This window comes from Bos indicus, chromosome 9 (genome assembly GCF_029378745.1).
Source record: "Bos indicus isolate NIAB-ARS_2022 breed Sahiwal x Tharparkar chromosome 9, NIAB-ARS_B.indTharparkar_mat_pri_1.0, whole genome shotgun sequence".
Taxonomy (NCBI): Eukaryota; Metazoa; Chordata; class Mammalia; order Artiodactyla; family Bovidae; genus Bos; species Bos indicus.
In genome coordinates this window covers 39,141,633-39,429,990 of record NC_091768.1, presented here as the reverse complement: position 1 = coordinate 39,429,990, position 288,358 = coordinate 39,141,633, and the positions used below count along the sequence as shown (strand labels likewise).

Sequence of the window (288,358 nt, the reverse complement as noted above, 5' to 3'; positions counted from 1 at the left end):
TGAAGATATTAAAAATGTAAGTTAGAAAAATACTATCATTTTTCTAATTAGGAAAACCAAACATTTAGAATCTACTAGAATATACTGGATTCACTGTTAACAAATGATAATTCCATTCTACTGTTAACATGATTTGTATGTAAGAGAATGGGGGCCTGTTAATCAGAAGTTACAGAGGGAGGAGATTGGGATTGACATACATAACACCATATATAACACAGGTAACTAATATAGCACAGGGAACTCTACTCAATACTGTAATGACCTATATGGGAAAAGTCTACAAAAGAATGTATTTATGTATATGTATAACTGATTCACTGTGCTGTAGAGCAGAAACCAACACAACACTGTAAACCAACGATACTCAAAAAAAAAGTTACAGTGGAGTGAGATGAAATATCCCCTTAGTAATAACTTCTCATGTAATTGTTGTAATATTGTAGTTTGAGAACTATAACATTATTAAGGCATTGCCCAATGCTTGATAAATTTGAATTTTGTCATTCTGTTCTCCTACAAATTTACCTTAGCTTGAAAGTTACAGCTATGACAGACTGAACCCTGCAGTATTACTGAGAGAGAGCTTGGATATTTTAAGTATCTCCTAATAGACACTTTTTTTGTCAACTTGTTTTAATGTTTAACTGAAAACTAATTTTTAAATTATTTGGCATATTTTCGAAGTTAGGAAAACATGTTTGACCTTAGACATCAAAACCAGATTATTCCGAGTGCATGCTGCAGAGTGACTCTGCTCTGTCTACACAGGGTGCCATTTTTGGCATAGGAGTTGTCTAAATATAGGTCACTTATGTGAAATGATTATGCTGGGTTTGATCAGTGTGCAGTGTTTTAGTACTTGCCTTTTAAAAATTTTTATGTTTCTTTTTAAAGAGTATAATTTATAATTGATTTTTTATAATGTTCAATTTAATATAGATAAACAAAATGTTTTTAATGAAAAAGAGCTTTGTAATCATTTGGAGGGTAAAATCATTTTACTGTGAAACAATATGATATTCTCAGTTAATAAAAATTTTTTAGCAAATGTCTATAAGGCTCTGTGCTTATATTTATGAAATTCCCTGGGGAGGTGGAGGCGGGGAGGAAAAATGACTAAAGGGAAGGAAATAGTGTGTACGGAATAAAAGAAATAAGCTGTATGCTTTTAAAGCTTCATATATGTATTTCAGGTGTGTTTGGGTATTGTTATTTCTCTAGGGGACGAAGACATAAACCACAAGCACTGGATAGTCCAAAAACTATTTCTATTTGACATTTTTTTTTTTTTTTTTTGCAGTTGACTTAAAATTATTGCTTCTTTTACTTACACTGAATAAACTTATTAAATTCAGCTGGTACTAAGTGATCTATTTCTCACTGACAATTTCAGGGGGTGATCAAGACCAGGCTGGAGGGTTTTTTAAAAATTTCCTATTATGGATTACCCACTTGGAGAAAAACTGATTGCAGTCAGAGGATGTTTATTATTTGATAAGACCTAACTACAAAGCAAGTCACTATTGATGTTTAATGGTGCTAAATATATTTTACATATCAATGTGAAATTCGCAGTATGTCATTGAATCTATTAATTATTTATATGCCTGCAAATAAGTACCAGATGTGCAGGCGATCCTAAGCAGGGTAAACTTCACTCTCTCGATAAAATAATTTTTATAGGGAAAAAATAGATCTAATGTATACAGAAAACAAATTTTCTAGAGGTATAACTCAAAGAATTATCATAGTATCATACTTCCAGGGTTTAAAATTCTCTTGTTGTTCAGTTGCTACGTCATGTCCAACTCTTTTGTGACCCCCGTGGACTGCAGCCTGCCAGCTCCTTTCCCCATGGGACAGTCTCCTACAAATGAACCTAAACTCAAAGGTTCTTTTTTAAAACCCTCCAGAGTCACCAGTGTTTTCTTAAAACTTACAGAAACAGAAAATTCACTACCCTAGAGGATGGTCTACAATACAAGAGGGCCCCCTTGCCTTCCACGCTCACCATCCAGCCCTACCGCCCATCACTGTCTCAGTCACCTGCCAGCCGCGCTGGTCACTCCTACACACCCATCACGCTAGCACATGGCTTTTGGTTCAATGTTCAGTATTCATATGGAGCAACTTTATTTCACTCAGACTTAACAGAGACACTTGGAACCTTGTCTTCTCTGGAAGTTGCTTCATCTTTGGAACCTTCAGCACCAATATCCTGGTCTCTTATCACAGCTGATCACTTCATTCCCCCCCGCTGACTTCCCTCAGTCTGCTCCTCAACTTTGAGATCTTCTTCCCATTAACTTCTCCCTCTCTTGACCAATCAGATCTCTTCAGTCTTTACTTCATTTTTCTAACCCTTAACCCTGGGTCTGGCAAAACTCCAATAAGCTCCCTGAATATTCAGTTCATTAGCTGCCCCGTATCTCCCCCACACACAGAACACAGAAGTCGCTCAGTCGTGTCTGACTCTTTGCCACCCCATTGATTGTAGCCCACCAGGCTCCTAGGTCCATGGGATTTTCCAGGCGTGAATACTGGAGTGGGTTGCCGTTTCCTTCTCCACATATCTCCCCCAACCCCAAATTAAACACTTCCAGCTTCCTTCCTCAAACTATTTCTTCCCTCTTTTCTAACATCAGTTTTTCCCCTCTACAGGATTATTCCCATGGGCATATGCATATATATGCTCTTCTGTCTTGCATTTTGGTGGTGGTGGTGGGGGTGTAGAGCGGGAAAGATTTCTTTTAAATTCACATGCCCCTTGCTGCCCCATGTCTTTCCATCCATTTATAATAGAAAAAAAAAATTCTTGAAACAATTCCTACTCTCTCCAATTTTATCTCTACTATTCTCTTTTGAATCTGCTCCATCAGGATTTTGCCCCTACTACTCCACTGAAACTGCCCTTCTCAAAGTTACAACTGACATCCACACTCCAAAATCAAATAGTCATTTTTCAGCCCTGGTTTTATTCAAATGATCAGCAGCATGTGTTACAGGGAGTCCGTTCCTGATGCTGGGAATCCATCACGGTTTAGTTTCTGAACCTTGTCCTACTCCATCTCCGCTCACTCCCTGGGTGGACTCATCCTTTCTCATGACTTGAATTACCATCTAAATGCAGATGGAGCACGCATCTCTCTCTTAGACTACAGACCCTTATACAACTGCCAACCTAACACCTCTAGAAGGATGACTACAAAGAACCTCCCAACTTAACATCCAAAACTGAGCTCCTGATATGCTGCTCTCCTGTACTTGCATCTTTTTGCAACTCTCTTCATTTCCGTTAACGACAACTTCATTTTGCTAGTTGTTCAGAGAAAAAACTTTGGAGTTATCCTTAAGTCCTCGTCTCTCACCCAGTTCCAGCCTACTATCAAACCCTACTGCTTCTACTTCCAAACTACATCCAGAATTTCTCCCCCCACTTCTACTATCCCCACCTGCTGAAAAAAAAAAAAAAAAAAGCCTGGCATACAGTAAGTACTCAACAATTACTTGTTGAATAAATGAATGGTTTCCAAATGTGTCAGCATTAGCATATCGACTTCCTCTGCCTAGGAATATTTCACTAGAGGACTCAGCCAGTGCAGCTGGAGTGAGGCAGCAAAACCAGGATCAGGACGGGGGAGAGCCTGGCTGGCCCCAAGTAGAGGAGAGGGCCCACAGAGTTGGGAGCTTTGATTCTATATGTGGGGCTTTTGAAGAAGGAAATGGCAACCTCACTCCAGTATTCTTGCCTGGGAAATCTTGTGGACAGAGGAGCTGGTGGGCTACAGTCCATGGGGTCGCAAAAGAGTCGGACACAACTTAGTGATTAAACAATAACAACGGGGCTTGAACAGGTAAGTAAATAAATTGCAAATAAAAAGAACCAGGTTTCTACCACAGGAGAAGGGAGGTACATACCTGGAGAGGTGGAAGGCTGGAATAAACGCTGTGGTGATGGACGAGGACTGGCAAATTCTAGTGTATATACATAACACATGTACATAGGTGTGTGTGGATGTTGTGTTCATATGTTTCCCACCTCCATCCATCCACTGAGGACATCCCAGAAGCAATGCGTGTGTCCCCTTGTAACAGCAGAGACTCAGATGATAGATATTTGGCTAAAGATAGGCCCCTGTATATATTTTAAATTATAATGCTGACGTGATGGAGTCAAAGATGACACTCATGGAAAGCCTTCTAATTTTACAGAGAGAGAAAAGCTTGTCTTCAGACACTAAACAAGAATAAAAAGCATGGACAATCCCCTGATCCACAGATAATTGCCTTTATCATTACAGAATGTGTCCCTTAAGACTCTTATCTGTGAAAATGTTTTGTGAAAGTGAGCTATAGCCTTGCCGTCTCTCGACTGTTTATTTTTCTATAGGCTTAATTCAGGTAAAAACATAATTCTTCCCAACAACTCTAAGCTATCCTTTTCATCAACTCCGGCAGAAAAAAAAAAAAGAGCTTCTCTTGTCCAATATTTTGGACAAATTCCTGGGACTGAAACATACTGGTCCAACATAGGTCAGGAGCCCAGCTCTAAACCCATCATTGAGGCTGGAAGACAGAATACGCTGATTCAACCAGGCCTCAGCCTCAGGCTACCTGAAGCTGGCTAGTGCTCAACCCACTTCATGGAACAAGAGAAGTAGGCTCCCTTCTAAGAAAACTGGGCTTCTCTTGTCTGAAAAAGGGATGAATGGATTCTGGGAAGGCATAATAACAGAAGTTTACCACATATATCAGTTAATAAACTTCTACATCTTTTTTTTTTTTTTGATGCACAATTATCTCATGAGACAGATGAACAATTAATTTGATGCAACTCTATTAGTGGCTATCTGGAGTAGCATCATTGTTCCACACTAATAAACACTCCCGCTATGAACAAACTAATAGCTGAATTTTTATGCTCATCTTTATTTCCTTTAGGCTGGATTCCTAGTAGTGGGATTTCTAGGTGGAAGGGCAAGTACTTTTGATTTTTACTGTTTTTACCGAATTGCATTACCACATGTTTTCTCTGTACCTTTGTAACACTGCTGCTGCTGCTGCTGCCACTACTAAGTTGCTTCAGTCATGTCAGACTCTGTGTGACCCCGCAGACGGCAGCCCACCAGGCTCCCCCGTCCCTGGGATTCTCCAGGCAAGAACACTGGAGCGGGTTGCCATTTCCTTCTCCAATGCATGAAAGTGAAAAGTGAAAGTGAAGTCGCTCAGTCGTGTCGGACTCTTCATGACCCCATGGGCTGCAGCCTACCAGGGTCCTCTGTCCACGGGATTTTCCAGGCAAGAGTACTGGAGTGAGGTGCCATTGCCTTCTCCCTAGGTAGGATTATTTTATAACACTAGGTATGATTATTATTTTTAGGATTATTTTTAAAAATCCTAAAACATGAAAAATTTATAGGTTAAAAAAAACCCTCATTGTAAATTTGCGTTTTTGTTTGTTTTCCAACTACAATAAAATCTACTTAACATAAAATGTACCATTTGAACCATTTTAAAGTGTTTTGTGGCATTAAGTACATTCACACTGTTGGGTAACCGTCACTAGCCATCTCCTGAATGCTTCAATCATCCTAAACTGAAACTCTGCACCCACTCAACACTAACTCCCCGTCCCTCCCTCCCCTCGGTCCCTGTCAACCACCATTCTATTTCTGTCTCTATGAATTTGGTCATGCTGTGCTGTGTGGTGCTGTACTGAGTCGCTCAGTTGTATCCGACTCTTTGTGACCTCATGGACTGTAGCCCGCCAGGCTCCTCTGTCCAGGGCAATCTCCAGGCAAGAATACTAGAGTGGGTCGCCATGCCCTCCCTCCAGGGGATCTTCCCACCCCGGGGATCAAACCCAGGTCTCCCGCACTGCAGGCAGACTCTTTACTGTTGATCATGCTAGGTGCTTCATATAGTGGACACATACAGTATTTGTCCATGCTTGCATTTTTATGACTAATTAGTGTAAATATTTTTTCATAAGCTTCTCAGCCATGGCATTGCTTCTTTGGTGTATTATGTTACTATCTGTTGTCTATTTTTCAATTGAGGGGTTCCTCTTTTTCTTACTGGTTTGTGAGTGAAAGTGAAAGTCGCTCAGTCACGTCCAACTCTTTGCAACTCCATGGACTGTACAGTGGATATACAATACTGTATATTAGAGTGGATAGCCTTTCCCTTCTCCAGGGGATCTTACCAACCCAGGGGTCAAACCCAGATCTCCTGCATTGCAGGCAGATTCTTTAGCAACTGAGCTATCAGGGAAGCCTATTGGTTTATGAGCACTCTTCATATATTATGTGAGACTCTAATAAGCACTGGTAAAAGTTTCCCCAGTTTGTCTTTTTACTTTTTTTTTTCAAATTAAAGTTTTCACTTTTATAGACTCTCTTATTGCTTATATGTTTAGTAAGGCCTACCCTTATTATGTAACTATATTTTTAAAATCCCTTTTAATATCTTTACGGCTTCATTTTTTACATTAAACCTGTAAACTCTGATTTATTTTTGAAGTATGAGGGAATAGCAACCCACCCACTGCAATTATTTTGATGTGCAAGCTAGGTCCTCCTGGATCACAGTGGGTACCTGTTCCTGTGAATCATGTTGAGACTTGATCTTTGTTATGGACCTACTGGCAACAGAGGATGGTTGTCATGGATCTTAAGGAGAAGGAAACTTCTTTTTCAAGGCACCTGTCCCAGGTGACATTATCACAGTTTTTAAACAGACTAATCTCTTTAGATACTAGACAGCAAGCAGCTTTCATTGGTAAGGGAAGTTCTGCCACCTAGCAATGACCATCCTTTATCACTGTATGTCTATAAATGTTTTGAAGCTTAAGAACAAAGATGGTTCATATGTGAATTTCTTACCATGTATGAACTTTTAACATGAAGCATCTTGTAAAAGAATACCGTATCTAGAATCCTGATAGTGTACAATAGAAATGTTACTGTCTTCTCTTGCCCCTATGAGAGAACACTATTTGCCAAGCTTTGAGGCTGACATTTGACATGAGTAGTTTTCAACTGAAGCCTTATTGTACCCAGAAGGTACTCTGGAAATCTGGGAGGGTGTCATTTAGTGGTCAGGTGTCAGAGATGCTAGACACCCTATACACTTATACACTTATATGGTTGGATACAATGTTGCATGGTCCCACACACTGTCAACTTTTGAATGTCCTGCTAAGTATTCATTGAGTGAAAAAAAGCTTGTTTTTAAGTGTCTGAGCTTAGATTCTAACTCTCTTGTACATGTAAACACAAAATTTTTTGCATGGTTTCATTAAACACCAAATTTGCCAAGAACATAAACTATTATGTAACTCAAGGGATCACTATGTTTTGTTTTTGTTAGAACTTTACCAAGAGTGGGTCTTCATTCTGGAAAATCATCAAAGGAATGGCACTCGTGGTATTTAATGTGGCATTCATAGCAATTTGTCTATAAGAATATACTTATTTAGTCTTTATTTCATTAATTATAGAGAAGTATCAATATTCAATTGAATATTTCAAGTAGGCTTTTATATCTTTGCCCACAAATGAACAGTTATTGTATGTTCATTTTGTTAACATGTTTTTCTCTAATGAAGCAATGAAACCATCAAAATTAAGTGACCACTTTACAGGGAAGCATGATGAAAAGTTGGCAGAGATAATAGCATCCTTCTGACATAAGGCACTCTGAAAAGTTTGAAAACTGTCTTACTATTTATTGGAAGGTATAACAAATTTTTCCTAATCAGAAAGACAGTTTCATTATTTCTTTCAGAATAACACAAATGCTTGAAAAATGCAAGCTTCATGGCATTGGTCTTGGTAATGTCCATGAACTCCATGAATTCAGTGATCCCATGAATAGGACACCAAAAGCACAGGCAACAAGAACAAAAATAAACAAGTGCAGCGATATCAAAGCAAAAGCTTCTGCACAGCAAAGACGACAGTCGGGGTGAACAGGTAACCTACGGAATGGGAGAAAACATTTGCAAACCATCTATGTGATAAAAGGTTAATCTCCAAAATGTATGAGAACTCCTACCACTCCTATGCTACCTGCCGTTAACAGTAATGCACTGTGCACTTAAGCGTTTGTTAAAAGGAGGAAGAAAGCAACCCTATAGGAACCTGAAATCATCTACAGGCAGAACCTGAAATTTTAACAAGTCTTACAAATGACAATACTGTTTGATATTCTGTGTTAGTGGTTGGACAAAATAGTTAAGCCTTTTAAATGGTTTCAGTTTCCTTATTTGTAAACTGGGACTAGTAATAACTACTTTCCCGCTGAGAATTATATGGAAAGTGCTTCAAGGTTTTATACTCTCCAAGAAGTAGTAGCTTAATTGGTTTGTGTACATGTGTATGTGTGTGAGTATGTGCTTTTTCCTAAATGTTTAACAGTAAAATCACCTTTAAAAAGGAAATATAGGTCTATAATCCCTTCTCTGGCAGCCTTGGTTGCACATGTTTCAGAATCCAGTTTTGTTTTTATTATGAGAAGGTACTATAGAAATATATTGTTGATTACATCATACTCCCAATGGGATACATAATCAAACATTAATATCACATTCCCACCAAATAAATAAAAAATCATAAACAGCCTCATATCAACTTGTGTTAGGTTTTACTGCCAATTAATTTTTTTTTTTTTTACTAAGTTTTAAGATTCCGTGGTACTGGGTCTTTGTTGCTGTGTGCGGGCTTTCTCTGACTGTGGGCTACACTCCAGCTGTGGGGCGCCAGGTTCTCCTGTTTAGGAGCATGGGCTTCGGTAGTTGTGTCACAGGGACTTAGCAGGTGCGGCTCTCTCTAGAGTGGGGGCTCTGTAGTTGTGGCGCATATGTTAGCCTGTTTTTCTCTGCAGAGTCTACAGTAGCCATACTCTCACTTTTGGTTGCTTTGTTTTTATTTTCCTGATATATTGATTTTGGCTAATAATAGTACAGTACAGCAAAGATTTTATCTGATCAGTACAGTCTAGGAGACCATTATGACAGTAGATTCAGAGAGTCCTGCATCCCTGTTACAATGCATCCAGCTAAAGAAAATTTTAAGTTTATATTTTTAAAAATAAATTAAGAATCAGTAACTTTTGATTTTTAATAAGATAAGTTAATTCCATCAAACAGACACCAATGTTAGGTCCTTTCAATGCTATTTCTAACTTTTCAAAATACATAGCACAAACATGGAAGTTATCTTACTGAAATTAAATCTTTGAGTTGGTTTTAACAGGCTGGGCTTTTAGTGATGAGGTTAAAGAATGATCGTTTAGTGTACTGATAGAAATAGTTATGATGACACCTACTTTTTCATGATGCACTTAAAGCACTGATGAAACTTATCTGATAAGTAAAAAGGATGGTCCTTCCAGAGAATACGCTTACTCCTTGGAAGAAAAGTTATGACCAACCTAGATAGCATATTCAAAAGCAGAGACATTACTTTGCCAACAAAGGTCCGTCTAGTCCAGGCTATGGTTTTTCCAGTGGTCATGTATGGATGTGAGAGTTGGACTGTGAAGAAGGCTGAGGAATTGATGCTTTTGAACTGTGGTGTTGGAGAAGACTCTTGAGAGTCCCTTGGACTGCAAGGAGATCCGACCAGTCCACTCTAAAGGAGATCAGCCCTGGGTGTTCTTTGGAAGGAATGATGCTAAAGCTGAAACTCCAGTACTTTGGCCACTTCATGCCAAGAGTTGGCTCATTGGAAAAGACTCTGATGCTGGGAGGGATTGGGGGCAGGAGGAGAAGGGGACGACAGAGGATGAGATGGCTGGATGGCATCACCGACTCGATGGACGTGAGTTTGAGTGAACTCCGGGAGTTGGTGATGGACAGGGAGGCCTGGCCTGCTACAATTCATGGAGTCGCGAAGAGTCGGACATGACTGAGCGACTGAACTGAGCTGAACTGAATAGTGATATATAGTCCCTAAACATAATCCAACTTCTCATTCTTGTCTAAAGTAAAATTTTAAGTTGTAAGATGAAAAATCTGCCTCCCTATTGCCATTTCACAAATATGCCAAGGTAGTATCCTACTAGCCACTACGGCTGCTAAGTCGCTTCAGTCATGTCTGACTCTGTGCAACCCCATAGACGGCAGCCTACCAGGCTCCCCTGTCCCTGGGATTCTCCAGGCAAGACTACTGGAGTGGGTTGCCATTTCCTTCTCCAATGCATGAAAGTGGAAAGTGAAAGTAGGAAGTCACTTGGTCGTGTCCAACTCTCAGTGACCCCATGGACTGCAGCCCACCAGGCTCCTCCGTCCATGGGATTTTCCAGGCAAGAGTACTGGAGTGGGTTGCCATTGACTAGCCACTAAGACCCAGATATTTATTTTCTTCATAAATTGTCATAGATGTTGTAAAATATCCATTTCCCCCCCCAAGGGAATCAAAACTATATTTATTTAAAGAAAAGCCCATTCTCATGAACAAAAAAAATTATCCTCAGTAATAGTCTAAAGAGAAGCCTGCATGAAGCAATGTCCTATTTTAATCACCTCTTTTTAAAAAAAAGGTGGTGAGTGGCCTCTGGAGGAAAGTGGAAAAAGTATCCTGCTGCTTTCTGGAGTGAAGTGGGTAGAATGAGAAAGCAGATCTTTCCCTTGGAGAAAAAAAAATTATTTTGATGTTTAATCAGGGTGAATTAAAACATTTAACTTTAAAATTAGTGTACTGAACCTCAATGCAGGGAAGCCTGGAGTGATGCAGTCCATGGGGTCTCAAAGAGTCAGACACAACTTAGTGACTGAACAACAAAAACCTCAATTCAATTATATAATATTTATAAAGTATATAATACAATGCCACAAGGGAGAGAGAGACGTAAGGTCCATAGTTTCTATCTCACTGAGCTTACGATCTCCTAGGGAAGTAAAAACAAGTGTTGCAACAACCCTAACACAAGCCGGAATGTTGAGCACATTTAGGAGTAGCACGGTACACAGGGATTCGGTTTTGGTTAGGGTGTTCAGAAACAGTCTACATTCAACAAACATTTACTGAAGACACAATGCGTCCCAGGCACTGTGCTAAAGACTAAATAAGACATAGTCGCCTTCCTTTGGGCATTCCTGCTATAAAAGGGAAGTTGACACATAAATAGCAAAATTCTGTATTTATGAACTTATGCATAATTCTAATAGACCACTGGCTACTTCACACAGAATTTTCCTATTTATGTGTCAAAGGGAAACTAAAACAGACCAGAGACTAAGAGGAGGTTCAGAAGAGGATTCCTAGAGGAAGTAACACACCTCAGCTGACTCTTCAAAGACAGGGAGGGAGAGTGCTGGTCCAGCGCTGGCGCCGTAAGCCTGCTCCAGCCCATCTCCACTCACGATGAAATACAAAGAGAAAGTACTCGAGGACTGTAAAAGTCAACAAAGGAGCGGGGAATCAAGACTTAGAGAAAAGAAACCTGCAAGGCAGTGAACTGTCTGGCCTTCCCTGCCTCTTTCTTCTTGTAGCTGTGTTCTGAGTAGCTAAAACTCTGATGGAAACCCCATCTTTCTGGTCCAACGAACTGAGAAATGGAGACTGTGGACTGGAAAGTGAGTGGGGAGGGGAAGAAGGGAGAGCTAGAAAAGGTGACCCCTAAAATTTTGTGTATGAACCATCTAAGCCCCTTGGGTTTGCCCGAAGCAGCACAGCAACAGCTCTGACGACTGGTCTGAGAGGTAAAGCACTGCCCAAGTCTCAGATGAACCCAGGAGTGCTGCATGTTCAGGACTGGCCCAGAGCAGCACAGCGCGGGCTTTGACAACTGAACTGAGACTGGCACCTTCACCCACAGAAGGCTAGAGGAAACTTGCAGCCTGAACTTAACCAGGTTGACGGCCTGCTTAAATAAACATTCTCCAGAGGACTTTAACAGGACCCAGAGTCTGCACAGTGTAACTGACATAATGTCCAGGATACAGTAGAAAATGACCTGTCATACAAAAAAACTAGGAAGATGTGACCAAATTCCAAGGGGAAAATGATAATAGACATAAACTCTGAGATAACACAGTTGCTGGAATTTTCAAACACTCTAAAGCAGCTATTATATGCTCCAGGAGGTAAAGATGAATGTAAAGATAGGCATCTTTAGCAGAGAAAAAGAAACTATGAAAAAGAACCAGGTGGAAATTTTAAACCGAAAAGTATATCTGAAATAAATTCACTGGATGGGTGCAATATACTTGAAGATAGAGAAATCAACAGTGCTTATCTAAACTCAAGAGCAGAGGTGGAAAAAAACGGCTAGGGGGAAAAAAAAGGAACATGAGCAGCATGGACCTTTGTGACTATATCAAAAGGTCTAATGGACAAGTCATTAAGGGTCTCAGAAGGAGAAGACAAAGAAATGGAGGCAATCTGGATTTGCCCTTAGCAATTTGGACCTAACCTACCTCTCCCATATCATATCTTATTCTCTTTAATATATGTATATGCCTTTTGTTTCAACCCCAGTAAACTTAGAGACATATTCCCTGACTCTGAAATCTAAAACAGGTTCTCTTAAGTCATAGAACCTGTACTTTCTGATGTACATGGAGAAAGTGCTTAATGACCAAATAGATGGGGCTGGGCTGCAAGGGAAATGATGACACTCAGGTGTGGTATAATTGGGAGCCTACCGTGGATGAGCTAAGGATTAATTAGGTGGAAAAGAATACTCCAGATAGACGACAAAGAGAAATACACATTTGGTCTGTCTGGTCAAGGAGCAAAAGGAAACAAAAAGCTAAAGTAGGATACAGAATGTAAGGTTTTTCCTTTTCCGCTGGTATAATCTTATCCAGTTCAGCGCTTCACGCTCAGTCGTCTCCGTATCATCATGCTCTATGATATGGTCGACTCCCTGCGACCCCATGGAGTGCAGCCGGCCAGGCTTCTCTGTCCAGGGAACTTTCCAGGCAAGAATACTGGAGTGGCTTGCCAATTCCTACTCCAGGGGATCTACTCAACCCAGGGATGGAACCTGCGTCTTCTACGTCCCTGCATTGGCAGGCGGATTCTTTATCACTAGCACCACCTGGGAAGTTACTCTTAATTCAAGGATTCTGCAAATCGATGCCCTGCTCCACTTCCTAACAACAATGGAAATATTTGTAGAGATTGGGGCGAGTGTGTGCTAGAAACCGCAGCTTTGGCTCCAGATTTCTTTTTTGAGCTAGTATTACACTGTTTATGAAGAGCCACTGATTCGCTCACTGACCTTGGGCAAGTTGTTAGTTTCTATGACTTCACTCTCCTATCTGTAAAACCAGTATAATATGGAATTTAGAGTGTTGTTAAGAGGATCAATTGAGATCATACACGTGAAAGTTTACATAGTGGCTCAACAAATGTGGAGTGACTGGCGAACCTCAGATCAATAGTCGACAGAACCCAAAGGAACTAGGGCAGAACTTTTGTAAACTTGTATAAGAGAGAGATCTTGTGGTTCCCTTTGCCCCACCCGCCCGCCCCACGAAGAGACCCGGGGAGCGGGCGCGAAGCCATACCTTGCGTTTCTCGGCCAGCAATTCCTCGTGACGGCTCGGCTGCATCTTACCTCCTAACTCGTCCCAAGCTGCAGCTTCAGCTTGCTCCGCCACGGGGCGCCCGCCTGCAGGGCCTCGGTGGGCTCAGCTAAGTGTGATGCTGAGGCCTGAGAGAGACGTCGGGTCTCCTGGGCAACCACATCAACTTCCGGTTTGGGGAGAGGCCGCGGTTGGCGAGAGGCCACATTTCCGCCACGTGATCTGCGCAGGCGCCTGCGTGAGGGAGGGCGTGCGGCCGCAGCCTGGGACGGCCGGCGCGTCCCAAAGTTCGACTCCTCCGCCCGGACTAGGGCCACCCCGGGGAGGTGGCGCCAGCCGGGACCGCAGGCTCTGGAGGCACGAGGCCCGGGCAGGGTGCCGAGTTCCCGAGGCTCCGCTGAGAAGCCGAGGGGTAGCGATACCGCTGCTCGGGAGCCGCCACGATGGAGCTGGAACTGGAACCCTGTGGGGCCGGGGCCCCGGCTGCCGGGCAGCGGCTTCTCCAGGCCGAGGCCCCGGCGGAGAATGAGCCGGAGGCAGTGGTGGGCTCCCGGAGGAGCGGCCGGGCAGACAGCATGCTGCGCTGGTTCATCACCGTCCTCCTGTGTGCCGCCTTCTTGGGGCTGGTGAGAGCCGGGGCTGGAACCCTCCCAAACCGAGACGAGGGCAGACGTTCTGCAGAGAACGCGGCCTTCTGAGCTCTTGTCTCCGCCGCTTGCAGACTCTGTGACCTTGGGCTCATCCATCTGCCCGAGCCTCAGTTTTGCAGTCTGTAAAATGGGCACAATTACGATTTTCGAGAAATATTGTCAAGTGTAAAATAGATTTTCGTAATATATAATGTTATCCAGTTCCAGCAAACCTTTCTGCCTCTCCTCTGTGGGGTCAGGGGAATGCAAGAGGGATCGCCAGGTCTACAGCCTCTCACCCAACCCCCAAATTATTGCACAAAGCTGCTTTATTGGGTTCTCGTCTTCGTTTGACTGAATTGACCCCTTATTCTTGCAAATGGGAAAATAGACCCACGCAGGAAGAGTGACTTTTTCGGACCACACAGCCGGTTAAGTGGTTGAGCCAGGAATACTGTTTCCTAGTCTGCCTACAATCGTATGTAAAACAAATTTTCTGATTCTTGAATGTTTTTCCTAGAACAAAGTGTAAGGCTAGTTTAGCCTTTTGCCAAACTTCTTGGCCGTCGTTTTCTGGAATAAGGCGGTTACTTTATTCCAGAAAACTTCCCTTAGTAGCTTGTCTTAAATATTGGGGTCTTGGGGAGTTGGGAGGGTGAGTTCTCTGAGCTGTCACTTCTGGCCACTTAATATCTTTCCCTGAGGCACAGGTGATTCTTAGAGTATTTGTATTTGAAGAAAAGTCAATGCAAACGCCGTTCCTCGTCCTGTTAAATGCGTTGCAGGTGGGACTAATTTGGTTACAGCTGGGGCACTGCCTTCCCTTCATGTATTAGTCGCTAGCTCTGTGCCTGTGCCCGCGTCTGGGGAGGGGCTACATCCAAGCGTTTAGGGCAGAGTCATGCAATTAGAATCACTTATTCTTGAAATGTAGACCGATTGGAAACATTTTTTTGAGTGTCCAACGAATTTCCTATGAAAGCCAAATGCAGCCCCTAGTTTTTGCTAAAGTTACATGTCTTTGAATAAAATTTTATTTTTAAATCTGTTGCATGCAGGTGTATGTAATATTGTCTAAGAAAGCCTTACAGACTGTACCCCTGAGGCTTTGGTTTTCTTGAAGAAAAATGTAGATTGGGAAACGTTCAAATTGTTTCTCTCTTGCATGTTTTATACGTATAATTTTAAAGAAGGACCCTATGTACATCCAGAAGTTCTGCTGTTTTAACAGCATCAAAAATGCGATACTATTTTGATGGCTTGAAAACATAAATTTTTAGCATCACAATTCTTGTGTTATTTGTGCATGCAGTGTGTTTCAGACTACTTAAAACTTTCAAAAACGTTTTTTAATGTTACATTTTACTGTTAATAGAAATACTGTAGTCTTTTCTGGTATTGTTCAAAACGGAAACATAATTGCACCAAAAAGCTAAAAGAATTAATTTTTTTAAAGTTCAATTTGAGAGTTGTCAGGATGAGAAAAACCATAGGATTTGACACACCAGAAATAGTCTGTAGCTCTAGTAGTACTATTAGTCGGTTCATTATGAATTTAACTTTGGGACTTAATCTCCTACTGTCCGTTGAAGTTCCCTCTTCCCTTTTTATAGTGAAAAAAGCTACCACATACATAGACATTATTTTAATGATTGTAAATAAAAACTTCTGTCTTTTTGAATTTTAGGGGATGAGTGTTGCTATACTGGGACCCACGTTTCAAGACTTGGCAACGAATGTGAACCGCAACATCAGCCGTCTTTCTCTGATTTTTGTGGGCCGTGCCTTTGGATACCTGGGTGGCTCTGTGATTGGTGGAGTTCTTTTCGACAGTATGAATCATTTCCTCCTTTTGGGTGAGTAAACGACAGTTTCAGCTTCTTTGAGACTTGCAAGGAATTTACAGCTTGCTTTTAAATATGAAACATACTGGCTTGCAGAATGGTTGACAGCTTAAAAGTAGTGTTTAGGCATCCTCACTGGAAGCCAGGCTCCTCTGCTGCTTGCTCTCTTCTTGGCAGTTGCTTGGAATCTGGGCTGGATGCCTCTGGAAACTTAGATGAGTCCCAGTGTGTTAGCAATCCTTAGCCCTCCTGACCTTCACTGTGGTCTAGATACCACTGCTGCATCACATGCCAGTTGTTTAAAGAGCTCTGTTTGTCAGTGTTTAGGGCAGATTTTCTGGGGCCATAGATGAGAATAAACTCCTCAGACCTGCCCAGACTAGACACTGGGCTGAGAACAAAGGTCGGAAGGGATGGTGGGTGAAATGATGAATGCTAAATTTTTGTCCCAGCTGCTCCTTGTGAGTGATCAACCCAGGCCTCTCCACCTCACTCTCAAAATAGATAGCAAAGCTTTTAACTTACTCTTTTTTGGATAAATTGACATGTTTAGAGAAAATCTGGATTAATGTGACAAAACTGCTTTGGAAGGAGATAATTACTCTTGTTGATGAATGAGTCAATAATCCCTCTGATTTCCATAGTGGGTTGAAAGAATGTATTTCTTACATTTCCCTCCCTAGTCTTCAAACAGATCTGTTTGTGCTGCGTGCTCAGTTGATCAATTGTGTCTGACTCTATGTGCTTACCATGGATTGTAGCCTGCCAGGCTCCTCTCTCCTTGGAATTTTCTTGGCAAGAATACTGGAGTGGGGTGCCATTTCCTACTCCAGGGGATCTTCCTGATCCATGGATTGAACCCATGTCTCTTGTGTCTCCTGCATTGGCAGGCAGATTCTTTACCACTAGTGCCACCGTTTAATACATTTCTACTACAGACTACTATGGTAATTGCACTTAATTTTTTACCTTTATCTAAAAATCTGTTTAGGTTGTTAAAAATCAATAATTTTTGAGCTGTCTGGCTATAAAATTTTGCCGTGTGGTATAATGTATGTTTTGATTATTAGCAGTACTAGAAGTGTAACTAGTACACTTCTAGTACTGCTAATAATCAAAACATACATTACATTTCTAGTTACACTAATATTAGAATAGCTTAAACTTTATAGTTCATAAGGATGATAGAAGCTTTTAAATGAAATAACTTCATAGAAGCAGAACCTTTCCTCTGCTCGTTACTCAATTTTAATTTGACCTGTTCTGCATTTTTGAGAGTTTTTATGATGTTGACTTCATCCATGACCCTTTGCCATAAATAGTATTTTTCATAGCTGACTTTGACCTTTTTTCTCAGGGGTGTCAATGTTCGCTACCACAGTTGGTCTTTATCTCGTTCCATTTTGTAAGACTGCAGTGTTACTGATCGTCATGATGTCCACCTTCGGTGTTTCAATTGGCATTCTGGATACAGGTTAGTGAGCCCTTCATTATCGTCTCTGGGACTAGCGTCTTTCTACTAGAAAAAGAGCAGCTGATATTAAATTGTCACTTGCACTGTCCCCTAAAATGACTCTGACCTGCTGTGTTTTCCATGGGGTCTCCCAGTCAGTACCACCCTTCTTGCCAGGTAGAGTGCCTGTTTTTGAGCAGCCAACCACAGAGTGAATTCAGGGGGTTTTGTTCTTTGAGAGTTTGTTGATTTACAATATTCAAAGAGGAGAGGGGCCCCGGTGTGGGTGATTACAATGCAGATGAGCAGGCTTTCAGTTGGGCTAGGTCTTTATCATTGTAATGTGGGAAGAATTGATGAATTAACAGATGAAACCAAGTTTGGAACCATTATATGGCTGAGGAAACATAGAAGCAGCTCTCCAATTTAAAATGCACTCTGCCTTTCAAACTAAGAAACCTGTGTTGTGTATTATTTCCCTTTTCCTTTTCTCTCAAAAGTTGCTGCCCTCATGTATCTTTATTTTTTAAAATGTACTAAATAATGTATGTGACATTCGTTCCCCCCAGAGCCAACTTTCTCCACCTCTTCCTTGGTATTTGATAGGTTGGGGAAATATTTTTTACTTTGGGTTTAATTTGGTTGTGAAATTACAGGATAGAATTGTATGTGTGCAAATCTATTAAAAAGAAAGAAAAAAATATTTGATGCTTCTCGTTTTCACCCTGTAGATACCTACAGTATGACCGCAGATGTTAGAAGGCATCCTTGTTACTTGTTCTTGTAACGGGCAGAATCCTGTCATGGTCAGGGTTCTGAATATGTGTTTTGCACCTGCTGTATACATAAGTAATTTTCCTCAAGTGGCTATTGATTTCCAGTATAGAAAAATTTGGTCATTTGGCTACTATGTGATAATATATATTTATTATATATTTATATAGAAATATATATTTATATATATTATATATTTATATATTTAAAACATTTAGAAGTAAGTAACTATAAATATCCTTCCCTACCCCCACCCCTCCTGTGCCTGGTATTATTGTTGTTCAGTTTCTGAGTTGTGTCCACCTCTTTGTGACCCCGTGGACTGCAGTACACCAGGCTCCTCTGACCTCCACTATCTCCTGGAGTTTGCTCAAATTCATGTCCGTTGAGTTGGTGATGCTATCTAACCATCTCATCCTCTGCCACACTTTTCTCCTTTTGCCTTCAGTCTTTCCCAGCATCACAGTCTTTTCTGATGAGTTGGCTGTTCACATCAGGTGGCCAAAGTATTCAGAGCTGCTATTGGAACTGTATTGTGAAAAGCCTTGGGCTAATGTACTTAGCTCTCGGAGATAGTGCTTTACTAGATTATAGAACTCCATTTGTGAGTGTGGGAGGTTCTAGTGCTGAAAGTTTCTTGGTAGTGTTGGTGAGTTAGAATTGACTTAGTCATAAGGACTAATCGTAGAATTGACTTAGTTGCCACAGTTGATAACTTAGAATATTATAATTCTTGTGCCACGTGAAATATTTCTTTCTGATAGTAATGAACTTTTTTCTATTTTGCCAAGTTACTATAATTAAACCATTCTCCATCTTTCATTGATAGGTGGTAACGTCCTAATCTTGGCTATTTGGGGGGACAAAGGAGCCCCGCACATGCAGGCCTTACACTTCAGCTTTGCCCTAGGTGCCTTTTTGGCTCCACTGCTGGCTAAATTGGCATTGGGCACGACGGTGTCTGCTGAAAACCGCACAGAGGCTGACTTTAACCAATCTGCCTTCAACCAGTCATCTGAAGCTGACTCAGAATCTCTATTTGGAATACCTGATGATATGAATTTGCTGTGGGCTTACGCTGTTATCGGTACTTATATTTTTGTAGTTGCTCTCTTTTTTTTCGCTCTGTTTTTAAAGAAAAGCTCAAAGCAAGAAAAAGCAAGAGTATCTGCTCAAAGGTTTCGAAGAGCCAAATACCACAATGCCCTTCTCTGTCTCCTTTTCCTGTTCTTCTTTTTTTATGTTGGAGCTGAGGTGACATATGGCTCTTACGTTTTCTCATTTGCAACCACCCATGCTGGCATGAAAGAAAGGGAAGCGGCCGGGTTGAACTCCATCTTCTGGGGGACCTTTGCAGCCTGCAGGGGCATGGCAATCTTTTTTGCTACATGTTTACAACCTGGAACCATGATTGTGCTGAGCAACATTGGCAGCCTGACTTCATCTTTATTTCTGGTGCTTTTCAACAAGAGCCCAGTTTGTCTTTGGATAGCGACTTCAGTGTATGGGGCCTCAATGGCAACCACGTTCCCCAGTGGAGTGTCTTGGATTGAGCAGTACACGACCATCCATGGGAAAGCTGCAGCATTTTTTGTAGTCGGTGCCGCCCTGGGAGAAATGGCTATTCCTGCAGTAATTGGAATTCTTCAAGGCAAATACCCTGATTTGCCTGTAGTTTTGTACACCTCTTTGGGGTCATCAATAGCCACTGCTATTTTATTTCCTGTGCTGTACAAATTAGCCACCTTGCCGCTTGATCGTCAGCGAAAAGAACACAGGAAAAGTGAGGACCAGAAAGCTCTGCTTTCTAGCTCTGGGCTCAATGACTATGAGGAAGAGAATGAAGAAGATGATGCAGAAAAATGGAATGAAATGGACTTTGAAGTGATTGAAATGAATGATACGATGAGGAATTCTGTAATAGAGACATCTAGAAATATTTTGATGGAGCCTACGGCTGAAGTCCCCAACCATTCCTACTCAAATGTGTTAATGTTTGAATCCTCTCCAGTTAATACTGGCAACTCCTCTGTGAATTACCTTGCAAGAAACCAGGACAAAAGGGACTGATGCTTTGAGAGGATGGATTATTTACTGACTGTTCAAATAATCACCAGTTCTAAGGAGGCCAGTCAGAGCAAAGCATAATATATTTGTAACAAGCTTTGAGGATCACAATTTCTAGGTCCGAGTATAGCAAATGCTAAAAAGTTTTGAAATGTTCTGTAATCCCCAGAGCCTTTCATAAAGAACCAGTGATCTCATACAGCAGGATCCTGTTGTGAGGCTAGTGTTTGGTGGCATGTGGCTGAGTAGGTGATATTTTATGGCCTTCACCCCTCCTCAGAGCATGCAGAGAAGGCATTTGTTTTTGAGAAGTTGGGTGTGCCATTCAGATAAAGCAAAACTGTTTAGTAGTTGAATCGGTTAGCCAAACAAATTCTCTGTCATCAGTATTCTGCCAGGGAAGTTGAGAATCGTTTCATAAAGAGACATCTTTGAAAATGGACAGAGATTTCTGTTAATTGTTTTACTCTGTAGTGTTGGATCAAAACATGGTAATTACTGATGTTTTCAGATTTTTATGAAGAGAGCAGAGAACAGGTGCTGGAGACCTGGCTTCAACCTCCACTGCTGCTTCCTAGTCTGGCCCTGTACTCAGTCATCTGACTTACGTAGGCCTTGTTTATCTCATCTCCTGGTCTGGGTCTCTAATGAAAGTGAGATGACTTTCAAATGGGAATCCCTCATTTTTACATTTTGTGCAAGGTGTCTGTCAGAAATGAACATAAGTGCCACTCCATTCGTCATTTCAAATGAGAAGTGGAAAAAAAATGAATAGCTTTAAGAATGTGCTACTGATTATGAATAACGTCAATGTAAGAGACTCAGTATTTAATACTTTATTTGAATAATTATGAGGAATACATTTTTAGCACTGTATGTCATTGATGCTGAGATGCACCTTTTTTTTTTCACATTTTTAACATCTCTGAAATCAAAGTATGTGTTAAAATCAGTGATCATTTAATGTGACAAAATTGAGTTTTTTCCCATATACTTCTATAAAGTAATGTTGCATTTTACAATCAGTGTCTTAGTTTCAGTGAATACAGTGGTTCGTTCAATGATGGAGATTGTACTATTTTTACAGACATTTTAAGAAGAAGTTATTTTTATATGCTCATTTTCTCTGTGTTCACACAGGATTTGGAGATGCCTTGTTGCAGTTTTTAAAGCTGTTTCAGAGTTACTATGTTAGTAGTAGGGCTGTGAACGGGGTCTCTTGTGGTCCTTTGGTTACCTCAGTGACAATCTGGGAATGAGTCTGCTGTTCCAGGAGTTGCTCCTTATTGAGTCTAGTTGGTAGTCACGTTGTAAGCACTGTAAATTAGACTGCTCTTTTAATTAACCGTGAGACACAGTCTTTTCCAGCGATTGGAATACCTGTGTTAGGCCTCTGGACCTCCTTCTCCCTGAGTTTGAAATATCTCGGAAATCCAAGTAATGATTTGAAAGTGGCTTGGGGGCTTAAGAGGGATCGTGAGCATGGCAAATCTGGTGTGGGGTATCCTTTGATAAATGACTGGCATTGATGACAGATTTTGTTCTCTTCTTCTTAGCACATTTTGTGCTGAATAATACCTAATTTCTACTTGGTTGCGGTATGTCTACTTTTTAACTAATTTCTGTAAATTTGCCTTTGTTTTTTCATAAGTGGAAAATAGTACCTTTCTTGACTACTGTCCGTTATTGGTCATTTTAACAATCTGACAGTTTTGGAGAGAGCTGGTGGAGAAATTAACAGTGAAAAGCCTATTCTTCTTGCTTTCTTTATTCTATCCTTTTCTCTTAGCTGGAACTTGGAGATTAGGTCCACTCCACTTACTGCCCTTTCTCAGGTTGTTGGAATGTAGGCAGTAGCAACTATTTGGCATCCGGGCGGCTTGCCAGAATAGGGATTCAACCTGTGGCATCGACATTTAAAGGATAAAAGTGCAACTCAGAGAAATAAGGGAATAAGAACATGATAGAAAACTTGGAAATCCATGAAAAATGCATTAGAATTCCACAAACCAAAATGTGAATGGCCATATGAGATTATAGGGATTGTTAAAGTTTGATAATGTATTTCCATATTGGAAAGATAAGACAGTACAATTCCAGGAATTAGCCTTCATCCTGATAATCAGTTCTTAGTTAAATAAGTGTCTGCCGATACTCAAGTAACCAATACCGAAGTTTTCTATTTCTGAGTAACAAATTATTGTATCACAAATTTAACAGCTTAGAACAACAGACCTTTTATTTCTTTAACCTCACAGTTTTCTTGAGTCAAGAATTTGGGCATGACTTCACTGGGTTGGTTCTCTGCTCAGGATCTCATGGGCTGCAGTCAGGCTGTTGAAAGAGCTGTGCTTTGTAAAGCTTGGACTTCCCTTCTACGCTGTGTGGTTTTTGACAGTAATTCAGTTCCTTGAGGTAGTAGACGGAGATCTCCATTTTTTTTTTTTTTTCCTGGCTGTCAGCAGGCACCTGTCTCGATTGCTAGGCCCTCTCATAGATCCTTTCGAAGCATGGCAGCTTGTTTCTTCAAAGCCAGCAGGAGAATCTCACTGGAGCCAACTGAGCTGGGGTTTTAAATGATACCGTGTAATCATGGGAGTGACATCCTGTCCCTTTTGCCAGATTTTGTAGACTAGAAGGAAGTCTCAGAGTCTGTCCAAACTCTAGGGAAGAGGATAGTATATGGATGTATCTGATTACTGGGGGTCACCTTAGGGTGTGTCTGCTATACTCAAATGTCTGCAACACTCAAGGGAGCCAGAAAACTTTAGCTGGGGAAAAATCCTTCAGTAGTCACCAAAAGTGATAATAGATACAACCTACTGAATGTTCTAGTGCAGGAATGGAAAACTCCCTATAGACCAGGCCAATAAACCTGACTCAGAATTAGGCTTTTTCCCTTGAGATTTTAGGTTGTGCTCTTTTCCACTGTACTTTTAACCAGTTCAAATGCAGCTTAATATGAGGGAAATTCGTAAGTTTCGGTCTAATGGTATTTTCATAGTAAAGTCCAAGAAGACTTTGAGAGCATTTTTCAATCCCTGTTATTTTTTAAAGAAAAATCTTTAAAAAAAATAATTTTTTATTATATATGAAGGTATAAAAAAGGTCATGGTAGAAGATTAGGGAAGTACCTAAAATTTTTAAGGGGCAAATGTAATCATAATCCTAAATACCTAGAAAGTTCTTACATTTCTAGTCAGCTTAGTTTCCCAAGACAAGGGTAAAGGGGTAAAAAAAATTTCCTTCTTCCAGATAAAGTATCAGAAACAACTTGAATTTTATGTCTAGAATGTATTGATACTACATTTGGTGGACTGGTTTTTAGTTTGAATAGTTGTAATTTATTAAGAACAAAAAGAGAGTATCAACACACCCCTGAAAAATGTGAGACCCAGATTCCATGTAAAATGATTTTGTTTCAAGTAGATTTATTGAATAATCAGGATAGTTTTCTCATAACCAGAACTTTTGTATTATTATAGCAATGTAGCATTCAATCCTGCCACTTAAAAATTATTACTAAAATAGAGCTTAAAATTCTTAGTGAAAGTAGATACAGTCTTCTGGGGTCCCTTGTGTTTCTTGGGTGCCCTGGTTCATAATATGTATTCGTAATGTTTTGTTGTGAATGTGTGCGTGTGTATATGTCTGTATGTGGAGCCCACAGATGCTGTGTGTGTCTGATATTTTCTTATAGTGTGGGGATGTAGCGCAGGGGTAGAGGTGATAGGGAAGGGATACAGAAAAGCTTACTGTGTGATTTCAAAGTTTGTTACAATTGTTCTTTTAAGTTGAAATTTTTATGAAGGTTATTGTCGATTTACATGTAGTTGTGTGCAGTGTGTTTTTCAAACTTGCTGAGTGAAGAATACTTGCTCAGTCTGGAAAAATAGAGAAATAGATGGGTGCTTCTCATACTTTAATGTGCATTAGAATTGCGTCTTAAAATGCAGATTCTGATTTAGTTGGACTGGGTTAGGGACTGAGATTCTTCATTTCTAACAAGCTCCTAGGTGCTGTTGGCCCACGGGTCGACCACACTTTGGGTAGCAAGGTCCACTTTTTGGGAATGTTAAATTCTTTGCTGCTACTGTTGGGAATTTCATTTGTTTTCTTTTAGGTTTTCTAAATAAATCTAAATCTCTGGGAGTCTATAGTCCCCATGAACCCCCTCCATTTGTATACACTATTCTAAGACTGAGTTCTCTTCAGTCCTCTCCATTTGCTGCATTAGCTGTTGAATATTTATTTCACATGTTATCGAATGCCTCTTGTTTGGTAGTTTCTGTGGGAGATGTACACTGGTGAAAAATCAGAAATTTCCTGCCTTCATGGAACTTACCTCTAATGCAGTACTGTCCAGTATCTGCATTGGCCGGTGGCTGCCATATGTAGATAACACAGGTCCAGTGGGAGAAACAAAGCGTCAAACAAGTCATCACACAAGATATTTCCAGGAAGGCTTTATTTCCTGTTGTTCTAGAGATTGATTAACTACTATCTGGGGTCAGAAGGTTGTGATAGATACCTTGTTAAATGGCGTAATATAAATTATGGCATTTAAGAAAGACCTGGTGATCTAAAAGAGAAGGTGTTGGTTTTCTTGGGTATAAAAGAAGCAATCCAAAGCTGGTGATTTGGTTGTCAGAAGGAATATTAAAGCTCTCTCCTTTAATGCACTTTGGCCAGTTGGCACTTGAGCTAGGTTGAGCCTGAGTTGGATTTTTATTTAGGTTTAAATAGTCTCATATTTAATGATTTAAAACTGTACAGCACTGAATTTTTACAATCAAAGAGAATTGTTCTTTATTTTCCAACATTTTCCTGTGGTAATTGTAATTATGTCTTCTCTTGTCCTGTATTTCTGCCCTTTTTATTTCTTTTAATTCTTCAACAACAACAAGGAGGATCCCTTAGGTTCTTGCACTGTGACTATTGATTCTTATTATTGTCTCCTGTCTTCCTTTTGACTTATATTTTTAATTGCAGAATGCCTCAGTTTCTGATCTCTAAATTATTGCAGCTTGCCTTTGATGCATTTGGTAATGTTAGTAAATGGATGGCCTGGAGAAATGTTCTGAAGTTGTAAGATGACATGAGTAGCTTAAGGGGTTGGGCTTTCTAGCTTCTGAACAATTTATTGTGATTAATAAGGTGCTTTCTTTTTTTTTTTTTTAATCCTTTTTAGTTGTGATAAAATACGCATAACAAAATTTATCGTTTTAACCATTTTTAAGTGTACAGTTCAGTGGCATTAAGGGCATTATCATTATTGTGCTATAGTCATTGCCATCATCTGCAGAACATTTTTTATCTTGCAAAACTGAAACTCTCAAGCCATTGAACAGTAACTCGCCAATTCCACCCTCCTTCCAGCCCCTGACAACCATCGTTCTACTTTCTGTCTCTGAGTGTTTGACTGCTCTTAAGTACCTCATATAAGTGGATACAAACAGTATTTGTCCTTTTATGACCAGGTTATTTTATTTAGTGTAACATCCTCAAGGTCCATCTTACTGCAAAATGTGTCAGAATTTCCTTTGTAAAAATAAACAATACTCTGTTGTATGCATATTTTGTTTACCTATTTATATGTTGATGGCTACATGCTTTGCTTTCACCTTTTGGCAGTTGTGAATAATGCTGCTATGAACATTGATGTACAAATACCTGCTTTTTTAATTTTTAAATATTGAAGTATAGTTGATTTTACAATGTTGTTTGAAGTGTACGGCATAGTGATTCAGTTGTATGTGTATTATATAAATATGATATATATAAATATATACATGTGTCTGTGTTCTTTTTAGACTTTTTCCCTTATAGATTATTATGAAATATTGAGTATAGTTCCGTGTGTGATACAGTAAGTCCTCTAGTCTCTGCTTTTCATTCTTTTAGGTATATCCCCATAAGTGAAATTGATGAATCATATGATGATTCTGGTTTTAATTTTGAGGGGTGCTTTATTTTTATTATTCTGCTTAGATATTATTCTAATCCACTAGGAAGAGGGAAACACTATCGCTTCAAACTCTAGGCAGGCTTTTGGTGCATTATAATTAGCTTAATATCACCCATACCCTGAGTAAATGAACTTAAATGTCAGGTATCTACCTCACAGTTTTGTTATTTCTGCTTCCAATCTTTGTTCGGTCACTAAGCTTACACTGAGAGCTTACTTTGTGCTAGGCACTGTAGACTAAGTATTAATGAAACTTCCTCTCCTGTCCTTGGAGTACCAAGTATCATTATCATGTATTTAGGGATTTTTGATCCCTGTTTTCTGCTAAATGGCTAGTCTCGAGTCATGTTCTCCTTTGTTTGGAAACATAGAGACTCCCCCTGGCCACCTTGGAAGAGATAGTGTGTGGTCAGGGAACCATGGGCTGCAATGGGCCTGGTGCTGGGGCCAGGCTGCTCTCTGCTTGTTTGTCAAAGCAGTTCTGCCTGTCGGTGGAACTTCTCCCTGTTCCTCCTCCCTTAGGCCCATCCTCTGTATATCTAGTCCAAATTCCAGAGGAAACCTGTCTGACTGACTTGAGTAGCTGCTCTTGTCCTTACTGGGCAGAGCCTGGCCTCAGGAGTTGTTGACCAGCCCGTTACTTGGCCTCTCTTGGGTCGGTACCTGTTGCCCCCATCCAGAGAGTGGCCATCTTGACACTTCTCTCCCTGCTGCTCTGATATGGGCACTGTCACAACCAAAAAGGAAGTTCCCCTGTCTGCTCTGTACCTGGGGTAGTACTGGGTTTATTGGATATTTGCTAGCAGATGCCTGAATGGGATACAAATTGTCAGGCTCTAGGGAGATGGTCTGGTTCATGTTTTGAATCAAAGTTGGAAAAACAGTCACATCCAGTGGTAGATCATTTTTGAGGAGCTTATTAGACAAAGTTGGTAGTGAACTGTACAATTTCCATCAAGGACAAAAGCTCTCTCTTAATAGGGTAGCATGTGTACTTAAGAGAGAGAAAAGAGGATTCCCAATTTGCAAGAGATCTTATTAAAGCTCTAATTTCTGTGAACCAGAAAAATTTCCAAGTCTAAACATTTTAGTTATTTAGCAGGTATCTACTGAGCATTTGGGCTCCCAGGTGGTGCTAGTGATGATAAGCCTGCCTGCCAATGCGGGAGATGTAAGAGATGCAGGTCAGATCCCTGGGTTGGGAAGATCCCCTGGAGGAGGGCACGGCAACCCATTCTAGTATTCTTGCCTGGAGAATTCCTTGGATAGAGGAGCCTGGTGGGCTGCGGTCCATAGGGTCACAGAGTCGGACATGACTGAAGCGACTAAGCACATGCGCTGAGCATTTACTGTGCTCGGTAATCTGCTGCGGGAACATAGCAGAGGACAAGGCAGGTGGGATCCTTGCTGGCATTGAGCTTATGCTTTAATATTTCAAGTAAGATTTGCCATGACAGTCTTTGTTAGCTGAAGCATCAGTAAAGCCTGTTGTAAAGGGTTTTACCAGTTCCGGAAAAGTCAGTATTGACAAGAGCCAGGCTCTTGTTTCCTTGGTGTATGTCTGTGTCTGTTCATTTCCAGTATTTCTACATGTAATCTCTGGAGTGATACTTGATTTAGAGCTTTATACAAATGATTTAGCACAGTGCAGTTGAGGTGAATACAGTGAAAACCTGCTGCAGAAAGCGGCAGCAGGGGCCTCTGACACCTCGGGAATTGTTCACAGGAGCCAAAGGACACATTCCTGGTTGAACTGGAATCTTGGGTCACACCTTCAAACACCTATGGGTTAACTGAGCTGGTTCTCATTCACTTGAGAAGTTTTTTTCCTTAGGTGGGGATTATCGAGTTCTGGGTCCACATACTCTTTGGGCCTTTACTCTTAGTGAAGATAAGCTCAGAGACAGAAGCATTTAGGACAGGAAAAGTTTACCTCAAAGAGAAGGACTGGCTTGCTAAGTAGAAACACAATTATTTAAGGAGAAAAGCAACATGTACCAAAGTTTCCAAGTTTGCGTTAGTCTGTTCATAATGGAAAAGCAGTACCTCTCCCACATATTTATCATATTCATAGACAGTGAAGTGAAAGTTGCTCAGTCGCGTCCGAGTCTTTGTGACCCCATGGACTATACAGTCCGTGGAATTCTCCAGGCCAGAATACTGGAGTAGGTAACCTTTCCCTTCTCCAGGGGATCTTCCCAACCCAGGAATTGAACCGGTGTCTCCTCCATTGCAGGCAGATTCTTTACCAACTGAGCTATCAGGAAAGCCCCCACATATTCATAAGAGGTCGTGACATATTCATATTCATAGAGATTGTGACAAGTCTTCAGATGCCAGTGCAGCAAAAGCCAGGGATAGAATTGCTTTGTTAGGGAGTCCAGGCTTATGGGAAATGTTCGTGATTTTATTGTTTCTGAGATCAGAGCCAGTTAGGTGACCCTGTTACTTTGGTTTTATCTTGGTGAGGGGCAGAGGGAGTGTCTGCAGACTGTGATAAGGATACAGAAGCAGGGCAAAGTGACATTTTGCTTTTACACCCTCTGAAACCCATAAACTCCAGGAGGAAAAACAGCCTGAAGGAAAAACGTTAATTGCAGCATGTATTCTTGTTCCCCTGACCAAGAGATCAGCCATTTTGCTCCAGTGTTTTTTTTCAACCCTAACTGCTGTTAGAATCAGCTAACAGTGTTCAAAATCTACTGATGCCAGCCTTTTCACTTAAATAAGAATTTAATTGGTGTGAAGTGGGGCCTGAATGTTGATATTTTTGAAAGTACCCCCTAAAGTAATGTGCAGTAGAGGTTGAGAACTGCTGCTTTTATCAATGCAGAGAACTGAAACTTCTAAACTTGTTGCAATGGTTTTTAAAGGGTGATTTACAGCTTGGTTACATCATGTTTCTTTTATGGATGCTTGAAATCCTGTGTACTTTCTCTGAAGGAGAAATGGAAAGGGAGAGCTCTCATATTTCGTGTTATTGCTGCTGCTGCTTGGTCAGTTAAAGGGGGTAATCAGTACTGGTTGAAATTCTGTCCCCCCAAAAACCAAACCCGGCTCTTTTGGAAGTTGCTCTTCTAGACAGGTTTTTGCTAGTCACTTTTGTTTTGGGGGGCTTAATGGAGGAGGAGCGGTAAACTTGTAGATTTCTTACATTTGGATTTAAGCCTGCTCACTGTTTATATGACTTTATACAATGTAAAAGCTTGTTTTAGTAAAATATTGATGTAAATAAACACTGATACTGGTTAAAGATAAAATTTGTGTCTTATTTCATGGATTTTTAAAAATGAGTTTGGTATCTCTCCAGAAATTAGTCAAGAATATTTCTAGAGTTTAGATTATGAGTGCGCCAAATGTGTGTGATAGTGTATTGGTTCCTAAAATGGGAATAGTATTTTATTTTCACTTCACATGGATATTTTAGAAATGACATCTAGAATCTCTGATGACATCTAACATTTTTGGCCCTTCAGCTCCTCTTAAAGAAGTTTATGACATAATCTCTAACCTTACAAGTCCACCAAAGAAGCTATTCAGTTCAGTTCAGTTGCTCAGTCGTGTCCGACTCTTTGCAACCGCATGAATCACAGCACGCCAGGCCTCCCTGTCCATCACCAACTCCCGGAGTTCACTCAAACTCATGTCCATCGAGTTGGTGATGCCATCCAGCCATCTCATCCTCTGTCGTCCCCTTCTCCTCCTGCCCCCAATCCCTCCCAGCATCAGAGACTTTTCCAATGAATCAACCCTTCGCATGAGGTGGCCAAAGTACTGGAGTTTCAGCTTTAGCATCATTCCTTCCAAAGAACACCCAGGGCTGATCTCCTTTAGAATGGACTGGCTGGATCTCCTTGCAGTCCAAGGGACTCTCAAGAGTCTTCTCCAACACCACAGTTCAAAAGCATCAATTCCTCAGCTTTCTTCACAGTCCAACTCTCACATCCATACATGACCACAGGAAAAACCATAGCCTTGACTAGATGGAGTTGCGAATTTTAATGTTTTGCTTGAATGATATTAATGCTTCCCTAATTAAGAGGATGGCAGGGATGTCTCTGTTTCAGAAAGGAAAGGAGATTTTCAAATTGCACATCAGGCAGCAGCTGGGCTACCTCTCCTTGCTTCCTCTGTACGGGGCCCAGCAGGTGAAAGACTGCCTATTTCTTAACTTGTTTAAAACAACTGTGGTGATGGTTTGGTTAAATACTTGAAACTTGGATTGTGATTCAGGTATACAGCAACTTCCTTATCCCCTTCATTCTTTATGGGGGTCTTAGAAAAGGATATTTTTTTAAAGTGGGACGTTTAAGCTGAGAGAAACTAAATGACCACGTTCTCCCTTGTCTTGCGGGAGCAGTTGTAGGTGACATTCTGGGTATCCTTATGTGACCCCTGCTGGCTCTGCTTTCAGTGGCCCAGTTTACAGCTGTGCACTTCACTCTGCACAGGGATCCTCTTGTACCTTTGCCTCGTGCCAGGGACTGTGGGCAAAACTTGGCCGTTTCTGGCTCATCATAAACCAAAACCTCTAGAAGCCTCGGTATTGGGCCAGATGGGATTTCAAGCATAACTGACTGTGACATCCAACGCTGGTCATCACATGGTCCCTAATGCTTACATGAGGAAGCAGGGGCTTTGTTGATCCTTGCACACCCATTTCATCTTCCATGAACTTGGCGAGGCGTGAGTGGGCTGAATGACCACACCACCCGCTCCTAAGGGTTCCCTGGGCTGGAAAGATGGGGTAAAAGACTGTGGTTCACAAGGACACACTTGAGGACTGGCAGGGCCCCTCTGGTACCTTCCACTGGAAATGATCATTGTTTGGGGAGTGCAATTTTTTTGTTGTTCTTGGAGGAGCAGAATTTTTCTGTTGGTGTACTATAGCAGCCATTTAATTCTCTCTCCTTTGAGAAACTTTAATGGATCCAGAAGAATACATGAAAAAAAAATTCATGTGCAGTATAGAGCTGAAGAGTCTTATGATCTGGAGCCTGGATTCAAATTCTGACTCTGCTGTCTATTACCTGGGCTGCATTGCTTATTCTTGTGCCATGGGTTGCATTCATAGGCAAGCAGATTTTGAAGTCCAACCCCCTCCCCCAGCCCTCCAGTATCCTAGACTGTGACTGGAGACAGGGCTTTTAGAGAGGCAATTAAACTGAAATGAGTTTATTAGGGTGTACACTAATCCAATATGACAGGTGTCTTTATCAGAAAAGAGACAGAGGCAAGATCAGATGAAGACACAGAAGATAGCCTCCTACAAGCCACGGAGAGGCCACGTAGCAAAGCAGCCCTCCCAGTGCCTTGATCTCAGAACCTCCAGAATAATGGGAAGGATCTCTGTTGTTTAAAGCACCTTGTTTATGATATTTTTTATGGCAGCCCTAGCAAACAAACACAGTTAAGCACACAACGAATGTCTGCTACTATTGTTATTATTCCCAAACCACACAGTCAAAGAAAAAGCAACCACAGTGGGGAACTTCAATAAGAAACTAATGTTCATTAGTTTAGAAAAGCGACCATGTACAAAAGGGAAATAATGAGGTTTGTTTTTTTTCCCTCCCATAACTGTTATGGCCAGGAAGGCCAGTTGGGGCACCCTAACTAAGCTAATGGGGTTATGGGTCACAGGACACTTAGTTGTCCTGGTAAGTCAGTAAGAATACGTGTGACTAGGAGCCACACCAGGCCTGGTGAGCTCTCCGCTCAGGCGCCAGGCAAAGGACGGACTTCCTTGGACCTGACCAAGCAGCTGAGATGAGCCCACCAGCAACAAAAGAGTGAGAAGCACCAAGAGCATACAGTTGTTTTTAGTGGGTCATATGTGTGCATAGTAATAAAATCAAACAGTACAGAGGTGAATTTAAAAATGTTATTTACCCTTGATCCGTTAAAACAACCATTCTTATTATATTTGTGTACCTGCTAGAGATTTTATCTGTGCAAACATAAAAATGTGTTTATGTATATACCTGTGTATGTACGCTCAGTCGCTTCAATTGTGTCCGACTCTTTGCGACCCCATGGGCTGTAGCCCGTGAGGCTCCTTTGCCTGTGGAATTCTCCAGGCAAGAATACTGGAGTGGGTTGCTATTTCCTCTTCCAGGGGATCTTCCTGACCCAGGGAATGAACCCAAGGCTCTAGTGTCTCTTGCATTGCAAGCAGATTCTTTACTGTCTGAGCCATCAGGAAGCTCTCTGTATACCTCTGTGTGTGTGTGTGTGAAAGTCGCTCAATCATGTCTGACTCCTTGTGATCCCATGGACTGTAGCCCACCAGGCTCCTCTGTCCATGGAATTCTGCAGGCCAGAATACTGTAGTGGGTAGCTGTTCCCTTCTCCAGAGGATCTTATATATACCTATAAATGAACATAAATAAATGCATTCTGATTAATTGATATTGAGACATCATTGGCATTTAACACTGTATTAGTTTTTGGCGTACAACAAAATCATTTGATATGTGTATATACTGTGAAATGATTACCACAGTAGGTTTAGTTAGATGTTAATCTATCTCCACACAGTTACATATTTTTTTTCTTGTGATGAGAACTTTTAAGATTTATTCTCTTCAGTTCAATTCAGTTGCTCAGTCGTGTCTGACTCTTTGTGACCCCATGAATTGCAGCATGCCAGGCCTCCCTATCCATCACTAACTCCTGGAGTTTACCCAAACTCATGTCCATCAAGTCGATGATGCCATCCAACCATCTCATCCTCTGTCGTCCCCTTCTCCTCCTGCCCCCAATCCCTCCCAGCATCAGGGTCTTTTCCAGTGAGTCAACTCTTTGCATGAGGTGGCCAAAGTATTGCTTCAGCCTCAGCATCAGTCCTTCCAATGAACACCCAGGACTGGTCTCCTTTAGGATGGACTGGTTGGATCTCCTTGCAGTCCAAAGGACTCTCAAGAGTCTTCTCCAACACCACAGTTCAAAAGCATCAATTCTTCGGCACTCAGCTTTCTGTATAGTCCAACTCTCACATCCATACATGACCACTGGAAAAACTATAGCCTTGACTAGACGGACCTTTGTTGGCAAAGTAATGTCTCTGCTTTTGAATATGCTATCTAGGTTGGTCATAACTTTCCTTCCAAGGAGTAAGCGTCTTTTAATTTCATGGCTTCAATCACCATCTGCAGTGATTTTGGAGCCCCAAAAAAATAAAGTTTGACACTGTTTCCCCACCTATTTGCCATGAAGTGATGGGACCAGATGCCATGATCTTAGTTTTCTGAATGTTGAGCTTTAAGCCAACTTTTTCACTCTCCTCTCTCACTTTCATCAAGAGGCTTTTGAGTTCCTCTTCACTTTCTGCCATAAGGGTGGTGTCATCTGCATATCTGAGGTTATTGATATTTCTCCCGGCAATCTTGATTCCAGCTTGTGCTTCTTCCAGCCCAGCGTTTCTCATGATGTACTCTTTCAAGTATTCAGTACACTTGTTTTCTTTTTAATTTTGGGGGGAGTGTAGTTGATCTACAACACTGTTGTGTTAGTCTGGTATACAGCAAAGCGAATCAGTTATACATATATCCACTCTTTTTTTAGATTATTTTCCCATATAAGTCATTACTGAGTATTTAGTAGAGTTCTCTGTGCTATATAGTAGGTCCTTATTCTATTTTACAATAGTAGTGTGTATATGTCAATCTCAGTCTCCCAATTTATCCCTCTCCCCTACCGTGGTTAACCATAAGTTTGTTTCTACCTTCATGATACTATTTCTGTTTTATAAATAAGTTCATTTGTGTCATTTTTTTAGATTCCACATATAAGCACTTCCACTTGTCTTTGACTTACTTCACTTAGTATGATAATCTCTAGATCCATCCATGTTATACATAGTGGCATTATTTCATTCTTTTTTTAAATGACTAAGTAATGTTCCATTGTATATAGGTATCACATCTTTTTTTTTTTTTTTTCTGGAGTCAGGCCAGTCATTCCAGATGAGAGTACCACATTTTCCTTATCCATTTATCTGTTGATGGACATTTAGATTGCTTCCATGTCTTGGCCATTGTAAATAGCACTGCAATGAACATGGGAGTGATATGTAACTTTTTGAATTAGAGTTTTCTCCAGAGGTGTGCCCAGGAGTGGGATTGCTGGATCATGCTGCTAAGTCACTTCAGTCGTGTCCGATCTGTGCGACACCATAGACGACAGCCTACCAGGCTCCCCGTCCCTGGGATTCTCCAGGCAAGAACACCGGAGTGGGTTGCCATTTCCTTCTCCAATGCATGAAAGGGAAAAGTGAAAGTGAAGTCGCTCAGTCGTGTCTGACTCTTAGCGACCCCATGGACTGCAGCCCACCAGGCTCCTCCATCCATGGGATTTTCCAGGAGAGTACTGGAGTGGGGTGCCATTGCCTTCTCCATGCTGGATCATATGGTAGTTCTATTTTTAGTTTTTTATAAGGAACATCTCTACTGTTCTCCATAATAGTTGTACCAATTTACCTTCCCACCAACAGTGTAGGAGGGTTCCCTTTTCTCCATACCCTCTCCAGAATTTATTGTTTGTAGACTTTTTGATGATGGACATTCTGATTGGTGTGAGGTGATACCTCATTGTAGTTTTGATTTGCATTTCTCTCATAATTAGTGATTTTGAGCATCTTTTCATGTGCTTTTTGGGCATCTGTATGTCTTCTTTGAAGAAATGTCTTATTTAGATCTTCTACCCATTTTTAGATTTTTTTTTTTTTTTTACATCGAGCTGCATGAGCTATTTGTTTATTTTGGAGATTAATCCCTTGCTGGTTGCTTTGTTTGCAAATCCTTCCTCCCATCCTGTGGGTTGTCTCCTTGTTTATTGCCTCCTTTATTGTGCTCAGTATACTATGGTTAACTACAGTCACCACTGCTTCACTGTATATCCCCAGGATTTACTTATTTTATAACTGGAAGCTTTTACCTTGTGACCCTCTTCACCCATTTTGTCGACTCCCCACCCCCCAACTCTTGCAATCACCAATGTGTTCTATGTATCTATGAATTCAGCTTTTAAGTTTCCACGTGTAAGTGATATTATACAGTATTTGTCTTTCTTGGACTTACTGAGCATAGTAACTCTAAGGTCCATTCATGTAGATGCAAATGGCAGGGTTTCTTTTTTATGATTAGCAGTCTACCACGTACACACGCATGTGTCCACACATGTCATACTCCCTTTATTCATCCATCAGTGGGCGCTTGCACTGTTTCCCTGTTTGGCTATTGTAAACAATGCTGCAGTGAACACGGGCACACACATTTCTTTTCAAGAAAGTGATTTCATTTCCTTTGAATAGATATCTAGAAGGAAAATTGGTGGGTTGTATGATAGTTCTATTCTATTTGAAGAAACTCCATACTGTTTACCATAGTGGCTGGACCAAATTACAGTTCCATCAACAGTGCACAAGGGTTTTTCTTTTTCTCCACATCTTTGCTAACACTTGTTATTTCACACTTTTTTGATTTTGATAATAGCCATTTTAACAGATGTGAGGTGATCTCTCTTTGATTTTAATTTGCATTTTCCTGATGATTAATGTTGCTGACCACTTTTTCAGTAACTGTTGGCCATATGTATGTCTTCTCTGGAAAAACATCTCCTCAGATCCCCTGCCCATTTTCAGGTCATACTGCTTTTTTTGTGTGTGTGTGCTGTTTGTTTATATAAATAAATTTGCAAATATTTTCTCCCATTTGTTAGGTTGCCGTTTTGTTGATGGTTTCCTTTGCTGTGCAGAAACTGTTTAATTTGATATAGTTCCATTTGTTTATTATTGTTTTTATTGCCTTTGATTTTAGTGTCAAGTCTAGAAAATCATAGCCAAGACTGATGTCAGGATACTTACGACCTGTTTTCTTCTAGAATTTTTATGGCTTAAGGTTTTACATTCAATTTAATCCATTTTGAGTTAACTTTTGTGTATAGTATAAAACAGTGGTCCTCTTTCATTCTTTTGTATGTAGCTGTCCAGTTTTCCCAGCACCATTTATTAAAGAGACTGTCCTTCCCTCACTGTATTCTCTTGGCTCCTTTGTTGTATGTCAATCAACCATACATGTATGGATTTATTTCTGGGTGCTCTAAAGGTATAGGTTTCATTGGCCTATGTGTCTTCCCCCTCCCAGCCATACTGTTTTGATTACTCTAAGTCTGTAATATAGTTTGAAACCAGGGTGCATGATGCCTCCAGCTTTTTTCTTCTTTCTTAAGATAGTTTTGGCTACCTGGGATTTTTGTGCTTCCATTCAAATTTTAAAATTGTTTTATTTTTGTGGAAAATATCATTGGAATTTTGATCTGGACTGCATTGAATCTGTAGATTTGTTTGAGTAGTATGGACATTTAAAAATATTTATTCTAAAAAGAAATATTAATTCTTTCAATCCTTGAGCGTGAATATCTTTTTATTTATGTTTTCAATTTCTTTTATTAGTGTCTTACACTTTTCAGTGTACAGGGCTTTTACCTCCTTAGTTAAGTTTATATTTATTCATTTTGATGCCATTGTAAATTGTAAATAGGACTGCTTTCTTAATTTCACTTTCTAATATTTGGTTATTAGTGTTTAGAGACACAATAGTTCTTCTGTATATGTATTAGTTTAGATGTACAGCAAAGTGATTCAGTTATACATGTGTCTGTTCTTTAAAATTTTTTTCCTATTTGTGTTGTTACATAATATTGTGCAGAGTTCCCTGTGCTATATCGTAGGTCCTTGTTGAATATCCACTTTAAACATAGCAGTGTGTACATGTCACTCCCAAACTCACCCCTGGTAACCGTAAATTCATTCTTTAAGTCTGTGAGTCTGTTTCCGTTTTGTAAATAAGTTGATTTGTATCAGGTTTTTTTTTAAAGATTCTGCATGTAAGTGATGTCATATGATGTGTGTCTTTATCTAACTTCACTCAGTATGACAGTCTCTCGGTGCATCCAGTTTGTTGCACGTGGCATTATTTCTTTCTTTTCCATAGTTGAGTAATGTTCCATTTATGTATGTACCACATCTTTTTCCTTTTTTTTTTGAAGTTTTTATTTTGTGTTGGGATATAGTAGATTAACAATGTTGTGATGATTTCAGATGAACAGTGAAGGGACCTAGCCATCCATATACATGTATCCATTTTCCCTCAAATCCCCTCCCATCTAGGCTGCCATATAACACTGAGCAGAGTTCCATGCGCTGTGCAGCAGGGCCTTGTTGGTTATCCACTTTAAATATAGCAGTGTGTACATGTCCATCTCAAACTCCCTGTCCCTCCTGCCCCGCCCCCGCCCCACAGCCATAAGCTGTTCTCTAGGTCTATGAGTTTCTTTCTGTGTTGTAATCTCATTTGTATCATTTTCTTTTAGATTCCACATATAAGGGATGTCATACGATATTTTTCCCTCTCTGTCTGCCTTCACTCAGTATGACACCCTCTAGGCCCATCCATGTTGTTGCAGATAGCATTATTTCATCCTTCTTAGTGATTAACATTCCATGTGTATATGCGCCACATCTTTATTCATCCCTGTCAATGGACGTTTGGGTTGCTTGCATGTCTTGGCTGTTGTAAACAGCGCTGCAGTGAATGCTGGGGTGCATGTACTGTCTTGGACCGTGTTTTTCGCTGGGTGTATGTGTGAAAGTTGGATTGTAGGAGGAGCATATGATAGCTCTATGTTTAGTTTCTAAGGAACCTTCATACTATTCTCCAGAGTGACTGTACCAGTTTACATTCCTACCAGCTGTGTAGAAGGGGTCCCTTCTTTCCACACTCTCTCTAGCATTTATTGTTTGTACATTTTTGGATGATGGTCATTCTGACTGGTGTGAGGTGATAGGTTTGTATTTGCATTTGATTTGCATTTCTATGATTTGCATTTCTCTAATAATCAGTGATGTTAAACATCTTTTCATGTGCCTCTTGGCGGTCTGTATGTCTTTGGAGAAATGTCTGTTTAGGTCTTCTGCCGATTTTTAGATTGTGTGTTGTTTTTTTTTTTAATTATTCCACATGAGCTGTTTGTAAAATTTGGATACTAATCCCTTGTCAGTTGCGTAGTTTGCAAATATTTTCTTACCATTCTGTGGGTTGTCTTTTTGTTTTGTTTATGGTTATCTTTGCTGTCCAAAAGCTTTTGAGTTGGAGTAGGTCTTATTTGTTTTCGTTTTTATTTCCATTTTTTTTGAAGTTGTTGATGTTTCTCCCAGTAATCTTGATTCCAGCTTGTGATTCATCCAGCCTGGCATTTTGCACCATGTACTCTGCATATAAGTTAAATAAGCAGAATGACAATATACAACCTTGTCTTACTTCTTTCCAGTCATTTTGAACCAGTCATTTATTCCATGTCCAGTTCTAACTGTCGATTCTTGACCCATGTACAGATTTCTCAGGAGACAGGTGAGGTGGTCTGGGTATTCCCATCTCTTTAAGAATTTTTCACAGTTTGTTGTGATCCACAGAATTAAAAGCTTTAATGTAGTCAATGAAGCAGATGTTTTTCTGGAATTCTCTTTTTCTATAATCCAGTGGATGTTGGCAATTTGATCTCTGGTTCCTCAGCATTTTCTAAACTCAGCTTGTGTGTCTGGAAGTTCTAGGGTCATGTACTGCTGAAGCCTAGCTTGAAGGATTTTGAGTTAACCTGTTAGCATATGAAATGAGTGCAGTTGTGCCATAGTTTGAACATTCTTTGGCATTGCCCTTCTTTGGGATTGGAATCAAAACTGACCTTTTCCAGTCCTGTGTCCACTACTGAGTTTTCCAAATTTGCTGGCATACTGAGTGCGGCACTTTAAGAGCATCATCTTTTAATATTTTAAGTAGCTCTTTGCTCAGTTGGAATTCTATCTAACTTCGTTCATAGTAATGCTTCCTAAGGCCCACCTAACTTCACACACCAGGACGTCTGGCTCTAGGTGGGTGACCACAGCATCATGGTTATCCTGGTCATTAAGGCTTTTTTGTATAGTTCTTCTGTGTATTCTTGCCACCTCTTCTTAATCTCTTCTGCTGCTTCTTACTGTTTCTGTCCTTTATCATGCCCATCCTTGCATGAAGTGTTCACTTGATATGTTGACCTGAAGAGGTCTCTCGTCTTTCCCATTCTATTGTTTTCCTCTATTTCTTCACGTTGTTCATTTAAGAAGGCCTTCTGATCTCTCCTTGCTGTTCTCTGGAACTCTACATTCAGTTGGGTATGTCTTTCCCTTTCTCCCCTGCTTTTCACTTCTCTTCTTTCCTCAGCTATTTGTAAAGCCTCCTCAGACAACCAGTTTGCCTTCTTGCTTTTCTTTTTCTTTGGGATGGTCTTTGTCACTGCCTCCTATATAGTGTTACGAACCTCTGTCCATAGTTCAGGCACTCTCTACCAGATCTGATCCCTTAAAGCTATTTGTCACCTCCACTGTATAATTATAAGGGGTTTGATTTAGGTCATACCTGAGTGGTCTAGTGGTTTTCCTTACTTTCTTCAATTTAAGCCTGAATTTTGCAATAAGGAGCTCATGATTTGAGCCCCAGTCAGCTCCAGATCTTACTTTTGCTGACTGTATAGAGCTTCTCCATCTTTGACTGCAAAGAATATAATCAATCTGATTTTGGTATTAAAAATCTGGTGATGTCCCTATGTAGAAAGTCCTCTCTTGGGTTGTTGGGAAAGGGTATTTGCTATGACCAATGTGTTCTCTTGACAAAATTCTGTTAGCCTTTGCCCTGCTTCATTTTGTACTCAAAGGCCAAATTTGCCTGTTGTTCCAGATATCTCTTGACCTCTTATTGTTGCATTCTAATCCCCATGATGAAAAGGACATTCTTTTTTGGTGTTAGTTCTAGAAGGTGTTGTGATCTTTATAGAACCAGTCAACTTCAGCTTCTTTATCATCAGTGGTTGGGGTATAGACTTGGATTACTGTGATGTTGAATGGTTTGCCTTAGACATGAACAAAGATACTGTCATTTTTGAGGCTGCACCCAAGGGCTGCATTTCAGGCTCTAATTGACTATGAGGGCTACTCCATTTCTTCTCAGAGATTCTTGCCAACAGTAGTAGTTATTATGGTCACCTGAATTAAATTCGCCCATTCCTGTCCATTTTAGTTCACTGATTCCTAAGATGTTGATGTTCATTCCTGCCATCTCCTGCTTGACTATGTCCAACTTACTTTGATTCAGGGACCCCTAATACTCCAGCTTCCTATGCAATATTGTTCTTTACAGCATCAGACTTTACTTTCACCACCAGACACATCCACAACTGAGCATCATTTCCGCTTTGGCCCAGCCGCTTCATTCTTTCTGGAGCGATTAGTGATTGTCCTCCACTCTTCCCCAGTAGCATATTGGACCCAGTCTGACCTGGGGGCTCATCTTCCAGTGTCATATCCTTTTGCCTTTTCATGACGTTCATGGAGTTCTCACAGCAAGACTACTGGAGTGGTTTGCCATTTACTCCTCCAGAGGACCACGTTTTATAAGAAGTCTTCACTGTGGCCTGTTCATCTTAGGTGGCCCTGCACAGCATGGCTTATAGCTTCATTGAGTTATGGAAGCCCCTTCACCATGACGAGGCTGTGATCCATGAATTAGTTTTTACACATAGCTGTCCAGTTTTCCTAGCACCGTTTATTGAAGAGATTGTCTTTTCTCCATTGTATAGTCTTGTGTTCCTTGTCATAGATTAATTGGCCATAGGTGCATGGGTTTACTCATGGGCTTTCTGTCCTGTCCCATTAATCTGTATTTCTGTTTTTGTGCTAGTACCATACAGTTTTGATGAGTGGAGTCATTGGACCCGATTTTTCCAGCTCCATTTTTTCTTTCTCAATATTGCTTTGGCTATTTGGAGTCTTTTGTGTCTTTATAGAAACTAAAAATTTTTTTGTTTTAGTTCTGTGGTGATTTGATAGGGATTGTATTGACTCTGTAGATTGCCTTGGGTAGTATAGTCATTTTGGCACCATTGATTCTTCTAATCCAAGAACATAGAAGAATATCTTTCCATCTGTTTGTGCCATATTTGATTTCTTTCATCAGCATTTTACAGTTTTTGGAGTACAGGTCTTTTGTCTCCTTAAGACAGTAGGTTTATTCCTTGATACTTTATTCTTTTTGCCATGGTAGTAAATGGGGTTTCATTAATTTTTCTTTATGATATTTTGGTTTTAGTATATATAAATATAACGGATTTTTGTGTATTTTGAATCCTGCAACTTTACCAAATTCATTATGAGCTCTAGTAGCTTTATGTATAAGTAGTATCATGTCATCTGCAGAAAGTGACAATTTAACTTCTTTCCACTTTGGATTCCCTTTTATTTCCTTTTCTTCTCCAAAATTCTGTTGAATTAAAGTGATGAGAGTAGATATCCTTGTCATGTTTCTGATCTTGGAGGAAATGCTTTTAGCTTTTCCCCATTGAGTATGATGCTGGCTACAGGTTGTCATATATGGCCTTTATTATGTTGAGGTATGTTTCCTCTATGCCCACTTTAAGGAAGTTTTTTTTTTTTAATTATAAATAGGTGTTGAATTTTGTCAAAAGCTTTTCCTTTTGACAAGTGTGTATTGAGTACACCTTAAGTATGTACATACATACATCTCAAGTGTGTATTGAGATGATCATACGGTTTTTATGATCTTCAGTTTATTGATGTTGTGTATCACACTGATGGATTTGCAGATGTTGAAAAATCCTTGCATCCTTGAGATAAACCTCATGTGTGTATAATCCTTTTAATATACTGTCAAATTCAATTTGCTATGATTTTGTTGAGAATTTCTGTACTTGTATCTATCAATAGTGTTCAGTTCAGTTCAGTCGCTCAGTCGTGTCCAACTCTGCGACCCTATGAACCGCAGCACGCCAGGCCTCCCTGTCCATCACCAGCTCCCAGAGCTTACTTAAACCCATGTGTATTGAGTTGGTGATGCCATCCAACCATCTCATCTTCTGTCGTCCCCTTCTCTTCCTGCCTTCAATCTTTCCCAGCATAAGGGTCTTTTCAAATGGGTCAGTTCTTCACATCAGGTGGCCAAAGTATTGGAGTTTCAGCTTCAACATCAGTCCTTCCAATGCATATTCAGGACTGATCTCCTTTAGGATGGACTGGTTGGATCTCCTTGCAGTCCAAGGGACTCCCAAAAGTCTTCTCCAACACCACAGTTCAAAAGCATCCATTCTTCGGCACTCAGCTTTCTTTATAGTCCAACTCTCACATCCATACATGACTATTGAAAAAGCCATAGCTTTGACTAGATGGACCTTTGTTGGCAAAGTAATGTCTCTGCTTTTTAATCTGCTGTCTATTTTGGTCATAACTTTTCTTCCAAGGAGCAAGCATCTTTTAATTTCATGGCTGTAGTCACCATTTGCACCCCCCCCCCCCAAAATAAAGTCTGTCACTGTTTCCATTGTTTCCCCATCTATTTGCCATGGAGTGATGGAACCAGATGCCATGATCTTAGTTTTTTTAATGTTGAGTTTAAAGCCAACCTTTTCACTCTCCTCTTTTCACTTTCATCAAGAGGCTTTTTAGTTCTTCACTTTCTGCCATAAGGGTGGTGTCATCTGTGTATCTGAGGTTATTGATATTTCTCCCGGCAATCTTGATTCCAGCTTGTGCTTCATTCAGCCCAGCATTTCTCATGATGTACTCTGCATATAAGTTAAATAAGCAGGGTGACAATATACAGCCTCAATGTACTCCTTTTCCTATTTGGAACCAGTCTGTTCTTCATGTCCAATTCTGTTGTTTCCTGACCTGCATACAAATTTCTCAAGAGGCAGGTCAGGTGGTCTGATATTCCCATCTCTTTCAGAATTTTCCAGAGTTTGTTTGGTCCACACAGTCAAAGGCTTTGGCATAGTCAATAAAGCAGAAATAGATGTTTTTCTGGAACTCTCTTGCTTTTTCCATGATCCAGCGGATGTTGGCAATTTGATCTCTGGTTCCTCTGCCTTTTCTAAAACCAGCTTGAACATATGGAAGTTCACGGTTCACATATTGCTGAAGCCTGGCTTGGAGAATTTTGAGCATTACTTTACTAGCGTGTGAGATGAGTGCAATTATGTGGTAGTTTGAGCATTCTTTGGCATTGCCGTTCTTTGGGATTGGAATGAACATTGACCTTTTCTAGTCCTGTGGCCACTGCTGAGTTTTCCAAATTTGCTGGCATATTGAGTGCAGCACTTTCACAGCATCATCTTCCAGGATTTGAAATAGCTCAACTGGAATTCCATCACCTCCACTAGCTTTGTTCGTAGTGATGTTTCCTAAGGCCTGCTTGACTTCACATTCCAGGATGTCTGGCTCTAGGTCAGTGATCACACCATCATGATTATCTGGGTTGTTAAGATCTTTTTTGTACAGTTCTTCTGTGTATTCTTGCCACCTCTTCTTAATATCTTCTGCTTCTGTTAGGTCCATACCATTTCTGTCCTTTATTGAGCCCATCTTTGCATGAAATGTTCCCTTGGTATCTCTGATTTTCTTGAAGAGATCGCTAGACTTTCCCATTCTGTTGTTTTCCTCTATTTCTTTGCACTGATCACTGGGCAAGGCTTTCTTATCTTTCCTTGCTATTCTTTGGAACTCTGCATTCAGATGCTTATATCTTTCCTTTTCTCCTTTGCCTTTTGCTTCCCTTCTATTCACAGCTATTGTAAGGCCTCCTCAGACAACCATTTTGCCTCTTTGCATTTCTTTTCCTTGGGGATGGTCTTGATCCCTGCTTCCTGTACAATGTCACAAACCTCTGTCCATAGTTCTTCAGGCACTCTGTCTATCAGATCTAATCCCTTGAATGTATTTGTCACTTCCACTGTATAATCGTAAGGGATGTTATTTAGGTCATACCTGAATGGTGTAGTGGTTTTCCCTGCTTTCTTCAATTTGAATCTGAATTTGGCGATAAGGAGTTCATGATCTGAGCCACAGTCAGCTCCCAGTCATGTTTTTGCTGACTGTATAGAGCTTCTCCATCTTTGGCTGCAAAGAATATAATCAGTCTGATTTCGGTGTTGACCATCTGGTGATGTCCACGTGTAGAGTCTTCTCTTGTGTTGTTGGGAAAAGGTGTTTGCTGTGACCAGTGCACTCTCTTGGAAAAACTCTATTAGCCTTTGCCCTGCTTCATTCTGTACTCCAAGGCCAAATTTGCCTGTTACTCCAGGTGTTTCTTGACTTCCTAGTTTTGCATTCCAGTCCCCTATAATGAAAAGGACATCTCTTTTGGGTGTTAGTTCTAGAAGGTCTTGTAGGTCTTCATAGAACCGTTCAGCTTCTTCATTACTGGTCAGGGCACATAGACTCGGATTACTGTGATATTGAACGGTATCATCAATGGTGTTAGCCTATTATTTTCTTTTTGTGTGATATCTTTGTCTGGTATCAGGGTGATCCTGGCCTCATTGAATGAGTTAGAAAGCATTCTTTCCTCTGAAATTTTTGGAATAGTATGAGAAGGATAGGTATTAGCTGTTCTCTACATGTTTGGTAGAATTCACCAGTGAACCTATCTGGCAATGACCTTTTACTTATTGGGAGTTTTTTTTTTTAATTTTTAATCATTTATTTATTTTTGCCTGCTCTGGGTCTTCTTGTGCATGGGCTTCTCATTGTGGTGGCTTCTCACTGTGGAGCATGGGCTCTAGGGTGTGCAGTTGTGATGGGTCAGTTGTTCTGGGCTTCAGTAGTGTGTGTGGGCTCAGTATTAACAACTTCCTGTCTAGAGCCCAGGGTCCGTAGTTGTGGTACGTGGGTTTGCCTGTTCTGTGGCATGTGGAATTTTTCTGGACCAGGTATTCAACTTGTGTCCTTTGCATTGGCAGGCGGATTCTTAACAACCAAACCACCAGGAAAGTTCTCTTGGGAGGTTTTTTAAATTACAGATTGAATTTCATCACTGGTAATTTGTTCAGTATTTTCTATTTCTTCCTGGTTCGCTGTTGGGAGATTTTATGTTTCTAGGCATTTGTCCACGTTGTCTAGGTTGTCCCTTTTCTTGGGATATAGTTGTTTGTAATCGTGTCTTATGGGCCTTTGTCTTTCTGTGGTGTCAGCTATAACTACTGCTTTTCCATTTCTGATTTTATTGCTTTGGGCACTCTTTTTCTTGATAAGTGTGGGTAAAGGTTTATCAATTTTGTTTGTCTTTTCAAAGAATCAGCTCTTAGATTCACTGATTTTTTTTTCTATTTTTTTAGACTTATTTTTCTTTAAAAAAATTCTAAATTTTTTATTAGAGCATAGTTGATAACAATGTTGTGTTGGTTTCGGGTGTACAGCAAAGTGTTTCAGTTATATATATACATGTACCTATTCTTTTTCAGGTTATTTTCCTATTTAGGTTATTACAGAATACTGAACAGAGTTCCCTGTGGTATACAGTTGGTTTTTTTAGTTCATAGTTTCATTGAGTTTTTTGCATTGTATTTTTTTAGTCTCTATTTCATTTATTTCTGCTCTGATCTTTATGCTTTTTCTTCTTCTATCAATGTTGGCTTTTATTTATTCTACTTTTTCTAGTTCCTTTAGTCATAGTTTAGGTTGTTTAGTTGAGATTTTTTCTTGTTTTCTGAGGTAAGCTTGTATTGCTGTAAACTCTTTTAAACTGCTTTTGCTGTGTCCCATATATTTTGGATCATTGTGTTTTTGTTTTCATTGGTCTCCAAGTATTTTTCTATCTCCTGTTTGATTTCCTCAGTGATTCATTATTTATTTAGTAGCACATTTAGTAGCATAGTGTTCTTGCCTGGAGAATCCCAGGGACAGCAGGGCCTGGTGGGCTGCCATCTATGGGGTCACACAGAGTCGAACATGACTGGTGACTTAGCAGAGAGAGCATATTGTTTAGACTCCACCCTTTGTGTGTGTGTGTGTGTTTGTTTTTTTGGGTTTTTTAAGTTTTTTTCTGGTAATTGTTTTTTAGTCTCATAGTGTCTTCACAAAAGATGCTTGATACTGTTTCAGTTTTCTCAGATTTAGTAAGGTTTGTTTTGTGGCCTAGCATGTGATCTGTCCTGGAGAGTGTTCCATGTACACTTGAAAAGAATGTGTATTCTGGTACTTTTGAATGGAATCATCTATCTGTATGTATCTGCTAAGTGCACTTGATATAATATGTCATTTTAAGCCAACATTTTCTTAGTAGTTTTTTTGTTCTGGATGATCTGTCACTGATGTAAATGGGGTATTAAAATCCCCTTCTACTATGTGTCATTATTGGTTTCTTCTCTTATGTCCATTAATATTTGCTTTATCTATTTAGGTGCTTCTGTGTTGGGTGCATATATATTTGCAGTTGTTTTATCTTCTTTGATTGATCCATTGGTCATCATGTAACATCTTTCTAGGTCTCTTATAAAAGTCTTCATTTTAAAGTCTGTTTTGTCAGATATAAATATTGGTACTCGGGCTTTCTTTAGATTTCAATTCACATGGAACACCTTTTTCTATTCCCTCACTTTCTCTCTGTCTTTAAGACCTGAAGTGTGTCTTTTGTAGGCAGCATATACAGGTCTTGTTTTGTATCCATTCAGCCATTCTTTGTCTTTTGGTTGGAGCATTTAATCAGTTTACATTTATGATGATTATTGATATATATATATTATTATCGCCATTTTGTTAATTCTTTTGGGGTTGTTTTTGCAGATTTTTTTTGTTTCTTCTTTTGTTCTTATGATTTGAATGATGACTATCTCGAGTGTTATATTTTGAGTCCTGATTTTTTGGTTTGTGGTTACCATGAAGTAGGGAGGGCTGTGTGTGTGTGTGTATGATTGTTTTCGATTGCTGTTCTCTCAATTTCAAATACATTTTAAAAACCCTTCATTTGTACTCTCTACCCCTCACAGTTACTGTTTTTGAAATTATTATACATCTAAATAGTTTGTGTATCTTTTAGCTGCTCATTGTGGATACAGATGATTTTACTTTTGTATTTTAGCCTCCCCAGTAACTTTGCATGTGGATGATTTACTACCTTTAGTGTATATTTCCCTTTACTTATGAGCCTTTTCATAAGTTTCACATTTTTAATTGTCATCTTTTCTTTTTTGCTTAGAGAAGTTCCTTTAATATTTCTTATAATGCTGTTGTGGTGCTGATGAAGTCTTTTAGCTTTTGTGTGTCTATAAAACTTTTGATTTATCCATCAAATCTGAACAAGAGCCTTGATGGGTAGAATCTTCTTGGTTATAGGCTTTTCCCTTTCATTACTTTAAATATATCATGCCACTCTCTTCTGAAAGTGATAGTTGCTCAGTCGTGTCTGTGAGTTTCCATGGACTATAGCCCGCCAGGCTCCTCTGTCCATGAAATTCTCCAGGCAAGAATACTGGAGTAGGTTGCTATTCCATTCTCCAGGGTATCTTCCCAACCCAGGGATTGAACCTGGGTCTCCTGCATTGCAGGCAGGTTCTTTACTGTCTGAGCCCCAATTAGGAAAGCCCCCACTCCCTTCTGGTCTGCTGAAAAGTCAGCTGTTAGCCTTATGGGAGTTCCTTTATGTTAACTCCTTGTTTTTCCCTTTCCAATTTTAATATTTTCTCTTTAATTTTTGTCATTTTAATTACTCTGTGTCTTGGTGTGGTCCACTTTGGGTTAATCTAGTTTGGGACTCTCTGTGCTTCCTGGTTTTGAATGTCTGTGTCCTTTCCCAGGTTAGGCACGTTTTCAGCTATTATGTATCAAATGTGTTCTCAACCTCTTTGTCTTTTTCTTTTCCCTCTGGAATCCTCATAAAGCAAATATTTGTACCCTTACTGTTGTCTCAGAGGTCTCTTAAACTGTTCTCATTTCTTTTTTTTTATCGGCATCACTGATTTCCACTACTCTGACTTCCAGCTAGCTGATTCATTCTTCTGTATCAGTCTACTATTGATTCCCACCAGGATTTTTCATTTTAGTTACTGCATTCTTCATCCCTGGTAGGTAGTTCTTTGTATTTGTGGACTCTCTGTTGTAAACTTATAACTTCTTGTTCTGTTCATCCATTTTTCTCCCAAGTTCTTTGATCATCTTTATGATCATTACCCTGAATTCTTTCTTGGGTAATTGCCTATATCCACTTGACTTAGTTTTTCTTCTGGACTTTATCTTGTTTCTTCTTTTGGGGTACTTTCCTCTGTCACCTCATTTTCTGTAATGTTTTTAACGTACCTGGTGGGTTGGGTACCTTTCCTGACCTTGGAGAAGTGGCCTATCGTAGGCGATGCTCTGTGTGTACCGGCAGCACACTCCCCTCTCATCACCAGAGCTGAATGCTCTAGGGATGCCCACTGAGCTGGCTGTGTGATCCTTGTGTGGCAGGCTGACTGGTATGGGCAGTCTAGTAAGCTTGATTGGCCCCTGGCTGAGTTGGTTGCAGGCCCTGACTTCTGCAGAGGCTACCGGGGTTGCTCGTTGCTAGGGCTTGGTCATGCCGTGTCTGGCTGTGGAACTCCAGGGGTCCTGGGGCTAGTGCTGGCTCACTGGTCAGCCGAGTTAGGGTCCAGGAGACCTCAGGCAGGGCTGGTGCCTGCCTGCTGGTGGGTGAGGCCAGGACCTGGGGCTCATGCTAGCCCACTGGACTAGCTGCTCCTTTTGAATATTCAGTTCCCACCTGGGGTCTTCTGTGGCTAAGCCTTCCTGGAGTTCTCTAACAGTGATCAGCTCTGGTATTCTCTTTTATTTTTGGATTTATTCAATGGAGACAGCAAAAATCTTCATCCTCTTGAAACCAGTGTCAATTATCTGTCTTTACCAATAGACTGTGATGTACCCGAGGGCAGGGGATTACTTTGGTTTCTCTAGATGAACAAAATGTGGGGCATAACTTAAATGCAAAGTATTTATTGAATGACTAATACTTCACATTTGTGTACATATTTTGCATTCACCCACATTCCCATTCTTAAAGCCTGTTAGGACAGGTGGTATTATCCTGAATTTTGAAAGAAAATGACTATTTTTAAACTTCTTAATATCTGTAGACAAATCAGTTCCTTTTCCAAAGGGCTGCGTTACCATTAACAATCATGCGAAACCCCAGGGCACAGGATTTCCTTACTCCTAACGTATCATTAATGCAGTACTTGGATGCAATCTCAAAAATGACAGAATGATCTCTGTTCATTTCCAAGATTCAATATCACAGTAATCCAAGTCTATGCCCCAACCAGTAACGCTGAAGAAGCTGAAGTTGAACGGTTCTATGAAGAACTACAAGACCTTTTAGAACTAACACCCAAAAAAGATGTCCTTTTCATTATAGGGGACTGGAATGCAAAACTAGGAAGTCAAGAAACACCTGGAGTAACAGGCAAATTTGGCCTTGGAGTACAGAATGAAGCAGGGCAAAGGCTAATAGAATTTTTCCAAGAGAGTTCACTGGTCATAGCAAACGCCTTCTCCCAACAACACGAGAGAAGACTCTACACGTGGACATCACCAGATGGTCAACACCGAAATCAGACTGATTATATTCTTTGCAGCCAAAGATGGAGAAGCTCTATACAGTCAGCAAAAACATGACTGGGAGCTGACTGTGGCTCAGATCATGAACTCCTTATCGCCAAATTCAGATTCAAATTGAAGAAAGCAGGGAAAACCACTACACCATTCAGGTATGACCTAAATAACATCCCTTACGATTATACAGTGGAAGTGACAAATACATTCAAGGGATTAGATCTGATAGACAGAGTGCCTGAAGAACTATGGACAGAGGTTTGTGACATTGTACAGGAAGCAGGGATCAAGACCATCCCCAAGGAAAAGAAATGCAAAGAGGCAAAATGGTTGTCTGAGGAGGCCTTACAATAGCTGTGAATAGAAGGGAAGCCAAAGGCAAAGGAGAAAAGGAAAGATATACCCATTTGAATGCAGAGTTCCAAAGAATAGCAAGGAGAGATAAGAAAGCCTTGCCCAGTGAACAGTGCAAAGAAATAGAGGAAAACAACAGAATGGGAAAGTCTAGCGATCTCTTCAAGAAAATCAGAGATACCAAGGGAACATTTCATGCAAAGATGGGCTCGATAAAGGACAGAAATGGTATGGACCTAACAGAAGCAGAAGATGCTAAGAGGTGGCAAGAATACACAGGAGAACTGTACAAAAAATATCTTCAAGACCAAGATAATCATGATGGTGTGATCACTGACCTAGAGCCAGACATCCTGGAATGTGAAGTCAAGTGGGCCTTAGAAAGCATCACTACGAACAAAGCTAGTGGAGGTGATGGAATTCCAGTTGAGCTATTTCAAATCCTGGAAGATGATGCTGTGAAAGTGCTGCACTCAATATGCCAGCAAATTTGGAAAACTCAGCAGTGGCCACAGGACTGGACAAGGTCAGTGTTCATTCCAATCCCAAAGAAAGGCAATGCCAAAGAATGCTCAAACTACTGCACAATTGCACTCATCTCACACACTAGTAAAGTAATGCTCAAAATTCTCCAAGCCAGGCTTCAGCAATATGTGAACTGTGAACTTCCAGATGTTCAAGCTGGTTTTAGAAAAGGCAGAGGATCCAGAGAACAAATTTCCAACATCCGTTGAATAATTGGAAAAGCAAGAGAGTTCCAGAAAAACATCTATTTCTGCTTTATTGACTATGCCAAAGCCTTTGACTGTGTGGATCACAATAAACTGTGGAAAATTCTTCAAGAGATGGGATACCAGACCACCTGACCTGCCTCTTGAGAAACAGATATGCAGGTCAGGAAGCAACAGTTAGAACTGGACATGGAACAACTGACTGGTTCCAAATAGGAAAAGAGTATGTCAAGGCTGTATATTGTTACCCTGCTCATTTAACTTCAATGCAGAGAACATCATGAGAAACGCTGGGCTGGAAGAAGCACAAGCTGGAATCAAGATTGCTGGGAGAGAAATATCAATAACCTCAGATATGCAGATGACACCACCCTTATGGCAGAAAGTGAAGAGGAACTCAAAAGCCTCTTGATGAAAGTGAAAGTGGAGAGTGAAGAAGTTGGCTTAAAGCTCAACATCGAGAAAACTAAGATCATGGCATCTGGTCCCATCACTTCATGGGAAATAGATGGGGAAACAGTGTTAAGACTTTATTTTTGGGGACTCCATAATTACTGCAGATGGTGACTGCAGCCATGAAATTAAAAGATGCTTACTCCTTGGAAGAAAAGTTACGACCAACCTAGATAGCATGTTGAAAAGCAGAGATATTACTTTGCCAACAAAGGTCCATCTAGTCAAGGCTATGGTTTTTCCAGTGGTCATGTATGGATGTGAGAGTTGGACTGTGAAGAAGGCTGGGCGCCGAAGAATTGATGCTTTTGAACTGTGGTGTTGGAGAAGACTTTTGAGAGTCCCTTGGACTGCAAGGAGATCCAAGCAGTCCATTCTAAAGATCAGCCCTGGGATTTCTTTGGAAGGAATGATGCTAAAACTGAAACTCCAGTACTTTGGCCACCTCATGTGAAGAGTTGACTCATTGGAAAAGACTCTGATGCCGGGAGGGATTGGGGGCAGGAGGAGAAGGGGACGACAGAGGATGCGATGGCTGGATGGCATCACCGACTCGATAGACATGAGTTTGAGTGAACTCCGGGAGTTGGTCATGGTCAGGGAATCCTGGCGTGCTGCGATTCATGGGGTTGCAAAGAGTCGGATACGACTGAGCGATTGAACTGAACTGAATGTATCGTTATTATCCATAACCTCCCTGTCCTTCCCTCCAACAAGTCAGTCAGTGAAAGATTCCAGGCACTAAGGTTGTATTTTGATTTTAAAATGGCTTCATTTGTCTCCCTGGTCACATTTTCTTTCCAAATATGTACAGAAATCTCATTTATAAATCAGTTCTTCTGCAAGATATTTTTCTTTGTAAGCTGCTCCGACCAAAGTGACAAAACAGTTATGAGAGTGAGGAGACGAGACACATGTGCTAGTTTTACTGCTACGTCTTCCTCCTCAGATCCCCAGTGCTAGAAAACACCCACGACTGTTTCCTATAGCTACTTATTAAGCAAACCTCCAGGGCATTAATGGTATCAAAAGTCATTCATTTATAAAACCAAAAATGGTTAGGTATAACAAGCCTCCTCCTATCATGGAGAGACAGGTATTTAGGAGGGTAACAATGAGTAGAGCGCAGCTGGCAGGCAACTCCAAGAGGCACGGTCTTACTGAGAACACTCTTCCAGCCTGAAAATAGCGACTTGTGCACTGCCGTCTTCCCCGCCTCTTCGCTGTTTTCATGGCAGAGCCCTAATAATGTCATTTATAACCAGGTTTATTTTTACTTTATAAAATCAAATGTGTGAGTGTTTTAAGAATTGCCATTCTGAAGTTGAGAAATCAACAGAAGCCTTATTTGATAGGCCTTTAAAGAATATCCTTGTGCTTCAGCTATTAAGAAACTAAAACACTGGGGAACAGATGGACAGATCATTCTACAGCAACAAGACTCGACTAGTATAAAGTACAGCTCTGGGAGGGCAGCATTCTTGATGGCAGGGCAAGTGCTTCTTCCGAGACCAGCGAGGACATGCCCTGTGACAATCAGCAAGGTTGAACACAGTCTGCAAACTCGCTCCAGCCCTCAGAACTACCTCCTCTAAGAGCTCTTTGTAACTGCTCCTCTGTTCACAGTTTAATGTTTCCCCCCAATATTTTGGCCTTCTTCACAGACACTATTAGAAACTGAAGTTCATATAAAATTGAACATTACCTGTCAGCATCTGCCTGTCTCCGCTGTTGACTGGGGCCTCTCTCTGTGGGAGCAGAGGGGAGCTTAGCGTTGGAAGTAGCGTGGGAGGAGAACAGAATGAGAGAAGAGTTTTAACATAAGGGATTGTTCAGATTATTTCTTAAGCATAACTCAGAAGATGAAAGTTTGTTTTTTTTTCAATCTGGGTGAAAGAGAAATCTTTATTAATAGCTGTTCTAAAAGGGAGGAGAAATAATTATGAAAGTATATTGGAAGCTTCTTACAAATGTTTTTTTGTAAAATAGGATCATGTTTCAACACACTCGCTGGTGACAGTTATTGAAACAGCAAATGCAGCTCATTAAAAGGCGGTCAGGCTACAGACTCTGAGGGCAGAGTGAAAAGGGAACTAGAGATATGCTAAGTGCCAAAAACTAGTTTTGAGCACTAGGTACTGAATACCTCCTTGTTAGTTTGGCTGTGTCCAATTATGAAGAGGTTAAGAATGATTATTCCGTTGAAAATATTTTGTCTAGCTATTCTGATGAGAAAGATGATGTAAATAGAAGACCTATTTCCAGTGCATAACCAGATGAGCTTTCTATGTTAAAATTTTTTCTATTGAAAATAATTAAGAAGTACTAATATAATTTTTGCCTTCCCTCTGGACATTATATCTAAATGAACATGGGAGATGCACTAAAATGTAGATTTGTAGAACTCTGAAAGGATGAAAGCTAAACATTCCCTAGACTACTTTTGCTCCCATTAAAAAAAAATCTGAAAGTTTGGGTAAGGGAATTACAGCATCAATTAGGATATGAGTTAAATTTACCTTATTAAAATTCAGAAGGGGTGGGGTAAGGAGGGTGTAACTAGTATAGGCTTATAGAACAGATGAAGAGCATTCGACTTACAGCAAGATAAAACCACACTGCTGTATTTCGTATTTTATTCAATTTTAATATGGTTTCCATTATTAACTTTTAAAACAAAATGATTTCCAGTTTAGAAAACAATGCACTGACCACATAATTCTTTTTTTATATACAGTTATACAAATATTCTAAATACACATTTTGTGTTCAAGATGATGGCAAATAAGATTAACTGTACAGTACATAAGGAAAGAAAATATTTTAAGCATATTTAGAAGCAATAGAAATGTCTATACAAAACAAGCAAAAATGGAATAAAATTTTTTATTTTTAAAGTATTGCAACAGGCCCACAGGTTTGTAACAAAAATGTCTTTGCACAGTTCCTCACAATGCCCCATTAATAGCTAAAGCAAGACAGCGGTTTTAGAAAATAATGTTTCAAAATGCTACACATGGTACTACTGTTTGCACAGTCTGATCAAAATAACAACTCTACTCTGAGTCAAGCAAAACCTAGAGGAAATATACCAAACAACTTGAAAATCATTTGTATAAAATTCATTGCACATTATTTTACTCAGTTGTCTGAAAAGTAAAAAAGTGTATTTACAAAATATTTCGCAGTCAAAATTATAAAGTGAATGAGTATCTCTAAGTAACATGTCTTGATACAGACAGTTCAAGGAAAACACGAATGTCTTTTTTTAAAGAGGTTTTCAGTGCTCCTTCCACAGGGAAGTAAATACGATCTACTCAAATGGATTTACAAGATGTTACACATACTGGAGCAAATTCAACACCGGCATTATAAAACAATGTTAAAAAGGTGAAAGGATGAGGAATTTGTACATTGTAAGAAGTGAGCTATTCAGAGATCAACGAATACGATTTTTAATTCAGTTATCATAAAAGTCTTCATAGTCTTCAGGTAATAGACAGACAATGAACATACTTGACTCGATGAAAGTTGAAAAAGCACCATGCACAACAGTTTAGTGGTAAACACTGAAAAATAGCACCTGGAATTCTGTGATATTGACAATTTAAAACTGGTCTAGTAATTGCCGGAGATACGGTGCCTTGGATAGTTCTCTATTTACTCGGGAGAGCTTGTAAAGTACTGGGCAGTTCAGAGAAACACATGGGATATGTCGATCAAAGCAGCCTGTACAGTTCTTGCATATCTGAAAGGACAAGAGGAGTGCGTCAAACCATAGGAAGGTTTCTGTCTCCGTGTGTAAACAGCAGACTTTTATAATCCTTCATGACCCACCACAAATTACTGGCACATATTACAGAAAAGTTTCATTAGTTCTCATCTTTTTGAAGCATAGCCAACCCTAAGTTGAGATGTTTCTAAAGAATATTATTTCGCAAACCAGAGAGCATGAAATTCCCTAAAGGATTCATTTAATCCCAGAAATCAACTTTCATTTATGGTAGAATCCTATTGTATTAAGATCCACAAAATAGGCTACCCAATTACCATTCAAAGACTGGCTCTTAAATTAGCTATGTACACTGTTTTTTCAAGTTACTCTAACATTTTATATGCTAATCAAAAAAGTTATCCACTTTCTTATTTCAGAAGAGAAAATGCTAGTATGGGGGCGGGGGTGGAAATCAAAGATGTTGAAAGTAGCTGGATAGACCAATAGTTTCAACCCTGGCTGTACATGAGCTTAAAAATAGACTAATGTCTGAGCAAGGAATCAGGATCTTTGGGTGTGAGAGCTTAAGAATCTGTACATCTTAGGGCTCCCAGATGATGCTGATATATAATGAGAACTGATCTAAAAAAAAATACTAAATCATAAGGCAGTTTTTAAAGAAAAGCATTATATCTTACCCAGTGATCAGATTTTAATATGTAAGGTCTCAAGTCACACACACAGTTTGTTTATTTTTTTTTTTCTTTTTTGGAGGTTCTAGCAGGGGAGCGCAGCTACTCGTATACCCTTGACCGAAGACCGGTCCTCCTCTAGCGGGGATGGTTGTCCTCTTTGACCGAGCGTGCAGCTTCGGGAGGGACGCACATGGAGCGGTGAGGGAGGAAGGGGACACCCGCCTAGCCAGCCAGATCAGCCGAATCAACCCTGGCGATCAATGGGGTGACAGATGTCGCAACCAGATCGCCCTCACATCCACACACACAGTTTAAAAGTGGTAAAACATGAAAAACTTTAAAGAAAAAAACTTTAAAGGATACTAGTGAGGGCCCCAAGGGTTAAGAAAATACAGGCTGATTTTTAATGTGAACAGTTTATCCAAGTGATTTAAAAAAGGGATAGCAATTAGCTGCTGTTATACTAATTACCTTTTAAGAGAGAAATCAGATCTGCTCTAGTTAATTCTCTGGTCTGTATCTAATAGCTTCTGTTTTAGAGGCCTCACAGCGGTGGGGGGGGGGGGGACGACGACTTGTTCTCTGCCCCAATATTTTTCAGTCGATTGCAGGGCCCATTTTTCTCAACACCCTGGTTACTCTACCTGGTATTATGATACTGCTACAAGCGAACTGCTCAGAGCCCCGAACTTCAGTGTGCTTTCTGGAGAATGTGCTGTTCTCTTCTGAAGACTTTCACCAATTAGATCTCTGCCAAGAGACTTAAAGCTACTTCTAAATATAGAATGTCTGTATCACAGCTCCATTGCCTGCAGCTACATCCAGGTGCCAGAACAAACTGATAAATATTTATGCACTCTGTGCTTGTCTGATAAATAAACCAGGATGGAATTACTTGTCTCGCTAAACTTAATGTTTAGTTTCAAGATCCTTTACTGGTGATTTAAACCCTGAACAGGTTATGTTTAAAACTTTAAACACCACAACCTAGAAACTTATTTTTTAGCAGATGCTTAAGAAACAAACAAACAAAAACCTGCTTTACTATTTATTGATTCTTTTTTGTTATCCTTTGGCTTACTTTCTAGATTTTTGAAAAATTTTCAGTCAGATGCTTAATTTTGTTTATGTTTATAATTAAATGTTTAAGGTGATGAATTTTTCTCTGAGATCTGCCATGGCTGTCTAGAATCTTGTATGTACTGTTTGTTTAATAAGTGTTAAAATTTCCAAATACAAGGATCATTTTGTTTTCTGAGTTTACTAGCTTTATAGAATTGTATTGATAAAATGTTTGTAATATTTCTACTTTCTGAAATGTATTAAGGTTTTCTTTGTAGTCTAAGATATGGTCAATTATTTAATATTTCATATAAATGTTTTCCATAACTTGAAAGATATATTCTCTAATTATTAGGTTAGAGAGTTTGATATATATAATCAAAAGGTTTACCTTATAATGTTTAGATCTTTAGTAATTGTACTTATTTCTGATCACTTGTCTTGGTATGAGAGCTGTTTACTAATGTTTCTGACAATTTCTTGTAATTTCTGCTTTGTGAGAATTCCTACAGGTTATTTATGTACAGGAGACACACATTTTAATTATCTTAGGAAAAAAGCAATCCTAAAGTTAAAATGTCTCTTTAAAGATGATGAACCACCCCTTATTCATGAATAGCATTACTTTTAAAACTGCACTTTTATAAGAAATAAGATCTAATATTGAACGAGGGTTCTGGTTGAACTGATGGCACTTATTAGCACAGTGTATGTTGCTGGGGGCAGAGGACAGGTCCAGGGAGCTGCCTCGGACTCGGGAGCTCTGGAGGCCCTGCCCATGTCTGCACCTTCTACTAGAAGCCAACAGGGAATTTTCTAGGAGGGCAAGTTGCTGCCATTGGGGTAGGAACCCAAAAACCACAAGTTAGGGACACCCGGTTACTAGTGGTTGTACTAACTACAACCACCACTTTGTGGTGGTACAAAAACTGGGACAAATGGGCTAAAAATTGGTTGGTAATCACTCCAGTGACTTACTGCTGCTTTAACTGTGCGTTCAGCAAGCAGCTGTTTCCTCATTTAATACATATGTATGACCACCAGCAAGGGCTGGACTCTAGCTAGGGACAGCTGACTCAGCAGTGAGAGAAGGGCAGGGCCTCTGTCCTCACCTGCTCTCTGGTGAGGAGGCTCGAGCCACAGTGCTGAGAATGGACAGGATGGCAGGGGGATTAGTGTGAGGCTGCTGCAGGAGTTTAGGGAGAAATAATGGTGGTTGGACTATAGGATGGTAACAGAAGAGAAGCAGAAAAGTTCTTATTTATTTAAGAACTAATTAGTAGATGGATGGGGAGAGGGAAAAGTCAATTTATCATTTCAATAAGCTAGGTTTCTATGGTTGCATCAATAAAATCATACCTTTCAGATGCTACCATCCTTAATGAAATTCATTTACTGCATTCTGAATGACTAGCTCTATACACTATATAACTTTTTTCTGCCAATGCAGAACAGCGGCTAGGATGGTGTAGAGCAAACAGTCTCTAACAGTCCGTAATTTTCCTTCTATAAGCATACAAGTTCTGAACAGCCTAGTCTCCCCAGAGATGGCTTCTGTCCTGTTGCCCTGCATGGCAGCTAGGAGTGTCTTCCTAGGAGGCTGTGGACACTCCGACTTGTTTCAAAAGCCTCTTTACCTTGAAGGGGCATGGTGCAGAGCCTGGCCTTTACATACTAGTGGCTGGTTTACTTTAGAGCAGATGAGCTGCTAGGAGCGATTGTAAGGAGAGTTCACAACAGAAGAGCTAGTAGGGACCTATGAAAGAGCATCAATTTGCATTCTGAGAAATCTGGGGCCAGGGACACAGCCAATACTATGGAGTCCAGACTGAAAACCCGATGTCCTTACTATCAGCTGGATTCATTTTCCACTGAATCACACTGCCTCTTAACTATCAGGTTGGCTTTAAAACATTTCAATAACCTTATATGTTCTCATCTAAAGACAAAACAAACTCTACCACAAGATTGTTACTCTTGCCTGAAAGCTAAAAATCTAACTTGAAACATGATGGTATAAGGAGATACAATCAGTCATTAAGAACTGCAAATGTTCCAAGTTGACTAGCAATTCTCTAAGAAAACAAGATTTCTATGAGAATGGTAAGTGATATGGGAGACAAAGCAATTAGTATTTTCTTTTTTTAGAAATGCTGCTATAAAAGAAACTGGATGGCTGGACAGTATAGTTCTATGGTTCTAATAAGCACAATTAGTTTTTAGTAGTTCAATTATGCTATTTTCAGGATTTTAGAAGTTGATTAACTTAGAATCCTTACTCCACTTTCACATCTCACACTACACCTCCCTCAGGAGTTGACTACATTTCCCTGAAGACTCAGACTGCTTGGGATTCTGGGTCTATTGAACAAGGCTGTACCTTTACAAGTCGCTCCTGTTGACGTTCCAACTCTCGAATTTCTTGGTTGAGGATGACTGCAACATGCTGAGGCTGGCTGCGACATTTACTGCAGATGCCGTGCTGAGTCAGGTCATCACACACAGGACAGTGTAAGGTAGTGAAATATTGTGCAATAGTGCCTTTCCGCCCTTCAAGTTCACTTCGAGAGGAGCTGGTGGCCTTCTGGATCTATGTAAGCATCAATTCAGAAATAAGTCTAAGCCAGCTTTATAGCAGTGTGGCTCTTCTCAAGCTAATTACAGGATCACTAAGGCATTATTTCCGGTGTTGAACAAATACTGAATAGCTACTATGTATCAGGAACGGTTTTAGATAATGGGGCTTTAGAAAAGAACAAAGTCCTTCTTTTATAGCTTAATATCATCAGATATATTGTTTTGTTTTCCTTTTTGGGGGGGAGGAAAATGGTCTCAGAAAGGTACAAACTTCCAGTTGTAAATAAGTCATCAGGATATATTATACAGATTAGGAAATAAAGTCAATAATATTGCAGTAACTTTAAATGGTAACAGACGATAACTAGATTTTATCATGGTGATCATCTCATTGTCAAATCACTATACTGTATAGTTGAAACTAATATCAGATTGCGTGTCAATTGTACTTCAATGAAAAACAAAAATAGTTTCTTGTCACTCGGTTTTTTTTGGTTGCAATATGTAGATGTATGAAATTATAGGGGGCAAAGGAGATCAGGGAGGACAAAGGAGAAAATCCAGGTTGAGAGTGGATACTGTTTAAGACTGCACAGTTTTGGCCATGGAAGCAAGGTAAAAAGTAGCCTGTTAGGCATTAAGGTGCAAAATTCAAGCAAAAGTAAACCTGGAGCATTTCAAATGAAATTAGATACATGTCACCTAAGCTTCCTTCTTTGAAGTTGATAATGTTTCAGAGATCTGTCTTCTGATACTCTTCACACTGAAATAACATTATCCTCTTACTATCATACCCTTGGTGCATTCCCCTGGTGTCTTACAAGTCACTCTGCACCAAAGTTATTAGGTTAGCCTTTTATAAATGCCACTCCTGCTACTGATGCAATGAAAAACACTGATAGCTCTGTGGAGCAGAGCCAGGGCCCAGCGTTACGGATGCTGGCCAGCAAAGACTAAAGCACAGTTTCCCCCTCAGTTTCCCAGCTGCTTCTTTTCCTTGAGGCCCTAAGTGCGTACTGAGAAAGTAAAAACAATTTAAGTATTAAACTTACATCAATTTTCCTGAATACTCTCAGGCTTTCATAGTCTGAGCAAATGACTCAGCAGACCTAATTGTAAACATCAGATAACAACTGCTACTTTCCTAGAGAAATGTATCCCTGATTGTTACAGAACCACAAACTGTTCCTTCAGAGTTCGGATGGGGATAAACTAAGAAAAAAGGAGTTCAGGCAAAACTCCCTTTGGTAAGATTTCACACTGCATGTTTTATTTTAGTAAAATGATACTTTAATATTCTTTACTCTGGTCTCTATAGAACTATGTCTAGCTACTAGAGCTTATATATTTCTTAAATACCCATTTTGAAGGAATTTCTGCTTTCATTTTTATTTGCTGTTTGTGATATAGTTAAGTGTTTACCACTGAAGTAGTTGTGGGATTTATTTTAATCTTCTATAATTTGGCTAATCTGACAGAAGCTGGGAAGGTGTTTGTAAAAGATGAAACCAGAAGAGTATAGCGCCTTTGTTGGTTTAGGATAATGAAGGATTTGCTCTGCTCTGATAGCATGTAAATAAAACCTTTAGTTCTACTGAAAATGTTAAGTGAATTCTCTATGGAGTCATAGCATAGGTACTGTTTAGTAGGCTTACCCGTGGTAATTCATGATACCAGCTGAAGACATCAATACCAATAAGAGAGAAGATTCTTGCCAGGGGTGGAAGGATTTGCTTGGTGATATAGTAAGTGGCATTCAGTCTCAGAGTTGGGTCCTGCAGGACTTCCACTGGGCGCCTTACTAGTTGGATAAGCGGTACTCCAGGGGCTCCATAAATGATGACATATGGTACTCGCTCCCCAACTCGAGGCTCAGAGCGCCGATCGTAAGTAAGCATTTTCCTATTTAAATCCAAATAAAACAGTCACTCAAAGACTGTCATGGAAGGCATCTCTCCAGAAAATGAAATGAGAATTAAATAATGAAGCCATGAGAAACTGACAAGGGGAACCTTAAAGGTAGTTTAACTCTAACAGCCATATACACTTCACTTAGCACCAAGTGGATATGCTCTAAGAGTTTAATCAAACTTACCCTGTAAATTACTGTTACCTGGAGAACAGTATGAGTTGGGAGATACCAACTAGCTTAAATTAACTATCATAAATCTAAAAGATAAGAGAAAATTTAGCTGATCAGCTGATCTCCTTCTAGAATGACACCACCTTACTGCTGTGGTAGGATCAATATTAAGGACTACCTATGATTCCGATGGAGAAGGAAATGGCAACCCACTCCAGTGTTCTTGCCTGGAGAATCCCAGGGATGGCAGAGCCCTGTCGTCTATGGGATCACACAGAGTCGGACACGACTGAAGCGACTTAGCAGCAGCATGATTCTGATATAGGAAAAACAATCACTTCCAGCTCTGTAACAGATTACAGTTTCACTGAATCTAGTTTTTGTAGGGAAGGCCAGAAGAGGAGCTCTTTTTTCTACTTCAGAGCTTGCAGTATTTGGGGGTCACCCACTCATGTTATTAAGGCTTCATGTGGGCAGGAGAACAGACAACTGTGTATCTGTGCCTGTGGACTAGGTCTTTTCATCTACTCCAAACCATTCAGAATCCCAGGACCACACTTCCTAGGTACTGAGGGCTGTGCTGCTGTGTGCATCATTACCTTGTAAGTTCCAGGGCTGGCACACAGGCACCAGGTTTGTAAGAGGCACTTCCTCTGTATTCCTTGGCAAAGATAAAATCTTGTATGCTGGCCTTTCCTTCCAGAAGCTTCATACATTGTCGTTGAACATATTGTTTAATTAAACTTATATCTCTTGTTTCAAATAGCAGCTTCAGAGAACGCTCAAGTATCTTAAAAAGAAAATGGATATGCTCGTAAAGGTAAAATATCCTCTAATATATTTCATCACTGCTGTTACACTTTCACTTACATAACTACCAGAAAGCTTCCTGATCTACCTAAACAATCTGCTATTTACAATGACTGGATAATAAAAAATTATTGAAAATGGAAATTATTTGGAGATTTAGCTTGCTATTTCTAAAAATAGAATTATGTAGTTTGAGGAAAATCATATTGGAATGACATGCAGATGAAATGTGTGCTGTGTGTGATGAGCAGCATGAAACATTTGTCTTATATAGCCAAGAGCACTGTAGGGCAGAAAGCCAGACATGATTTTCATGTCTTATTTTTTATTTACTCTGTTATAGAAAGGGTTGGATTCAGGTGGACAGAAAGAAGTTTAAACATCACCAAACAGTGAAAGAAAAGCCAGTCTTTTGCCTTTTTATAATGTCAGTAAATAGAAACTGTGACAGAATTTTCTGTGCTACAGTATTTCTACTGGAAAATGACTGACATACAGTGGAATGAATTTAAATTAGTTCCAGGTGAAAGCTCTGTATCTTATTTTGAGTACTGGAATCCATATGTATTTTACACAAGTTTGCTAACTTAGCTAAGGTACCATTTACCATTCTTCCCTCAGAGAAAGAATGCACTGGATAGTATCCTTCCAGAAACTAGTATGAAATATATCTCAAATTTATGTTACATATATGACATATAGGTTGATTACTGTCAATCTTCTGCTTTTAATGCTCTCATATGATATAAACGGAACAGCACTCTACACACTTTTTTTGCTTTGAGAAAACCTTTATTGCACATTCTTGAATTGTTTGTATAAACAGCACACAAAACAAAGAATTACGTTCTGAGAATCCCTGAAGCTTCTAATCAGCAGTCTGCAAGGAGTTGAGACTTTGGTTTTGTGTCTTTTTAAGGCATACATTTCTCATTTATTTTAAAATTTTTAACATAATTTGTTTTCCAAAATATTTTTGATGTCCATTATAAAACTTTTCTACCATGAAACCGCAGTTCCTGATCCTGAAAGGCCGCTCTTTTCTATGAGACTGCATGTGCCCCAAAGGGACCTGGTGCATCATGCACTTTTCATAAAGCTGGGCAAGTACTAATAAGTCAATCCCTGTGGGATCAAATATCAAATATTTGGAATGCACTTTGATTTTCATAGACATACAGAATACTCTTTCAACTTTGTCCTTTAATACTACACAGGAAAGGAAAAAGCCTATACATGAGTACTAAAAAATCTGATCTTCTCTAGAAATTGTAACAGTTGTCCTTCAGAACCAAATCTGTGACTGTTAGATGATTTTTTCTTTTCTTTCTCATTCTCTCTTTTGAAAGTGAAAGTCACTTAGTCATGTATGACTCATGAGACCCCATGCACTGTAGCCCACCAGGCTCCTCTGTCCATAGAATTATCCAGGCAGGAATACTGGAGTGTGCTGCCATTTCCTACTCCATACACACTGAGTTTTATGACAGCATTAAAAGCATAAGAGATTGACAGTAATTATTTTTGGTTTGTTACAGAACAAATATGGGCCTGAATAAAGAAAAAAATAAAAAATACTATGACTAAAATTACTGTGGTTGAGAAATTTGGGTAATTTATAGTACCAGTGTTCAGAAATCTTCCTAACTTGTATTTGGTAACCCAAGTAAACAATTTCAGTTAATCTCAGATGGATTATTTTACTTATGAAATTTCTCTGTTCACTTTCTCTTCTTTATCCTGCTTCACAGCTTTTGGGTGTTGCCACATGATAAAGTATCATATCAACTCTAGATGATTAGGCAGGAAATTTTTATCAAGTTCAAGTGTTACTTTTTAGCAACTGTGTAAAAGGTAAGGACTTAAATAAGCTGCTTTCATTAGAAATGAAACTCAAAAAATCATACAGTTTCTCTTTAGTTAGACATAGTCATACAGTCTATACAGTTCTTCCACTTAGATATTTGCTTAAGGATGTTTACCACTTTCTTTGCCACTTATTTCTAAAAGATGAAAACAAGACAGATAAAACTTACCTTAGAAACAGCAGGGCAGGAATCTCTTCTCACTGTTTCTATTCCTTTTGCATCAAATACTGGGTCCTTTTGATCAAGTGTTTCATACATGTAACCCACATATCTCTTTTTTGTTTGTAAGACACAGGGCAAATATACCTGTGATGAAATTAATAAAATGTCTCTCTATAAGCACTTTTCCCCCAACCACAAACATCTTATTTTTATATGCCTTTTTCTCTCTCTAACCAGATGTCAATTTTAAGAAAATTCTAAATATGGCTCAGGGCCCAACAAATTCATGAGCGACACTTGGAGGACAGAGCGCACAAAATGAGTTGTCTTTACTTGCACTACCAATTCTGCTCCTTCCTCAGCTGACTGCTTTCAGAGTCAACCATGTCTCTTTAAAGAATTAAAAAATTTCAGTGACACCTACATATGGTACAAATTAAAAAGTTACAAGAGAATATACAATAAAGAGTCTACCGTCCCCTCCATAGAGGAATCCTTTGTTACTGATTTCCTGTATGTTCTTCCAGAGATATTCCAAGTAAATGTACTTATACACATAGGGTAGCTTACCTTCTACCTCACTCTGCACTTTGCTTGCTTCATTTGGTAATTATCTTGGAGAGAAGTCCATTCTCAATAGAAAGTTCATTTTGTTTTGTAGCTACATAGCAGTCCATTTTATGAGGGTATAATAAATTTTGTAACCAGTTACCTACTCTGCATCATTTAGGATGTTTTCAATCTTTTGGAATTACAAATAGTGTTCCCGTGAACAACCTTGCATGGATTAATCCAAAAGATGAATTCCTTGAAGCGGAACTCCTGGGTGAATGGGTGTGTGTCTCCACCCCTTTCTACATTATCAAACTGGTCCTTTCTTCTGCCCCAAGCTGTATCAGTAATCACATTAAATGTAGGTGGTGTAAAAAGTGTAAAAATGGTGTTAGAAAATGTAACTTGTAAAAAGCAGTAATGATCAGATTAGATCCCATCAAAGAGATGCGACAATATGCTTTCTACTAGAAATCTATTTTAAATAAAAAAGAATAGAAAGGTTAGAAAAAAATATATACTTGTTAATACTAATCAAAACAAAGCTGGAGCTGCTATATAATATCAGAAAAAGTAGATTTCCAGACAAGGGATATTATCAAAGATAAAAATGTCAGTTCATCAAGGAGATAAATAATCATAAATGTATATATAGCTAATAAGAAAACTTCAAAATACATGAAATATAAACTGGCAGAACTAAAAGCAAGAAACAGGCAAATCTGTGATTGTATTTGATACTTTGGCCCTCTCTCCTAGAAATTGACAAAGTCAGCAAAATTGTTACTGTTGGCTTCAACAACACTATTAATTAACCTAAGTGTTACTGTAGACCATTCCACCCAATAACCAGAATACACAGGGATTTTCAAGGTCACATGGGAACATGCTGGGCTTCCTAGGTGGTCCAGTGGTTAAGAATCCACCTTGCAATGCAGCAGACATCGGTTCCATCCCTGGTTCAGGAAGATCCCACGTGCCACAACTCCAGAGCCTACGCTCAGGAGCCCACGTGCAGCAACTACTAAAGCCTGTGCACCACAACGAGAGAAGAAAACAAAATGGGCAGCCCGTGCACTGCAACTAGAGAGTAGCCCCAGCTGGCCGCAGACAGAGGAAGCCTGCATGGTCACAGCAAAGACCCAGTAGAGTCCAAAAAAAAAAAAGAGACCATATGCTAGACCAAACAATGAACTTTAACAAATTTAAAAGCACTGAAATTATATAGACTATGTTCTTTCACCACATGGAATTAAAATTAGTAACAGAAAGATATCTGAAAATATTAAATATTTGGAACTTAAACAGCACACTTCTAAATAACCTATAGATCATTATCACTGAAGCACAAGATTCCCAGGCAGCTGCTGCTTCCCTGGTGACTCAGTGGTAAAGAATCTGCCTGCAACGCAGGATACTCAGATTTGATCCCTGGGTCAGGAAGACCCCCTGGAAGAGGAAAAAGCAACCCACTCCACTATTCTTGCTTGGAGAATCCCATGGACAGAGGAGCTTGGCGGGCTATAATCCATGGGATGCAAAGAGTCGAGCATGACTGAGCACACACACGTATGGGAGTGCCTAGGGGTCCTGCAAGGGAACCTGTAAGAGCAGCCGGCTTTCAGCTGCCCTGATGGAGAAAAAGGAATACTGACTATGAACAGGGATTCCCAAGTGGCACAGTGGTAAGTTTGCCTGCCATTGCAGGAGATGGGCTAGATCCCTGGTTTGGGAAGATTCCCTGGAAAATCACATGGACAGAGGAGCCTGGTGGGCTAGCAGGTTGATAAAATTCATCAGTGAAGCAGTCTAGTCCAGAAATTTTATGGGGGAGGGAAGATTTTCAATTATAACTTAAATATCTTTAATAATTCAGGTTCTCTTCTCATGTCAGTTTTAAAATTTGTGATTGTCAATGAGTTTGTCCATTTCTCTGAAGTTACCAAATTTACTGGCATGAATTATTTATACTTCGTTGGTTGGATCTCTGTGTAGTCCAAGGGACTCTCAAGAGTCTTCTCCAACACCACAGTTCAAAAGCATCAATTCTTCGGTGCTCAGTCTTCTTCACAGTCCAACTCTCACATCCATACATGACCACTGGAAAAACCATAGTCTTGACTAGACGGACCTTTGTTGGCAAAGTAATGTCTCTCTCTGCTTTTGAATATGCTATCTAGGTTGGACATAACTTTCCTTCCAAGGAACAAGTGTCTTTTAATTTCATGGCTGCAGTCACCATCTGCAGTGATTTTGGAGCCCCCAAAAATAAAGTCTGACACTGTTTCCACTGTTTCCCCATCTATTTCCCATGAAGTGATGGGACCGGATGCCATGATCTTCGTTTTCTGAATGTTGAGCTTTAAGCCAACTTTTTCACTCTCCACTTTCACTTTCATCAAGATGCTTTTTAGTTCCTCTTCACTTTCTGCCATAAGGGTGGTGTCATCTGCATATCTGAGGTTATTGATATTTCTCCCGGCAGCCCTGGGATTTCTTTGGAAGGAATGATGCTAAAGCTGAAACTCCAGTACTTTGGCCACCTCACGCAAAGAGTTGTCTCACTGGAAAAGACTCTGATGCTGGGAGGGATTGGGGGCAGGAGGAGGAGGGGACAAAGAGGATGAGATGGCTGGATGGCATCACTGACTCGATGGACGTGAGTTTGAGTAAACTCCGGGAGTTGGTGATGGACAGGGAGGCCTGGCATGCTGCGATTCATGGGGTCGCAAAGAGTCGGACACGACTGAGCAACTGAACTGAACTGAAATGATTTTGGTATCTGTAAACTCTAGTAACATCCCACCTTTTATTTTTGATATTGATAATTTATGTTAACCCTTGATCATTCTAGCTAGTGGTTTAACCATTTATAGAACTTTCTGAAGAACCATTTCATTAACATCCACTCTTTATTATTTCCTTCCTTTGGGATTAGTTTGCTTCTCTTTTCCTGTTTTGTTAATTTACAAACGTGAATCACTAATTTTAAACAAATTTTTAATATAAGCACTTTAAATATATAAATTTCTCTCAAAGCACCAGTTTAGCTTCAGATTTTGATATCTTGTGGTGGTGGTGCTCAGTCATGATTCTTTGCGACCAGGTTACAGAGTGTCTTGAATGCCAAGCTAACCTGTATATACTAAAGTAGGGGGATGAACTTCCAACTCATGAGGTCAGCTTTTTTTTTTACCCTGTCTCCAAAGCAAAGACAATACAAGCAGAAAACAAAAACAAAACCACTACAGACCAATATTCATGAACATATGCATCACAATTCTTAACAGATGGTTTGTTTTCTTTGAGCAGTTGTACAGGTTTTGCTTTTATGTTTAGGCCTGTAATCTATTTCAGGTAAAATCTCATGTCCACTGGTAGTTTCTCAGGACACCATGCTCTTCACTTTGCTACACAGGCTGAATGTCCACAGCATCACATTCTCCCAGAATAGTCCTGAGCTGTCCAGCTGAGGATCCAGACGTCGTGGAGCAGAGACATGCCATCCAGCTGTACCCTTTCTGAATTCCTGGCCCATGAAATCTGGGAGCGTAACAAAATGCTGCTTGTTTTATACCATGAAGTTTGGGGCTGCACATTGATAGTTAAGTCGAACAGTCTTTTCATTTCTTTATATCAGATATTACTAAAAAAAATTTTGTGAAAATGATACCAAACTAATGGAAAAATACTTTAAATTTAACACTTTCACAGACCTGTATACCCTGAAAATGTATTAAGAAATCAGAAATCTCTAGAAGGTATGCGAATTTTATAAGTCATTTTTAGTATTACGTTTCTCTTACCTTTTCAAACTTCAATTTCACTGGTTTAGGGTTGGTAGCAGTTACAGCTTCAGCAATTTCTTGCCCAATCTTAAAAGACTGCTCCTTAGTGGCTCCTTTCAGTAGCACAAACAGACTAAGAGGATTAAAAATAGAGTAGAGTAATAAGGAAGTTGCAACAAATTCTCATCAATAGTAATTTTCCTGCCTAATACTATAATACCAGGGAAAACCCTTCTCCTTACTCTTCCTTACTAAGTTGTTTCCTGTCTGAGCTTTGTTTTATCACCCTTGCCTTGTGTACCCATGATATATCTTGTTACAGATCCTTAAAGTATTTAATGTTTCTAGTTTAGCTACACACAGACCAGTTAGCACAGCTGCCAAGAAGGTCCTGAGTCATTCCTATACATTTACGGCTTTTTATGACACACAGTTATGTCAGTCACAAAATAAAAGATGTGATTATAAAGAAATGGAAAATTTACTTGTGATATGGGAGAAGATTTCCTTTCAGAACCACCCAACTTAGAAAAGAACACACATACATAAAACTTGTTCACCGAAGAACAGTCAGAAAACACTAAAAGGCACAAAGAGAACAGCCACTTATAATCTCACTGCTCAGATCAAAGACACCAGAAAATCTGTATATCTTTTGTGTCCATCTGTAAATCTTTTCTCATTTGGGATCACAGATCATAAAGTTTGATAACTTTCCCCTTTCATTTAATAGTGTATTATGAACATTTCCCCACATTTAGTTCTTTTACATTATTTTAACAGTTCTGTATTTCAATGTATGGATATTGTCATTAAATTTTTTTCTAATATTTCATATGTAATAGTAAACATGGCACACACTCTATGTCCTTAGAATAAATTCCTAAAAGTGGAATTTCCAGATAAATGGTATACACTAAAAATATTTTCTGAAAGATAATGTGAAACTGAATTCCAGAAAGCTTTTTTTTTTTTTGCAGAAAGCTATTTCTGATGTATAATCCCACCAGTAGTATATACAGATACAATCTGCATATAATGAAATGAATATACTTTAAGTGTATAGTTCACGAATATTGACAAATGTGTAAGACTTGTGATGGGCTGAACTGTGTCCCTTAAAGTCCTATTTTGAAACCCTAACCCCCAGTATCTCAGAACGTGACTATACTTGGAGACAGGGCCTTAAAAGAGATGATTAAGTTAAAATGTGGCTCTAATTTAGGTGGTTAGGGTGAGCCTAATCTGGTATCCTTGTAAGAGGAAACTAAACAAAGAAATACCAAGGCTGCACGTGAAGGGAGGAAAGGGCATGTGAGGGCAAAGTAAGAGGTGGCCACCTGCAAGGCAAGCCGAGAGGCTTCAGGAGAAAGCACACCTGCTAACGCACGCCTCCATCCTGGGCTTCAGCCAGAACTGTGAGAGTAAATTTCTGTGTTTAAACCACCAGATCTGTGACAGCCCTAGAAAACTAATACATCTGTGTAACTACCACCAGAGTCAAGATATAGGACATTTTCATGACCCCATGGAGTTCCCTTGTATTCCTTTGCAATAATTCTCTACTCCACTTTGGATCCCAGGCAACACAACCTGCTTTCAGTTACTATAAGTTTGCTTTTTTCAAGAATTTTACATAGTATACAAAGCTAATATACTTGTCGGGATTCTTTTACTCAACATAATTTTGAGATAGACCCATATTGCTGAAGTAACACTGGTTCCTTTTTAATGCTGAATAGTATTCTCTTATGGATATGTCACATTTGTTCATTCATCCATTGATGAACATCTGGACTGCAGTTTTGGACCATCAATAAAACTACAATGAAGAGTTGCATCAGGGATTTATGTGGACCGAAGCTTTCATTTCTCTTAGGTATATATCGAGAGTAGTACTGTTGAATCATATGCTAAGGGTATGTTTTAGTTTAGATGTAAATACCAAACTTAAAAAAAAACAATTATTATACTTAAAACTAAGCTGTGGTAAATGAAATCAGGTAAATGGTTGCCTAGGGGTATGGGATGAAAACGAGGGACTGACTGCAGTGGAGCACGGCAGAACTTCAACAGGGACAGAATGTTCTGTATCTTGAGTGGGGTGGCAGCTGATTATATGTGTCTATACATTTTGTGTGCTGAACTATATATACTGTGTACTTTGTTAAAAACTGTATTTTGATACAGCTGACAAAAAAATTAAAGTTATAAATACTTTACGTTAAAAGTTATTACAATAGTATATATATGTATTTGAGATTTTATCTAGCAGTGTCAGTAAATTTACTTGAGTTCATCTATACTCTTTTGGCCAGTTATAGTTGAAGCTAAGCTTCAAGGGAGCTGACCAGGATTAATGGGAATTTTTGGTCACTTAACAGAATTAAGGCGACTAGCCTACAGAGAGAGACTGTCTTAAAGGAGTGGTTGTCATTTCACATGGGATGGAGAGCTGAGTGGGGTATTAGAATCACCCAGGAGGCCTTTTCTCAATTACACGCAGATGAATTTCCTGAGGGACTCTTTGCTCTAGTTCCCCAGCACCGTTCTGCTGCCCTGGACGCGTATGTTGTCAAACGTCCTTCCCTATCCTGCCTGAGAACCACTACTAGAGAGAGCTTCAATAGCTGATGGAAGTAGGTCTGTCCCACTAAGATGGGACAAATATTGTTGAGAACCACAATTATATCTGCTCTTGAGAAAGAAACACCCTTTCTGACAGAGTAATTTTGATGCTTTGGTAACTGGTCTCCCTTAGCTAGACTCCAAGATTCACAAAATCAGCAGTCTTGAAATTGGAGGGAGCCAATGGTCATTCATCATCATGTATCAGATGTGGTCTGATGATAGTCTGAGAGAGGCTCAAGTGACTTTTTGATGGCCATGCAATCAGTTAGGAGCATAGCTAGAAAGAGACTCCACATCTCACTCTTGGTAAAGAACTCTTTCCTTCCATCAAGCATTCATCTGTTATCCCTAGAGCAGTACTTCTCACTATGGTATCATTATTGTCTGCTCCAAAAAAAAAAGAAGTTAAAAAAGTAAATTTAACAAGAGAAAGTAATCAATAAGGAATAAAATATTGTTGGGTACAGCTGATCTTCGTGGGGCCCAGATCCACCACACTATCTAAGTGGTTTGCTCCTCAAAGACCGATTTGTACTCTGTTGGGGCAATGTTACTACCATTGAGAATGCATGCCCTAGAGTAAAGTGTCCTCATTCAGTATATTTCAGTAAGCATTACTGGATGAATCAGACGGTGAATGGTGATCAAAAGTTCTAATGATACTGCAAATACATTTCATTGATTAGAATCATAAAAAGAACCTGGGATATCTGATGTAGTAGTGAAAGTTGCTCAGTCACGACCGGCACTTTACGACCTCATGAACTGTAGCCCACCAGGCTCCTCTGTCCATGGAATTCTCCAGCAAGAATACTGGAGTGGGTAGCCATTCCCTTCTCCAGGGGATCTTCCTGACCCAGGGATCAAACCCTGGTCTCCTGCATTGCAGGCAGTCTCTTTACCGTCTGAGCTCTATGTCTTACTAGTTGGGTGATCTCAGACACACTTCTTACTCCAGGGGAATCTGCTCCTAAGGAGCACCTGAGAATGGGCCTCCTAGGATTTTCTTCCAGCCACATGGAAACTCTGACCCAAAAATCCTCTTCCAGCCTGATATTCTAAGTCCGTGTTTTTTGATTTGTTTGATTTCCTAAAAATATTAAAGGCTAAACAACATAAGTATAATCAGAATCATGCCAATTTCTGATTCTGGGTGTGTGCTGTCAACCACTGACATTTAAGACCCTGAATTAAATTCAGTATTTTAAAGTTTGTCTCCTCTTCCCTAATTATTTTGTGAGGAGCTCTGGAAAATTGTGTCCTAGTAATTTTTATTTTGCTAGACCTCTCAGCAGAAGTGGTTTTACAGAGCAGTAAAATACTCAAAGTGAGGAGTGGCTTTTGATGGGGAACAGTAGAGACTGTGGATAAATGGGGCCTGAATAACTTGAAACTATCCCCATCTGTTGATAATGAAACAGCTGCTATGTGAAGACAAGGTCTTATTCAGCATTAATATGATTATGCTGATTTTATGTGCACTAAAAAACTGGAGAAGATTAAATGCTGGTTAAAGATTAGCTGGAAGCTATTTTCACTGATTAGAAGCATTATTTCTGATTGGTCCACTGCACTGTAAAGTGATCAGAGCTCCTGAAGCAAATGCTCTTAGAATGATCACTGTGACTTTAAGCCTTTAATATGAAAAGAAAATTTCAGACTCCAAGAAACTTGCATAACCCCTATATTCTAGAAAAATTTTATTAAGTCATATAAATAGGATATTACATAAATAACTGGGCCCTGAAAAATATCAAAGTAAGCCAGGTTGAAGTTATTTTTAGGATTCAAAGGCAGTCCTATCCTTTGTCAGCTCATAGATGATGGGCTTTAGGAAGTCTGTGAGCCTCTGGAATCAAAAGTGAAAACTGTATTTACCTATATGAACTGTTTATATAAGAAGGGCAACAGATTTTGGGGCCCAGTGAAAAGTGAACCACTCTTACCTTTGGCAACTGTTTTTCCAAAACAGTTTGATTATTTTAAGATATATATTTAAATTCAGAGACCTGCAGCTATCTGAGGAATTCTTCACATTAAAAACTCTTTCTTTAAACAGACTAGACTCCTGTATATACAGTTTTTACAGATCCCTATCTAAATACTTAAGGGTTCCCAGATGGCTCAGCAGTAAAGAATCCACCTGCGCCAAAGCAGGAGATGTGGATTTGATCCCTGGGTTGGGAACATCCATCCCTTGGAGAAGGAAATGGCAACCCACTCCAGTATTCTTGCCTGGAGAATCCCATGGACAGAGGAGCCTGGTGGGCTACAGTCCAGAGGGTTGCAAAGAATTGGACACAACTAACGCACCATCACATCTACATACTTGCTACCTGGAGAGATACCATGGGAATCTTCACAGTCTGCGGCTCACAAAAACTGGAGAGAACTTAGGTAGAATTCTATTCTTAGGAAGGATTACCCTTAAGGCATTTCAAACACTGAAATGAATATCTGAAGAGATGCAAAAGGACAACTACAAAACAGAAAGTTCATTACCTGTCAGTATCACCATATACAACCCTGGCACCCCATTTCTTGGTGTCATTCACCAGTTTAATAGCTCGTTCCAAAGTTTCTCTGGCTTTGTGAACAATACTATCACCAACCTGTTGGTACAAACACATAGGAAAAAATTTCTTAATATAGTTTAGTATAAGACAATAGGCTTTAATGTATAATACTTAATTTTCATTACTGAATATTTCTAAAACTGAAACAAGGAGAAAAGAACACTGAAAAGAAAACAGAATAGTCACCAGTGCCATTCATTATTCCTTCTTCAGGTACTCAAGAAGAAAATGGGATGGATGAATAATTTAAAAGAAGAAACCAATCAATATACAGACTTGCCTGTGTGAGTGTAAGTATAATGGACTGCACTGTATACAAGGATAGCTATATTTGATCCTAGAAGAATAAACCTTATTTATTCAAGGACTTTCTAATATGCCTTTATACCAACAGGAGACCACACTGTGTATATGCATGTGTGTGCATGTATATCTTTCAAATTTTTTCTGTTGGAGTGTTATAATAATTTCTTTCAGTATCATTAAAGCACTCAAAGCCCGTGCACTGGGACAACCCTGAGGTATGGGATGGGGAGGGAGGAGGCAGGGGGGTTCAGGATGGGGGACACATGTACACCCATGACTGATTCATGTCAATGTATGGCAAAAACCACTACAATCTTGTACAGTAATTAGCCTTCAATTAAAATAAATTTTAAAAAAGTTTATGCTGAACCTAAATATCAGTGATTGGTTATACATAATTTTTATATTAATACTGAATGCAAGGAAAAATGCATGATTATATGATGAAAAATATATCACAGTGTTCAATTTAAATCAGGTAAGCAGATATATGTCTAACAAGGGTTCTTTCATTGGTGATTGGTAAGTTTTAACAACGATAATGGCATAAGCTGACAAAGCAAAAAAGATGATGGATCTTGACAAATATGAGAAGCAAGCTAATTATATTTCATAGTTAAATAAATTAAGGAGGCTAATATAGCACTGCTGCTTCATTTATTAAACTCATTAAAGCTAAAGGCTAGGGAAACTGCTGTTCAGCATAAATGGAACATTACTTTTTAAAGTTTTAAAGTAAGAATTATGTACTTTTTCTTTTGCAAACAGTATTTATAATGATCTTTCCCATTTTACTGTAAAATATGAATTATATGAACTAAATGCAGGATTTATTAATAATTTAAAGGCTGTTTAAAGATGTTTACAAAGGAAATATTAAGTATATGAACAAAGGAATAAATAAACTGATCACAGAAACTTAATTTGGTTTTTAAATTAAGATCATAAATCCTGTTGAGACCTTTTGTGCATTAGAAAACCTTGAGAATATGAACTACAACCTAATACATTAAAAGAATCAATCATGTCATCTAATTGAAATTCAAGTTTAAACAAAACATTCAGTCTGTCTTTTGCCACTTTCACAAGATAAAAATATGTGATAGCAAATAGCTAAATGGGCGAGCCATCCAGAATTAGAGTCAAATATGATTCTGAGATCTACACATACAAATAAATACACACATACACTGATCCTAAATGTCTTCCTCCTGCCATCTACTCTGACCCATTTAAACTACACCCGGAAGAGTCAGAACTTTTGCAGCTGGCCCTGAGGTCCATGCTCTATGAAGAACTCAGGCATGAGAGCGAGGGGCACGGTCGAGCACTGGAGGAGAAGAAACGAGTGGGAATTACATTAAAACTGATTCTGCTACTTTGTGTAACAGTTCCTAATAAATAAGATTACAGGGCTAAGAGAATGGATTTAAAAAGAAGAAAAATTAATTGGTTTCATAATTTAGCCAATGGTTGGGATCCTGAAAAGTCATAATAAGAAAAATATTTAAAGTAAAAATTCTCTGAAAAGAATGCTGGTAACGATGTGGAGAAAAGGGAACCCTTGTGCACTGTTGGTGGAAATGTAAATTGGTGCAGCCACTATAGAAAACAGCATGGAGGTTCTTCCAAAAATTGAAAGTATGATGCAGCAACTCCACCTCTGGGTATTTATCTGAAGGAAACAAAAACTCTAACTGGAAAAGAAGCCTATATCCTCATGTTCACTGCAGCATTACTTACAATAGTCAAGACATGGAAACAAGCTAAGTGTCCATGATGAATGAATGGATAAAGAAAATGTAGTTTATATATGATAAAATATTATTTAGCTATACAAAAGACGGTAATCTTGCCATATGCAGCAACATGGAGATGTTGAGGGTATTGTGCTTGGTGTATTTTTTTTTTAACTTTTTACTCGGTATTGGGATATAGCTGATTAACAATGCTGTGGTAGTGTCAGGTCAACAGCAAAGGGACCCAGCAATACATATACATGTATCCATTCTTCCCGAAACTACCCTCCCATCCAGGCTGCCACATAATATTGAGCAGAGTTCCATATACTATACAGTAGGTCTTTGTTGGTTATCCATTTGAAATATAGCAGTATGTGCACGACCATTCCTTCCCCCTGGCAATCATAAAAGTTTGTTTTCTAATAAGTCTTGTAGGTAAGTTCATTTGTATCATTTCTTTTTAGATTCCACATATAAAGGATGTCATACAATATTTCTCCTTCTCTGACTTGCTTCACTCAGGATGACAGCCTCTACATTCATCCATGCTGTGCTAAATGGAATTATTTCACTTTTTTAATGGCTGAGTAATATTCCATAGTATATACGTGCCACATCTTTTTTATCCGTTCTCCTGCCAATGGACAGTTATGTTGCATCCATGTCTTGGCTATTGTAAACAGTGCTGCAGTGCACATTGGCGTGCTTGTATCCTTTCAGATCAAGCTTAGATGCATTCAATCTATAAATTTCCTTCTAAGTACTGTTTTTGCTGATCTCCACAAACTGATAAATTGTATTTTCATTTAGTTCAAAATAATTTAAAAATTTCTCTTTTGAGATTTTTTTCTTTGACCTATTATTTAGAAATTGGCTATTTAATCTCTTAAGTATTTGGGGAATTTTCCAGCTATCTTTCTGTTATTGATCTCTGCTGCTGCTGCTAAGTCGCTTCAGTTGTGTCCGACTCTGTGTGACCCCATAGATGGCAGCCCACCAGGCTCCCCCGTCCCTGGGATTCTCTAGGCAAGAATACTGGAGTGGGTTGCCATTCCTTCTCCAATGCATGAAAGTGAAAAGTCAAAGTGAAGTTGCTCAGTCGTGTCCAACTCCTAGCGACCCCATGGACTGCAGCCCACCAGGCTCCTCCGCCCATGGGATTTTCCAGGCAAGAGTACTGGAGTGGGGTGCCATTGCCTTCTCCATTATTGATCTCTAGTTTAATTCAATTCTGATCTGAAAGCAGAATACACTATATAATCTATTCTTTTAAAGTTATTAAGGTATATTTCATGGTCCAGAATGTGGTCTATCTTACATGCTCCTTGTGAGCTGGAGAAGAATATGTATTCAGCTGTTTTTGGATGAAGTAGTTTGTAAATGCCCTTTTATTGTGTTGTTGAGTTCAACTATGTTCTTCCTGATTTTCTTTATTTTCGATGTTGCCTTTGCTTTGTTCCTATTTTTAATTTCCACTCTTTTACTGCTTTTTTGGTTTGACTATTTTATATTACACATTAGTTATATTTCTTTTTAAAAAACTTTTTATGGTGGTTGCCCAAAATCTTGCAGTATTTATATTTACTTTCAATACACCATTTTCAAAACCCACTAAACCACTTCATAGGTAGTGTGAGTACTTTAAAATGAAAGAATCCTAATCTGTTCCTCCCAGTCCTTGTACCATTTGTCATTCATTTTAGTTATACAAATGTACATATATAAAAACATACCTAATCAAATACTTTTTTTGCTATTATTATTTTGAACAGATCATTACCTGTTAGATCAATTAAGAGAAATAAAAGGGCTTCTTTTACTCTTACTTATTCCTTCTCTGATGCTCTTCCATTCTTTGTGGATCTAGGTTTCTGACCTGTTGTCACTTTCCTTCTCTCTGAAGAACTTCTTTTAACCAAATCTTGCAAGGCAGGTCTATGCCAACTAATTCCCTCAAGTTTTATGTGTCTGAGAAATCTTAATTTCTCCTTCACTTTTGAATGATAATTTTGTACGGTATATTTTATTCCATTTTTTTCTTGCCTGGCACGGTTTCTGAGGAAAAGTTGCATATAATTCTTACCTTTGCTTCTCTATAAGCTAGGTGGTTCTTACCCTTTGGCTTCTTTGAGGACTTTTATTGTTGATTTTCTGCAGTATGAAAATGATGTCCCTAGGTTTAGGTTTTTGGGTTGTTTTTTTTTTTGGCATTTATTCTGTTTGGTGTTCTCTGAACTTCCTGGATCTGTAGTTTGGTGTTTGACCATTTGCTCCTATTGTTCTTCAGTTGCTAAATCATGTCAGACTCTTTGAGACCCCATGGACTGCAGCATACCAGGCTTCCCTGTCCTTTACTATCTCCCAGAGTTTGCTCAAATTCATGGTCTTTGAGTTCGTGATGCTATCTAACCACCTCATCCTATGCCTCCCTCTTTTCCTTTTGCCTTCAATCTTTCTCAGCATCAGGGTCTTTTCCAATGAGTCGGCTCTTCACACCAGGTGGCCAAATAATCGAAGCTTCAGCTTCAGCATCAGTCCTTCAATGAATATACAAGATTGATTTCCTTTAGGACTGACTGGTTTGATCTCCCTGCTGTTCTAGGGACTCTAAAGAGTCTTCTTCAGCACCACAGTTAGAAAGCATCAGCTCTTCAGCACTTCTTAATGGTCCAACTTTAACATCCGTACATGACTACTGGCAAAACCATAGCTTTGACTGTACGGACCTTTGTCAGCAAAGTCATGTCTCTGCCTTTTAATACACTAAGTTTGTCATAGCTTTCCTTCCAAGGAGCAAGCGGATGTCTGACATTAATTAGGGGAAGTTCTCAGTCATTATTGTTTCAGTATTCCTTCTGTTCTTTTCTTTCTTTCTGGAATTTTTATTACATATATATCACACTATAGTATTAGGACACCTTTTCCTTTTTTTTTCTTCTTTTGAGTTTTAGCAGTTTCTACCAAGAGTTCTTCAAGCTCAGAGATTTTTTTCTTAGCCATGTTCAGTGTAGTAGTCAGAGGCATTTTTCATTTCTCTTACAGTATTTTTGATTTCTAGCAGTTCTTTTTAGTTCTTTCTTAGAATTTCTACCTCTTTGCTTATATTGCCCATCTATTCTTGCATGCTATCTATTTTAGCCATTGGAGGGAGCTCTTAGCATCCTAACCATAGTTTTAAATTTGCAGTCTGATAGTGCCAACATCCCTTCCCTATCTGAGTCTGATTCTGGTGCTTTCTTTGTTTCTTCTGTGTTTTTTGGCTTTTGGTATGTCTTGCAATTCCTTCTGACAGCCAGACATGATGTACTGGGTAAAAGGAACTGCTATAAACAGGCCTTTAGTAATGTGGAAAAGGTGCTGGGGAGAGAAGGACGTGCTCTTCAGTCCTAAGAGTAGGTCTGTTTTTCAGTGAACCTGTGCCTCTGGACTATAGACTTCATAAATAATTTTCAATTTTTCACCCCACTTTGGTGGGACAGGATGACTAGAGCAGGCCAGAGTATTTTTCTTCCATGTAGAAGGCTAGAGCAGTTGGAGTTGGGTATTTCTCTTTTCCCAGGTCAGTTAGGCTCTGATGAAACTCCAACAGCTTGGGCTCTGCTTAAATAGTTTCTCCTGAGGGCAGACTTTGTTAAACACAGAACACTCTAGTGTATTTCAGAATGGTTCTTTTCCCCTCTCTGTGCCAGAAGCACAAGGAAATTTTTCACTGATATTCACTGTGAAAACCTGCCTCAGCTCCTAGTTGTGTGGGGACCCTGATGACTGGGTCCATTGGGGTTTTTTCTCTCTCAGATTTGTTTAGCCTGAGCCTCCAGCAATTCATCAGCTATGGTTCTATTTTTACTGTGGCACTGGTTCTCAGACTTGTGCTCATGGATTATACTCTGGTAAGCTGTGAGTCTCTGTATTCACCTGTTGGGCCTCTTCAGTTGGGGGGAGGGGTAGCAGTTTACCCTGTGACTTCGCCTCTCCAACAGATCTAAGAAGAGTTGTTGACTCTTCCGTTTGTTTGGCTTACTTGGTGGGAGGACAGAGTGGAGACTTTGAGTTTCTTACATGCTGGACATATAACCAGAAGTCCCTTGCACAAGTTTTTGCAGTTTACTTTGCCTACTGTGAGCTGTCCGGGGACTTTATTCTTCCACTGCTTTTCCTTTGCTGAGCGACTGCAAATATGGCATACCACAATGCTCTAGCCTTCATTTGGCATGAAAAGATCATCAACCAAACAACAGTACTCTGTTCTTTTCTCAATTAGTGAATTACTGTATTACTCTGTCATACTACTTTGTATTTATGTCCAATTAACACCCTAATTTAGTAAATAATAAGAAATTAGACTTTTTAATGAAGAGTGTCTTAATTGATGCTTTTGAACTGTAGTGCTAGAAAGACTCTTTAGAGTCCCTTGGACTGCAAGGAGATCCAACCAGTCCATCCTAAAGGAAATATTCATTGGAAGGACTGATGTTGAAGCTGAAACTCTAATACTTTGGCCACCTAATGCAAAGAACTGACTCATTTGAAAAGATACCCTGATGCTGGGAAAGACTGAAGGCGGGAAGGGGACGACGGAGGATGAGATGGTTGGATGGCATTACCGACTCAATGGAGATGAGTTTGAGTAAACTCTGGGAGTTGGTGATGGACAGGGAGGCCTGGCGTGCTGCAGTTCATGGGGTCGCAAAGAGTCAGACACAACTGAGGAACTGAACTGAACTACTGCAAAAGAAAGGTTTTACTTTATATCTACCGGTATACTAGTAAATAGGGAATGACTTTTTTTTTGACATTTAGAGAAGACAAATGAACTAGGCTCAGATCTCTACCAATACATTAAAAGGAATTATTTAGTACCAGTATTACTGTAAACAATGCTGTAAAGGTGGCACAGAAACCTCATGCCAATAATGGATTACGATATGGTCATCCAGGTATCCAGAATGTGTATGCTAATTTATAAAATTATCATTAAATAGAGTTCTCATAGAGAAAACCCACAAATCTCTAAGAATATGTATGTATATAAGCCCTGGTTTAAGAAAAACTGATGCTATGTCATGGAAATGAAACACTTTAAAAAAACAAAATGCTTCAATGAACAGGTATTCATTTAATGCCGCTTTAGTCTCTTTTAAAAAAACTATAGACTTGTATCACTTACCTCAATGCATGGCATTCTCCCAGAAAAATTAGCAGCTGTATAGCCAAATGTGACATTTGCTATCAGCTTAAGTCCTAGCTGACGTGCATCAAGCATTCGTGAAAGGACTCTGTCCTGCTTGTAAGCCTTCATTGACCGCTTCACCATGAGTCTAGTCTTCAAAATCTCCTCAAGCATTCTTGGTAGCACACCCTTTCTTACTGAAGGCTATCATAAAGGGAAAAAAAAAAGAATGTTTAGATCCCATAATTATTATAGGTTTAGATAATTAAGAAGGAAGCAAAAAGTATAACAATGGCCAACTGTCATGAATTGAAACAAATAGTAAGAGTGGCCACAAGACCAGTGGCAGTCAATATAAAATCATCACATTTTCTTTCTTTTGAAGAGGGCTTTTCTCCTAAAAGCTTCCTGTAATGTTTACAAATCTACTGTAGCACTACTATGTGAGCTCAGAGACCTCCAGGACGGAGGATGCCAACTAGAACGTAAAAAACCACACGAGTTCAGAGGGAAATTTTGTCACAACTTTGATCCAAACCCCCACTCTTTCAGAAAGACACACGGGATTTGTATCACTCATAACAAACCTCAGTTTTAAAAGATCTCATCCTAATGACCCCACACAGTAATCTGCATGGAACTCCATTTATCTACCTTGGAAGAATGATGAGCTGGGTTGACTCTGCTGACATTCAAACCTGCAGTTCCAGGGACTCTAGGTATTTCAAATCTGATGCTTAGACCACTAAGCCATCCCCTCCGGCCTATATTTATTAGCAATCTGGAAGAGGGGATGAATAGTGAGGTGATAAAATTTGTTGACGCCAAAAAAAAAAAAAATCATTTGTATTAATCAAGACTAGGGAGAATTTACGAGAACTCCACTAGGAATGAAAATCACAAAACAGTATTAACTTTGAGGATGATTCACAGACACGTGCAAGGTAATGCATGTCAGACTGAACAATTAAAACCTCAGGGATAGTATAATAACACTCCTGAATACTAAAAAAAAAAAAACTAACTTTCATTAAGCTTTACACATCGGGTCAAAATGTAGATGCAAGTTCTTAAAATGCTGTTAAATGGAGATAAAATAATAAGCTACTAGATATGCGACAATGAAAACATATTCTAACCTCTAATTCATTCTGTGTACCTTTTGAAGCAGCCATGTTTATGTTAAGACATGATGTGTTATTATGTTAAAATATAACGTTTTCCAAAATGGAATATATCCTGAACTCTCCTGGTAAAATTTTTCCTCATATCTAAATGGCTAATTTTAGAATATTCTTTAAACATAGCATCCTTTGATTGGTAGAGAATGATGCTACTTTTGCTAAGTACACCAGAATGAATTTGAGGGCTAGTGGGGTCCATGCTACCACCACCAACTACTCTACTGTCCCGTGATTCTTACAGACTCACTGCTAAGGAAATAGAAAAGGAATGAAGTTGGCATATGAGAGGCAATATAATCTTCTCCTAGATCTCTTCCTATTTGCCTTTGATTTATTCATTTATGAGGCTTTTTAGTCTCTTTTTGAGGGGAGACAGAGAGAGAAAAAAGAACTCTGTTATAAGTCTGGGTATCTTCTTAAAAATATAATCAATAAATATATTAGAGTATCACTTTTAAGACAGTCTTAATTTAAAATATATAGAACAATTAGTAAAGTGCATGCTAAAGCAGTTTTAATCTTTGTAAGTTAACACTGTTGTGACCATCACGTAGCTATCTAAGTCAACCAGATTCTAATAGAGGGCAGGAGGTATATATGCAATCTATTTCTTGCAATAGTTTATTAAAAAACTAAAGTCTAACAAAAGATTTAAACCTAAATTCATGCAAAATAAGATCATTATTTTTTTTTTAAATGATTTAAAAAATTTCTTAGAAGATTCCTTGTATCTTTGATTTTTTTGAGATATTGAAGTAAGCTTTTTTTTTGTATTATATGCCAACAACATCTAGACCATTAGCTCTCCAAAGGTTAAATCACAGTTGATACCTTTCATTTATAAGAGAGTATTACCTTGACAAAAGCTATCCCATTGGGGGACACTGTGATATCATGCCTAATTTGGTAAAGTAAATCTGGAGGTACTCTTAGAGAGGTACAGCCAAATTTGAATTCATCATACCTGTTAAGGAAAAAAAAAATTAAGCAAATACTTTTTCAAATCACAGAACAGAGATTCTGGGCATTTTAGGAATCTTTCTCATTCTACTGGAAATTCATTTTTAAACATCTAAACATGAATTCATATACTTAAAACGTTTATTTGTTTAGTTACCAAAAAGCAGTTCTTTAAATACAGTTTATTAAAAGAAACATTTCTTAAATGGCACTATTCTAAAACATATGGGGAAAATCTATACTGAAATACCAAATTTCACCTCAACATATGACTACCTTACACTAAATTACCTAAAGAAAAATTTAAACCTTAAATAAAAAGACTGTAGGGGCTTCCCTAATAGCTCTGTTGGTAAAGAATCTGCCTGCAATGCAGGAGACGCCAGTTCAATTCCTGGGTCAGGACGGTCCACTGGAGAAGGGATAGGCTACCCTCTCTAGTATTCTTGGGCTTCCCTTGTGGCTCAGTTGGTAAAGAATCTGCCTGCAGTGTGGGAGACCTGGGTTTGATCCCTGGGTTGGAAAGATCCCTAGAGAAGGGAAAAGCTACCCACTCTAGCATTCTGGCCTGGAGAATTCCATGGACTACAGTCCAGGGGGTCACAAAGAGTCAGACACAACTGAGAAACTTTCACTTTCAAAAAGACTGTAAACAACTTTTCCAAATTCCTATTCTTATTAAAAAGACAGAATTACCGATACAATTTCCGTAAAAGCTTTCTATAAGGAGTGAATATACTTTAGACTAAAACTATAACACTTGGTTTTAATTACACAAGAATATTAGAAAGGAAGGCCATTTCTTATGAGAAAAAATTTGACATGAATAAAATCTAACATTTGGCAATTTAACTTTTTAAAAGAAAACTATTTCTAAGAAAAGTCAAGAGGAAGTCACAGCTAAAGCTATAAGATCATAATCCTGACTGTTCCACTGAAAAGTGATTTATACCAACAAATTTTATATAATTCTTATTTAACAAGAAGTAAACAAGATACAACAAATATAACAAAGATTATATTTAATAAGATATAACAAATATGTCTTATTTAACAGATATACGTGAAAAGTGAAACATAAACTGCAAGGCTGAAAGTATTTACAGTCTTGTTCACATGAGTTATCTATCCATGATGCTGAATTAATCTACAATGATCCACATACACACACACAACTACAAAGAGTGGACTAGCTGTATTACAGCCCATTCATCCTGCTCAGAAGGGTAGTCTCATATGCAAAGAGACACTCAAAGAGAGTCTAAGTTTAGTAAGAAGTATGACGTGTAGCAAAGTAATTGTAAATATGAAAAAAACTTACTTCCCCAAGTTTTCCACGTGACCGAGGCAGGTGGAGAAACAGTAGTTGTATGCAATTACAATAGAAGGATACAGTGACTGGAAATCCAGAACGAGAACAGAGTTGCTATAGAAGCGAGATTCAGGCTCCATAATTAGGGGAACACACTGTGGGGCTCTCATCTGAGATCTCTGCTGTACACTAGGTGTCACAGGAATATAGTTCATTGGTTTAGCAATACGCAACATCATTGATTCCACACGGTACTGCAGGCAGAGAGGTGGAAGTAAGGAGAGAAGAAGAAACTTAAAAACAAATATACTGGTCTTCTGAATATGTCGAGAATCATGTGGGAGATGTTTTGTTCTTCAGAATACAGCTGCATGACTTTCTCACACCACAGTTACATAGTAATGGTTATTTCATCAGCTTTCATAACTTTTATAAAAACTGTAAAATATGTCAAATAACTTATACAACAAGCCAATTTTAAAAAGACACAGTTACATTTAAGATTTAAAAATAGCTATATCATAATAAAAGATGTAGAAGAGACAGCTGTACAATGTAACAATTTCATTGAAAAAGCTGGCCAATAATCTTTCAAAAATTTATTCGGGAAAATCAGAGGATGGCAATGAGGAGACTTGAGATGGATAAATGTTATCTCAATTTCCCAAGAAGGAAACACAAGGATTCCAAAACTGAAAGATAGGTTAATAATGGTCCTTCACAAAAATGAATCAAGCAATTATTGTTTATGGTAACAGCTATAAAGTGGACAGTCTGTAGTTTGAGGGGGGAAAAAAAAAAAGCAGTCACAAAAACCAGTATGGGTTCTCTGAAATGTTCTCATATGGTTTTAAGGTATCTCTCTGCCTTTTATTATAAGCCAGCTCAAACAGGCTTTGAAACTCATGGGAGTATAAATAAGTAAAATCAATATAAAGCAATAAAATAAAATACAGCAACAAGTAATGCTAAAGTAATTAGAGCTCTAGGTTTGCTATATTTGCTGAATTGGTAGACTGGGGGAATGTTACAGACATAAAATAATCAAAAGATTTTATGAGGTTAAGGAATCTGAGTGATTTAATATAGTATCCCAGATGGCTTAGCACAGTGTTTAACACACTAAAAGTATTCAAATAAATATTTGTTGAATAAAAGCAGGAAACCATTTCAGCAAGGCATTTAAACAAAATCTTTCATGATAGCCTTGGGAATCTAATTAGAGAGATATGAGTTAAATGGCTTCTAAGGTCCCATTTATCTTTAATATTTAAAAAAAGTGATACAGCCCATTTACACTGATTCCCAAATCCTTCCTCTTTTTTTTTTTTTAAATATTAGTTATCTGTTGGAAGTTTTGGAACTCCCAAAAGTAGGACTGTATGACCAAAGAGCTAGACTTTCTTTACCGCTTCTCCAGTTCTAAGCAGCTTTCAAAGCATCCCTAATCACAGTGACAGTATTTAGGAACAGAATATCATCCTCAAGGGCACAGCCATTTATTTTTTTATTACCATGTAAAATTCAGCAGTGGTCAAAAAGTTGGTATGGAGAGAAAATAAAAAAGCAAAGCTATTAAGTGAAATTAAGCTTTTCCAGAAAACAAAATGATAAGATTTGATTAACCAGCTACATACTAGTTGGTATCAGACACAAAGTTAAAAAAAAAAAAAAATCAGATCATTTCAACATCTCAAAAGTATATCATTCACATAGAACTTTCAAGTGTGCAATAAAATTGATTTCCTACCTGTGAACCCCTTGTCAGTACATGTAAAAACTGAATACCAAAAAGTCTAGCCATTTCACTGGTTTTCCCAATTAGGTCCAGCTGTTCTAACATTTGGAGATTTCCACGGACACGGCTAATATAATGATCAACCATTTTCCATCTGTTAAAAGAGAATCCACGCTATGAACATTTGGGAAACATTTGGGTACTTGAAACTAGTACATTTTCATTATGCCAAAAATTACCTATTAAAAGTGAAGTTATTTTAGAAGGGAGTCACGATGGAGTCTTTATCAAAATATGTTAAGGATAAAGATTAGAAAACTGCAGATATTTCAAGGGCATAAAACCTAGTGAAAATATATAAAGTTCAAAACAGTACTTGTGATAAGGTGATAAGACTAATTATTTTTAATATTTTGCTGATCTTCCTCTATTTTTGCATTGGCAAGCAGTAACACTCTCTTAGATGCCACTGCTGATGATGCAGTAATTACACAATTATATTATTTTATCTATAGGCTTTTAAAGAACATGGAAACTTTAAGTCATCACTGTTAATACCAGTCTCAAATAAAAGTATGCACTGGCATTTTACGGGAAGAAACAGTGATTTGGTTGGTGGAGATTTAGAAAAATCAGGAAAATAATTTTAACGAGACCACACATAGGTAAACAAATATGTCATATCAGTATTTCCTGTGAAAATATAAATATTCTGTTCTTCGACTTAAACCCTGAAAACCTCTTTACCCTACCGTTTTATAAATAAGCAAACAATAGGGCTTCCCTGGTGGCCAGTGGTAAAGAACCCGCCTGCCAATGCAGGAGACACAGGTTTGATCCTTGGGTTCAGGAAGATCCTACATGCTGTGGAGCAACTAAGCCCAAGTACCACAAGTACTGAGCCTGTGCTCCAGAGCCCAGGAGCTGCACCTACTGAGTCCATGTGCTGCAACCACTAGAGCCTGCACACCCTAGAGTCCGTGCTCCACAATGAGAGAAGACACCACAATGAGAAGCCTCTGCATGGCAACTAGAGAGTAGCCCCCTCTTCCCACACCTAGAGAAAGCCTGTGCAGCAGTGAGGACCCAGTGCAGCCAAAAATAAATAAATAAAACTATTAAAAAAAAAAAAGCAAACAACAAAACCTTCACCAAAGTTATGAAAGGAAGTTTTGATTTTAGTATTATTAGACTATAAAAATGACTCAAAGATATACGATAAAGAATAAAACCTATTCATTTAAAGAATATTAAGTTTCAAATATATTGTAACTTTTAATTATGTGGGTTTTAAAACAAGATAGTCATATAATAATTCAATAAACTTATTTAAAAACCTATTCCTAAGACACATGATTAATCCATACAAAAAATGAGAAAATGAACATGAAAAGAAAAAAAAGAAATCACCCTATAATTAAAAAGATAATAAAAGTGTTAGTGAGGATGTAGAAAAATTATAACCCTCACACACTGCAGTAGGAATGTAAAATAGAGCAGTTGCACTAGAAACAGTCTGGCAATTCCTCAAATTGTTAAAAACAGAGATTTAACAGAGTATAACTGACCAATTCCACTCTTAAGTATATATGTCCAAGGGGAATAGAAATATTCACCTACACCAAAACTTGTACAAATATTCATAACAGCATTTTCAAAATAGCCAAAATGTGTAAATAACTCAGGTGTCCATCAACTAATGAATAAGTAAAATGTGGTATATACCCACACAGTGGGGTATTATTTGGTAAAAAAGGAAATAAAGTATTAACACATGCTACACATGAATGAATCTGGACTGTATATTCTGATGATTCCACTTATATGAAAGGTCCAGAACAGGCAAATCTATGGAGACACAAAGTAGACCAGTGGTTGCTTAAGATGGGGATGCGGGGGAGAAGAGGTGAAGAAGGGAGGGTTGGAGGGTGATGACATGAAGAACGGAAATATTCTAAAATTTATTGTGATAATGGTTGCACAACTCGGAATACAATAAAAACCATGGAACTGTACACTTTAAATGGTGAATAGTATGGTATATGAGAGAATTATATCCAAATAAAACTGTTGAAAAGAACGAAGCAAACAAAAAAAACCTTAAAATTTATTAATACTCAATTTTTAAAGTAAAATGAATAGAAATACTGTTCTATAACTTGCATTTTTTACAATGTATTGTGACTATTTCTCCACATTTATGTATTTTTTATAGCTATTGAGTATACTATTGTATGGTCATAACAATTTAGTGTCTTTGTTGAGTATCTTTTATTACTATAAACAATGCTGTGGTGAACATTTTTCTTTTGGCCACCCCACGTGGCATGTAGAATCTTAAGTTCCCCAACCAGGGACGAAAGCCATACCCCCTGCAGTGGAAGCATGGAGTCCTAACCACTGGACCACCAGGGATGAGCATCTTTGTAGTTAAGTCTGTGTACAGATGCTTAAATATTTCCTTAAGCTAAATTCATAGATTTGGTCTTTTTAATATGAAGTGACACACTGCTTTTTAGATAATCTTAATAATTTACATTCATACTAGTAAAGTGTTTCCATGCATCTTTGTCAACACTAGGGATTGCAATTTTAAAAATTATTTTAGTTTGATAGGCAAAAAAACTATATCACATTTTAATATGTATTATTTTAGATCATTCATATAATTCTTCAGTAATACATACAGCCAAATGTAAAGCTAAGATAATACATATATGTGGATTCAGTCAGTTCCTTTAAAATATATTAATTCCACTTTCTTGATTTTACTTGGCAAAAACATACTTACCATCCTATATAACACCTAATTAGATGTAGCACAATATGCATTTCGAACACTCTAGGGTTTATAAACAAACCACTGAATGTAGTTATTAATGTAGATATTAAGTTTAATATCAAGTTTCATTTTATTTACTGGTATATAACTTCCCCTAAGCTTCTATTTCTATAAGGCTTTGATCATAAGCTCAGTATTTTCTGTGATTTCACTTCACTTCCTTGAGATTCCTTGAACGAGATTGGAGGACAAGTGGACATGCTCAGAAAGCAGTTACTTCAAATATAGCAAGATTGTTTTTAAGGCTCAATCTTCCTATCCTCACCATCATATGGCCTTATAATTCAGTAAGCAGCTCTACTCATTTCTAACATCAGATACATTAATTTTAAGACTATGTTCTTTATACATATATTTTCTAAGCTTATTAACTATCCATTTTACCTTTAAAGAAAAGCAGAGGTGGAAACTTTCATTTCAGATTACAGACGAGTAACTGGTACTAGACTAGCTCTCTTGGATAAAAGATTCAGGGTAATTGTTTCTGGGCAGTGAGCAATAGGCAGTGCAGGACGATGCTCCTTGAGAGAAGGGAAACTCATATGAAATGAGCCTCAGGTTGTCTGGAGATAATTTCCTAAACCCAGTGCAGTATGCTAGGTCTGAGCAAAGTGTGGCTATACTGCTAAGCTGAGGAGACAAGAGTTTAGAGTTCAGGCAGGCTGTATCTGCAATCTGTGGAAAAGGGCATCTGTGCAAAGGGAAGGAGTTAGGAGTTAGTAGTACAGATGGGGGTTTCTTGTGAGTGGCCCAGGGCTACGCGGAAAAATGAGCAGGGAGAGGCTTACTAGAGAGCAGCAGTTGGGGACCTGAGTCTGGAACAGAACTTGTAAGACAGTGTTGTAGTTGAAGGTCTGGCCATGCCAGAGTGGAGAGACTTCATGAACCCCTTATGAACAACCAAAGCATCCAGCTGAGACCTCAGAAAAACTATGTCTTGGGAGCAAGGCATAAAGTAAGGCCACCGCAAGCAAACCTAAAACCAAGCACTAACATCAGGCCTGTGGGACAGAATATGGAGACTGAGTCTTGTCAAGCTGGAGGGACTTAGAGAGCACTTTCAGCCTTCCAGAGATTCATCTTAACAAAGCATAAAAAGCAGGTATGCACAAGCTCAGGTGATCAGCCAGTAACTCAGTTGCTGGCTGGAACAAAATAAACATGCTTCAGAGGAGGATAATAAAAAACCAGAATCTGTACAACAGAACATCAGTAATATCCATTACATAATCATGCAAAGAAACAAAAAAACATGACCCACAGTTAAAAAGCAGTCAACAGAAACTAATACAGAGATGGTCAGGTGCTAAATTTAGAAACTATTACAAGGTATGTTCAAAAATCTAAAGAAAAGATATTCAAAAAGTTAAAAATACAGTATTAATGAGTGGACAGGGAAATCCACTGAATACAGAAACTATCAAAAGAAAAAACCAAATGAGAATGCGGGACTAAAAATAACTGAAATACAAAATTTACTGGTTGTTCTTAACAGCAGGTTGGTGACAACAGAAGAAAGTTAGTAAACTTAAAGACAGATCATAAGAAAAAAAATGAAGAAAAATGTACAGAGCCTCAAGGATCTGTGGGACACTATCAGCTAGTATAATATACATACTGAAATTATGGAAAACAAAGGCAAAAAGAAAGAAACTTGAAAACAGCCCGGAAAATGTAATTCTGCTTCAGATGTAGAAAGCTGCAAAAGCATGTAACTCCAGTTTAACAATGATAAAAACCTGGATAATATACATAATCATAAGTTTTACTGAAGCCTAAAGTAAGTTAAGGTTGTAAAAGAATCAGGTGAACTAAATTTCATAGTTTCAAACCCACTGAAGGACAGACAGGACACATAACGTATTTCATCTTTGGCAGAGAAGAGGAGGGAGAGGCAACTCATAAAAGCAGGTAAGAAGGAACCAGTTAACATGTTATTAAATTCTTAAAGGTCATGTATGAGCCAGCATGACTATTTAGAATCACTGGAAGCCCTAGACACTAGGGCAGGGCACAGAGAAATGAAACCTTGCAACTTCCTCCAACCCATCTCTCATATGAAACCTTGAGCTGCTTTGGGGCCAGGAGGAAACTCTCCAATCCTTAGGGTTTATGCAGAGATTCACTCTCTTTGGGAAAAGAAGAGATGCCAAAAATGTCTATGGCTGGGAGAAGGCTGGCAGTAAAAGCTGCACTAGAGGGAAGGGCAGGAAACCTCCCCTGTTCCAACTGTGTGCCTTGTACCAAGTAACAAGCAGCAGTTGTCTACCACTAGGAAAGGGGAAAGAAACATTCCCACCATAGCTTTCAGGCAAAGAAATACCACTGCAAAGGCAGGAGTAGAAGTGTAAGCCATTTTCCTCTGTGGGAGAGTCAGGAAACATACTTGGATCCGGCCCTGGCAGTGATGCAAAGCGGAGGTCCATCACCGTTGTGGGACGAGCAGGAATGCTGAAGGAGCCTCATCCCCAAGGCCTAGGAGAACAGGAACTCTCAAAGACTAACTCTGGGCCTGGGAAGTGAATAATCCCCCTGTCTCCACTCTGAGCCTTACACAGAGTAACAGCAGCAGCAGCCATCCACTCATTAAGCCTGACTTTTCCATACACTGGAAAAAGGAGAATGACCATTGATTCCTCATCAGAAATAATGACGCCACAGGAAAAGGGAATAAAATCTTTACAGCAGTGAAAGAAAAAGAATTCTCAACTCCAGAATTGGTGAAAATATCATTCAAATATAAGGGGGAGATGAAGACATTTTTAGATAAATAAAGGCTGAGAGAATTTGTTTCCAGCAAATTTGCAGTTCCAGAAGAACTGCAAAGAAAACAATTCAGCAGTGTCTTAAAAGATTAAACATGCTAATCATGTGACCTGGAAATTTCATTCCTAGAGAAATGAAAACGTATGCATACAGTTTTATTCACAATAGCCTCAGACCAGAAACAACTCAACTGTCCCTCAACAGGTGACTGGGTAAACTGTGGTATCCTCATACAAATGATTATTATTTAGTAACATAAATAGGAACAAACTTTGGTTTGTGTAACATGGTTGAATCTCAACATGCTGAGTTTCTTAAAAGAAGACAGACACAGAAGGGTAGTCTGTAAATAATTCTAATAATACAAAGTTCTAAAACTGCAAAACTAATCTATAGTAATAGAAATTCAATTTGTACTTATGTGGGTGGTTAAGGAATAGTTAGATTAATGACAGCTGTATATGGGAATTTTCTGGGTGTTAGAAATGTTCTTTATCTTGACTGGGCTAGTGATTACAGGGTGTATACATTTTTCAAAGTCACTGCACAATATACTTTAAATGTGTACATTTTATTGTATATAAATTATACTCCAGTAATAGGGCTTCCCTGATAGTTCAGTTAGTAAAGAATCTGCCTGCAATGCAGCTGAGACCCCGGTTCAATTCCTGGGTCAGGAAGATTCACTGGAGAAGGGATAGGCTACCCACTCCAGTATTCTTGGGCTTCCCTTGTAGCTCAGCTGGTAAAGAATCCACCTGCAATGCAGGAGACCTGGGTTGGGAAGATCCCCTGGAGAACAGAAAGGATACCCACTCCAGTATTCTGACCTAGAGAATTCCATGGACTGTATAGTCCATGGGATCACAAAGAGTTGGACACAACTGACTGACTTCCACTTTCACTATTGATTTTTAAAAAGAGATATTATCCTCTTTAGAATTATAAACATTACCTGTATAGATCTGTCTTGTTATCAAACCAATCTGATAAGACTCGAAAAGTAAAGAGGGGAAAACGCTGATGAAGAACATGAAAGCTCACATTTTCAAAGGTGTAGTTATTTAGAGCCACCTAGGAAAAAAAAAAAAAGAAAAACTCCATTATAACAACACTCATACTTACATGCGAATTTGTTTCTAAAAGATTCTAAATATTAGTTCTAACTTTTCATATGATATGAAAGCTACTTGTAAAAATAATCTGTATTACAGTTTAATCACAATTAATTTAAAACTATGTAGACACTGCCTACTGGACAGAAATGTTTGTACTAAATTAACATTTAATTGGAAAAATAATCAGACCTGTAAGATTCAACTTGGTCATATAATACTTACTTCAGAGATTCCAGTTCTTATCACTTCTGTTTATATCTATGCCAATAAAAATACTGACAAACAGATTATTTTCAAGCAAGTTAATTTTTTGTTCTTCCCATACTTACTTTCTGGTCCTGGATGACAGGCTGATTAACATGCTCCCACAGATTCAAGAATGTAAGTTACCTAGTTAAAGGCAGGCATTCATCCTGCTCACAAGAATTACATCAGTACTAAGACCCAATACATGGACATTATAGGGTCACTTAACTTCATCCCCAAAGCAAAAGATTAAAAAGAAATGGCAGAAATGTTTCTTTATCTTCAAAATATGTAAGTGAAAACTGTGTTACTGGGAAAAGAATACTAGAAAAGGGTCCAAATTCACAAAAACATACCTCTAGCTAGATGATCTCTCATAAATACCTACAAGACACAGCAATCTAGACAAAGACAGTTATTTCACTGTAAATGAAAATTATGGAATCAGCAGTCACCATTCTTAGGGCAGATTGGGGTTGTGAGGAACAGTTCAAATAGCACTTCACATTTGTATATAACCATCTTCAAATACTTTCTTTTCTACCTCTACAATCCAACAAGTACAAAACAGAGACTGAATGTTAAGCTCATCTCAGTCCAGTGACCCAAACTGGTCTCACTTTATCTACAATTTCTATCAATCTCCAGAAAAACAGCACCAAAATGTGGCATATTTCATGGAGTGTATGTATGTAACTTACACCTGGACACACAGACTTTTAAACTTTGGAATGAGCCTATTTATTATAAAGTCACCAGTATAAAACAGATAATAACACATTATCTTGGAAGTAAATTACTACCATTTTTAAAAAAATTGGTATTGCCCTGGAGTACTTCCCTCAAAAATAAATGAATAACTCATTATCAAATCCCCATACTTGAATGACTCTTGTACATGTTAATGAATATTTTAATTTAGTTTAAAATTTTTTTCTATTTAGTTTCATAGAAAATGGAACCAAATATCTGACCTCAGGTAGTTACATGATTACCTAATACAGAGTACAGCACTTCAGACCAAACCAATACTTCTGCTAGAGTATACATCATCATTATAACAAGCAAAAAATCTCTCCAGAAAAAATCACCTGGCAGATCTTTCATTATGGGAAGACTTGAAGTCTCCTATGTAATAAGTTGATCTATAAGGATTAACTGGGAGATTCTGTGACCTCAAACTACACTTAAATAAAATTTTAGAAATTGGTCTGTAATACCTGAGGCAGATGGGAGACTTATGTTCTGAGTTGATTTTATTTCAAATAGATTAAAATAGATAAAATAGTTTATTTCATAAATTGGATTAAGGCTAAAATATTATAACCTTGTAGCACCGACTCTACTTTGGGTCTTATTAGGGTCACAAAAGTGTAAAAATGCTCAGCTATAATCCCAGCTATAAGTAAAATTAAAGAAAAGAAAACATGAAGTCTAAAATTAAGATACTTGGAATGTTTCTAATCTTTAGTGTGGTTTACTCCACAAGTTGACATATGAATCTAAAAGTAAGAATTAGGAGTTTGTTATTTGTTTTACAAGGCAATCTAAGTGAGTTAAACATTGGAATAATGTATTATGTACAACAGATCAAAGCCAGAACTAATATAAAGGAAGAAAGTGTTGTAGTCCTTGGCCATTTATTTACTAATAAAGGAATCGGCTGATGAGAGGTATGATTACACTTTTCCATTCATAGAGTCAATGTGCAATATACAATGGTTAGTCACTTCAGAAACAAATTCTTCAGAATGGGGAGAGGCAATCAGAGAATCACTGCAGGGGAGCCAGGAAACAAAGAGGAAAGGGACAAAGAGGAAGGAGACAATGAGGAAGTGCCTGGGCCCTATTATTCTACCACCTTACTCTCTCAGTTGTTCCTCACTTCCCCAAAGTCTTCAATTACAAGTTCTGATTGACATAAACTTTATACAGAAATGCCAGGCTGGATGAAGCATAAGCTGTAATCAAGATTGCCAGGAGAAATATCAACAACCTCAGATATGCAGATGATACCACCCTTAAGCCAGAAAGCAAAGAAGAACTAAAGAGCCTCTTGATGAAAGTGAAAGAGGAGAGTGAAAAAGTTGGTTTAAAGCTCAACATTCAGAAAACTAAGATCATAGCATCTGGTCCCATCACTTCATGGCAAACAGATGGGGAAACAATGCAAAGAGTGACAGACTTTATTTTTTGGGCTCCAAAACCATTGCAGATGGTGACTGAAGCCATGAAATTAAAAGACGTTTGCTCCTTGGAAGAAAAGTTATGACCAACCTAGACAGCAGATTAAAAAGCAGAGACATTACTTTGCCAACAAAGGTCTGTCTAGTCAAGGCTATGGTTTTTCCAGTAGTCATGTATGGATGTGAGAGTTGGACTATAAAGAAAGCTGAGCGCCAAAGAATTGATGCTTTTTAACTGTGGTACTGGAGAAGACTCTCAAGAGTCTTCCCTTGGACAGCAAGGAGATCCAACCAGTCCATCCTAAAGGAAATCAGTCCAGAATATTCACTGGAAGGACTGACGCTGAAGCTGAAACTCCAATAATTTGGCCACCTGATGCCAAGAGCTGACTCACTGGAAAAGACCCTGATGCTGGGAAAGATTGAAGGTGGGAGGAGAAGGGGATGACAGAGGATGAGATGGTTGGATGGCATCACTGACTCGATGGACGTGGGTCTGGGTGAACTCCGGGAGTTGGTGATGGAAAGGGAGGCCTAGCGTGCTGCAGTCCATGGGGTCACAAAGAGTCGGACACGACTGAGCTAAACTGAACACAAATTTATAGTGAACCCATGAATTGTAATGTATGCATACATCCATTTAACCACCACATAGATGAAGAAATTTCTAGGGCACTGAAAGGCTGCCTTGTGCCCTTTCCCACTCAGTACTCACCAAAGTTATAGTCTAGGCTTGTTCATTTTAAAACTTCATATTTCCATACTTTAAATGGAAACATTTAACATGTACTATTATTTATCTGGTTTCTTTTGGTCAAAATTACCTTTGAGATTCAATAGCTGTTCAGTGCGACAATATTCCATCGTTCTTCATTGCTAGGTGGTATTCTTTCATTACAGCTGCTTACTCTGTACCCTACTAGACACCAGTTATTGGTGACAAGTCTATCTCCCATAGTGTTCTTTGACAGCAGGAACATCTCTGTACATCCTTCCCACTCACTTCTCACTCTGCACCAAGACTCAACAGTGATCTGTCTTTCCTCTAAATGTATATATCATTTATGTCTCATTTGGCTCTTATATGCCTGTAGGGTCAGTGACAGATGGTCTATCAAAACCATATATATGGGAGATATGTGTATACATACACATCACTGCCCACCCCGACACTCATTTCAAACATGCTCTATGTGCCCAGAGAACTTTTTATCTGACTACTCCTCCTTAGCATCTGATTCCTCTGTTTCTCAAAATGTTTTCATTCACAAAAACGTGCTTGCATCAACCCTGCTGGCTCTCTCCATTTACTTCTCAGTGAGCTCATCCACACTCTAATGTGACTTCCAAGGCTGTACCTCTCATCCAGACTCTACCCCATAATTGGGACTTTCCTACTTAAATGTCTGTTGAGTATATTTACATGGATATATGACTGATATCTCATGCTCATTATTCTTAATCTTCAGTTTCCCATCTAAACGTGATCTTAAACCATCTATGTCAGAACCCGGATAATCATTCTCGACACATCTTCATTTGTTTGTACATCCAATTCTTGCATACTCTCTAAACTGTTTTGTGAATCCTGATATCACTGTCAACTTTCATTTGAGGAACTACAATAATGTTCTTACTGGTTTCCTTACCTCTGGTCTTCTCCCCTTCTACACAACTACCAGGAGACAAGTCTCTGAGATAAAATCACATCAGTGCCTCTGTATTACCTTAACCAACACAACGATCATACTCTGAGACCTGTGATTACCAGTAATTGTATCCTCTCCATAATTTCATGCAATCCATCCTCTTAACACTGTCTCCTTCTGGTTTACTCCCCTTGGTGCCTTGACCTCTTTGCTCCTAACCTAGCTCAATTTCACAGTCAATTATCATAATCCTAACCTCACACTAACATTTGGTTCTCTGCCCCCTCTTGATTCCTTTGTAATTAATTCAATTTTAGCAAAAACATAATTCTTTGCCTGCAAGCTGTGATGAAATCTAAACCTCTGTTACTCTGTACTTGAATCTGTGAATCTGAACAGTTGGCAGGTATCACTTTACTTTCCTGATGCAAATCTCAATTGGGTAGCCTAGCTTCTATATTTTCTTAATTAACCATTCTCAAATTCCCCTAGATGACACTTCTCTCTTCAAACCCAGAGAGCCCCTCCATACTGCTCACTCTCAGCTAAAAACAGTGTTTCTTATTTCAGAGAGAAAACTGAAGCAGGGGCTTCCCTTGTGGCTCAGTAGTAAAGAATTTGCCTGCCAATGCAAGGGGTCATGGGTTTGATCCCTGACCTGAGAAGAACCCACATGTCGTGGAGCAACTAATTCCATGCGCCACAACTATTGAGCCTGTGCTCTGCAAGGAGACGCCACCACGAGAAACCTGCATGCCACAATCAAGAGTAACCCCCGCTCGCTGCAACTAGAGGAAAGCTCAAGCAGCAACAAAGACCCAGCACAGCCAATAATAAATAAAAATTTAAAAATTATTAGAAAAAAGAAAACTGAAGCAACAAGATGAGAGCTTACACAAATTGTCACCCTCACATCTACCCACCTAACAACATCTGCCATGATAGTCTGCCTTCTTGCCTGCTAAAATAGAGGAAACAGCTATACCCTTAATCTTAATATAAAACTTAACTTGATCTAAATCTAAAACAGATCTGCCCAGATCTGTGCACTAGAGATGGCGTTCTGTAATAGCTGTTGAACTGAATCAGTTCAATATTTGTTGAAACTGATCTATTTCCAACCTACTTTGCAAATTCTTGAAAAGCCTGGATTAAGTTGATATCTGGAAGTCCTCTAAATAAAATCCTTTGGGGGAAGAGTCATTTATTCTTTCATTCACTCAGTCAACAAGTATATCATGAGCACTATTAAGAGGCACTTTGTTACTGAGGATTCGGAGTCTAGAGGGAATAACAGTAATTCCATGTTAAAGTTACGTAGGACAGTGAAAACTATTAATAGTATATTAAAAAAATAAAATAAATTTTAAATCCAAAGTAACATTTAAAAAAAAGATATCCATTCAGCTGTAAATTGTATCTGGGTGGTGCAACTGTTGTTGAGGTGTCCTAGAAAGAACAAGGGGGTTTCACTTTCACTTTACAAACTCTTCTGTTTTTTTAAAATAGAAAATATAAATTATTTTTAATAAAGAATATATTAAAAACAAATATAAAGACTAAAGAAAACAATAATAGAGTTAGAAATAGCTGAGTGCCATAGGGAGACACAAAGAAATAAAGATAAAAAGGAGCTTCTGGAACTGTTTAAATCCATAAAAAATAGTCTAAGGGCCTCTAATAATTATAAAGAAATTCTTAGGGCCAAAATCATAACCCTTAAAGTTCTGTACAACCTGAGATACAAGACAATACTTCCCACAAGTGTACTCAGAATTTCATGGAAATTTCCAAATTGCCAGGAGTACTTTGGGTTAGAAAAAAGTGATAATCTAATTTGGCTCATCTAGCAAAGTTCGGGGAGACCAGGATAAATTACCCTACTCATAACTTTCTCACAGTTGTTCCTCACAGATACAAAAAAAGAGCAGAGATGTTACATATTCAGCCTAGAGTTAGAGAAAGCCCTTGACCTTGAATCTTCCGTAAGGACTAAAAAAAGCCCTGAACTTTGAAAAAAATACTTACTCTTTAAACTGCAATTTTTTAAGCTACGCTATGCTATGCTAAGTCACTTCAGTCGTGTCTGACTCTGTGCGACCCCACAGACAGCAGCCCACCAGGCTCCCCCGTCCCTGGGATTCTCCAGGCAAGAACACTGGAGTGGGTTGCCATTTCCTTCTCCAATGCATGAAGGTGAAAAGTGAAAGTGAAGTCGCTCAGTCGTGTCCGACTCTTAGCGACCCCATGGATTGCAGCCTACCAGGCTCCTCGGTCCATGGGATTTTCCAAGCAAGAGTACTGGAGTGGGGTGCCATTGCCTTCTCCGGATTTTTTAAGCTAGTAACTGATAATTGTTAGAGCTGCCTTTTGGATCTTCAGGAATGAAAAGACCCCTAAAACTAAGACTCGATGATTTAATTTTGTGTTTATACACTTATGTGTTCATTCCAGGCAATATCAGAGACTAAAGTTTGAAATATATAATAGAATATATGAAACAAATACATCATAATCTCTGTACCTTTCATATCCTGTGCTGTGTCACTAGGAATTGCAGTTGACCCTTGAACAATACAGGGGTTAGGGGCACTGACCCTCATGCAGTTGAAAAACCTGTTTATAACTTTACAGTTAGCTCTTCATGTCTGCATATCTGCATTGCAGATTCAACCAATCTGTAGACTGTATAATACTGCAGTATGTATTTATTGGGGAAAAAAAATTCGCCAATAAGTGGATCTGTTTAGTTCAAAGCTATGTTGTTTGAGGGTCAACTGTATTTTTGAAATCACTGGGGCATTGATTATTGTACTGACAATATTTTAAGAAGAAACAACAGGATAAAATTATCCTCAAGTAGATAAATATATGGTACATTTTCAAATTAGATAAAATGTGAGCATAACTTCAGGTCTATGGGGCAGAGAGAGAATAAAAATGGGAAGGCTTTGCTGCTGGCTCAGTGGTAAAAAAAAAAAAAAATCTGCCTGCTAATGCAGGAGACACAAGTTCCATCCCTGGTCCGGGAAGATCCCATATGCTACAGAGCAAGTAAGCCTACGTGCCACAACTACTGAGCCTGTGCTTAAGAGCCTGGGAACCGCAACTATTGAGCCCACATACCACAGCTACTGACGGCTTTGTGCCCTAGAGCCCATGCTCTGCAACGAGACCATAATGAGAAGCCCTCCCACCTCACCTAGAGAGTAGCCCTCACTCACAGCAACTAGAGAAAAGCTCGAGCAGCAAAGACCCAGCACAGCCATAAATAAATGAATGAATAAATAAAATTATTTTTAAAAACAAGAATACCTAAATTTGATATTAAGAGTGTATTTCCTTATCTGGAAGAATTACTGTGTGATAGGTCCCAAAAGAATTGCAGAGAACATGCCTGGAAATTCAAATTTTTATATAAACCTAGAAGAGCCTGAAAAGATCACAACAAATAATAAGTGTACATTAGAAATAGAATGTAGTTTCAAAAGGAAGTAGTTGAAGAACAGAATCCTCTTTAAAATATAAACATTTTATCTGATATTTTAAGTCCAAAATCTGAGAATAGACCAATTTATTGTACATATCTTTTTTCTTACATTTTTGGTGAGTGTGATTGCATATTAGTAAGATAGTTTCATATTACCAAAACTCCTTATCTGGGTCTCCAAAGACCCAACTGGAATGTGCTATTAACTATTTCCAAGTACTGTCTTTCTAGTATTTCTTGTTGAGTTGCTAAGTTGTGTCCAAATCTTTTGTGACCCCATGGACTAGCCAGATAGGCTCCTCTGCCCATGGGATTTCCCAGGAAAGAATACTAAAGTGGGTTGCTATTTCCTTCTCCAGGGGATTTTCCCTGACCCAGAGATCAAACCCATGTCTCTTGCATTGGCAAATGGATTCTTTACCACTGAGCCACGAGGGAAGTCCCTTTCTAATTCAGCTAGGTTTTAAATATCCTAATTTCAAAAAGTTCTTTCCCACGTCTACACTAAATTTTTCTTACTGTAATAAATTAAGAAGGCCAAGTTGAATTTATCTGGCCTTGTGAAAAAAGGATTTCAGAGCAAAAAGTGACAAAATTATACAACATTCCATACATACAAGATAACATTTTATGACAGCTATAGACTTACATAGCCAATGCTATTTGTGCTTAGACAGAAACAGGGTAAAAATCATCAATAATGAAGTTAAGTACTTTTATAGCTTTGCATTTTAGAAAGTAGTTTTTGTTTTTGAAACACTTAAGTATAATAAAAGTAATTCACAAGGAAGCATATACTACATAGGAAGCTATACTAATGTTCTATAATGATTAAATCATTACACTGATCTAATCTCTTACTTCCAAACCAAATTTCAGATAAAGTACCTTACCTCATTTCTCATGATTCTCCAAAGATTTAGTGTAATTCGGCCAACAATATTTATCTCACTCATTACATCTGATCCATACTCATCTCTTTCGGCTGCAAATCTATTCTCAGTTTTGTCATCTATAGAAATAAATACAGACTGCGTCAGGACTCACAGAAATCAAATTTCCAAGCGAACCGTAAGAAAATGAGAATAATAAAAATGAAGATGAAGATTAAGGATTAAATGTAATTCACAGTCTATTCTGTATTAGACTTAAGAGAATAATCATTATTTTGATAGGTTTTTCTGTCCTCTAAGTTATGAAAGAATTTTGTGAAATAAATGTATCTGAAAACTGTACATATTTTTAACAATAAAACATATATATATACATATGTATTTTTAAAATAAATCCTTTTCTCTTTAAATATGATAATTACATGCTATTTTTATGAATACCTAATATCACATCATTCTTTGGTGTTTGGATGAAAAACATTTATTATGAAACTTGTCATCTCTTGCAAAAAAAAAATGGTAGAATTTTTAACCTAAACAATTCTCTGAAAATTTGTTGACGTTAATTAATGATGTTCGTATTGAGGATGAAATTCTATTAACTATATATAAAGAACTAGTTGAAGAGTACCTCTTATAGCATATAGACTTCTGAGTTTAGTTTTTCTAAGTGATAATTATATCTAGAATAGAAATCAAAATGTGTTTCCAGTATATAACACTGGGTATAAATGAATGTTGTTGATTAGAGGCTCTGGAATAACAAGTATATTCATCAACTCAATGACATCAGTTTGAGCAAACTCCAGGAGATAGTGAAGGACAAGGAAGCCTGGAGTGCTGCAAGTCCATGGGGTCGCAGAGAGTCAGATACAACTGAACTAAACAATGGTATTTGAATGTCTGTTGAGTCCAAGAACTTTATTTTAATACAGCTACTTTATTATGTTTGTACTATAGTGCAAAATAAAAATTGTACTTTCTACTCAGAAATGTTTTATCTTGCCCCAGGTCATGTAGTAACAAAAACTAGTATTCTAAACCTGGGTTAGTTGATTATAAAGACAATGTAGACACACCTACCACTCTTCTTTATTTTAGAGACATAATGCTTAAAAGATTTGTTCAAATGTATAGCATAGTGATTTAGCATGTTTGCAGATTATATTCCATTATAGTTTATTACAAGATAATGGGTACAATTTCCTGTGCTCTACTGCATGAAACTAACACTATATTATAAATCAATTTAAAAAAAGGTTTCAGCTTAACACCTACATAATGTTTATTACATTCTCAGGCTCTGTTCTCAGTATTTTACAATCACCCTATGAGATAAGTTCCATTACATCCCCATTTTACAGATGAACAAACTGAAGTATCGATAGGTTAAGTAATCTATCCTGTTGGACATCCAAATCCTGTTGGCCAGGGCTCGAACCCAGGTCATCTTTCTGCAGAATGAACTGTTTACCACTAGTGCTCTTTACTAGGCTTCCTTAAATCATGCCCTTTCTACCGTTTCATGCCACTTCATAAGTGGTTTCAGGAATGTTCTAAAAGGACAGGAAGTTTCATTTCATTATTCTGAAGTCATATACCTTGTTACAAATTAATCAACTAGAAAGTGCACTGAACACTCATGCTACCTATTCTCAATGTTCAGAACCCTATCCCCAATGAAATGATGTAAAAACTGAAATGTATCACTATTCCTCGCTCAAGGGACACAGAAGCTACAAAAAATTAATTCCATGAAAAGCTAAAAGCAGCTATCTTTTTATCCTAAGATTTTGCAAAGCTCAAAATATTTGCTGTCCTTGAATCTTCTGGCTTCAACCCTTCTCTTTCTGTTTACCAACACTTTGGATATTTTGTTGACTTCATAACCCCTTTCAGGAGGTATCTTGATTGGTTTTACTAATCTTCTATTTGACCTTTAAGCCTCTGGAACTATATGCTACTTTGTCCTAGTCAGACTTGTGTGTGTGTTGGGGGGGGAGGGGGCCTTTAAAACAAAGTTATTAAAAATTTGGTAACTATAAAGAAAACATAATTTTAAAAATGCTTTAAAAAAACGAATTTTGGTATGAATGTTATTATTGTCTCCCTCTTCAATTAGAATAACACTTTTGAGGAACAGACTTCAAAATTCATGTAATTTTTTAGCCTGATACCCCCCCCCCCAAAAAAACAAGTTAGTATTTCTCTACCATCTCCTCCTCCCTCACCAAATAGATAAAACATAGAAACAGACAAATAAAATTATGGTATGCCAAGTCAAAGAAATGTTTTGTACTTCATAATGATTATAAAGACTATCTCATAAAGCAGAAAAATACTTTTGTTAAAATAATGTAAAAATGGGATATATGTATGATTAAAATTACATAAAAAATAAAGATCTGTATTCTTTTGTTTGTTTTTTAGTCACTAGTTGTGTCCCACTCTTTCGTGACCCCATGAACTGTACCCGCCAGGCTTCCCTGTCCATGGGATTTCCCAGGAAAAGAATACCGGAGCAAGGTGCCATTTCCTTCTCCAGGAGATCTTCCTAACCCAGGAATCAAACCCATGTTGCCTGCACTGGCACGCAGATTCTTTATCACTGAGCCAGTAGGGAAGCCCAAAAGACCTACGTATGTATATGAAAAATGACTGAAAGGAAAATAAACAACAGGTATACTAACGGTATCTATAGCAGTGATTACAGTATTTTTCTTTCACTTCTCTTGATTTTTAAATTTTTATATAGTGGAGTTATGATAGTATCTAGAACTTACACAATTTAGTATTAAAAATTAGGCTAGAGCAATACTCTTGTCTTTATTTGTCCATAATTTGCTCTGTAGCTGAACAAACAAACATTCACAGTGTCCTACCTGGCACCCGAGAGATCATCTGGCATAAGTCAACACTGAGTGCAGCCGCCCTCTGTAAGAGGTAACCCCAGGAATGCATCTGAATCTCATATCCTATAAGAATATCAGGATCATACCTGAAGAAGAAATGAGAAAATTAAACCTTTAACCAGAAGGACTGCTTCTTCATTAAACAAACTACAAAATTAAAAATCTATTTTTTATTGTATTTCTCAGGAAATATTATATTTCTCAGGGAAAGGGTGATATAGTGTTTACCTATAGAATTTCTATATAGGAAGGAATGGGGCATTTAGAGTTCTAAGTTTGAAGCTACTTTTGTAAAGCAAAAGTAGTTTCTACTTAGATTAGGTGTTTACTTGATATGACTTGAGAAAGAGGCTGCTAAAAATTGGGGTGGGAGGCAAGCATTACCAGTTAAATGCATGAATGAGGGTAAAATTGAGATATAATGTGGGCAGGGGTGGGGTGAAGTATGAGGGCATGTGTGGATACTATTTTGAAAATGATCTCCCAGGTCATTCTGTTGTCACTTTCTACCCCTCTATGCTCTACTGTCCTTAAACAGTTGTAATACTGAGAAAGAAATGGAAACTTCTTCCTTTCCCTCCAATTTTAGTAAAGACTTTGTCCTCACATAAAGAAAGGCCTCAACAATGACAAGTTTGCCTCTAAACTTAAGAGAAAGGTGACTTAGTTTAATGGGAGAATGAAATATTAATAGGGATAAGATTAATGTGGGGAAGCTAAACAGCAAAAACTAGGCAAAAAATGTGCTCGCTGTGGTCACACGGTTGCACTGGTAAAGTGACAATCTGCATCTAACTCAGAAGGAGCCATTTTGTACTTCTGAGGACTTTCACATGACCACCATAAAAAAAAGTTCGATTATAGAACACAAGAAAATAGCAGGAAGATTTACTTTCATAGGAAACCTGTGTGGGCAAGACAAGAACTGACTATAGTCTTAAGTGGAAAACAAAAACTTCTGAGCAACAAATACTGCAATGCTGCTATCAGATCAGAGTTCCTAAATTACTTTGATTGTTGTACTGTGCTGTGCTTAGTCATTCAGTCATGTCTGACTCTTCGCAACCCCATGGACTGTAGCCCGCTAGGCTCCTCTGTCCATGGGGATTCTCCAGGCAAGAATACTGAAGTGGGTTGTCATGCCATCCTCCAGGGGATCTTCCCAACCCAGGGATTGGACCCAGGTCTCCTGAATTGCAGGCGGATTCTTTATTGTCTGAGCCACCAGCGAAGCCCAAGAATACTGGAGTGGGCAGCATATCCTTTCTCCAGGGGAACTTTCCAACACAGGTATCAAACTGGGGTCTCCTGCATTGCAGGCAGATTCTTTACCAGCTGAGCTATCAGGGAAGCCCCTGATTGTTGTATTAGTATTTATAAAAGCCAAAAAGCAGAGTAAAAGATAACAAAAATTTGTAAAGTTGGGTTTCACATAACTGCCTTCAAAGTCATTCTGAATTATGGAATGACCAACCTGCCAGATTATATCACTTAACACTTGAACCATTTTCTAATATTCTGTCATTCTTCCACAGCCATTTTCTTTAAAAGGGTATTTAATTACCTTAGTTTGTACTTTGACAACAAAAATAAGAGTATCACATATATGTCCTTATTTTTAATCCTGAAGGATTTAGTGGCTGATGTCAAAAGAACTAGGTTTGAACCTCTGCAATAATATTCTTTTCATTTTTCCTATTCATTAAGGGCCCTATAAAATACATTCCCTAATGTAAATTTCAATATCTGGTGATCTGCTTTTGATCCATTATTACACTACAGACTTACAAAGTAGCCTTCAAACTTATTAGGAGAAAAAGATAACATATATGCTTTCCTCTATATAAAAAGGACAAGAAATTTCTAAGAAAACCACTTAACTTAATAAAACTTATTAATCTAATACAACAGCCAAATGGACCTTTTCCCCAACCTATAAAAGTGTTTTCTTGGTAGAAAGTGCAATGTGGCTGGTAATTCTGGAACAAAGAGCAGGATTACAACGTAAGTGTGGAGAAGCTAAAGAAAGCAAAGGCTTATGCAACAATGTGGCTAAGACTTAGGCTCAGAGATCAGAGGTTAAGTGTAGACTGACTGATGCTAAAACTGAAACTCCAACACTTTGGCTACCTCATGCGAAGAGTTAACTCATTGGAAAAGACTCTGATGCTGGGAGGGATTGGGGGCAGGAGGAGAAGGGGACGACAGAGGATGAGATGGCTGGACGGCATTACCGACTCGATGGACATGAGTTTGAGGGAACTCCAGGAGCTGGTGATGGACAGAGAGGCCTGGCGTGCTGCAATTCATGGGGTTGCAAAGAATCGGACACAATTGAACAACTGAACTGAACTGATTCTTTAAAAGGAAGTCCAGAAAGGTCCTAGAGCCTTAAAAAAAGAGTCTCCCAAAACCATTCCTGCTCATTAGTCTTCTAAAATAGTATCCAGTATCTTAACACATCTTTTTGTTGATAGCAACTTCATCAACTCTTCCATTAATGTCAACGTCTTCTCAGAGCAAAGATGAACTAGCTGTATGATGAGTGCATCTCCCTGTAAAACTATGTAATGTCTAAACTTGAAAAACTTGGGCAGAAGTGTCAAGCGTCTCTAAAGATCATCAAGGATAGGAGATGTGAAGGATACACACACAAAAGAACCCGAAGCTGATAGCTTTAATACTTCTCATTTAGAACAGGCATTGCAATTTGGTCACAGTTAACTCTGAACATTCATTTTCATACCATTGGAGATCAAACCAATCAATCCTAAAGGACATCAACCCTGAACATTCACTGTAAGGGCTGTTGCTGAAGCTCCAATACTTTGTCAAGAGCCAACTCACTAGAAAAAACCCTGATGCTGGGAAAGACTGAAGGCAATAGCAGAAGGGGATGGCAGAGGATGAGATGGTTAGACTGCATCACAGACTCATTGGACATGAATCTGAGCAAACTCTGGGAGACAATGAAGGACAGAGAAGGCTGGCATGCTGCAGTCCATGGGGTTACAAACAGTCAGACATGACTTAGCAACTAAACAACGACAAGCATTCTGAACTTAAGAGAAGACTTTGGAAGGTTGCTGGAGTACCTATCATATACATTTCTAAGCATGAAGAGGATGCCAAATTATTACAGAGCTCTTCTGTTATAACTGTTACACAGTTCTTCCAATTTCTTCATCTGAATTTCTTTGACTCATGTAACATCTTATTATTGTAAGAATTATCTTTCCAATCAGCAACTTGCTCTGTTGTGGTAAATGGTTAATAGATTGATTCAATACACTTATTTTTTAATAGCTATGAAAATTTTTTCTCAGTTAACAAGTGTCTCTTGTAAACTACTACTGCTCAGAGATGACTGCTGAAAAAAACAAAAAGTTACCCTTAATGCTTCTCTTAATAGATTTATTAAAGATTTGGTTCTTTTAGAAAACCTGTGTCATTTCAACATTTTCAGATCTATCATGTATATATGTTTTGACCCAGAGGTTGTTCGGTCTTACAAGACTCTCAAAGCTGATAAGCTATCTGTTTCAAGTTCAAAGTTCCAAGGATTCCATATTTCTTCTGTGAAAACATTTGGTGACAGTAACAAAATCTTGGTAACTTGTTCTTTAATTTTTGTAAATTTTATTCACTCTACCAGGTTTCTGAAAGTTACAGAAAGAACAAGGTTGAGTAAATGCAATTAGTAGTAAAGAACAAAATTGTGGAGAGGGAGCACCAGAAACATGAAAACGATTTTATTTGCTTAGGCAGAAAAAAGTTGCTGCACAATTTATATTGCAGATAACACTAAGACCTGTACAGATGAGAGGTGGAAGAGCTCTAACTTGGGGAGTGGCAGCGAGCATCGGGAGAGGAGAAGGAATCATCTTGAAAACGAATTCTGAGGTTAAATGGATAGGAGGGACTAATGCATGGACTAGGGAAAAGAAAAAGGTAGGGCTCAAAACTTAAACTGTTTAAGTTAGGGAGGCTAGGGAAATGTATAAGTAATAGTTCAAGGAAATAGAGAAAGGTAAAAAATGTCTTTGACAAGAATATAGTGGATCTGGTTTTACTTGTTTAATAGCACTTTACATGACTTTACATGTTTGCCACCTGAGGAAGTAAATGAAAAAATAAAGACGATAAACCTCTTTGAGACTATGCATCTGTATTTAATTCAGTTTTATATTCAGCACCTAGCACTGTATTTTACAGAGTTGATACTTAAGTACTGACCAGGCTAAGAGTTTTATGTGCTTTATCACACTTAATTCTAATACCTATTACCCATTTTACAGATGAGGAAATTAAAGTTTAGAGAGATAAGCAACTTGTTCAAGACAAAGACAAAAAGACAGAGATGGCTGACTCCCAAGCCTATGCTCTTAGCAAAGCCTGTGTTAAGTAGGTACTCAACAAATGAGGTTTAAGAAGGAAATAACCTTTAAGGGAGTTGTTTGGAGTAATACATAAACAACATTACAGAATTGAAATGCTAATATTTAATTCTTCTTCTCTTCCTAGTAGCCATGTGATGTAGAGTAAGAACCAGCAGTTAATTTTGTTTTCTTTACTGCACTTTTCTTAACAACTAGTATAATTCACGTTATGGACATTTAAGAAAGTTACTACACTTGCAAATAACTGACAAGATTCTCAATGTTGGCAGGTACTCCTATTGCTAGGAATATACCTAACAAGGAGAACACAAGTCTACAAAGCCCAGGGACACTACTAGATATGCATTGGCCCACAAAATGGTATTTGACTAAAACTCTTACATGTTCCTTTTCCTAAGCTGCTTGCAGTATGAGCTCTGAAAGTACCTGACATGTTGACAAGCTGTGTGAGAAGATAAAAGATAGGACTGACAATGGTAAGACTCAAGTGGATGGGAATCCATCCAGTCGCCAGTGCTATAAATAGTAAAAATACATTCCTCTTTTTTCCTCCCTAGAGTGGTGGGGAGTAGCATATCATTTTTTCTTTTTTTGATGCTCTGACATCTAATTTTGTTTCTTTGAAAATGTTTTCTGGTGTTCTAATTTTCTTTCTTAAAAGATTCTTTTTAATTGAAGGGTAATTGGTTTACAATATTGTGTTAGTTTCTGCCATACATCAACATGAATCAGCCATACGTATACATACGGAGAAGGCAATGGCACCCCACTCCAGTACTCTTGCCTGGAAAATCCCATGGACGGAGGAGCCTGGTAGGCTGCAGTCCATGGGGTCGCTACAAGTCGGACATGACTGAGCGACTTCACTTTCATGCATTGGAGAAGGAAATGGCAACCCACTCCAGTGTTCTTGCCTGGAGAGTCCCAGGGACGGGGGAGCCTTGTGGGCTGCCGTCTCTGGGGTTGCACAGAGTCAGACATGACTGAAGTGACTTAGTAGTAGTAGTATACATATGTCCCATATCTCTTGAACCTCCCTCCCACCTCATCATACCCTTCTAGGTTCTAATTTTCAAAATAGATTGTGTTAACCCATTTGGGATTCAATCAGATGTTGAGTCAGTAAAATATCATCACTGATCTTTAATACAGTATATCATCTCACTTTTACAGGAAAAAGTTGTCCAAAGCAAAACAGAAAGGGTTGGGTTTAACAACGTGCTCAAGGACAGCTTTTATCCATACATCAGAATCCAAAGAGTTATTTTCCAGCCTGCTTTTAGGCATTTAAAAACCTAAACCTAGCAACAGGCAGAAGTTTTAAGTTTCTAGAAAAGTGAAACACATCGCTACTAAGAGTTATACTCTTGAGAACATGCAAAAGAGATTCACTTAATTGTTTTATTTTTAAATTAAAACAGCTTTGGTAAAACATTGTTTTCATACATTTTGACAAGATTCTACTATCAAGCATCAAAGCCAACATCAAATGGTCAAAAGAGATTTTTAAGAAATTATGTACACAAAAGGGTATGTACCAGATAGTCCTAGATTTATGAACAGATTATAATCCAAAATTTTGGAAATACAGATTTGTTTAGAACTCAGAAAACATTTTCTTAAAAAAAAAAAAAAAAAGTAAAAAGGTATTGAAATGGTGGTTCCTAGAGTAGAACCCTATTTAATCAATGATACAATTTAACTTTATAGTTATTATTTCATCACCACAGAAAAATGCTAAAATCTAACTGGAAAAAGCTAGAAGCTAAGCTAGTATTTGTCTTTCACTGGCCCCTCAGTCTTGAGAATAGAATATTCTTTTTTTTATCCCTAATCTGATGGAAATGATGATGGTGATTGGAGATGAGAGCAAAATCCTTTCTAGAATAACTTTTCTTTCAAGGGCCACAGGAAGTGACTCACTTTCTCTTTTTTACCTTCACCTACATTACTCAGCAATAGCACAAAAGGACTGGAAAAATCATAAAATAAAAACAATACCTCTTTATTATATTTGCAATTTCTTGAAAAAGTGTCTTCTCATCAGCAGCATAGGTAACTTGTAGTCCTGTGATTCCAGATCTAATAAGTAATGGGGTCTGATATCTGATATCTAAGAAATAAACAAAATGTTTATTATATATAATTGTGTTAAGTAATATTATCTTACTTTTGAGTAAAATTATACAACTAGAATATTTTAAAATAAGACAGCTTCCCCAAAGTAAACACATAATTGTTTCCTGAAAATTTTCTTAAAGGTTTTCTTTCTAGCACAATATGCAACTGAAAATTCAAATTTTATGTTTTCAGCTATTTTACTAAAAGTCTATATTCACAAAATTCCCTAGATAACATGTCACCCAAAAAGAAATTTTATTACTTTATCTCTTTTTATAGGAAGAGCTTTGCTTAGTAGAAAATATTTTAATTAGTGGTATGCTGGAAAACGTTGACAAGCACCTCTCCATGGAGGGGGCGTTAGGGGGAGCCCTGATTTGTACTGCTTGCCTATTTCTAAGACATGAGAAATTCTGACCATGGCTAAATTCAAATTACCAATGTGACATCAACTACTTCAAAAAATTCATGAAAATTTAGCAACTGGCTCATGAGCTGGTACAAGCCGGCTCAAGCACATCATTGATTAAACTGCAAATTCCTGAACAGTTTTGTTCCGTTAAACCTTCCTCCTCAATTGACTGAATTCAGATATTACTATTTAAAACTGCCAAAGAACACTTGGTATTTTATAAAATGCCTTATGTGGTATCCTATATGAAAAACCTCTGAACTTAATGTATTTATGGAGAAATATCAACAAAATTGGAATATACTTTAAGTAGTTTGCAAGCCATTAACTTACAGTAGTAAGTTAAAAATTTTTTTAAAAAATTTTTGGCCACACTGCATGGCATGTGGGATCTTAGTTCCTTGACCAGGGATTGAACCTGTACTCCCTGCACTGGAAGGGTGGAGTCTTAATCACTGGACCACCAGGAAAGTCCATAACTTAACTTCTTAAAGCAAAGAAAAACTCTGTATTAGCAACAAAATACCAGCATGTATATATAAGGAGGACTGTCTACCCAACGTATAGATACAATATCATTTGAATTCAACAGTAACAATTAGTATTTTATATAATATTTAGATCAAATTAGATATGCTAATTGGAAATTTTATTAAGCTGTTTATATTGTACTGCTTCTAACTTCTAACAGTAATTCAAGAATAATGAATCTAAGACCAAATTATATACAACACCTCCTATTCCCACCTCAGCAAACATTTAGAGAGAAGTTCTTTTTTTAAGGCTAGCAAAACTTTATTACCAAAGTTTTATGAGCACAATATAAGAAATGAAAATTAAATGCCAGAATTCTTCATGAACATAGGTGCACGCATCCTAATATAACAATGGCAAACTGAATACAGCAATAGCTAAAACAATATACATCAAAGCCAAGGTGAATGTATCCTAGTATTTAAAGTTCTGTTTAACACCAGGGAATTAGTTATTTTAATCTGACACAATAAGACTATAAGATGTGCATGGTAGGAAACTCACAGATGCATAATCAACAAAATAGTACTATTTGAGGAAGTTCCTAACCATGAGGTAGAGAGGAGTTCTTTATGCTTGTTTGGTTTAGACCCTGAGCAAAGAAACTGCCCCAACACAAGGTTCTTCCTCCGGTGAAAGTGAAAGTGTTAGTCCCTCAGTCGTATCCAACTTTTTGGGACCCCCTGGACTGTAGTCTGCCAGGCTCCCTGGTCCACGGAATTCTCCAGGCAAGAATACCAGAGTGCCTAGGCATTTCCTTCTCCAGGGGATCTTCCCAATCCAGGGATCAAACCCAGACCTCCTGCACTGCAGGCAGATGCTTTACCGTCTGAGACACCAGGGAAGCCTACATACTTCCTAGGGTATGTAGGTATAAAATTAATAAAAATGATCAATACCTTGACTAGACACTGTCTTGTCTTTATCAATCACTATTACACCTGTGAGTTCTGTTTTGTCTGTATCCGGTAGTGGAGTGTCAGATGAGATGCAGTAGAACAGAGCACAGATTGGGTCAAATTCAGGATCTGGTTCTAAGTCTCGTCTAGTTCGAGCATGTAATTCCACACTGATTAGGGTAAGATTTTGTATCTATAAAAGGAAATAAATACCATGGTTTTAAGCATTTTTTTGAGACAAACTGAAAGTAGTATGTTTCACTAAGGCTCTGAGGAAATACATGTGTAAAATTACAGAAAAATGCTATATAGGACACATTCACAAATTAAAACTAGGTTTTTAGTTGTAAGATCAGATTAAATCAATTCATGTTTTTCTTTTAAAAACTCTCTCTAGAGTACATGCAGTGCCTCTCAATTTCTATTTGAGAAAGAATGACTAGGCCAAAAGGTACATTCAAAGCAAAGTCTATTACTTTTTACTTTCCATTCAGTTAACTATTGTTCTACCTGTACTTTAAACTCAAAAGAGTTCTACTTTTTAGTTTGAAACTCCTACTTGTTAATTCTCTGAGAGTTACTTAGACTTTCATATATAATAGACAATTTTTAAAATAGTTTTTCCTGAAAACAAAAATCATAAGAATTGTAAGATGTCAAACACAACAGCCAGTTTTTTGACCATGTACATTTTCTCTTTGACATGTAATCCAAAAAATGTAATATTTTTGCTTTTTACACTTAACTTCCTATGCCAATAAAAACACTTAACAGTAATCCTTACTTACTTCTCTAAGACAGAGTTAAGAATAAACTCTGGATAAGGAAAAAAGATATAGATTGGATTCATGATTACAGCTGGAATTATAGCCATTACTGTACCAGTGATATACAGATATCTGGCAGTGGAAAATAGGAGAGTACTGTTACAATACTGCAATTATTCAGGTCACCTTAATTTAATAAAGGATCTATATTTTGTATTTATCGTGCATGCCATCTGTTGAAATTTAAATGCAGAAATTCTCCTTAGCGATGGGAGTAGAATTTAGTAGGTATCTCTGGAGGACAACTAAATAATATCAATCAAAATTTTATAAGGACAGAACAAATTAGTGGTTACCACTGGGAAGAGAAGGCGGGAAGGTCACGATGGGATAGAGGATTAAGAGATACAAAATATTTTGTATAAAATAAATAAGCAACAAGGATATATTATACAGCACAAGGAAATACAGCGATTATTTTATAATAATTTTAAATGGAGTACCATCTATAAAAGTATTGAATCACTATATACCTGAAACATATAATATTGTAAATCAACTATTTCAATTAAAAATAAGACATGTCCTTCAATCTAGCATTCCTACTCCTGAGAATGTATCCAGTAGATATACTATGTGGCCAAAATATATGCACAAAATGCACAAAGATGTTTACTAAGATGATACTATTTTCAGTTTTTATAAATTATAAACGACTAAAAACCTAAATCTCTATCAGTTTGGAACTGGTTACTGCCAATAAATTAGGTGGCATACATAAATGCTACACAGAATGAATACTCTGTAACCTTTAACATTTTGAAAAGAATGAACCAGATCTATATGTCCTAATATGGAAAGATCACCATAATACAGTGATAAATGGAATAAATGAGTGTAATATGCTTCCACATATATAAAAAATGTTAAGCACATGCATAGAAAATGTCTGCAAAGAGACAAAAAACACAAAACTGTTTACTGTTTTGGGGGAAGGGAATTCATATGGGAGAGAAGCTTACTTTCAATGTAAATATTTTTGTCTTGAAGTTTTTTACCATGTACATGTAATAGTGCATGCATTCATCAGTAAATTTGTTATTAAGTACTTTTTAAAATATAAAGAACATTAATTATGTATAAGGCATATGGAATAAAACAAATCTCCAAAAATTGTGAAATGGAAACCATCTCCCTAAACCTAAACAAAACAAAAAATCAGTTTAATTAGAAAAGAAGGAACATGTGGAAAAACTATGGAGAAGACTGAAGACAATTTCGGGCCAAAAGAGTTCTGGAGGTTGATTTAGTTATACACTAGGCCAAATTTCACACTCCAATTTTGCCTTTTCACTCCTCAATATAAAATGCATTATAGTTCTTAGGGGTACTTTTTTTAAGCCAACATATGGAATGAAGAGATGGAGAGAGATTTACCAAGTGTAATCAGTAAAGAAGGGGGTAAGAAAAGGGAATACAAACCTCTTTTTCTGCACTGAGTACTTTATATGTAGAAGAGAGAAAGAGAGATTAGCCCAGGGTAATGGAAAAGAGGAAAAATGCTTGGAGCACAATTTCCTAGTAAAGGGAATAGAGTACAGTAGTTTTATTTTGGTGCATTCCCTATCTGACCACCAGGTGGCTATTTGGACTGTGTCTTGAGACACAAAAAGCATGTGAGGAAGCTACGAGCAACTTGCCAGACCTTCAGAGAGATTTTAACTTCAAGAAGGCCCAAGATTCTAAAATAGGGTTACATAGAATAAAACAACAGTATAAGAAGGAAAATACGTTTTTCAGATAATAACAGAAAAAATCAAATGCAACAAGTCTTTTTGTTAAGGTCTATCACATTTGCTTTAATAAATATTTTTTACAAAGTATTTTCTTTAACTTTGGAATTTTGGGTGTGTACTTGATAAGATAAACATTCCTGAGCTTGTTACTTAATTTATCTGAACTTCAGGGGATAGTATAGAATCAGATATAAAACAGGAACTAAATGAATGCTGCTGAATGAAGAAATGTGCAAATAAACTATTAGGTAGACTATGTTCTGATCTAATTCTAAAAAAGTAAAAATCTTAGATCAAAGTTAGGGTAAAAATGAGGACAATATTTAAATTTTTCTTAGTCAACTCATCTAATCCTCAGAAGATAGAACCTATTGGAGACCAAAAACCCAACCAAAAAAATCATATTCTCAGCTATAAGGGCAAAGACATAAAACAACTGTATAAACCAGTACTGACCCAAAGAAATATGAAAGTCACATTCATAATTTAAAATTTTCCAGTACTCACATTAAAAAAGAATAGGTTAAATTAATTTAAAATATTTTCACATAATCAATATATCAAAACTACCCATTCAACATGTAATCAATATAAAAAATTACTAATAAGGTATTTCATATTCTTTTTTCCTATTAAGTCTTTGAAATCAGTATGCATTTTACATTTATGGCACATCTCAGTGAGGCTGCAAACGTTGTAATGGAAATAAATTACTTAAAATTAAAATGAAATCTAAAATTTCATTCCTAGATATGTAAGCCAAACTTAAAATTCTCAATAAACATATGTTAGTAGCTACCATTCTGACGGCACACAAATAAACAATGAAAATATATCCTAATTTCACCTCTGTGCCAATCAGACATGTTCTGAGTTGTGTCTTCTTTACAGAAATATTTACAGTAAACACAGATAAATTAACAGTGAATACAGATAAATTTACAGTGAACCATTCATATATATTCTCCAGTAAGAATGTACATTTTTTTCAAGATAGCGAAGTCTTTGCATATGGTTTGTGCTGTGAAGATAACTGGGTTATAAAGATTACATGAACAAATGAACTGTACAAACAATAATTCACTAAGTCAACCAAACAGACAATGCAAGTAGGTAGGGATGTAATATAACATGGTAATATAACAATCCCAGAGTAATATACAGAGTTTCAAATAGCTGAGAAACGTTTTCTAAATTTTAGCTTCTTTTTAAAAATTTCAGGTATAAGGTTTGAGAAAATTGTGAAACCACAAAGCAGTCTCAATAACTGATGACTACTTTAAAAGTTTCTCTGTTTCATACAAATACATAAAATAGTAAGGATAATAAGAACAAGATAAAGATGAACAGGTATAGAATTCAGTGTAGTCCTCTCTCTGTAAAAAATTTCTGTACTTGTACCACAGAATAAAACGTAAGAGTTGAAATGTGTATGTGTCCTTACTGTTGCAGTTTTACCTCGTGTAAAGCTTTCGCCTCCTCTAAGTTTTGTATGCTGACTTTGAAACCATAAGTATTGTTTAAGGATGGTCCATCAATCTGAGAAGTTTCTTTCTTTGGGGTATTTACTGCTGCAAATTGATTCTATTAAAAAAAAAACACACAGAGGCAGAAAAAAATAATGAGCAATCATTTCCTTTCTTTTGATTACTTATTTCTGCTTAGATAACTTTATGCATTTAGTAATACATGATAAATTAGTACCATCTCCTTAAGTAAAAGAAGAAACTTAAGTATTTTATTTGCATTTTTTCAGGCTAGTAACTCAAGATACCAGAACTGGGTATGTGTAGAAATATCTGATATAATCTGTTAAGTCAACCATATATTGATTCTTGAGTTTACAAACCCCCAATACAGAAAATAATAGCTTTGTAGAGAGTTGACATTTGTACCACATGGACATTTATCTTGACCTTTCTTGGAAATATGACAAGCAAGCAAGCAAGCAATATATTTGCAAGTAGTCTGGCTAAAAATGTATAAAAGATTTAAAACTGTGGGTTTGTATTTTACCCTAATACAACATGTATCTGAAAGATAAACTAAAGTATTATTTTCAAGGGGTTAGAAAGAATGGAATCTATTTTTTTTTTAAATAAAAAAATATATATTCTGATTTCCAAATCCATTAATCATTTTCCTGAAAGTGTTGATTTATGTTGATAGAGCACTCATACTTGTTTTTAATATATATGACTTTTAATTCAATACTGATTTAAAAATGATAGTTTTAAAAAGCATTTGTAATCTCAAAATAGAAATACTAAAATATATTTTATGTAGTTAATGATATTTACGAGAAGTGGCCAATACAGAAGTGATCTCTATCATATATTTCTAAGGATACATGTCTAATGCATACTTTTTTTCACATAACCATGTATTTCCAGTTAAGTATTACAACAATTTTTAGTATTTGAATAAAGACATTTATGATTTTTCAGAGTTTTGGTAATAAATAATGTTGCTTTCCTTTGATATTTAGCAAAATGAACTGAAAAATCAATAATGCTATATTTGAGAAAAAAGTAATAAACCAAGAAAAAGGATATACTTTTGGTGGGATCAAAAATCACTTACTTGAGCTCTGCTGTCATTGGATTGTTCTGATTTTGCCAGTAATCAGTTAATGTATTTGTATCCTCATAATCCACATTTTGGCTATCATATTCACTTTCTCTGTAATATTTGTATTTACATATAAGAATCTTTTAGATCCCAACAACAAAAAAAAATTTTTTTAATTAGGCAATTTCTTGTTGTCTCAAAGACATGTAAATAAATGATGCAAAAATATAATAAAATTATTAAAAAATTGAGACACAAAGTTATCAATTATCTAACTGAAATCCAAGAATAAGAATGGATCTTCCACTGATCTTTAAATATGTTTAGCATAGTTACCTTTGCTTGTGTTAAGAGTACTCTTCTAAGAGCGTCAGTATTACTTCCTTTCTTATGACTCAATTTCTGGATTTTTGGTTCTGTAGAAAGAAATTTTATATTTAACATACAAATCAAAATTGCCTGCTTCAGTGTTTTTGTTTTTTTTTAATTTTTGTTGTTCCAACTCCTAGGTACCATTCATGAGTATGGTCCTATAAATTCTTCACAAAGATTTCACAATTTAAAAATGAAACTGATTCCAACCTGTGATTCCCACACTAAAATAACTTTTAATATTTGTACTATTAAATAAAAACATTTAGATTTTAGTTGTTGGATTTTATTCCTCAGTTATTACCCTAGGGAACCATTTAATCCATTTATTCACTGACTTATCAAGTATTTATGAAGATGAAGAAAAAAATAATCTTGTACCCTTGTGAGGTCTAGAGAGAGAATCAGACATTAATCAAATACATATAGAAAAGTAAAATTATAACTGGGATAAGTACAACAAAGCAGAAGATAATCGAGAAATTTTATCTAGTCAGGGAATTTGGAGAGCTTTTTTGAGCTAAAATACAAAGAAAGAATAGAAATTAACTAGGAAAAGAGTGGGAATTTTCCCTGATTACCAAACAAAAAAACTGGAAATTGTTAAGGGTGAATAAGAAGGCTAGGGTAGAAGCCCAGGTGAGAGATGAGGGCTTGGTAGTACCTTGGTAGACAGAGGCAGAGAGTTTTGGGTAATTTAGGAAACAAAGAAGTGTGAAAACCACAGGATGGGCAGTGAGGGAATCAGGTGATATTATAAATAAGACCACTGTTTCTGACCCGTGTAACTCAGTGACAGAACTCGTGGTACTGTCCATTCAAATTAGGAATAGTTTTCAATGTGTGGGCATGTATGCGTGTGTATAAAGCGTGCTAGGTGATTGGTAGTGAATGGATACAATGAGATCATAAACTAAGTTTAAAAAATACTGACCTTGTGGTGCTTTTGAGCATTCAAGTAGAAATGCCAAAGGTAGCTGGATATAGCATTCTGAAGCTTTAAAGAGAATTCTAAACTAGAAATTAAAATTTGTGAATTATCAATTCTGTGGGCAGGAACTAGGTCATTGAGAGAACACAGAGTAAAGAAAGCTTAAGGCTAAGCCCTAATAAACTACAATATTTAGATAATAACTGAGAATATGAGGTAAACTTCAAAGGAAAGCAAGTGGGAAGAAACAGAGAAGTAGGGGTAGAGCCAAAGGGAGAAGCAGCTCTAAGAAGGAAGGTGTGGTCATAAGAACAAGGGCTGCTTGGAGGGCATGCGATAGAAAGACTGAAAAACATCCACTGGATTTAGCTACATGAAGATCGCAGAGAATCTTCACAAGATCCATACTGGTGAATTGATGGGGGCAGAATCCAGTTCAGAGTGGGCTGACAAATGAGTATGATGTAAAGCAATAGAGCTATCAACTCAGAGAGATCTTTTAAGAAATTTGGCTTTAAGTGAGAGGAAAAAGAGTACAGGCTAAAAGACAGAAGGTCAAGACAGGTGTTTGGTTTTCTATTTTACAGGGTGGGAAATATCTGGATATACATCAAAGCCAGTAGGAAATTAAGTTGAGAAAGAAGATAAGGTTTCTGAGAGGGCTCCTACATTTTACCCAGAAGGCAAGAAGAAAGGATGGAAACAGATGTGAGTATATTTCACAGCAGAAAGATAAAAAAGTTATCATGTGATGATATCCAAGACAGGATAAAATAACAATAACCTCTCATTAGCTGAGCTAAAATTACATTTAAAAAGCTCTGATTTTCATTACATAGTCAATGCTGCTTTCATTTCTGGTATTTGAAGAGCTCCATGGTGATTTTGTTATTTGTAAACTTACCTGTTGACAAAGGGCTAAGGCCAGTTGCCTCAGGAAGCCTTTCTAGTTTTCTCTGTATGATTGGTGTACTATGAAGGCAAAGTGATTCACATATCTCAGTTCTTGTCCTAACATTAACTGGGGATATCACTAGAGGCTCCTGGGACTCAGTGCAGGGGCTCTTCTGTACACCATCTTTTACAGGCTTTAGTAAGTTCTCAATAGTCAGAGAATGCAGGTCCCCTACTGGTGATGAGGGTCTCTCATCTCCATTTAATGTTTTGGAGTCTGGGGATGCTGCCTGTTGCCAAGGGGGAATTGCTGGAGAATCAGGAGAGCTATAACTAATGTAATAGTCATCGTCATCATCCTGATCTTTCTCAGCATCACCTGCAGAAGCAACTAGTGGCAGCGTCTGACTTTCACTTGCAGTCTGATGGCATTCTGTGGTTGGCGCTTGTAAAGCAATCTGAGAATTGTCAACATCTTCCTTGGTATGTGCTGTAGTGGGGAGTGTATGTGGAGTTGTATCCATTTTTGGAGGCGCTACAGGTCTGTCATCTGGATTAACTGAAGAGCTGAAGTCTTCAGCAGATTTTACAACTCTAGTTGGCTCCGTTTTAGACAGTTTCTTGGAACGTTCATATTCTTCTTTGGCTTGAAGCCATGCCTGAACCAGTTGTCGACTTGGGGCACATTTGCAAGGCATGATCACAATTTTTTTATCTTCAGCCATTTTACGGTTATTACTTGATCCTTTATTGACAACTGCTTGGCCATTGCGAGGGGGTGACCCAGGTCTTGGATTTTGAGTCATTGCTGAGAAGGCTGTTTTCCATAGACGAAGTCCTTCCAAAGAAAAGTCTCCCTCAAACTCAGCCAGATCATTTGGAAGTCGAGTTTCTACCATGAGAAGCCGTCCGCCGATCTCCCTATAAACAACATATTTTAGAACTGTTTTGTCTCAAAGAAAAATTACCAAAATATTTAGCTCCTTAACTTAGAGATTTTTAAAAGTTCTTTTTGGAGTTTTAAAAATGCTTATTTCTTTCTTCCATTTCCACATCCTATGCCCCAACCTCCACAAACATATATTTTATGCAGGTACATTCTATCTTTAGTCTCAATATGCTTTTTCTAACAGGTATATGACTACTAAATTAACTTCCTTTGGAAGGTATCATCAATACCAGGGAAAGAAAGTGTCCAATGAAGCCTTCTTTTTAGGAGATGGTACAGACACATCCGATTCCTTTCCTCTATTCATCTTAAATAACTTTCCACTGTCACCATATAAGAATTAAAATGCTGGAAGAATTTATCATCAGAGACTATACCCCAGATTTTATCTATAACCTCTTTATACATTCTCTACTCTCTATGCAGCAGTCTAGCAAAGCCTGTCAGTTCAAACAAGTCTTTATACCCTGCCAAATTCCCTCAAACATTACAAAAGTCACACACAATTGATGTAAACTACCGTAATTCTTTCTCCCCTTTACATGAAAAAGGTTAATACTAACGTAAGAACTTAGCAGTTGGCAAGGTGCACAAAGGTTAAGTGCTACTAATGTATGTGAAGAATCACTACTTAAAAGGAAACCTGGCCTCGTTTCTAATAGTTACTGTAAGTATTAAGCTAAATTTCGTTCTCTAACCTATCCATAGGTCATGTATTTATGCCTTCTGCAGCAACATAATATTACTTTTTCTTCTTCATGGTATCTCTTTCATGAGTATGAAGATCATTCTTAGTTTCTGCAATTACTTCTTGTAGGGCATGATTTCCCCAATGACCTGGTCACTTTTAGATAAAACTCAATGAACTGAATTCTTATTTTTGACTGGAGCTGCAGGAACAGCACCAGAGTTACCACATTTCCTTTCCCCCTATATATGGAAAGATTCTAGCTCTTACTAGTTAACTCCATAATCAGGATTAGCACCTTCCCTGTACCTACGTTGCAGCTTTATGAAAAATTAGGAGAATTATTGTTATCGAAGGAAATGAGTACACATATGTGACTATACCCAACTCTAATATTAATAATACAGAGATCATAATGAAGTAAAAGATAAGCAAAAATTGCTGAGGTGTGGTAAGTTCAGCTTTCTTGGATATTGTCAGCAGCATGCTAACTGCTACAACTCATGCTATAATATATATCAAGAGCCTTAAATTTTTCAGTCATCCTATTTTGAGAGTTTTAAGTAAAGACTCCAAAATACAAGAAATGCTTTATGAAGACGGTATCACATAATTCTCTATAGTAGCCAAACAGAGAACAACGTTTCTGTCTAGTAATATGCATGTGATAGAATATTATGCAGTCATTTAAAATGATGTTTCAAGACACTCATAAATTTGGAAAATGTTTACATTATAGTGGTGAGTGAATCAGTTTCAACATAATATTGTGATTATAGTAAGAACACATCAATAAAACAAAATAAAAACTATACTGAAAAATGAAAACATTAAAATAGTAATAATGGTTGTTACTAGGTAGAGAAATGGTGTCATTTTTATTTCTTCTTTTCCTAAATTTTCTACAGTGAATACATAGTTTTTAATTAGAAAACTTTGTATAGGGTACAAATTTCAAATATAATGACTATCATATCCTTTTATTTCAACTGCAGAATAAGCGCCAAAGTTGGACAACAATTAATAGTAACACAGAGTAAATGACTAGGACATGCTAAGTTAACTAAGAATTAAGAAGATGTGCAAGGCTAAGGAAGAAAATACAGATGAAAAAATAAACCATAATCACTACTGGTAAAGTCAAAGTCCCCAAAATAATGGAAACTAATGGCTAAGGAACATACGTTCATATATTCTGACAGTGAAATAAAGAGTTCCATTCATGTTAAAAAACCAAATGTGGGTACCAGGCACAAAAGAACAGCAAAACTATGTGCCAGGCAGTGCGGGGGTGAGGCAGGGTGAGGGATTTTCTACCTTTCACTTCAAATCCTTAGAGGAGGGAACTTCTACTCTGTATTTCTGATCACTTTTTCTCACCCCTTTCTTAAATGGACTCTTGCAGAAATTACTGCTAATCTGCTGGGTAAAAAGCCTGGCATTCACTGTCTGTTTCAGTAGGGTAAGGAACACAGTGCTGCTCAAGGTCAGTGCATACATGCAGTGTGGCCTGTTGCCTTTGCTGGCACATCCTATCTCCTTCCATCATTTAGATTAAGCAGGGTCTGCCTCAGCAGTCCTGGCAATTCTGCTCTGCTTCTGACTGGATGGCTGAAATGAACTGCCTCTCTCTGCAACTGATTAGGTAAACAGGATCAAAGACACAGGGGCAGGGCCCAAAGCCATCCCTTAAACTTCTTGGATTAAGCCTTGTCCTCCAGTTTAGCGCTTATCAGGTATGTTCTATCTTGGTGATGCAGGCAGGATAGGATACCTACTTAACTACTGATTTATAAATAGGCCAGGGCTGTGGTCTATTTATAAACCTTCACCTTTTGCTACTGGCTTTGTGTGTGCATGGATCTGTCTCTCTGTTTATCACTTTTCTGAAAAGATTCTTAAAAGAACAGATGAGGGGAATCAAAGTCCATCTTGTACTCCTAATAAATGTACAACAACAGTAACAATATGAATGAAGATGCTGGCAATATGAAAAGAGAGTGTATGTAATAGAAACAACTTAAAATAATCTTCATTTAGAGAAATATCTTAAGAGTATTTAAAACATATGTATGCTTATTTTCAAACTTTTTTAAAAAAGTTCTTAAAATTATGAAAGCTTACCACTTAAATACCATCTTTAAAATGATAATACTATAAAAGTATTATGACATCCTTCTTGGCATCATGTCATAGACAGTCTCTAATCCTTTAATGTTGATGCATTGCAAAATAACAGATCCAAGACCAACACTGATCAATTTAAATAAATTTCTCTGGGTACAACTATCCACCCAGTTTGTGAATTCTTTTAATATGTCCATAATTACAAAATTGTTTTCATAATGATATACTTACAAATACAGTATCAGAGAGAAAGTAGTACTCAGTTACCAAATTTTGTTACATACATTGTAATTATTCAGAGTGACCCAAGGGGAAAAAGAATTCTGATTACCTGGGCTTTTCTGGTACATCAGAAGGATTACTGCAAAACGGTTCTTGGTAAATGGTTTCTGAAAGGTCATGATCCAACAAAGTTGCCATAATTTCTTCCCTACTTGGTGGGGACATAAGTGGTTTCAGAATGTGAGCAGTTCGAGGAGTGAAACTGCCGTTTTTAGATTGCGAGGGAGAGCTGGTAGACCTTGGCGAACTATCCGGAGTTGGTGTCAACACATCAGTGTTTCTTGAAACATACAATTCTAAATCTTCAGAGGCTGCATCTACAAGTTCACCATCAGGGGAGGATAGTATTGTAGTAAAAGAAGTATTGACTGCATCAAGAGACTGCCCCATTTCTTTTCTGGTATGACTTTGAATCCAGTCTGAACTGCCCGGCTGTGAGAGGCTAAGAAACACTTCTTTGCTTATTGAACTCCTATTTAATCTGGATTTTTCATTTAGACAGTTCTCTGACTGCTGAATACAGAAAGTCTCCATAATTGAATTAGACCGAGATGTTAGAGGATGAAAGGTATTTTTCCACTGATTGTTGCGATGATTCTCATTGCTATCTATGGGTGATTTCTCAAATAGTTCAGGACTTAGAGTACCAGATCGAATCCATGCGGTTGAGTCTGAGGCATGATGTTTGTCTTCATCACATTTCTGGTTATCATGACTTAAAAACTCAGTTTTTTCTACAGTTTGTCCTGGGAAAAGATCCTGAACTGCATCACTTAGGAACTTCTGAGGCAAATTCTGATCAGCTGGGACAAACTGACTTCCAGAATAAAAACTACAAAATCCAGTTTGACCTATTGTATTAATATCAAAATTGTAATTATGTTCAGGGGACAAGCTATCTTCAAGTGAATAACAACTTTCAAAACCTGGATCTGAAAAGAAGATGGGACTATCATCTGATAGGGAATTATCCAATTGGCCAGAGTTTTGTAAATTTAGAGAGTCTACTTTAAGAAGTTTGGGAATTTTTTCTTTAGGTTTTGTACTTCTGGGAGTTCGAGGTTTTCTTGGAGATGTTACTGATCGTGTTCGTTTAACTGATTTGTTATGCTCAAGGGAAACAGAGATATTTTTGTTTGGCTGCTGTTTATTAGATAATGGGTCTTGTATACTATTTCCATTTTGTGCTTTCTGTTGTCTTTTTTGCAACAATTCTTTTAGAACTGCCAGTCCAGACTGTCCTTCACCAAATGCTGAAGGTGTTGACATATTTCGATTCCTACATTGAGAAAGTGCTTTGGTTTGTGAAACTGCTTCTGACAATGGCTTTTGCTTTACCCTTTCAGGTTTAAAGTTTGACATGTCTAAAATAAAACCCCTTTGTTTTTGCTCCCAAGCTATTTGTTTGATTGGGCTTCTCAAAGAAGTTATAAAGCAATTATTAGGCATCTGACTTTCTTCTGAAGCTGCATTTCCTGGAGAACAAGTTTCACTGTGCTTTGAACGTTCTGCCATGCACACAATCTGCTGCTGACTATCTTTGCAATGCAAAAAATTAGGGGCATACGTCTGGTCTGGCTTTGATTCTAGGGAATTACGATATTCATTTAACTTTCCAAGAGATGACAAATAGCTTTTTTGTATATTTGCATTCTCTTCTATCTTTGGAGACATTATACCAGAAGACATCTGTGTACTCTGTGCTACCTGAGACAAATGGTTTGAAAGGTCAAATATATTTTTTTGAATCAAGCTTGATTCTTTTAGAGTAAACATAGTATTTTGACAATGAGATCGCTGAACATTAATTTTTGAGATTCCAGGTCCTAAAGAACTACAAACAACAGAAGAATTCACATCATCTCGTGAACTGGGGAAGGCCTGCAAATCTACAGGTTTCTTGCTTTCTAGGAAAGAAGAAAAGCAGCCAGATAAATTCTGTTGTGCATGAATTCCAGTGGGGATAGGAGCAGAAAGAGGATGATCTATAGCAGAGCCCATTAATGACACATCTTTCTGTTTAAAAAGTAGTTGAGAGCCTCCAGAATTATCTGCGGTCTCAGGCCCATTCTGATGTTTCAGCACAAATTTCACTTCAGTACCAGCTTGAGATTTTAGTTTTTCTTCCTTTAGTGTTGTATGCTTTCTTGGTGTACTTTTCTCATTTGTTTTTTGTTTCTGTTTTGCTCTTGGTTTCTTTTTTCCATCATCTACTAGTTTATTTGTCTGATTTCGTTTGTTCCTTTTCTTAGAAACTGTAGAGGGATTAACAAGCTTTGTTTTTGATTTCTTAACCTGCATTCTTGCTCGACTATTTTTTCCTATACGGGAATTAACAGTCTTACTATTATATACATTAGGACCCTTAAAAAGCATTGCTTCTTTATCGGCAGCAGCCATAATTTCTTCAGCTCTTGGATCTGTGGGAGACCAGCAGCGAGGTGGAGAAGAGTTTATGGGACTTGTGCTTCTCTCAGAAAGAAAACCTAGTTTAGACATAACATCACTATAATTTGAGTCACAGTCTTCGGTTTCAGCATTATAAGATGGTGAAGGAGGAGAAAGAATAGCATGTGACCGTTTTTTCCTGAAAGACAAAGTTCTTCTAATATTTTCACTACTTGTCCTTTGTTGTCTACCAGTTTTTTTCTTAGCAGACTTATGTTTTGATTTTCTTCTGTGACTTTTCTTTGGTGTTAATGGATAAATGGGATATTTGGTTGCAGGGGAGTCAGGAACTTTTGGCCAAAAATCTTTCAAAGGTGCAAGTTTTTTATACAGTTCCATTTTTTCCTCTGTTAATATTACTTGTTTTTCTTTAGAGTCTATTTTTCCTAGTTTCACAAGCATATTTTTCCTCCCTCTAAACCTATTAATAATAATGTACTTTATGATGACAGGGGGCAACTTTTTAGACATTTTTCTGCGTTTTCGAGATTTGAGAGTTCCATCTAAACTTTCACCAATTTCCATGGGATGAGGTAGGCTAATTTTTGAGCTGTGTGTTACAAAACTTGACTCATTATCTTCATTCTCATAATTTACCTTGCGTTTGGCTCTAAGGGTATATTTATTTCCATACAATCCAAAGGACTGCTCAGTTTCTAAGGTTCCTTCTCCAAAGTGACAGTCTACAAAACTGTCTGTAGATGTTTTATTTTCAAAAGTTCCACGGGTGACCTTAATTAAATCGCTAGCCAATACATTATCTTTCTCAGAATTATTACTATTACAAGGATTATTTTGTATATAATTATCTTTTGAGGATCCAGTCTCAGCAGTTTTGGTAGAAGTCTCTTGATGACCCGAAAGCTTCTTTTTATTCATTTTTAACCGGGACTGTTTATTGCCAGGTTGTAGTTTATATGTGACAGGAGAGAGCTTTTGGGGCCTACTGAGACAATTAGAGAGAACAACACTGGGAAAAAACATATAATGTGCTGCTTGCTGGCTGAGGCTTGGTTTTTCTGTTTTATGTTCTTGAAATTCTTCATATCTAATTTTAAGTTTATTTAGTCCACTTTCATCAGCAATGCTATCAAGAGAATGCATCATAGTTCTATTTTCCCCTGAGCAAGACAGCAATTCACAATTTTCATTTAATGATGAAGGGAATAAACTATTCAGAGCTGTGCTGTTTCCTTTTTCATTTCCTTCAGAGGATAATTTACTCTTTGAATGATTTAAGTCAGAAAAGTTCAAAGAATTTTTGCCCAATGTACTTTCATTAGTGTGACGGCTCATATGTATAAAAGGGGCATCCTTATCAATTTTCCTAATGTTTGTATACTTTCTACTTGGTATTTGTCTTGTAACAGGTGGAATATTGTCTTCATAATCAAAAGTACTACTTTCACAGGAAGATACTGGGAGGACATCTTTCTTACCACTCTCTTTATGAGAGTTTTCTGGATGGACAGAACTGCTTAAAGATCCAGGATATTTCATAGAGTAAGTGCTTTCATTTGTAAAAGAAGTGACTGAATGATCTAGACTTTTCTCTAGTTTGCTTGGCTGTGAAAGGTCTTCAATTAAATCTTCCTTGTTCAAAACATGGGAAGAAAGGGCACTTGTGTGTTTACACTGAAAGGTAATCTTAGCAGAAGATGGGGGCTCTAATGTAGCAGCATCTTTGTGAAAGATGGAAGGTTTTACTGATAGCTTGCTTGTTGCAATCACAGAAGAGTGGGTTCTAGAATTTTCATTGTTCAGTGGATTGTCTGAAATGAGGAAAAAAAGAATTTGCTTAACTTCAACTCTTCTAATTTTTAAAATATTTTCCTATATCATGATGCTATCACCATGAAAGAAGTTATATGAAATTACAGTTGTATGTTTAAAATAGTTAACTCAACAGAAAGGTCGTTTTCATACTAGGATATCTCAATCTGAATAATCGAGAGTTAGTTACATTTGACTATTAGTCATTATTTTAAACACATATGCCTTTGATTAAAAACAGATGGTATCAATATTCATGCTTTTTGAGAGAATAAGCGGAAAAATCTCATTGCCTTGGAAAGTTTCCATAAAATAACACACATCTTTGCATTATCACTCTTTTTTTGCATTATCACTTTAAATAAGCTAAGCATATTTCTTATAGTTTTCTATGGTTAAATGTTACAATAAACTGATTAAAGTTTATAAAGCTCTAATCAGTGATTGATAAAAGCTATCCTCTTAGAAATGAGAAAAGACATATTTTATCTACATTCTCTCAAAAGAAAACATCCTTGAGAAGGACAAAATCTAACAGTATTGTCATAGTCTCACTTAGCCAACTGTGATTATATTTTTCAAAATCAAATATATCTTCAGCCCCTACATAACAAAATGCTCACAGTAGACTAGTTTACTTACCACTATTTTCATCTGCAGTTCCATCTAACTGAGGTATAGAAAGATTGGCTAGAAGCAAACTATTATTACTCCATTCCATTTCTTCTTCTGAAGATGAATCATCTTCTTCTGTTGAGCTTCTATGGGTATTTCTGCACAGTGATCTAGGGAATATTAAGATTCATCAGTGAGTATGAGTATTAGAAAAAAGCATCTCAGACTCAAATAATTTGCCTAATTTGACACTATAATAGTAAAACTGAACAAAGCAGATCTGAAAATTAAAACTAGAAGATACCACCATTCCTATATTCACAGCTCCACAATGTCTTGGATTACCATATCTAGTTATGTTCTTCCTTATATTGTCCCCTTTATCTTATCATTAAATATACACATATAACAGCTTAGGTGAGTACCTGGTAATTTGTAAAAAGGTGGCATTTTAGGATATTCTAAGAAGTCTCCATAGATACACAATTACTACATTATGATTGGAAAAAACAAATAAAAAGACAGGCAAGGGGTTATTCAGGTCAGGGATGAAAGAGAAGATAAAAGGGGTCAGACAGATAGGCTAGGAAGCAGTACAGGTATTGAGTCAATCCCAGCAGGAGCTGTAAAAGCATGGTTACTGAGGAATGCAGATGGACTGTGAAGTCCAGATGGATACTCCCCTTAAGTTCTATCTCCAACCAATTTACATTTTTCACTAGATCATAGCTTGATATTTTCCCTTCCATCTGGATGGGCAAACTTACTTTCTACCCACACCTTTTTCTTTCACTTGTCTTGAAAATATTACTTTATTATATGTAGAATAATTTTTTCATTAAACCTTTTCCAAATAAAAATTATTAATGGCTCAAACTGTTAATAACTTTCTTCCTATATTATACAAAAATTTTTCATTTCTTCCTTTGTCCTGTGTAGCCATATGTAGCATATCTATGCCATGTTCCACATGATAACTTTTAAAATATTTGAAGGGATTTTTATCATTTGTTTCATAATTCTTTTCTAATTAGAGTAAATATTATCTATTCTTTCCACTGTTCTTTAAAGTGATGGTGCTCACAAATCCTTCTAGTGTTCTTCTTCTTTCACTTTACTTTTTCAGTATGCTTAAAATTTGGTACTTGGGGCAGAATATAATATCCAATATACAAGCAGAAATTAAATGACTCCCATTCTAGATACTATACTTCTATCAATCTTTCTCTAATATACTTTTATAAATGTTCAAGATATTTTTCCAAGGTTAACCTCAGGGTGATTTTCACAGAAATGATCCAGTCAATGAATACACAAACATTAAATCATTATGGGATAAACGAGGCCTATTATTTTAAACATGTTGGCACTACTGGGAATAAGAAGATGGTGATTTTACAAGAATGTTACATATTTGAATGCGTATCTATTTAATATGGGCATGAAAATTTAAATAGCTAAACCAGATATAATCTAAGAAACTGTAGAAGAAATGCTAATAATAGATTGAAGGTAAGAATCAAAGGGACAATATCAAAATAAAACAATGAAAGAACAACAAAGACAAAAGAAAAACAAATGGAAATAAGAAAAATGCTTCATTGATGCCACATGATCAATCAAATAAAAATATCAAATAATTAACAAACTTTGCTGAAATATAAAAGAAGCAACCCAACTTATTACAGCAAGATTTCAATACATCAAATAAATACTATAATTATTTTACTAATAAAACCCAAAATCTGTCAGACTAATAAATGTTACCGCAGGTACATCTGGTAATCAATAATTAAATTCACTATTTTGGCAATCATACACTACAGATTTACTGTGCTCTTAATAAAGTACAATTTATGGCTTTCCCACAGAAACTGTTAAGTCTAGAATGAATTGTAGGTCTACCTAGTCTATATTTGTGAAACTGACTGACTGAACAAAAAAGCCTATGACCCTACACCTTATTAGGCATCATCTTTTCAGTTTCAAGATATTTTTGAATCTGTATTTTGTCATTCAATGAATTATCAATCTCCAATGTTTCTGACAATCTCAATTGAATCAAGCATGACATTTGGCACAAAGCAAGCATTTAAGTGGTTTTTGAATGCAAAATCATGCAAGTTCCCTATGAACCGATCTAATCAGTCACTACTACCATCCTTCTTATCTATAAGGATGTTATGTAGGACTTTGTTAAACATCTGGCTGAAATTAGACTCAGTCGACTATTCCATTTCCCTAAGTAACCATATTTTGAAAAGATATAAAGACAGTAGAGCATGAGTTGAACTCATAAAGGGTCTTTATATTTTCTGCTTCCCTTTGTAAATGCCCACGAAGTGTTCATTTAATAATCATAATTATCACTCCTATTACAGGGGAGCAGAACTAGAAACAAGACAACCAGTTAAAAAGTGGTTTGCTTTCCAGATAAATAATAACACTGCCCAAACTAGATAAGTTTAACAACAGATAGAGATGTACAGGAAGGCAAGTTAAATATGAGATTGAGGTCATATTTAAAATTTTGGAACATTTAAAGAGATTAAACCTAACTTTATTTTTATCATTATTGAGATATAATTGACACAAATGACTATGAATTTTTGATGCACAGCATAAAGGCTTGATTTACATACATTGTGAAATGATTACCACAATAGTTTTAGTTAATAGCCATCATCTCAAACTCATTCTATGAGGCCACCAGCACCATGATAAAAAACTAGACAAGGATACCATATAAAAAGAAAATTATAGGCTAGTATTACTAATAAAAATAGATTCAAAAATCCTCAACAAAATACTTACAAACTGACTCCAGCAATACACTGAGTACCATACACCATGTTCAAGTAGGATTTACCCCAGGAATGCAAGGATTTTTCAGTATTCGCAAGTCAATGTGATTACACCACATTAACAAATTGAAGAATAAAGACCATCTGATCATCTCAACAGATGCAGAAAAAGCTTTTGATAAAATTTAATATCCATTTATGATAGAAACTCTAGAAAATGGGCACAGAGGGAACATCATCAGTTCAGTCACTCAGTCATGTCCAACTCTTTGCCACCTCATGGACTGCAGCATGCCAGGCCTCCCTGTCCATCACCAACTCCCAGAAATTTACTCAAACTTATGTCCATTGAGTCGGTGATGCATCCAACCATCTCATTCTCTGTCGTTCCCTTCTCCTCCCACCTTCAATCTTTCCCAGCATCAGGGTCTTTTCAAATGACCCAGCTCTTTGCATCAGGTGGCCAAAGTTGTGGAGTTTCAGTTTCAGCATCAGTCCTTCCAATGAACACCCAGGACTGATCTCCTTTAGGATGGACTGGTTGGATCTCCTTGCAGTCCAAGGGACTCTCAAGAGTCTTCTCCAACACCACAGTTCAAAAGCATCAATTCTGCAGCACTCAGCTTTCTTTATAGTCCAACTCTCACATCCATACATGATTTCTGGAAAAAGCACAGCTTTGACTAGGCAGACCTTTGTTGGCAAAGTAATATCTCTGCTTTTTAATATGCTGTCCAGGTTCGTCATAACTTTTCTTCCAAGGAGCAAGTGTCTTTTAATTTCACGGCTGCAGTCACCATCTGTAGTGATTTTGGAGCCCGAAAAAATAGCCTGTCACTGTTTCCCCATCTGTTTGCCATGAAGTGATGGGACCGGATGCCATGATCTTCGTTTTCTGAAATGTTGAGCTTTAAGCCAACTTTTCACTCTCCTCTTTCACTTTCATCAAGAGGCTTTTCAGTTCCTCTTCACTTTCTGCCATAAGGGTGGTGTCACCTGCATATCTGCGGTTATTGATATTTCTCCTGGCAATCTTGATTCCAGCTTGTGTTTCATCTAGCCCAGTGTTTCTCATGATGTACTCTGCATATAAGTCAAATAAGCAGGGTGACAATATACAGCCTTGATGTACTCCTTTTCCTATTTGGAACCAGTCTGTTGTTCCATGTCCAGTTCTAACTGTTTGTCCTGATCTACATACAGATTTCCCAACAGGCAGGTCAGCTGGTCTGGTACTCCCATCTCTTTCAGAATTTTCCAAAGTTTGTTGTAGTTCAGAGGGAACATGCCTCAAAATAATACAAGCCATTCATGACAAAGCCACATCTAATATCATACTCAATGAGGAAAAGCTGAAAACATTTCCTCTAAGATCAGGAACAAGACAAGGATGCCCACGCTTGCCACTTTTATTCAACATAGTTTTGGAAGTCTCAGCCACAACAATCACAGAAGAAAAATAAAAGGAATTCATATTGCAAAAGAAGTAAAACTCAGTGTGTGCAGATGATGTGATGCTACATATAGAAAATCCTAGAGACACCACCAAAAACTACTAGAGCTCATCAATGAATATGGTAAAGCTGCTGGGTACAAAATTAATATAAAGAAATTCGTTGCATCTCTATACAACAAACAACAAAATATCAGAAAGTGGGCTTTCTTTTTTCAATTTCTGATATAAGGAGGCACTTCCATTTTGTCCCATTTAGGACACACATATTGATACTGTGTATATAAACAGATGATTTCTAAGTTAGGTGTATGGGGAGAGCATGAATTTAAGCAAGGTGGTCAAAAGATACAAACTTCCAGTTATAAACATGACTAGGCAATATAATGTACAACACAGTGACTATAGTTACCATTACTGTATGACATATATGAAAGTTAAGAGGGTAAATCATAACAGTTCAAATTACAAGGAAATAATCCCCCATTTCTTGTTTCGTTTCCTTTGTATTAGAGGATAATTGCTTTACAATATTGTGTTGGCCTCTGCCATACATCAACATGAATCACCCACAGGTAGACATATGTCCCCTCACTTCTGAACCCCCCTCCCATCTCCTATCTCATCCCACCCCTCCAGGTTGTCACAGAGCACTGGGTTGAGCTCCCTGTGTCACACAGCAAATTCCCACTTGCTATCTATTTTACATATGGCAATGTATATATTTCCATGTTATTCTCTCAATTCATCCCACTCTCTCCTTCCCCCACTGTGTCCACAAGTCTGTTCTCTATGTCTGCATCTCCACTGCTGCCCTCCAAATAGGTTCATCAGTGCCATCGTTGTACATTCCATATGCATATCCCCTATTTCTTTTTATTGTATCTATGAGATGATGGAAGTTAACTGAAACTACTGTGGTAGTCATTTCACAATATACATAAATCAAATCTTTACGCTGTACATCAAAAATTCATACAGTGATGTATGTCTTATACCTCAATAATAAAGGGGAAAAAGTTAGGTTTAATCTTTTTTAATGTACTAAAATTTCATTTCACTTGGAATATGAAGTTTATTCCACATTAGAAACAACGCATTATTTAAAAGAGTTTTAAGTCAATTTAGTTTATAAGGTGCTTTTTATTATGAATAATAGTAAGAATTTCTGATTAAAGAAAACTGATAATGACAGAAAGTTATTAAAGGAACTGAAATAACTAAAAAGTTACCTCTTTTTGGCACAATGTTCTTCAATATTGCTGTCCCACCTCTGAGACATTACCAAACTAAGCTCCATTTCTTCTTTTTCAATCTGTGGTTCATTTTCTTCATCATCACTATTTTGAGGATTTTTACTGTTTCCAAAGGAACGACACGGTGATGGCATCCTATTTCTTCCCCTGTGATAGCCGTCATTTTCCAAACCAGCAAGAAGATGTACCAGAGCCTCATCAGGACTACTGTCCACTACAAAACAAGTAAAGCATCACCAACAAATAACTTACACTTTCTAAATAATTCAGATCAATTATATATAAAACATTAAGAATCATATATGCTGGCACATGCTGAAATGCCACTGGTACAGAGATTTATGTATTGATATAGTTCTTCCATCCAAGTATGACCCTTGGACCACCTGTACTAGAATGATTTTGTGTCCTTATTAAGAAGAAAATTCTTAAGATACCATCTCACATTTATTGAATTAGAATTTCTGAGGCAAGGCTCAGGAATTTGCATGTTAACAAGCTGCTCAAGCTCTTACTGCTTAAGTAAGGCTGAGGAGCACTAAACGAAATATAATCACAAATGATTATAATAAATATAAAATATATAAGTATATGAATTAATGCTAAGTGAAACATGTCAACACCTTATCCCTCATTTGAGATTTATTTAGCTCATAGGATTACCAAACAAAACCTGTAATTGAAAAACACAGGAGAGCTTTGAAAGTGATTAATAGCATTACTTCCTGAAGACCACCACTGAGATATCATATCATATGCACTAGGTTTGATAAAATCAAAGACAGATAATAACAAATGTGACAATATGTGAAAAACTTGGAGCCCTCATATAGTGCTGGTCAAACTGTACAATGGTACAGCTGCTGTGAGGGAAAAAAAGTTTGGCAGTTTATTAAAATGTTAAACACAGAGTTACCAGGAGAGCCAATAATTCTATTCGTAGGTATATACCCAAAAGAAGTGAAAACATGTGTCCAAACGAACACCTATACATGAATAATCACAGCTGCATTACTCACAATAGACAAAAAAGTGGAAACAACTCAAAAATCTATCAACTGAAGGAAAGAGAAATGAAATATGGTTTATATCCATATGATGCAACATTATTCAGTAGTAAAAAGAAATGAAGCACTGATATACACCTCAACATGAAAACATATATTCCTTAAAAACATTATGCTTAGTGAAAAGAATACAGAAACAAAAGGTTATATGATTCCATTTATATGAAATGCCCAATATAGGTAAATCTAGCAAAAGAGAAAACAGATCAGAAGTTGCCAGAGGCTGAGAGGAGGGAAAAGAGAGAAGGGACTACAAATGGGCATGGGGTTTCTTTTTTAGAGTGATAAAAATGTTCTGTAATCAGATAGTGAAAATGATTGCATAACTACATGAAATGCTGAAAACCACTGAACTGTACAAGTTAGAAGGTTAGTTTTACAATATGTGAATTATATCCCATTAAAAGTTATTATCTAAAAAAATATCATAAAGAAGGAGGCTGTTCTAATCTAGTACACAACCTTTTTCTCTGTAAAATATAATATTTAGTAAATGGGAATATATTGTTTCTGTTTTTCTTTGCTGACAATGAAGAAACTAGTTCAATCATGCTACCAAATATAAGGCAAAATTGAAGATATTTGCCTATAGAGGCTATTTTGGCAAAAATCTATTTCTTAAACCTAGAATTGCAGTTTATTTTTCCTGACATACTTTTTAAAAAGTTAATATTAGCAAATGATTTATATATATTTGACTCAGATCTTTGACTAACATTGAGACTATTTTTTGCAACTTTAAATAAGTGAAAATTGTATCAGCTGGTGATACATTTTATTCACTTAGTATGAAGAAATAAGAATACACCTTTCTCTTTTTCAATTTCTTTAACTGTCTTTTTATAACTAAAATATAATTTAGGCATATAACATTTATTTACTCAGAGAAATAAAACATTTTATATTATAAACTTCAAATTAATTTTTAGATGTGGTCTTTGGATCATTTCTTCCTATATGTCATGTCATTCATTTAAAAAAGAAAAAAGTTACCTACCTTCATATAAAATGTTCTTGAAATATGACTGTGTACAGTAATTTTGATATTGTCCCTAGTCACTGAGTTAATCTTCCACTCAAATGAAAATGTAAATAACAGAGAGAGGATACTGTGGAGGGGTAGGATCACATTTGATGCTATACCTCATTTGATACAGTAAGAATGGAAAAACAAAGTAAGCAAGAAACATAAAATCGTTATACCGAGCAAAACAAGATGCAGGAGGTTCAATGATATTTCACTTTTTGCAATGAAAATTTAAAAACATTTCTGAAAAAGATATCAGTAATTTAGAGTAAATTACTGAAATGAAATCTAGTAAATGGCTTGTAACAGTAATGAAAATGCATTTATGGAAATGTAAAAGATACTCAGAAATGACTGTTATGTCCTATGCTAGTCAAGAATTAATAGCTTGAAAGGTATTGTCCAGGGAAATTTCTGAGACTTATTAACAAAGAATCAATCATGGTATTTTATTAATGTACTTAACTTTGAAGAATTTTAATTCAAAATAAACACATTTCCTCTTAAAGCAATACAGTTCTCTTTCAACCAAAGTGAAGTTAAGAAAAAGAGAGTTATTTTCTTTTCCAACTATTTAACAGAAAAAGCTGTATGGAAAACAAAAAAAGAAACTATACTTCTCTTAATGCAAGATTTCCTTCTTATACTGAGTAAGAATTTATTCAACATGCAACTTTAACCTCTTCAAATAAAAGAAAAAATACTACCTGATATATGCACTTTTGTTGATTTAACATACTGAAAATTTATGACAGAATAGTTGCTTACAGAAAACTCGTGACTCACTCAGTCTTTGGGTCAAAGGCTGAAAAGTCTGACTGTTTTCCATGAGGTTCAAAATTGCTTCTTCATTAATAAGAGCTTCCTCCACTTTGGGTCTAGTGTGACCTTAAAAGGACAAAAATACAAAAACATTAAAGTAAATGACCTAAATCTGAAGCTGCTTACAATTTGTTTAAATTAGAAAACATTACAATGTAAACCTACTTAAAATTTTGAAGTATTAGTGATATATGTTAAATAAAATATAATAAACTTAATGAAAGCCACAGGAAACCTAACCAGTCACACAGGAAAAAAAAAAACCCTGAAACTGTGATCACTAAATGTTTACAATCTCTTCACTAAATCAAGTACCTAGTTTGTACAGTTATATTACCCTGATAAAGTCACTGTACATTAAAATCTGTAAAACAAGTTCTTAGAGGGAAGTTCATAGTGATATAGGCCTTCTTTTTAAGGAAAAAAAAAAAGTTGAAATAAGCAATCTAATCCACCACCTAAAAGAACTGCAAAAAGAAGAACAAACAAAACCTAAAGTCAGCAGAAGGAAGGAGGTAATAAAGATCAGGGAGGGAATAAATAAAGAGAGATTCAAAAAACTAGAAAAAAAAAAAAAATCAATGAAACTAACAGCTGGTTCTTTGAAAGGGTAAACAAAATTGACAAACCTCTGGCCAGGCTCACCAAGAAAAAAAGAGAGAAGATCCAAATAAAATAAGAAATCAAAGAGGAGAAATCACAACTGATACCACAGAAATACAAAAAACCGTAAGACAATACCACAAACAATTAGACAACCTAGAAGAAATGGATAACTTTGTAGAAACATACAGCTCTCCAAAACTGAATCTAGAAGGAATACATCTTGAACAGACCAACCAATCACTAGACTGAAACAGAATCTGTAATTACAAAAAAAAAAAAAAAACTCCTTACAAACAAAAGTCCAGAACCAGATGGTTGCACAGGCAAATTCTACCAACCATACGAAGAAGAACTTATACTAATTTTTCTCAAACTCTTCCAGAAGACTGAAGAGGAAGGAACACTTCCAAAGATAGGCTATGAAGCCACCACTACCCTGATGCCAAAACCAGACAAAGACACTACAAAAAAACAAAAATTATGGGCAGTATCTTTGATGAATATTGGTATAAAAATTTTCAACAAAATATGAGAAAACTGAATCCAACAACACTTTAAAATGATCATATACCATGAACAATTAAGATTCATCCCAGAGTCAAAAGGATGGTTCAACATACATAAATCAATCAATGTGATCTACCACATCAAAACACAAGAAAAGACAATAACCATATGATCATTTCAATAGATGCAGAAAAAAGTATCTGATAAAATTCAACATCTTTCATGATTAAAACCCTTACAAAAGTGAGTAAAGAGGAAAACATATCTTAACATACTAAAAGCTATCTATGACACATACACAGCCAATATAACATTCAATGGTGAAAAGCTGAAAGCCTTCCACCTAAAATTTGGAACAAGACAAGGATGTAGACCCTCACTTCCCTTCAACACAGTATTGGAAGTTCTAGCAACACCAATCAGACAATAAAAAGAAAAGGTATTCAAATCGGTAGGAAGAGGTAAAACTGTCATATGTAGATGGTATGACATGATATATAGAAAACCCTAGACTCTACACACAAACTACAAGAACTAATAAACAAACACAGCAAGGTAGGAGGATACAAGATTAACATACAGAAACTGCTTGCATTTCTTTACACTAACAATAAAATATCAGAAAGAGATCGTAAACAAATGTCCCTTTTAAGGTCAGATTAAAAAGTAAAATACTTAGGAATAAACCTCACCAAGGAGGTGAAAGATTTATATGCTGAAAACTATAAAACATTAATAAAGGAAACTGAAGATAAATTAAAGAAATGGGAAGATATTCCATGCTCTTGGATTACAAAAATTAAATCTGTTAAAATGGCCATGCTGCCCAAAGCAATCAATATATTTAATGCAATACCTATCAAAATACCCATGACTTTTTCTCAGAACCAGAATAAGCCTAAAATTTATACTTTGGATATAGATTCTGGATCTCCTAAAAGATCCAGAATTGCCAAAGCAATCCTGAAGAAAAAAAAAAGCAGGAGGTATAACTCACCCAGACTTCAGACAATCTACAGTAATCAAAACAGCATGATATTGGCACAAGAACAGACATATGGATTAATGAAACAGAATACAGAGCTCAGAAATAAACCCACACACGTTTCCCCACAGGGACCACTCTGTTCCCCACCTGGACTACTCTGTTCCCCACGCGCATTCTATTTTTCTGCCCTTGATATTCAGACTTGAAAATCAATGTTTTCAACCCAGGACATAGCTAGAGTGTTTAATCAAGACGAAAGAACAAAGAAGAAAACTACAAAAAAACAGGTCATCCCAAAGCAAAAAAACAAAAAACCCCTAAACTGAGATCAGTGAAAACAAAGCAGGTTTTAAAACTAATTACAAAATAGATAAGACTGGCAAGAATGATCACAACAAAACAGAGAAAGAGTAAATAAATTACATTAGAAATAAAAGGGGAAGTGCCAAAGGTAAAAGAGACATATTAAAGGAACACTGTGAGCAACTTTATACCAAAAATATGAAAAACTCAGATTAAATGGGTAGTTTCTTAGGAAAAATATGATATAAACTCTGATTCAAACAGAAATAAAAAACCTGAGTAAACCTGTAACAATTAAGGAAGATAAATTAATAGTTTAAAATCTACACCCTTTATATCCCCCATGGATTCCAGGCTCCTCTGTCCATGGAATCCTCCAGGCAAGAATACAGGAGTGTAGCCATCCCCTCTCCAGGGGATCTTCCTGACCCGGGGATCAAACCTGGGTCTGATCCTTTGCAGGCAGATTCTTTACCATCTGAGCCACAAGGGAAGCCCTTACTACCCTCACCCTCACATAAAAATCAAGCCACAAAAAAACCTGTTTAAGTCTGAATGGTTTTACAGATGAGATATATCAAATCTCTAAAAATAGACTATATCAATCCAATAAAAATTCTTGAAAGGAGAGGTGAAAAATAGGAAAAGCTCTACAATGCATTTAATGGGGTTAAAGTATGAATGCTTCTCAATTCCTGGAAGAAAAAAAAAACCCTAAACAAAATTATTAGCAAAGTAAACACAGCAATGCTTAAAAACACACACATTATGACAAACAAGGATTTGTTTCAGGAGTGCAAGGACAGTTTAACATTAGATACGTTATTAATGTGACTACCATATTAACAGAGTAAAAGAGAAAAACTGATTATGTCAATAAATTCAGAAAGAAAAACTTGGTAAAACTTAATATCCATTCTTGCTTTTAAAAACTCAAATTTTCCTTAGCAAGCAAGAAATAGAAGATTTAATTGCTATTTAATAAACTGATTAAAATTTATCTACCAATGCTGCTGCTGCTAAGTCTCTTCAGTCGTGTCCAACTCTGTGCGACCCCATAGATGGCAGCCCACCAGGCTCCCCCGTCCCTGGAATTCTCCAGACAAGAACACTGGAGTGGGTTGCCATTTCCTTCTCCAATGCATGAAAGTGAAAAATGAAAGTGAAGTCGCTCAGTCGTGTCCGACTCTTCGCGACCCCATGGACTGTAGCCCACCAGGCTCCTCCATCCATGGGATTTTCCAGGCAGGAGTACTGGAGTGGGGTGCCATTGCCTTCTCCGTATCTACCAATATCCTGTAGTAAATTTCATAATTAATGATGAAATACAAAAACATTCCCTTTTAAGCCAGGAAGAACACTTTTATGATTTCTACTTAACATTATTGTAGAGTTCTTAAGCAGTGCATTAAAACGTTAAAAAAATATAAGGATGGGAAGGGAAGTAAAAATTATTTTCTGATAATGACTCTACACAGAAAATCCAATGAAACAGATATAAATCATCAACACTAATAAAAGTTGTTGGATATAAGACTGACACACAAGGTCAGTGAAGATCCTAATATCAGCAATTAGAAGATGTAATTTTTGAAAGATAAATTTACAACAGCAACAATTATGAGGCACCTGGCGTATATCTAACAAAAGATATTAAATATTTTTACAAAAAAACCCACAAAGCTTTACTTACAGACAAGGAAGAAGACCAAATAAACTGAGAAATATATCATGCTCATAAATGAGATAATTTGGTATATAGAAAGATTTAAAATATTTCTAAATCGGTCTATATATTCAATAATTTTCCAATAAAATCTCAACAAAGTTCTCTTCAGAAACAAGACAATCTGATCTTATAATTAACATGGGAGAACTTTTTAAAAGATCCAAGAGTCATTAAGACAATTTTGAAGCTATTCAGAGATCTGCCCCTGATATATACCCATACTTACAAAGCAACAGTAATTAGAACAGTATGATATTAACATGGGAGAACACAACTGAGGTTGGGGAATTCAGTGAAAACAATTTTTTTTTCAATAAATGTGTTGGAACAACTAGCTCTTTATACCTAGAAAAAACAGATACAGTAAGATCCTTACTATGTACACAAGTAAAATGCAGGACGAATTGAAGACCTACATGTGGAAAACCAACTGTAAGCACACATAAACCTTAAGGATGAAAATTTTCATTACAGCGGGATAGGAAATAACATGTAAATCAGGTACCAAAACCAAACAGTAAAGGAAAAAAATTCTTAAATATAATGCTAGAAAGACATACAAAACACTCTTTTTAAAAAAGGGAAGAAAATGGGAAAAAAGACCAAAAATAAAGTTCAAGTCTGCTGCTGCTGCTGCTAAGTCACTTCAGTCGTGTCCGACTCCATGTGACCCCAGAGACGGCAGCCCACCAGGCTCCACCATCCCTGCGATTCTCCCGACAAGAACACTGGAGTGCGTTGCCATTTCCTTCTCCAATGCATAAAAGTGAAAAGTGAAAGTGAAGTCGCTCAGAAAATATCTCTACAATAAATATAACTAACAAGGGCTTGATATCTAGAAAACACAAGGAATTTCTACACATTAGTAAGAAATGTACATTAGTAAGAAAACGATTGATGCAATAGAAAATGAGCAAAGAACATGAATAAGCAATTCTCAGATAGAAAGACCCAAATGCTTATAAATACCAGTAATCAGGAAATGCAGATTCTGAAGAATGAGAATGGCAAAAAATGTTTGCATCTCACACTATCAAATATTGTTGAGGATGTAGGGAAGTAAAAGCTCTAACATTCTGTGGGAATATAAACTTAGGTATAATCATTTCATAGAGCAATTCTGTAATAAAATGTGACAGTTTTATTGTTAACATACCTCAAAATCTGAAAAACTGAGCACTAAAATGGAGCTTATAAGGAAAATTAAACGGTAAGACAAAATTTATGCAACTCTGTAACGAGAATACTAACAAAATCAATAATTGGTACCCCAGGAAATAAACTGCTCAGTCAGGCAGGCAGCTCAGTGTGGCTGGAAGCTGTCATAGTAGATATTAAAAATGCACAGGAAATAGTAGTATGGAAATTCTGGGTACATTTTGATTAGGATGGGGCTAGAAGATGCTAAGACAAAGCAAATCAAAGTAGAGCTCTGATCCAAAAGGCTGCCATTAAAGTACTTGGGAGAGGGTGTAACTTGTTCTGAGTCAGAGGGCACAACGCCAAGATGCAACTCTTAGGGAAGGAGGAAGCCCTAGGTGGCTGTAGGTGCTCATTTCTAGCTGCTTTTTAATACAGTCAAGAGTGCCTCTGCTGCCCATGCAGCAGTGAAAAGAGGGCTTTTCCTTTCCTGCTGAAGGTTGGTAATTCTACTCCTGCTATTCTGACTCCCCTGCCTAGAAAAACTGTATGCATAAAAAACAACTTCTGAATAAAACTTTCATTACACTCTTAACTACCAACCATGTAAAAACTAACTTCATTATAGAAACCCTGACAGAATAGATGCTATCTAAGGCAGAGTTTCAGAGATGGCAATGGCACCCCACTCCAGTACTCTTGCCTGGAAAATCCCATGGATGGAGGAGCCTGGTGGGCTGCAGTCCATGGGGTCGCTAAGAGTCGCACACGACTGAGTGACTTCACTTTCACTTTTTCACTTTCATGCATTGGAGAAGGAAATGGCAACCCACTCCAGTTTTCTTGCCTGGAGAATCCCAGGGGCAGGAGAGCCTGGTGGGCTGACGTCTATGGGGTCACGCAGAGTTGGACACGACTGAAGTGACTTAACAGTAACAGCAAGGTAGAGTTTAATAATACATACACCCTAAGACTTGGCAAATTATACTTTTATATGTTTTCTGTAGAGAAACTCCTGCACATGGCCACAAGGTGACAGATGTGACACTGCTAACCATAGTGCAAAAGTGAAAACCATCTAAGAGTTGTAGAGAATCAAATAAACTTGTTTAGTCTTACAAAAGAATGCTAATCAGCAGCTAAAATAAGTGACCTACAAACATGTAAGAAAGAGAACAGATTTCAAAGTTATTACTGCTGACACAAAAGATACTCAACATCATTATTAATGAGGGAAATGATAATTAAACCATAATTAGATGCCATTTCACACATACTAGGATGGCTATATAAAAAAAGACAGATAATAACAAGTGTTAGTGAGAATGTAAGGTCTCTGGAACCCTCATATACTGCTGATGGGAATTTAAAAGTGCAGCACCTAGGAAAACAGTTTGGCCATTTATTAAAAATTAAACACAAATTTATCAAATGACCCAGCAATTCTCTTCCTTGATATCCACTCAAGAAAAATGAAAATATATATCCACACAAAGACATAAACGTTCAGAACAGCATTATTCTTAAGGGCCCAAAAGTGAAAAGAACTCAAATATTCATCACCTAATGAATGAATCAATAAAATATATTGGTACAAGGCAATAATACTATTAGGCGATAAAACAGAATGAAATACTGATAGAGATCTACAGTATGGAAAAAAACGAAAAATATTATGCTAAGTAAAAAAGTACAAAAGATCACATATTTTATGACTTCATTTACATGATTTACCCAGGAAAGATAAATCTTGAGAGACAAGAAAACAGCTTAGTGGTTACTTAGGGTTGGAGTCTTTTGAGGTGAAGGAACTGTTCTAAAACTGAATTATGGAGATGTCAGTACAACTCTGTAAATTTACCATAAATTACTGGATTATATACACTTGAAATGAGTGAATTTTATGTCATGTAAATTATACCTCAATTAAATAGTTAAAAAATATAATGTTGAATGGAAAATGCAAATTGCTTAATCTATGCTAAGAAGGACACCATTTATGTAAAATTTAAAACCTAAAATAATAGTATTTGTTGTGGACATACTTATGTAAGAACACATAAAATCATACATGGTTTAACAATATGTATCAACTTTAGAATGATGCTTACCTTTAGAGATTAAGAAAAGGTAAAGGAATGAGAGAGGTTTTTGCTACATCAATGATATTTAGTTCTTAGGGAAAAAAATGAGCTAACTCAACTAAATACTAATATCTCAGTGCTAGATACACAGGATGTATATAATGGTATTTTCTGTATGTTTGCAGGAAAACCCTTACCTTTGCTCAACTCTGAATCTTTGTGGACTTCTACCATATTAGCTGGTGTACACGGAAGAATTTCATGAGACAGAACCTCAGAGTGCAATGTTAATTCAGCAGAGAACTCCTGGGATCCATCGCTGTAGTCCACAGATCCTGATAATGTTCTGCTTAATTAAAACACATCCTTTATAAAAAACTACATAACAAAGCAATAAAATTAGTTCTGAGATCTATAATAAATAACCACTTACACAGAAAAATTGTTCTCTTTGAGAATTTCCTGAAGTCTCTTCTGAAATTTTTTTTCACTTTCTGTTGCTGGCACAAACCTGCGATCTTTGAATTTTAAAAGTTCATTAAAAAATGTAGACAGCAAACGAATGAAATAGTTACCTTTTTCCTAGAGTACCTTTAAAATGGTAGCAATTTCCTATATTTGACACATATAACACCACCTAAAAACAGTCCTATTACATAAATCAAACAAAAAGGAAATGGTTGTTACTGAAGCTATAAAATTAAGCACTTAAAGTCATTTCAAGATTAAGTTCTATAAATTAAAAACAAAAACATTATTTTCTATCTAAAAATGTTATCATACACCATGAACCTAGAAATTTTTCCTTTATAAAATATTTCTATTTTAAAAGGCATAAAAGGCATTCAAAATTTATCAAAGGATTTTTAGTGTCCATGAGATTATAACACAAATTTTAATTGGACTTCAGTGTATGCTTACTACTGTATTTCAAATACATTTGCCTTTTAAACTGTCTTCTCTTCTTTTACTTTTATTTAATAATTTGTTGTATCCATGGCATTTAAAAAATTTCTTCCAATTCTTTTTGAATGTATCAAAGTTTAGTAACAAATCAAATGAGTATTTTCTTCAGAGATGTACAAGTTAATCAAAGTCAGAATTTATGACATACCCAGAGAAATAATTTGGGGACAGAATTTCATGGGTTACATTTTCAAAGCTTAATGAACTAAACAGTGTTTCTAAGTTGGGATTCATGCTTTTCTGTAAGTATTCTATAGCTCATTCGGAAATGCCAAGGTTAAAACACACTAGAGAATGAAAAAGGAGAAAAGGATAGAATGAAAACCAAGGCCAATGAAGATGTCAATTTCTTATGAGAGACAATGAGTGACACTTTCGATGTGAAGAATAATGAGAATAGGAAGAAAAATATGTAGAGAATTTAAATGTAGTTTGAAAAGCAAAATCTAATGTCAAGGTAAAAATTCAATGGCTTGTACTTTTTCATTAAAATATCCAGCTAAAAAAGTATCATCAGAGTATTATTAGGCTTGTACCTTGTGATTCAGGTTGACTTATTTGAGAAGTTTCATTTCTATTTCTTCGCCGTTGCTTTTCATCTTCCCATATGGCCTGTAGACCAGGGTTTCCACCAATTTGAGCTGTAATCACAATAATACTTCAATACAACAAGGGTCAAAGTGAAAATTACTTGCTTAAAAAAAAGAGAAATCCATACATTAAAAAAAAATAAATGTTGCCCTTAAGAAAAACAATTACCTACTCTGTGTAATAAAATAAATTATCCCAACCTACATTTACTATATTACTCCCTTTTAAGTTTCCTTACTAGTTCCCTAAAACCCCAGCAAGAGAATAAGATTCAAACATTTGATGATAGTCAACAGACCCAAAAGTCCCCTCCCTGGTACATAATCTGAAATAAAAAAACTAGCAGGCAGAGCATAGTAAATTCTTTTATAATGGCTAATTTATTTATTTAGTGTCACACTTACTTTATGTTTATACAAACAAACTCCTATGAATGAAGCATAAATGAAAAATGACTATCTCATCAGGGAACAGGAAAAAAAATCTTCATAATATTTTACATTTTCCTTTAATTTCACTTCCCTAGTGATATTTTCTTCCATACTTTTTCCATTCTTTGGTCATGGATTTTTAAAAATAAAAATATACACTAAGAATAACTGTGTATATACCTTCAATGTCCAACCGATTTAAGATATCAGCAGCTACAGCATCCACTTCTAATTCACAAGTACTCTGTGGTTCAACACCTTCCAGTATTAAAGAGCTGTATTAAAGAAGTATCAAAAGACACAATAATTACGTAAGAGAACATTTTCTTAAGATTTTTCTTAAATGATTTTTCATGTTTAAGGGGTAACCAGAAAGCCAGTGATATTTATCAATTGATAAGTCTACAGAGATCTTTTTGGGATCATTTTACATACTTTGGTTCATTATATTTTATATAAAAGGAATGTACAGGGCTTCCCTGGTAGCTCAGTGGTAAAGAATCTGCCTGCGGAGACACGAGTTCAATCCCTGCTCTGGGAAGATCCCACATGCTGTGGGGCAACTAAGCCCGTGCACCACAACTACTGAGCCTGTGCTCTAGAGCCTGGGAGCCGCAACTGCTGAGCCCACACGCCCTAGAGCCTGCGCTCCTCAACAAGAGAAGCCACTGCAATGAGAAGCTGTAACTGGAGAGTAGCCCTAGCTGTCTGCAACTAGAGATAGCCCGTGAAACAACAATGACCCAGCACAGCCAAAAATAAACAATACATAAATACATAAAATTATATAAATATATAAAAGGGAATATACAATGTTTCAGCATGTGGGTCATATCCAGAGCGAGCTGGGTTAAGACAACAGAGAGATAAGAGAGGGGACTCATCAAAAACCATACACATATGCAATTACTTGCCCAGAGGCATCTATCTCGGCAATTATTAAAAGATGGCTTTTAAAAATTAAAAAGGATGGTTTTTAAAAATTAGGAAGAAATATATACCAAGAGTTGAGGGGAAATAAACATATTGAAAAGTGGGCAAGTGATATTGCTCTCTCTGCCTTCAACGACTACTACTGAGCTAGGGAATACTTTTAAAACTTTCCATAACATGACAACTGTAAAACCACCCATGTCCAGTATTGGGATCATAGCTAGGAAAAGAGGTGATACCATAAGGTCATGTTTTAAGAGAACTGTATTAACAAAACTCATTCTCCATTGTCCATACCTAAGAAATAAGTTTATTTTTAAAAATTTATTTTTTATTTGAAGGATAATTGCTTTACAGAAGTCTGTTGTTTTCTGTCAAACCTCCACATGAATCAGCCATAGGTATAAATTTTGATGGATCATAAGCAATTGTTAAAACAAAGAATTTTTATAATTTATCTGTACACACAGATAGATACAGATATACAGACACAACACACATATATCTTTCTACCACTGAGGAGGGACATTCGTCAAACTATCACAGTATATCCATCTCTCTAACTTTCAGAAAAAGTAATTCGCAATACAGCTTGTCTAATTTAACAAACTAAGTTATTCCATGAAATAAAGTATCAGATAAAATAGTTTTGGCCAATAGTTTTCTCCTTTATACTAAAATGTTTCAGAATTTTGAAAGAATTATATTATAAATTTCAAGGGTGAATTTTCCAGTAGATGATTTGTGACAAAGGGAGGAAATATTTAAAAATGCAATTTCACAGTAGAAACTTACAATTATTTCCTGCCCTTATTAAAAACTACTTCAGACATTCAGAATAGGAGGTGTTACTAGGAAAAGGATATTGTTGCCGTTCAGTGCTCACATCTGTCCGACTCTTGCGACCCCATGAACTGAAGCAAGCCAGGCTTCCCTACCCTTCACCCTCCCCTGTGAATGAGTTTGCTCAAACTCATTGAGTTGGTGATGCCATCCAACCATCTCGTCCTCTGTCACCCCTTTCTCCTCCTGCTCTTAATTTTTTCCCAGCATCAGGGTCTTTCCCAATGACTTGGCTCTTCCCATCAGGTGGTGAGAGTACTGGAGCTTCACCTTCAGCAGCAGTCCTTTCAATGAATATTCAGGGTTGATTTTCTTTAGGATTGACTGGTTTGACCTCCTTGCAGTCCAAGGGACTCTCAAGAGTCTTCTCACAGTTCGAAGGCATCAATTCTTCAGCGCTCAGCCTTTTTTATTGTCCAGCTGTCACATCCATACATGACTAAGCTTCCCTGGTGGCTCAGACGGTAAAGAATTTGCCTGAAATGTGGGAGACCTGGATTCGATTCCTAGGCTGGGAAGAACCTCTGGAGAAAGGCATGGCAACCCACTCCAGTATTCTTACCTGGAGAACCCCTATGGACAGAGGAACCTGGTGGGCTAGTCCATGGAGTCGCAAAGAGGTGGACACGACTGAGTAATGAAGCACACCATGTATGGATGGACCTTTGTAGGCGAAGTAATGTCTCTGTTTTTTAATACTCGTCTACGTTTGTCATTGCTTTTCTTCCAAGGAGCAAGAATCTTTTAATTTTATGGCTGCAGTCTCTGTCCACAGTGATTTTGGAGCCCAAGAAAATAAAGTCTGTCACTGTTTCCATTGCTTCCCCATTTATTTGCCATGAGGTGATGGGAATGAATGCCATTTGTTTATATAATGTTGAGTTTTAGGCCAGCTTTTTCACTCTCCTCTTTTACCTTCATCAAGAGGCTCTTTAATTCTTCTTCGCTTTCTGCCATAAAAGTGGTATCATATGCATATCTGATGTTATTGATATTTCTCCCCACAATCTTGATTTCAGCTTGTGCTTCATCCAGCCCAGCATTTCACATGATGTACTCTGCATATAAGTTAAATAAGCAGGGTGACAATATACAGCCTTGATGTGCTCCTTTCCCAATGTGGAACTAGTTCATTGTTCATGTCCGATTCTAACTGTTGCTTCTTGACCTGCATGAAGGTTTCACAGGAGGCAGGTCAGGTGGTCTGGTATTTCCATCTCTTTAAGAATTTTCCACAGTTTGTTGTAATCTACACAGTCAAAAGCTTTAGCATAGTCAATGAAGCAAAAGTAGATGTTTTCCTGGAATTCTCTAGCTTTTTCTATCATTCAATGGATGTTGGCAATTTGATCTCTGGTTCCTCTGCCTTTTCTAAATCCAGCTTGAACATCTGGAAGTTCTTGGTTCACATACTGTTGAGACCTAGCTTGAAGGATTTTGAGCATTACTTTGCTATTATGTGAATTGCATGCAATTGTGCAGTAGTTTGAACATTCTTTGGCATGGCCCTTCTTTAGGAATGGAATGAAAACTGACCTTTTCCAAACCTGTGGCCACTGCTGAGTTTTCCAAATTTGCTAGCATAGTGAGTACAGCACTTTAACAGCATCATCTTTTAGGAAGTAGTTTTCAGAAATTAAAAAACTCCTTTCAGTAAATAGAAAAAAAACCTAGAGGGGTAGGATATGATGGGAGGTGGGCAGGAGGTTGAAGAGGGAGGGGACATATGTTTAACTATGGCTGATTCATGTTTATATGTGGAAGAGACCAAATACAATATTGTAAAGCAATAATTCTCCAATTAGAAATAATTTTTAAAAAACTAAAATAAATTTGAGCCTGCAAATATATGTAGGTCATTCATTTTAATTATGAAAGGTAGTTAAGCAATACAATGGTAATTAGGCAACTGTACCTCTCTGAATATTTCTATTCACAGCTTAACACAATATACCCACAAATTACAGTCACTGAGGGTAGAGCTCAGACATCTGTAATTTTAAAAAATCTCTTCAGATCATTCTGATGGGCAGCCAGGTTGAGATTACTGCAGTAGATTCGACCTTTGTGAATTCAACACCCTGGCAAATGACTGAAGGTCCATGATATGTAGTAATTTACAATGAGCCAGCAGGGCTTCCCTGGTGGCTCAGTGGAAAAGAACCCGCCTGCCAATGCAGGAGATGTGGGTTCAATCCCTGGGTCAGGAAAATCCCCTGGAGAAGGAAATGGCAACCCACACCAGTATTCTCACATGGGAAATCCTATGGACACAAGAGCCTCATGGGCTACAGTCCATAGGGTTGCAAGAGTTGGACACGACTTAGCAACACCACCACCACCACAGCAGGTAAGGTTAGTAGACTTGCAAACTCAGCACTTTCATCTCATTGAGTTTGTTGCTATTTGTTTCAGCCCTTGAAATAATATTGTGAAATTATTCAGATACTATTATCAATATTATTATTCAACATAATATTGTAAAATATTGTGAAATTGTGGAATTTCAGCCCTTGAAATTCCTTGTGAGGAATATAAAACATTTTGGGTTTAAAAAAAAAAAAAAGGTACCCAGAGGAAGGTGCTCACATGGGGGTAAAAATGAGACTAAAAAAATTTAAGAGTACTGATTTGGCAAAAATGTTTATGACGTTTTATTATTTGTATTTGATGAAATGATAGATTTTCATGTTTAATACAAGAAGCCTAAAAGTATGGGACAAAAATGTAGGTTGTAGCTAACCTACATTTATTATAAATTCTAGTTCTGAATACCTTGTCTAATTTCACTAGTTTACCATTTCATATCTTTGCTCTGTACTGTACTGTGCTCAGTCATTTCCAACTCTCTGTGACCCCATGGACTACAGCTCACCAGGTTCCTCTGTCCATGGGATTTTCCAGGCAAGAACTAGAGTGGGTTGTCATTTCCTTCTCCAGGGGATATTTTTAACCCAGGGATCGAACCTGTGTCTCCTGCACCAGCAGGCAGATTCTTTACCACCGAGCCACCAGGGAAGTTCATCTATGCTTTTAAAAGTAATAATTCAAATTTTTCATTATAATACACAGAGTTTCTTTAAACTAACTCCTAACCAGTGAAGCTTTACTATATAGTCTTATGACCTAACCAGAAAGATGCTTGCTGAAAAAGGCTTTCAATACAAATAAACCTTGATTTGAGTTGATTGTGCAAAAAACAACTTACGAAATATAGAACTTTGAAAACCAAGGGATCTAGTGAGTAGGTCAAATCCCTGGGTTAAGCTTATTTGTTCCAATTTCAGAGAGATAGAGGAACTATATCACAGGTACAAAAACGAGACAGAAAACAGTCTGTCGGTCACTTTGTTCTGGATTAATTAGAACTTGAATTTGATGCATTAAATAACACTCTCTCTAAAATTAATACCAATTCAACACAATTATAAAAACAATTCTGCTGTATCTGAGGACTCTAGAAGTACATATGTATGTATACGTGTATGACTTTACCAAAAAGTCCTGACATTTGCTAACTGAATCCAGAGGTAAGGCAAGTCACTGCCCACTTGGAAGGTTTTGAAGTCTCATTCTGGCGTAATATTAGTTATAAATCAACATACTTCTATCATTATTTAATGAGAGTCTTAATGTCAGGTCTTAAAAAGCCAAAGCAATTCTATAATATGGAAATTCTGTGAAGAACATATTAGTATCTTAAACTATATAAATTAAGCTCTAAACAAATACACTTACGGCAGCTTATCTTCAACCAATTAATAAATTCACATTTTATCATTAAATAAAAAGTCATTTAACTGAATACTTCTACTTTGCATCCTTCATTAAAAAAAGAAAAAAGCAAAAAAAAAAACACTTAAAACTTATCAGGTGACATATAAGTAGTGAAAAAGAAGACACCACACCACCCCATCAATACCCAAAGAATCAAGAAAGCTTGGGCAACAACTTTTTGGTATAAAACAAAAATCCTCTACTTCTATGTAGATTAAGATATTATGATAATTTTTATAGGTACTGATTATATATCTACTTTATAGTAGGGAAATCTAAGCCTTTAGAATATCTTACCCTCTCCAAGAGTCTAATAAATACTAAATAGTCAAAAGAAATCACAAACTGTATTATTCACATACACTACAATAACCCACTTTTTTTCTCACAAATATTCAGAAATATTTAGGGGTTATTTTTATTAAAAATATTTTCCATTTAGGATTGATTGGTTTACCTATTGATTTAAATATTTATCCACTGTACCATGTAACATATGGGATCTTAGTTCCCTGACCAGGAATGGAATCCCCCTGCAGTGGAAGTTTGGAGTCTTAATCACTGGACAACCAGGGAAGTACTGCTATTTAGGTTTTAAATTGCTTTTATATTATATGATTTTTACTTGACAAATTGTGTGTGTGTGTGTGTGCTTAGTCACTCAGTCATGTCTGACTTTTTGCAACCCCATGGACTGTAGCCCACCAGGTTCCACTGTCCACGGGATTCTCCACACAACAATACTGGAGTGCATAGCCATTCCCTTCTCCAGGGGATCTACCTGACCCAGGGATTGAACTCAGGTGTCCTGCATTGCAGGTGGATTCTCTACTCTCTGAGCCACCAGGGAAGCCCACTTGACAAGTTGTAGGACGTGAATTTAGAATGTACAAACAAGATAGATATTGGAGAGAAATATAAAAACTTACATTCAGATTCCTTTTATTAATTAGGGAATAACTAGGTATATTTTCAACCTATTTTCACAGTTTATTTTTGAAATCTATGATCCATGTAACATACTAATGTTGAGATTTGCTTTTTTGATAAACTTACAAAGAAACAATTTTAAAATTAAATTATGCTAACCACTGATTTCTGAATAGAGTAGGACATATGTAACTAAGTTTTCTTTTCCTTTACAACATTAACTAACCTTGGTATTTCGCCTTCTTCCCACCGAAATAAAGTACCAGTAAGGGAATTTTTTCCTGGTAGCCGATCCTTGCAAGACCCAGTCAGATGCAATGGATCACCTAGAAATAAAGGCAAAAGTGTTAAGTTCCACTTTTAACTTGCATATAATTACTCTTTAGGTAAATTAGTATACAAACCACATGACTAGTTCCTAAAACTGTATCCTAAAAATTCATAAACGTACTGGAATGCATTTGCCCAGTGGAGAGTAAGGATTCCAAATGGAGAGGGGGGAAAAGTATCTGCAATATATGGATATGAAAGAGAAATGGCCACAATACTTTCATACCAGAATAAAAGTATGATACATTTAAACACACCATAGTGATAGGTGTGCTTAAAACTTCATTTAAAAAAAAAAACAAGAATTTTTGTAGACTTTAATCTAAATTCCTAGGGTATTCTGTATGAGCCTCAACTAAAATTCTAGTGGAAACCAGATTCCAGATAAAATTCAAAACATACTTTAAATACTAATCCTTGAATAAAAAGAAAACACATAATGCATTCCAAAAGTAATGGCAGTAACAGTGAGTGGAAAGCTGGGGCAAATGCAAATACAATTTGACCAGTAGTTGGAGAGAACTACGCTTTTGCTTAGTTATCCCAGATGCATAAACAGAGTCCAGGGGCCATGCTTTGGAAATGGTCTCTAAATGTTAGCAATCTTTTTGTGATCTCTTAAGAGGAATTTACATTTTCAGATAAACAAAGCTTGAATAAGTGCCAAAGAAAGAATCCCAACATAAAGTATTTTTTTAACTTCTCATTTTATATTGGAGGATATCTGATTAACAATTATGTGTGAGAAATACATTAAATTTGCAATCCTCTTCAACTAAATTTAATTCTTATTTGGTGAGCTTGATCACAAAATTATGTAATTAATTAGACTTACTATCTTTGCTGCTTTAACAAAACATGTATCAAACCATGTAAGTGGTTCCATCTACCTTCAGAAGTTTTTGAAGGCTTCGGTGTTATGCAACAAGACTATTTATATGAAATACTTTGTAAGTTGTAAATTACAAAACAGTTATTTTCTAATAAATGTATATGAATGAATAATCTACATGTTTACTAATTACCAAGTTACCTATCATAGTATTAAAAATCACACTTTACCTATACTTTTTGTATTATTTTATAAATGTTTTTGTCATTCTTTTCAACTCTGGATGTTAAAAATGTAATATAAAGTCACGATGGAGAATAGTAAAAAATGCCTCTGATCTAAAAAATATTTACTCTAAGTACTTCTATATACTTCACCTTAATAATATTTCCATTTCACTTGACAACTGAATATATAACTAAATACTAAGACAAAATGGTATATGCATACATAATATTAAATTTTCTAAATATTTTTCACTTTTAAATTTACTTTCAAAAGACTATATTATAGACATTATCTTGTTTTACAAGATTAAAATATTAAGTTATGCATATTAACATATTTATAATAAGAAGTTTACTGTCCATTTAATATATCTGAGATAACATGATAAAATGTAATACAAAAAATAATTCACCTATTCTTTCCATTTCAGTATAATCTTTAATCTATTTTTTTTGAACAAAACAAAAACATGAAGGTTTATTTAACAATGATAAATTAAAACACAAATTTTATTTCATCATACTTGAAATCTCTTTTAATTTTCCCCAAAGAAATTTCATAAATTTCTGCCTTCTAGTTGTCCCTTCCAATACTCACCTAACTAAAATAAATGGCTTACATACATTTGCTAATTAAGACTCTTCTCATCTTTTTCACCTATTGGAAACAAACATTTGTAAAAAGGACATCCTTTTCCTATAAATACCTCCTACACATTCTCTAAAACATTTTCCATTCCTCAGTCCTTCTTGTACTCCCAGCTATATTTGACACTGATAACCAACCTGCTGTTCCCCCAATAACCTTTTTACTTTGCAAGAATTTTAGATACAGAAACATTACAAGGATAGTACGGTTTCTGAATACTGCTTATCACATCCTTCCCATTGTTAACATTTTACATTACCACAGTATATCTATCAAAGAAACTGACATAGGTACATTCCTATTAACTACTATGCACTTTATTTAAATTTCACCAGTTTACCCAATACTGTCCATTTTCTGTTTCAGGGATCTAAAGTAGGATACCTCACTGTAGTTAGTTACCATGTGTTCCTAGTCTCCTCTGCTCTATTTCTCCGTCTTTCCTCATTTTTCATGACCTCAACAGTCTCGATTACTGGTTAGGTAACCTACAGAATGTCCTCCAATCCAGGTTTGTCGATGTTTTTCTTATGACTAGATTGTTATTATGAGTTTTCGTGAAGAATGCCACAATGAGGTATTTTTATGAAGAATACCACGATGATCACATCATATGAGAGGGGACATGATATCCAAATAACACTATATCCAATGACTGGGACTGCTAACCATCAGTACTTGGTTAGGGTACATTTTTATGGATTTGATGACTGTAAAAAATCATACCACCATGCAAGTAACATGCAGAATAATTCATCCGAAAAGTTCCCCTATATATTTGTTTTGTAATCAATATTCCACTCTTCTCCAATTCTTGGCAACCACTAATATATTTTCCATTTCTATAGTTTCACCTTTACTAGAATGTTATATGAATAAAACCATACAATTTGTATATGTTCCTGGTTGTTCAGATGGTAAAAGCTGTCTGCAATGGAGGAGACCCAGGTTCAATCCCTGGGTGAGGAAGATCCCCTGGAGAAGGTAATAGCAACCCATTCCAGTATTCTTGCCTGGAGAATTCCACGCACAGAGGAGCCTGGTAAACTACAGTCCATGGAGTCACAAAGAGTCAGACACGACTAAGTGACTAACACATATAACGCATATACAACTTGTAGTCTTTTAGGTCTGGCTTTCACTTAGTAAATGAATTCAACTTTCATCAATGTTGTAGGAATCAATATTGTGATGTGTTTCACTGATAAACAGTATTTCACTGTATTGGTATATAATCATTTATCCATGGCCCCCACTAAGTGGACATCTTGGTTACTTTAGATTTTTAGCAATTATGAAATAAAGCCATTATAAACTTCTGCATACAGTTTTTGGGTGGACATAAGTTATTTTCTTCTTTGCATTGGGGTATAGCCAGTTGACAAACAATGTTGTGATAGTTTCAGGTGAACAGTGAAGGGACTCAGCCATACATATACATGTATCCATTCTCCCCCGAACTCCCCTCCCATCCAGGCTGCCACATAACATTTAGCTGGATATAAGTTTTAAATCACTGGGTAAACATATAGAAGTGTAATTGCTCGGTCCTCAATATGCCAGCAAATTTGGAAAACTCAGCAGTGGCCACAGGACTGGAAAAGGTCAGTTTTCATTCCAATCCCAAAGAAAGGCAATGCCAAACAATGCTCAAACTACCACACAATTGCACTCATCTCACACACTAGTAAAGTAATGCTCAAAATTCTCCAAGCCAGGCTCCAGCAATATATGAACCGTGAACTTCCTGATGTTCAAGCTGTTTTTAGAAAAGGCAGAGGAACCAGAGATCAAATTGCCAACATCCGCTGGATCATGGAAAAAGCAAGAGAGTTCCAGAAAAACATCTATTTCTGCTTTATTGACTATGCCAAAGCCTTTGACTGTGTGGATCACAATAAACTGTGGAAAATTCTTCAAAAGATGGGAATTCCAGACCACCTGATCTGCCTCTTGAGAAATTTGTATGCAGGTCAGGAAGCAACAGTTAGAACTGGACATGGAACAACAGACTGGTTCCAAATAGGAAAAGGAGTTCGTCAAGGCTGTATGTTGTCACCCTGTTTATTTAACTTATATGCAGAGTACATCATGAGAAACGCTGGGCTGGAAGAAACACAAACTGGAATCAAGATTGCCGGGACAAATATCAATAACCTCAGATATGCAGATGACACCACCCTTATGGCAGAAAGTGAAGAGGAACTCAAAAGCCTCTTGATGAAAGTGAAAGAGGAGAGTGAAAAAGTTGGCTTAAAGCTCAACATTCAGAAAACGAAGATCATGACATCCGGTCCCACCACTTCATGGGAAATAGATGGGGAAACAGTGGAAACAGTGTCAGACTTTATTTTTCTCGGCTCCAAAATCACTACAGATGGTGACTGCAGCCATGAAATTAAAAGACGCTTACTCCTTGGAAGGAAAGTTATGACCAACCTAGATAGCATATTCAAAAGCAGAGACATTACTTTGCCAACAAAGGTTCGTCTAGTCAAGGCTATGGTTTTTCCTGTGGTCATGTATGGATGTGAGAGTTGGACTGTGAAGAAGGCTGAGCGCCGAAGAATTGATGCTTTTGAACTGTGGTGTTGGAGAAGACTCTTGAGAGTCCCTTGGACTGCAAGGAGATCCAACCAGTCCATTCTGAAGGAGATCAGCCCTGGGATTTCTTTGGAAGGAATGCTGCTAAAGCTGAAACTCCAGTACTTTGGCCACCTCACTCGAAGAGTTGACTCATTGGAAAAGACTCTGATGCTGGGAGGGATTGGGGGCAGGAGGAGAAGGGGACGACAGAGGATGAGATGGCTGGATGGCATCACTGACTCGATGGACGTGAGTCTGAGTGAACTCCGGGAGTTGGTGATGGACAGGGAGGCCTGGCGTGCTGCGATTCATGGGGTCGCAAAGAGTCGGACACGACTGAGCGACTGATCTGATCTGATCTGATAGTAAGTCTATATTTTACATTACAAGAAATTGGCAAACTGTCTTCCAAAGTGACTGTACTATTTTGCCTTCCCAAAAGCAATGAATGAGAGTTGATGTTCCCATTCTTACCAGCATTTGTTTATTGCTAGTTTTTGGATATTACCCATTCTAATAATGTGTAATGGTAGTTCTTTGTGGTTTTAATACGTATTTCCCTTGGCACCCCACTCCAGTACTCTCTTGCCTGGAAGATCCCATGGACGGAGGAGCCTGGAAGGCCGCAGTCCATGGGGTTGCTAACAGTCGGACACGACTGAGCGACTTCACTTTCACTTTTCACTTTCATGCATTGGAGAAGGCAATGGCAACCCACTCCAGTACTCTTGCCTGGAAGATCGCATGGATGGAGGAGCCTGGTAGGCTGCAGTCCATGGGGTCGCTAAGAGTCGGACACGACTGAGCGACTTCACTTCACTTTCCCTTAATGATATATAATGTTGAGAATCATCTTTTCCTACATTTGCCATCCTTGTATCCTCTGTTGACATTTCTGTTCACGTCTTTTGGCCATTTTTAACGGGGCTGTTTGCTTTCCTATTACTGAGTTTTAAGAGTTCTTTATATATTCTTAGAGACGGAAATGTCAACCCACTCCAGTATTCTTGCCTGGAGAATCCCATGGACAGAGAAGCCTTGTGGGCTACAGTCCATGGGGTTGCAGAGTCGGACATGACTGAGTGACTAACACTTTATATATTCTAGATATAAGTATTTTATCAGATGTATAATTTGAAAATATTCTCTCCCAGTCTGTGTCTTACCTTTTCATTTTTCTAATATTACTTTTTATAGAAAGTTTTTAACTTTGACAAAATCAACTTGTTAGGCAGATTTTCTCATTGTTTTCTTCTAGAAGTCTGATAATTTTACATTTAAGTCTGTGACCCATTTTAATTTTTACCCAGGGTATGGAATGTGTCTGAGCTCTTTTATTTTTTTATTATCTGTTTGTCTGTTTTTTTATCTACTTTTGGTTGCCTTGGGTCTTCTTTGCTGTGCCAGCTTTCTCTAGTTGCAGTGAAGGAGGACTACTCTTCATTGTGGTGCATGGGCTTCTCATTGCACAGGCTCTAGGGCGTGTGGGCTTCAGTAGCTGTGGCTCACAGGCCTAACTGCTCCGTGGTATGTGGAATCTTCCTGGATCAGGGATCAAACCTGTGTTCCCTGTACTGGAAGGTGGATTCCTATCCACTGTACCACCAGGGAAGTCCTGGGCTCTTATTTTTATTTTCTGGTATATGGATACCCAATGACTCCACTACCTAAGGAAAATTTCTAGATTTGGCAGTCTTTTTTAGTCCCAGGAGACTCAAACTGGGCTGAAATGTCTCAAAGTGGTTCCACTTCCTACTTTGGGCATGTCTCTTTGAAACCCTCCCTCCCTCTGTGGAGGATTCCAACCTGTCCAGCAGGTCCTGAATTGCTGCTTTTAGTTCCCTCACCTAGTAAGGCAGTCTCAATGGAGGCAGCCAGGATTAGCAAAACCTCTCAGGGCAAAGGCTGTTTTCAGCACTCTGTTTCCTCTTTTGGCCAGTATTTCTTTATTGTTTGTAATCTTTGTGATACATTTAAGATTAAAAACACCAAAAAACAAAAAAACCTTACCTAGCTCTTAAATTAGTTTTTATGAGAAGGTTGATCCTATTAACCTCATCATTCCAAGGAAAAAAATCCTCCCTGGTTACTTTTCAGAGCACAGCTTGGGTATGGCCGAAGAAGTGCAAGGAGTTAAGCCAAAAAAGAACAGCGGGTAAACAACAAGAGAAAAAAATGCGAACTTTTGGTTTTAAAAGTTTGGCAATGAAAGAAAAGAAAAAAATCATAACAGAAAGGACCACAGAATTGCAGGACAAATGCTGGTTTTATTTTATCTTAAGTAGAAGAGAAAGAATTCAGCCAGAATAAAATGTAAAAGATGCTAGAGTATTTTAACCAGAAATTCTATTCCTAGGTATATGCCCAAGAGAAATGAAAACATATGGCTATGTGAATATTTGTACATGAATGTTCATAGCAACATTGTTCATAATAGCCAAAAGAAGGAAACCCAGACATCTGTCATTGATTAATCAGTAAATGATGTAGTATATTCACACAACAGAGTATTAGCTGGCCATAAAAAGGAATGAAATACTGATACATGCTATGACATGGATGAACTCTGAAAACATTAGGCTAAGTGAAACAAACATATGATTCCATTTAAATGAGATGTGCAGCATGGGCAGACAGAGAGACAGAAGGGAGATCAACCGTTGCTAAGAGGTGAAGGCATGGGAGGACTGCGGGAGATTGTTACAAGACTACGGGGCTTCTTTAGAGGTGCTGAAAAATGTTCTATATTTGACTCTGGTGATGGATGCACAACTCTGAATATATTAAAAACCAGAGCTGTCCATTTTAAATGAGAGAATTGTAAGGAATAAAGGTGTTACCAAAAAAAATTGAGATTCTTTTCCTGATAAACTATAAGATATTTTTGCATATTTCTTTCTATTCCTTATCCACTCAGCACTTACTTTTAAGTACATATTATTTTATAAATCATCAATTACATAATACTTGTTTAAAGCTTTAATTTGAACTTGTGAAATTAACCTTACTTTTCCTCCTTGCTTTTCGGAACTTGACAGCAGCCAGATTTATTAAATTCATTCCATACAGATTGTAGTCAATGAAGAGCTGTAGGAGGTAGGGAATATGCGCTTCATGAGGCTGATAAAATTTATTCATTATGGCTCCACTTTGCAAAAGTTCACATATCCTAAGTTAGAAGAAAAAGTTATACCATAAAATTATGTTTCCTAAAATGTTAAGTGAAATAATGGTTATACAAATATAGAGAACAAACATATTACTCTACAACACAAAATTTTCATTTCAGTTTTACTCAAAATTTATTTTTTTTTGGCAACTGAAAGTTTAAATCAAGTTTTAAAGTAAGCTGCAAGCTCTGAAAGAAAATGAGAAAAAATGTCTTAAATGAATATTTTGACTTCTAAAACCAATTTAATGCTAACTATACTGAAAAAGCTAACATGTCTGAAAAAAGGCTTTTTAAAAAATCCAGGAAAAAATTTTGAAAAGATTATACAACAATTCTAAAAAAGGACATATGATTCAATCAACCACACAGAGATGTTACCACTTTTGTTATTTTTCTTCTCTGAGTAATTTGTCCTTCATATTGGGGGGGTACAAACAATAGGCAATTATAAATAACGTAAAGTACTATGCGGGGGAAGTATATAAAACATCTAGAAGGGACAATAAACAGACTGTAGTTTCTGCATAGCCTTCTTGGAGAGACGTCTCTAAGCAGAACAATGAACTAGAAATACTTTTTCTCAGACGAGAAGGAGCATTTCATCCAAATAAAACTGAATATGTCAAGGGTCACAAGAAAACGTGGTTATTTGGGAACTAAAACCACTGAGTGAGGCTTAGTGACAGAGGCTATGGTGGTGGTGGTGGGAGAGTAGAGAGGTAATGAGAAGTCAGATCACACAGAGCCTACTAACGTATTTGAAGAGGTCATAGAATTTACCTGTCAAGTGAAGAGAACAGGAAAACTGAAATGACCAGGTTAGCTAAAGAAAGAAAAACACTAGAGACAGAGAGTGAGAGGGTACTGTGGAAAAACTAAGATGATGGCAGCTTTAACAAGGATCAAGGAAATGTATTGATTCAGGAAGCATATGAGGAATAAAATGGTCAGGCCTTGATGACTGACTAGATGCGGGGGGTGAGATAGAATATACGTTGAGGATAATGCCTAGGTTAAGCAGCAAATTGGTGGTGCTGCATTTATTGAAACAGAACAGATTGGAAGAAAATAGGTTTATTTGTGGATTTTTATTTGGAGAAGGAACAAAGACAAACTTGGTTTTAGACAAACTGGAGTTGACTGGTTTTAGACAAACTGGAGGTATACTGGAATGTTCAGGTAAATATTAGAAAAGATGAGGTTAAGGATAATTTTATTAATAGACGAGAGACAGCAAACATATTTTGAGGCACTGTGTATTAGGCACAACTGGTGTCTAAACTCAGGTGCTCTAAATGCTTAATCTCAAGTAATACTTACTACAAAACTATGGTAACTACTGTTATCTCCATTTTATAAACAGAGAAGTTGAGTCTTAGATCAAAAACTTACCCCAAATCACACAAACAAAAAATGGAAGAGCTAAAATTCAACTCCAATTTTTTCTGACTTAAGATCTCTTAACTATAGTGCTATTCTATTTATCCAGTAGATGGTGTGATACACTGATCAGGAGCTCTGAAGGAAAATTTAAGCTACTGATATGTATTTGGAAGCCAAATACTTATAGATTAAAACAAAAACGATGGAAGTATGTAAGACCGTAAAGTGAGGGGAACACATATAGAGAAAAAGATAAATGCCCAAGACAAAAGTCCAAGGACCAACCACACATATGTTAAAAGAGGAACCAACAAAATGGCATAAATATGAATGACCAGACAGGTATGAGGAAAACTAGAAAAATGTTTACATCAAAGCAACCTTATTTTAAGGTAGTGTAAGCACTGATGGACATGAGGTCAAAAGGTAAGAGGTGTTAATTGGATTTAACAACACTGAGGTCGTTAATTAAGGAAAGCAATTTGAGTGGAACCCCTGAATTGGGCAGCAGAATTGGAATTAAGTTAAAGAGCAAACGGGAGATAAGATACTGGACACACAAAGTATAGCTAAATTCTTCCAGGAGAATAGCTGTGAGTATAAATGTCTTTGAGTATGAATGTGTGTATGTGTAAAATTAAGTCTTATTGTTGTTTAAATGGTGTGGAAAGGGAGAGGGGATAACTGATAGATGAAAGGAAAGGCTCAAAGGGAGTGGATCGTGAGCTTTAAAGGTAGGGGTAAATCTCTCCTGCTCTAATAGGCAGTGAAAAGTAGAGAACAGCTGTGAATAGATTTTAAGAATCTCTGACAGAAATTTAAGAGAGTTGTATTCCAATGGTTCTCAAGTTTTTTAGCCCCAGCACTCCTTTTCATTCTTAAAAATTACTGCTAGCATCAAAAAGCTTTTGTTTATGTGGTTCATATCCATTGATATTTACCAAATCAAGTTAAAACAGAAAATTTTAAGAGACTCATTTATTAATTTAAGAATAACAATAAACCCAAGCTATGTTAACATAAATAACATTGTTTTATTTTTAAAAAATCTATATTTTTCAAAACAAAAACAATTTAGTGAGAAAAAGGAATTATTTTACATCTTTGCAAATCTCTGTTTTAATAGAAGACAGCTGGATGCTCATGTCTGCTTCAGCTCAGAAATACTGTTGCATTGAAACATACAAAAAACCAGCCATACACAGATACATAATTGAAAACAGGAAAAGTACCTGAATAGCCTTTTCAGGTAAATGTTGATCTTTGTTATTATTACATGGACATGCAATGGGGGTGGTGGTTTCTTAAAGTTTAGCACCAATGCGGAAACCATATCAATGAACTTTTTGTACTCAGTTACATTAAAATCTATTGGTCTACCTAACACTTTATTTTAACTCATGCATAATCTTCTAATGTCTTGCCCTCGTCATTTGGAAAATACACATTCACTAAGTTATATAAATCTTCTAAATGGTAATATATTTCATTAAACAATATGGAAAAATGTTAGTATCATCACCTATCTCATTAGGAAGAAAAAGGTACTGAAAAGAGGTTAAGTAGAAACCTTTCACAGTAGAAAGCTCTCCCACAATGGCCTCACTCTCACACATTTCTCCTTGCTTTGAAACTAAAGAACAAATTTCTCTTGGTATTGAACATACGGTCTGGCTAACAAGGTACTACAATTATACAAGGCAGTCAATAATCCCTCTATCAACTTCTACAAACTCTCTAAATTTAAGGCAGAAAAGAATCAGTTAAGGGGTATAAAACAAGGTCCCTTACCCTTAAAATATCCTTCCTAGAGTCCAAGCTATGGATCTCTCTCTCTTTACTCATATATGTACATATGTATAATACATATCTTTAATAATGCTACAAACTATACAGGCCTTTCTTCTAGATTTTTCTTTCTATTATTAAAATTCTTGAGTGATAGTGTTCACATTTTTATTTCACTTATCTTTTTACCTTTTCACCATTGCAGGATTGTAAAGATAGATCTTCATAAAGTGTCTTTCCTTCTCATGATAACCATAAAAAGGCCTGAAATACAAGAAATAGATATTTCAATTTATTTTCATCAGAGATGAAATAATGCAACTTATTGCCCTAATTGGACTCAGCTGGCCTAACTACTTACACTGAACATTATCAACCACCTCCCCCAAAAACACAAAACAAAAAACCTCCAAGACTTTTTAATTAAACCTACCACAATGTCATATTTCATGACACATGAAATCTTAATTCTTTTAAAACTACCACTTTATTTAAAAAACCTGGGGATAAAAAGGAATAGCAAACTATTTATACTTTAATTTCAACCATCATGGCTCCATTAAAAAGTGGCTCTACTCAGGCAATGCATGGGAAAGAGAGACCTTCCTTCTCACACTTTCCCCCATTTTTTTTCTGTCAGAAACTAAAGCTCTTTATCAACAAAATACTTTAACTGACAAAGGATACAAATTGCATTTGTATCTCTTCTCCTTATTTGTCTCTATTAATTTGAACATCAAAATTAATTTTACAAGTTCACTAAGGAGAGACAATTTACCTGTTATATATATGTACATATGTGTGTGTGTATAAAACACACACCCAAATCAAATGAAACTGTGAAAACTGTGCAGACAGAATTTAAGAGATTGAAAAGATCATGGCCTTACTAATAACCTATTTATATTGAGGCTGGGTTCAATTCAGGGTATCAGTCAGCAGCAGTAGGCAAAGAGAGAAGCAAAAATCTGTATGACAGAAGGAGAAACAAGTCCTGCAAGAAGGAATAAGTTATCTATCATGTTATATTATTTCAGGAGGATCTGAAACTCTAAAACAGACTACCATTTTCAAAGATTATATAATCAGAAACAATATGTAAATAGGTCTGAATTTATAAGCAAAATAAAAAGTATTTGTCTGGAGTTTGTCTATAAGTAAGTAGTTGGTTGAATCTTTAGGTGGATAAACTCAGTTTCTTTTCACAAAAAAAAAAATGTATTTTCCCCTTATGATGGGCACTAGCTAAGAGTCGGGCACGTCTAAGCGATTTCACTTTCACTTTTCACTTTCACTCATTGGAGAAGGCAATGGCAACCCACTCCAGTATTCTTGCCTGGAGAATCCCAGGGACAGAGGAGCCTAGTGGGCTGCTGTCTATGGGGTCGCACAGAGTCGGACACGACTGAAGCGACTTAGCAGCAGCAGATAGAACTTACCCTCATTAGAATACCATTTTCTCTCTGTCATGTCTGATAGTGTAGTAGGCCTCAAGTATAGAAGTAAGTTGGCAACACAGTCATTTGAGGCATATTTAAATAACTTTAAAAAAATAAGCTATTCTAAGCCTTTAGGTCAGAATCATCTGTACATTTTCTGTAAAGCAATTTCTACTAAAAACAAAAAGTCCTAAAAGTTCTTTGTTTCATTCTTGCCACTCACTCCAATCTTATCTCATACCCATTCACCCTTTTCCCTCAAGCCATTCCAAACATTTCAACCCTTCTAACGATTCATTTTCAAGTACCTTGCCATTCCCTCTGCCTGGAAAGTTCTGCCCTGAACCATTGCATGGCTTACTTTCAATCTTCAGTCAGGCCTCTGCTTAAACTCACCTCCTCTGAAAGGCCTGCACTGACCCTCATTCCCTATCCCCAACCCTTTACCCCCTCTTCAAAAAAAAAAAATAACACCACCACTTCCTCTCCACCCCACTTTTGTTGCTATGAAGGGTGAAAGATACATTATATGAATGATCTCATTCTCTTTCACTGGCAAAATTCAAGACTTTATTCCTCCTGCTTTGGTATTTTTCATACACATAAATATAGCTCTTTGTCTAAAGATATAGGGGTTACACTTTTAGCCAGGTAAATGGAAATGAAGACACTTAAATCTGCACTGGTGTGACCCATGTTATCCTTGTTTTTGCTAAAGATTTTTAGGTTTTTACAGTTAGAACCTTATAAATTTCAATAGCTGAATACAAGACTATCAAATTTCTATAATTCTTTGTAAATCTAGGATTCTGCTTTTCTATGTATTCTGCCTCAAAATATAGCCTGGACATTCTATAAACTCAGTTTTCTGCTTCTTCTAGCCAAGAGAGTCTCTGTATAATTTAACCTGGAATCCTTACTTTCTACTGTTGACTTTACTTGATTTTGCCGAAACAATTTCTCAACCGGGAGACTCTCTGGAAGAAAGTAGAATGGAGCAGAGTCTAAGGTAAATATGTTTATACTTAAGTCTAAGGTAGATATGTTTATACTTAAAAAGTTGCACCTGATAATTGGAGTTAGTTTTTTAATATAATGATGAGAAGGAAAATGATAGTTTAAAAAACTTAATTTAGATGGACTAAGAATCTTTTTATAGACTATTTTCTAGACTCATGGTAGCTAAGTGGCAGGGAACCCCTGAAATGAGCCTAAGGTCATGGTCCTTCCTCTCTCTTAACCTAGCTTCAGGATAATGCACAGTCTAGGAAGACTGGAATTAAGTTTGTACAAATTTTAATTAGACAGCTAGATGCAACTTTGTCTACCTTAAATAAGTACGCAATACTGAAGGAGTAAAGGACTCATGGAAGCTACAATGGACGGTACGGGAAAAGGGGAAAAGGGACCTATATAATTAAAAAAAACCAAAATATTAGAACAGGAGGAAAAAGAGAATGGCAGTCATAAATTAGACTAAATAGCTCACCTTTGCCTCCAGGTTTCTAGATTTCTATCAACTGCTCTTAAAAATATGGCTATGCTTTTAACAAATGCCCATCAAAAATACAAAAAGGTTGGTGACTCATTATTTGTTCCACTAGGTTGTTTGGAGATTCAACTTTGAAATGAGAATACGTATAGGAAAGTCCTCAGAAATCATTAAACATAAAAAATGTAGAACATAAAGCTGATGATTATCTTTAACCTAACTGTTGCTATCATAGGATGGGTGTGAACTTTCACATGATTCATTCATTCTATCAAATAGTTATTGAGCCTTCTCTACTAAGTGCTCAACACCATACAAGGTGTAAGGGATATAATGATGGACAGACAAACATGGTCTTTTTTCTCATGAAACTTACGTGCTGGTGTGAGAAAAGCATAAGAACTAATAAACAAAAAATTAAAATAACTGGAAACTACAGTAAGTACTCCCTGGAAAAGGAAATGGCAGCCCACTCCAGTGTTCTTGCCTGACCCCATGGGCAGAGAAGCTTGGAGGGCTACAGTCACGGGGTCACAAAAGAGTAGGATAGGACTTAGTGACTAAACAACAAGAACAACAGTGAAGTACAAAAGGAAACAAAGAATGGGCTAAAGATACAAAACAAAAACATCAACCTATTTTTAAGAAGGGAAGTCAGAAAACTTCTCTGGAGAGGTGAAGGATTTGAAGTTCTGGGGAAGGGCAGAGCACTCAAGGAAAGAAAACTGCGTGTGCAAGAGCTCAGTATATCAGAGAAACTGTAAGAAGTCCAGTGTTTCTGGATAGAATAGAAACAGGTGTCAGGCTAGGCAGATGTCAGGCGTCAGATTAGGCAGGCGTCAGATCACATAGGCTGTGGTTAGAAGCCTAAATTTTATTCTATAAACAATATGAAGACACTCAAGGATTTTAAATGATTTTAAAAGGACTCAATTTACATTATAAAAAGAGTACTTCTGTAGCTCTGAGGTGAGATAAGAACAGAAGAAAATTCAATTAAAAGGACACTGGTAGTCCAGAGGAAAACCTGGATTCAGGTGGACGTAGACAGATTTAAGATGGATTTCACAGAGATATATTCAACTCATATATTCCAGTATGAGCTCCAAACTTTCCTGCCAGCCTGCTCTATCTGCACCAACTCAAAGTTTCGTAGCCATCCTTGATTCTTCTCACAAACCTCATCCAATCAGAGAACAAATCTCGAGGATTCAACTCTCAGAATAGATCTAGAAGCTGACCAGTTCTCACTACTCCCCTGTTACTACCCATGTTCAAACGTTCATATTTTCTCACCCAGATTAATGAAACAGTCCTAATGTTCTCCCTATTCAACTCTTGTGCTCCTACAATCTAGTCTTTACACAGGCTAAAGTAAACCTTTCAAAGTTAGATCATGGCTGCTCAAAACCACGTAATAGCTCAGAATAGAAACCAAAGTCTTTAGAATAGCCTACTTCAATGGTTCTCAAACTTGAATATGCATCAGAATCAGCAGAAAGGCTCACAAATTTCTGACCCCACAACTAGAGTATATGATTCATCAGGTCTGGGATCAGAGCAAAGAATGTATTTTTACTAAGTTCTCAAGTGTGTTTGGCAACCCACTCCAGTACTCTTGCCTGGAGAAGCCCATAGATGGAGGAGCCTGGTCGGCTGCAGTCCATGGGGTAGCTACGAGTCGGACATGACTGAGCGACTTCCCTTTCACTTTTCACTTTCATGCACTGGAGAAGGAAATGGCAACCCACTCCAGTATTCTTGCCTGGAGAATCCCAGGGACGGGGGAGCCTGGTGGGTTGCTGTCTCTGGGGTCGCACAGAGTCAGACACGACTGAAGCGACTTAGCAGCAGTGGCAGCAAGTGTGTTAGTCTGAAGTCCTTCAAGAAGTTCCAAGTCAAAATGAGCAAGAAATTAGTGGAAACACCTGTGAAAGAGTATGAGGTAGCCCTCACGAAGGAGAGGGAAAGCCACCAGACTTAGATACAGGTCCTATCTAAGTGAAGGAGAGAGAGAGGGAAGATGAGTGGAAGTGTCTTCTATAGCAATGTGATTTTAGTGAAAGTTCAGAAAGGCTGCCTGAAGGTCCCCAAGTGTCTCCCACAAACAGGCCTGTCTTAGTATTCTTACAGTGCTTAGCCACTGGGTGGGAGAAGCCTGTGAAAAAATGGCTTCAGCTTACATAGGATGATAAATGGATTTCAGCGCAGTAGCTGGGGCCATTGTTCAATTATGTTCCTTGTATTTGGAGATCCGATAGTGCATTCTCATGGTGTCAAACCAGATAAAACTGATTATGGTGATCTACTGGCCAGCATGATCTCCATCCTCTTATATCTCGCTAATCTCATTTTGTCCACTCTCCTTTCCCTCTGCTCCAGCCACCTGGTCTCCATTTTGTCCCACCCCCCCACCTTCAAGTCTTTGCTCAAATCTCATGTACCATGTCAATGACACCTTCCTTGATTACCCTATACAAAACTGCAGCCAGTCTACTTCTCTAACCCACACTAATGATCCTTCTTACCCTGTTCTACATATTTTATTGTATAGCACTATCTATCATGTAATAAATCAATAAATTTATTTCATGTTGTATTCATCGGTTATTTTCCATTGGTTTTGCATTACGACAATGTCACTTCCACAGGGACAAGGATCTTTGTTTTGTTCACCAGTATATCCCAAGCACCTAGAAGAGTGCCTGGCACATAAAAGGTGCTCAATAAATAGTTGATGAATGAATTACATGAATTTCTACATGAATGTAGAAATGATGAATTTCTACAGTTCTAGGAAGCAGAGAAATGGAAAAAGTTAAAAATCACTGTTAACCATTTATTTTTCATTGCAATAAAAATTGATTTTAAAAGCTTATAGTATATATATAGTATATATAAAGAAATTTCATCCCAGTTCCATTAGATTAGAATTAAAGGAAAAATGAACAGAGTATATCTGGATTGGATATATTTTCTTTTAACTGGAATAACAATATAAATACAAAGAAATAGAAATTTAAAAAGATGTTATCATATACTTACATTCCTGATACTACTGACACCTTGAACACGTGCTGAGCAGTGGAAGATGGATTGCCTAAAGCCACATTAAGTGCTCTGTCGATACTGAATGCCATCTGAGACAGATAGCTTTCTGGCTGCTGTCCATAACCATCATATGGCACATAGAGGTAAGGAAAGATGCCATGCAGATGAAGACATGTCTTCTGACCTAAAATGTAACACATTGTAAAGTTTAGACTGGAGATGCATTTTAAAACCTTAACATTATAAAGCTCAGAATACAAGTCATTTAAATGGTCTAATGACAGCCCAGCTTATCTGAGGGAAGGGCTGAAGAAACTAACCCATAGTTAAAGCCACCTGTATTGACTATATCTTGCAACAGAACATTTAGAAGTGTTTTATAAATATAAGCATTAGAGAATGATTTAAATAGTAGTTTTGGTGATAATATGTTGGAATACTTCATCTTCACAATCTAACTACTTTTATGTACTTCACCAAACTGCCCTGTAATACCACATAACACAGTGTTATGAAGCGTACAAAAATTTAGTGAAAGTTTACTAAATAAATCAGTTAATGTCTATCTTCACATTCCAGTGGGTGGAATTTTGCTATGGAGAGGAGGTAGTTGGGAAGGGCAAAAATGAAATTCTACTGTTAAGGGAAAAAAATCAAAACAGACAAAAACAAAAGACAATCCCTACATATCAATTGTCTGTAATGGACTTCTGGATATCTAAATTGCACATTTGGTGAAGTGGGACAGGGAAGACACAATGAGGGGAAAAAACAAGCATGCACATTTTCCAGGAAGTCATCACATTAGGCAAGGTGCAGAAAGGGTAAATGGTGCTGATCTGCCAACAGACAATCCCCTACAGCCATGACAACCTGAGTGAGAACCCACTAAAGAAAGTGCTACAGAAACAGTAATGTGTCCACAGCAAGGTTAAGTAACAAAAGCAGATGCACTATTACTCTCACGAAACTGGCAGGGCTGTATAAAAGCGGTTCCTGTCCTCAGAACATTGTCCCTCGTTCCCCTTGGGCATGTGCCATTTGTCTGATACAAACACAGAGGAAAACAGCAGTGACAGAAGAACACACCCATTTTCTCATTCTGTCACTATCATTGCACTGCCCTGCCAACACCCTCCTAAGGCTTCTCCCCCACCTCTCATCCCACTCTTGTTTCCTGGCTTTTTCTTTCTTCAGAAAAGTTTTTGTTTGATCACTATTTCCTATTTATAATTTAGAGTGATTTACATAAAACAAATACATAAAAAAGAGTTTCATGTTCTGTTGATATTTTGTATTTATACTTTTTCTAGTGAATAATATCAGCTTGTCTTATTTTTAAGGGACAGCTGTAACAGAATTAACAAATAAATCTGGAATAGTTATAAAGTGTAACAAAACTGCAACGGTCACATAATGGAATAAGATCTATGCCCTCCTCAGTACAGTATTCAGATTTGAGCTACTAACTTTGACATTTTCGAAGAATTATAAATTCTGTTGCTGTTAGACCAATTTCAATTTCTAATTTTATGTTACGTTAATTTCAAAGAAATAAAAAAAACTCTTTCATTTAAAAGCAAATTCTTTATTCTGTTTCATTCTAAATACAACACAATCAAAGTGAAAGTGAAGTCACTCAGTCATGTCTGACTCTTTGTGACCCCACGGTCTATAGCCTACCAGGCTTCTCCGTCCATGGAATTTTCCAAGCAAGAATACTGGAGTGGGCTGCCATTTCCTTCTCCAGGGGATCTTCCTGACCCAGGGATCAAACCCGGATCTCCTAGCATTGCAGACAAGTCTTAACTGTCTGAGTCACCATGCAGCATGATATTATTTTCTAAATATTGCAGCTTTTAATTCTTTAAATAGAAAAAAACTCATTGAAATAATGAATGAGTCTTAAAAAATATATTTATCAATTTACTGATGATCTATTTTAATGTTTTTTGAACATCTCATGAAAAAAGGTTATAACCATTATAACTTCTGGATATAAACCACAGTTTGGTTAAAAGTAACTGACATGCTAAACCACCGAGTGCTCCAGGGAGGTGAGGAGACAGAACTGCATTCCCTTTTTAAGTTGACAAATAAAATCTAAGACCAGTGATTACAGAATTACTAGCATATTTTACAAGTAATACTGTTAAGCTTTAATTTTAATCAATATCTTAATAATGGAAATTTAGATACATTTTATAAGAAATAATTATAAAATTTCATTTCTAAGTTTCCTCATAGGCAGGATGTTTACAAAGTTCATTTAAACATTTAAAATATCCTCTTTTCATATCTCCTGTGGAGTAGGGGCCAGAGAAATGATCTTTCTATTTATAGGTTTTGGAACTATAAAAATCCATGGTGTATGATTTAGGTAAAAAACAGAAATGATCTATTCAGTAGGCAATGGACATCAAGTGCTTTAAATGCATTTGTTTCTAAAACTTAGAACAACCTTGCAAGTGCCACAAAGGTTAACTTTAGTAAAATAACATACCTATTAGGTAACTGAATCAAGATTTAAAATCAGATCAACAAAATTTAAAACCAATGCTCTTTCCATTTAACCATTCTGGTTCAATATTTTTTTTTTTTAATTAATAACTGGCTTCCTTAATTCTTAATTCCTCAGTTTTTATTTTGTTCTATTAACACCTGTTTCTTTATCTGACTCTCCCATCTGACTGCAAACTCTCTGGGACCTGATGCTGTGTTTCAATGATCATAAAACCCCCAGGATCCAACACAAAACATATGTGTTTAATAGACATTTATTAAATGAATGCAAGAGCTTCCAGCAAAACAGAATAGTTGCTTAAGGAGAAGGAATGGTGTGAAAGCCTAGAATATCTGAAAAAACATATCTGTGAAAACAGAGGGACTCAGATACAACTAAGGCACCACCACCCTGAAGGATCCTAAGTCCCACTCAAAGCTGTAGTCACTACATCAAAACAGATGCACCTCCGTCTAGCTCTACAGCAGCGAGAGATGGCTCAGTGCTTTACTTACCACCCCTTCTCAAGAAGAATCTCCTGAAGAGCAACCACAGCATAAGGAATTCTTGGCAGAGCTGTAACAGCTCTAATACAGAATAAGTGTCACAGAAACAAGAGAAAATAAGACTCAAAAGTTAAAACAAAGAGAAATGTGTAAAAATGAATGAGTCAATGTCTTTTTGGCAACAGTATGTCTTTTATTACTGCAAAATTTGTAGCTCTGCTGTAGCACTGCTTGATATTGACAAGATACAGACTTTTTATTTATTTCCTTCCATTAGCTCTATCCCACACAAATGTGTGGGACCATATAGAGGAACAGCCCCTCAGATAAACTCGTCTGCCCTCACTCCCCTAAGGGTTAGACTCAGCTGTGAGGGAACACCCTAAAACCAGTGGTGTGAGCATTAGTGGCTTCTCCCTCATAGAAGCAGCCCAAGTAGCTGGTACTACAGACTCAGGTTTTTTCAACATCTCTTTAGTGGCCTAGTTAAGAGGAAGATTCTACTTCAGCCTCGAGGCATTTCTACTATACTCCAAAGACTTCCACACAAGATTCTCTTAACAATGTCTTTCTCAAATTAACAAAAGCTATGCTGCTTCAAAACCTTACTAAATGATTTGGGATTCTGGATATTAGCTATTTCCAGGTAACCTGGATCCAAAGAAAGAAAATATCCCTACTTTCTGAATGTTCCCTATTATTGTTATGTGAAACTGAATTAAAGCAACAAATTCAGTAGGAACAAGGACTTGTCATTGGGAGAATAAGCCTATGTAAACAGGTTTCAAAAAATTTTCCACTGAACCTGTCACGGCATAACTTCTCACTTTTAAAGATACTATAGCAAAACTTTGTGGAATTGGCTGTTTTCCAATTATGTGAGAAGGGATTTTATAACTCAGGTAGGTGCTTCTGTAACAGCCAGTGTTTGGTGCTCTAAATCTAATCTCTCACAGAACTTAAAACTTCACTAAACATTAAGCCCTCTGTATTCCAATATTTCTTTTATTGTTCTCTCACATTTTCTTCTATATTTTAAGAGCCTAGATTTGGGATCTGAATTAACTGTGCTTCTAAAATCGTGTTAGTCTATCTGTAACAAAATGACTTCTGGGTTTGTAGATCCATTTTCAATAATAGAAAGACTAATGTGTCATTCCTCTTATTTGGGGGTCTGAAAATTTTTTTTTCTGTTAAGTGGGATACAGTACATATTTTAGGTTTTATGGGCTACACTGTCTCTGCTGTAACTATGGAACTCCTGTTATCGTAGCCTGAAAGCAGTCACAGACAGTACTTAAATAAATGGCCATGGCTGTGTTGCAATAAAATTTCATTTACAATAGCGGACAAGCAGGATTTTGTCCATGGATAGTAATCCTTGCTCTGATTAGACTTCCCTGTCAACCAGAACAGGAAAATTTAACCGCCTCTTTTTTCCTTTTTTTCAAAACAAGCTGACTGGTAATCACAATCAAAACCATGCTGGCTTAAGAGTATCTTAGGAGACTGATTAAGAAAAGCTCATTTTGAAATTTGCAAACCCCATCTCCCAAATCTCAATCTATACAAAATTTTAAACGAAACTCTATAGAGCTATGAAACAAACAAACAAACAAACAAAAAACTTGTTTATGTGAACAGAAAAATTTGTATTTATGAAATTTCTCTTATTTTCTTTTTCATGAAACATCTCTTAAGTTTTATATTACGATCATTCAATGTTTCCCTCCAGTCTTTCTTTGCCTCCATCACTCCATCTTTCTTTTCCTAGCCCCACAAAAACCACAAAATGAACCAAACAAAACTCCTAATAGTCACAGTTTAAAAGCAAGTGTTATATCACTTATTCTCATGAAAAAAAGCAGTCTTAAGGATATACTCTTAGCCTTAGAAATATTTTCCAGGATTTATGCTAAGGAAAAAAGTTAAGAATAAGATTTAGATATTAAGATGTTAAGACAGTATAATAATTGTAAAAAATGAAGATAATAAACATCTTCAAATAGGAGATTAATTATGGTTTATATGTATCACAGAACATATCTATGGCTCTCATACCAAATCCTGCTTGCCACCTGTTTTTGTAAGTAAAATTTTATTGGAATACACCACACCCATTTGGAATGGTCTATTCCAAATATAGGAGGAGCTGAATAATTATGACAAAGACCTTCTAGCCCTTAAAGCTTCAAATATATACTATGTGGTATAAAGTTTGCTAGCTTCAGTAATAGATGGTATTGATGTATTTCCTAGCAAAGAGAGATGCTTATGATATGTCTATTTCTGGTGATATTCAGATTTATTTCAATTGTGAAACTATATATATTAAATCAGATAATGGATGATTTCATTTTTTTTCTTGTTGCTTATAAATAGTTTCTAAATATTATACAATTTGTGTAAAAGACAGGCAGGAAGGAAGAAGTCACCTACTTCTCAATGACCCAGAAATTAAAAACAAAATAATATAAAAATAAGTATAATCACGAACTTTATTATGGGCATATATATATATAACTTCCTATTGAATAGTTTCTCTTCACTTTCTCCTTTAATTTCTAAATAATGCTTTGGGGTTTCATATATATATTCATGGCAATGTATTTTTAAACTAATGCATAAAGGACTTCATTTAGAATCACTGGCTTTAAGTTAGTAATGCTGCATTACTAGCAGAGCTATATCCTTCAAACACCAGATGTTTCAAAGGGCTGTTTTACTTATAACATTTGCTGAATATATCTTTGTATTCTCAGTGCTCAATATGGTTGGTTCCATCATTCGTGTATGTAGGCATAAATTTGCTATTCATCAAATAATTTGTGGAAGCCAATTGTTAAGTGCTAGGCCACAGGCTGCTCATAACCACAGTCTCTGATCTCATGGACCTGGCATTCTACTTGGAGATAAAGATGAGTAAACAGGCAATTATAGTATGGTAATTCTATATCTAGAGGTATGTAATACAGTTTGTAAGAATACAGGAAGGTTTCCCTGACGAAGCAACAAAAAGCAAAGGAGAAAGAATAGTGTGGTATGTAACTGAAAGTGAATAGGAGCATGACATCGTCCAGAATCAGGAAAAAGGACGGAGCAAGAAATGCAACGAAGAGAAGGGCAAAGTGTGTGTGTGTGTGTGTGTGTGTACACGTACATGCGCGCGTGTGTAGACTCTGTGACTTCTGTGGATTTGCATTTTATAATTTCCTTGTGGACACACTGTGAAGAAGGTCGGGACAGAATGGGACTATAACGGGAAGATCTGTTTAGGAGTCTACGGGAGTACTTCAGGCAAGAGATGTCAGTAGAGATGAAGAAAATTGAGTTCAAGAAGATTTAGGGCACAGAACTGAAAAGTAACTGACTCTAATATATGGAGGAACGGTAAAAGAGAAAGAATAAAAAACGACCCACATTTTTGGTTTAGGCAACTAGAAACTGAGAAAGAAATAAAAATTGATTTATATTTTGAACTTAAGAAATTTTATGTGTCTATAGAAATTCCAAAGATTTACATTAAGCACAATTAGATACAGATGTGGAATTTAAGACAAAGATCTGGGCTACAGAAGACGACAGACTTGAGAGTCTGAGCAACAATCAGGTAAGAGTGCTCAGGGGCAATAAGACAGACAATAGAAGGGGTGTAGGCCAGAAACTTGAGGAATACTAACATTTAAGGGAGAAATAGAGGATTTTGATTTATGTGGGATGTGAGAGAATCAGTCCCTGAAAAGAAAAGAGCAGTAACAGTCAGTGAATAATTGAGAATGTAAGTATGTTAGCAGGCTTCCAGGTGGCTCAGTGGTAAAGAATCATCCTGCCATGCAGGAGATGCAGGTTCAATCCCTGAGTCAGGAAGATCCCGTGGAGAAGTAAATGGCAACCCACTTCAGTATTCTTGCCTGGGAAATCCCATGGACAGAGCAGCCTGGTGGGCTACAGTCCATGGTGTCACAAAAGAGTCGGACACAACTTAGTGATTAAACAACAATAAAGTATGTTAGCCATGGAACCAGAGTTCCAAGGGTCCAGTAGAAACATATAAGAGAAAAACTAGCAAAGAGAAGCTGCATAAGAGACTGGAAACAGAATGCTAATAAAAATACATAGCAACGGGAAGAAGTACATTCAGAACGGCAGAGGAAGTAATTATTCAAGAAGATATATGCACCCCAATATTCACAGCAGCATTTTTTATAATTTCCAAGATATGGAAGTAACCTAAGTGTTCATCAGCAGATGCACGGATAAAGAAGCTGTGTACATATGTATATACACACACACACACCCCAGAATACTACTTCGCCACAAAAAAAGAATGAAATTTTGCCATATGTAACAACATGGATGGATTTGGACGGTATTATGCTAAGTGATACTTATGCTGTGCAGCGCTGGAGTGGTGAGCCGCTGAGAGGAGATACCCCACGTGAAAGGTCAGGAGCACTGGCCGTGAGGAGATACCCCACGTCCAAGGTAAGGAGCAGCAGCTGCACTTTCCTGGAGCAGCTGTGAAGAGATATCCCACCTCCAAGGTAAGAGAAACCCCAGTAAGACAGTAGGCACTGAGAGAGGGCATCAGAGGGCAGACAGACTGAAACCACAATCACAGACAACAGGCCAATCTGATCACATGGATCACGGCCTTGTCTAACTCAGTGAAACTAGGCCATGCCGTGTGGGGCCACCCAAGATGGACGGGTCATGGTGGAGAGACCTGACAGAATGTGGTCCCCTAGAGAAGGGAATGGCAAACCACTTCAGTATTCTTGCCTTGAGAACCCCAAGAACAGTATGAAAAGGCAAAATTATAGGATACTGAAAGAGGAACTCCCCAGGTCAGTAAGGGCCCAATATGCTACTGGAGATCAGTAGAGAAATAACTCCAGAAAGAATGAAGGGATGGAGCCAAAGCAAAAACAACACCCAGTTGTGGATGTGACTGATAACAGAAGTAACATCCAATGCTGTAAAGAGCAATACCGCATAGGAACCTGGAATGTTAGGTCCATGAAACAAGGCAAATTGGAAATGGTCAAACAGATGGCGGCAAGAGTGAACATCAACATTCTAGGAATCAGTGAACTAAAATGGACAGGAACGGGTGAATTTAACTCAGATGACCATTATATCTACTACTGTGGGCAGGAATCCCTTAGAAGAAATGGAGTAGCCATCATGGTCAACAAGAGTCCAAAATGCAGTACTTGGATGCAGTCTCAAAAGCGAGAGAATTATCTCTGTTCATTTCCAAGGCAAACCATTCAATATCAAGGTAATCCAAGTCTATTCTCTGACCAGTAACGCTGAAGAAGCTGAAGTTGGACAGTTCTAAGAAGATCTACAAGACCTTGTAGAACTAACACCCAAAAAAATGTTTTTCATTATAGGGGAAGTCCTTTACATTATATGGGACTGGAATGCAAAAGTAGGAAGTCAAGAAACACCTGGAGTAACAGGCAAATTTGGCCTTGGAGTACAAAATGAAGCAGGGCAAAGGCTAATAGAGTTTTGCCAAGAGAACACAGTGGTCATAGCAAACACCCTCTTCCAACTACACAAGAGAAGACTCTACACATGGACATCACCAGATGGCCAACACCAAAATCATATTGAGTATATTCTTTGCAGCCAAAGAAGCTCTATAAGGTCAGCACAAACAAGACCGGGAGCTGATTGTGGCTCAGATCATGAACTCATTATTGCCAAATTCAGACTCAAATTGAAGAAAGTGGGCAAAACCACTAGACCATTCATGTATGACCTAAATCAAATCCCTTATGATTATACAGTGGAAGTGAGAAATAGATTTAAGGGACTAGATCTGATACACAGAGTGCCCGATGAACTATGGACGGAGGTTTGTGACACTGTACAGGAGACAGGGATCAAGACCATCCACGTGGAAAAGAAATGCAAAAAAGCAAAATGGCTGTCTGGGGAGGCCTTACAAATAGATGTGAAAAGAGAAGCAAAAAGCAAAGGAGAAAAGGAAAGATATAAGCATCTGAATGCAGAGTTCCAAAGAATAGCAAGAAGAGATAAGAAAGCGATCAATGCAAAGAAATAGAGAAAAACAACAGAATGGGAAAGACTAGAGATCTCTTCAAGAAAATTAGAGATACCAAGGGAACATTTCATGCAAAGATGGGCTCGATAAAGGACAGAAATGTTATGGACCTAACAGAAGCAGAAGATATTAAGAAGAAGGGGCAAGAATACACAGAAGAACTGTACAAAAAAGAGCTTCATGACCCAGATAATCACCTTGGTGTGACCACTCACCTACAGCCAGACATCCTGGAATGTGAAGTCAAGTGGGCCTTAGGAAGCATCACTATGAACAAAGCTAGTGGAGGTGATGGAATTCTGATTGAGCTATTTCATATTCTAAAAGATGATGCTGTGAAAATGCTGCACTCAATATGTCAGCAAATTTGGAAAACTCAGCAGTGGCCACAGGACTGAAAAAGGTCAGTTTTCATTCCAATCCCAAAGAAAGGCATGCCAAAGAATGCTCAAACTACTGCACAATTGCACTCATCTCACATGCTAGTAAAGTAATGCTCAAAATTCTCCAAGCCAGGCCTCAACAGTACGTGAACTGTGAACTTCCAGATATTCAAGCTGGTTTTAGAAAAGGCAGAGGAACCAGAGATCAAATTGCCAACATCCACTGGACCATCAAAAAAGCAAGAGTTCCAGAAAAACATCTATTTCTGCTTTATTGACTAGGCCAAAGCCTTTGACTGTGTGGATCACAATAAACTGTGGAAAATTCTTCAAGAGATGGGAATACCAGACCACCTGACCTGCCTCTTGAGAAATCTGTATGCAGATCAAGAAGCAACAGTTAGAACTGGACCTGGAATAACAGACTGGTTCCAAATAGGAAAAGGAGTATGTCAAGGCTGTATATTGTCACCCTGCTTATTTAACTTCTATGCAGAGTACATCATGAGAAATGCTGAGCTGGAAGATGACAAGCTGGAATCAAGACTGCTGGGAGAAATATCAATAACTTCAGATATGCAGATGACACTACCCTTATGGCAGAAAGTGAAGAAGAACTAAAGAGCCTCTTGATGAAAGTCAAAGAGGAGAGTGAGAAAGTTGGCTTAAAGCTCAACATTCAGAAAACTAAGATCATGGCATCCGGTCCCATCACTTCATGGGAAATAGATGGGGAAACAGTGACTGACTTTATGTTTTTGGGCTCCAAAATCACTGCGGATGGTGACTGCAGGCATGAAATTAAAAGACGCTTACTCCTTGGAAGGAAAGTTATGACCAACCTGGACAGTATACTAAAAAGCAGAGACATTACTTTGCCAACAAAGGTCCGTCTAGTCAAGGCTATGGTTCTTCCAGTGGTCATGTATGAATGTGAGAGTTGGACTATAAAGAAAGCTGAGCGCCGAAGAATTGATGCTTTTGAACTGTGGTGTTGGAGAAGACTCTTGAGAGTCCCTTGGACTGCAAGGAGATCCAACCAATCCATCCTAAAGGAAATTAGTCCTGGTGTTCATTGGAAAGATTGATCTTGAAGCTGAAACTCCAATACTTTGGCCACCTGATGCGAAGAGCTGACTCATCTGAAAAGACCCTGATGCTGGGCAAGATTGAGGGCAGGAGGAAAAGGGGACGGCAGAGGATGAGATGGCTGGATGGCATCACCAACTCAATGGACAGAAGTTTGGGTAGACTTTGGGAGTTGGTGATAGACAGGGAGGCCTGGCGTGCTGCAGTCCATTGGGTCTCATAGAGTCAGACATGACTGAGAGACTAAACTGAAACTGATGCTAAGTGAAATAAGTCAGAGAAACACATATATTGCATGATACATCACTTAAATGTGTAATCTAAAAAAATACAAAACTAGTGAATACAACAAAAAAGACTCACATTCATAGAGAACTAGTGGTTACCAGGAGGGAGATGGAAAGGAGGAAGGGCAATTTACAGGTAGAGGATTTAGAGGTACAAACTATTATGTATAAAATATGCTACAAGGATGTAATTTACAACACAGGGAATATAGCCAATATTTTATAACTATAAATGAAGTATCAGTTCAGTTCAGTTCAGTGGCTGTCGTGTCCGACTCTTTGCGACCCCATGAACTGCAGCACGCCAGGCCTCCCTGTCCATCACCAACTCCCGGAGTTCACTCAAACTCATGTCCATCGAGTTGGTGATGCCATCCAGCCATCTCATCCTCTGTCGTCCCCTTCTCCTCCTGCCCCCAATCCCTCCCAGAATCAGAGGCTTTTCCAATGAGTCAACTCTTCACACGAGGTGGCCAAAGTATTGGAGTTTCAGATTTAGCATCAGTCCTTCCAATGAACACCCAGGACTGATCTCCTTTAGAATAGACTGGTTGGATACCTTTAAAAATAATAAACCACTATATTGTACACCTGTAACATTTGATAGTGTACATCAACTATACTTCAAGAAAAATTTTTTTTAAAGAATACAGATAAACACTGTCAAAACTTTTTTCTAGCACTCAGGAAATTAACTGAAGGATTGTGATAATCCAAGCTATGCTTACTCAAGAAACCTGTTATCTTAGCAAGAACAGCAAGCTTTGTAGGCTGTTAACTTGCCCTAATGCAATCTCTCATCTCCAGCTCCAGATAAGCCTTGAAAACCAAAATCTTGCTACTATGGTAGCTGTGAAACCCAAAAACCAAGCAGATACTGGAGAGCCAGAATACACTTGGATTCCTCCCCTCCCCAAGCACTAGAAAACTCTTTTAACTATTTCACCTGCATGGCAGCTTGCTAGAAAAACTGCATTCTTCAGGCTTTATTTGACAACTCAGAGCTCTCTCAATGTGTATAGTCCTATCTGCAGCGTATTTGTTGAAAATAGTCAATAGCAACTGTTTAACATTGCAGTTTCTGAAACAGATTTTACTAGTTGCAGCTAATAAAGAGGGTGACCAAAATACTTAAAAGGAAAAACTGAGGAGTGAAATATCCGTAAGGGGCTTTGAAAAACTCTGCAACCTCCCTGGGAATTTAGAAGGCTACGCACACATGTGGAGCTGTGTGAACTGCACAGAAGACCTAACAAGGCCCTAATAATTCACTTCTGGGTGACCTTGAAGCTTTGCCTACACACACAAAGCTACCCCCTCCACACACACACACACAAAGCCCCTCAGCAAAAGCTGAACAGAGACCTACTGGCTCAAAGCATTTAAAGAAATCTCTGGCCAATCAATAACTGACCACCAAGCTAGCTGAGCAGACTTCAAAAGAACAGAGACTGAACAGAATCAACCCAGGAAAGTCACTAAAGTAACAAATAACAACACCAACAACAGAGCAAAACAAATCCCAGAGGGTAGGAAGGGCTATGGTTTTCTTAACTGTCACATTATTGAAAATATCTAGTTTCCAACAAAAAATTGTAAGACATACAAAGGAACAGGGAAGCATGACCCATACACAGGAAAAAAGTCAACAGAAACTGTCTCTGAAGAAGTCGAGATGTTGGTCTTATGGACAAAGACCTTAAATCAGCTATTAAAAATATTTCAAAGAACTAAAGGAAGTTATGTATAAAGAATTATAGGAAAGTTTGGGTCATATTTTATATTTTCTATATAAATTTATATATTTAATACATTTATATATAATAATTTTATATTTACATAAAAATATAATACATTTTATATTCTCTACTTAAGAGTATAAAAATGAAGAGACAAATTATAAAAACAATCAAATAAAAAGCTGGCATTTCCATATGAAAATGATATTCCCATCCAATGCAATTAAAAAATACAAAAAGTGTAATACACATTTGAGTTGAAAAGAGCAATAAAAGAAATGAAAAATTTACTAGAGAAGATAAAAAGTACATTTGAACTGGCAAAAGAATCACTGAACTTGCAGACAGTTGAGATTCTCCACACTTAGGAAAAAACTTGGGCTTCCCAGGTGGCACTCGTGGTACTGAACCTGCCTGCCAAGGCAGGAGACACAAAAAACATGGATTCGATCCCAGGGCCAGGAAGATCCCCTGGAGGAGGGCATGATAACCCACTCCAGTATTTTTGCCTGGAGAATCCCTTGGACAGAGGAGCCTGGTGGGCTACAGTCCATAGGGTTGCAAAGAGCTGAACACAACTTAAGCCACTAAGCGCATGCGTGCACGCACGCGCACACACACACACGCACGCACGCACACACACACACAGAAAAATGACAGAGAGCCTCAGAGATCTGTGGGACTACATCAGGTATGCCAACATATACATAATGTGAGTTTCCAAAGGAGAGGAGAGACAAAAAGGAGTGGAAAGAATATCTGAAAAAAATAATGACAAAAACTTCTCCAATTTGATGGAAAACATCAGTATGTGTATCTAAGAAGTTCAATAAACTTTAAGTTTAGGACAAAGCTGAAGAGATTCACACCTAGATGTTTCATAGCCAAACTGTTGAAAGACAGAAATCATGAAAGCAGCAAAAGGAAAACATTTCTTAGGTACAAAGTTTCCTGAACAAGTTTAATAGCTGACCTCTCATTAGAAACTGTGCAGGCCAGTGGGTAGGATGATATGGTCACAGTGATGAAAGAGAAAGACTGTCATCTAGCAGAAGTACCCTTCAAAAAATGAAGGAGAGCTAGGTGAGGTGGGAAAAAAGAAACTTAAGATATTCCTAGATAAAGGAAAACTGAAAGAATTCATCACTAGCAGACCTGCCCTGTAAGAAACACTAAAGAGTTATTTCATTTCAGGCTGAAACGAAAAAACAACAGACAGTAACTCAAATTCACACTAAGCAATAAAGGTAGCTATGTAAGTGAACACAAAAGATAATAAAAAATGTATATTTGTAACTCTTTTCTTCTGTCTCATTTAAAGGACAGGTGCATAAAATTATTATACGATTGTATTGATGGGGGCTTCCCTGGTGGTCCAGTGGTTAAGAATCCGCTTTACAATATAAGGAACATTGGTTCCATCCCAGGTCCAGGAAGATGCTACATGCCATGGAACAACTAAGCCTGTGCCACAACAACTAAGTCAATGCTCTGAAGCCCACACGCCCTAGAGCCTGTGCTCTGCAACAGAGAAGTCACCACAATGTAAAGCCCGCACACCACAACCAGAAAGTAGCCCCCACTCTCTGCAACTACAGAAAGCCTGCGAGCAGCAGCAACGACCCACCACAGCCCTCCAAAGTAAAATAAATAAATACATCTAAAAAATTATGTTGATGGGCTTGTAATGTATAAAGATATAATTTTTATAAATGGTTTTATACTAGAACTTTTTGCATATTAAAATTGAGATTAATCCAAACTAGACTGTTTTAAATTAAGATGTTAACTGTAATCCCTGTGGCAACCCCAAGCAAAGTAGCTTAAGAGTGTGTGTGTGTGTGTGTGTGTGTGTGTGTGTGTGTGTGTGGACAGATTCTTTACCGTCTGAGCCACCAGGGAACCCTAACTTACATACACACAAACGCATATATATACATACATACACATAAGAAACAACAGAATTAAAATAGTATACTAGAAAATAACTTTTCAGTATAAAATAAGGTAACTTTTTCAGCATAAAGGAAAAGTAGAGCAACATAAAAGCTTTCTGTTTCATACACAGAGAAAACAAAGAGCAAAACAGAAGATGTATTACGGTAACATAACCGTGTAGGTGGCCAAAGGACGCATTATATCTTGGCCTATAGTTCTCTGCTCAATGGGGAAGATCAATTTTCCCATATTTATATTCACCAGTACAACTTGGGGTACTGTGGACAAGTTACAGCAGCATCACAAGCCAAAGAAACTGGCGATTAGAATCCTCTGCCTCAGCCATGTCACAGACATGCCCAGTACACTTCCTTGAATATACTCTATAAGCAGAAGAATCACTGAGAAAATAGGAAAAAGACAGACATAACAACTATTTTTTTGAAGGCAATGAAGTATGTGATTAGTATCTGGACAGAAAACACTAGTTGCATCTCATTTCGAAGTGTCAGTTCCACTTGCTAATTCAACTATGAATATCATCCTTGGGGCTTCCCAGGTAGTGCTAGTGGTAAAGAGCCCACCTGCCAGTGTAAGACACATAAGAGACACTGGTTCAATCCCTGGGTCAGGAAGATCCCCTGGAGGAGGGTATGGCAACCCACTCCAGTATTCTTGCCTAGAGAATCCCATGGATTGGGATTCTGGTGGGCTACAGTCCATGGGGTTGCAGAGAGTCAGGCAGGGCTGAGTGACAAAGCACAGCACACAGCACATCCTTTACCTACAAATATGAGTTTAAACCTTGTTTCTTCACTTGTGTCCTCACCTATATAAATCTATTATGGCGCTTATGCTATACATATGTTTATACACACTGGAATCACATCATATATGTGTCTTATTTACTAGATAGAAAGGGATTAAGGGAGGATGGGAAGAGACACACATAGAGGAGACTAAGTGAATAATATGAGAACACAAATGATACCAGTGTGATCAGTCAACAAATTTATCCTCTAGCACTATGAGACATACAAATCTGTTGTTCCTTAGTCTCTCAGTTCCTATATGCCTCTAACTGCAGAAGCAGCTCTTATTGAGAGGTTAACTAAGTATGATCTTACTGTTTAAAAGATACAGTTAAGAGTTTTCGTAAAACACGGCCCTGATCGCAGACCAAGAGTTTCAACTAGAGCTCAACTGAGGAGATTGTGATGTTGGAAAACTAAGCTGTTGGACTTATAGAAAGATGTGTGGTGGATTTCATGCAATTTAAGAGCCTGTCAGAGAAATTCTGCCTGTTAGGTTTTAATTTCATACCCTTAGTTTCATACCCTAACACCCTGTAAGATGCAGCATCACTGTCTCTATCTTCACACCTACAGTGTGAGCTCCTTGAACACACACATCATGTCTTTTTATTCTTCCTATTCTTAATGCCTAGCAGAGAGCCTGAAATACACGGGGTGTTTGATACATATTAGATTAGCATGTGTGGTTTAATTTTAAAAATGTTTATTTTGATCTTTGCACCTGATTCCTTATACATAGTTCTTATAACATTTAGTATCTCCTGAGCATCCTGATAGCAGTATCTTTCATTATTCATAATGAACCCCTTTTGACCATACCTGAGTTTATGCTAATGAGAAGACTCTTGGTGGGGTTGCTAGACAGCTTCAAAATGGAGGCTGGTTACCCAGGAATCAACCGTATCATTAGAGTGTTGAAACTTTCAACTTCATCTTACCCATCTCATCTCCAGGTTAAATCACTGATGGCCAATGATTTAATCAGTCACGCTTTTTTAAGAAAACGTCAATAAAAACTCTTGAACAATGAGGCTTTGGGAAGTTTCCTAATTGGTGGTGCATGCCAACTCCATGGAGATAGAGGCACCAGAGTTCAGGAGCCTTCTGAAACGTGCCCTATGTATCTTTTCATCAGGCTACTCATTTGTATCCTTTTGAATAAACCACTTCACTAGCGTGTGAGATGAGTGCAATTGTGCAGTAGTTTGAGCATTCTTTGGCATTGCCTTTCTTTGGGATTGGAATGAAAACTGACCTTTTCCAGTCTTGTGGCCACTGCTGAGTTTTCCAAATTTGCTGGCATATTGAGTGCAGCACTTTCACAGCATCATCTTTCAGGATTTGGAATAGCTCAACTGGAATTCTATCACCTCCACTAGCTTTGTTCGTAGTGATGCTTTCTAAGGCCCACTTGACATCACATTCCAGGATGTCTGGCTCTAGGTCAGTGATCACACCATCGTGATTATCTGGGTCGTGAAGATCTTTTTTGTACAGTTCTTCTGTGTATTCTTGCCATCTCTTCTTAATATCTTCTGCTTCTGTTAGGTCCATACCATTTCTGTCCTTTTTATCGAGCCCATCTTTGCATGAAATGTTCCTTTGGTAAAGACACTTACTCCTTGGAAGGAAAGTTATGACCAATGCAGATAGCATATTCAAAAGCAGAGACATTATTACTTTGCCAACAAAGGTTCGTCTAGTCAAGGCTATGGTTTTTCCTGTGGTCATGTATGGATGTGAGAGTTGGACTCTGAAGAAGGCTGAGCGCCGAAGAATTGATGCTTTTGAACTGTGGTATGGAGAAGACTCTTGAGAGTCCCTTGGACTGCAAGGAGATCCAACCAGTCCATTCTGAAGGAGATCAGCCCTGGGATTTCTTTGGAAGGAATGATGTTAAAGCTGAAACTCCAGTATTTCGGCCACCTCATGTGAAGAGTTGACTCATTGGAAAAGACTGATGCTGGGAGGGATTGGGGGCAGGAGGAGAAGGGGACGACAGAGGATGAGATGGCTGGATGACATCACTGACTTGATGGATGTGAGTCTGAGTGAACTCCGGGAGTTGGTGATGCACACGGAGGCCTGGCGTGCTGCGATTCATGGGTTCGCAAAGAGTCGGACACGACTGAGCGACTGATCTGATCTGATCTGAAATAAACCACATTAAGCATAACACTTTCCTTAAATTTGTAAGTTATTATAGCCATTTATTGAACCTGAAAGGGACTTGAGAGAGGGATTATGGAAATCTAATCTGTAGTTGGCTGAACATAAGTGAAGGTAGCCTGGGGACCCCATTCATGGCTGAGGAGTGAGGACAGTCTTACGTGATTGATCCCTTACTCTGTGGAGTCTGCACAAACTTCAGGTAGTGTCACAACTGAATTAAATTATAGAACATCCAAAGTTGATGTCAGAAAATTGAGAATGTATGGTTAGAAAGCAGAAACAACAGGATTTTTTTCGTACTGGGTAACATCTACAAGGGTTTTCAAAAACGGAGTCTAGTAGAAATTTGACTGCTTTTTTCTCCTTATAAAGATTGCTTTTCAAATGCTAATGAAGATATTCATAATGTCCTCCTATTCCCCACCTGTTTGCTAAGGAGTACAAGAGACTGAATTAAGGAGCACTTTTCCATAGTAACAGCAGTAAAATAACCAACTCCTATTTCCCTGGTAGATCAACTGGTAAAGAATCTGCCTGCAATGCAGGAGACCCTGGTTCAATTCCTAGGTTGGGAAGATTTGCTGAAGAAGGGATAGGCTGCCCACTCCAGTATTCTTGGGCTTCCCTGGTGGCTCAGATGGTAAAGAATCTGCCTGCAATGTGGGAGACCTGGGTTCGATCCCAGGTTGGGAGGATCCCCTGGAGAAGGGAAAGGCTACCCACTCCAGTATTCTGGCCTGGAGAATTCCATGGACAGAAGAGCCTGCAAGGCTACAGTCCATGGGGTTGCAAAGAGTCGGACATGACTGAGTGACTTTTACTTCACTTCACTTGCTGTTGATTATTTTAGGGCTTCCCTGGTAGCTCAGATGGTAAAGAATTCACCTGCAATGCAGGAGACCTGGGTTCAATCCCTGGGTCAGGAAGATCCCCTGGATAAGGGAATGGCAACCCATTCCAGTATTCTTGCCTGGAGAATTCCATGGCCTGCAAGGCTACAGTCCATGGGGTTGCAAAAAAGCATATATAAACAAATTCTGTTATGATTAATATGTCAAAAATCTGATGAAATGGCATGCCCAACATCCATATGTAATTTAGTTTGCAAATATTATTACAGAAAGGAAATCAGTAATCACCTTTACTTTCACAGTGACAGTGAGCCTCAGCCTGGATACTACTTCACACACCATGGTATACCATCATACTATTCTAAAAACCCTAGCCTTAAAAAATTAAACTGCTAACAGTGGTTTCAAGCTACACTTCCCAAGAAAATGTGCACCTTTCAAACTAAACATCATAAAAATAACTAGTACTTATTAACTTGCTAAAAATATAATTCTGACTTATAAAACCAATGTTTTAGTTTTCAATGTTTTAGCCAGAATGGTCAAACATATTAATCCTTACAGTATTTCAACTGAAAGGTAAATAATCCAAGGTCTTGAAGTAAAATTAATAATCCAATTTACAATCTGAAAATTCAAATCAGATGATCTAAAGCAGTATTAATAGCTAATCAAGATAAACTTATTGTCCAGTCAACTTTGTATATAAATGCCTGAATTTTTTTCAAAGGCACATAACTAAAATGTTACAAATAATGAGATTATGCAAATCTAGTAAGTTTCTCAAGCATACTTTATGGTAGCTACACACTCAAGGACCGTAAAGTTCTACTTGTCTACAAGAAAGTAAAAAGACAATTTAAGGAATAAGAGAAAGTATTTGGAACTTGTATTTAGAATAAATAGTCTTGCAACTCAATAATAAAAAGACAAATAACCCAATTTTCAAAGAGGCAAAGGATCTGAATAGATATTTCCCAAAGAAACCGTAAAAATGGCCAATAAGTACAAGACGCTCAACCTTAGTAGCCACTAGTGAAATACAAATCAAAACCATAATTAAATATTACTTTACACCCACTAGAACAGCTATAATCAAAGAGTCAGACAATAACAAATGTTACGGAGAAACTGGAAACCTCAACGTACTGCTGATGGAAATGTTAACCGGTGTGGTTGATGTGGAATGTAGTCAGGCAGTTCTTCAAAATGTTAAACACAGGATTATCACATGACTAGCAATTCTACTCCTATATACATGCTCAAGATAAATACAAATAAATATCCACACAAAAACTTGCACATAAATGCTCATAGCAGCATTATTCGTAATAGCCAAAAGGTAGTAATAACCCAAATGTTACTCATTTGATGAATGAATAAATATAGTGTGGAACCCATACAATGGAATATTTATTTGGCCATAAAAAGGAATGAAATACTGATAAATGGTACAACATGGATGAACCTTGAAAACCTTTTGTTAAGTTAAAGAAGTCAGACACACAAAAATCACATATTGTATGATTCCATTTTTGTGAAATGTCTAAGGCTTCCCAGGTGGCACTAGTGGTAAAGAATCTGCCTGCAAATGCAGAAGGTGCAAGATATGTGGATTTGGTCCCTGAGTTAAGAAGAGCTCCTGGAGTAGGAAATGGCAACCCACTCCAGTATTTTTGCCTGGAAAATTCCAGGGAAGAGGAGCCTGGTGGGCTATAGTTCATGGAGCCGCAAAGCTGTTACTACATATTTTTAATTGAAATATAGTTAATTTACATTATGTTGTTACATATATATTTTAACCTATCCGTACTCATTTTCTTTGGAGGTCTCTAATGAGAAGACCTAAAGAGTGAGGGCAGAAGGTGAACGGGGTGACAGAGGATGAGAAGGTTGAATGGCATCACTGACTCAATGGATATGAATTTGAGCAAACTTTGGGGGATAGTGAAGAACAGGAAAGCTTGGCATGCTGCAGTCCATGGGGCTGCAAAGAGTCGGACACGACTGAGTGACTCTCACTCACTTTTCATCATAGAAATAAATTATGAATAAAATGAGAAATACAAACATTAGCCACTAAAACCACTTACACATCTTTATTTCCACATAAAGATACACTTCATACTGAATCTTGAATCACTTCATACTGAATCTTGAATCAAGATTCTATCAAATTATAGAGAGATGTTCTATTTAAACTGATCATTACTGAAACAGGTAAAGAAATTAAACATTAAAACAGAACTGTCGATGTAAGAAAGTTCTTTTTATCAGACAGTAAATAAACTCATAGTAAACTAAACTATTCACTGTATTTAATATTTACTCTCTCAAAAGGTAGAAGCAGTATAGCCTTCTCCCGATCCTTAACTCTCTTTCTCCCAAATACCCACAACTTAATTCATATACATATGAATTAAAAGTTTTCTTAGGACGGTGTTTAGTTATTTAAGAGTGCATGCATGCTACCAAACTGATATGACTAGTTAGTTCTACTAAGCATACAACTGGTCACATGGGCACCCAAATAAGGAGAAGGAGAAGTTATAAATCATGAAGATTGGGAGTCCAAAATTTTGGGCAGAAAAATATTACCAAACCTATCAAAAATTAAGCAACCAGAGTCAGTGGAGTGACATCTTTAAAGTATTAAAAGGAAAAACTGAATTTTAGTGGTTACTCCAGAATCTGGGCTTCCCAGTGGAAAAGAATCCACCTGCCAATGAAGGAGACTTGGGTTTGATCCCTGGGTCAGAAAGACACCCTGGAGAAACAAATGGTAAGCCACTCCAGTGTTTCTGTCTGAAAAACCCCCACGGACGGAGGAGCTTGGAGTGCTACAGTTCATGGTGTTACAAAGCGTCAGACACAACTTAGTGACTGAACAACAACCAGAGTTTGTGTTATACATTTAAACATAACCTACACCAACCATTAAATAACACTACAGACCCACTTCACGGATAGTGCTTTATATAATAGTTTTCCAAGTTTTTAATAATGGTATTCCAAATTCTTCCCTCTTTTCCCTTATAACATTGCTAACGTTCATTTCCCTTCTCCAAAATCTATAATTACCCACTACGCTGCTTCTATTATTATTTTGAACAGTTATCTACTATGTCAATTAAGAACAAGAAAACAAAAGATTTTACCTTCACTTGTCCTTCTATAATGCTCTTCCTTTCTAAACATTTCACTCCACTCTCTCCTTGCTTACATGGTTTATGAAAAGAAATCCAATATAACTCTTAGCAATTTGAAAATGATATGAGTAAGTGTAGATTTGCTATTTATCATATTTGGTGTCTTCTAATCTTCCTGGACTGGTGATTTGGTGTCTTGTCATTAATTTTGAAAAACTCTCAGCCATTATTACTTCAAATACTTCCTTTGTACCTTCCTCTAGTCCATCAAAGGCATTCTTCACTTCTATTACAATGTTTTTGATTTCCATTATTTCCCTTTCTTTCTTAAGAGTTTCTACCTCTCTACTTACGTTACCCTTCTGTTTTTACATGCTATCGACTTTTCTAATTAGATCTCTTAGTATATTAATCAGTTTAATTTTAAATTCCCAGTCTGACAATTCCAAAATCTGTGCCATATTTTACTAGTAGTAAAGCTGTGTTTACTGTAGTTACAGGTATCAGAGGCTAAAATTTCCTCTAAGGTCCTTATTTTTGTCTTTCCTATCATCTTTTGAGTTCCCTAGAAACTCCTTTGGCAATGGCACCCCACTCCAGTACTTTTGCCTAGAAAATCCTATGGACAGAGGAGCCTGGTAGGCTGCAGTCCATGGAGTCGCTAAGAGTCTGACACAACCGAGCGAATTCACTTTCACTTTTCACTTTCATGCATTGGAGAAGGAAATGGCAACGCACTCCAGCGTTCTTGCCTGGAGAATCCCGGGTACGGGGGAGCCTGGTGGGCTGCCGTCTCTGGGGTCGCACAGAGTTGGACACAACTGAAGTGACTTAGCAGCAGCAGAAACTCCTTTTAAAGTGCAAACCTTGTAGTTTTTCCACCTGTAATCCTCTGTTACTATACAGGAGCCCCACTGAGGTGGTGGTAAGATAAAAGGGGTGAGAAAAGTACTCTCTAATCCGATGGTTAGGTCTGAGTTTTCAAGTGGCCCTGTGTGCCTGGCTGTGGCCTTCGCAAATGCCTCTCAGCCTTTTTCCCCCTCTTCGATGAGGCAATAAGACTGGACAGAGCTGAAGTTGGGGATTTCCCTTTCCCTAGGCTGGTTAGGCTCTAGTAGTTTCCCTCTTTGGGCAGGGAGAGCCTGTCTCAAAGGCGATGGCAACCCACTCCATTTCTTGCCTGGAAAATCCCATGGACGGAGGAGCCTGGTAAGCTGCAGTCCATGGGGTCACTAGGAGTCGGACACAACTGAGTGACTTCACTTTCCCTTTTCCCTTTCATGCACTGGAGAAGGAAATGGCAACCCACTCCAGTGTTCTTGCCTGGAGAATCCCAGGGACGGGGGAAGCCTGGTGGGCTGCCGTCTATGGGGTTGCACTGAGTCAGACACGACTGAAGCGACTTAGCAGCAGCAGCAGCCTGTTTCAAAATGGTTTCTATTTCACTGCCCCTGTTGGAGGCAGAAAAGGACTTGCTCCTCCCGTATTCTTCACTGTGAGAACCTGACAGAGCTCGAGGAAGAAAAACTCCACAGAAGTGTGAGACCCCCTTCCCTAAAACTGAGCCCCCGGGAATGTTTAACTCTCAAGCTAATCTGCACTCAGCTTCTGGAAGTTCATCAGTTACGGTTTAAGTTTTCCTACCAGTTCCTGGCTCCATCAGCTTCTGCCCCTGGGAAGCTGGGATTCTCCATATTTGTCTGTCTCTCCAGTTTTCAGGGTATTGGTGAGCAGAGATGTTGATGTTTAGTTTGTTCAACTTTGTCCTTGTGAGTACAAGAATGACAACTTCATGTCTGAGTGAAAACCAGATATCTTATGTCCTTCTGATATGTTCCCATCATTACTTAACACCATGTAATGTTTCTGGAGCAATAATATATTCCAGGCTCATCTTGTACATTCTCTGCCCCTGCCATGGAATCAGCTATCTCTCAAAGGTTCATTTAGTGAGAATCTTATTTGGAAATCAAGATCTGGGAGTAGGTATGCTCATTGCTATTGCTATGAGGGTGTCATTAACTGCAGAACCTTTAAGCAAACAGAGCTAGCGAATTTATATATTTATACACACCACTATATTTGTCTTTCTCTTTGCCCCCTCCTCTCTCTCCTATCTACAACCTACTTATCTAACCTCCTCTTATAAAAGCTGAGTTCATACTGACATCCCTAATTCCAAACTAATACCCCCATAGACATTCTAAAGTGAAGTTGCTCAGTCGTGTCCGACTCTTTGCAACCCCGAGGACTATAGCCTACCAGGCTCCTCCATCCACAGGATTCTCCAGGCAAGAATACTGGAGCGGGTTGCCATTTCCTTCTTCAGGGAATCTTCCCGATCCAGGGACCGAACCCGGGTCTCCCGCATTGCAGGCAGACACTTTAACCTCTGAGCAACCAGGGAAGTCCCTAGTTGTCCCCATTTCCATGTTTCTCTCTTGTCCAAAAGTTAGAAACCTGGCTCCCATTTTCCTAAATATATTTACCTGTCTTCAAAAACTTAGAAAATGTAAAAAGTAGTTTCAGAATTACTAGACATTTCAACTGAGAAAGGCATACCTCCTAACTAGAATTCAGTATTTGTTAACTGTTATTTTCTGGGAGGAGCAGGGGAAGAGTCATAAAATTTCCATTTGGTGCAAGACACAAATACTGGAACTTAATTTTGACAAATATGTGTATCCTCATGAAGTTATGGAACATTTCCCATTTTCATCAACCCCAAAATTCCCCTGTGCCACTTTTCAGTCAATCCCCATGTCCTCTGAGGAAATCAGTATTCTAATTTTTCACAATAGTTTTGTCTAGCACTTCATAAAAGTGAAATCACGCTGTACATATCTCTTTTGTGCTTGAGTTCTTTTGCTCAGCACAGTGATTTTGATATTCATCCATAACATCACATGTCAGTAGCCAATTCCTTTTTATTGCTCCATAGTAAGTCCTTGTCTGGGTATTTCTCAGTTTACCCATTTAATATATGAAACGAGAGATTCAAGGTGCCTAAAGTCACACATTCAACTGGCTGAGAAGTCCAAGGACCTCAGAACCTGAAGAACTCTATGTTCTTGATTCTTAGTCTGATGTTCTTTTCACTTTATCAAACCACCACTTCAAACAAGCTAAAAAAACAACAAAAACTGAGGGGTTATATTTTTTATCAAATAAATTTAGTGATTAAAAGGAAGTACCCATTCACAGTAAACACTGATGTTTCTTCAATAATCCACACTTCTTCCTAATCTTTACTTCTGCCAATGCTGATTGTAAATTTACCTAGCATTTCTCAAATATCTCCTGTATTACCAACCTATATTCTGTCCTAAATGAGAATCACTTATATGTTCACTGATGTCTCCTATTTAATCTTATCAGTTGCCAAGAGGAGTACTCTAACTCTAGCATTTCCAGACAATTATCAGCCTTTCACATCTCTTCTCAAAACTGTCAAATCATCCATTTCTATTTAGAAAATGTATCAATCTATCTTTATTTATTTTTTTATTTTACAATATTGTATTGGTTTTGCCATACACTAACATGAATCTGCCATGTGTTCCCCATCCTGAACCCCTCTCCTACCTCCCTCCCCATCCCATCCCTCTGGGTCATCCCAGTGCACCAGCCCCAAGCATCCTGTATCCTGTATTGAACCTGGACTGGTGATTCATTTCATATATGATAATTTACATGTTTCAATGCCATTCTCCCAAACCATCCCACCCTCGCCCTCTCCCACAGAGTCCAAAAGACTGTTCTATACATCTTTGTCTCTTTTGGTGTCTCATATACAGGGTTATCGTTACCATCTTTCTAAATTCCATATATATGCGTTAGTATACTATATTGGTGTTTCTCTTTCTGGCTTACTTTACTCTGTATAAATAGGCTCCAGTTTCAGCCACCTCATTAGAACTGATTCAAATGTATTCTTTTTAATGGCTGAGTAATACTCCATTGTGTATATGTACCACAGCTTTCTTATCCATTCATCTGCTGATGGACATCTAGGTTGCTTCCATGTCCTGGCTATTATAAACAGTGCTGCGATGAACATTGGGGTACACGTGTCTCTTTCCATTCTGGTTTCCTCGGTGTGTATGCCCAGTAGTGGGACTGCTGGGTCATATGGCAGTTCTATTTCCAGTTTTTTAAGGAATCTCCACACTGTTCTCCATAGTGGCTGTACTAGTTTGCATGCCCACCAACAGTGTAAGAGGGTTCCCTTTTCTCCACACCCTCTCCAGCATTTATTGCTTGTAGACTTTTGGATAGCAGCCATTCTGACTGGCGTGAAGTGGTACCTCACAGTGGTTTTGATTGCATTTCTCTGATAATGAGTAATGTTGTTCCATCTCTCTTTAAAACATATCATAAAAGGCAGTTCTTCAATCCATAGTCTTTAAGTTCCTTCTCAGAGCACAATTAACTTTGTTATTCAGACTGAAGGATGAGAACTTTTCTGTACTACCAAATGCTACCCCTTTCCCCTCCTGATGGTCTATGGTGGCACAATACAAGGTGACCCTGGATCTCTTCCCCAAAATCTGGGACGTCCCTGGCAGTCCAGTGGTTAGGACCTGGCACTTTAACTGCTGAACCAGGTTCAGTGCCTGGTTGGGGAACTTAAGATCCTTCCTACACTTGGCTGCAGTGGCTGCAATGTAAGGTTGGTGCAGCCACCATGGAAAACAGTAGGGAGGTTCCTCAAGAAACGAAAAAGAGAGCTGCCATATGATTCAGCAATCCCACTCCTGGGCATATTTCCAAACAAAACTATAATTCAAAAAGATATATGCACCCCTATCTGCATAGCGCTATTCAAAATAGCTAAAACGTGGAAACAACCTAAATGACAGATGAATGGATGATGATGTGTTGTATGTGTATATGCAGGGAAACCCACATGGGCTTCCCTGGTGGCTCAGACAGTAAAGAATCTGCCTGCAGTGCAGGAGATTCAGGTTCAGTCCCTAGGTTGGGAAGATGTCCTGGAGAAGGGAATGGTAACCCACTCCAGTATTCTAGTCTGTAGAACTCCATGGACAGAGGAGCCTGGAGAGCTACATACTGTCCATGGGGTCACAATGAGTTGGACACAACTGAACACTCAGGCATACACACACACACATACATACACAATGAAACACTACTAGGCCATAAAAAAGAATGAAATTATGTCATTGCAGAAACATGGATGGACCCAGAGATTACCATATTAAGTGAAGAAAGAAAGAAAGACAAATACCCTATGATATCACTTATATGTGGAATCTAAAATATGACACAAATGGGTTGATCTACTAAACAAACTCACAGACATAAAGAATAAACTTGTGGTTGCCAAAGGAGGGGAGTAGGAGAGGGATAAAGTGGGAGTTTGGGGTTAGCAGATGCAAACTAGTTAAACACAGAATGGATAACCAACAAGGTCCTACTATACAGCACAGGGAACTATATTCAATAACCTGTGATAAACAATAACAAAAAATTATATATATATATATATATCTGAATCAGTTTGCTGTACAGCAGAAATTAAAACACATTGTAAATCAACTATAATTTAAGAAAAAAATTAAAATAATTAATGGTATTAATTCAGAAATTGGCATATTAAAGTTACCCTTACAAAGCTCACAAAGAAAATCTCTTTTTAAAATATTTTCTAGCCTAGCTGTTCCAAAAAAATTAGGGGAATACACCAACAATTGATCATACATTTTTACTGCACAACTAGTATCTAAAAGGCCTTGCAGAGGCATTGTGGATTTTAAAATAAATCAAATACATGCTCTTGCCTTTAAAGACCTGGGGACAGAGTTGGGGCACCAAGTTACATGGTAAGACATAACAGAGATAGAAACAAACTGCTTAGGGAGCCCAGAGAAAAGAGAAGTTAATTAGAATTGGGGGTGTGGCAAAAAAGGCTTCACAGAAATAATAACTGCATTATACTTTAAATGATGGGTAGGAATTTGACAGAGGAAAAGGAAACTGGAAAATGCAGAGCAGGAAAAAACTAAAGGGAACAACATAAGAGAGGTATGGAAATTAGGGGACAAAAGACTATATTCAGGAAAAATTCAGAAGTAGGGCTGAAATGTGAAATGAAAGAAAAGATTGAAGAGAGATTGAGAAAGTCCCCAGACAGTATAAAAAAAGTTCACTGTTAGCAGTGGGGATTCAAAGAATTTTGAGCTGTAGAAACACACAAAATCTAGGTTCCTGCTATCAGATGAGTCTCTCTATAAATAAATATGAGCTAAGTTTTACTTTAATAACTATACTGTCTTACAGCCATCAATTCACCAACTCCTCTGTGAGAATTAGGATCAGAATAAATGCTGAGGCTGGTTAAATGTTAAATTTTAAAGAAGGTCCTGTTGCTCAATGGTCAACGTGATTATAAACAAAGAGGTTGATCATATACTGCCAACCAAACTAGGATTTTTGATAATAAAAATAATAAAGTTATTATTTTTGATAATAACTGTTAGTAATTATGTTAGGGTAAATTAGGAACATCCTAGGGAAACAGGGATATATGGTTATCTTAGTTATGAAAACTATCCAAATCACTGGGACGCTTTACTTTTTCTTTAAGATTCTCTCACAGCGGGAATCTCTGGTGGAGCAGAAGGAGAATCTAACATTTGATTCTGAGATTAGTGGCTATCTAATTAAAAGAGATAGGCACATGTTAAAAATGAATAACATCTATACTTTTTATAGTAGCAGAGACTTGAAGAGTGAATAGTTTCACGCAAATCTCTATAAGACTTCTTTACCTTAACTAATGACACCATGGGGCTTCCCTACTGGCTCAGACAGTAAAGAATCTGCTTGCAATGCGGGAGGACCCAGGTTCAAACCCTGGGTCGGGACGATCCCCCCTGGAGAAGGGAATGGCAACCCACGCCAGTATTCTTGCCTGAAAAATCCCATGGGCAGAGGAGCCTGCTGGGCCACAGTCCACAGTATCGCAAAGAGTAGGACACGACTGAGGGACTAACACTTTCACAATGACGTCATGAACCAAGAGGAACTACATACAGATTACTAACCTCACAAGCACATTTAGACTCAGTCGGTATTTCCTGAGCTTCTGTGTTTAATTTCTACATTTGAAAACAAGTTAGTTTCTAAATATGCCTACCATCTCAAAGTATATTACTTCTTTGTTTTAACATACTGCAGGGGGAAAAAAATCTGTTTTTATTTCTACAGTTACAGAAAGCACTTGATGGTTTGCAAAAGACTGTTATGTGGGTGGTTGCAACACTTGGCCTTTAGCCTCTTGCCAAATACCTCACCACATGTGTTCTGAATCACCAGTAAACCCAGATGCCCTCATCTGCAGTATCTCCAATCTAACAAGAAATTAATTAAGAGACAAAATAATCCTATGATCTTAATTAATGAAACTGAAACTTCTAATCTAATGTTAGGAATTTAGGAAAGTAATTTAACCTCTTTATAAACATTAATTTTGGTCCAAGTCTAAGACCTGATTAAACAAGGTCCTGACACTACAAAAAGACTTTTTATATTTAAAACTTCAAACTTCTTATATCTAAAAAATATATACAATCACCCTACGCCAAGGGTTGGCAACTTTTTCCGTAACAGGACAAATAGTAAAATTTTAGGTTTTGTGAGTCCGAGAGTCTCTGTTCCAACTACTCAGAGCCTGCTGAAGCACAAAAACAGCCACAGATAATACAAAATGAATGAGAGGTGCTGTGATCCAATAAAACTACTTACAAAAAGGTGGCTGGATTTGGCTCTCAGGACTGTAGTTTGCAACCCTTTAGAGCATAAACTTCTGTGAATCACTAGTGCCTTGGACAGTGTCTGGTATATAATATATACTCAGTTTTATTATGAAACACAGTATTTATCAATCAAAAAACATCAGCAAAATGTCTGAGCTACCTTGGTATAAACATTGTATTTAGTAAGTATTATTTGAGGCTTTAACTTCCCAGTTAGAATTTATAGGTTGGTATTTCTCTCACACAAAATACTTATTCTAAAATGTTTATTAATTAAAATTTTTTACTTTCATTTAATATTAATCATGGTCATGTCATACTGAACCCTGCTTATGCAAGATGAATGTTAATTTTCTGACTCCTCAGGGCTATTCACATAAATAGGCAATCTGATTACAAGGGCTAGAGCTGAAAGGTCATAGTAAGTTAAAGCCAGAGCTCATACCCTGGCAAAGGAGAGTCAAAGGCAAGTGAAAAGAACTCTGCTGAGGAAACTGGTGAGAAGAGAAGAGAAAGGAAGAAAAGACCTGTCTGTACTATGCAATGAAGACTTGAGAAATTACTCTGTATTATAATAATAAATTTCCTTTTTATTAGAGCTTCTTTGAAAAGGCTTCTGTTCTTTGCAACTAAATGATTCCCAGCTAGAAAATGGATCATGGAGCATTTTGGAGAAGTGCTAGGAGTTGAGCTGAATCTCTAACAAATGAATAGACAGGGCTTCCAGTCTAGATGGAGTAAGAGGGAACAGATTTACCCTCCTGCCAAAAAAAACTAAAAAACAGAAAAATATATGAAACTGGTTTTCAGACACTGAACAAGGGCTGGTATAGGAGAGTAAACCCATGAAAAGCGAAAAAAAATGAGCCCCTTCCCACAGCTCCCTCCTTAGTTTCCAGGGAGCAGAAGAACGAAGGAACCTAGGTGGAGCCCAGCACTACCCCTGGGTTGAGGACCAGAGAGAAGCAAGCTGCAGAGTGAGAATGGGGATCTAGATCTACAGAGGGGCTCCCTCAAGTCTTTCCAGAACAATATCACTACGTGCTTGTGAGGAATCTACCCCGAGCAGGAGAAAAAAAGGAGCAGAGGGAACAATCTCAGAGGCTCAGACGGTGGTAGGAATAATTTTTGTGTTTCATTCAGAAAGAAAAAAAATCTCATACTTCACAGGATATCAGGTGGAATAATCGTAAGTTATTGCCTCAGGAGAGGAGCAAAATCAGCCCTAGATAAAATTTGCTCTAGTCCCACCTAACCAAGCATAAAAAATAAGCTCTGCAAGTGTCAAACTACTTCCAAGTCACTCAGCAGTGTCCCAGAATAAATATTTCTAGAAATAAAAAAATTTCCAGAATACAGCAAGGTAAAATTCATAATGTCTGCCATCCAATACAAAACTATCAGGCATAAAAAGAAATAGAAAAACACGACCTATTAATTAGCAATAATATCAAGAAAGTTATAACTAATCCATATGTTAAGGAAAGTAGAAGAATACTTAACTATGTTAAACAGTGCCATGGACAATATAAAAATACAAATCAAAGTTATCTCATCAGAAATGAAAAATAAATGTTTGAGATGAAAAATACAATGGATAAATTATTAGCATCATTAATTCATTCAGAAATTAATGAAATGTCAGAATTAAAAATTAATAAATTTGAAGTACAGCAGCAGAAACTATATGAAATGAAGCACAAGAGTAATAAGCATGAAAAAAATGAACATTAGTAACCTATGTGACAACTTTATGTAGACTCAAATACATGGATAGAATCTGAGTCCCCAGTTTAGAGGATAAGTACTATATGCAAATCCAAAAAAAAAAAAAAAGATAAATATAAACTTAAAGTAGTACATAAGAGCAAGCTATTTAGATGATGGATAGGAGAAAAAAATGAGAAAAGCTGTATACCTAGACAATTAATTTGACAATAACAGATAAGGAACACAAATAGAAGCTGTTGCCTCTTAAGAATGAAGCAATAAGACCCAGACTGAGTGAATGAAAGTTGCTCAGTCATGTCCAACTCTTTGTGATCCCATGGACTGTAGCTGGCCAGGCTCCGCTGTCCATGGAATTCTCCAGGAAAGAATACTGGAGTGGGATGCCATTTCCTTCTCCAGGGGATCTTCCCAACCCAGGGATCGAACCTTGGTTTCCCACAATGCAGGCAAATTCTCTTGACAATAACAGACAATGAGCACAGATAGAAGCTGCTGCCTCTAAGAATGACATAATAAGGACCCAGACTGCTGCTGCTGCTAAGTCACTTCAGTCGTGTCCGACCCTGTGGGACCCCATAGACGGCAGCCCACCAGGCTCCTCATCCCTGGGATTCTCCAGGCAAGAACACTGGAGTGGGTTGCCATTTCCTTCTCCAATGCATGAAAGTGAAAAGTGAAAGTGAAGTTGCTCAGTCATGTGCAACTCTTAGCAACCCCATGGACTGCAGCCTACCAGGCTCCTCCATCCATGGGATTTTCTAGGCAAAAGTACTGGAGTGGGGTGCCATTGCCTTCTCCGACTGTGTGGATCATAACAAATTGTGGAAATTTTTTAAAGAGATGGGAGGGGAAAGGAAGTGTAGGACCAGAAGAGTAGATAGTAAGACTCCTAGCAGCACCATGTGGCTGCTGCTGCAAAAAAAAAAATAAAAAAAAAATAAAATAAAAATAAAGAGATGGGAATACCACACCATCCTACCTGTCTCCTGAGAAACCTGTATGCAGGTTAAGTAGAAACAATTAGAACCTTACATGAACAACTGACAGGTTCAAAACTGGGAAAGGAGTATGACAAGGCCATATATTGTCACCCTGTTTAACATGCAGAGTACATCATGCGAAATGCTGAGTTGGATGAATCACAAGCTAGAGTCAAGATTGCTGGGAGAAATATAAACCACCTGAGACATGCAGATGATACCACTCTAACAGCAGAAGGTGAAGAGGAACTAAAGAGTCTCTTGATGAGGGTGAAAGAGGAGAGTGAAAAAGCTGGCTTAAAACTTAACATTCAGAAAACTAAGATCATGGCATCCTGTCCCATCACCTCATGGCAAATAGATGGGGAAAAAATGGAAACAGTGACAGACTATTTTCTTGGGTTCCAAAATCACTGCGGACAGTGACTGTAGCCATGAAATTAAAAGATACTTGCTCCTTGGGAGGAAAGCTATGACAAGCATATTAATGAGCTAGACAGCATATTAAAAAGAAAAGACATCACTTTGCCAACAAAGGTCCAGGTCCATATAGTCAAAGTTATGGTTTTTCCAGTAATTATGTATGGATGTGAGAGCTGGATCATAAAGAAGGCTGAGTACTGAAGAACTGATGCTTTCAGACTGTGGTGCTGGAGAAGACTCTGGAGAGTCCCTTGGACTGCAAGGAGATCAAACCAGTCCATCCTAAAGAAAATCAGTCCTGAATATTCACTGGAAAGACTGATGCTGAAGATAAAGCTTCAATACTTTGGCCACCTGATGCAAAACGCCAACACGCTGGAAAAGACCCCGATGCTGGGGAAGATTGAAGGCAAAAGGAGAAGAGGGTGGCAGCGGATGAGATAGATAGATAGCATCACCGTTTTAACGGACATGAACTTGAGCAAACTCCGGGAGGTAGTGAAGAACAGGGGAGCCTGGTATGCTGCAGTCCACGGGATGGCAAAGAGTAGGACACAACTTACTTACCGAAAAACAAGAAGTGTTAAGAAGCCAGATGTCCAAAGGACATAGAGAAAAAGGGAGCAGGGCAGGAGGACCAGAGCAGAAGGAAAACAGTATTTTTAATGGGCAACAGATTTGAATAGATACTTCACCAAAGACATGCCAATGGCAAATAAGCACATTAAAAGATGTTCAGTATCCTTAGTCTTTAGAAATGAAAACTGAAACAATGAGATATTGTTATGCTCCCAAAAGAAAAAACTCAATTTTAAAAAGACTAAACCAGAACCAAATGTTGGTGAGAGTATGGAGAAACTAGACCTCCCATGCACTGCTGGAGGTAATACAAAATGATACAGGTACTTTGGAAAAGACTCTGGTGGTTTCTTAGGAAGTAAATTTATGATCCAACAATAACACTCCTAAGTATTTATAAGAAAATGGAAAATATATATTCACATAAAGACTTGTGCATGAGTGTCCACAGCAGCTTTATTCATAATTGACCAAACTGGAAACAACCCCCAAATGTCCAGCTCCCAGTGAATGGCAGATCCATATAATCGAATATGACTCCGCAATATACAGGAACACACTGCTGATACATGCAACAATGTGGATGAAGACAAAAATGACTACATACTGTATGAATGCATTTATATGAAATTCTAGAAAAGGCAAAACTATAGTAATTTAGATCAGTGGTTGCTGGAGAGGAGGGGAAGGTTTGACTGAAGGGGCACAAGGGAACTTTTTAAGGCGATAGAAATGTCCTAAATATCATGGTTCTGGTGATGGCTGCTACATGACCATACATATTTGTCAAAACCTACCTAACTGTATACTTTGTTGTTGTTGTTCAGTCGCCAAGTTGTGTCCAACAAAACTGACCAACTTTAAGTATACGATGAACTGCAGGGAAGCCTGGCATGCTGCAGTTCATCGTATACTTAAAGTTGGTCAATTCTGTTTAAATTACACCTCAATAAAACTGATTAAAGAATAGAGGAATGAACATATTTTCGTTTCATCATACCTGTCACTCACCCACATTTATCAACACCTGACAGACAATGGCAAAAGTCAGGAAAGAAGGGAGGTAAAGTTCTTTGACAAGAAAAGAACAGGGAGTTGCCAGGAATGATAGAGTCATAAGGAGAAATAATAATATGCCTTTCTTATTCCATTTTAACCATTCCAATAATGAGAATAATTTACTTCTAAATGAGACCTTGACCAGGCCAAAATGTCATGTTTCATCAAAATACTATTTCTTACATAATGTTCTAAGGGCTACCTAAGTCAGAAGCATCTCAAGCCTCTTTCATCAGACATTCTAGGTGAAAAGTCCCCAAATCTACCTCCTGAACTGCTCCCAAAGAGGTCCTTTTGCAAACTGCATCTGAGAGAACCACTATACTGGAAGGAACATACAGATACGCACACACACACACGCACAACTGGGTCTGCAACAGTTCCAGGTCAACAGCATGCAACAGCACATGTGCTTTTCTTACAGGAACACAGAATCATCTCTCATGGAGCTACAAAGGGCTCAGATGTATCCTCTACAAAAATCACTTAAGAAAGCAGTGTGTCAGCTGCCAATCATCCTGGACTCTGGCAGGAAAACAATTCCAAGCAGAGGAAAAAAGATCCTCTGACCTTACCAAGTTTGAAATTCCACAACGCCACACTGCTTCCATTTCACAACTATACACTGGTTAGTAGCAGGTGGCAGCCACTTCAATTTTAATTACTATTTGTAATATTATAAGAATATTTTCTTTCAATACTCGATTTTTTAAAAGATAGATGCCATGTTCAGCCCCCTTTATTTCCCCCCCCTTCATAAATTATATTGATTTATTGTTACAGATTTTCCTATGGGCTTTCTCTGTACATCAAGTTAATTTCAAACATCTTTAAAATCAAGTTTTACCACGTCAAAAGAAAACACAATGAAACTAAACAACATTAGGAACAGCAGAGAAGAAAGCTGAATAAATTGGTCAAGGCCTTTAGCTTCATGAGGTGGTTTGGGCTTTTGGTTCCTTGTCGTCATTTCCTTTGGTGCCACAATATACACAAAATTTACCACTTTAATCTTTTCTGAGTGTACAGAATCAATAATACAAAGTACATTCACACTGTTGTGTAACCATGCCCACCATCCATCTCCAGAAACTTCTTCCCATCATCCCAAACTGAAACTCTTGTACCCATTAGACAACAAATTCCTACTTCCCATTTTCCCCCAGTCCCTGGTAACCACTAATCTACTGCTACATTCTTTCTCTATGAATTTGACTATTCCAGATACCTCTTACACGTTGAATTGCACAAAATTTATCCTTCCATCATGAGTTTTTTCTACTAATTTTTATTGGATGTCTAGGCAACAGCATTAAGGATACAAAGACTGACAGCATACTGTTGTACCCTCATGAAACGTAGGCTCTGAACTGGGAAGTCACACATGTCAACATGGTAACTGCTCTAAGAGAGATACAAAGTACAATGATGGCACAGAGGGGCAATCAACTCTGGGTAGACTGAAGTTAGGTGAGCTTCCCAAGGGAGGTGGTATTTTAGGACAGTTTTAAAATATGATAAACTCACAGAATGGACATGGTTATTCCAGTCATCAAACAGTCCAAGAGAGAGAAAATTATGCCAGGCACTCCACACTCAGAACCACCAGAGTTCCTGATTTCCTTAAGGTAAGCGCTAATGCAGAGCCATGAAATACACATCTGAACAAGGTCAAGCAGCTCAAACTGAAGAGCCAAGTGCTTGGGGAGGAAGGTGAGGCTGGAAAGGCACTCAGGGGTCAGATATGGGAAAGTTCTATATCATCCAGAGTTTTACTTTATACTGCAGGCCAACTTGAGAACTTCAGAAAGAATAAAAACCAGAGATGGCTCTTACTAGAAGTACACATTCCCAGGATAACCCCAAAGGTTTTAATTTCATATGCCTGGAGGTTGGACCCCAGTAAATTTATTTTCAATGAATACACCTGGTGATTATAAAGCAGTTATATATCCATGGACTACTTTTGGGGAAATATCTCTGTAGAATATAGGAAGTTAATGATGACTTCAAACAGCAGAATAATATGAACAGTTTATCTGTTTGGGTTTATTAATTTCCCTCCCTAATTAAAAAAGTGCTTTTATTCAAAAGACATAAAAAAAACACAGAGAAAAACATTACTCAATTCTACCAGCTGGAGATAAATAGAGAGTTCATATTCTGGTGTATTTGTTTTTCTCACTTAATATTATGTTAATATACATTCTTAAGTAGAAGGATCATACTATACAAACTACTTTGAAGCCTATTTTCTTCACTTTAGTTATAAAAGTGGGTGTTTCTCCCTTCTATTCTTTCTTAGTAAAAATTTTTGATGACTGCATAGCAGACCATAGGTAACATTTAGGTGTAACTATCCCTTATTTTTAAATATTTAGGTTATTAGCAATTTTTCACCTATTTTCCTGTACCACTGTCAGTGTCAACATTTGGATGGTATCTGGATTTAAGAAATACCACTTTGGTTACATTATAAGGGCTGAATGTGAAAAAGAGGTTAAATTAAAGGCAAGGTGAAAGGCTATTATGATGGTCCAAGCAAAAATAATGAGATAGATCTCAAAGCAGTAACAATAGAAATGAACAGAGAATGGATTTGAAAGTCCATAATCTACATGTAAGGGTTTGTCATCTGATTAACATAATATGCAGAGAAGTAATTCTTTTTTAAAATAAATATTTATTAAACTCCTATAGTGTAGGAGTATCAAAGAATAATTATTGAGAAAAAATTAGAATTAAAAAAACACCATGCATTTTCACTTTTCTCGCTCTGTGTGTGTACACATATATGATGTGTAGGATCAGGTTTCCAATTGCATTTAAGTGATTTAGAGTATTCTTTTTTATCAGAGGAAAAACAATTCCGTGTTCCAGTTTTACAACTGCAAAAGCAGAGCCAGAAAGAATCACAGTTGTCAGCAAAAGCTTGACTCTCTGTTATTGAATATCTGGTGGGGCTATAGTGGGAAATTAACATATTAAGCAAGAAACTCCCCATGATCAAGTTTACTTCAATTTTTAAAGAATCTGTATCTACTGGGGCATTTTGCCAAAAAAGTAAATGCTTTATGCATTTGACTCCTTGTCATTTTATGTGGCTATTCTCCAATATAAACTTGAGATGTCCGCATTTCAAAATCTGCCAAGTATTGGAACCTGGGTCAAACAAAACACTTCTACTCTCTGTGACAAGTTAAAATTTATCAATGAAAAGAAATCTTATTAGGTAAAGCTGAGATCACATAAAAGTGTTTACAATAAACCAGTTTATTTCCCCAAAAAAGTTTTTTTTTAAAGATACTAATACCCATTCCACACTACTAAGCTTCAGATGACAAATGCAAGGTTTTATTATGATTAAACTTTTAGACACTTGAAGCAGACATATCCAAAGACTTTCTCTGGGTTTAAATCTTACATACCTCAACTGATGAAAAACTGAGAGGCATATCTTGCTTTCCTCTGAGGTTAACATTCCTTTTTATTCATCTTCCTTATTTAAAAAAAAAAAAAAACTAGGTAAGTCTAATTTATCACTTTTGATGATTCCAAGCATCTGTATCCACTCAAAAAACTTTTACTCTGAAAAATATCCAAGTTTTTTTGGGTTTTGTTGTTGTTCTGTCGGTCAGTCATGTCTGACTCTTTGCGACCCCATGGACTGTGCAGCACACCAGGCTTCCCCGTCCTTCACTATCTCCTGGAGTTTGGTCAAACTCATGTCCGTTGAGTTGGTGATGCCATCCAACCATCTCATCCTCTGTCGTCCCCTTCTCCTCCTGCCTTCAATCTTTCCCAGCAACAGGGTCTTTTTCAGTGCGTCAGCTCTTTTCATCAGGTGGCCAAAGTATTGGAGCTATAGCATCAGTTCTTCCAATGAATATTCAGGGTTGATTTCCTTTAGGATTGACTGCTTTGATCTCATTGCCGTTCAAGGGACTCTCAAGAGTCTTCTCCAACACCACAGTTCAAAAGCATCAATTCTTTGGCTCTCAGTCTTCTTCATGGTCCAACTCTCACATCCATACATGACTACTGGAAAAACCAGTTTTGACTAGATGAACCTTTATCAGCAAATTAATGTCTCTGCTTTTTAATATGCTGTCTAGGTTTGTCATAGCTTTTCTTCCAAGAAGCAAGTATCTTTTAATTTCACAGCTGCAGTCTCTGTCCACAGCGATTTTGGAGCCCAAGAAAATAAAGGTCTTTCATTGTTTCCATTGGTTCCCTATCTATATGCCATGAAGTGACTGGACTAGATGCCATGATCTTAGTTTTTTGAATGTTGAGTTTTAAGCCAGCTTTTTCACTCTCCTCTTTTACCTTCAAGAAGCTTTAAGTTCATTTTATTTATAGTAATAGGTTTATTGATTTTTAATGATCTTAAAAAAAAGTCTCCTTTAAAAGGCATCCTATTTATATTTCCAAACCACTTTCTCAAACAACAAATTACAAAAACAAAGCAAAATAATGTTAGAGTCTTACTTATACTGTACCTCATGTGTATGTAACTCCACTCTCCAAGAGAGTAAAATAAACATCTGGGTCTAGCTACCTGGTAATGTGTTAATACTATTTTGTTATTCCAAATTAAGTATGTAAAGTTATAACTGCAACATAATTCAGAATGAAAATCCAATGAACTTCAAGTAATTAACACAGAAAAATCAGAATATACTGTGACATAAAAACTAAAACATATCTTACTGCATAAGTTACTGGATTATTATACTATATTCTATCTTCATAATTAAATAATTTTGGGCCATATCCAAGAATCTAATCAGACTAGTTTAAATTGGGGTAAAAATCATTACAAATTTATCCTTTACTAATAATCTAAAAGATCTCAGTACATGCTAAAAGGCATATACCTCTATACCACAACTTCACTTATTGACATATACTTAAGGAATAGCAACAGCAACTATTATCATTAAAGAAATTTCTCTAAAGATAAATCTCATCATATGGGGAGGTGAGGCGAGTATAGGAAAAAACAGAAAAAGCCCAGAACAAATCATACAAGAGCTATGAGACAGTATTTTACGATCTAACATACATATAATTGAAATCACACAAACAGAAGACAGAGAGAAAACAGGTCAAAAAAGAAAAGCAGATAATGACTGAGAATTTTCCAAACTAAAAGATATAAACCACAGAACCAAGAAGCTCAAAGAAAACCAAACAGACACAGCATTTTCAAAAGTAAAGACACATTATATTCAAAGTCAGAGAAAATCTTAAAAAGACCAAAAAAAAAGAACATTTAATACACAGAGAATCAAAGAATTAACAATAGAATGACATCTTTTTTTTTGGCTGCACCATGCAGCTTGTGGGATCTTAGTTCCCCAACCAAGGATCAAACCTAGGCCCTGGCAGTGAAAGCAACAAATCCTACCCACTTGAGCACCAGGGAATTCCGGAGACTGACATCCTTTAAGTACTAAAAGAAAAAAAGGCAACCTACAATTTCATACTCAGCAAAACATATTTTATTAAAATGAAGGAAAATAAAAGAGAAAAATATTTTCTCTTTCAGAAAATAAAAAAACTGAGTAATTCATTACCACTAGATTTGCCCTAAATTATAAAGGAAGTTTTTCAAGCAGATGGAATATGACAGCAGACAAAAGATTTTAACCACACAAAGAAATCAACAACACTAGAAATGACAAATGAAAGTAAATATAAAACCTCATTTATTTCTTATTTGTAATTTCTCTAGAAGATAACTGTCTGAAACAAAAATATGTGTACTAAGTTCTGATAACATGCATTCAGTTCAGTTCAGTCACTCAGTCATGTCTGACTCTTTGCAACCCCATGGACTGCAGCACACCAGGCCTCCCTGTCCATCACCAACTCCTGGAGTTTACTCAAACTCATGTCCATTGAGTTGGTGATGCCATCCAATCATCTCATCCTCTGTTATTCCCTTCTCCTCCTGCCTTCAATCTTGCCCAGCATCAGGGTCTTTTCCAATGAGACAGTTCTTCGCATCAGGTAGCCAAAGTATTGGAGTTTTAGCTTCAACATCAATCCTTCCAATGAACACTCAGGACTGATCTCCTTTAGGATGGACTGGTTGGATCTCCTGCAGTCTAAGGGACTCTCAAGAGTCTTCTACAACACCACAGTTCAAAAGCATCCATTCTTCGGCGCTCAGCTTTCTTTATAGTCCAACTCTCACATCCATACATGACTACTGGAAAAACCATAGCCTTGACTAGACAGACTTTTGTTAGCAAAGTAATGTCTGCTTTTTAATATGCTGTTTAGGTTGGTCATAACTCTAACATGTATAAAAGTGTCATATGTCTGCATGACAACAAATCCACAAAGGACAAGCAGGAAGGATCGGAGTAAATAGTTTTAAAATTCTCATAGTATGTTGCTGCTGCTGCTAAGTCACTTCAGTCGTGTCCGACCCTGTGCGACCCCATAGATGGCAGCCCACCAGGCTCCTCATCCCTGGGATTCTCCAGACAAGAACACTGGAGTGGGTTGCCATTTCCTTCCCCGATGCATGATAGTGAAAAGTAAAAACGAAGTCGCTCAGTCGTGTCTGACTCTTGGCAACCCCATGGACTACAGCCTACCAGGCTCCTCTATTCATGGGATTTTCCAGGTAAGAGTACTGGAGTGGGTTGCCATTGCCTTCTCCTCTTTGTGTGTGTGTGTGTGTGTGTGTGTGTGTGTGTGTGTGTGTGTGTGTGTGTGTGTGTGTGTGTGTGTGTGTGTGTGTGTGTGTGTGTGTGTGTGTGTGTGTGTGTGTGTGTGTGTGTGTGTGTGTGTGTGTGTGTGTGTGTGTGTGTGTGTGTGTGTGTGTGTGTGTGTGTGTATAAATATATAAATATAATTATATACTATTATATAATGGAAGACTTGCTTGGTTACAAATGTATATTACAAACCCTAAGACTACCACTAAATTAATTTCAAAAAGAGGTACAAATAAATAAGCAGATAATAGCAGATAAATATCAAAATTAAATAACATGTCATCTGGTACCAAAATCAGTGTTTCTTAGAACACAAAAAGAAGTAAGACACTATCAAGAAGCATGACAGCTGAAACGGTAGCCCAGCCTGCTTTTAATACTAAACTGATAGAAAAGTCAAAAAGCATTGACCAGCGCAAACATACCATGATGAACGCAGCTATTTATAATAGATGGGAATAATAAAAAATATCCAGGTAATACAAGAGAAAAAACACAAAAAACAGACAGAATAACAGAAAACAGCTGGCAGAGTGGTAGATTTTAGTTCGATCATATTATTAATTACATTAAATATAATAAACCTAAATATATCAATTAAAAGAGACTGTTAGATTAGATAAACAATTAAGTCCAACTGCATACTGTCTAATTTCTCAGGTAGCTCCAGAGGTAAAGAACCTGCTTGCCAATGCGGGAGACATAAGAGACATGAGTTCAGTCCCTGGGTTGGAAAGATCCTCTGGAGGAGGGCATAGCAACTCACTCCAGTATTCTTATCTAGAGAATCCTATAGACAGAGGGGCCTGGTGGGCTACACTCCATAGGGTTACAAAGAATCAGAAACAACCAAAGCAACTTAGCACGCACACATATACCGTCTGTAAGAAACCCATTTAAAAAATAAAAGCCTAAGTAGGTTGAAAGTAAAAGGATGGGAAAAGCTATGTTAGGAGACAATTCTCCATGGGTCTCTGTTATGGTATCTGTCTATGAATCTACTACAGGTTGTAACTGACCTGCAACTACCTTCCACCTGTAGTTGCTCCTTAATAGTAGTCAATACGGAGAAGGCAATGGCACCCCACTCCAGTACTCTTGCCTGGAAAATCCCATGGACGGAGGACTGCAGTCCATGGGGTTGCTGAGGGTCGAATACCACTGAGCGACTTCCCTTTCACTTTTCACTTTCGTGCACTGGAGAAGGAAATGGCAACCCACTCCAGTGTTCTTGCCTGGAGAATCCCAGGGACGGGGGAGCCTAGTGGGCTGCCATTTATGGGGTCGCACAGAGTCGGACACGACTGAAGTGACTTAGCAGTAGTCAATAAAGTGGAATGTCAGAAATCTACCGTTGATAGCCAGCATTTATGAAACTTATGGCAAATTAAGTTACCACCTTTCAAGAAGACAAAATCTCAGGCACTTCACAATTCTTAACATGATATATACCATTTTAGAAAATAATCAAAAGAAAGCAGGAGTGGCTATATTAATAAACAGACAAGGAAGACTTACAGAATAAGAAACATTACCAGGGATTAATAAGTCCTTTCACCAAGAAAACATAATAATTCTAAATATACAAGGACATAATAAAAACTTCAAAACACATGAAGCAAAAACTGATAGAACTGAAAGAGGAACAGGCAAATCCACAAGTTGGAGACTGTAACACTCCTCTCAATATTTGAAAGATCAAGCAGATGATAAACATATGGAAAAATTCAACCTTACTATTGAGAGAAAATATACAAACTCACAACGAAAGAGATCATTTACACCTGTAAGAATTTATTTAAAACTTGAGAAGTTTGACAAATGTGAACACTGGTGAAGATGAGGGACATCAGAAACTCTAATAAACTGCTGGTGGGCAGTTTGATAGAACCACTCTGGAAAACAATTGGGCATTACCTAATAAAACAGAGAATGTGCACATTCTACCACAGCAATTCAACCCTTAGTATAAATTCTTATACATATGCACTTGAAGACATGCTAAATTCTTATACAAATGCACTACAAGGCATGTACAACAGTTTTCATAATGGCATTGCTAATAACTGAGGATCTGAATAACTGAGGATTCAAAAAAACAGGAAACAACTCAGATGTCCAAAGATAAGAGAATGAAGAAATAAAACTGATATATTCCTATAACACAATACTATACAGCAGTAAAAATGAATGAATTAGGGCTGTATAATACAACAGATAACGCCTTATAACATAATGTTGGGTTGGCGGGGGGTCACAGAAGAACAGATACACATAAATAACTCTAAAAAGATAAAAGCCAAATAATATATTGTTTAGAGATGTTTACAAATGAGGTAAAACTATAAAGAAAAACAAGGAAATGATTAGATAGGAGAGGAGAAGGCAATCAGAGACTTCAAAGATATTTGTAACGTTCTATTTCTTATTCTGAGTAGAAAAAAGATTTTAATTAATTTACTTATTTTAACTGGAGGCTAATTACTTTACAATATTGTGGTGGTTTTTGCAATACATTGACATGAATCAGCCACAGGTGTACATGTGTCCCCCATCCCAATAGCCCCCCATGTCCCTTCCCATCCCATCCCATCCCTCTAGGTTGTCCCAGAGCTCCAGCTTTGAGTGCCCTGTTTTCGAACTTGGACTGCTCATCTATTTCACATATGGTAATATACATTTTCAATGCTATTCTCTCAAATCATCCCACCCTCGCCTTCTCCCAGAGTCCAAAAGTCTGTTCTCTATATGTGTCTCTTTTATATTCTTTAATTTATACATATTATAGATATTCTTTTATTATATATTTATAATTAAAATTCATATTAAGAATAAGTAATAAATGTAGATTCACTTAGCAAATATTAAAAACAAAAAAACGTTAAACAAAATCACCAAATAAAGGACAATACCCCTGATGTTCCTCAACATTGAGAGGTACATGGCCACTCTAGATACCGGTTATACCTGGCCCGATATAAAACATGAAACAACATGCCAGCAAGGCAGTGTCAGGTAGTTACTCTTCAGCAGGAGTTTTCACACCCATTCAGGGAGTTTTCCCTTTGGCCTTCCAGGTGGCAGGTTAAGTAAAAGGAATGAAATCACAAAGGCTGGTGCAGTATTCAACTTAGCTTGGAAATACTGATTAGTAATCACCATCTTCATCTATAGACAAAGATTACCAGACACAGAATAAACTTGCTCAACTATAAGAGTTATACCCAGGGAAGCCCAAAGCAGTTGTCTCCCACTGCTATTAATATTTACAGTTTATTCACAGTCCTCCCAGTCCATATATATGTACTTTACTAACCATGATTCATTTTTATTAAAAGCAATGGTGCTCGGTTACACAACTGACATTCTATTTCTATCATTTCCAGGTGAATAAAGCTAGAGAGTTAACCCAAAACCAAAACAGTCCAAAAAAAAGAAAAGCTATTAATTCTTTACTCACACTAAGTGAGATCAAATTTAGAATGGTACTAAGCTAAACAGCTATTAATATATTTCACTTAAAATGCCAAAGATTTTAAGACACCATTAATTTTTATACTACTAAGAAAGAACATTCTTCCAATTAAATATGCCACACCACTGATTGGTGGCTTCCCTGATTTTTTACCAAATGAAAGAATCTGAATATGGGAAACCTGGGTTCAATAACCTGGGTTGGGAAGATCCCCCGGAGGGGTGCAAGGCAAACCACTCCAGTATTCTTGCCTGGAGAATCCCCATGGACAGAGCAGCCTGGCGGGCTACAGTCCAGGGGATCCAGAGAGTAGGACAGGACTGAGCAACTAAGCACAGCACAGCTGATAGCTCAGATGGTAAAGAATCTGCCTGCAATGCAGGAGACCTGGGTTCGATCCCTCGGTCAGGAAGATCCCCTGGAGAAGAAAATGACAACCCACTCCAGTATTCTCGCCTGGAGAATTCCATGGACAGAGGAGTCTGGTGGGCTACAGTCCATGGGGTCCCAAAAAGTTGGACATGACTGAGCGACTAACACTCTTTCTTTAACCACTGACTGTAAGCTACATCCCCTAATGAGCTATAAAAATGGGGAGGGGGAGATAAACATCTTAGATTCAACTGAATACAAAATAACTCTTCCAGTTTTCCACTAAAATATTTAAGATATGCTGCGTTATTCTCTCCTTTGGAGACAAAATCCATTCAAACAGAAACTGGTCCCCTACTAAAAACTTTCTAAGATGTGTTAGGCTGTATTTTCTCACTCAATACCAAGGTTATATTTTCTCACTCAGTACCTCTCCTTCTTCATCTACTCTAAAAACACAACTCTCACTATCAACAAAACTGGAGAACGGCTCTCTTCGTTCTGGATGCTAAATGAGCTTCCATCACTGATAAAAATCATCAGAAGTTGTAAGGGCTTTCATAACCTGGAGACTTTCACATAATGTTCTGGAGTAAAGACAGACAGACAGACAGACAGAAAGCACAGCAAGTTATCCCAGAGTAAGTCTGCTCCCACATGTCAGAGACTGTGCAGTCAGAATGGGGTAAAACAAATCTCAGTCCAGCACACAAAATGAATGTTTTCATCTAAGTGGGTTGTGCTCAACTACTAACTCTGAATAACTGGGAGGGCAATTCTATCAGTTTATAGGCAAAAGTGAAGACAATCAATTGGGCTTCCCATACTCTGTCAACTTGCAAACAACAGGACCAGATAAACAGCCTCTTGTTCACAGATAGATAAACTTGGGGCTTATACAAACATTAAGTACATCTTATTAAACTGCCAAAGAAATGAATCTGTAATGAAAAATGGTACCTGAAAATGTATTTAAGGCAATCAAAATCAATCAATCAATCAAACCTGGAGCTCAAGAAGGGGTATAAGTAGTATGGGATAAATAGATCAGCAGTGGTGCTGCATTCAGTTGCTCAGTCGTGTGGTGCTCCACACCAAGTTAATACATGGAGGTCAGTTTAAATTGCTCTGTTTAAATTTAATACTCCACCTCATGCAAAGAGTTGACTCATTGGAAAAGACTCTGATGCTGGGAGGGATTGGGGGCAGGAGGAGAAGGGGACGACAGAGGATGAGATGGCTGGATGGCATCACTGACTCAATGGACGTGAGTCTGAGTGAACTCCGGGAGTTGGTGATGGACAGGGAGGCCTGGTGTGCTGTGATTCATGGGGTCGCAGAGAGTCGGACACGAACTGAGCGACTGAACTGAACTGAACTGAAAGATTTTTTAAAGAGAAGATACACAGTTTAAAACATTCAACATTTATAAGATAGTCTTAAAAATTGGGAAGCTGAGAGTACAAAAATATAAAATAAGCTAAACTCCTTGTATTACATAAAAGAAAGTATTTTTTATTTGTTCCCAAATTTTGTAATTAAAGCTACAATTCTGTATATATGCTTTTTAAAATGCTTACTGCATCATGCTTTTTAATAAAACACATAAAACAGAGTCTATGCTGCAAAAAAACAGAAACCAACGAGTTTAGACTGATTTTAAAAAATTATCTATAACACTATTCAAATGCAGTCTATGAATGAACTGTTTGTTATAGGTTTGCAACAAGATAAGTATCAAACTAGAAACTCTTATAGTAGTTTGACAGGGGAATTCTATACCTGTTTAATAATCATTTAAAAAAAGGGAGCTTGTATTTTGCTTGTTGGGTTTTCTTTCTCATTTCATTTTTCTAGTACTTACTTTTAATGTATTTTAAATAAGTATCAGAAAAAAAGACATTCTTCACCACAATTAGTTTGAAAAGTAGTTATGTAAGACATATCAGTTATAAAGCTTTATGTGCCAAATAACATCAAAATATACAAAAGTTAAAATAGAGATGCAAAGAAAAAACAAAGAACAAAATAAAGTGGGAAAGTTTCATGACCTATTAGATTAAAATTAAGTAGAGAATGAAAACCAATTATGAAATGTCACATTTTCTTCAGGAAGTCATCTGTTATAAGATGTACCATCAGTTTAGAACCAGCTTTTCAGGAGAAGAAAAATAGCTGTGTTAAATGCACACAGTGTGAGGTGCATTAACCTCAGAAATACTAGAATTTTTAAAAAAAGAATTAATCAAGGAAATAATAGTAGAGCAACAATTTGGTATCAAATAAATAGAAAACTTTGCAACAAAACACTTATAAAGATATTGAAAATATTATAGACCCTAAAGAATACCTCAACAACTTTGAAAAATTACGAAGTATCTAAAGCATGGCAAAAACTGGTTTTCTATCATTTCCCACTATAAATTACTTAAGGATTCCTGTTTGCTTTTGCTTTTTTGATGCTCCTGGGTAAAACTATTATGAAGAAGGTTTGCCAATTTTAAAAACTTTTAAAAACTACATTAAATGACTTAAAACATGCTAATCTCTTCAGCCTTGCAGTTTTCTAATTCACTTCTATATAGAACTCCAGGGAAAAAGTCAAAGTATTCCATAATGTCAGATGCTGCTCTGCTATTCTCTTCCTAGCTCCTTATAACCTTATTAAAAATCCAGGATATTATTAGGATATGGGTAGCAGCATTATTTTGCTTTCTCAAAAAAGGTCACAGTCTGTCACAGTCTGTCTGTCTTTCTTCTTTGTGGCCCACTGGAAAAGTGCTGGCCTAACGTAGCCACCCTCATATAGCCATACGGTTGATTAGGTAAAAGCTGGCTAAAGAGATAAAGGGTTATATGAGAGCATTACCTGAAACACTACCACTATATATATGTGTGTATATACTGCACACATTACACACACAAAAACATACACACTGTACTAGACAAGACTCAAAGCAACATTATTAACAATTTATTCTAAGTAATAACACTAAAGTATTTTCCACCTATGCTATACACTCAATCATCTAAAACTTACCCTCCAAAGGATGATCCTACTTCTTAGACTGGTCTGTCAAAAGGACCGGTTCTCATGATAGAACCAAACTTATAAGAGAAAGAAGTGTACTGAAGATAGGATCCTTCTGAAACTGTTCATTTTAAGTCAGACTTTTGAAAGCTAAGTTTTCTTCCATTCCCATACCTAAAACTTAAACCAAGATTCAACTAAATGTGTTCTAAATGCCTCATTTAAGATACAAAAGTTTTTATAAAATGAAAAAATAAATGAAACGTATTTACCATAAGAACAAACTAGGAAAAATATTTGTAACTCAATTCACAGATAGGGACCAATTTTCCTAACATATGAAGAGCTCCTTGGAATGAACAATCAAAAGACCAAGACTCACAATAGAAAAGTGGGTAAAAGATAAACGAGTAGTACCCTGAGAAGGAAATACAAATGGTTCTCAAATATATGGAAGGACATTCAATCTCACTTGTAATAAAAGACTGTAAATTAAAACTACACTGAGATCCATATGTTTTATCTATTAGACTGATAAAGACCAAAATATCTGAGACCATAACCTTGGTGAAAATATGGAAAAAGTCTCATTATTGCTGGTGGGAAACTATAACACAGAAACCACCTTTGTATTATAGTTTTTCTTACCGGGACTATCTTTCTAAGACATTTTTAAAAATGTAGTACACAAGATATATTCAGCCTGGTGTGAGCTGTTGGTCATTAAAAAAAAAAATTAAAAATGTAGTACACAAGATATATTCAGCCTGGTGTGAGCTGTTGGTCATTAAAAAAAAAAAAACTATTGCAGTTATCTGCTTTTATAGAATATTGTTCACAAAATGAAACAGGTAGATAAGTTTATGAAACTTAGATGATAAAGTAGCAGTATTGACAACAGTACTGCTCCATCTGAGGTCACCTCATGACAGCTTATTGTGCACTTAGTGGGTGTTTAATTAAATTTTCTGGGTGAATGGGACCAAGAATGATGCTGAGGGATGATCAAAATGGTGTAAAACAAGTGAGAATAAGAAATTAACTAAATTTATCTGAATTGGTAAATTAATTGCTTAAACACTATACTTTTTCAAGAACAAAGCACTGTACACTGACAAATGTTTCCTGAAAAATGAGTCAGCAAGCAACAGAGGTATAGCGTACTTTAGCAGTAATGGTCCCCTAGTGAGTCACACAGTTAGGAAACTCCTCCCACACCAACTCCGGTCCTGGCTACATGATCTGAAGGCTAGCTGCTGGAAACACATGGATCTCCATCACTCTAGCACGAATATCCAGACTATGAGTGACACCATTCTAGGCCAAATAGCTTCCAGATGACCACTCAGCTGACCCAGCCACATAAGCAAGCCCAGCCAGAAGCAGGAGCAGAATTGCTGAACTGAGCCCATGCCAGAATGATGGGCTAACAAATGGCTATTGTTTTATACACTAAATCTTGGGGGAGTTTTGTTATATAAAAATCGATACCAGTGGGGAGGTGAATAGGATTGGTGGTCAAGGAAAATTTTTGCTTTACCTGTTTTCTGCTTTTTAAATTTCACAAGAGCATATTCATATACTATTTAATTAACTTATAAAAATATTTTTATATCAGACTGATGTTATAGTAAAGCCCTACTATCACCTTATAAACACATATACATAAAACAAAATAATTCAGTCCAAATGGGAAAATGAATTTGAAAGGAGACATTAATATTGCTCAGGAAAAACAGGGTCAGTACAAAGTTGCAGGGTATATTTAATACAAAAAAAAAATTAGTGAATAAGAATACATTCATGATCAATGTCTTAATAATGGCTATTATCAGATTCTGGAAGTATTAGGAGACATACATCTCAGATTTTGCTTCCCTGCTTCTTCTGTTTATGCAGCTAACGACCTAGTACATATTCCCTCATTTTAGTTCTCACATGCTATGAAGTAAACATAAGCTGAATAACTTCAGGCAAAAGTTAATTAACCTCTTCATGCCTCATTTCCTCAACTGTAAAATGGGGATAAAAGTACTTAGTTTACAGAGTTGTGAAAATTAAAACACTTAGAATAAGACACTCAATAAGGGCTCAATAAATGATCTATAACCTCTGTTAGTAAAATGATGTAAACTTAAGGTCTTTTGACTAACTTGGCTTCTATTTTATAACCACTAAGCATCATCAACCAAAGTGTGATACATCAAAATTAATTTGAAAAATTTTCCTAAAGACTTCGTTTTAAAAAAAAAAAAAAAGACAATCTTATTAAAATGCAAAACAAAACCTGGGAATATTTTTTTTTTTTAATGAAGAAAACGGAAACTCCAAACAATAACAAATTCATTTGGTCCACATTTCACAATTCTAAATGGGTTTAAAAACCAAAGGTTTCAATTTGCGTGTGTGTTACAAATTCAGAAAAGGCAAAAAAAGGGAGGGATAGTTCCTACTGTCGCCTTTGCAATGGCCTCTGGCACAGACACCTCCAACTCATTCTACTACCATTTAAAACAACAAAAAAAGAAGACTTTAGAAAATAAGGCTCTTTCATAAGAAATACACTTAAACTGCAATATTGGAAAACTGTAGTTACTCCTTGATCAATGGCTTAACACTGCCCTTTTTCAGGGCAAGATCAGGCCTGGATAGTTTTCTGTCTATATATGTATACATCAACAATTTTAAAAAAGAAAAATCAAGCCTGGGTAGGGTACTTAAAAAAAAAAAAAAAAAAAAGACGATTTTTCAAGTGTTTTAAACTGGTAATCACCTAGACTTTAGACATGTGAGTCAATGACCAACTGGAAAAAGCCTTATACCACAATGTACAGGTAGTTTAGTATGTCCTATTGTGAGGAATGAATAAATGCTACAAAAATTCCATTTTTCATTCCAACTCAACTCAATTTAAAGAGCACCTGGTATACACCTAGTAATGTGGCAGATTCCAGACTTAGAAGGGCTGCTGCTGAGTCACTTCAGTCATGTCCAACTTCGTGTGACCCCATAGATGGCAGCCCACCGGCTCCCTCGCCCCTGGGATTCTCCAGGCAAGAACACTGGAGTGGGTTGCCATTTCCTTCTCCAATGCATGAAAGTGAAAAGTGAAAGGGAAGACGCTCAGTCGTATCCGACTCTTAGCGACCCCATGGACTGCAGCCCACCAGGCTCCTCCATCCATGGGATTTTCCAGGCAAGAGTACTTAGAAGGGTTAGAAAAGAAAGAAGTACTTAGAAGGGTTAGAAAGAAAATAATAGTTATGTTACTATATATGCCAGACAGCTGCTGGTTACTAGTATTTAATCATAATCATCCAGTGAGGTAGAAATTACTAAAACTCATTTTACAGAGGAGGAAATTAAGGCTCACAGAAATAAAATAACTTGTCCAGGGTTTCTCAGCAGGAGTAGGGTCCTGGAATAGGGGTGTGGGGCAGGAGGAACACGAGGGTAGTGCCAAATGACTATTCCTACAGACAAATACAACACTCAGTGTAGTCAGTCCTTTATCAGCAATGTGAAAGGAGGCTAGGACTGTGGGAAACCAAAGAGGATCTTTTGGGAATGGGCAAAGGAGTCACAGAGGCTTTAAAGTGGTTAATCTTTGAGTTGTTACTTTAAGGATGAGTAGATTTATAAACTTCAATGCCAAGGTTCACTCCCACCTCCCCTCATCCCCAATATATCAACCAAAATAAATTACTTACTTGAAATTGAGAAAAACAATTTTGAGAGAAATCTTCCTCAGATATTTTATTCCATAGTTTTAAAACAAATAATATGATGACAGATTAATTTTTAGGTTGCTTTTATGTGGCTTGTCTTGGTTTTTATTCTGAAATGAAATTTAGATTAGTCATTTTCTTGTTCTGAGAAACTAGGAGTATGCCAACATGTTTTAACTTCACATTTTTTTTCACATATCAACATGTATTCTTACTTACAGAGTCTTTCATTTCACCATCTCAAACAATAGCTAATTTAATATATAAATTTACTTTTAAGTATAAATATATATGCAAAATAAGATAGTTCTTTTAATTCTTGTTATACTTCCTTGTTAATTATAATAAATAGAAGAAAAATAGAAAACTGTTGTTAAACTGTTATATATTACACAAGCATTTTTGAGGTTACACGCTTTTTTAAATTCTTTGAATCATTTATATAGTAAATGCTCTCTTAACCCAAAGAAAATTAAATAACTGTCCCCAAGGAAACTGACCTCAAAATCTTGGTACTTCCCACAGCTATCATCTAAAAAGAAAACAGAATTGGACCAAAAAACCCTTAAATTTTCCAAAGACAATTACTGCTCTTTTTTCTCCAAATTTACACTGTTAGGCATATATTCAATTTCTGCTGCAGAAAACAGTCCAGTTTGCCAATACTAATTAAGCAACAAAATATTTTTCACTCAAAAACGAAATACTTAAAAATCTACCAAGAACTGGAAAAAACACAGGTCATCTGGAAAACTTTAAAAATGACAAAAAATAAAAACAAAAAATACCTCACCCAACCACACACCAAAAGGTTACACCGACTGTCGTTAAGAGGGTTTTACTTATAATTTGTTTTAGCTTCAAAATGCACCTACTTTATGTCCAGACAGTGAAGAATTTTTCTTTAAATTGCCTAAGACACCTACTCCTGCCTTATCTGGAAATTCTACGTTAACACAATTTTACCCACAGTTTACTGTACCTCAACTCCCATTGTTTATTTCCTCTCTCATTCAGTATCACTGTGGTGTTAAAAAGGCAGTCAGGTACCAAAGTGACATACACCATCCCATGTTCCATATCTTAGTAAGTTTCCAAGTATTTCTCGGAAATATATAAGGCTAATGGCAACATCCTCTGAAGCCTACTTAAACCCAACCTACTTAAAAACTCATTTTCCACTCATTTTTAATTGAACAAATTCTAATCAAATCAAAAGACCAGAAAATGTTTAAGTACAGTACCAGAGGAACTCTGAAAGTTCTCCTGATCCATTGCCTTTCCCTTTGGAAATCTATATACATACAATTCTAGTATCAATTTTTATTTATATCTGTCCTAAATTTTTGTTATAGACTAATCTATAGACATATATGTTATAGACATTATTTTTTAAAAAGAGAGAGCTACAATCATCACAAAACAAATCCAGCTACAACCTAGTCTATGGGAAGAGTCTAAACACTATTGAACACAGTAGGCCCTCTGAGATTTCTAAACTGTGTACATGCTTTTTTTTTTTTTAAACAATTCCTCTAAACTTCTGTATGTTTGTCTTTCAATTATAACCAAGGCCTTTCCAATTATCAGATGTGGGGAGACAGTGTGAGGTAGTAAGAGCTGAGAGTCAAAATCCCCAGTTTTTAGACCCAGGCCCACACCAACCAATTATAGGATATAGGACACTAGACAAATCCTTGAGTTAATCTATCTAGACATCAGTTTCCTTTAAATAAAATGAAAGAATTTCACCAGAACAGTGTTTTCCAACCCCTTTCACATTGTAAATCATATTCATTCAGCACAATAGCCAATAAGAAGTCTTTGGAGGCATCAACATTGTGCTTGATGAGAAAAAATTATGTTTTCTTTATATAATTATGAAAGAAAATTAAACAAAGCTTGTAGCAACATGAATGGATTTCAAATCCAACCTTTTCCACATTAGGAACATTTCAAAATAACAATGATGCTTAATTTTTGCAGAACATACATATGCTATTAGGCAGTCACCTTGCAGCAAGCTAAATGGCACATCAGAAAATGGCTAAGAGGATCCAATACAGGCAAAGGTACAGACAAGACCTAGGCCCCAGAGCAACATCCTGCCACCCTATCCTTTCATCATCAGATGATGCTCTTTCGAGCACCCAGAGTACAAACTCCAGTAACAGTTCCATGATCCCTTCTCCATAAGAGGCAGCTACAGTCTCTGGTTGGCTGAAGCCGATTTCAAGTATCAATGGTAAAGCACTTTCTTTAACGTATTTAAAATACCAAATGGAGCAATAACTGCTGGTTGTGCTCATCATGGGGCTTCCTTGGTGGCTCAGATGGTAACGAATCTGCCGGCAATGCAGGAGACCCAGGTTCAATTTCTGGGTTGGGAAGATTCCCTGGAGAAGGGAATGACAACCCCACTCCAGTATTCTCACCTGGAGAATCCCAGGGACAGAATCCCAAAGGGAGCCTGGTGGGCTACAGTCTATGAGGTCGCAGAGAGTCAGACACGACTGAGCGACTAACACACTTGTGCTGTGCTCATGCAATCTGCTTAAGGAGCCCCACAGCCTGCCTTCAGACTCCACTCTACTAGGGTCTACCACCTCCAGAGAGCCACACAACATCAAGCGGAAGCTCTGAATTAGAAGACCTCTACTAAAACCTAAAATTAAACAGTACTGCAGTAATCATTTGACAACTAAATATTTACGACTACTATGACCTTATATTTTTGTTCTTCCTTACCAATTGTTGCAAGCACAACATAATCTAAAAAAATTAACTTTGAATAAATATCACATGCACATGGCAACAAACCTCCAAAAGTTACTGAAGAGTATACTTAAAAAAAAATCAGATTCCCACGTTTGTCCTGTAGGCCACCAGTTACCCTCACTGGAGGCAACCACTGTTGCAAAATTCTCATGTATCCTTTCAGATATATGTGTACATATATATACAATATATATTTATTTATAAATATATATTTATATTTATATATAAATATTTAACTTATATTATATATATATGTGTGTGTGTATATATATATATATTTTTTTTAAGCCACACAAATGGTAGCATACCACATATGGAGCCTTGCATCTTGCTTTTTTTCCTTTTAATATATCTTAGACATGGCACCAGAGCAGTACATATAGTACTGCCTCATCAATTTAAGGACTTGCCTAGTATTCCACTGAAGAGATACACCATAATTTACTTAACTACTGAATCACGCTTAGGTTATTTCCAACCTTTTGCAATGATAAACAATGCTGCCACAAATTTTCTTACATGCTCATTTGACACATACATAAAATCTTTTAAAGAATAAAATCCTTGAATGAAGTTGCTAGATCAAAATGTACATGAAAAAGAAAAGAAAGAATAAAAAAACAAGGGGAGAAACTCCCTGGCAGTCCAGTGGTTAGACCTCTGTACTTCCAGGGGCCTGGGTTCAATTCATGGTAGGGTAAGTTCCCACAACCTGCACAGTGCAGAACCCCCCTCCCTCCAAAAAAGGAAGACGAACTACCAAAATACATATGCATCTTAAATTCTGAAAACGACTTCCAAATTGTTTTCCATAGAAAATGAACATTTTATATTCCCACCAGCAATATGTGAGAATGCCCATTTCCCCTTCCTCTCATCCTCCTCAAGTTATACTGTATAATCAATCTTTTCTAATTAGGGATAAAAGGTATGTTGTAGTTTTAATTTACATCTTCATTATAATAAAATCACACATCTTTTCCTAAGAATTCTCTTTGTTCACTTTTTCTATTGGATTACTTTCTAGGAGCTCTTTGTATATTAAGAAGAAATTAGTCTTTTGTGAAAAGTGTACAAGTAAGCTTTACCAGTCTATTTCTATTTTAAGTTTATAATTTTTGTCTCTATATAGAATTTTACTTTACATTGTAAAACTCAGCAATCTGGCTTCAGTTCTGTACCATACTTTGAAAGGCCTTCACCATTCCTGCTACTGTTAAGTCAACTTTAGTCGTGTCCAACTCTGTGCGACCCCACAGACGGCAGCCCACCAGGCTCCCCTGTCCCTGGGATTCTCCAGGCAAGAACACTGGAGTGGGTTGCCATTTCCTTCTCCAAAGCATGACAGTGAAAAGTGAAAGTGAAGTCGCTCAGTCGTGTCCGACTCTTCGAGACCCCATGGACTGCAGCCTACCAGGCTCCTCCGTCCATGGGATTTTCCAGGCAAGAGTACTGGAGTGGGGTGCCATTGCCTTCTCCTTCACCATTCCTAGATTAAAATAATTATCTTACGTTTTTTGTTTGTTTCTACATTTAAATCTTCTGACTCACCTGGAAGCCAAGTTTTTACTTTTCCAGATAACTAAGTAGCTATTCCAACACTCAGTATTAAAGAATCTTCTTCCCTACTAATAGGAAAGGTAGCATCCATTATCATACACTTAAGTTCTTACACACAAGTCAATTTCTGACCTCTGCTCTATTTCATTGTGCTGTGTCAAGGACATGCTACACTGCAAAAAAATTTAAAATTTAAATCAGTTTACATATAAATATGTATAATAAAACCAGAAATTATTGGCTTTCTTTAATATAAGAATAATTCTGCAGTTCCTAAACTGTATTTATATAATCAAATTAAACACTTTCATCATGCAATCACATATTTTAGTTGATACTTATTTGGGAGCCCAATATCAAACTCAAGGCTTTTTCTCATGTTTCTGATAGTTTTTCCTTAATTTTGTATATATATTCTTTCCAAATTATAAAATAAATATATTCTCTGCTGAAAAATACAAACTACACCTCCTAGAGATAAGCAACCTTTATATTCCGGTGCATTTTTAATAAATTATTATTTCATAAACTGATTTTTCTCACATAATATATTGATAGCACTTTCCTGTATTATTTTATATTATACTTATATAATAATCATGAAAACATGATTTTAATGACAAATTCTACTAAATATGCCCAATTTATGTAACCACTTCTCGGTTGCTGAACATTTGGGGTTGTTCCCTGTTATGCCTATCATCTATTATTGATTAATTCTTGCAACAAATGCTTGAATTTCAAGCACTGTGGTAAGCAACCAACCATTGGCTGTATAATGGTGAGCAAAAATGAACACATTACCAGCATTTATGGAGGTAACTGGGAAAAACAAACATTAATCTCCTATGTATATAAAAATGACAACTACAGCAAGTGTTATGAAGGAAAGTTTATGAAGCTTTGAGAGTCTATGGTAGGGAAGGCTTCCCTGAGGAAAGATAAATTGGAGTTTAGGTGAAGGAAAAGGAAAAACATTCTAGGCAGAGGGAACAGCAGGTTCAAAGGCCTCATTGTGGGAGGAGCATGGCAAGAATAAGGGACTGAAATAAGGTCAATATGGCTGGAACATAAAGAGCAAGGCAAGAAGGACATGGCTCAAGCCATGACTGGATAGAGAGGCAGGGGCCAAACTGTGCAAGACCTTGTAAGACATGTAGACGCCACCACATAAGACATGTAGCTTTGTCCTTATCCTAAATGCAATGGAAAACTACTGAAGCTTACCAAGTAGTAGGGGGATATAATAAGGTTTGCATTTTGAAAAGATCTCTCTCATTACAGTGTAGAAAACAGATTAGAGGGGAACAGAATAGATTGGGGTAGGCCAAGATTAGGAGGCTATTGTTGTAATGCTAGTAGTTTAGACTAGGGTGGTGATGGATAATGAAAGAAATAGGCGGATTCAAAAGATAACCAGATTTTGTCAAAAGATTTACATTCGTAGACCAAAATCCCTAAAACTGAAATTATTGGGTCAAAAAGCATTTCAAGGATTCTGCTATGCATTGCCAAGCTACTGAGCCAAGACCAGTTTTCTTTTCATTTGTGAATTACCTTGTATCTGTTCCTCTATTAGAATTTTAAAATTCTTTTGAAATTCCTTTAAAATGACTTAATCCATACTTCCTTCATGAAGCCTTCCCTGACTCCCCTTTTGGCCTGCCAGGTGGTCACTGAACACATCCTCTGAGTCCTCACTTTGTCTTATACACATTTCTTTTATATTCCAATTGAACTATGTTTGAATTATGTTTACATGTCTATCATCTCTCCTACATTGTGAGCTTGTGGAGGGTAAAAGTTGTTCATAAGTTGTTCGTTTAAAAAACAGCTCAATATATGTACTAAGTTCTCATTAAGTGTTCACTGAATAAACTGAATCACATATTATAAGATTCCACTGTGTCCACAGATTTTAGAGGACTCCTGTTTAATAAGCTTCTGATTAACTTACGGGTTATTTAAGTCAAGCGTAACACAGAAACCTGATAAAATTTGGAACTCGGGCTTCAGATACATACTAAAGTGACTAATTTTGTTTGTGGTAAAACACTACATCTCAGTAGTGCTCCTGAAAAATCTTTCTAATATTTATATTCAATAGGCATTGTGTTATGTTAAAATATTGTTAAACGATTTAGCAAAAAAAAAAAAAAAGGCTATGAACAAACAAGACTTTTATTAGAGAAATTATTTGTCATCTAAGTTGTTGATAATTCATTAGCTAGAGGAAGACTGGGCAGGGGGTAGGGGGATGATGGCAGAGTTCCTTACAGTACTCTTAAAGTCAAGCAGCTCCCTCTATAGTCTGTTTGGCCTACTTTGTTTAATTACTTGCTTTGTGAACATCTCGCTCACACTCTTCTATTTACTCCTCCTCTGCATCTCAGCAGGGAAGCTTTTGAAACGATAATTCTGTTTTAAATTGATGCTGAGAAAACTGAGAAAGCTGTCTAAGCTCAACACGAAGTGAGTTACATCAGGCAACTAATAAGCAAGAGTTGGGATGTGGTAACTGGGCAGCTTCCCAGATTCACCTGAGTCAGTTCCTCATAGTAAAGCCCTAGGATTTTGAAGTGAAATCCCAGAACACTCACACCCATATTCAAATCTAAGTGAAAAAATAAAAAACGCTGTCTTGTACTGTAGTTAGGTATAACTTGGGTTCCCTCCACTAAAAAAGTTACCAAAAAGTTGTTAAATTGCTCAATACATTGTATGTCAAAACAATATTCAAGTCATTTTTAAATGAGTGAAAGAAAAGCAAAAGATGTTTTTGGGTTTTTAAAAATAATTCCATCACTTACATATAGAAAATTTAAGTGATTCTCTCAGGAACCAATATCCTCAACCAGCATGGGATTAAATCAGTCAGGAGTTACCATTCAAATCTGAATGTACCAGTTTTTAAAATACCTTTTCAAATTTCATCTTAAGATATGAGAGCTTTCAAACCTAATACACTAAATTTATTTCTTAAATTACTCAAATATGCCCTCAAAACATAGGACAATAGGAAGTCAACTGGACTGTTTTCTAAAGCAGAAAAATACTTTTCATGCAATAATAGAAAACTGAACTAGTAAAACTCTAATAAATGAATTGGTTCAAAATTTTATAATGTACATCTGAAACGGTCACTTTATTTGGAAGATTTCTTCTGCTGCTATTTTTCACAATTTCACTTGAAACGCAAACTCAGTTTAAAAACATTTTCTCCAAACCAACGTAAGGAATTGAGGATTCCCAAAATTAACTACTATATAGAAAAAACTTAATTTTATGAGTCTGTAACATAGATTTACCGTATTACAATTTTTCATTAATTTTACTAATTAGTAGATATATAAACAGTTTGTGATTTCAAACAATAAATCTGTTTTCATTAAAAATTCTAGCATTCAAACTAGAGAACCAAATTGACTTCTTTTTTATATTATTTTCAAAATGTATTTTACTAGGTGGCTGGACTGGTTTTCTTTGGGGAGACAATTCAGAAGCAGATAATAGGATAGTTTTTGTTTATGCTTATTAACATTAATTTTATGTGCTAGAAATGATGACTTGATTTCTGAAAGCTGTAAACTCTTAATGTATGCCAGTGACATCAAAATTTTTCACCTTTTGAGGAAACACAAAAATTTTATAGTAAACTCAATTCAATAATCCTACAACTTACAGTTTGAAATTCTCTGTATCAAGTTTTGTATCGTTCAATGTGTATACCAAAAAACTCTGATTTACATTATACATTTCAAGGTGTATTTTCTAAAATCCAGTTTTTTTTTTTTAAAGGGGGAGTGATGCTGGTAATCTATTGTAAGATGGCCAAGAGGAAAGAAATAAGTATTTCTTTCGTCTTTTTTTAATACTGAGAAACAAAAGTATACCATATTCTTTATTTTTTTAAGAATTTTTTTCATATAATAAAATTAGTACTAGCTCACAGTGAAATTTTTTTTCCACAAACAAAACTTGCCTATAAAACAAAGCTTGCAAATCACTCAAAGATACATATTTAATCATTAGTGTAGAAAAAAAAATTACATGTAGAAAAGTAACCCAAACCATATAAATTGTAATACCCAGTATATGCCACAGTATTATCACGTCCCCTGATAATTTCAAAATGTGGCTGAACAGAGTTATATCAACATCACAATCTTATTTTTCCTCTGTACCTGAAGTGAAAAAAACAACAACAGTATATTACACTGAAATTCCAATTAGAAATAAATACAGCACCACTATACTTAAAAGGGCAGAAAATCTATCCTTTAAAACATTTTATTGCCTCTATTCTCCAGCCTCTAAGTTTCAGGTGTTACACTTTCAACAAATGGTTAACAGCATTCAAATGCCCCAACTTAAAAACTCCATATAATCAAAAGCTTTGTCACTATTTTAAAAAGAAACATCAAATATCATTCTATCAAATCTCACTAACAACACTGAAATTTTTAACGACGAGAATTCACATTAAAAGATAACTGCTTAGAATGAGTGCTTGAGTTTGGAAAGTGCTATTATCTTGATAGCCCACAGGAAAACTGACTGTAGTAATAAGATGAATGGTGATTAGGGCAAGGAGCATCAAGTGGGAAATGCTATCTAAAATCCCATAGGGCAGTACATAGCTAGAGAGCATCTCTTTCTAGGAGGCAGCTCCATTATTTCACATAGGCAGTTCAAAGCGTGTAGAAAAGCAAAACAATTTAAAACCTTGCAAATCTGGCCGCTATCCTACTTACACTATCATAAATTCCCAAGAGCTTCTGAGAACGTAGCTTCTGTCTCCCCACCCCACTTGTTTGAAATAGTTTTTGAAAACAAAACAACCTATTAAAAAGCGTATTGTCTTAAACGTACGTGTATTTAAAATGCAATCCTACAACCCAGCATAGGGACATTTCTTTAATGCTTGCGTTGCTGGGCTTAGCTGTGGTTCTTATGAAATTGACGCTATTCAGTGGGATGTTTTACACTGGGCGACATAAACATGCATTTCCTACTTCCGCGGATACACACTTCCCTGAAAGCAACGCACCTGGGGGCGCAGCCCTGCCCCCAGACTCCTAGGCTTTACCTGAAACTCTAAGGAGTTACGACCTGCCCTCACAGCAGAACCACATGGTCACTTCAATGAGAAAGATTATCTGGCCCCAGGCGCCACTCTTCAGCCCACAGCATCTCCAGAAGGGGCAGAGGAGAGCGCTGCTAAGAAGAGGCGACGAGGAGCGACTGACAACAGAGCTGACACTTCCCTACTCCTCAAGCCGTTTCCATCAAGGGGCACTTGGGAGACGCAGAGGGTGTCCGAGGTCCCACCAGTCAACCACCTCAGAGAGTTGCCCTGCGCGCCCGCTCACGGAAGACATGGCGCGGCCACCTGACCCAGTCCTCCGGGGCGAGAGCGACGCCCGCTCCGCCTGCCCGCGCGACCCCGAGTGTGCGGACCCGGCTCCCGACCGCTGCACGCAGTGTAAACACTCGGCGCCCGCCGCCTCCCCGCCTGGGGTTGGATGGGGGGAGGAGGGGGCGGAACGCTCGCGCAGACCCACATTTTTGCGCCTCTTGTCATGCTCGGGAGGAAAAGGCAAGGAGGGCGAAGGGGAGGGAAGACGCAGCAGCGATCAGCCGAGAGGGCCGGCGCCGGCGGCGTGCGCGCGGCGGGGAGAGCTGCCCGGGCGCCCGCCGCTCCCGCCCGCTCCCCGCGCCCGCTTACCTGCCGGGGTCGCTCCGAAGATTCGCACCACCGGCACCTTCTTGACAGGGGCCTGGGTGAGGGGGGATTGGCAGATATCCAGCCCCTGCAGCGGGCTGGCCATGTAGTAGTCGGCAGTCACTATCCTCACTGAAAACATGTTTGCCGCCGCCGCCGCCGCCTCCTCTTCACTAGCGACCTGGCAACGGCAGCAGCAGCGGCGGTTCCTTCCGCAGCGGCGGCCCCACAGCAGCGGCGGCGGCGGCGGCGGCGGCGCCCCCTCCCCTCACACTCAGACACGGCGAGCCGCGGCGGCGGGCGGGGCGGCGTGGGCACTGCTGCCGCCGCCTCCTCAGGAGCACCCGGCGAAGGGCGACAGGGGAGAAGCCCTCGCGCTTTCGTCGGTGCTGCTGCTGGTGCTACCGCCACTGCCGCCGCCGCCGGGAATTACACGGGCTCCTCGGTCCCCGGCTGCAGCTCTTGTTGCCATGATGATGATGTCACGGACGCAACCACTGGGGGAGGGGAGAAGGGGTTGTGTGTGTGTGAGCGTGTGGGGCGAAGGGAGGGCCAAGAGTAGTTGGGGGAGGGGACACGGCGGGAAAGGGAGGGAGCGGGGCGGGCACCCGAGCGGGACACCCACGCGGGGGGCCGAGAAGGTGTTTTCTCCCCCCGCCCCCGGGCACGCCGCGAGGGCGGAGGCTGCAGGAGAGCCGGGCCCGCGCTGGGCACGGGGAATCGATGACTCGGCCGGTGGGCACGGCCACCTGGGGTGAGGGGCAGCGGAGGGAGGGGGCGGCGGAGCACCGATGTCATAGATGGGCTCGGAGGGCCCGGCGGGGAGGGGGACGCCAGTGTTCAGGGTCGTTTTTTGGCGGCTAGGCGGGATTGGCCGGAGCCGCGGCGATCGCGCTCGCCTCGCCGACCGCCATTTCACATCCTGCAGAGAAGGCGGGGGCAGCCGCGGAAACGGCCTTTTACAAGGTAAGAAAACCCGCCCGCAGGAGCGGGGCGGGGGGGGAAGGCGAGGCGCAGATCTCGTGCCGCCGCGGCCTCGCGGGAGGCGGGGGCGGCGGACCCAGCCGGCCCTTCTCAGGTAACGCCTCGGCCTCGCGCGTGGCCCAGGGGCGGCGCGAGGGGCGGGGGCGCGCGAGCGCGGGCTTCGGCCTATAAAAGGGCCGCCCCGCCGTTCCCTCCCGAACGTGCGAGACGCCGGGCCCCCTCCTCCTCCGCCGCCGCTCTGCAGTGTCTGCACCCGGCCGCTTAATGAGATTTATTCATGCTCGGCTCTGCTCATCTTTGCCAGGGGTTGGCAGATCCAGTGCACAGGGATTTCCCACAGCGGTGTTTTTCTCCCGCCCCTTTGCTTCCCTCTCGCCGTAGTATATATATCCTTCCTTGGTTTCGTCCCGGGGCCCGCAGGCTGCGTCCCGGGCGCGCGCCTGGACATGTAAGGACTTGTCAGTTCCCAGTGACCTCCCTCCTCCCCTCCCTTCCCCAGCGGAATATAGGATTAAGAGCCCTTCAGCGAAATTTTTGGCCAAAGAAAAAGGCCCATGAAAGTCACCGCATCAGATGTGGACTCCCAGTGTTACTCATTAATGGTTTGTGTGAGGGTTTACTAGCCTAAGGCCAGAAAGCAAAAGGGAAGGACCGTTAGACAGAACAACTAAATCCAAAAAGGAGGGGTGCGGTTGTGAAAGCGAGGGGGGAAAAGAGGGTAGTAAGCGATGCAGCTGGGTTGTCCATGATATTGGAACCGTTAGGTTTTTGTCTGACTTGGTCACTAACACTGGGCGTGACCTTGGACAAATTGGGTTTTTTTCGGGGCCTCAGTTTGCTCATCTGTGAAACGAGAGTTTTCCCTTAAAATTTTATAAGTTTCTTCCCAGCAAAATTATTTAAGCAGTAGACGGCAAAAACCGTGGTTTCAAGTTTGAAATATACCACTGAATTAGGACTTTTGACAGTCATTTTCAGTCTATCCAAATTAGAGATCATTCTTTCACACATGTATTTCCAGGTGTATTTTAATGGTTAATAGGTTGCTATATATTTGAAGTGTTGTGAGAGAGATCCTCGTTTGGAAATACTGTGGTTCTCAAAGTAGGAAAACCAGAAAGCTCAAAGGGACAGAGCACTGGTAAGCTGTCTGTAAATTCCATGACATACAATGCTAATAAGAATCTGTGCTCCAGGGAATTGGAGACTGATTACCACATGAAATTAGCCTGCGTTTTCAACCTCAGAGCATGATTATAAACATATCTTGCAAGATTTCTACTAATATCCAGAAAATTACCTAGTATTTTAAGAGGCAAAATCTCTTAAGTTGATTTAAGTTTTAGAAGGCAATGGAAGTGATTTTTAAAAAGGACTACCATACAAAATGCAATTTCTGGAAAAATATCTTGTACAAACTGAATATCAGATGCACAGTACCAGTGATTCTCACAGTATTCTATGCCACTAGAGTGTTCTTTAATATTTTGAAAAAAGATTTAATAGCTTGGCCCTTACTAAATCACATTTTTGAGGGATGGGACCTGGAAATCTGTATTGTTAGCAACTCCACCCACCACTGTTGTGGTTCTTCGGTAATATAAAATCATGAATGCCTGTACTATATTACAATCTAGTAAATCCATAAATATTTATACTATTCCTAACTAGAAAAAGGTAAAAGTGTTCTTGCCTGGGAAATCCCATTGACAGAGGAGCCTGGTGGGCTACAGTCCATGGGTCACAAGAGTTGAACACAATTTAGTGACTAAACAATTAGCAACCATCAAGTTCACAGATAAGCTATTTCTAGAAAATGTTTTCTTTCCTCCTACCTCTTAAATCAACATCATTTACTTTAAGAAAAGGCAATTGCAACCACCATTCAGATCCTTCTAGAACTCCAAGGAAGGAATGTTCACTCTTGAAGAAAAATATTTGCAGCATGAAATTAGGATATTGTGTCCAGTTGCATGTAATTAAATTAATGGTCAGATTGAAAGCCTGACAATACTTCCCTAATTAATCACTGTCAAATGTGTTTTATAAATATATTCTTCAGAGGTAAGAAAGAGCTCTGGACTCTTGAGTTAGAGAATGAAAAACCATCATTTACTAGGTAAATGAGTTTGGAAAGATAACTGTTTTGGGGGGGTTCTTTCCTCATCTATGAAATGGAGAATAATTCCTGTTTGAACTTTTATGGGATATTATATGACATAATGTATGTGAAAGTATCAAAATGAACTTTGACGTCCAGATATTTAACTCATCTGAAAACAGTAAAATCATTTGGAACTCTTACCTACATACAATATGAGAAATGCCGAAATTGAACTCTATACTCAATAACTGTAAAGCATCTTTTTTAGTTGTTACTGTTAAGTGACTATTTGCCAAATGATTTGAGATATAGTGAGAAAGCAGACATGTTTCCTGCTCTTAGAGGTTTTATAGTCTAGCATCACAGAAATGTATTACAGTCATATCAATGAACATTTGATCATCTCTTCTAGTTCACTGACCTATGCTCATCATGTCATGCCTTTAGTAAAAGCCTGCTCAGCCTTCTATACTAATACTGTTCAATGTCTATTAGCATCTGCCTCTTAGCAATTTATAATCTAGAACAGAAAGCAATGGATACCATAATTTTTTGGCAGATATTATAAGATGGCTTACTCAACACTTATCCAACCCCCTTCTAGCTTGCTTTTCTGTACTTTAGAAGTTAGAAAATTGTAAAATACTGTTTCAACACTGCCTTGCAACTAGAGTACTGGCATGGATAAGTGGTGTGCTGGTAAGTCATTAAGGATGGCTGGAGGAGGGGAAAGACCCTGATTTCTAGTACTGACCAATTTTCATTGTGTGAATACTCCCAATCTATCAAAGTGGTTTCACTGAATGGGGAGTTAGTTGGAGAAGAAGCTGACAATTACCAGCTAGCTTTGGCCTTTCACTCCATGCGACCTAGTTTCCAGCAATCAAATGCGCCCATTCAAGACATAGAACTGAAAATGAGCAACACAATGCCTCAGCTGCACTCAGGGCAATGGGATTTTCTGGCAAACACCATGGCAGAGGTGTCTGATTCTTCTGAGTAGCTGGGGAGGAATTCTGGCATCCGTTTTGGGAGTCATAGGTGCTGTGGCAAGTGGTGCTACGGTGGGTTTCTGCTAGAATAGCAATGTGATGTGGGATGAATGTTCTTCCTGGGGTGGTTTTTTTCTGGATGTTGTTTCTAGCGATGTATTGTTTGGTCCTCTCAGAGATCTATGAGCTAAGTACTATCCTTTAATCCCTTGCTGCTTAAACTAGCTCAGTCACAGTCAGCTACACAGTTTTTTGAGCCCAGAGCAAAATGAAAAATGTAGGGCCCCTGTTCACAAAGCAGGAAAAAAATTGCCATTACATGTACTGAAAATATAAGGCTTTTTCTTTCTTTTGTCATCTCTCCCTCAACTTGTCGTGCTGTTTTTTTAATTTGTGTTTTAATGACATTCTGAGTATATAAAAATTAGAATTTTAGATTATTAGGATGAATTTTATCATTTATCTTTAATTGTGCAGTGCCATTTATAGATGCAAATATAAGAGCATTTAACTCATACACAAAATCACCAAAATTACACAGTTCATATTTTGTAGTTTGTACATCCCACAAGCATGTATTTTGTGCTTTTCAGAGCAGTGTAAATACAGCATACAATCATCTCAGCTGTTTTTCTTTCCCTTCTTGATATGAGCACAGCCTAGTAAGGAAGGACTGAACTGAAAGTAACTATGGGTTGCCCTATCTTTCCCCTTCCTTCTGTGTCATCATTTTCAGTGAAAATAGTCATACAGGAAAGTAACACACACAAGAAAGGATATGATAGAGTTATTTGGTCACGTGTGTGTCTTAGGATGCCACTGTCTTCTTTCTGTACCTGACACAACTTCTGGTTGAAATGGAAAGCATTGCCTCTTAGAACTGTCAGTGCCTCCACTAAATCAGTCACTAATGTAACATGCTTGCCTTGTAGCCACTTTGTAACTCTCTGAGTTCCTGTACTACTTAGGTTCATCATAATCCTTGTGAGGCATTATACTGATGTATGCAAACTGGGTATAAGGAAAAAGACAAACAGGTTGCCTCCTCTACTTGCCTGTATGATCCATTGTACCACTGACTTCTTTTATAAAACAGACATTCAAACATAAAAGTATTAAGATTTTCAGCATGGTAACTGCAGAGCATTAAACCAAGCAGTGGACCCTGTATGACTGCACAGTTTGCATGCCCATGAAGTTGACCCTGAGCTCAGTGTTTCTCAAGGGGGATTCTCCTGATATTTTGGATGAAACAATTCTTTATTGTACAGGATATTTAACATCCCTGACCCCTGGGCACTACATTCCGCTGTGATAAAAATGCCCCCATATATTTCTAAATGCCCCCAAAGAGGAGTTACTTCTGTCTACTGAACTCCTGGAGTGGACTCTGCTGTCTGCAGCTAGGAACCATGATCATTACAGATCTAGGAAAGGTCACGTGCAATTTTTGCTTTGGATTCGCAAGCAGAGCAAAATACAGAGTTGAGTTTAAAAGATTTCAAAATTCTCATACCTGGGAGAGCAGAATTGTGGTGATCTTTTTTTCCCATTGTCAGACAAATAATACGAATGACCTTTGTGATGAAGCAAACATTTGGGAATGAAAATTTAAAGGGGACCAGTGAATTTTATGTGTCACTTGCATATAAATGGTAGTTGATCTTTTCTAAGGGAAATTTTTACTCAGTCCTTCATAGTGTCTGGTCTCTATGAAACCATGATGGAAAAGAAACTCATTTCCTCCCGGAAGGGATTTAGAAGAACTAAGTAAATATAGCAAACTCTGGAGACAGTTGCCATCGACTGCTCACTCTCTGAAAAAGATTTCATGCAGGTTTCCCCCAATTTATTCACAGCAGCCATCTGGGTATAAGATAGGTACATAAATATGTATTGCCTGAATGATTAATAAAATATTTTTTTATAAAAGAATGGAGTTTTATGTCTCTTCTTTAAAAAAAAAAACTGAAGGACAGTAAAATTAATCATTGTGGTGAGAGCTGAATTTCTCTCTGTTCTTATCTTTTTAACCAGTTAATCTTTTCAGTCACAGGGAGAAACAGAACTTTCAGAAAACAACTTTCAACTCTTCTACTTCCATAAATTAGCAGTAGTAGTTTTAAGGGAGAGACCAATGAGCCTATAAATTAAAGAAGATGTTTGAGAAACAAAAAGAAGCTTTCAAAATAGAGTAATATTAGAACTGATGCTTGTGCTCTCCAGGACCCTCATCTAAATTACATATCCAGAACTAATATTGGGGCATTTCCAATGGATTATGCCTAGGCCGGAAAAAACCAAACCTATATAATAAGTAAGGTTAGTTTAAGTTCTCAGTTTAATCAAAATACAAAATCTTACCAGCAAATGTCTGTGGACATATCTCAGGGTAGTTTTCCCTGGCCCCAAAGTCCCCACTGCACAGCTTAAATCACACTCCAGGAGAACTTCCACTAATTGTTATTGACAGTGAACTCTCCTGGGTTTTGATCCTCAATTTACATCCCCTTTCCAAGAGCCAGGAGAGCCTATTTACTGTCAGATGTGTAGGTCACAGACCAACACTTGTGTTTCCTTATTTCAGTAAAATATGTTTCTCTAATCTTAAAGATTTGAAATGTTCAAATCAGTTCAGTCACTCAGTCGTGTCCGACTCTTTGTGACCCCATGAATCGCAGCACGCCAGGCCTCCCTGTCCATCACCAACTCCCGGAGTTCACTCAGACTCACATCCATCGAGTCAGTGATGCCATCCAGCCATCTCATCCTCTGTCGTCGTCCCCTTCTCCTCCTGCCCCCAATCCCTCCCAGCATCAGAGTCTTTTCCAATGAGTCAACTCTTCGCATGAGGTGGCCAAAGTACTGGAGTTTCAGCTTTAGCATCATTCCTTCCAAAGAACACCCAGGGCTGATATCCTTCAGCATGGACTGGTTGGATCTTGAAATGCATAGGAAAGAAAATATGAAAAAGCATAAAATATAGGACATTCAATCCCACCCAAAGGCAGTTATGATTAACATTTTAGTCCATTTTTTCCCTAGAAAATTTTTCAATAAATACTTTACATAATGGAAATACTCTCTTGGGTTCTTTTTTTCACTTTACATTGAGGCAGAAACATTTTCCATGCAAATGAGAATTCTTTGTATACATTATTCTAATGGATGCAGAATACACTGTGTCAGGGACTTAACAATAGCTTCCATTTTCCTACTGTTGGTCAGGAACAGAATGTTTCAAATATAATGTTATAAATATCACAGTGATTAGCTCCATTTTGGATCCTACTCTTAACTTTGCAGTAATTTACTGTTTATTATTTGACAGGAGCATCAGTTCTCCATACATGCCATGTTCTTCCTCTCCAAAGAAGAGAGAACTGTATGTGATTTTCTTTCTGCCTGGTTTGTTCGTTCACTCTCCACCTCTTTTCCCTAGTTAGTTTACTGTTTAAATTTCAGGTCAAAGATCACTTATGGAGGGCTTCCCAAACTCTGTATTTGATTATGTTTCTCTGTTACACACTCTAATTGTACTGTGTGTTTTTTTTTTCCATAGCACTTACCTCTGGTTGCAATAACCCATTCATTTGTGTATTATTTAATTTTTGTTCCCCCCACCCCCGACCCCAACTAGAATACTACAATCATTATCTGGATAAGCAGTGGTTATAATGCTGTTATAAACACAGGCCAATTAATGTGATCTCATGCGTTATCACTGATAAAATGGGTTAAAGCTTGAGGTTGAAATTAGTCCAAAAATACTTAGGTGCCAGTTATTATGCTAGGTACTAGGAATATAGAAGTGAAAGAGACAGGCATGATTTCAGCCTTCATTCTTATAGTCTAGTGCAGGGTTAAGCAAAGTTTTCCTATAAAGGGACAGATAAATTTTAGGTTTTTCAGGCCATATGGTCTCTCTCACAAACTATTCAACTTTGCCACAGAAACACAACAACAATCATGATTCACACATATATGAAAGAGTGAATTCCAATAAAACTTTATTTAAAAAACAGGCAGTGGGGCTGGATTTGATCCATGAGCTATTGCTTACTGATCCCTGGTCTAGTGGAAAAGACAGCTATTAAACAGATCATTTGAGATGACCAAATACTTCAGAAGAACAGGGTGCCATTCTCACATGGCAAAGCTGTTCAACTTAGTCTAGAGAGAAGCTTAAAGACTTTCTTGAGAAATATGACTCTAAGTTAATATTTAAGGAGGAAGAGGAGTTACCTGGGTAACAGTAAGGGTAACAATAGGGACCTTCCTGTGTCAGTACATGCTTAAAATGAGAAGCAAGATTTTTCATAGGTAGTAATGACACAAGTTTAGCTGTTTTCTCCTGGTCACCTATATTAAGCGTGTATTTTATTCCTTCTAAGCATTTTGTATTGTTTTAACTTTTTGTTAACTTCTTGTTGATATCTATAAAGTCCTGTATTAGATGCCGAGGGTGATTCAAAAAATGTAAGACCTAGCTCCGTGCTAAAGTATTATGTAATTGAGCAATAAATTGTAGGTTTCTTGACATTTTGACATTTCCTTTTTTTCCTTGCACAGTATTACACATATGGTTGGTACTGCAGAAATAATTTTCCCCTGCCCTCTTCATTGCACCATTTGCTGACAAAATGGTGTCCAATATAGCCACTTCTGTATGACTTGGACAAAACTTGCTGGTCTCTGAAGCAGACAATATTCTGAAGGCATCAATAACAGTAATTTCAGCTTGTTGAAGGCAGGGGTTGTTTGTGTAAAGGTCAGCCTGTTGGTAAATAACATGCCAACCTGTTCCTTCAAGATTGTAACAAACCTTTGTGTGTGTGTGTTTATATCTTTAAAAAAAGTTTTTTTAAAAAAGAGTAGTGGGCTTTTCATGAAGATGGCGCCGAAGGCGAAGAAGGAAGCCCCTGCTCCTCCTAAAGCTGAAGCCAAAGCAAAGGCTTTGAAGGCCAAGAAAGCAGTGTTGAAAGGTGTCCACAGCCACAAAAAAAAGAAGATCTGGACGTCGCCCACCTTCCGGCGGCCCAAAACACTGCGGCTCAGGAGGCAGCCCAAATACCCTCGGAAGAGCGCCCCTAGGAGAAACAAACTTGACCACTATGCCATCATCAAATTCCCCCTCACCACCGAGTCAGCCATGAAGAAAATAGAAGACAACAACACACTGGTATTCATTGTGGACGTCAAGGCCAACAAGCACCAAATTAAACAGGCTGTGAAGAAGCTCTATGACATTGACGTGGCTAAGGTCAATACTCTGATCAGGCCTGATGGAGAGAAGAAGGCATATGTTCGACTGGCTCCTGACTATGATGCTTTGGATGTTGCCAACAAAATTGGCATCATCTAAACTGAGTCCAGCTGGCTAATTCCAAATATAAAAGTTTTCACTATAAAAAAAAAAAAAAAGAGTAGTGGGCAGCAGCAGCAGTGGGAAACTACCCAGAGGTCTCACCAGATGTTTTCAAACCAGAACTAGGGCAGTTGAGTTGTAATTTGTTTTTAAAACATTTACTTCCACAAATTTATGACAGAACTGAGGTGTGTTTTTTTTGTTGTTTTTTTGTTTTTGCCTAAACTAGCAAGTAATTTCATTTTCCATTCGACTTTAGCAGACCTAGCCTTAGGATAAAAATACGGGACTTCCCAGATGATCCACTGAGACTCCACTCTCCCGATTCAGGGCCCTGGGTTCGATTCCTGGTTGGGGAACCAGATCCCACATGCCACAGCTAAGATCAAAGACCACGCATGCTGCAGCTAACACTCGGCACAGCTGAATATTTTTCAAAATGTGAAGCAGAGGTTCTTGCCAAGTTTAAAAGTACAGCAAAGATTAGTCTTAAGAATGAGGGGAAACATTACTCATTTTTCTTAAGCTGCTGCTTCTGCATTAATATGAACTGTTCTTAACTGAAAACTCATATAAATAAGAAGAAATATACCTTTCTAGAATATCCAGTCCCCTGTACTAAGCATATCCAGGGTCTTTCAAAACTTAATTTATTAATGACCGTGACACTTGGCTACATCTTCCTCTTTACCTGCGTTCCTGCCCTCATCCTGAGAAAATTCATCACCCAAAGAGACAGCTTCCTAGCACCAACCTCAGAGTTCCTTGATGTGATCTTCAGCCTCTCACTTCTGTTGCCACATTGAGAATCTCGTCATACACCCAATATGTTTCTCCTCTGACTTCAGAAATATAGACTTCACATCTGGCCAGAACTTTCATCCTAACTTCTTTCATCCAGAACTTTCATCCTAACGGCAATTCTCAGTTCCCTGATATCTCATTTCCAGTGCTCTTCCCAACTCCGCTGCAGCCTCTACCTTCTCAGGTTTCTCTGAGTTGGGAACTCCATTCCAGAGACTTCACATCTTTCTCCCTATCAGCCTTCTGCCTTCACTTCTTTTGTCTCCTGCTGCGTTCTGTTTTAAATTATCACTCTTGCCAGGAACCATGTCTCCTTTGCTATGTTGCCTTGGTATCACCTGGGAAAACACCAGTTTAACTAGGTGTCTGCTCCCAGGTTGCTGAGTGCACCCAGATAGAGAAAAATAACTGCTGTGCATATTGGCACTTCAGTTCAGTCGCTCAGTCATGTCCGACTCTTTGCGATCCCATGGACCACAGCATGCCAGGCTTCCCTGTCCGTCATCAACTCCGAGAGCTTGTTCAAACTCATATCCATCGACTTGGTGCTGCCATCCAACCATCTAGTCCTCTGTCATCCCCTTCTCCTCCTGCCTTCAATCTTTGCCAGCATCAGGGTCTTCCAGTGAGTCAGTTTTTTGCATCAGGTTTCCAGAGTATTGGAGTTTCAGCTTCAGCATCAGTCCTTCCAATGAATATTCAGGACTGATTTCCTTTAGGATTGACTGGTTTGATCTCCTTGCAATCCAAGGGACTCTAAGAGTCTTCTCCAGCACCACAATTCAAAAGCATCAGTTCTTCGGTGCTCAGCCTTCTTTATGTGTTCAACTCTCACATCCATACATGACTACTGAAAAAACCATAGCTTTGAGTAGACAGACTTGTCAGTGCAATAAATTCACCTTTATTGGTAACGCTGAATTGTCACTTTGTCGGTAACACTAAATTCAGGACCTCCAGTCCTGACTAGATCATTCTCTATCCATACTATTGGGAAGAGAATGTTTTCTTTATAATGTATTAGTCTCTACCCATCTGAACCTCGTGCTTCATAAACCAAGATACAATATTATAAATTCTTTGTATACCCAAAAGTAGTATTAGGCTGAATCATTTCAATTACATTAACCTCTTTCTGATCCTCAAATTTAGCTTTTGTACTTACTTTCCTGTTTTACTTTATAGTTTGGGGTCTTGTCTATCCAATAAGGTAAATTTTTAGTGTTTTTAAAATTAATATTTGAATAGTCAAAAAGAACAGTCTCAAACATTATGGAATGAAATGATAATGGAAGGGAAATCACTACTATGATCCTTACCCTTTTAGAGGCAAATCCAAGTAGTCTCCAGTTGTAACTTGGGGCCAGAGGCCTAAGGCTCAGCTCACTTGATTCATTTTATTCTTGCCTTTCCCAGCTTCCCCTTTCCATCATTTCTGATCCCACAAATTTCTAAGAACACACTCCCTTTCCCCCTGAAGTAGGAGGGAAAGCAGTGCTGCATGGATGGGCAACAGCAATGTGTATGTTTGTACATATACTTGTTTATTGAGTGGCAGCATGGTTAAGAATTCAGACTCTACAACCCAGCTTCCCTAGGTCCCTGCTCTGTGATTTTGGGCAGATTACTTTCTGTACCTCAGTTCTCCCGTCCATGATATACAGATGATAATACTAAGTTCCTACCTCACAGAGTGATTGTGAGGATTGAATTGTTTTAGTTACTAAGTTGTATCCGATTTTTTTGCAACCCTGTAGATGGAGCCCACCAGGCCCCTTTGTCCATAGGATTTTCCAGGCAAGAATACTGGAGTGGGTTGCTCTGCCTTTCTCCAGGGGAATCTTCCTGACCCAGGAATTGAACCTGTGTCTCTTGCATTGGCAGAAGATTGAATTATGTGTTTTAAATGAGTTAATACCTTAGAACTGGTAAGCACCCAGTAACTATACGCTATTATTCATAACTTAGAATAATAAATTATTCATTGGGAGGACTGATGCTGAAGCTGAAGCTCCAATACTTTGGCCACCTGATGTGAAGAGCCAACTCACAGGAAAAAACCTTGATGTTGGGAAAGATGGAGGGCAGGAAGAGAAGGGGGCGACAGAGGGTAAGATGTTTGGATGGCATCACTGACACAATGTACATGTTTGAGCAGACTCAGGGAGATAGTGAAGGACAGGGAAGCCTGGCGTGCTGTAGTCCATGGGGTCACAAAGAGTCAGACACAACTGAACAACTACACAACAACAATATTAGTAATAATTAGAGCTTCTTTATTACCTGAAATACACTTCATTAAGAAATGGTGGAAAGGGGAAGCTGGGAAAGGCAAGAATGAAATGACTCAAGTGAGCTGAGCCTTAGGCCTCTGGCCCGGAGTTATAACAACTAGAGACTACTTGGATTTACCTAAAATATATTCATTAAGAAGAGAACAATGATGAAAGCTGGGAGCTATTAAAATTCCATTGATTGAACATAACAAATAGAGTTTTAGAATTGCAGAGACCCATGAAATGGTTTAGTCCTTTGGTTCTTAACCCAGTAATATGTATCAGGATCACCCATGAAGTATTGTAAAGTCACACTTACCCAGACTGTCCCCTCTCACATCTACCATGAAGTATTGTAAAGTCACACTTACCCAGACTCTCCCCTCTCACATCTACCAAGTCAGAAATACCAAGTTCTAATGCCTCTTCCTCTAAAGAACCGTTAAGCTAATTCAGGTCTTTAGATTTTATGATGAGGAAATTTGAGATTTAGAATAAGTAACTTGCCTAAAACTCCAAAGAGTATGTGGGATCCACCTAGCTCTTTGGTAAGTCATCTTCCTATTCTTTTATGTTGTTTGCCAAATACTGACTTTTAAAGAAATTAATATGGGAGTTTATCCTTGTCTCAGCAATATCAGAAAGGATAATATAGGTCTTAAAAGTATACTTTTTCAGCATTTAATTCAAAACAAAATTTATTTTACAATTCATGCCAAGGACTACTGCATGTTTACAATAGAATTTAAAGTGAATTTTGCTGTGCATTTCATGTGGACATTAGTTTTTGCCACCATGCTTGCTGCTAATTAGTATAAGAAAACACTGTGTGGCAGAGAGCTGCTCCACTCAGCCACACAGGCTGACAGGCAAACAAAACAAGCGCTTGATAAGGAAAGGTAGCTGTCGGCATTAAACTCTTTAGAGCTCTCAATAATAAAATAGGCCTTTCTGATAATTAGGATTTTTTGTTTTATGTTAAAAAAATTTTTTAAACCTTTGTGAAACTTCTTAGAATTTTCCAGGCTGAGAACAGTCAATGTAGGAAAATCAGTGGTTATTAGGGTCGTGTTTTTCAGTAACTAACTCATGTCCAACTCTTTGTGATCCAATGGACAGCAGCGCACCAGGCTTTCCTATTTGTCACTTATTAGGTACCATTTTCTTATTGTAGCTTTTAAAAATCTAAAAAATATAGCAAAATTTTTTTTCTGAATTTTTGTATTTGATATTGAGTACTATATTATATCTCTTAAAAATGTTTTTCTCTATCCATAATATAAAGGAAAAAAATACATTAGAACTTGTATGTAATCTTGTGCAAAACTATGAAATTAAGGAGATAAGGCAGAAGCAAGAAAATGGAGCTCAAATTAAATCTCTCAAAATTGATTTATATTTCACTATGTTTGCAATTATAAATTTATTTCCATGTATGTGTTTCTTTGCTAGAAATGATAAATGGCTGCCACCCCAACTTCTGATTCTTAGGCAACTCCATTCTACCAACAAACCACTCATTTTGATTTGGTAAGTGCTATGCATAAGCCCCTAAAGAAGTCTACTATCCCGGATCCCCATCCACTTGTTATTAACCTATTATTTTTTCTACTTTCCTTTGCCTTACTCCATACCATTTGCTCTACACATTGTCTCAGGTTTGGCCTTTGGATCTTTTTAATTGATGTTTGTGTTTGGCCTCCTGGCATCTGACTACAACCTGATCATCTTTGGTTTTAGACTCAGCTTCTAGTTCCGAACACCAAGACTTACATCCCTTGATTCCAGCAGTTCAGGAATTCCTGATGCAGCCACTGGCTGCTTTCTATAAGGGATCAGTACCAAACACTAGCCCCATATTATAAACATCCATTTATGTAACAGATTATAATCACCACTACTATGTGTAAGACACAGGAGTAGTTTCTGGGAAATACAGAAAATTAAGTAGTAATAGAAAGCTTCTTAATGCTCTTTAAATCCGGTAAAACAAATAACACAAGCTTATAATGAAGTTTAAGATAGTATGTGTTTAACTCATGAAGTATTTATACAAACAAGACATTAGTTTGAAAAAGTTCCAAATAGAAAGATCCTTAACTCGGGAGTTAACAGGTATGTCGTACAAGAGGGCATGTCCAAAAGAACCTGAAATGTGAGTCATGGATTAAAAAAGGTTAGGAACACTGACTTCCCAGGTGGTGCTAGTGAGTGGTAAAGAACCTGCCTGCAAATACAGGAGGCATAAGAGACCCAGGTTTGATCCCTGGGTTGGAAAGATCCCTTGGAGAAGGGCATGGCAACCCACTCCAGTATTCTTGCCTAGAGAATTCCATGGACAGAGTAGCCTGACGGGCTATAGTCCATGGGGTCACAAAGAATCAGACACAACTGAAGCAACTTGGCACACACACACATACTGACACATTTTACCTAGACTTTGAAGGTAGGGTAGGGTAGAGTATACACCATGGGACAAACACGTTTCAAAAAGTGGAACCAAACCGATAAGAACAGAAAAGGGTTTATTGAGAAAAACTTGTTTGTCTAGACAAGATTGACAGTGTAAGTAACAAGTGGAAGAAAGCCTAGAAAAGTAGGTTGAAACCAGATTATGGAAGGCTTTGAATACTGAGAGGTTTATAGTTGGCAAGCATGTTTTGGGGAGTCTGATAGTTTTGAGCAGGAAATGATGGGTTTGATTTAGCATTGCTATACAGGAAGGATTTGGTAGTAAGGAGATAGGCAGGCAGAGACTACAGACCAGGAAGTCAGTCAGGAGGCTAAAACATATACTAACCTAAAGTAAGGAGGGCCTGGAGATGATTTCATTAAGTGCCTGTTTTGAGTCCGGTGCTGGTAATACAATTGAGGGCTAGGTCCTTGTCTTTAGTCTCATGAGATACTGATCTCTTAAAGGCTCCTGGAGGGGTCCTGATGCAGACCTTTGGGACCACTTCTGATCCTTGCTAGGGAATTAGATCCTTGCTAGTTACTAGGGAATTAGATCCTCATTTTACAATAGAACATATTTCCCTACCTTCTAAAACTACTTTTCCATTTTATGAGTCTGCTGAGGTAAAAGTATCCCAACCACTTGCACATAAAGAGAAGTAATTTATTACTTAAGATAGGAACACTACACCAGACAAGGCAAAGAAGAAAATGACATGTCTTAAAGAGATAACTGAAGATGATGTGAAGATGAGGAGAATGAACTGAAGGTTAGATTAGGGGCAAGAAAACCAGTTAAGAGGTTGTTGTAGTAATCCACCTGCTTGATTAGGAGGGTCTAAACTAAGTAAGAAAGAAGAGGAGTCCTTTGTGGCTACTTCCACCATAATCTTTTCTATCGCTGCCCTGGTACAACTCAGGGTTGGGTAAAGGACTCTCATTTGGAATGAATCTTGAACAGAGAGACTTAAGAATACAAGAAACACTGTTTACTTCTTCTGACTTAGAGGTAATGCTTCTACTGTCAAGTAGTCTCTTTTCTTGTTCCTGTCTTATTTGGAACATGGTTTACCAGCCTTCACGTTGATTCTGTGAACTCCCTAATTCTTGTTTTGCTGTAGTTAGCCCAAATTGGTTCCTAGGGCTTACAATAAACAAACCCTCTAATTGACACTGTATGTGACCTTTGAGTCACCTGTGGATAACCAGGTGGAGACTGTTAGTTAGAAATATGAAACCAGAAGAGTGGTTTTCAAAGTGATGTATCAGCATTACCGAAGAACTTGTTAGAAATGTAAATTCTCAGGCCCCACCCCAGACTAACTGAATATGAAACTTGAGGAACAGGGCCCTGGCAATCTGAATATCAGTAAGCCCTCTGGGTGATTCTAATGCATTGGTTTGAGAACCAATTGAACTACAGTTTAGAAGAGAGTTTGGGTGGAGATAAAGGTGTGAGTCAAGTTGCTTTGCGGGGGGGCGGGGGGGGGGTTGGGGGGGCATGAATAAACTCCCAGAAGACTGTAAGAGAAGGTAAACCCCTGAAGTAGATGAAACAATCAAAGAAGTTGATAGTAGTGCAGTCCAAGAGCAGGGGATTTTAACGGAGGTGTCAGGTGCTATATAGAGGCCAAAGTGGATGAGGACAGAGCCAAAGTGATTGGACAGACCATTAAGAGGTTTTGGTTTCAATTGAGAGAGAAGTGGTACAGATAACAAAAATAAGTGGTAAGAGAACAAAGGTTAAAAAAAAAAACAAACAGGATACTTTTTGCAGTAGGTTAGTAGGAGTGCAAGAAAGAAAGTTGGGATAGATGTCTCAAGTTAGCTATTGCTGAATAACAAACATTCTAAAACACAGTGGCTTAAGACAGTAATTATTATAGCTCAAGTGTCTGAGGGTTGGCTGATCTCTGCTAGGCTTGCTCATATATCTGAAAGCCTACTGGGGGCTTTCCTCTAGGCTGGGCTCTATTTCACATATCTGTCATCCTCCTGGGACTCGGACTTGCCTACATGTGTTTTCTCATGGAGATGGAAGAGGAGTTTTGTTTTTGGCTTTATTTTCATTGCAGTATTTTTAAAATTATAGTACAGTTGGTGTGTAATATTATGTGAATTATAGGTGAACAATATAGTGATTCACATTTTTAAAGGCTATACTCATTTATAATTATTATAAAATCTTAGCTGTATGCCCTGTGTTGTACAGTGTATCCTTGTAGCTTATTTTATACATAATGGTTTGTATCTGTTAATTCCTGGCCCCTGTATTGCCCCTCCTCCACCCTCTCCCCACTGTTAACCACTGGTTCTCTATATCTGTAAGTCTGCTTTGCACTATTTTCACTAGTTGTGTTTTTTAGATTCCACATGTAAGTGATATACAGTATCTTTCTCTGACTTATTTCATTTAACATAAAATCCATCCATGTTGCTGCAAATGGCAAAATTTCATTCTTTTTTATGACTGAGTAGTATTCCATCATACATAGGTACCACATCTTCTTCATCCATTCATCTGTTGATGGACACTTAGGTTGCTTCCATGACTTGGCAATTGTAAATAATGCTGCTCTGAACTTTGGGGTACATGTATCTTTTTGAATTAGTGGGTTTTTTCTTTGATTTTTTTTTTCTTTCTTATCTGGAAGATGAGTCTTAAGAGGGCAAGCAGAAATATACAAGGCTTCTTGAGGTCTAGATTCCAAACTGACATGCTGGCACTTCTGCCTCATTGCATTGGCCAGGTTATGTGACCAGGCCCAGATTCCAGGGTTGGGAAATAGAATCCACCTCTCTAGAGATATTGCAAAGTGGCATGGTAAAGGCATGGGTTCACATGGGGTTGAAGAACTGGGACCATTAATAGGAGTATGCTTGAAAGGAGAAACGAAAGAATATGTAGGATGAAAAAGAAGGTGAAGTAAGGAGAAAGATCAATTCCATAGGTCAGAGAATTAACCCTTGAAAAAAAGGAAGAATACTTCTGGGAATGGAAAGAGAGGAATTTGATTGAATTAGATTTAGCAAATTAAATTCAAGATGCCCAGTAAAATTTAAACTTCAGGTAAACAATGAACAAGTTTTTAGTAATAAGTATGTTCTATACAGTATTTGGCTGGAGAAGGAAATGGCAACCCACTCTAGTATTCTTGCCTGGGAAATCCCACGGACAGAGGAGCCTGACAGACTACAGCCCATAGGGTTGCAAAGATCCAAACATGACTGAGCACACATGGCATGGCATACAATATTTGATAAGCTCTCAGTTTGCTATTTTTATTGTTTAAATACCATTTAAATATTTCTGTAATGCAGTATTTGGGACTCATTTACCCTAAACTATATTTCCTTATTTATTTGAAATTCAGATAACTCCTGACAACCTGCATTTTGACAACCCTACTTTGGATGAATTTTCAATAAAGCCATGGTAAGATAATCTGCAAAGAGCTAGATGGGTGCATTGGGGGATTTAATCCTGGAAGAAGTTTGGAACAGCTGCTGTGGACGCTGTGCAGTGTCAGTGAAAGGACTGCTGAGCAGTAGTGAGGCCCACTTACCGACCAACAGCAGGACTTTTTCTCAGGTCAGTAGTAATGCTATGCTGCTGAGAAGCAGCAGTAGCAACAGAGATCGCCAGTGCAGGCGGCCACCTTGGTGTGCCTGTGTGGGAGAGGCCTGGGAGGGGTTTGGGGCACAGCTGAAATGACTAGGGGTCCAGGTTGTTCATAGAAGCAGGTGAAACCAGAAGGTGAATTGGGAGGCAGAAGATGAAAATGGTTCAGAGAAGTGGAAGTTCACAGTGCAGAAACAGAATTTATAGTCTTGGAAGAATAGCTCTGTGATAATGGGGTTAAAAATCCAATTACATGAGGCAGAACTGGAGCTAAATTAAAAGCAGGAGCTCTGGAGACAAAATACCTAGCTTTGCATTCCAGGTGTGTGATCATGGTCAAACAATTAAATTCCCTATGACTTAGATTTTTGTGTGTGTGGTAAAACATGAATAATAATGGTTCTCACCTCATAGGGTTACTATGAGGATTTACTGTGAGGATTAAGTGAAATAAACTGCACATAGAACAGTATGCCTTGGTGTTTGCTATCCTTTTATTATTTTACATACCATTTACATGTATCTATAATCAATAAATGTGAATAGAGACTGTTATTTGAAAGACAAGTAGCAAAGTATACATTGTGTGTTCTGCCTTCACTAACAAATGCTGTGTCTAGAGAATACACAATTAGCTACCTGTTGAAGTTGTAACTCACGCAGCCTTTACCACTTAAGTTTACTTTTCTTTACTGTTACTATAAGAAAATAATTATCCTGCTCAAGTCATATCTGTCTCCTCATTTCCCCCTAGGTGACCATGCTTGGGGATTTTCGTAGTTTGAGTAATTCCCCTGAGCTCTGCCACCCAGCAAGTTAAAGAGGACAAGATTGCTCCCTGGGGATTGTAGTTCTTGGCAGGTCAGCAGCTTGTTTTCATGAGGTCTGCACCCTGACCTGGCCTACTGTTAGGAGCTGTTGTGTTGGTGGTTTATGCTGTTTTTAGTTGTTTCTTCCATCTTACACAGTTATTTGTATATAAGGATTTTTGAAAAGTAAATGTCTTATAGGACTGTTTTGCTTCTACAAAGAAAAATTAAAACTGTTTCAAAGTAATTACTTGTGTTTTTTATGTTTCTATTTTTAAAATAAATGAAAGTATTAATTGATGTTGCCTGGAAAGAAAATGAAGACCGAGAAATGGCTATGTTCTTGGTGTTTTAAAATAAGGTAATATTATTCTGTTTGAATGGCGCCTTCTAAGGAATTACCACAGTCTCATACACAATCGACTTAAATGCATTCTTTATCTTTAAAAGGAAGCAGAACAGGATCATTGAATAAATCACACGTGTTCACAGCCTTGTCTGGTGTAACCATATACTACACAAACACATTATTCTCCAGTCAGGAGGGTAAGGGGACATTTGAAGCGGGGCTTGCCCTTGCAGAGACCTTTTTTTGTTTAAAGAATAGTGCAGTGAAAGACCACACAGTAGAAGATAACAGAAAATATCTTCCATGCCTTCCGCCACCTTTATACTTTCTTGTTCTCCTTTGTTCTCTGAGGACATCTGTGGTAATGATTATTCTGTATAACTCATAGGTACATAGAAGGCATATCATATTTCATTTAATTTTGTCTACTATAATTATTGCTCTCTTTTACATCATGCTATTGTAGGTTTTTAAAATACTTTTTAAAAGATATGAAAGATGTTATCAGAAATTTATTAGTTGGCTGTGGATATCTAACTCTGAATTTAATAAAATTTAATAAAATTACATTTTAGGAAGTCTAGTAGACTTATCAAGCTACATCTTAAAGAGGTATATATACTGAGAGATGAATTTCATTTTCCTTTTTTTGGCATCAATTTCAATGAATTTTTTTTACTTAAGCATTTAAAAGACTTTCTTAATTATGAACAATAGTGATAAGACATTTTGGAGGTTTTAAAATAGGTCCATTATTTCAAATGTTTTCAATATTTTGATAGTTGCTTTGCTGTCTATATTATGGAGGAAATTCAGAATTTAAGTTTTTACTTCTTTTTAGGGGTTCTTATATCACCTCTCATTTTTGCCCTAGGTTGATCCCTTGGGGATTTTTGAAATTTACGTTTGAAAGGGTCTTTTTTTAAATGAATGCAGTAATTTTTATTTAAAAATTTTTCAAACATTTTAATTTTATTGCGAAAAATGTCAGACATATGCAAAACTAAAGCAAGTTATGTCTGAGCTTTAAGTGAGATGTCAATACAGGGACTATGTTTGTTAATGCGGCAATATTCAGGGACTCAGGAAATGTTTGTGACTTACCGCATGCTTGAAAGAATTTGTATAAATCAAATTTTTTAAATTGTTCAGTCATTTCCCCATCTTTAACAGGTTGTATTTCAAATGTTTGTTGGTTGTTAGCCAATTTGGGGACCTACAGATGTGTTTCTCATAGAAACAATCTTAAAATGGCTATTAGCTTTTCAGCCTAGCTCTCAGTAATTATCTAATTCATAGTTAAGGGAAGCCCACACATCACTTTTAACATCGTTTCAGTGAGAAAATACTTTTACAGTCGAAGTCCTGGGGAACACCACCCCCGCCCCCATCTTCTCTTCCTCTAAGTATGGATGTACAGAAGGAGAGTCAGGTCCTCCTTAATGAAGATTCATATCCATAATGGGTCTTCACCAAAAGGAGCAGGAACTCAGAGGACCCTAGGAGTATGAGGTGGGGGATGGGAGTGCACACTGTACATTCCATTCTGAAATTATTTACTGTTTCCGTTGCTAAGTGGAGTTTGTTTTTGTGCTTTTTTTTTCTAAGGACTTTTTATTTAAAAAAAAAGTTTCACAAATACTCTATTGTATCTAAAGTTTTCATTTTACAGGCTTTTTTAAAGGAAGGCTTCTGGTTATTTTCTTCTTTAAGTTTGTGGCATAGAGGGAAATTATTTTTACTGGCTGAGATATGCCTAAGACAACAGGAAAAGATTCCTGACTGCTGCTGCTAAGTCGCTTCAGTCGTGTACGACTCTGTGCGACCCCATAGATGGTAGCCCACCAGGCTCCCTTGTCCCTGGGATTCTCCAGGCAAGAACACTGGAGTGGGTTGCCATTTCCTTCTCCAGTGCATGAAAGTGAGAAGTGAAAGTGAAGTCGCTCAGTCGTGTCGGACTCTTAGCGACCCCATGGACTGCAGCCAACCAGGCTCCTCCATCCATGGGATTTTCCAGGCAAGAGTACTGGAGTGGGGTGCCATTGCCTTCTCCGAAGATTCCTGACTACTAAAATGTAAAACTGGAGTATAAACCTGGGTACTGAACTGTAGATAAGCTAAAGTCAGGTTGTTGGAATAATGTTTATAGTGAACATACATGTAATATTAACCTTTTAGAGTGTCTGGGAATGACAAATGAAAGCAGGAAGATGAGCTCCAATGCTTTTGTCATACCAACTTGTCCTCTCACTCTTCCAAACTGACCTTACATTCCTACTCTTCCAGGCTCTTATCCTGGCAGCTCTGTAGGCCCCTATCTTACATCCCCTCTAGAGCATGTGCATGCTGGTGAGTGACTTGAGGGCAGGCCCCCAACACTACTGAGCCTCATTTTCCCAGAGGGAGTAATGCCAGTATCCTTATATACACAGAGATCCACATGTCCTTTGTGATGAGTCTGATGAAGGTCCCACAGCACGATGTACCACAACTTCACTCCAATCCATGTTTCCAGTAGATGAAGAGGGTTCTACAGTGTGTCCTGTACTGAGCTAACAAGGTATTGAATACTTTCCATATGTTACTGTGTTAGTTCTCACAGTAACTGAAGGATTTAGGAGTTCTCGTTTTACAGATGAGGAAATTTTCCAAAAACTAGAGATGGAGCCAGTGAGTGGTGAAACTGGATTCAAACTGTTCTGAGGGGACTAAACGCACAAATTCCGTATTTGAACTTGCCCACTCTCTGGTGGCACAGATGGTAAAGAATCTGCCTGCAACGCAGGAGACCCAAGTTCAATGCCTGGGTCAGGAAGATCCCCAGGAGAAGGGAATGGCTACCCACTCTGGTATTCTTGCCTAGAGAATTCCATGGACAGAGGAGCCTGGAGGGCTAAAGCCCGGATGTTTGCAAAGAGTTGGACATTACTGAGCAAAGAGGTGGACACGATCTGAAGTCTCAAGTAAACGCCCTGCAGCTTTCAGTAGGTTCCTGCAGCTAGAAATGCAGTCACCTGTAACCCAGATGAGGAAATTCTGGAGCTTGATACTAAGACAGGGCTCCAAAAGAACCCTTCAACTGTGCGTACTGGTGGTGCTGAGAGTGCCAAACGACAGGTTCCCCTGCCAAACAGCATAACAGCGAAGTCTGCATGAAGATAGTAAAGAGAAAAGAAAGCAAATCCAAGAAACTAGAGTTGTCAGGTGATGCCACAGAGGAGCCTCTAGACTCACAGACATTTCTTCTGCATTAATTAATAACTTCTCCAGTAACTTCAAAGATACCTACTTCCAGGGACTTCCCTGGCAGTCCAGTGGCTAAGATTTCACCTTCCAGTGTAGGAGGTGCGGGTTCAGTCCCTGGTAGAGGAGCTGAACTCCCTCCTGCCTCACTGCCAAAAAGCCAGAACAAAAACAGCAAAAGCAATATTGTAACAGATTGAATGACTGAAAATGGTCCACATAAAAAAAACATTTTTTAAAAAAGATACGGTACTTATAGATCTCTGAATTCCTAACCACTGATGGAGAGTCCACATTTAAGATATCAGACTCAGAAACACCCAGAAATAGCTTAGGACAGTTCTCAAAGTGTGTTCCTGGGAACAGCAGTGTTACCCTCACCTGGGAACTTGTTAAAAATGCAGATTGATGAGCCCATCCCAGACATACTAAATCAAAGTGGGGTCCAGGAATCTGTGCTTTAACAAGATTCTGATCTTGGTGTGGACCAAGGTTTGAAAACCATGGCCTAGGAAGATGAAGGATTATCCAGATCCTCCACATTAACCTAGAGTTAACTAGCAACAGCTGCCTGAGGCTAGTCTCTGCTTTCCCTCCTTCCTCCAGCCTCTAACCAGTGCTGTGGTTAGAGTTAGGTGACTCAACCAAGATGACTACCCAGTTGGTCATTTTTTTCCTTGAAAGCTCCAAGGAAAATTTTGGGTAGGTAGCAGATGATCAGTAATAACTGAATTGAAATCTTAAAACTCATTGTTTATGATAGGGGAATTGGAAATAAATGTCTATTAACAGAGGTTTGATTAAAAACAAATTCTATGAGGATTGGGACCAACACTGACCACCACTGTGTTCACTATATTCTCATTGCCTAATACAAAGAAAGCGTTCAATATTTGTTGGTTGAATGAGTGAATATATATTCATATATATTCACATTTTGAAGTACAGTGTAGCCAGTTGAAAAGTTTTCTGAAAGTAGTCTCCCACATACCCCAAAACTCAAAAATCAATGTTTATAGCAACTTTATGCATAATTGCCCATAGCTGGAAACAACCCAAATATCTTTCACCAGGTGAATGGATTGAGGGTGGGGAGGGGGACTGCATTTGGGATATTAGTTGAGGGGACTTCATTTTATATGTTATTGTTTGAATTATTTATAAGAATTTATGTATTACATAATTAAGCAATAAACATTTTAGAGACTGGAAGGATAAACACCCAAAATGTCAATAGTAGTTATCTCTAATGGAATGACAAGTGATTTTTTTTCTTATTTGTAGTTTCTAATTTTTCTATATAAACAGGTTATGCTTTTATAACTGGAAAAAAAATGTTACTTTAAAAATGGGGAGAGGGACAACCAGGAAGCATGACACATGAAAAAATTTATACGAATTAGAAATGTGAGGACTTCCCTGGTGTTCCAGAGCAAGGGGCATGGGTTTGATCCATGTTTGGGGAGCTAAGATCTCTCATGCCACATGATGCAGCCAAAAAAAAGAAAAGAAATGTGAAAGTTACAAAAATATCTAAAGCATGGTTTCACTGGAAAAAGAACTTGGATACTCCCTCCTCAAATTTGATATCCATACAAATTACCTGGAGTACCTGTTAAGTTCAAATTCTGATTCCAAGATTTGCATTTCTCACAAGCTCCTGGTCCTTAGAGCACTTGAATATCAGGCTATAACACTGTGTTGTCAAAAAAACAGCCACTAACCAGCCACACATGCACTTGAAATGTGGTGAGTCCAAACTGAGGTGTACAGGTGTAAATTACACCTCAGATTTTGAAGACCTAACACACACACCAAAAACTTAAAACATCTTAATTACACCAATTACATGTTGAAATGATACTTTCAGACATATGATGTTAAGTAATATATTAAAATTAACTTCACCTGTTTCTTTTTACTGTTTTAATGTGGCTACCAGAATATTTTAAATTACATTTGTGGTTTGTATTTTTTGGCTCATATTATATTTTTATTGGACAGCACTGATCTAGAATAACTATTAACAAGATTGTTCCTTCACTCTGGGTCTTAAATCACTACCATAATTCAGGAAAAGGATTAAAACCTCATTAACGACCAAATTGGCAACTTTTATATATTATTCATTAAGTTAACATCCTTAGGATTTCTTAAAATCTTTAGGTAGAGGCTGAGACAAATAGAAATTATAGAATTTTAGATCAGGAAAGAAACCTTGAGGTCATCAAGTTCAGACCCTGTATCTTATGGAATTATTTATCAATTTGACAAAAATGTATTCAGTACTTAGTATCTGTGAGTATTACATAATGGGCAAACAATTAAGGTAAACACCTACTCTTGAGAAGCTGAGAATGATGGTAATGGGCTATACCGGCACCCATAAGACATGTGGATAGAGTGTTTCTCAGACACAGAGGTAGAGGCCAGCACAGATTCCATTTTCCTGAGGAAGATCTAACAGACTACACAAAGAGGGCTTACTTGGTCTGGCCCCAAGTTGCCCCAGCTTTTACAGCTTCTGTTTGCTATCAGTGATGCAAATAAGGCTTTAGGATTAGCTGTGTATTTAAATAATCCATATAAGGCATGTTCTCCCTTTTCTTTTACACAAAATAGATACACTATTTATCAGAAAGCAAGGAAATTTAAACCTGAGAAACTTTGGAAGTTTGAACACAGTTGATGGTAGCAGAATGAAATTTGGGGTATAGCACAGCCAACCTTCAATTATGTGTGCAAATGAGGGACAGGAACTGCTGAGATGATTAAAAGCTATGAATAAAACAAGAAGCTCACTTCAGCAGTTATTTTTTTAAAATTTATTTATCAGGAATATCTTATATCAGGGCATTATGACTGAAATTTGTTCTTTGTTACATTTCCTTTCTGTGAGGGAATGAAAAGATAAATTTAGGATAAACAATAAAGCATTTCAGGGAGTTACGAAAAGTCTCATTACTTCAAGTGGTAGCATGGGCTGAAAATATGACTAGCCCTTTACAATTTTTTTTTAAGTTAAAATCTGATTCCCCCCTTTGATATTTCAACCATTAATAATGTACTGTTTCTTTAAATCGGGTGGCTTTGTTATGCATTCTTATCCTGTAGAGAAGCAGCTTCAGAGGGCAGGCTTCCCTCATGATATGCACAGACCCAAAGGCCCTTGTGATCATGGGCTGAATCTAATCTGAACATCTGTATTACTCATTTTCAACCAATATTTTTTAAGTTGCCCATCTGGAAAAAGTCAAACCTACCTGAGAATGGCTGGATGGGCCTTGCCCAAGAGTGAAAAACTGCCTGAAGCTATTCAAAACCAAAACTGAACTAAGTGGAATAAATAGTTCTACCTTAGGAATTGTAACTACTTGCCCCTGTCTTTATCTTTAAGAGTAATTGGAACAAGATTTTTAGAAACGTTTGCTTAGGAACCAGCAAGGTAATTTGGTTAATTTGGCCTCATTCATACCAAAAAGAGAGAGTGTTTTGAGACTTGTTGGCTTTTAAATTCCTAATTTTTTTTTTTAATCTTATTGCCTAACTTGAGCAGTAATTATTGTAAGTGGCCTTATATTATCAGTGTGTCCAACTCTTTGCAACCCCATGGGCTGTAGCTCGCCGGGCTCCTCTGTCCATGAAATTCTCCAGGCAAGAATACTGGAGTGGGTTGCCAATCCCTTCTCCAGGGGACCTTCCCAACCCAGGGATTGAACCCAGCTCTCCTGCATTTCAGGCGAATTCTTTAGTATTTGAACCACCAGGGAAGTCCCAGAAGGGACCTGATTTTCTTAAATGATCATCTGCCATCCCCCCACATACAAAGGAAAACCCATTACAACATTGTTTAAAATGCATCCATTGTAAAGACAGCTGTCCTTTGGATCAGCATGTTGGAGGTGCAGGAGGTTCCTATTTTGGAGTATGGACAGGTAAAGATTGTGAATTTGGGGGATTTGGGATGATGAGACATTTACAGGTTTAGATTCTGGAAATACATATCCATGTAAGTGTAGTCCAATAATGTTGTAATTTAGGTATGAATTCTTTTTTTCTCAAATACAGAGTTTTAGAAGAAGCAGATGTTTTAGGAGAGCCAACATACTGCTCATGTCTTGTAAAACAACAGACTTGCTTTGCGTCTTTCCTGAGTTGCATCAATAGACGAAATACAAAATGATAATTAGTCTCCTTGTCACTCCATCAGAGGATTTACAGATTTATAATTTCAGCATGTTTATGACACAACTTACACCCTTATTTATTTCAGATGATTTTGTTAGCTGGTATCTGCAGTGTATGAAAAAAAAACTCACTTATCTTTCCTAAGCTTTCCGTGTCAGTTGGTCATTAGAAAACGTAATGATCTTTTGGGAAAAAATTCAAACATTCCAGCCTCTTAAATAAGTATTTTTCCCTCTATGGCATTAATTTCTTCCTATAAGTTTTTACTTCAGCTGTAATTTTAGAGTAAATGGGAAGTACACATAATAACTGCATTTAAATTTATGATGTGCTGATTCTCTTTTGAAAGTATTCTTGTAATAAAGAAGGAATTCAAAACAGAGAACCTTAATCTGCAAAAATAAAAGAAAGCTACAAATCTGCCAGCATTTCATTCACATTGAGCTATATATTTCTGAGGCGTCTCTACCCTTACTAGCAGGCAGAATTTTCATTCTCCAGAATAGAATATGGATAATATAGATAGACATTGATAATTATTTGGCTTCCAAATTATGTTTTCTTCATGTACATAGATTCAGGGGCAGAATGTTTAGAGAACTGTTTCAAATGTATCTTGAGTGGAGAAGACCAACCAGGGCAAATCCAATCTATTCATTCTCTTACTCTCCTAATTCGCTGTTGCATATTTTCTCCTCCTGCAGTCACCAATACCTCCTTCCCCTCTTCCTTTTCGGCCCTTGTGTCTTGTTTCCCTGAGAAATAGGAGTAATCAGAGAAGAATATCGACAGATGCCAACACCATCACCCACCAGTTTCTGTGCATATTCTCTTCCTTTCTTCCTGTTACTATGAATGAAATGTTCCAATGTATCTCTTCAGCTTGTGCACTGGATCCTATCCCTTCCCTCCTACTCAAAGACAGTGAATCAGCAATCTTCCCTTCTCTTCTGCATCATGATTCCCGCCCTCTCTGCTGGACCATTTCTCTTTGCATAAATTGCTACCACTTTGTTGGAAGCAGCTCTCTGCACTCTTCCTGGATTCTTGCAGTAGCCTCCTAAGTGGTCTCCTTCTTTCAACCCCTGCTCCCCTTCAAACTGTACTCATCTCAATAGCCAGAAAAATCCAAAATCTTGCTACTCCTTTGCCCAAAACCCTCCAGAGCTCGCTGAGGGTAAAAGCTAAAGTCCCTGGCAAGGCTTTCAAAGCCTTATTTGGTTTTTCTTGTCTTTTCCCTCTAACTCAATCTCCAGCTTCTCTCTCTGGGCTCCTCCTGCACCAGCCACATGGACCTCTTCTTCCCTCCAACACCAGACACACTCATAACACTTGCACCAGCGTGGCTTGTTCCCTTACTTTCTTTGGATCGTTCCTCAAATATCACCTTCTCAATATAACCTTTCCTGTTCACTCTTTAAAATTACAGCTCCCCCCAACACCACCACTTTCCCTGCTCTGTTTTTCACTTATTCCATGTGGTGAAATACTGTGTATTTTTACCTGTTAATTGTCGTTTATCATCTGTCTGCCCCGCTCCCAAGGAAAATCCATGAGTGCTTGGGACTTTTTTCCTTTTTACCTCCTTCTCGTATTCCTAGTATATTCCTAGAATGTAGTAAATGCTCAACAATAACTTGTTGAGTGAATCTGTCTTTATGAGAGTGTAATTAGAAAATGACATGGGAATATTAGTCATGCTGACTAAATTTTTTAAGTCTATCTTACCAATTCTATTTTACAGACATTATTTGAAGATATTTTTAGCTTCATTTGGGTCTCATAGATCCTTTTTTTCCTTTAGAACAATCGTGGGACTCGTATACTTGAAGAGAAATATACTGTGAAAAAAATGCATGTATCTTAATTTCTTTTGAACTCTTGTATCTTTCAATAGCTTGCTGCTTTAAAATTTTTTTTAATTCAATTTGGACATTCAAGTATTTATTCTTTATGATCCCTAATCAAAGATGATCTGCTATCAATTACCTGTAAGCACTGCTTTTGTGTACTGCACAAATTTTGGTATATTGTATATTCAGTTCAAAATACTTTCTTGTAATTTCTTATTTTACCTATGGGCTAGTTAAAAATGTTATTTAATGTCTAGATATTTGGGGATTTGCACATATATTGTATTCTAATTTCATTTTATGGTCAGAAATCATATTTTTGAAATTTCAGTCATTTGGGGTTTTTTTGGAACTTGCTCTGAGGCCCAGCAAACAGCTTTTCTTGGTGCATTTTCTTTGTGCACTTGAAAAGAAATGTGTATCCTGAAGTTTTTAGATAGTATTCTATAAATGTCAATTAGACTAAGTTGGCTGATTGTATTATAAAAGTCATTTATATCTCTGCTGATTTTCTCTTTGTTCTATCAATTACTTTATTGATCAAAGAGGAGCTGAAATCTCTGTCTGTGAATTTGTCTGTATGTCCCTTTGTTTGGATTAGTTTTTATTTCTTGTATTTTAAAGCTCTATTATTAGCTGAATGCATATTTAGAATTGTTATAAATGTTTCTAATGATTGACTCTTTTGTTATTATGAAATGTCCCTGTTTATTTTTGGTAATATTCTTTGTCCCTCTAAAGTCTACTTTGTTTAATGTTAATATAGCCATTTCAGTTTTCTTTTAATTAGTGTTTATATTGTGTATCTTTTTAAATCCTTTTACTTTTAATCTATCTCTATGTTTAAAATGCATTATATAGTTAGGCCTTGCTTTATTATCCAGTCAGATTTCTCTGCCTTTTAATTGATGTGCCTAGTCCATTTATCGGAGAATTCAATGGCACCCAACTCCAGTACTCTTGCCTGGAGAGTCAGTCCCATGGATGGAGGAGCCTGGTAGGCTGCGGTCCATGGGGTCACTGGGAGTTGGACACGACTGATCGACTTCACTTTCACTTTTCACTTTCATGCATTGGAGAAGGAAATGGCAACCCACTCCAGTGTTCTTGCCTGGAGAATCCCAGAGGCGGGGAAGCCTGGTGGGCTGCCGTCTATGGGGTCGCACAGAGTCGGAAACGACTGAAGCGACTTAGCAGCAGCAGCAGCAGTCCATTTATAACTACTGTAATTATTGATATGGTTGGTTTAAGTCTGCTCTCTTGCTGTTTGCTTTCTACTTATGCCATCTATTCCAAGTTCTTTTTTCTTCTTTTCCTGGCTTCTTTTGAGATATTTGACTATTTTAAATCATTTTATCGTCTCTATTGTTTATTAGTATATGGCTGTTTTAGCTTTTTAAGGGTTACGACACATGTCTTTAACTTACCACAATCTACCTTCAAATCATATTATACTACTCACCTTATAATAGTATACTTCCATTTCTCCCTTCCAATACTTTGTGTTTTTGTTGCCAGATGTTTTACTTCTACATATATTTTATACACCCACAATACACTCTAAATATTTTGTTTTACATAGTCAATAGTCTTTTTAAAATTTATTTTATTTTTTGGCCCCACCACACAGCTTGTGGTATCTTAGTTCCCCAAACAGGGATTGAACCCAGGCCCTGGCAGTGAAAACACAAAGCCCTAACCATGGGACCACCAGGGAATTCCCTAAAATTTATTTTATTTTTATTTTTATATTTATATATATGTATGTATATATAATTTCCAGTGTTCATTCCTTTGTGTGCTATCACTTTTCCATCTGGTATTGCTTTCTTCAACCTGAAGAATTTTCTTTACAATTTTTTACAGTCCAGGTCTGCTGGTGACAGATTCTCTCACTTTTGTCAGGAAGGTTCTTTCTTTTGTTTTCATTTTCAAAGTTACATTTTCTGTGTAAAGAATTCTAAGTTGATGATGTTTTTATTTGCATATCTGTTTGCTTTTAACACTTGTCTTCTGGCTTACTTTCTTTCTGATGAAAAATTGGTAATCATTCTTATCTCTGTTCCCCTCTATGTAATGTATCTTTTTTTTTTCCTCTGACTGCTCTTAAGATTTTCTCTTTATCATTGGTTTATGGCAACTTAATTATGATGTTCCTTGGTGTGATGATCCTGTGTTTATCCCTCTCAGGGTTTATTGCATTTCTTTGATCTATGAGTTAATGGTTCTCATCTATTGTGGGAATATTTCAATCATCATTTCTTCAAATATTTTTTTCTGCCAGTCTCTTCCTTCTGATTCTGAATTATACTCCTTAATGTTGTTCCACAATTCACTGGGACCGTGTCCTTTTTGTCTTTCTCCCCATGCTTCAGGTTGTATAATTCCTATTGTCTGTTTTTCAGGTTCACTGATCGTCCACAGTGATCTGCTGCTGTTAAGCCCTTGCAATGAAATTTTTCTTTCAAATAATGCAATTTTTCAACTCTAGAAATTATAAAGATTTTCAAAACTTCTTTTAGTGTCTCTATTTAGATACTTTACTTGTTTCCATATGTTTTTCATTGTTTCTTGAACATATTTATAAGGTCTATTTTAAAATCCTTTTCTATTCTAGTAGACTGATTTTATCCTAGTTATGAGTTTCATTTCCTTTCTTCTTTATGTGTCTCCTAATTTGCTGTTGGTGCTGAACCATACTATTGAGTTTCTAGACTTGCTTGTCTTCCTTTTTGACAGTATTTTGTTTCAGCAGTCAGTTAATTTACTTTCAGATCAGCTTGATCCTTTCAAGTCTTGTTTTAAAGTTTTGTTAAGATGATTCTAAAGCAGAAGGAGTTAAAAATTTTTCTTTCTAAATTTTAAATTTAGAGCCAGGTAGTAATTATTTTGGGCTTCCCTGCTGGCTCAGTGGTAAAGAACTGCCTGCCAATGCAGGAGACACAGGAAGCACAGGTTCAATACCTGGGATGGGACAATCCCCCGGAGAAGGAAATGGCAACCCACTCCAGTATTCTTGCCTGGGAAATCCCATGGACAGAGGAGCCTGGTGGGCTACAGTTCATGGAGTCACAAAAGAGTCTCAATTAAATGCTGTCAGTCAGGGACTAGTCAGTGTCTGAGATTTTACCCTACTTCCAAGCCTACAAAAGTAGCTTGGATTCTGGCAGAAGACATAAGACTCCTTGGTCAGAGACAGGACTTTATTATAGCACAGCAGGCATCCTAAGTTTCATATTCTCATTTGTTTCCCTTGGTCCCTGAACATGATGGAGGTATTGCAGAGTGGATCCAAGTTGGATGTCACACACACTATGGATCTGGATCACAGCTGAGGAACCCTGAGCTGAACCTCTCAACTTATAGCTGCTAGCAAATCTGTCCAAACTTTGCCCTGGAAGGAGCCATTCTATTTTCCTGGCCAGGAAACAAAGCTATGTTTTGTCCTGGAGGGTGACACTAATAGCATCAAAAGGCTGCTGCTGCTACTTGCTTCAGTCGTGTCCGACTCTGTGCGACCCCATAGACGGCAGCCCACCAGGCTCCCCCGTCCCTGGGATTCTCCGGGCAAGAACAGTGGGGTGGGTTGCCATTTCCTTCCCCAATGCATGAAAGTGAAAAGTGAAGTCGCTCAGTCATGTCCAATTCTTCGTGACCCCGTGGACTGCAGCCCACCAGGCTCCTCCATCCATGGGATTTTCCAGGCAAGAGTATTGGAGTGGGGTGCCATCGCCTTCTCTGATCAAAAGGCTACTGGATATACAAATATCCTTGGAAAGCTAGTCTGAAACAAAATTGTTACAAGACATGCAAAAATGCCATGGAAGATTGTCTTTTACTGAAAACTCTCATGTTCAAGAGGTCTCTCTAGTGGTTGGAATTTAAATGCTTACCATCTCCATGAAAGCATTGCTTGAGTCTCACATCCCCAGTAGGTTTTCCTCTGAGAGTTGTTCTTCTCCCAGTTGTTTTGCCTGGCCTTATGGGGTCCTGTCTTATACATGTGCATCTTAATATTCAAACGAACACTTGAGATGACCCTTGTGCAGATTTCTGGAACTCTGTCTCTACACACCTCTCTCCTCCCTGGTACTCTGCTTCTCAAACTGTGTTTACTTCCAGAGTTCCAGTCTCTCTTCAACTCAGCAAAACCACTGTGCTCTGCTTGAATTCTTTTTCTTTGTAATGTCAATTCACAAAGAACCTCCAGGCAGAAAGCTGGGGCATTTGAGAACTCTATTCGTTTGTTTTCTCTTCCCAAGGAACAGAGTCCCATGCAGCCTGTTGAACTTCTGACAATTGTTTTATATATATATATACACACATATATATACATATATATATACACACATGTTTTTATTTTTATAATTTTTTTATAACAGGAGATCTAGTCTGGTACTGGTTACTCCATCATTGCACAACTATCTTTTTTTAGCATTAACTTCTTTATGTGTTTTGGGATTTTGATGTGCACAATCACTGAGTGGGAGATATTTCCATTATTCTTTCTTACTCCATCTCCAATTTAATGAGTATTTTCATCTGCCTTTATCTCCATTCCATGCTCCAGTCCAGAAACAAGATCTTAAGATGGCTTTAGAGGGTTCCTGCTCCTTATCAATGCCAGGACTATGTCTAATGTAGTAACTGAGCCAGCTGGTATCTCAGTTCATTTGCTGTAATGATGGTGTGTTTTTTTTTTTTTTTTGTCCTTTTGCTTTCTTGGATCCACTACTTCTGATAAATCCACAGCTCCAGGCAATATACTGGCAGCAGTTTTATCCAGCTCCCTTTCTGGCGCTGGGAAAAGTTAGGTGACAAATCATCACTGTTACCCAGAACAAAGAGATTTCCTGAAACTCAGGATTTTCACTGGTAAAGCAGAGAATGTCCTGGAGAAACCAGGATGGTTGGTGTGTTCCAGTTCCTGGCTTTCAGAACAATGCTAGCTTTGGTCTCTGTCTTGACTAGAGCGTTTTAGCCTTGGTGTTCCACCAGAGCTGAATTTCCCGTTGCCACCAGCTGTTTCAAGGCCCAGGCCTTGGTGGGCTGCAGCTTTAGCTCAGCTCACTGCTTTGCATTTCTGTTGTGTTTCTAGTGCATAAAGATGTTTATCTCATTTTTTTGAGACCAGCAATGACCTTTGGCTTTCTCTTTTTCTATTTTATCTGCATTACCATGCGTTTAAAGCATACAGGATGAACTGAAGCATGAATTCACTTTGCCACCTGACTGGAAATTCTACCGATTCTTTTTCAATTTGGTACTGACTTAATTTAGGAAATAATGTAATGGAATAGCCTGCTTTATTTAGAAGCCATTCCAGTCATTTTGTGGGACCTCAAATCACAGAAATCCAGGTGAATAGTCACTGTCCATAGAGTGGCTGTATTCTTTGAGGGCACTGTAACTCAGTACTTAAGTTAGCATAGATCAAAGGAGAAACAGCATTCTGACTTTGCTCCATTCTACTACTTATGGTTAATGACAATGGCATCAATACTGCTTTACTCTCATCTCCATTTCCACTTTGAATTCTTCTCCATTAATTTCTTATTCATATCTTCCTGAAGACACAGAAGAAAGAAAGTCAAAGGGAGGTTGAGGCAGTGGTTTCCAGCCTCTTTCTTATACAGCAGCCTTCAAACTGGTTTTGGAGGACGTGGATTCTCAGACCCTTGGACATAACTAGTGACCTCCCACGTAGTTACTACCCTTGAAATTGAACAAAAGGAGCAGAATAAGCTTTTTTGCCTCCCCATTTGCCTCAAACTATGCTCTGTCTTTATTCTTTTTGATGAGAAGATTTTTTTTTTGACAGTTTTCAGCCTTTTGCTCTTCATTGACAGTGACAATCCCATTAGTTGTCTTGCAGATTTGCACTGTGATTTACAGTAAGCATTTAAACTATTTCCACTGGATTAATGAGTTTTTGAACATAGAGGTTTTCACATTTCAAACCCAAGTATCTAAATATCATGCAAACAAGCTTCCGTCATAGTACAATACCAGTGAAGTAGCAAAAATTGTTTCTAGAGCAAAGTAGTTCACACAACCATTTTAACTCCACTTAGAAAAATAGTCCCATTCCCAGCTTTGGCTTCTGTTTTTAATTGAAGTGGTAGAAATGTGTACGTGGCCATTCACATTGAAACATTTAAAAATTGGTATCTTTACAAGCTAATCTATTTTTAACAAAAATAAATATGAGTTAACTGCTCACATGATGGAATTAAATATTTTCTGGGAAGTAATTCAGTGAAGAACAGGGAAGCCTGGCATGCTGCAGTCCACGGGGTTGCAAAGAGTTGGACACGACTGAGCAGCTGAACAACAACAATTTAGTAAAAACCAAATGATTCAAGAAGTGATCACCTTATTGTTTTATTGAGTTTTTTTGTTGTTAAAGAAACTAGTTGGACCACGCTTTTGGGGATATCTTAAAATAACTCCATAGGTAGCTGGTTGGAGACTCTGATGGGGGTGGAGGGGAATAGAAAAGTTAGAAAATGAAACAGAGAACTATCATTTAGTAATTGAGAACACACACTTATTTAACTAGGACTAAATATTGCCAGAGCAAGTCCTGTGCTAAAATTAGACATTGGGGTTGGTCCAATAGCAGCACAAGTTATAATCCTTTAGAAATCATAGCCTGTTGGTTCAAATCAGGACATTGCAATGTGAGAATATAAAGCACACATGTCTTCATTACAGGACAGTAGAGTTACCAGAGCTAGAACTACTTCTACCTAAAGGTTGGATTTTAATTTTTTCTTTTTTGCTTTTCTTTCATATATGAGAAGACCTCTTGAAAATATTTAATTTCCTAGTGCTCTTGCCCCATGCATCAAATGTGTGTATACACACACACACTCATGTTTAGGTAGGTCTTGGGAACAATATACTAGAACCTAAGAAAATTTATGGGAAAGGTAATGTTATCACATAGTGGAAAGAGAATATGTCTTGGAATTAGACATACCTTCCTGTGAATCCTAGCTCCATCATACTCTCTGAAACCTGGGAGAAAGCAATTTGTATGGACCTCAGATTTTTTTATTTGGTTTTTTAAAAATCAGAAAATGTCAGGTGCTGAGAAAATGTTTTCCTCTCTCCCATCTGTACCACCATCAGAGGACATTTAGATAGATAGCTAGATAGAATTTTATTAACTTCATATTTATTGTGTGCCAGGCACTGTGGTACGTATTATCTCATTTAGTCTTGACACACCCATAAAGTAGTGAAGCTTTAACAGCCCTTATATATGTCTTTAGGCTTTGCTTGCCTAAAGGATCATGCTAGAAAGTGACAGAACCGAGACTAGAGTGCTCCTAACCACTATGATTTCAGCCTCACAAAAAGTCAAAACTTAAAGATATCCTATCAATGAAATGCAGTGAGAAATGTAACAACAAACCATTAGTTTCTCAGCAGATTTACCTTTTTTAACCAAATTTAATTTTGATACATGTATTAGTTTGTCAGGGCTGCCATACAAAATACCACTGACTGTGTAGCTTAAACAACAGAAGGTTATTTTCTCACGATTCTGGAGGCTCCAAGTCCAAGATGAAGGTGTTGGCAAGTTTGATTTCTTTTCATGCCTCTCTCCCTGGGTTGCAGGTGGCTGGCTGCCTTCTCTATATCCTCACATGATCATCCCTTTATTTTTCTGTGTACTAACCTACTCTTCTAGTCATTTTGGATTAATGACTCCATTTTGACTTAATTACCCCCTTTAAAAGCCCTGTCTCTAATAGATGTAGTCACATTCAAGGTCTTTGTGGTTAGAGCCTCAGCATATGAATTTGAAGGAACACAATTCAGCCCCTAACAAGGCATATATCGCAAAAACCATGTGATACCAAATGAAAAAGAAAACAAATCTGCTCCCGTGAATGTTTGCTATGTGTCAAACATTGTTCAAATATGTGTTTACACATATTTATTTAATCCATACAAGCTAAGTACTATTTCTAGCCCCATTTGGTACCAAGAGGTTAGGTAGTTGTCACATGCGTGTGTTTGTGCTAAGTTGCTTCAGTTGTGAAGCAACTCTTTGAGACCCCTGTGGAGTCTCAAAGCCCACCAGGCTCCTCTGTCCATGGGATTCTCCAGGCAAGAATACTGGAGTGGGTATCCATTCTCTTCTCCAGGGGATCTTCCTGACCCAGGGATCAAACCGGTGTCTCCTTGTGGCCTGCATTGCAGGTGGATTCTTTACTGCTGAGCCATCTGGGAAGCCCATCAAGTCACATAACTAGTAAGTAATAGGAGAACATTTGAATCCACAGAGCCTGACACTAGAGTCTGTACTCACACGGCCCCTTCTCAACTAGAAGCATCCTGTTTGGGCCAAAGAAACAGAAAACACAGTAGTATCTATTTGAGTAAAATGATGATTTAACTTCAAAAGTCTGTATATGTTTAGTTAGCAATTACTAGGCTGTCCTACATGAAAGATAGTGAAGCAGCTTTATTCCGTGTTTATAGCTGAAGTGTACATTGGAAGGACTGATGCTGAGGCTGAAACTCCAATACTTTGGCCACCTCATGCGAAGAGTTGACTTATTGGAAAAGACCCTGATGCTGGCAGGGATTGGGGGCAGGAGGAGAAGGGGACCACAGAGGATGAGATGGCTGTATGGCATCACCGACTCGATGCACATGAGTTTGGGTGAACTCTGGGAGTTGGTGATGGACAGGGAGGCCTGGCGTGCTGCGATTCGTGGGGTTGCAGAGAGTCGGACACGACTGAGAGACTGAACTGAACTATGGCTGAAGTAATAAATCAGTCACTTAGAAAATGGCGAAGAAAAATTCTAAGTTAATTTCTTGCATCCTGCTCTATGTAATGAAGGATTAATACAAAGTATTATATTTCTCTTCTAAATCTTCAAAGGAAAATAGTACCCATAATGAAGCATTAATATTTGAAGACCTAGGACACATATGCTTCACTTCTAATTTTTCTCCCATGTGGGCATCATTCCTGCTTCAGTCCATTAACTGAAGCAAGAAAAGAAGCCGAGTTCCATGTCTGGAAATGTTGGTCTTAGGGATAGCAATATGCTCCTTGCAGCCACTGAAGTCTGTAAGTCTACAGAAGCAAGAACTTGCAGCCAAACGTGACTAGAAAAAGAAATTGTAAACTACCCCACCCCCTCCCAGAATCCCCCAGACAGTTAGGAAGGAATGTAGGGCTCCCACTGCACAAAGGAACAGGATTTGAGCTGATTTTGTTGAGTCTCAAAGGACAGTGTTCTTCAGCTCCCATCTGGTTTAAATCCAAAGTGAACAAAAGAATAGACTCAGAGTTAGGAGTCAGATCACTGCTGTGGTACTCTCTTTGCCAGTCATTTTAGTTTGTCAACAGAGCCTTGGCCTTCAAGATGCTTACAGTTCGGTGATGAGGATGGGGGTGTTTACAAAGTTGTGATAATGAGTGTTTACAGAGCACCACAGTCAAGTTCCAAGTTGAACATAATCCATATGAAAATGAAAACTGGAGATACTTGTCACAGCAGCTCAGGATTTTAGAGGCCACTGCTGACTGGAGTTATCAAGGCAAACTCAATGGAGAAAAGTTGAGTGTTGAGATAGGCCTCGAAAGTAGGATTTGCTGGGTGGGGGCCAGTGAAGGCGTGTTAGAGGATTCAGTAGCAGCTGGGGCACAAAGGCAGGAGTGAGGGAGACAGGCAGGACAACAAAGAAACTTTGTCCCTGGAACAGACAGATTTGGGGGAGTTATGGGAAATATTTTAGGACTAAACAGACTGGGGTCAATTGTTCTGTTAGTTGAATTGCCAACTGAAATTATCTCAGTTCTCTGAACATGTTGGTTAGAACACATCTCAACAGAACGAAGTGCTTTGCCCCTACTGTATAAAAAAGATAATGAATAAGAACCTACTGTAGAGCACAAGGAACTCTACTCAGTACTCTGTAATGGCCTATACGGGAAAAGAATCTTAAAAAGAGTGGATGTGTGTGTGTCTAACTGATTCACTTTGCTGTGCCACAGAAACTAACAGCATTGGAAAAATCAACTATACTCCAATCAAAAGAATAATGAAAAAAGAACTCAGAGCTTTGCATTTAGTGGCACGTTTGTTATCCTTAAGGCTGCTCAGACTACAACACGCTCTGTGGACCACTGTCCCTCCAGATTTGTGTCATGCCTAATTGAGCTGGGAGATGGTGCACCTGTTGGCTCTAGGCCTGCACAGACTCAGCCTGGCAGGAGGGCTCGGAGCAGCTCACGTGGTTCAAGTGCCCAGCCGGAGTCAGGAGGAGGGTGCCGCTGCCCCAGGAAGGCACATAGCCTCAGAAATGGCTTCTCCTTTTTTGAATCAATGAGATACGCATTCTCTGTCTGCATTTGATGAACCTTCAGAGGGGAGAGCTCTAGGGAATTCTGCGCTCTCCACTTCCCTTCCCACCTCCAAGGCTGTCTTGTAGTAGAAATTTTAGTCTCACAGACCTTTGACTTCTGACTCGCCTGTGTGATGTTAGACAAATGACTAAGTTTTTTGAGCTTGTTATATTTTTTAAATCTGTAAAATAGCCCAGTAACTATGAGGTTACTCTTCATTCTCTTCCTCTTTTGTGACTTCTCTCAGTTGCTGACGTTTTGGAAGAACATCTTTTTCTGATCATAAATGCACTCAGCTATCAAGGAGGTAAAAACTCTACCATTCAGGACACTTAGGGATCCTGAAGGAAACATGGGGGTGGGTGGAGTTGGCCTACCCCTCCCCGCCTCCCAACCCTGTATTTATTTCCTCAGGATAGGATTTCAAGTCAACTGGAGCCACTCCTCAGGATAGCACAGAGCTCAACAGGATCCAGAGTGCTTGGAAGTCATCTCAGAGTAGAGGGATCAACTATCCTTATTTGTATTGAGTTTAAATGAAGAAACAATGGCCTAAAGCCATTATGTGGCCTAAAGCATATAAAAATTAAGGTTACATGTGACAAAGCATTTTATGAGTTCCGAAACAGTTAGGCAAGGCCATAAACTATCGTATTACTAAATTGCTACCATTTCTAACGTTCAAGGCTCCCAACTACAAGTTTGTCCTTAGAAATTGCAATGTGCTCTTGATAATTTGAGTGTACCCGATTGTCCTTCCAGCTAAGAAGCACGTAGGGTTTGCTGGTTAGTATTTTGCCTATATTTGAATCCTAAAAATAACCTCCTCATGAGAACAGGATGAGCTTTGTGAAGATTATATTCCAGTTGGTTAGAAATGGAAGGCACATTTTCCCCATTGCCTCCTGCCTTTCATTTCTAAACACATTTGTCTCTACTCTGAAGCAGAGGAGACTATGAGAGCAGCTGCAGTGAGCAGCTGTAGAATCTTCTGTCATCTGCTCTCTGGCTTTTCAGACTTTGTCCCATCCTCTGCTCCCAGTTGTCCTTTTCTTTCTTTTTAAAATCACCTGCCCTCCTCAGGTCCGGGCCCTGTCCCTGCGGTGCTTTTAGGGGATTTTTGCCTGGTGTCCCCCTCGCTTTTACCATTCTTTATAGTTAAAAGAAAAAAAATCACTAGTGAAAACATTTTTATCTTATGAAAAACCACTGGAAGCGGGGAAAAGTCTATCAGCCAATACAGAGCTGCTTGCTGCCGCCCCCACGAGTTCTGCTTGTCGTGTTTGGCGGTGATCTTTTCCGTGGGCTGCCATTTCAGTACAACATAAAGCTCTAATTTTACATTTGCATGCAGAGGCCAGATGCTGATGACTCTGCGCGGGGAAGCCCTCCCCAGGATTACCTTGAGAGAGATGATTTATGCATCCTGTGCACAGTCATCAGCTCTCCAGAGGCCCTTCCCCCCGACTCCACACACAGTGCCGGGGGAATGTCGGAGCCCCTCCCAGCAGCCCTCTTGGCGCACAACAACCCATGACAACCGGCAGCAACTGAACACTTTTTTTTTCCTTCCTAATGTGTCGTTAGTTGAGCGTAAGCTTCTCTCTAAGGTCGCTTATGCGAGCTAGTGCAGGACAAGTGTCTTCGCATAATATGTCAATGTAATTTATGTTCCATGGCTTTTAGGGATGATCTGACTCTTCTCAACTGGTCCTTTGAATGTTGTTTGATTTTGAATGCTTAGAAAATGGGCTTGCATTCCTTTTCTCCTTTTGAAAAAGCTATTATGTGGTTTTGAAACATACCTATTTTAGATCCCACATAATATATCATCCGAATACTAATTTAAAACAAAATAATATTTAATATCTCTGATTTATAACACGTTACATGCACCAAGCATAGAAAGTAGGTAAAAACGAATTACATGTTTTAGTTTACTATGTTGGCAACAGAGAAGCCTGCCTGAAAAAAAACAATATAAATCATTTTTTACCACCGCTCTCTGAATATTTGGGGGTTAATGAAATCAAAATTGTATCTGTCAGAACTGCCAGTAATATCTTCAGTTTTCACCAGCTGCACTTCCCTTCTCTCCCTCCATATCTTTAGACTCAGGGAAGAGCAACACAGGTTCCACAATAAACAAAAGCGAAAGAAAAGAAAGAATTTGTAAAGTTTCTTTTGGTGTGTAAGAGGATGGATCCTAGCGTGAACAGCATGTAAGCACGTGGACAAAGCACACCTAAAATAAGGCAGTGCACACGCACCAGACTACATATGTGGATATGTGTGCACCTGTGCGTGTGCCAAACCACCCATTTTCTCACATAAGCATAGCAGTTTCACTACCTCTAGGTAAATGTATTAATTCTTTATGTGAAAAAGAAAACCCAACACTAAACTGCCTTTATAAGTATCACAAAAAACACTAAGTGTATCTTTGTTTAGGAATGTAAAAATACTGTGCTTGGAAATGCCAGCTAACTAGTGAAGTGCAAGTTGCTCAGTTGTGTCTGACTCTTCGCGACCCCACGGACTGGAGCCTGCCAGGCTCCTCTGTCTGTGGAATTCTCTAGGCCGGACTACTAGAGTGGGTAGCCATTTCCTCCTCCAGGGAAGTCTTCCCAACCCAGGGATCAAACCAGGTCTCCTGCACTGCAGGTAGATTCTTTACTGTCTGAGCCACCAGGGAAGAGCTGAGAGTAAATACTTTGTGAAGAATAGAGAAGACACTAGAACAGTTAAACCTTAGTTGGCCTGGGCCAAGTGTGAAAATGCAGAATCACAAAAGGAGCCAGAAGGATTTGATTAAGCTTCCATAAATCAAATCTTAGAGACATGAATCCCCTTGGTAACATCCTGGGTCAAGTGGTCATCCGCCCTGGTTTTAAATACTTCTGGTGTAAAGATACTCATTACTGCCAGTGCAACCGGCCTCCAGTTCTTTATTTTCTTTTCCTTATTATTTACACAAAACACTTTTTTTAAAAAGTGAAAGGTCTAGGGAGCTATACATGGGGAAGCCTCCAGTTGTTATTTAGGAACAATAAAGTTATCTGTACCTATATACATTCATTTGGTTTCTCCTTCTTTCCCTTCAACCCACAAAAAACACATCTAATTCCTCCTTCAATCCTTCAAATATTTGAAAACAACCATCATGACTCATAACTATCCCGTGACTGACCTGGATGGTCTCCTAAACCCGTCAGCCAGGATCTTTGTCCATCCACACCTCTCAGAAGCTGAAAGATCTCCATCCCCAAAGTAGATAGGTGGTGGTGACTTCTCAGATGACTGGCCTGTGATGTGATTATTCTGTGTTGATGAGTTACTCTTGAAGACCCTCGAGCCGGAGAGGGAATATCCTAAACCGAGAGAGTCCAGGAAAGAGCCTGAGTCTTAATTAAGGTGATGGCAGCAAGGCCCTGTAATACTTCACCTGTGCCAAAAAAAACCTGAAAAAACCCAAAGCTATTACTTCACATCATTGCCATTGAACCAAGCCTGCAACTTTGGAGTTAGGACCTTGAGCTCTATTTGTACCACCAGCTCTGCCAGCAGCTGGTTGTGTTCCCTGGAGAATTACTGCCCACCTTTCCAGAGTTGTCTGTGATGTTCAGAGGCACATGTCACATTTCTGCCTAGAACTGTGCCCCGCCCCACCCCGACTCCTGGCCTCAGTTTAGATGTCATTTCCCCAGGGACACTTCCCTGACTCGCATCCCTGCCCCAACCTGAGATGGCCTCTGTCTTCCACTGTACCCCATGCTCTGTTGTAACCTCACTTCCTTGTGTTTTAATACTGCATTCACTTGTCTGTGCCCACTGTCCTGGAAGTTCTTTAAAGCTAAGGACTCAGGCCTGGTCTCCAGTACTTAGCTCAATGCCTGGTACCTACCAGAATCTAGAAAATATGTTGGGAAAAAAAGGAAGGAAAGAAAAGACTAAAAGGGAGAAGACAAAATGAGGAAGTTGGGGTATATTATCTATCTAGATTCTTACAGCTAAAACTCTGCAATTCCTTGGGGGTTATTTTTATTTGTTTTAAAATATTTATTTGGCTGTGGCATGCGGGCTTTTAGTTGCGGCATGTGGGATCCTGCTCCCTGACTAGGGATTGAACCTGGGTCCCCTGCACCAGGAGTGTGGAGTCCCAACCACCTGACCACCAAGGAAGTCCCTACAATTCCTTGTTCTTAAGTTCCATCTTTAAAGTCAACCTCAGGCTTTTAGAAATTCAGATTTTCTCTAGTAGGAGGGTAAGTTTCAAGTGACTACACCAAATTAGAAAAGCTATGAATATTTACACATGTAATACAATTTTAGGACTGAGATTTAAAGTTCATTTAACATGCCCAAAGTTTGTATTGTGAGGAAACTGAGGCACAATGAGATTAAGTTATTTGTGCATACCCACCTGGTTAGAGGAAAACCTGGTTTCAGACACTGATCTTGGTCCCTGCTGGGCTGCATCCCCCAGCCCTTCAAGTCTTGTAGTTGTCCAGCCTCCAAGACTGAAGAAAGGGCCCAGAGACAGCGATAGGGACATAAGTGGTTTATTGGATAGGCGGAACTTACACAAAGGAGCCTGGAGCGACACCCCACCATGTGTGGCAGATGGCGGGTAGGACATCAGCAGTCTTCACTACTCGGCAAGAGAGAAGGCTACCATTTATAGGGGGAATTGACATCAAGTGGGCTCACCAGCTACCAGAGACTATTTAAGCGCTATAATTAAGCGGATTATACAGTCATGTGAGAGAAACAGGCACTAGTCAAGCGAGGGATGTACAGAGAGCAAGAGAACAGCCATCTTGAATGGCCTAACCATACAGCCCCCAAACCCGGATGGCTAATCTCTAGTCTTCCTTTTTGAAAGAGCTGCTACAAACACAGCTACAAATGGAAGTGACAGATGTTTCCTCCTTTATGTTATGGTTATATCAATGTACAAGTTTATGGCTGTAAATTAAACTTTGAGAAATACCCTCCTCTGCTTCTAGACAAACTAATGAAAATTATATCTCTTTTCTCCCAGGAATGTGGGAGAATGTTACCGTGCTTCACCAGGTGACTCCTGTACGTTGTTTGCTAAGCAGAGTTGCAGTCACATGAATTGCTTTCAGCCAGGTTCAGTACCAAAGCTCAGTGTTCTGTTGTCAAGCCATAGGGTAGTAATGCCATGAGACCAGCTTCTTGGCAAGTAGCCCTGAGGTGCAGCTGTGAGGTGACCCAGTGCAGGCTTGAGGCCAGAGCTCAGTGCCAGAAACTGGAGCCAAACACTGGAACTAATTCCCAGGGCACTGAATTGGTTGCAATTAAAATTTTAGATGAAAAGATTTTTTGTTTACTCTAAAAGAACCACTTCATTTCATAAGCTCATAGGAAAGTTAGATGCTTTGCCATTATGCATGAAATATTTTCCAGAGGCCAAATCTTTGAAAAAGAAGAAGAGGAAGAAAGAGGAGAAAAAGAACACTTTAGATTATTTAAGAAGTCATGAACATATTTCTTGAAAGCAACATCTTTCATTAGATATGCTAACTGAAGAAATGTTCTTTTTCTGACTTGGGGTATGCTGTGAAAGTTGTAAGGTAGAGTTGGAGTAGAAGTGGTCAAGGTGATGGTAATGATTGAACCAAACTCTGGACCCATACAGATCTGAATTAAGCACCCAGCCCCAGCACTTCCTAGCAGCTGACCTTGGGTAATATACTTAAGCCTGGAGACTGTGTTATGTATTGGGGTTAGTAACTCTTCCTCTCATGGGTAGTATGGATGGGGCTCAGACACTGCTCTTCCTCTCATGTCAGCCTATCCCTAGGGTGCAGGTCCTCACCTCACTGATGAGACAAGGAGAAGCTGCTGAGATCCCAGTAGTTTTAAGCCACCAGCTTTAAGCTGTGGCAGAAATCCATCATGAACACTCACTAATTCAGCAGTTGTTGGCTTAAGACATACAAATTGGTTTAATTCTTAGGAAACTGCTTATCAGGGCAAAGAGGAAAAAGAAAAGTGGTTGTCATGTTCCTGATAAGTACTCCATGTCTCGCTGTCCCACTTATTAGTCAGGTGGCCTTGGACAGTCACTTATCCTGTCTGAGCCTTGGTCTCACCCCAAGGTTGGGGTTGCAATCTAGAGGTTGGGGATGATAACACAGACCACACAGTGTGGCTGTGAGGTGATGCAGTGTGTATAAGCCAAGTTGGGAACACAAAAGATGTTCAGGAACCTTTACCTTCTATCTGACCTCCTGCAACATGTCCATGTTTAGGAATGCCCTTTCAATAACCCCTGGGGGGCAAAGAGTGAGATCATTCCACAGTGATAACTCATGGTATTCTATATACTCTGCCCTTGCTTATATTCAGGTTTTGGAAAACACGTGCCATATTTACTTAAGAAGCTTCCCCACCTCTTTGTAGCTATTAAAAGACTAGGGTGGAAAGGGAAAATCAGAAGTTGTCCCTGATTTATCTGTGGCTGAAGGAGGAACTAAGGAGGTCCAGCAAGTATCATTATTTCTTCCTCCAGGTGAACTGATGAAGGAAAAGGCTGAGTCATGGCCTGGGTGGCCAAACCGTGTGCTTCCACTTTCATTAAACAGTTATCTGGTGTTTAAAGAGCGGTTTAAAGATGGTTGACAGTCATCATGGCAACCAAGAAAATAGTATGTGACCCAAAAAAACTACATTTCATTAAACTTGGAAATGAGGACGTATATGTGTAGGATTTAATTATTATTTTTTAGAAATTAAGGAAAATCATCCATTCATTCAGCCTTCGAATATTTATTGGCAGCTACAATTGTGACAAACACCATTCTAGGTACTGAGGATACATTGATAGCTAAAATAAAAATTCCTGCCTTCCTTCAGTTTCTATTTTGGTGGGAGATGTAGAGAGCAAATGAGATAAATTAGTAAGATATATAGTATACTGGGAAGTAGTTAGTGCTAAGGGGAAAAATAAGGCAGAAAGGGGAACTATAAAATATCAAGAGGAATGTTAGACGTGTCCAGGGAAAGTCTCATTGATCAGGTGCTTAAAGTGAAGACCTAATGGAACAGACAAGCCAACCTGAGGATGGCTGTGAAACAGCTTTCATGACAAAGGTCCTGAGATGGGGGGGTGCCTGGTGTACCTGAGGAATGCCTGGAGGCCAGAGTGCAAGCTGAGCAGGTAGGGAAAGAGATCAGGTCAGAGAGAAACAGCCCAGTTGTATGGGGCCTATAGACATGGTAAAGACTTCAGCTTTCACTGGGAGTAAGAGGGAAAGCTCTAGAGAGTTTGGGCAAAGGAAAGATATTATACAACCATTCTTACTGAGTGCTTGCTCTGTTAGATTCTATTTTATTTTTTAAAATATTTATTTATTTGACTGTGGCAGGTCTTAGATGCAGCTTACACAGATCTCCAATCTTCATTTTTCAGCATGCAAGCTGTTGGTTGTGGCATGTGGGATCTAGTACCCTGACCAGAGAGCCAACCCAGGGCCCCTGCATTGGGAGCATGGAGTCTTAGCCACTGGACCACGAGGGAAGTCCCTATTAGATTCTGTTTTAAATGCTTTATTTGTAATCCTTACAATTATCTTATGAAGTAGGACCCACTATCTTGTCATTTTACAGCTGAGAAAACAGGGCCAGAGAGGTTAACTAACTTGCATAAGATCACACAGCTAGCAGGGGTGTGGTGAAAATTTAGATCCTGGTCAACTCTTAACCATCTCATTTTCTCCCCAAATGCTTAAAAGACTGAGCCTGAGGCATTTTTTTTTTCCTTTATATTTGTATTTCCAGAACACACTAACAATGAAATCACTTCATACTCATTCATAGAGAACTTCTCTGTTCAAACTGATAAATATTCCCAATATTCTCCTTTATGATTCCAAGTTTTGTTTTTTTTTTAAAAGCCTTCAAATTAGCATATTAACAAGCATCTTGACATGTCTTGCTTTAATTATGCAGGCAGCGACTCCTTTTTTTGCTTCTAATGTAGAGGTTGATTGGGAAAATTTTTATTTTATTGCTTATGATCTTACCCTAGTGCTACCTAAATCACTGCTTTATGATTTGGCATCTATAATTTATCATTTTCCTCTGCTATTAGATGAAATGCCCTTTAAAGCATTCCATAGCAAGGTGAACACAAGTCAAGCTTGCAAAGTTCTGGAAAAAAGAATTGCAAAGAATCATTAAAGAATAATGAAAGTTGATTTAAACGGCATACAATATCAGGGCTGCCCAGTTTAACAAATATAATTATTCCAAGTCATTTTCAGAAGGCCTCCACATTTCAGCATCTAATTTTCATCATCTTTTAAGGAATAGCAACAGAAATACCTTACTGTTATAAAGACTCTAAAAGCTGACTTTTTATTTCATTTCTCTGGATTTCACTAAAGCTAAGCATGAAACAATAGACAGTTTAAAATATAGGAAACCCAGGTTCCTTTTACTATTGTGTGGCTTTAACATTCTACTGCTGTAGCCAAGAGTCCTTGGCTTCTGGGGCCAGCTGCCTTTTGCATGCTGATTTTGCAGAGAGAGTCTCTCAGGAGTTATTACTTTTGAGTAGTATCTACAATGACTTCAGTCTCTGCAGGAAGTGGAAGGCAGCAGAGTTTGGGAATGAAAACACTGAGGGAAAAATCTCTCCCGATAGAATCGTCAACTCAATCTAATTTTAGGTTTCAGGCAGACCACATAGCTGTACCTTCAGCTACCTGCAAACATATGTGTCTCAAGTGCCCTCACTGAAGGACTACAACCAGGACTTAGACAAAAATAATGAAGTTTTCTATCATAATGTTTTAGTAAAATAGGTGATGTGTGAGAGTGTGTGTGTGGGTGTGGGTGCACACACATGCAGGCAAACCATGTGTGTGTGTGCCACATTCAAATGTTGACAGCATTCAGAATAAGGGGAGATGGTCCAGAAGGGTTTCTTTCTATTTTTCACCAACTCTAATTTTTTCTTTCCAATGCTTCACAACCAAAAGGACTAGTAGACCCAGTCTCAAGACCTCAGAAACCATATTATTGAGTTATGTGAAACAGGAATTTGAGACATTTTTAGAAATCATTTTTATGTGGTAGCTGTTTTAATATAGAAACAACTAAATCAAAGCTAACAAAAGTCTTTTGAGAGGAAATGGTTAAAAGGGCATGTCTTTCCTTTTCTAAAAGGAAAACCACAGCAAGGAATTCCAATTAGGAATAAATTAAAGAGCACTACACTTTGCTGGAAGGGTCAGGAAGTCAAACTCTTGGCCTTGAGCTGCTTCTCACCCCCACCCCAGCTGACCCTGGGAACCAGTCACTCCCCGTCTCTGTGTGAACTCAACAGTGGCTGCCAAGTCTTGCCATTCCTCTGCAGAAAAGAGCCAGGGATTTTCACCAGAGGCCTCCTGCCAGCATCAGAGTCAGAAGGAGGTAGCCAAGGTGCCAGGGGGCTTTCTGGAGTGCCCCAATGCCAGCTTTCTGTCTACAAAGGACAATTCACTAAACTTGCTAAAGCCAAATCTGACATTTTAAAAAAGTCTTCAAAATAAGCCTCATATGCTGTTTTGCTACTAGAAGACTGGGCTCTCATTTCCCGGATTCTATTTTCTTAAATATAATTTCCTTAAATTCGGCAGCACTTTTAATCCATGACACTCACTGGTAGGCAAGAAAAACAATTCTGCTGTCTTCACAATTGATTTAAAGCTTACAGATGTGACATCTCCATACATTATGTTGTGGCTAATTGCCTTATACTAATATCTGAGTAATATATATATGTGTGTGTGTATATATATGAATATCCGTGTCATGCTTAGTCATCTCCGACTCTTTGAGACCCTATTAGACTGTAGCCCACCAGACTTTTCTGTCCATGGGATTTTTCAGGCATGAATACTGGAGTGGGTTGCTATTTCCTCTTCCAGATATATATATATATATAAATGTTCTTTAGGTAACCTGTGTAATTGACATATGGCTACTTGGGGAATTGGGGCTAAAAGTGAGGTACCCCAAACAGCTGAGTTTGATCAAGATGCCATGCACTCTTGACCTCTTTAATATGCTATTTTGCTCTTCTGACAGCATTCCAAATCTACTTGTCCTTTCAGGTCTAACTCAGTTCCTGCTTTCAGCTCAAATCCTTGCCTGACCATTTAAATTCTCATTGAGACCTCCCCTCTGGCACCACCTAAAGCCCTATTATCTTTGCTGCTACTATGGCATTTGGATATGTCATCATACACCATCACTTACTCACCAACTTCCAAGGTCTGTGTGCTCTCTCTTCAGCTCCCTGCACAGTGCTTAGCCTGATGCTCAGCCCATGGGGATGCTCTGTGGTACAAGTGAAGTGAACTGACTTACAGCCTTTTTCGTCATTTCCCCAATGCTCATATCTAGGACTAAAATTTGCATGATTGCTCTTTATTTCTCCATTCATTGTCCCTTAGTAACCCAGAAGCATCTAGAATGAGCTGGAAGTTAGACCACTACTGGAATAGATTGGTCACCTGTGTCTTTTTGGCTTGGATGTCACTGTTCCATACAATGCATGGAAATGGGAAACAAGTTACATCCCTTATGACTGCAGTCAATGAAAATAAAGAGGAAAATAAAATAATGGAGCGGAGAAAGAAAATATAGGAAAGAATGAGGGGAAAAGAGGTAGGGAAGAGGGAAAAAAACAAAAAACAAAAAAAACCAACCCACAATCCTACTGGATGATGTAAATTATTTCCTCTTTTAACGACAAAACATAAAGGCTCCTTGCAAGTGCATTTCATGGATGATTACTTGAACATCTTAATCATGTTTGCTCTTTGGGGAAATTGTATGCAGAAACCACTGCCTTTCCAGTTTGAATTAAGAATAAACTGGAAAGGCAGTTCCTCTGGGAGAAAGGAAAAGCAAAGCCCAGGAACACTGGTGCACTGTATGCGGCAGTAAGAAATGACAACTCGGAATCAGGCAGAGTTCTCTCTTGTGTGATCAGCTTGCTCTGCCCTCAATGAGTCCAAGAGATTTCACATTTTATAGGTTGAGCTTCCCACTGGCAGCAACTGAAGCAGTTCATTATGCACATCTGTCACGTGATCCACTTCATCAACCAAATGGAACTGGGAGAATAAGTCACCCTAACAAGATCCTTCAGTACACTCTTAAAAACTACTTACAGATGTACTCTTCCTCTGAGGGGATACAATGGGTTTCCTTGTACGGTGCCACACGATACAGGAAATGCATTATCCCCATCCAAATTCAGGCGTACCAGGAGGAAGCCTGAAAAGAAAGCAGCTCACAAAAGCATACACAGCTTTTGCAAAAGTCCTGAGAGGGGCTCATACACCAATTTATGATAACGGCAGATAAAACCTCAAGCCTGTGAAGCTCAGTTCATTACAAATGCTAATGTCCACACAGGGAAAGGAAACCACGTCAGCACTCAGCATCGACACAAATGCTGCTAATGCTTTTTATTTATGGTTGTCGCTGGGTCCCCTCAGCAGTATGCCAAATCTCCGTTTGTGTGGTAACTTTAACTATTTTATGTGCCTCCACGACTCACTGTGTTATGTGCCCACAGGCAATTTGTGCTTTCAAACTGTGTCTGGTGAGGCGAGCAGCCACACTGCTAATCTTGAATCAGGAACCATCTTGTTCCATTCAGATCACGTCAAACGAACACTTTTGTGGACACATCCAGGAATAGTTAACACCTGCCATTGTGAAATCTTCCTGTTTCAGTTGGGGTGATCAATTCATCATTCATTCGGTCAGGCGACAGATATTTATTGAATACCTACCACATGCCAGGCACTGTTTCAGGACCTGGAGATACAATAGTGAACAAAGCCCTACCATCAAAAAGATTACATTCTAGAGGGGAATAGGAAGAGACAGCAAATAAATATGCAATATGTCAGAGTGTTTCAGTCAGGATAGGCTAGTTGTTTTGTGGTTTTAAACAAGCCAAGTTCGATGGCTTGAAAAAAGAAGTTTATATCCCTCACTTACACAGTGTGTTCATCACCAACTCAATGGACATAAGTTTGAATAAATTCTAGGAGATACTGAAGGACAGGAAGCCTGGCATGCTGCAGTCCTGAGGTCCCAAAGAGTCAGACACAACTTAGTGACTGAAGAACAACAACGCGCTCTGTTCATTGCAGGCCAGCCGGAGGCTCAGCTCATGCACCTTCACTCTGGGGCCCAGGCTGCCTGGAGAAGCCCCATGTGGAGCACGGCCGATGTCTGCAGGAGAGAGAGGAGACAGAGCAGTGAACTCCGCACTGGCTTCCTCCTGAAAGCCACACACGGCCCTCCCCCTCACACAGCGCGGGAGAGAGCTGGGTACGTGGCTGCACCCAACGTCAACAGGTGAGGAAGAGCAACCACATGATGTGTTTAGGAAAATCAGACACATTCTGTGGTCAGAACTGTCCCAGTGATCATGACTGCAAGGAGGGGAAAAAAGGCAAAGTAAAGGAGCAGGTATCTGGGGAGGTGGTCTCTACTTGATAGAGATGGTCAGAAATGGTCTGTCTGATGTGGTGACATCCGAGGGAAGACCTCAAGAGAGAGAGAGAGTGGGGGTGTTCCTGCAGAGGATATAGCAAGGGCACAGGGTGCCTGGTGTGTTGGAGGAGCAGCAAGGAAGACTGGATGTTGGAGTGGAGTGAGCAAGGGGCAAGCTGGAGAAAAGTAGGTCAGAGAAGTAAGAGCAAGTTGTGGGACACAAGCCAGCACCTTGCTGTAAGGGCTGTGGCTAATGTAGGTTGCTGTAAAGATGTGATCTGACTGAGGTTTTGAAAGGATCCTGTGGCTGCTGTGAGGGCTGAAGCAGGGAGGAGTTCAGAGGCTCTTGCAATAAACCAAATAAGGCTAGAGAGGGGCCAGTGCTCAGGTTCTGGATGTAGTTTGAAGGTAGAACCAACAGAATTTGCCAGTGTATTGCTGGAAGAGAAAGAGAGGATTCGAGGCTGACAAGAGGTTTGTTTCTTCTGGTAACCCCCAGATACACATAAGGACTATACACGTGACTTTTGAGAATCTTTGAATTAGGCAAAATCATGTAACATACAACATCTCCCTGCAAATGAGTTGAGAGTTGAACAGCCAACTGGAGCTATAGATGCTGGGCAGTCAGCTTGATTCATAGACCAGCTGAGGGACTTCTCTCCCTCACTGGCCCAGTATCTAGTCTCTCTTATGGTTTTGATCTACATTACTTTGTAAAACCAGAGATGTAAGCTTCCTAATTACAAGCAAAACAGGGGCTTATGACTGAGTTACCCCAACCTCATCCCAGCCCTCCATTCCTCTGTGAACCTCAGATATCACTACCAAGAAACTAAGCCATACAACACAAGGTCTATCCTCAATAGACACTGGTATAGTGATGTGTCACCAATTCTCCTAAAAATAGGTTGAACAGAAATCTTAATAAATACAATAAACAACACATGGCTTCTGAATGGTGTTTCCCCACTTTCTGCTCACCCTGTCTTCCCGTCATGTGGCTCTCCTCACCACCACCACCTGTTAAATGGCCACTAGAGCCCCCTACTACAATCTCTTAGGTCTCCTCCAGCTTAGAAGAGCACAAGTTGAATGCCAAGTTTGCCGACTATAATAGAATGAATAAGTAAAAGTGTTTTTTAAAACAGCAATTTATAATCAAAAGTATGGGTTCATTCAAAAAAGATCTTCTTGAACTCCTACTATGTGGCACCTCCTCTTAGCACCGGAGGCACAGCTATGAATAGAACAGGTAAGTAATTTATAGTTGAAAACAAGGAAAGCATGGAAAAGTATTAAGAAAAGATAAACTTGCCACTAACTCACCGCTGAAACATCTTAGTATGTAACACTGCTAGTAACATCTTGGTGCCTAGTCTTTTTCTAAGCATACATATTATCCCTTCTTGCTTTTTGAATAAAATTTACAACTTTAGACTTACACAGTACATTTCTTTCTTTAAAATTTTTTCTTCTTATAAAAATAAATCATAGCAGATGCTCAGTAAGTATTTGTGAATGAACGAAAGAATTAATTATAGAAACTTAGTAGAATACAGAAAAGCAAAAAATCAAAACTGAATGTCACCAATAACACCACTACTAAGAGATAATTCCACTGTTAGTGGTTTGGGTTGTTCAGTACGGTTTCAAATAACCAACATATTTTTATGACATCGCTTCACAATAAATGAATATTTTGTAAATGACAGCTTTGTCTTTTTTACTAATTACAAAAGCAACCATACCATTGTAGATATTTTGTAAAATACTGAAAACAACAAAAGGAAAAACTAGTAGTCCCACTGCCCAGAGAATGCTGCTGTTAGCATTCTCCAATCTTTTGGAAATTTTTTTCCAATCTTTTTTTTTTTTGAGCAGTACAGTAGATTAGTTAAGAGCCTGGTCAAGTTACTCAGTCTCTCTGAGCCTCAGATTCCTCATCTGTAAAATGATACTAGTAATATCCACTCTGTAAGACTGGTGTGAAATGTAAATGAGATAAAATATACAAACTGCTTAGTTCAACATCTTACGCATACTAAGCACTCATATGGGAACTTTTACCATTTTGCAAGATATTCCTACAGAGTTGATCAGACTTCATATATGCATTTTTTATCCTTTTTAAAAAAGAAAAAGAAACATTGCTCAACCTCATTAAATTTTAAATTTTGAGACAATCTCACATTTTCGGAAAAGTTGCGAGTACAAAGACCTTTTCTCCCCTGAAACATATGCAAGGCAGCTGTTGATCTAATTCCTCCATCACTCTTGAATATCATAGCGCATGTTGACTCAGAGGCATTCCCCTACAATTCCAGTGCAAACAGCAAAATTAGGAAATTAGCATTGGTACATTGGGATCTAGCCCTAAAACTCCAGTAGTCAAGTTTCTCCATGGCTGAATGACATACTTTGTAACAAAAGGATTCCAGTTCTGAACCACACTATGCAACTATTCTCCACGTCTCCCTAGTCTCCTTCAGTCTGGACTAGTTCGTTCCTCCATCTTTCCTTGACTTTAATATCTTTGCGCTTTGAAAGAATATAGGCCAGTTGTTTCATGGAGTGTCCCTCAACTTGTATGTGATGTTTTCTCACAATTATGTCTTTATCAGCAATACCATACAGAAGTGATGCTATGTTCTCTGCTTATTGTATCTTACTAGGTAACATTCCTGCTTTGTACAACAACCTGTGCTGGGCCACTGGACCATCTTCCTACACAGCTACTCATCTCACCCCACCTGGGCTCTGAAATATCCTCTTCAGCCTGCCTGGATGCCAACATCTTGCACTAGGCTATCCCTTTGCAAGAACACTCCTCTCGCCCCATGTGAGCTCTGAAACCTCCTGCTGGGCTGTCCCTCCCACCCTCAATCCTCAGCCCACCTGGGCCATCCCGTGCTGGGCCACCCTCTCAGCCTGCTGTGGCTCTGATGCTGAGCTAAGCCGAGCCTCTGTAGGAGTGGCCTTCTCCTCCTGCATGCTTTTCTGGTGCTCCCATTCTATAAAGATTTATATTATCTGTGAATAATCAAAGTGTTTCCTCAAACTAGAGGTCTGTGTATGTATTATTGATGATCCATCAGTAATAACTTATTTTTATTTCAATGATGATCTAAAAAAACTTACATTATAAAATATAAGCGTATCTGGGATGTTCATTTTACAACCACATTTAGTGTTGGTGCTTTGTGTTTAAAATTGTGTTGGTACCATATGATTATTAATGTGGCAATATTTAACTTTTAAAGTGTCGGTAGTCTTTAGATTGGCATTTCTGGCATAAAAATACAAAAACCATCTTGATTTCTGTTTGATAAAAATTACATTGAGTTATCCTACCAATTAAAAAGCTAAAACTGCTCTTTTTCAGTGATGAGATTTGTGTCTTCTTTTATTTAATAAATTAATTTTGACTTTCCATCATAAAAATAACCATGCAACTTTAATTGTCACAGGCTAATGAGAAAAGAACGAGGCTGACTGACTTCATACACAAATGATACGTTATGTAAAGTGAAGGCCAAATGAATCATGGCACCACTACAAAGGAAGCTTTACAGAAGTTCAAATAAAGGAAAATAGAGAGAAAATTGAGTCATTACAGGTCTCTTGGTATCATAGGCTGAACTCAAAAGAAGCTAGACAAAATAGCCAGTGTATTCGGATTATTGGCAGATGTGTTTGTGTGTGTTGTGTTTATTTATATGAAGTTTCAGCTTGCAAATATTCTCTGTGAAGAACTTTTTTTAGGAGCATTAAAAAAATAATTATCAATATTATATTTTGGAGAAAACCATTTTTAGATGGATTGGACCAAGTAAAATAATCAACTGCTGGTTTCAAATGAGTAACCTGATAGAAGGAAAAATTATAGTAGTGATATAGTAATGATAATGAATCAAAGGGCCATCCATTCTGCTCACAATCAAATATTTAAGTCAACAACTGAGACCCAAAATGCATAAAAACATCTTATTATACTTTTATAATTATGTGTATAAACTATAATTAAATCCAACATTGACAACTTAGTTTCAGCAAAATTTTACTTTTATACTAATGTTTTTCATTTTAATTTATCTGATGATCTTGTTTATATCTAACTTGTTAAAAAAATTTTCCTTTTGGCAGCACCATACTGCTTCTGGGATCTTACTTGAGGGGGTGGAGGGGGGGTTGAACCCATGCCCCCTGCAGTGCAAGTGCAGAGTCCTAACCCCCAGACTGCCAGGGAATTCCCTCTAACTTGTTAAATTTGATTTTTTTTTTCTGGTAGTTTAATTGTTGTTGAAAAGACCCCACATAATACAGAATTTACCATCTTAACCATTTTTAGGTGTACAGCTTGGGAGTGTTGAATGTCCTCACACATTGTGTACTACAAATGTCTAGAACTTTTTCACTCTGTGTTCTTATAGTTTTTAAAGAGATACATGTAAAAAACATTTATATATTGGCACATAAATCAACATGGGGGAGCTCTCAAGAGATCTTTTTCCTTTTGGAAGTAAAAGGAGGAGGTCTAAGAAATGCTAATCAACGGACAGGGAGTCCTGGCGCCCTGGCGCGCTGCAGTCCATGGGGCCGCCTAGAGTGCGACGCCACTGACCGGGCTGAGCTTTCGATCTAAATGTTCGCTGCACCCCACCCCCACTTTCATCCCTGGCTAGATAGTTCACAGCAGGCTCTGAAGAGAAGGTGGTGATACCTCATTTCTTGGAAAAGCAGAGCCAGAGGAAAGCATAGCAGTTTTCCCAATCCAAATTCAAAACTTCCTTTTTTAAGTAATAGGAATAATGTGAACACAAAACTGC

General features: G+C 38.1%; 3 protein-coding genes and 1 pseudogene across 7 annotated transcripts; 3 read left to right on the top strand and 1 right to left on the bottom strand.

Moving 5' to 3' along the window:
- Nucleotides 1-13,756: 13,756 nt before the first annotated feature.
- On the top strand, nt 13,757-29,538 carry MFSD4B (major facilitator superfamily domain containing 4B). The gene is given in 5 exon segments (XM_019967205.2): nt 13,757-14,169; nt 15,860-16,028; nt 17,374-17,490; nt 19,073-20,283; nt 20,285-29,538. Coding segments are annotated over 5 exon segments (1,737 nt in total). The 5' UTR covers nt 13,757-13,986; the 3' UTR covers nt 20,342-29,538.
- A 24,330-nt stretch (nt 29,539-53,868) lies between these two features.
- REV3L (REV3 like, DNA directed polymerase zeta catalytic subunit) lies at nt 53,869-232,112 on the bottom strand. 5 transcript variants are annotated; one of them, XM_070795490.1, is made up of 33 exons: nt 231,569-231,706; nt 221,485-221,612; nt 170,090-170,279; nt 164,303-164,377; nt 160,779-160,939; nt 153,373-153,472; nt 146,844-146,938; nt 146,178-146,282; nt 145,109-145,193; nt 144,873-145,024; nt 137,265-137,384; nt 134,379-134,616; nt 128,917-129,059; nt 124,103-128,273; nt 120,018-120,928; nt 118,147-118,226; nt 116,698-116,823; nt 112,677-112,869; nt 110,712-110,823; nt 104,281-104,396; nt 101,399-101,517; nt 92,772-92,890; nt 86,221-86,362; nt 84,480-84,724; nt 83,054-83,162; nt 81,012-81,218; nt 73,723-73,832; nt 68,608-68,722; nt 64,256-64,393; nt 62,009-62,199; nt 60,982-61,228; nt 59,130-59,339; nt 53,869-55,025 (listed from the first exon to the last, which is right to left on the bottom strand). In XM_070795490.1, the coding sequence occupies exons 3-33, from the start codon at nt 170,182-170,184 to the stop codon at nt 54,885-54,887; spliced, it is 9,171 nt and encodes a 3,056-aa protein (XP_070651591.1). In that variant the 5' UTR covers nt 170,185-170,279; nt 221,485-221,612; nt 231,569-231,706; the 3' UTR covers nt 53,869-54,884. The 5 variants fall into 5 exon arrangements, with proteins under 5 accessions (XP_070651591.1, XP_070651589.1, XP_070651590.1 ...); XM_070795488.1 differs by lacking the exon at nt 221,485-221,612 and having other exon boundaries at nt 231,569-232,112; XM_070795489.1 differs by lacking the exon at nt 221,485-221,612 and having other exon boundaries at nt 137,283-137,384; nt 231,569-232,112.
- LOC109563814 (uncharacterized) lies at nt 231,706-286,913 on the top strand. Its single transcript, XM_019967200.2, has 4 exons — nt 231,706-232,300; nt 232,430-232,531; nt 283,184-283,391; nt 286,205-286,913. Exons 1-4 carry the CDS (start codon nt 231,706-231,708, stop codon nt 286,206-286,208), a joined length of 909 nt encoding a protein of 302 aa, XP_019822759.2. The 3' UTR covers nt 286,209-286,913.
- On the top strand, nt 240,523-241,043 carry LOC109563816 (large ribosomal subunit protein uL23 pseudogene; annotated as a pseudogene).
- Nucleotides 286,914-288,358: the final 1,445 nt, after the last annotated feature.

What these genes read in the sequence shown, in the direction of transcription:
- LOC109563814 (XM_019967200.2), top strand. Translation starts at nt 231,706, where the DNA reads ATGTTTGCCGCCGCCGCCGCCGCCTCCTCTTCACTAGCGACCTGGCAA. An exon ending in GGGAATCGATGACTCGGCCG is followed by an intron (nt 232,301 to 232,429) that starts GTGGGCACGGCC and finishes TTTGGCGGCTAG; the next exon opens with GCGGGATTGGCCGGAGCCGC. An exon ending in CGGAAACGGCCTTTTACAAG is followed by an intron (nt 232,532 to 283,183) that starts GTAAGAAAACCC and finishes TGTTCATTGCAG; the next exon opens with GCCAGCCGGAGGCTCAGCTC.
- REV3L (XM_070795488.1), bottom strand. Translation starts at nt 231,707, where the DNA reads ATGTTTTCAGTGAGGATAGTGACTGCCGACTACTACATGGCCAGCCCG. An exon ending in GGAGAATGCCATGCATTGAG is followed by an intron (nt 73,833 to 81,011) that starts GTAAGTGATACA and finishes TTGTACCAACAG; the next exon opens with GTTGGTGATAGTATTGTTCA. An exon ending in AACAGGAGCGACTTGTAAAG is followed by an intron (nt 55,026 to 59,129) that starts GTACAGCCTTGT and finishes TTGTCCTTTCAG; the next exon opens with ATATGCAAGAACTGTACAGG.